The following is a 285,149-nucleotide window of genomic DNA, read 5'->3' on the forward strand; positions in this document are numbered from 1 at the left end:
TCATGTAACTATTATTTCACCCAGCTGACAGCAGTATCTACCCAGGTTGCCGTAGCTTTTCTGTTATGGCTTCCACTATAATTGAGGCTGAATGTGGTAAGTGTCCTTATAATTTCTCAGTTTGATTGGCTCAGCACATAATAGTAAAAGACAGACTTTGGTAGTTAAAAAAAAGAAAGTATTATGTAAAGTCTCTTACATAATAGTAAAAGACAGACTTTCTCCTAGTCCAAAGACACGGGGCCTTTGCAAATACTTTGATATTACCACATGCACAGCAAGATAAAGCAGGCCAAACGGAGGTGTGTTTTGACCTCAGTGAGAAAGGTCCAGTGAGTGTTCGGCATTGTCCTGAATGAGAAAAACTGGGACAGAGAAGAAGACCACCCACCAGTTGAGGAAAACCAGAGAAAAGTCATGTTGGCCATGGGACCAGGGCTGTGCAGTAAGCTTTTCCCAGGGCTTATTGAAATATCCATATACACTATTTTATTTTATTTTTTGGCTGGGATTTCATGCTCACCTAACAACATTTTAACTAACAAAATGGCTTTGTAGACATCTCAATTACAAGATGGGGTATGGGTAAAGAATGTCAAATTCTGGACACTAAAGAGAGATGATTCTACCATCTACACTAATAAAAGAGAAACATGGTAATTAGCGTACGACCGCTACCCTTCCCATTGGCTAATCAGCATATCCTTATGCAAATTAACTGTCAGCCAAGATGGCAGCCGGCAGCCATGCACTGAAGCGAACAGGGAGGCTTGCTTGCTCCAGTGACTGCGGACTCCAATGTTCCCCGCCTGCCGCTGCCGGCCTCTCAGCTGCAACTCTAAGCAACTATGTTGAAAATATAGAAGCTAAACAAAACCCCAGAAACCAGCTTTAGTCAGCCGAGCTTCAGCCAGCCGGAACCGCAACATTGTATCAAATACAGAAGGAAAAACAAAGGCCAGAAACCGGCTTTCAGCAGCCGAGGCCTCAGAGCTAAAGCTGGCCCAGAATAAAAAAAAATAAAAAGAAAAAAAGGAGCAGTTGGGAGCTTCAGTCACCCGCAAGCCTGAAAACGGCCCTCAGCCCCTCACCCAGCCTGGCCAGGCACCCCAGTGGGGACCCCCACCCTGATCCAGGACACCCTTCAGGGCAAACCAGCCGGCCCCCACCAGTGCACCAGGCCTCTATTCTATATAGTAAAAGGGTAATATGCCTCCCGGCACCGGGATCAGTGTGACAGGGGGCAGCATCCAAACCCCCTGATCGCCCTGCGGCTCTGTGTGTGACAGGGGGCGGGGCCACAACCTCCTCATCCGCCCTGCTCTGTGCCTGATAGGGGGGAGCTCCCCAACCCCCTGATCACCCTGTGGCTCTGTGTGTGACAGGGTGCAGCGCCCTAACCCCCTGATCGGCCCTGCTCTGTGTGTGACAGGGTGCAGCGCCCCAAGCCTCTGATCGGCCCTGCTCTGGGGGTGATAGAGGGCGGCGCCCCAACCCCCCACCATGGGCCCTGCTCTGTGTGTGACAGGGTGTGGCCCCCCCCCCCCCCCCCCCGACGGGCCCTGCTCTGTGTGTGACGGGGTAGAGCCATAACCTCCCCATCGGCCCTGCCCTGAGTGTGACAGTGGTGGCGCCCCAACCCCCTGATGGGCCCTGCTCTGTGTGTGACAGGGGGCAGCGCCCCAACCCCCTGATCCGCCCTGCTCTGTGTGTGACAGGGGGTGGTGCCTCAACTCCCCTATCGGCCCTACTCTGTGAGTGACAGGGGGGAGCTCCTCAACCCCCTGATCGGCCCTGCTCTGTGTGTGACCCCAACCCCCTGGGCCCCGCTCTGTGCATGACAGGGGGTGGCGCTGCAACTTCCCTATCGACCCTGCCTTGAGTGTGACAGAGGGCGGTGCCCCAAACCCCCAGTCGGCTCTACCCTGAGGGTGGCATCACAACCTCCTGATCCACCCTGCTCTGTGCATGACAGGGGGCAGCGCCCCAACTCCTCAATCAGCCCTGCTCTGAGCCTGACCAGGGGCTGCACTTAGGGATTGGGCCTGCCCTCTGCCACCCGGGAGCAGGCCTAAGCCAGCAGGTCATTATCTCCTGAGGGGTCCCAGACTGCAAGAGGGCACAGGATGGGCTGAGGGACCCTCTTACCCCCCCCTCCCGAGTGCACAAATTTTTGTGCACCGGGCCTCTAGTCAATTAATACATGGTTTTTTAGTTTAGGTTATGATGTGTTAGAGATAATATTTTAAAATGTATTTACATGCATTTCTCTCGGCATTCTCTTGCTCCTTCCCCCACCCCCACCCCGACCCCGTGCTATTTACTTGCCTTGGGGAGGTTGATTATTACAACAATAATATGAAGAGAAGGAAAGTGTTAATGTCACCCAAAGGGATTGGATTTTACCATGAAGAGACTGGACTAACCGGAGGAGAGGCAAATACACTTAATAGGCAAATTAAGTTTATTTTTCCCCCTCTACTCAGTGGGATAGAGAGGCTCGTTAGGAGGTTTAGATTAGTGTTAGAAAATATTTATGGTTTATCCTGCTACATTCAATAGGTAAGAGTCCTTCACAAAACACTGGTCATCTCTGAGGAGCTCAGAGCCTGGTTTCAGCCCCGCAGGCTGAGGTTCAGACCTGGCATGTGGTGACTTTTGTCCTGAGAATCCTGCCTGAGTGATCAGTAGAATCAGAGACCACACCTTCCTTGCCTTGACACCCTGCCCCACCAGTTGTGGTAAAGTTACTATGAAAAGCTATGGAAATACACATGGGGGGTGGGGGGTGGTAATTGTAACTCCCAAGCAGGGGAGTTAAATTTAGAAAAGTTTCTCTAGAAAGAAAGTGTTACTGAAAGCTGTCATCTCACCACATCCAATCTAGCCTCAAATCCTGTTGAGTCTATCCTTCCAACCCACTCTCCATTATTACTACACCACTACCCTCGTTCAAGTCATAATCATGGATTGCCCAATACAGCGACCTCTTAATTGATCATCTCCTTTCCATTCTTGATTCTGTTCAATTCATTCTACACACAGAAGCAGCTCAGAAGGATTTCTGAGAAAGACAAACCTGATTATGTCGTTCTCTTGCTTACTGAGGGCTTTCTGTCTTTTAAGGGTGTCCTGTAACTTTAGAGTAAGTTCTAAAACCCACAACAAGGCCTCCAAAGCCACCAACATGCTCACCAGAATCATCAAACACCTCTCACTGTCCTCCAGTCACTCTGGCTTCCCTTTACTTCTTCACATGCATAAAGCTCTTTCCTGCCCCAGGACCTTTCCACATGCTGTTTCCTTGGACTCATATGCATTTCTCTGCTTCTGTCTAGTCACTTCCTACTCATTCTAACATATATGTCAGTTTTTTAAAGAAGCCTTTTCTATTAACTATCTTGCCTTATCTAAATCAGGTCGCCCTTCAAAGCACTAATTATATATCAATTGGCTTGTGGTTGTTTTCCTTTTTTTTCTATACTTGATTCTAAGGGTAAGAAGTAGGTCAATTTATTTTGCTGCACATTCCCAGTTCTTAGCATAATTCCTGACACACCATAGAAGCTCATTAAATACTTAATCAAAGGAATAAATGTATCAATCGATCCCGGGATATCCGGATCAAGAACAAAGACACAAGTAAGAGGTTTGGTGTTCATTACAAAATTCTCACAGTAGTACAAGGGATGATAGAAAATGACAGGCTAGTTCTAGTACACATCTTGAATTCAGCAGGGCAGAAATAGTGTAACAGCTTTAATGTAAATACTCCTTAAAACAAACTAGGGCCTTCTAGTATTTAATGTATCTGCTTCTAAGATATTTAACACACTTGAGAGGTTCTGGTAGTTGGACATAATACGGAAATCAAGTCAACTTTTGGAAACAAAAATGCTACTCCTGGCTCTTCTGCTCTTTAAATCATCCCAGCGATACCCACTCCTTCTCTTTCTGAGTATGGGATTATGCCTGTTTGCATTCTCCAGTTCAGTAGAGCAACATACAGCCCTTCTGTGGATCACAGCCTAACAGGGAGATCTTTAGGCCTTATTAAAAGAGACACCCACATGTTCATAACTGCTAAGTGCAGTCTCCTCACCCTTACTATTCCTGTATCTAAATAAACTTATCTTTCAGATGCCTTTAGGAGCCAAATTCTCTTTATGTCCAAGTGAGTCAGGTCTCCTTTAGCCAAATTAGGAGGAAGTCTATAATCCTAACTGTTTACTCTGTCAAACCCTGTTCTGGGTGCTGAACCAAAGAAATAGTTATCCTCAGGGGCTAATTGTCTCATGAGGTTGCTTATATCAACACTCTTTGTTAGCCTTTCTTTAGTTTCTTCCTACTTCCCTCTCACAGTGAGTCAGACTTCTCAGGCTCCCCTGGGCTTTCCTTAAAAAGAGGAAGAAAAGATCGTTGCAGAATTCATTCTTTCTGAGACTAAGTGACCACTTGTCCTATGTAGACAGAGGGCTTTGTTTTGGGATAAGGCCCACGTGAGGGGTCCCTAGCCCTAAGAAACGAATCTCCATTGGCAGGCTTGAAAGATAATGTGAGGTCCGTGAAGGAACTTGGGGCTAAATAGGGGCAACACCAAGGTTGCCATGTCATAATGGTAGGAATCAGACTGGCTCAGGGGTCCCAGCGGTGTGAACCCAGACATGCCCCTTAGTTCCAAGTACCTCAGTGTGGTGTCCTGTGGAACATGACTCCGTCATGTACCAATATACCTGAAGCCAAAGGCCAGGAAATAGGGGTCTGTGGCTAGAGAGCTCAGGATGTTTCTACTAGGTCCTTCCAGATTGAAACCAGAGAGAAGAATACAAGGATAATGCTCAAATCATCAACTTAAGTTCTTGAAAATACCATCTGGTAGGTAGATAGTTAAATGGCCTCTCATTGAGGCAAGAAATGGGTAATGTAAAATCAGTGTAGCCTGACAGCATTTTCCAGAATGTCTTTCCATGAACATGAAATAGAGTTGAACTTTCACTGTCGCTATAAAATAAAAATCCTAAAATATGTTTAGAAAACGAATCAGTCTGAAATTGGGCAACATTACATGTAGATAGCTTATATAAGAGCCCAAAGCTTGTAAGTTCCTTCTCATAAACAGAATCTATCCTTCTCATGACATGCTTTTTTCTGTTTTTACCTATAACATCCCCAGAACCATCTAAGTAGGTATTTCACCTACACCACCCCTGAACCAAGTAAGTAGGTATTTCACCTATACCACCCCCTGAACCATCTAAGCAGGTAAATTTTTTGGTTGTTGTTGTTGTTTGTTTTTGAGAAAAAAGCCTTTGGATACACTGAAGGCATCGTGATGTAGTGGGAAGAGCGGAATTCGGAGCCAGGCAGACCTGGATTCTAACACTGGTGCTGTATGTGCAGCCTCTTTTAGGATTTAGCTCAGCAGGCTTGGAACTGCAAAGTATAAATGGGTATTGAGGACACTTCATTGTGATGATTCCAATACCTCTGCCCAGTGGATGAAGCTGAAAATAAAGGACATGAGCCAGAATACATTTTGTGATAACTTTTTTTTCTCTTCTCTTTAGAAAAAAAATATGTACAAAAAAAGGTAAGAAGAGCCAACATGGAAGTATCAAGAAAACATTCGGATAGGTACAGACAAGGGAGCTCCTCTCTTAAAGGAGTTTCACATCGGTTCTCACCATGCTAGAAAAATGAGATGCAGTTAAAATTCTAGAACAATTAAAAGCCACAAAATCAAGCTGTTGCTCTGGGCTCTGGGTTGTAGATGCTCTGATAATAACCTTTCTGTAAAATAATACTGTGCAAACTGTAAAATATTCATTTTCATATAAAGTCCATACAATATGATATACAAAACTATTGAGTTGACAGGGGAGGCTGGTGCTGGCTGCTTTTGAAAGAAGGCTAGGGTCACATGCCTACCCAAGGGCATAATTCCAGAATCATCTTGAGTTTCGTAGATGGGAGAGACCATTGTCTAAGAAAGAATCATATAATCCTAGTACCCCTCAAATTCAGGATTTTTCTGCCAATTGTTTGTGTAACAAGGTGACTTCATTATTATGACTTCATATATTACTTTAACTTAGAATGCAATGACACATGAAGAGATCAGAACACCAAGTTCTTTTTGAAAGTAATATTTCTTTCTGTACAATTTGATTTTGACATTTGCCATTATCCAACATTGTCCTCCCTGCAACTCAAAAGTTAACTTTCATTAATATTCAAAAATTCTGGATCAGGCAGCAACTGTGATAATAAACGGTTAAAGTGAATTGTTAATATTAATTTTATTTCTGTGTCTATAAAACTGAGAAAAGATTTGTGTACAAATATCACAAAAACAACATCCATCATTGAATAAATGTGGTTCTTCAATGCACACTTGAACAAGAAGAAAATTTTGTTGGTTTGAAATTCTGGCATAAATATATTAAAGCTGACCAAAAAAAAAAAAAAAAAAAATCAGGGCAAGCTACATCACTTCCTCATACAAAAATGTACAAAACATTAGCCTCTAACTAGATAAACATAATACTTGTCTTCACAGTTTGACATTGAGTAACTGTGTGTCTTGAAGTATTGAATTAGAGGGTGATTAAAAAAAACACAAACCAGCTTGTGACACATCGGCCGTCTCAGGTAACTTCGGTCATGGAGGCAGAGTGATTCTGCAAACACAAGCAGATAAAATCTTAGCGATGGGTTGATTGACACCTACATGTGCACACTCATCTTTCCCCCCTGAATCTCTCTTGCTTTCTTATCTCCTCGAGTTTGCACAGGCTGTTCCCTCTCTGTGATATGCTCTTCTGAGACCTCTGAAATTATTGCCTCTCCTGGTAAATCTTCCCTCATTTTTCAGCCCAAATCAGATGATTTTTTCATCCAAATTTGTTCTCTCTATAGAATTCTGCTTTATGTTATAGTTACTATATATAGGATCTCAAATAACTATAGCTATCTCCCACATCTTTTAAAAGGAAACTAGAGGCCCGATGCACGAAATTCATGCAAGAGTAGGCCTTCCTTCCCCTGGCTGCCGGCACCAGCTTCCCTCTGGCACCCGGGACCTGGGCTTCCCTCGCAGCCCCAGCTTTGTCCAGAAGGTTGTTCGGAAGGATGTCAGTCTAATTCGCATATTACGCTTTTATTATTATAGATGTTTTTAATATTGGACAGTTCTAATTTTTGAAAAATTTCCATATTATTTATTCTTTGAGTCATGAGTTATATAGCAGTGAGTTTAATATTTTCAAATGCATAGGTTTTTTTTTTTAGATATTTTTGAAATTTTTTTCTAGAGAATATAGTCTGTATGATGTAGATTCTTTAAAATTCCTTGAGATTTACTTTATAGTCTTCTATGTGGTTTGTTTTCATGTTTCATGTGTTTTGAGAAGGATTATACATAATGCACATTAGATCACCCTTTTTAAACATTGATGTCTTTACTATATTTTGTTTGCTTATTAATTACAGAGAGTAATGTGCTAAAATCTCCTACTATGATTGCAGCTTTTTCTAGCCAATTTTTGTTTATATGCTTGTTTATATAATCCCTATATTTTGTTTATATAATTTATATATGCAGTTGACCCTTGAACAACATGGGTTTGAATTGTGTGGGTCCACTTATAAGCAAATTTTTTTCCAATAAATACTGTAAATGTATTTTCCTTTAGGATTTTCTTTCTTTTCTAAATATATATTTTTATTGATTTCAGAGAGGAAGAGAGAGGGAGAGGGAAATAGAAATATCAATGATGAGAATCATTGATTGGCTGCCTCCTGCACGCCCCCTATTGGGAGTCAAGCCCACAACCCAGGCATGTGCCCTGACCGGGAATTGAACTTAGATCTCCTGGTTCATAGGTCGATTGTCAATCACTAAGCCACATCGGCTGGGCTCCTTTATGATTTTTAAAATAATATTTTCTCTTCTCTAGCTTACTTTATTGTAAGAATACAGTATATAATACATATAACATAAAATATGTGTTAATTGACTGTTTATGTTCTTGGCTTCTGGTCAATAGTAGACTATTAGTAAAGTTTGGGGGGGAGTCAAAATTTATACATGGATTTTCAACTCTGTGTGTGTGTGTGGGGGGGGGTCAGGTCCCCAACCCCTATGTTGTTCAAGGGTTAACTGCATAACCCCCACCTTTTGCAGCCCAAAGCTTCCTCTCTTGTTTGAACTTAACCTCTCCCCACCCACCTCTCCCATCTCATCCTCAGCTCCCAAGTCCATAGAATTGGCAAATAACTTAAGAAACTGTGGCTATAGCTGTAATTAATTATTACAGGTTTCCTGATTCCTGTTTGAGAGCTCAAATAAGAATTTTAGAAATTGCCTATTTTGTATTTTTCAAGGTACTCTTCTTATCTGTCATATTTGTAAAAACTAAGGTTGGATGCATTTTTACCATAATGTGAAAAATAACTGTGTTATAGTATGCTTCCCTTTTAGAAATTGATTTTTGGCTAATACTTTGGTCATTTATAATATTCCATTTAAGAGTAAAAGCTTAAGATAAAGTCATCTAACACTCTAAGATAACTAAATGGGTGACTTTGGGCAGATTTCTTTCTCTCCAAGTTCGTTCTCTCCAAGTCCTCTTTGCTACTTAGAATATGAAATCTTTGATATCACTGGCATGAAGGGGGCCATTAGAATTCCTCTGGGAATTTTCTTAAATATAATCTTTTTCCCCTCCAAATTGCTGAATTAGAATCTCCTGGAGTAAGGTCCTAGGCATTTGGATCTCCCATGGATTAGATTCTTGTGTGTGTTAAAGAAAAAACAAGTCTTCTTCCCCTCTCCCCCATCTGGAGACACAAGGAAACGAAATTGTTCAACACTAAGCTTGATTGCTCTGGGGAATGTGGGCATGCAGATGCAGAGAGTGGCTTGAAGCCAGTGCCTTTAGGATCACAACAACTCTATAGGACCACAGAATAAGGCTTTGGAAACGTGGCCATTTTTGTTTTGTTTGCATTCTGTAATTATCTACTTTCTGGTTTCTCTTCAGTACTTGGGAAAGATTTTAGAAAAATGCACCCTGTCTCCATCAACCCAACCAAGGGGAGTCACCGAAGGCAGACATTCAAATGTGAGTTGATATTTGAGAGAGGAAAGCAACACAGTAGCTCTGGGGGCTCCATGTGGCAAAGGGGAAAGAAAGTGTCAGGAGGAAGGAAAGAGGGGCGACTGGGTACCCTCCCATTCCAGACAATCTACTCTTCTCCTTGAGGTATTTTGAACAGTGGGATGGATTTCATGGGTGTGAATGGTGCTCTGAAGAGAGGTTCAGATCTCCTGTCCGATCCCCCAGATCTGCCTCCTGGGTAGATGGCTCCAATTCAGAAATGGCAAAGGACTAGCTTCTAACTGAAAACACGGGTGTTGGAATTGCACAGGGGAGCTCTTGCCCACAGGGGAAAAGGGAGGAAATATTTATTTGGGAAGAGCTATAGCTCAGTTCAAACACACTAACCCCTAGGGCATGTTTCCATTTTCAAACGAGAGCTGCAGATTTCAAAACGAAATGTCCCTGGAATGAAATCAGGGTCTTTAGAAATATATAGGCTTGTGTCTTCATTTTGACTGGGTTGTGCTTTACTCACTTCATCTATAAAATAGAATAATGATACCAATTGCAGGATTCTTATGAGATTGAATGTGATGGTTTGAAATAAGCCAGTTTCTTGACCAACAAATACAGGGAACATTCTCCTCACTCGCCCTGTGGAAATATTTGACATTAGCAGCGGTGGGTGGTTACTTGAACCTCCCACGTTGGTATGGAAGACATCACTTGAGAGGTCAGAGCTTCCATCCAGCTTCCTGTAGCTTCACTTGGACTAGCCTGCACAAGTCCTGTTCGCTGTTGCTCATACATTTCTAATTCCCATCGAGGTTCTATGGCCTGATTTTAGGTTCTTTGTTTTGACTCAAGCGTCTAGCTCAGGCGTTGGTTCTGGCTTGCATCTGTCTACTCGCCAAACATTATTTCACACCCAGTGAATGCCAGGAAATATGAAGAGTCAGGAAGATATAGTTCAGATCCTCAAAGATCTCTAAGTCCTTGTAGGAGGCAGACGTGAGGGGATATTCTTGGCTTTAATTGTGAGGGGCGGTCCAGAGGGACTCTGAGGGTCCTCTGGCCCAAGACTGGTATTCAGGAAAGGCCTCAAGTTGTACCTAGATGAGGTGATCTACATGGATACAAAGATAAGTGAAAGAAGTTCCACTATTGCCTATTGTGAGCAATAAATTAATATGTTAATTAAAAGATTTTTAAAAATCTATCTTGTGAATAGCAGTTTTTGAAACCCTATTTGGCACTTCATTTTTCAATGTAAGTGGAATCTCCCAAAATATGGCCTGGTTGTCTCTTGGCCTGGTCAACTATTCGTGGTCTTGAAGAGAAGAGAGAAGGAAGGTAGACAAGGCTTCAGACAGAGGGTAACCCTTGAGCAATATCGGGAGGGAGGGTGGGTGGGAATGAGATGTCCTTAGACCGGGATGTTCCAGGTGAAGTAAACATTTACAAGGACACAGAGATCGACATGTTTGTGGAACTCAGCAAATATTTCTGTTTGCTTTTCAAACCGACCTTTGCCTTTAGTTGCTTCACCTCAAAAAATAGAGGGAGCCACTCTGACATCACCAGGTATAGAAACTTAATGAGATAGGGGGAAAAAACTAGGGAGGGTCTATTTCACCATTTCATTACAAGGTCTCATTATTTAAGCTAATTTGACATTCCACCTGCATCAACAGGCTAGCTATAAATAAACCAGTAAGATATTTTCAGCACATTCTTTCTAATTAGACAGTCAAAAATTTCATCTTAATACAGGTTAAGAGGAAATAAACAAATAAAATACTTGGCACTGGATTTAAGGGAGAGCCCTAAATATTTTTCCCAGGATGGAAATAGCTTTATTGGATTTTTCTTCTGGTTTATTGATAACATTTAAGAGTATAGTTATCTTAGAGATATGATTGATAGTTAATAATCTTTATTTATTTATTTATTTATTTTTAAATGTATTCCTTTATTGATTTCAGATAGGAAGAAAGAGGGAGAGAGAGAAACATCAATGATGAGAGAGAATCATTGATCGCTGCCTCCTGCACACCCCCTACTGGGGATCAAGCCCACAACTTGGGCATGTGCCCTTGGCCAGAATAGAACCTGGGACCCTTCAGTCCACAGGCCGATGCTCTATCCACTGAGCCAAACTGGCTAGGGTGTTAATAATTTTTAAATAAAATAGTGAAAAATATTTTTATACTGTACTGATATGAAGCACACGCTAATTCTAGGGGGAGGTGACTTACTTTCCTTTGCAGGATCTATACAAATGGATTAGAAAGAAAATGCCAAATGAAAATAAGATTTCAAGATAGATTGTTATAGAAAGTAAACATGTGGGCAGAAATCACTCCCCTCTCTACTTAAGAGCTACTCATTTAGCTCTCTGACATGCTGGGTATGTGGTTTTGGGCAAGTGATTTAACACCTTGATCTTCAGTATTCCTATATTTAACCCGGAAGTGGGGATGATACTATTGATTCAATAGTTTTTGTTCACATCAGAGGATATTTGTAAAGCCCCTCGCAACTGTCCAAGGTAAAAGTGAGCAAGTGAGGAATGCCATCTTCTCCACACTTTCCCTGTCTTTTCAGACAGAATGTATCTTTCTTCATTTATATTCACACAGCAAATCTTGGACCTGTGACTCATTACGCCAGCTTATGACGACTCACTGACATCTGCCTTCCCTAATCATCTGAGAGTTCTTTGAGGGCAAGGACGGTGTGGCTAATTATTTTCTGTGTCCCTGGTGTAAATAAGTGATCAGCAAGTATTGTTGCATCGGATTTTTGATGGTTGTTATCAGAACAGATCCAAAAGGACGCTTGCATCTATTCTGTCAATAACTTTGTAAATGTGCTTCTAGTTTACATCTGTCAGTACATATAACAAAACCGTTTTCTTTCCAAATATCGTCCTAGTTACTGAATCAAATGGACCTCCCATGTAGGTTGTCCAGATTTCCTAACTGTGCTATCGCCCTGGAGGCCAAGGTATCCTGAAGCAGCCGAGGTTCACGTGAGGCTAAGAACTTCCTGGGACTCATGATTGCCAAGTCCCAGGATAAAGGCAAGACTGCCTGAGGGGAGCTGTGAAGTTCCCGAGGGCCTTTACACCAGACTTTTACTGCTGCTGGGCAGTGGTATCTGCTCTCAATAGAATAGTTGAACGAAACAGTTGCCCCTCTAAGGAACAGGCCTGAGCCTGTGGGCTTGGTTGCTATAGCCAGTTTACTATACCTGTGCACTTAAGGTTTCCAGAGGGCTCTCTATCCTTGGGAAAGCCATTAGGGGCACTCCGCGGGGATCCTCGGGTTTGGGTTTGGAAGGAGATCCTTGTGTTCCTTTAAAGTTATGGACCACACACATTCCCTGCAGGATGAGGGGTAAAAAGATCGGGTCAGACTACAGCCGTCAGTGCCTGGCCATCTCTGAGAGTGGCAGGCTGTTCCCCTGGAATGTCATTGCCATAGTGACGTCTTCCTTTGAGCCAGTGGGTAGGGACCATGGAAAGACCTGGGGTGCAGCCCAGGGTGCCTGCTGAGCACATGTTAAGTCTGAGATGGCGAACCTTTTGAGCTCGGCGTGTCAGCATTTTGAAAAACCCTAACTTAACTCTGGTGCCGTGTCACATATAGAAATTTTTTGATCTTTGCAACCATAGTAAAACAAAGATTTATATTTTTGATATTTATTTTATATATTTAAATGCTGTTTAACAAAGAAAAATCAACCAAAAAAATGAGTTCGCGTGTCATAGGTCCGCCATCACTGTTCTAAGTGCTGAGGAAGCACCCGTCGAATCACCAGATGGCCAATGATAATCCATCCACCCACTGAGCCTGACCTGTGAAGTGAAAGTAATAGAATACATACCTCATAAATCCATAAGGATGAAAAGACACGATGGTTATAACACACCTGACATTTATTGAGGGCAACTATGTGTCGGGCATTGTCCTGAGACTTTTACTTACTTCATTTAACCTTCTCAACAACTTACAACTTAGGGAAGGAGACACAGAGAAGCTAGATAATTTGCCCAACGTCATAAAGAGATTTAAACTCCATAGCTCACACCACTATCGTATTTTGCCTCGTAAGTGCCAAACATACAGCAAATACTCAGTCACTGTTAGCTAGTCTTTAACTTCTACCTAAAATGATCATCCTTAAATTATGTGACCACTATAGGCTGGAGATTAAATAACTCATTAGTGACACTTTTATTGCTTCCATTAAGAAACTTTCCCTCTAAATAACTACCTACTCTTCTTTATTTCCTACTGAGGCCCCTTCATACCTCAGTCTGTTTTCACCATCTGGTCTGCTTCTGTTGCCCATGGAGAGTTTGTCTGTTTCTTTCCACGCTCTTTCTTTCATTGTTCTGCATCTTTGTTTCTATATCCAGTGCCTCTGAGTCTTTCCTGTCATTCTTCTAACCCTGCAGAACATTTTCATAAATATTACCCCCTCTCCTTCCCTCCATTTCTGCTTAAACTCCCTCCATTCAAGAAATGGGAGAAGTGGAAGGTGTTGAAGTTGAAGAGACTCTGGAGTTGAAAAGACTCAGGCTAGATGCATGGCTTATTGATTGTGTAGCCATTGGGCAAGTTACTTATCTTTGAGCCTCACTTCCCTCCTCTATGAGGGCTGTTCTAGGGGCACATGAAGTGTAGGGTATATAGTAATTGCTCAATTAATCATCTCCCACTCCACCCACCCTTTTCATCTTCATAGGAAACACAAAACCATAATGAACATATGCCACAAGTGTGCTCCTCTTCTCGGACTCTCCTCTCCTTTTCTGTCTGCTCTCCAAGTCTCTGCTTTGGAATGCTTCCAGTCTTTTCTATAACATCCTCCCCTTCCCATATTCCAGCTTACTGAGTAGGCATGTGAGGTTGTGTGCATGTGCACATGTAGTTACAGTGTGGTCTGTCACCTGCCGAGCAACTCAACAGCAGGGCTGGGTCTTACAAAAAGATCATTTGTGGAGAACAAGTTTTGACATTTGGCGTCAATTGGGAAGCCCATAATGGGCCATGCAGTAGGAAGCAGGGCTATGAGTCACTGAGAGAAAACAAGTTTAATGTTAAAGCAGAATCTGTATATGGGGTCTTAGCAAACACAAAGCATTTTATAGGTTCCATCCTGGAAAAACCCCATCACATTTTTTTTTTTTTTGGATAGTCAACACTGCTCATTCTCTCTAGCTGGGGCTGGCTGGCTCCAGGGCTGAGGGACAGCAGCATTGGCTGACTTTCCTTTTGAGCCCTCTCATGGATGCAGTATTGATGTCTCTTTGAAAACTCTAGCCTCTCTGAAGTCACCTCTAGTCTTTCCCTCTTTAAAAAAAGCAACCGTAGGAAAATATCCCCTATGAGACATCAACGCCTCAGAACATCCTTAGCACCATGCTTCCTGCGGCTTCACCCAGAGGTTTTGCATGTAAGTACACCTTACACTGTAGAAGAAAAGCCTGGACCCATTAAAAATAATTTTGAATTAGAATGGAGTTTCCCAATCAGTGTTCTGAATAAATGTGAGCATTTTCTGTGTGTACCTTCGCCAACAAAAACACTGAGAAACTGTTAGTGGTTGGGAGAGGCATGTGTGTACTTTATATATGTTGGGAGGACAAGGAGGAATTAGGTCATAGGACTGTGAAATCCTGCTGTGTGAGATGCCAGTCTTACTGACTGCAGAAAGGGAGGGGACATCAGACTGCGCTGGCGTCAGTCTCAGACGGGAAGCGGGCTGAATATTGTGAGGGATTCACTTCATGAGCAACATGTGGCTCTCCAGGCCTGGTGAGTGACCGTAAATCCTCTTGGGCCTATTTTAAATCCTTGAGGATTATTAAAAACCCGCACCTCTATGGTATGCCCATGCAACAGAATACTATACAGCAAAAGATAGGAATGAATTGTTGATACTAGTACATGCTATAACACGAACGCCTCTAATAATAATTATGCTGGGTGAAAGATCCCAGAGAAAAAATACATACTATATGGTTCAATTTCTAGGAAATCCTAGGGAAGGCAAACTAATATAGGGTGAGGAAAAGAAGATCAGTGGTAGCTTGGGAATGAGGGGAAGGAGAGGGTGGGAGAGAAGGACGAATCTAGATGTCAAAATTGATCAAATTGTACACTTGTTGTGCCATATGTCATAGGCCTATCAGACCTCAATAAAATTGAAAAAAACACACACCAGAAACAATATAAACTAACCCCGTCTCTTCCAATCCAACTTGGATTAAGGGATTTCCTAATTGAAGACGTAGGCAGATCCCCATGTATTTGAGAAACTAAAATATCATCAGAAATACAAAGATATGGAGAAAACTGTGTTACCCACAACTCTTCTCTAGGAAGAGAATAATATGTTGTTGAGAAGCCACTTGTAGCAGAAACAAGATGTCCGAGGGCACGCTCAGATAATAACAGGGGCTTTCTAAGAAGTCTGTGGTTAGCTGAGAGTGTGCGTATTTCTGAGTGAGATATGCAAGTTGGCAGGAGCTCAGTTTCCTGGGATGCAGGGGAAGAGGCTGCCTGCTTCCACCAGCGGTCTTTGTTCTCTGTGCTTCCCCCAAGCAACACTTAGCTGCTCCCAACACATCCTGAACAAACATTTTAGAACAACGGCTTGAAGGTATGCAAATCACTATCTGCCCAGCCCCAGTCCCAGCCCCAAACCCAATCCCAGTCCCAATCCCAGCCCCCGTCCCAGTCCCAGTCCCAGTGTTGAAGAAAGTGGAGCAACCATTCTTCCTGGGCAATCTTCTCCCCCATCCCCAGGGGGACATGCGATCACATTTCTGAAGGAAAGGGTGCGTTAGAAATCATTCTTGCAGCAATAGGATGCATAATACTTGGAGAATAATTGCAACTTGCAAGGTTCAGGCCAGAGAAACATGGGTGTAGACTGGGACGTCTGGGAACCTGACTCCCCATGGTCTTGGGCAGCCTCTCAGAGGGCACGAAAGGGAGGAAGAGGGAAGCCGACTTACCAGAAACAGGGCTACCGCAGTGCCCAGGATGAAGCCCGCGATCACATCGGAGCAGTGGTTCCTGTATTCAGAGACCCGGTTGAGGCCCGTCAGGAAGGCCATGCAGAGGGTCCCGAGGCACAGCACGGGCTTGGCCAGTCGGCTGCTCTTTGTCTTGATTGTGCTTGTGATGTACATCTGGAACAGGACAGAGATGGGGAGTGACTGGAGGCCCCTCATACAGTGCACGCACATGCACGCACCGACGCACGCAAATGGGGGCTGTGCCAAAGCAACCACATCAACCCGGTGAACAGCTCCCCTCAGCTACGCAGTAGAGTTTGGGTAGAAAACTAGTGCAGCAAGAACAATGGATAGATGTCCATTAATATGGTGTTTTGTATTCTAGGGGACATGTGAACAAAAATTATGCTTGACAGGAAGAATGAGCACGGAATAATGATCAGATTCAGAAGACACAGGTGTATTTTTTAAAATATATTTTTATTAATTTCAGAGAGGAAGGGAGAGGGAGCTAGAAACATCAATGATGAGAGAGAATCCTCAGTTGGCTGCATCTTGCACTCCTCCTAATGGGGATCGAGCCTGCAACCCAGGCATGTGTCCTGACCAGGAATGGAACTGTGACCTCCTGGTTCATAGGTCGATCCTCAACCATTGAGCCACACTGACAGGCACAGAAGCTGCAGTTTTCACGTAACAAATTTAAGCACCATTTTGGGTATTAAGAAACCCATGTGAGATTCTCAGATACCAAATAATCCTTCTATGAAAATGAAGTTTATGGAGAAGATCAGGTAGGTGAATGACTCTACATTTTACTTTTTGCGTCCCCCATACTGCTAGCTGATTCTTTACACTTCTAAGCAATGAATACGAAAGCATTTATTGATTAGTTGATTGACTAAATTAGAACTTCCCAGCCAGTGTGTCACACGAATAGATTTCAGTTGTGCTCATTCCTTGGGACAACTGTGATCAGCTCTATCCATTCATTGACCCTAGTGTATTTTAAAATATTAATTTACAAAATTGTGTCAGGACATACAAAAGACTGGGAAGACCTAAACTAAGTAAAGAATGATTCAATTTATGACACTTGAAATTTATGAAGCCTAAGTGTAGGTAGGCTGTTCTTTAATTTTATTTTTTAATTACAGTTGACATTCAATATCATTTTATATTAGTTTCAAGTGTAATATGTAGGCTATTCTCATTTCACTGTGAGGAGCTGGGCCATGTTTCATAGGCTCAGTTATCAAATGGGTTCCCAGTGGCCCAGATAGGAAGATGTGTCTCTTTCATATAAACACTTTGTTAGATCTTCTTTGGTAATAGTTACAAGAAACCAGTAGAGGGCACTATTGATCTATCATTTCTTGAACAAAAGTGAGAAATGCGTTTGCAACCCTGAAAAATGGTATGCTGATATTTAATTTATAGTCTGTGGTGTGTTTGTGTGGCCTGAGCACATACAAGTTCCAATAGGTGCATTTTACAATATTAGAATGGAAACTGTTAATTTCCTAGGATGATGTTTCAACATGGTGTGAACACAGGGTGATGGGATTCTTTTCATTCCATGTAGCAGATACCCTGAAAAACTGTGGTGAGATCAGAGCTACATAAATACAGCATGTTATTACCATTCTGAGGCTGTGTAAGCGATGCTATGTAACATTTATACCAGGTATATTTAAGTTTAGTTTTTCTATATTTTTAAATATAACCTTTATAAATCTTTCCTGTTAAATTATAAACTATTAAGAGTATGAGGCCTACAGTTAATTAGTATTCTTCACAGTATGAACTAGTACTTAGGAAATATCTGTTGAGTAATTTCTGAAAAAATTTCACACATAATAGGGGCTCAGAAATGTTTGCACAATTGGAAACTTGTATCAGGGTTTATCTGATGATAGAGAGGCATGACTTGAATTGGCTTATATCTGAATCCTTGAAAATGTGCTATAGCTGCATCTATTCTGAGTGAGCTGGCTCTGCTTACTTTTTCTCCCCCAAAATAAATTTATATCTTACTTGATGAGGGCAGTTTATTAGAAGTAACAGATTTAATTTTTATAATGGTATTGTAAAATTAATTTCACATAGCAATGAGTTGAGCCTGATAAAAATATAGAAAATGGTGCAAAAGCACATTGCTTCCCCCTGGCTGGTGTGGCTCAGTTGTTTGGGTGTCATCCCATACACTGAAAGGATTCCTGGTCAGGACACATGCCTGGGTTGAGCGCTCTCACATCGATGTTTCTCTCTCTCTCTCTCTCTCAAAAATCAATAAAAATATTTCAAAAGTACATTGCTTCATATAACTTAGGTTCTAGATAACTTAAGGCAAGTCAATATTTTGAATATGAAAAAATATGGTGAATGCCTGAGAGGACTTTCTTTGCTTAAAAGAAAAGAAACCTGGCATAGTTGTTTGTTTGTTTAAATAAAGTGAAGAAGCCTCACTGAGCTATAATGGATCTGCTTTGTAAATTGAGGCTTCTGTGTGAATTATGTTTGTTTTTTCTTACTGTGGGGTGGGAGGGGCAGCTGAAATAACTTTTATCGCGCATTCATTAAAGAAAAATCTTAAAGGAATAATGAAGAAGACATTTTGGATAATTGGTGGTTGGTAAATTGGTCCTACGGATGTGATCCTGTAAATGGGACTCCAAGCGAACTTTGTTCTGGAGAGAATATTTAGCGATTACAGTGGGGCCTTGACTTACGAGTGTCCCGACTAACGAGTTTTTTGAGATACCAGCTGTCTCTCGGCTGATTTTTTGCATTGAGTTGATAGAGTAATTTGAGTTAATGAGCTCCTTAACGAGCTCGGTCTCGGAACGAATTAAACTCGTAAGTCAAGGCCCCACTGTATCTTAAAGTCTACTAAAGAGACAGACTGGTTGTGAGCCACTCTTTTCCTCCCTGAATGTATGTAATTCAGAGTAACTGCAGGAACTCTCTTCCCTCAGAGGCAGACTCTCAGGGAAGGGATGGGACGTGTTCCCCCGGGGGGGGGGGGGGGGGGGGGGGGCGCATGCTCAGAAGCTCTGGGAAGAATGGGCAATTTGAAAGGGGTGTTTTCTCTGTCTTTTCCCTCACCTTTCATTGAGAATCACTATCTCCTGAGTACAAAATGCGGAGAAGGAAGGGAAAGGGATATTTTCCACCAATAGTTGCACTTCCACGCTAACTGCCTATGATGTTCAGCCTTTGATCTGATCCCTAACTCTCAGTTCTATGCAAATGAAGGGACCAAAGTTTTTCCACCCTGAAGCTGCCTTTTTGGGAAATTGATTTTAAGCTGTTTATTAAGAAACAGAACCTCCCCACTTTTCCTGCTCAGGGATTCAGAAAGAGAAACCTGTTTCAGGAGCGAGATCTTAGGATGCTGCTGTAGCCTAATTTGAATTAAGTGTGGTAAACAGGAGGGCTTGGGGCTGGAGCCTAGCAGCTAGCTGGCCCTGTGTCCCACCATTTCTGAGTTGCCTAGCAAGGATTTTCCTGTCAGTGTGTTCTGCTTTCTCTCAATTACCTGTGACTCGCCCATCCTCACTTTTGAAATCTAATTTCCTGTTCCCCACCTTTCTCTTTTGTCCAAAATGTCTTATATATCCAAGGCGGCTTCATTGTTTTTGGAATTTTCATGCCTATGAGAACTCCCCGTGCACATATATTGAACTTTGGTTTTGCCCTTGTTAATCTATCTCTGTTAATTTGATAATTAGCACAGCCAGAATCACTTAGAAGGTGGGAGGGAAAGTATTATTATTCCTTCTAACCCCCACAGAAGCACAGGCCAGAGGGAGGTGAAATGAAATCATTTCTCACATGGAAGAAATTAAAGAGTAGAAATAAAAAGCGAGACCATCATTTCTCCTTGTATTTTAAGATGAGTTGCGCTTTAGGCTTTCTCTGTGATAACAGCAAAAAATGTAGAGAACATTATACCTCAGTGGGGGCACCAAAGCCTGAGTGATCTGGAGAGCAGGGAGAAGTGAAGTGTTGGGTGTTGTGGGATCAGCCATCAGTGTGGGAACTCGATGGAGAAGTGTCAGGAGGAGCGAAGGGAAGCTGTCTTCCCCCGGGGTGTGCCCTGCAGGGCCAGCCGTTCCTTTATGGCCCACACCTGCAAATCTGTAGGCAGGTGTGAGGAGTCTGTGCCGTCCTGGAACCAACCAAAACTTTGGCAAAGAGTGCTGCTGTGGGCTGTAAGAGAATCCTAGACACAAAGCCAGAAGCCTGGTACCAGCTCTAACTGTGTGTTCTTAGCTATTCTCAGGACCTCAGTTTCTGCATCAGTAAAATGGGGAGATTTGACTAATTGATTATCAACCTTCTTTCCAGAACTAATATCCTCTGGCAGGGTGGGGGCAACAGCATGATATCACCTAGGAGAAACACTTTGTAACAAGAATCGGAAAACCACTAGAAGTGACAGTGATGAAAGAATGGGGGCGAGGACGGCAGAAAGACACACATCCCAGCCATCGCTCCACTTGGGAGAGACGGCCAGACTCGCAGACTCACCGTGGCATATAAGGCGGAGTAAACGCTCAGGGCAGCGTGTTTGGAAGGAAAGGATCTCCGAGCCTTTTCGATCACTTCCAGGTCCCCGGTACAAATGTTCCCATTGTTTATGAACTGGTGGTGGGCTCGGCAGTCCGTACTGGTGTAGTTCGGCTTGCACACCGTCAAGAAGTATGGCGTTAGGTGCCCGGTGACTACTTGTCCGGCGTTTACAAAAATGTCAGTAGCAAAAAGCCCAAACGCAAATACCCCTAGAAGAAGATTTAAAAGAATTAGAAATGGTGCCACACACTGTTGACTGGTTTTATCCCCAAGAGGAAACACTGAGTCCAGGATGACCTATTGAAAACAGTTTCTTCCTGGTGCTGTTTGGAAATGCAACTTCTCCTAGCAGGCGTTATCTATCAGAGTGAATGAGGCTGGGGAGTTGCCCTTAAAAGAGAGCGAAAAGATCATTCCGGAAACCTTGATTGAATTGTGTGTTTCTTTTGATGTTGGGAAGAGAAAATGAGAAGTAAAGAGGATTAAAGACAGACGCTGTTGACTGTATTAGTTTGCCTATTGCTGCTGTAACAAATTACCATAAACTGAGTGGCTCAGAACAACACAAATGTATCCTCGCGCAGTTCTGAAGGTCAGAAATATAAAATAGGTTTCACTGGGCTAATAACAAAGGGTAGGCAGGGCTTATTCCTTCTGGAAACTCCAGGGTAGAATTCATTCCTTGCCTTTTCAAGCTTCTACAAGATGCCTTCATTCCTATCTTGGGACCCCCACCCCCCCTTTCAGCAATCATATCATTATGACCTCAGCTTCCACTCTCCTTCTCTGACTCTCCCTTGCTTCCCTCTTATAAGGACCCTTTGAGTGTATTGGGTCCACCTGGATAATCCAGGACATGATCCTCATCTGAAGATCCTTAATTTAATCACACCTGTAAGTTCCCTCTTGTCATGTAAGGTGCCATGTCCACAGTTCCCAGGGTTTAGATGCGGACATTTTGCGAGAGGAGGGCATCATTCTTCCTATCACACACACTGCTGTTTGGCCGAGAATCCTGTGGGTGGGCTTTATTTCCTGGATCCTCTCTGTTCTCTGGTGAATTCCACAGGATTCACCCTACTAAGCGTGGAAATGATGGGCAGATTTCCTCACAGGAAGCCCCACTGTGAATTCTTTCAAAGCCTAGAGAGTACATGTAGAGATTATCTGTTAAGTATATCAAGAGAGGCTATTCAGAGCCCAGGTGTATACAAGTTCCTTAAAGGGATAAAGCCGACTTTCCAAATGCAGCTCAATTATGGGAGAAGTTGGCACGTGTGAGAGGCAGCGTTACCCTGGTGAATGTCAAGGGTCTGCTATCGTTTCAATTAAAGTTCTACCCAATTTTGACTCCCATATTCAATGTCCTGAATCTGCAAATTGTGCTGATCTCAGCACTCGAAAGTTAATCCATTATAGCAGAATGGAGACAGGTGTGGCTGAAAGCTTCATCCGGTTTCCCTGTGATCTGTATTGATTGCTACAATTTTCTTTTTTGTGGCTTTGCCAGGATTCGCATTTTCACAATGAGAACTGGCTCTTTCAACAGCGTCAGCCAGCTCACCCTCGCAGGGTCTGACCTCCCAGAGCAGGCGCTCATTGATCATTCGTGGCAATTTTCACCCCTACATTCTGCAAGTCTGAATGGTTAGAATTTTTTTTTTTTTCCATCTTCAAGCAGGATTCTCCAAGAGCAGGTCTGGGGCTCTTTCGAGGGGGCGGTAAGTCCGTCTAGACATTCTTTTCCAGGAAACGAGGGTAATTTATGATTTGAAAGGGGAAAGTGACAGCATTTTCCTCTGGCATTGTATTTGTCAGAAGTGCTTCCAATGAGGGCGGGTTCGTTCTTTCTGCGACAGAGGATTCCGAGGCTCCTTGGCTCGTGTCTGCAGTGCCAGCTCTGTGGCCACGGTGACGGTGACAGCCGGTTCTCTTGGCTGTCGTGCGATAACATTGCTGAAAGTTGCTTTCCCCTCTCCTCCGCTTCCCCTGGACTATGTCTACCTCTCCTGACGGCTTAACAAGCATCCGCTGCCCAAACATTTCATTCTGGTGCATTTGATGTAGCCTCAGAAGGGCACGGCAGCAGGCTGGTTAACACCCACCTGGCACAGGCCACGCCAACAAAGGGCGGTGGGACCTGCAGCGCCGGTGATTCACAGACAACGGCAGATCCCACGGCGCTTTTGTAAGAAAGGCCAGCCATGCCTGGCGCTCAACTCTGAGCTCCTTCTGTGTATTTTACAAGCCTCAGAAGCTAAAAATAGCTGTGTTTGTCCTCCGAGTCAGCCGGAACACCACGGATGGTCTCCTATATTGCAAGGTATTATTTGAAGGCGTTTTAAACATGTTTAGGTGCCCTAAAACTGGTGTCTAAAAGCTTTTTGGTGAGATCCTATTTTTGAAAATTTAACAGGTACTTTTTTCATTCCTGTCACCCTTCCTCCTTGTGGGTTCTATTTACCATAGGGCTCGGCTCCCAGTGGTGCTTCCTGCTCCAGGAGCTGGTTATGTTTCTGAATGGATTTACAGGAGACACAAAAGTCTAAAGCTGTGGGCTCCAGCCTTATTGTTGTTGCTTTGTTTCTTTGGAATTCCAAAGATGCTTGGCTGTGATGACCAAGAGCCATGGTCTGGAGGACCAGACCACTGGGTTTCAAGATCAACTCTAGGCTAGGGGAGGGTTTGGCTGAGGATGTCACCCACCCAAGGAGGAGAGAGAGCCCTCCTGATCTGGCTGCAGGAGTCAAGGGCCACTCCCATGCTCCCTGCCTCATGCTGGTTGTCAAATTCCAGGGGAAGGACGATAGCAATCTCCAGAATAATTTGGGAAATCCTGTGCCTCTCAAGGTGTAGCCCAGAAGCCCTGCACATCCCATCAGAGAAGTTTCACATGCAGCATGGGATGAGAGCAACAGGGCGCCTGATTAGCATGATGGGAAGATAGGAAAATGCTTTCTCCTTAACACGCCTTATTCACACGAGAAGTTTCCTAATGAAGATTGCTTATCTGCAGTTACCATGTCCATCTCATTTTCTTGCAAGGACATACTGAGCTGGAGAGATGTGTGATTAGGACTGCCATGGATACTAGAAAATAGCAATAATAAAGATAAAATAATGGAAGTTAATACACTGTGCTTAGTATGTACTAGGTGTTGTTCTAAATACTTCAAAGTATTACTGCTCTTAATCCCCACCACAATTCTATGAGGTAGACACTATTATTATTTCCACATTTCACCAATGAAGAAATTGAGGCATAGAGAGGTCAAATAACATGACCAAGTTCACACAGCTAACAAGTAGCAGAGCTGAGATTAGAAACTAAATAGTATGGGTATAAATCCATATATTTAATCATTACCCTCTATGCTTATACTTTAATGTACTTTAAAAAATATGGGTAGACATTAGGCCATGAAAAAAGCGCTTTAGCTCTGTATGCTTGATAACACACACACACACACTGAGAAGATGGGAGGATTTAGAGCATGCCCTTGATGAATGTATTGCCTTGAACAACCGAACAAAAATTCCCCGAATTTTTAGCCAGCAATTTTCCACCAAGAATATGACAGGATATCTATATGTAATCACTGAATGAGGCACTTTTCTCATCCCTTGGCAAGGAATCAGCTTTTTTTTTTAATCGTGTAATATAAACACCATTGGTGTAAATTGATCTATATATATCAAATATTATCTTATGCTTCAAAAAGAAGTTTCTGACAGAATTAAATGTATCAGTTCCTTGGATAGTTAATTTCATAAGTTCAAGATTCTATGGTCTTGGTGGTCTCTAGACTTCACAAAAACACCCAAGACTGACAGCAGTCTACTTGTCTTGATGACATGGTTTTAATTCTAATTATAGGTTTTATTTAAATTAATTAATCTGCCCTAACTAGTTTGGCTCAGCAGATAGAGCGTCGGCCTGTGGGCTCAAGGGTCCCAGGTTCGATTTCGGTCAAGGGCATGTACCTTGGCTGCGGGCACATCCCCAGTAGGGGGCGTGCAGGAGGCAGCTGATTGATGTTTCTCTCTCATCAATGTTTCTAACTCTCTATCCCTTTCCCCTCCTCTCTGTAAAAAATCAATAAAATATATTAAAAAAATTAATTAATCTGAACCTCAGTTACTTTATATCACAGGTTTATTATGCAAATCATAGAAATAGTTATAAAAACATTTTGTAAATTGTGAGCTATATATAGATGTTATTATTTTTATATCTGAGGAAAGTAGATGCCCTCAGTATTTTAAATAAGTTGATTATAAAAATAGTTTTGAAACAGAGAGAAGAGACAAGAACCCTATAATTCTAACAATTTCAAACAACACATTTAATATTATACTCATGATATTAAAAAATAACTCTATTTGTCATATTACAACTATTCATCATCATAAGTGAAGATGAAGGATAACTACTTAATAAAGTTGGTGAGTAATCCACTAGAAACACCCCCAAATATTTTTACTAATGAAATAACAAATATACTTCTACTTCCCTGGAGCATAAAATTAAATAATTTTTTTGTGACTTTAAAAGAAGTCTCAACAAGAATATCTTCTTTACTTCCCACCTCTAAGGACAGCAACTCAGTGCTTTCTCTCTTAAATGTCATTCAAAAGTGAGATTTGTTCTCCGCACTGAGCAGAGTAACCCCAAATAGCCTCATCACACTTCCTGGGCCTTGAGCAGAGGCTAATCCTGGCTATGCCTTTTAGATCAACTAAGGCTCCCAGCTTCAGCGTACCTCCCCTCCTTGCACCCTTGATCTCCACCTACAGGGCCAATCCTGATATGTAGTAGGAAGTACCAAACATCTTTTAAAATAAATATATTTTTATTGACTTCAGAGAGGGAGAGAGAGATAGAAACATCAATGATGAGAGAGAATCATTGATCGCCTGCCTCCTGCATGCCCCCTACTGTGGATTGAGCCCAAAACCCTGGCATGTGCCCTTGACCAGAATCGAACCCCAGGACCCTTCGGTCTGAAGGCTGATACTCTATCCATTGAGCCAAACTGGCTAGGACAAAAAAATATAAATATAAATATATATATATGTGTGTATATATATATATATATATTTATTGATTGATTGATTTCAGAGAGGAAGGGAGAGGGAGAGAGAGATAGAAACATCAATGATGTGAATCACTGATTGGCCCTGCAGACCCCACACTGGTGATTGAGCCCACAACCTGAGCATGTGCCCCACCGGGAACTGAACTGTGACCTCCTGATTCACAGGTTGATGCTCAACCTCTGAGCCAGGCCAGGCAGAAGTAACCAACAGCTTAGTCTCAAAGTCTGGTGGCTTGCCTACTCATGGAGTCTGGATGCTGAGATTCCATTTACTTCCCCTAAGATCCATCTTGGCTTTTCCACCTGATCGATATATGTGTTCTTCAACTCCGGTTCCTGCTGCTGAGTCTAGAAATATCTCCACCTGGGTTGCTCCTGACATTTTTCTTTTAAGGTCTCCTCTTGTCTCAGAACTAAAGTTGGGTGCCTGGGCACTGAAAATTACTTTTAGAGCACCCACCAGGCTCAGCTTCCTCAATCAGCACATGGAGCTAGCCTAGTTCCCTGGGCACCTGGTTGGCTGGGATGGTCCCTGTCCTCCTATGACGTCACTGCCACCTTTAGACAATTCTCATTGTAAAACATGTTCTCCCACCCCATTTAAAACTGCATATCTGCCAGGACCGGTTTGGCTCAGTGGATAGAGCGTCGGCCTGCGGACTGAAAGGTCCCGGGTTCGATTCCGGTCAAGGGCATGTACCTGGGTTGCGGGCACATCCCCCGTGGGAGATGTGCAGGAGGCAGCTGGTCGATGTTTCTCTCCCATCGATGTTTCTAACTCTCTATCTCTCTCCCTTCCTCTCTGTAAAAAATCAATAAAATATATTTAAAAAAAAAAAAAAAAAAATAAAACTGCATATCTGTCTCCACAAATTCCTTATTTCCATTTTCTACATTATTATTTTCCCCCATAGCACTTTTCCAACAAACGCTATAATTTACTTATTTGTTTAATGTCTGGTTTCTCCCACGAGAATATAAATTCAATGAGGAGCAAATCTCTTTCTATTTGGTTCACTAATATGTCTTTAATACCCTAATCAGTGCCTAACGTATAATACATGCCCAACAAATTATTCACTCAAGGTTGAATGAATATGATCAGTTTCCAAGTTTCTATAATTGAAGTATAGAAAGTAAATGCAAGTAGAAATGGATTGATTGAATCAAATAAAGTCTCTTTTCAGATAAAGTACATTTTAATGACTTTCAAAACTGAGAAGGATTTTCTAGTTCTTGAAAAGGCTAACATTAGGCTTGTCTCAGGGTATCAATTCTTATAACCATAAAATACTATGACCTTTGAAACTGCATTTAAAATATTCATGCTTCATTTACATCACACTTAATTTATGGCAATTAATTAGTGTTACATGAATTAACTATTTACCATGAGACTTTCTATTCTGCCCAGTGCTACCAATTCCTTAGACCTGACCTAAATGGCAGAAGACTTGCTTGGAATTTAATTAAGTTTTTATTAGAAGTAATAATAAAGCAATTATGTGATTCCAAATGAAAAGCCAACAATAAATAGCTTCTGGGTAACAGGCTATTTTAGGTGCTAACAGTCTAATCTTAGCATATTTGGATCCATTTTCTTTCTTTAACTAAAAATAAAAGGTAGTTATTCAGGAAGAGAAAGTTAGTTTATTTCCCTCTATATGAAACAACCCAAAAACCCTCAGCAAATTCTAATGCTTTTTAATATTCAATTAAAAAGTTACTATTGAATAATTGATATTTACATGAAGATATTTATTCAAGTATATCTGTGTATGAAAAGGATATAACTCAACTTATCTTCATGAATTTTGGGGAAAATGTGACTTCTTTATTTTGTTTTGCTACTGAAAAAGCAAAATATAGGTGCTTATCTTTTGAGAATTTAAATCTCTGTATTGTTCTTCAATGTCATGCAATACCAAAGGAAATGGTATAAGCGAAGGGAAGGAGAGTGAAGAAATGAGAAAAGGGAGACATCCAAATAGGTGTTGCTAATTTGACTACATTTGTTTTTGTAAAATGTTGGTCAAATTTGTTAGTTCAGTCAATTCCTTTCCTTCCTTCACACATCATGTACATGAAATTTAATAAGTTACACAAGGTTTAGAAATGGGTAGAGGAGTTTAGTTATGAGAGTTTATACATAATGCCTGGGAGGTGGGACATCTAATAATGATAACCTTGGGAAAAAATGTATTGTTGGATTTGTGAATCCAAGGAATTCAATCCTCCCTGTCAAGGTCAACACAATAACATTTATCTACAGGAGGAGATGGCTTAATTAGAATGTTTTCCCCTTGACTTTGCTATTCTTGTCATTTTCTCATTTAACATTGAATTTGGACCTGTGGAATGGGGTGAGGGGCTATCTGTTGAAGTCTATGCCACACAGACTAGAGAAGACAAGGAATGGGGACCTGCGGTACCACTTTCAGCAGTGCTTTGTACGTTGAAGATGATGTTAAAGAACGGGGCCATCTTTCTGAATAGCCTTTATTTTGCCACCTCTCTCTCTCTTTTTTAAATATAATGTTTAGCTCATTTCCTTATTTTAAAATTATACATATTTATGATAAAAATTGAAAAATACAGAACAACAGAAAGCAAATAATAAAAATTATTCACCCATTATCCTACAAGACAAAAGAGACAACAGTTAACTTTGAGCACATTTCCCTTTAATTTTTTTCTGAGATGCACATACACAAATACATATGCACATACCACATACATATATTTACATAACGTGGTATCCTTTTTATTTTGAAATAATTATAGATTCATAGTGTCTTGACTTTTTTTCACATAAGATTGTACCCTGAATATTTCTCCTTTCATTAATAATTTTTACAAATACCATTTTCTGAGGTTGCAACTTATCATGGTAGCATTATTTTTAAAAATTGTATTATTAGATATTTCTAATTTATATTATGATAAAGTAATTTTAGTCCATAAAAAGTTATCTGTATCTCTGATAATTTCCCTTGGACAGATACTTTAAAGTGGAATGTTGGGTTTAAAATAACAGTTCTTTTTAAGACCACTGAAATATATTGTCAAATCACTATGAAGCAAGGTTTATCAACTTAGCCTTCCCAGAAATCTATTAGAATCCCAAGTTTCTTCTCATCCTTGGTAGCAAAAGCATTATTTTGTTAAAATAAGTACCACTCTGCTTCAAGGATCAAAAATGTGACTTGGCGCTATGATCAGGCTCAGTGTCTGCACTCGGTAAAAGCCTCAAAGCACCTGGCTCCAGTGGGTTTGTCTTTACTAAGTTGAGTAGGTTTTACCCATAAGTGTGACTCAGTTCAGCATGCTCTTGTACTCACCTATGAATCTTACGATCCTTCGGAGTAAGGGGTTCAGGTAACAGCATTCTCCGGTTAGAATTGTTTTCTCCTGGGCAATCAGAGATTCTCGGGTTGACTTTATGAAATACATGGATATCTCACCAATAAAAATCTGCAGAAGGAATGTGTATGAAATGTCAAATTGGAGAGCTGTTAATAAAAAAGACCAGTGAATTCACAAACACAGAGAGCTTCTGAGGCTCCAGAATCCTTTTAAAAGATATCATGTTGGGGAGGTGGAGAGTTAAAGAATAGTTTGCATTTGAACTTGTTGAGAGTATTAGAGAAAGCAATAATTAACCTCAGATCAATTTCAGACTATAATATTAAATTGTAAGGTCATACAACATCAGTTAAAATAAAGAATTGTAATAGAATTTATGACAAGGTTTATTCATGCTGGGATTGAATTTTTTTTAACTCCATATGTGAGTTGCAATACTGAGAAATAAGTGTTCCCAACAAGGCACTATATGCACACAGCACAATAAGTTATTACTTCGTGATATGCAATCCTACCTTTATTGAGATGATAAAGCCTATTTGAATGTTTGCCTGAGCTATATTTCTCCTCCTCTAAACTGTTTAGATGAATACAAATAACAATATCGTGAATGGCACATGGGTGATGGAAATTAAACTATAGAATTTTAAAATTGGAATCATTTATAGATGTTTGCCCTTTCCATTTACAAGTGAGGAAATTGAAAGTCTCGGGGACTTGGCCACACACAGCCAGACTGTGTCTGAAGCAGCTCTGGGATATGGCCTCTAAATAGACACGGTCACCCTGGTTGTGCAGCTAAGACCCCTGAGGTATATGGGGTTAAATAATTTGTCCACGGTCATCATAGCTAGTAAGTCACAAACCCTAACTTTGAAGCCAGGAGAGCCTGGCTCCAGGCTCCAGCGTTCTTCCTCTTAACCACTACACTCTTACTCGCTAGTGACTCAGTAAAAATATCTGTTGAATTTGTGTTTAACAATGAGAACATAGAAAACAAAACAAGTTAAATGCAATATGCCTTAATCACTGAAAAACTCATAGGACACGAAAGTACAAGGAAGGCTAGTAATAGCAGAAATAGAACTGTAGGCAGTCAGAACGGGTGGGAAGCCAATTGGAATAGACAGAAATCAGGGTCAGACAGGCTAACAATGGGCCAGCATGGATCACCTTGGCCGGTGCTGAAATATTCTGGGCCTAACACCCCTGGGAATTAACAACGAGTTAATGAGCTCTGTCGTGTAAAAATACCTGAATGGCTTCAAGAACCCAGTCCTCCCTCTTTGCCCCCAAGACCGATTGCTGCCAAAATAAGATGCCCTGGGGCTTTGTTTGTCCCGACTGTTCATGATGGAACTGCATTGCTCTTCTTTATCTTAGTGAACAGATGGGGATAAATTCATGGATGCTCGGATACAGGGGATAGTATTTCCTTGAGGGAGTTTTATTCCACAGACTAGCTCAGGCATTCTTGTTGTACATGAATCTCTTACCTTGTGTTTCTCCTTTCTAGGTCTTATCGCAAATAATTACATATTATTATTGTTATTCTCTGTTAAGGGATGTCATGCCTCTCTTATTCTCTATTGCATCCCAGGGGCCTAACCCAGTGGAAGGTACATGGTAATTAATCAATGTTGAATGAATTAAGCATGTCAGAGTAATGAAGGTCTTTTGGAATATAGGTTTAATGAGGAAGATTATAAAAAAAAGAAAAGTGATTTCTATTATTTATCTTTCCAGACTCACTGGAAATGTCACTGCTCTTTTCAAAGCCTTGTCAGGCCCCCTCGGGAAAAGGGAGACCCTGTCTTGTCATTGCTCCCACAATACATCATATAGATCTCTATCCTGACATCTAGCCAATTAGCTACAATTACTGTTTGTATGTCCCTCTTCATTGGACTATGATGTCCTTATGGGAAGAACTTTTGCCCTCCCTATATGGTGCCTAGAACAGGACCAGTATGTAGTAGACTTAATATTTGTTGAACAAATAAAACATTGAATTTTTAGAGGATCTTCTTATGGATAGAACCCTCTGACCTTAATTTCTCTGAAGATGAACACTGCAGGAAATTCCTAATATGGACTAGACAACATGCAATTAGTGGTGTATTGCTTAAGAATAAATAAAAACCAAGGACTAAGGAACACATAGTAAATGATCTTTTTCAAACTAGATTTACTTATAGATTCATTTTTCATTCACCAGTTTCGGAGAGGGAATTGTCCTAACATTGGAGACACATCTGTGGGGGTTAGGGGAGTGACACAAACAAACTAATAAATATCTCATGTAATGTCATGAAATGATTAAAATATAAATCAGGGAAATGGGATGGAGAGTGATAAACATGGGAAAAATAAGAGGAAAAAAAAGCATTGCTTGCCACAGCCATTTCAGAAGATGAAAACATTCTTACTGTATAGGAAAGAGCTCTGCAAATTCTAGAAGTTCTACATTCATTGAAGCTTTCTACTACTCGTGCAAGAGGGCAAAAAAGCAAGAAAATGGCTCTGGCTGGTGTGTTAAGTGGTTAGAGCGTTGGCCTGAGCACTGAAGGGTCATGGGTTCAATTTCCAGTCAATGGCATTTATCTAGCTTGTGGTTCGCTCCCCACCCCTGGTCAGGGTGTGTGTGGGAGGCAACCAGTCGATGTGGCTGTCTCCCATGGATGGTTCTCTCTATTTTTCCCTCCCTCCCTCCCTCTCTCCCTCCCTTCCTCCCTCCCTTCCTCCGTCTCTCTGAAAGCAATGGAAAAAGTATCCTCAAGTGAGGATTAAAAAAAAATGCAAGAAGATAAGTGAGAAAATCTATACACAACCTATTCTTGTTAAAAAGTACATGTACAGCCCTGGCCAGTTTGGCTCAGTGGATAGAGCATCAGCCTGCGGACTGAAGGGTCCAGGATTCTATTTCAGTCAAGGGCATATGCCTGGGTTGCGGGCTCGATCCCCGGTGGAGGTTGTGCAGGAGACAGCCAATCAATGATTCTCTCACCATTGATGTTTCTATCTCTCTCTCCCTCTCTGAAATCAATCAATCAGTATATATTTTTAAAGTACATAAAAAAATTGAAACAAAATCACTTCAAGGTATAGTAGGCCAAATAGAACTTAGGCAAAAGGGTATGGGGTTCAAATAAATCCACAAGTGAAATGTCTCAAGACTCTCATGTCAAAGTGATTAGCAGCACACACAAAAAAATATTATCAATAGCCAACAATATTAAAACCACAATTGAGGTATGAAACATAAAAAAAAAAAATCAGAGCAAGGATATCTATACTAATCTCTATATTTAGTTATTGACCTAATGCCTAGTATATATTAAGTGATAATGAATGTTTACAAAAGGAAGGGAGGAAGAAAGGAAGGGAGGGAGGAAGGGGGGTCATCTTACACTTTGTTAGGAAGCTCTTCCTAGTGTTTAGTTAAGGCTGACAGGAAACAATCTCGCTCTCGGTCCCAGTGAGTGGGCTTCATGGATGTTCATTTTCCTGACCACACATAGGGTGCTATTTCTCCATCCACTGGATCCCATTGTCTCATCTAGGGCCTGATTCTGCTTGGAGAAAGGGAGAGGGAGGATCCTTCCTGATCAGGGGAAGGGGTCTCCTTTCCTGCCAGGCCTCCAGCCCACGTTGGATGCCATTTAGCACATTGTGTCAGATTTATGACTCTGATTTTGGCAATGGCTGGGTTCCTCCATCTGTATCTTTGCCACACACACTCTGCCTCTATCTACCACTCTGTTCGGAGAGCAGCTGGGGCATGTGGGATGCACCATGTGTTCCATTCTGGCTGCCCTATTATGGCCTTTCTCATTGTTAGCTGACAAACATCGTATCACTCATGGCAAATGAGAACACCCTCTGGTGAGAAATCATCAAGGCCAAACTCTAGATCTGGCAATGAATGAACTGCAAATGGATTCCATTAGTGCATTTCTCACCCCCCAGCTATACCTGAGATAATCCCAAGGGACAAAAGACATTTAGATAACAGTAAATATACTTTAAGTAATGAGGTAACGATTCTATCTTGATAAAGTTGTCTTTAAAATATGGAAACCCAAATGGCAAATAAATAAATAACCCTAGAATGTAGTATATCAGTTTGGTGTGCTATCTTTTAGACTTCATTTCTTCACAATGTTTTATAGGAGATCTGGTGAGTGATTAATAAGTGATATAAATGTAAAATATTTAGGGAACAGTTTTTAGATTTCAAATTATAAACAGTTTACAGAAAACATACATACTGTAAGATGTATTATAATTTTATATTGTAACAGGGATTCACTCCATGTTGTATGTAGTTGTCATTAAAAAGGGCATCTAGAATTACTGGAATATATGTTTTAGGTGCACACACATGCTAGGTGTAGCTCTGATAATTGGCAAGGTCAAAGTCAGTGCTGTTTTGTGACTGTGGGCTGTGAAGTTGAAATTACGGCTCTCTTCCCTCTTGATGTGTGACTTTGGGGAAGTAATTGAATCTTTTTAAGCCTCACTTTCCCCCCTTTTTTTCATGATATTGAACATGAGGGTAATAACTGTTGTAGAAAATTGTTGAGAGTATTAAAAAATATATGCCAAAACATCTATAAGTGCTCAAAGCATGATCGTTGCCTTTGCTTCCTGGTCTACCTAGGTAAGTATGCCTGTTGGAATTGATTTTTAAAAAATCATTGGCCTTGGTCCTGGAGCCAGGAGCCATGGTGTGACTCCGGCTCTGCATTGCTCCAACCAGGTGGTTGACCTTGAACCTCTCTGGGCCTCAGTTTCTGATCTGTCAATCTGTCAGGCTCTTATCTGTTGGACTAGAAGACCATGAAGGTTCCTTTGCAGCTCCAGCATCTTTGCTTTATGATAGGAGCTGACAAGAGAGGCTGATTAAGGGAAACTGAAATCACATCATGGGCTTCAATCTCAGCCCGTCGGTTAAGCTCTCCAGGCCCAGCGTGGAACTTATATATCCAGTTACTGACCTAATGCCTAGAATATGTTAATGATAATGTTTCTCTTCCCTTGAAGCAAAGTAGACGCAGCCTACTCCTGAGTCCTCACACTCCTGATGTTCTGATCTGCCGGAAGCCGGTCCATTCTTGCTGCTTGACACAGTTGCTGCAGGAAAGAAACATCTGCACAGCATATGTTTCAATGGACCTGGCATATATAGCATACTGTTCTTAATATGTTTGCTCCCTTTAGCGCCATGTGTTTTAACCAAGGTCACCTCTCGGAGAAAGGTTGTTTCCCCAGGTGGGGATTTTTCCCTGAGGTTAGGGAGGGGATACAACCCCTTAATTAAGTGCCAGGCAGGTAGTTATACTACATAATCTTTACTCCCTGGAATGGAGATAAGAAACGCCCTAACCTTTGTAATAGAAATTGACAGGATTAAAATCCGCTGGTATAAATATAGATGTAACAAGACAATAATCATCAGATCCACATCAGCTCCACATCAGCTCCACATCAGATCCACATCAGCTCCTCATCAGCTCCTCATCAGCTCCTCAGCAGACCCTCGGTCAGATCCTAACCAGAACCTAGCCAGAGAACATGGCAAAAGATCCTGGACAGAACCTTGCTACAGAACTTCACTGGAGAACCTAGACAGAACATGGCAAAAGAACCTGGATAGAACCTGGCTAAAGAACCTGGTGACTGAACCTGGCTGGAGAACCTGGAGAACCTGGCTGGAGAACCTAGCGAGAGAACATGGCACCAGAACTTGGTTGGAGATCCTGACCAGAACTTCGCTGGAGATCCTGGAGGGAGAACCTCGCTATGCTGATGAACTGAAACCAGTTTCCATGTCATTCATTCTTCGCCGACTCCGTCCACACCTTTGGGGATCCCTGGACCTGCTGGGGCTGGACCCCAGCACTGATCCACTGGGTTCCTGAAGGACAGCGGAGGCTGGCAGCCCCCTCTCTGAGTTTTGCTCTGAGGAAGAGGAGAGGGTTCTTTCCACATGTCCCAATATTAGTGTCTAAGTGGCTTCAGAGCTTTCAGTCCTGGGGATTTTTATTTATAAATGTTTTTGTTAATTCTCACCTGAGTTTATTTTTCCATTGATTTTAAGAGAGAGTGGAAGGGAGGGGGAGAGACAGAAAGAGAAACATTGTTTTGAGAGAGACACATCGGTTGGTTGCCTCACCCACATGCCCCGACCAGGGCCAGGGTGCAACCGAAGTACGTGCCCTTGACCGGAATTGAACCCGGGACCCTTTAGTGCCTGGGCTGATGCTCTATCCTCGGAGCCAAACCGGCTAGGGCAGTCCCAGGGATTTTTAGAAGCTTCCAATGTGCTTTCTGAGAAGCTTCCATAGGCATGAGCATTTCCAAGACGGACAGACATCGTTTTTGCTGTAGGTTTTATTTAAAAGTGACACGGGAGATTTTTTTTTTAATGGGTGGCTTTTTACAAAAATATATATTTTATTGATTTTTTACAGAGAGGAAGGGAGAGGGAGAGTTAGAAACATCGATGAGAGAGAAACATTGATCAGCTGCCTCCTATACACCCCCTACTGGGGATGTGCCCCCAACCAAGGTACATGCCCTTGACCAGAATTGAACCTGGGACCCTTCAGTACGCAGGCCGTCACTCTATCCACTGAGCCAAACCGGTTAGGGCATAGGAGATTTTTATACATGTAGACTATGCTGCCAGTCCTGCCTGCCAACGTCTTCATACTCTTTCCTGATGAGTGTCACTGGCCAACCAGGTCTGCAGAGAGGGGCTGGTCCTCTCACTGCTCAGTTTTGGTTGTTTTAAGAGCTCTTGACTTCTGCTTCATCACACCTAAGTGTAAATAAAGGAAGTCAGCTCTAGGCACTTCTTATGTTTTTCAAAGCTCAAGGCTTGCGCTAGAATCAAGGTCATTGGGATGATGGATGGCATTTTGAAAATCGTTCAGCAACTGAGATAATAAGTGTTTCATCGATTGCAGCCTCCCTGCTGGTCTTAATCCAGGGGCTGCATCTACCCATTCAGAAGGCTGTCTTAAATTCACACTGGTTAGAAAATGTAGCTCCAAGGTGATACCCTACATTTCTAAAGCACAGTCGTCTCTTATGCCTTTTTTTTCTGGACAGTGGATACAAGAGAAATGGGAATTTAAAACGAGTTAGTTAAAATAAAAAGTAAAATTCGTGATGATCACCAAGGAAATTGATCCTCATGTCTTTTCGGCAAACAATAGTCTTTTGAAGACATGAATGATCAAAGCTCCTTAAAGCGGTCACTGGTCACTGACCATTAGAAGAGCGATCTCGAAGGTGGTAAGCAAATCTCTTTGTGGAAAAATGTCAGGGCAGAAAACAATCTGTAAGGGAATTGGGAGCACTCACGGACTGAACATAGGGAAATGAATTTGTTTCTTTACATTGTTTTTTAAATTAAATCTTTATTGTTGAAAGTATTACACATGTCCTCTTTTTACCCCCATAAACCCCTTCTAGCCGGCCCCATCCACCACCCCAGGCCTTCACCACCCTATTGTCTGTGTCTATGGGTTAAAAATTCACGTAAATCTTTCCCAGAAAAAATTGTGAATTGTACGTTAGCAACAAAGAAAATATGCTCATGGGAAACAACAACAACAAAACAAAACAAACAAACAAAAAGAAACCACACAAAAAAGTCCTGTGGTAATGTACAAAAGGAAAAAAGATGTGAATTATGAGGCCATAAAAGGGCTTTCAACAGATGAGATGCTCAGAGCCTGGAAGGGGCGGATGACGAGGCAGGACAAGGTCCTACAATGGCCCGTTGCTTCAGCAGCTGTGCGCGCAGCAGCCCGCACACAGACTTGCATTTACTGAGCCCGCTCTGTGATCCACAGTGTGCTTGGGGCTTTTATATTCACTGTGAGAGCTTACAGCCCCGACACCCCCTAAATGAAGGTTCATAACTTCCTCCACATTGAGCCTTTCTATCAAACTGTGCTTGTCCCTTCCTTCCCTGGGAAATTCTAGCCGAGCTTGTGCGTGCGTGCACACTGCATGCAAATGGCGGGCTGTCCCAGTTCTCTCCGGCTGGGTGTCAAATGCTCTGCAGCTTCAATGCTAAATACTCCCCTGTTAGTTTGTTGTGAGGCCAGGAAAAAGGTTTAATAGCCATTTTCTCATGCCCTGTGGCACTGGAGCGGAGATCAAATAAGGGTAAATCAGATTCTCTGCCCAGTTAAATCCTCTTATCTGAACGGCTCTCTGCCTTGGACTACGAGTGGCTGAGTTTATTGAGGAGGCCAGAGGCAGTAGTCAGCCAGGGTTTCCAAGCTGGTCCGAGTGCGCCCTGTAGATTTCTGGGAAGCGTGGGCCACCACTTTTAGCTAAAGGGTTCTGGACACAATAAATCCTCCAAGCTCTAACTGTTCCTGAAGGTCTGGGACAGCAGGGCCTGTCCCGGTGCAGTTTCTCCCACGTGATCTTGCCTCAACACGACGCTGATCTTTTCTGACAAAGCACAAAGGAGAAATAGGAAATGACAGGTCAAACACACTGTCGTTTCCCTCGTGTCTTTCTTGTGCATCCCTGCAGTTTAAATGGGGCTGTGGATGTGCGTCCACAGAGACACAGTGCAGTGTAGGGTGCTAGGCGTTCCTATGGCGAATGTGCGAATGCAGAGAAAACCAAGGGCTGGTTTAGTTCGAGCTACTTTTTTGAACATTGCCATTAGTTAGTGCCACACGAATGCGTTACCCCAGTGAACCCATAGAGGGAACATGACTTGCCAGAGGTCACACAGTCACCGGAGGCAAAGCCATGCTGGGGATCCCTGCCTCACCTGTCAGATCAAACCTGAGTCTGACCACTCTGCAAGGTGAAGAATGAAGGGTGCACACTCAGAAGCAGGGCCTGTGCTGAGTTAGGCTCTTGGGATCTGTGTCCCGTGGCTCAATAAAGGCTGCTTTTGGATGAGCCATCCCTCCCCCTAGGATGGGGCAGAAGAAATGAACAAGGCTCCTTGCTCCCAGGCAATGTCTCTGAGTGTCTGGAGAGTTCTGCGTTTTGACCTGATGCTGCTTACTTACTTTCAGACCTTGGGGAAAGATCAAGCACCATCAGCCGGGTTCAAAGGCCACATGGCTCTCTGCCATGAACGCATCAGCTTTAATCAGCCCTGGTTCCTAGCAAGGCCCCTCATTCAGGAAGAAAATAAAAGTGGAGCCAATATCTGCCCAGTCATACAGAGAACTAGCAGGGACCTAATTCTATTTTTCTATATTTGTTTTTTGACCATGTGTGGCTATGCTTTTTAGAATTGCCATTTCCAAGTCTTATTAAAGAGTGGTCATTTCATAACAATTGCCAGAAGAACTGGAGTATACCATTTGTTTTAAAATATATTTTTTGATTTGAAAATAATATGCATTCATGCAGAAGTGGAAAGAAAGATATAAAAATATTAAAGAGAATTTAAAAAATGAGCTGTACCATTAATACTCAGAGATTATCATTGTAAATTTTAGTTTATTTCTTACTAGTATTTTTATATATAAGTACACATTTGGGATTATATTTGCAACATGCACAAGGTCTCTTCTTAGGGTCTATTAAATATTAAGACCCATAGACAACCACATCCTACATGTGGCCTTGGTCCCCGTGGGAGGAATCATAGCTTGCCCACAAGGCAGCATCACATGCTCCTCTTCAGCACGTGTCCTTGCCGTGGTCCAGCAGAGCATTACAGCTCAGGTGTAAGGGGACCGCAGGTATATAAGAGGATGCAGGACCCACCAGGCTGAAAAGCCTCATGTCCTATAGGAGCTGATACAGGCATAGCTTTCATGGCCCCAAAATGGACATGCCAAGTTTCTGGCATCTCTGCCCTCGACCGTCAAAGCATGGTACCTCCTTGGCTAATTATAGTTCTCTGAGTCCAGAGGGATTCACCAATCAGGGCTTATTTTTGCCTAGTAACATAGAGCATTTTAGACATGTTTAAACATTTATTCTATTCTCTTTCTTTTTCTAAGGAAACAAAGCCAGAAAATTAAGAGAAGTTTAGATTATCTTGGAGAAGGGAAAATGGTTTCCCTTCTATATTCAATTTTTAGCCTTTAAAAAAATCTTAACAATAAATCACAAGCAGGTTTCATTGCTATTAAAGGTGTTTCAAAAACATGGCTGACCCATACTGTATTTACACAATCCTATAATAGTGTGTATTTAGCTAGTTCCAAGTTTGTTTGTTTTTTAACTATTAAACTATTACCGAGATGAAAATCCCTATAGACAAAATCTTTGTAGTTCTTTAAAACTCTGATTATTCCCATAACATAAATTCAGAAAATGGAGTTAATGATTGGGTCTGAAGTTTATAAAACTCTTAGTACATCTCTGACAAGCTGCTCTTCAGGAAGAAAATATCACTTTACACTCTGACTAGAATAAAAGCATCCGCACCTTCAATAACATGGGCTATGTCTCTTTAAAACATTTGTCAATTTTCTATGGGAAAAGTGCTGTATTTTTAAATATTACTTTCCTTTAATAATCGGGGAGTTTAGAATTGTTTATATGCACACAGCTAACTCATGGTTTTGCTACTTGTTTATTCTTGTCCTCTCCCATTTTTACTTTGGGAAGTCATCTTTTTAGGTATGAAGGATATTTACATTTGAGTCTTACATGCTGCAAACTTTTTTGCAGGTTTTATATACTTTTTCTTCTGATAGAAATGTTTATTTTTAGGTAGGCGAATCTACCAGTCCTTTTCTATATGCTTGCATCGACAATCCTAAGTGAGATTGTTGTGACTATTGAGGGTGCTTTGTGGTTGGGTCTCCAGACAGGTTCTTTCTCCTCTGCTTCTAGCCACTTAAGTACATATATGCCAGACACTGAGCTAAGTCATGTTTATGTATCATCTGATTTAAGTCTTGAGACAACTCTATGAAATAGTTGTCACATTACCCCCATTTTTTATGGGGGCGGGGGCAGGCAAAGAGTGACTTGCCCGAAGTCACACAGCCAGCATTTGAATCTAGGTGTCGGATGGCAAAACTGGTTGTATTAATCACTCTGACACATCATGTTTAATCAGTGCTGACCCTCATCCCTACAGCAGTCTTATCAAAATGATTAAAATAATAAAGCATGATGATTCCTTATGTCCACATTACCTTTCAAAAGTTTATTCCATTTCTCATCTTAAAGCAAGCAAAAATATGCATAGAAAACAATACTGGAGCTGAATGTCTGAGCAATCAGTATATTCCTCAGCACACCAGCAGGTATTTTTATTACTGTCCAAAAAAGAAGGGAGAAGGAGAGGGCAGCTTGGGGAGGAGGCAGAGTTAGGAAGGCATTTATTGGAAGAAAAGTGGGGAAATGATCACTGAGATTACATCCCAGATAATCTGACTTTGTAGCATGTTTTGGCACAGAAATGTTTCTTTTAAAACCCTCGCCAAGTCATTTTTAAAATTAAAATGTCTAAGTGTTAAATCACTTTACCAGATAATCCAGATATGTGAGCTTTATGCTTTGAAACAGTCTCCCTAAAGGATTGTCTGGCCTTTGTTTTGGCCTCATGAGAGAAAGGAATGAAATAAATGAAGGTGAAGTTACAACTTAATTGAATGTGATGTAACGTGATCAGAACCAGAGCATCAAGAATGAATCAGAGCAAACATCAGGTCAAGCGATTGCTCTCATCTCTGGAAGTTCAATCATAACAGCAGGAGACACAGGCCCCGGGAATTCTACTCCACTCTGATCCAGAGGCTTTATATCAACCCCGGCATTTGCATTCAAGACCTCTTCTTAATACACACCACCCACCGTATATTTTTTCAAGAGCACAGTAGCTGTCCTTCACACATTAGCCGACCATGTCTGTTGAGTTATGACATTCACACATGCATATATATATATATATATTTAAATTCAGATACCAGAAAGCAAAAGCTTATAAAAGACAAGACCTATTTCAATGAGCTTTTATGCAGAGTTCCACTGGCTCTGTTTTGGCTGAAACAGGACGCCCCTGATAAGGCTGCTGCTGAATGCCCAGGAAGGGAGGAAAGAGGAGAGAAGGCAGACAGAAATGTGGTTTAGCATCTGACGACAAAGCAGGGAGTCTATTTCTGTACTTACAATAGCAGTCGGGGTGGCAGCCAGCACACAATAGAGCACCAGAGGGGTGATGAAGCTTTCTTCCTCTGTCCCCGGGTAAGGCTTCATTAAGTCTCCGTCCTGACAGAAGAATCCTTGGATGTGCACCTGAAAAGTGTCAGTGCATTCGAAGTAGTAGGCAAGCAGCACTGTCCCGGCCATGATGACAAGCTGAAAATACAGCATGGCCACACAGAGGCATTAGCAGGGCTTCGCAGCAGCGCTCGCCCCTCAGAGCACAGTCCCTCCATCACCCCGCAGCTCTCCTGGTATTGGTATTGGCGCGTGTGTGCGTGCCTGGCTCGGCATGCTCCGGGCTCAGCAAGTGTGTGCTCGCCTGTCTGCCTTGTAACATCTGTTATCTAAACCTTCCAGCAAATAACGCACAGCTCCCATCTGAGAGGCACAGCACAGCAAGGCGTGCAGGGGACCCAGCCTCTGTGGCCACCCTCTCAGAGGGTACGTGGGAGCCAAGGCAGTATTTCCATTCAGGACAGAGGTGAAAAGTCAAAGGGCAGTGGCAGAAGAATTGGCAAGATGTAGATGTGAGATCTGTTCATGAGACGTTCCATAAACTGTGAGAGGTAGACTTACCTTATAAAATATTAGAGGCAGGGAAATCATGAATGAATGACAAAGGAAGGAAGGAAGGAAGGAAGGAAGGAAGGAAGGAAGGAAGGAAAGAAGAAAGGAAGGAAGGAGGGAAGGAAGGAAGGAAGGAAGGAAGGAAGGAAGGAAGGAAGGAAGGAAGGCTACTACTTTCATTGAAAAACGGGAAAGATAAAAATGAAGTAAACAAAAGCAAAAACATACATATACACATACACATACATATGGTGTAAATTGTAAACGGACTCAATAGAAAAGAGAATAGAAACTTTTAGGACATAGACTTGTCTTAACATCAAATATATTGAAATCAACAATAATGGTCATATGTCTAAATTTGAAATTTTGAATAGCTGCCTGACCAATTTAATCCTGAAAGCAGCATCCAGAGAGCATTGAATGAATGAGTGAATGAATCAATTAATTCAAACGCAAAGAACAGGAAAGCTTGGAGACTCAGGGTGGTAGAGGTAGGTGGGAACTTGGGCAGCCTATGGGACAGAACAGACCCATTGGCATGAGTCCCCTTGCCTTTGCTCCCCCATGAGTAGCCATGAACCCCTCCTTGTCATTTTCAAGCAGTTAGAGATAGAACAATTCAGTTCTCGATTTCTTTTCCATGGAGTATTCTCTCGTGACCATATATTTAAATAAAAGCTTATGCATTTACTGCAGGGACAGAAACACCACATTGGTTCCACTTGCAGGAGCAGAGAGGCCTGTCTGCCTTGCCACACTGATGACACTGCACAATTAGCTATCAGCATCCTCCCTTCTTCCTCCCTGTATAGGCCATGGTTCATCACTGTCTAGGTTTACACCACTGGTGCCAGCTGGCACACTTGCCATCTCTGTTGCCTTCTCCAGCCCCCTTTAGGGGGGATGCATGGAGGGAAGCCATAATGTTGGTGTCACATGAGCAGATGGTGAAGCCGTGCTGGACCCAAGAGCTGGTGGAAAGGTTGACGATGTCAGTGAGAAAGGAGCAGCTATGGCTGTGGGGTGTGTGGTGGGGTGAGGGGGTGGGGGGGGGGGAAGGGGATAATGAGGTGTAAGGAGCTTATGTACCAGGGATTGCCCTCAGCTGTCTCTTTCTAAGAACCACAATCCAATATACCCTGTATATGAAAATGCATTAATTCCTGATCATTCCACAAGGATTCAGAAGGCAGAATCCACCACTACTTGAAATCCAGCCTCTCAGGGTTGAAAGTACTGTGTTTCTACCCAGGAACTCTGCGGATCAGAGAAAAGTGAATGTCACAAACAGTCACAGCTGGGAAGGGCACAAAGCTGAGAGAAGAGGCTGAGATGATATGAGTGATTTCCATCAGTCTGTAAAGTCTGGAGCAATTGAAGAGCACTCATTTATATGACCTGATAGAAGCTGAGAGAGCAGGGGAGAGGCAATGGGGGTATAGACTCATCTGAGTGAGTGTGAATGTGTGTGTCTGTGTGTGTGTGTGTCTGTGTGTGTGTGTAGTGTATAGTGTATCAGAGAGTGAGGGCAAACACAAAAGCCCATGACTTACCCAAAATCAACCAACCAATCAGAAACTCCATAAAATTGAAGGTGTTGTCCACTATGTCAATTTTTGGAGGCCTGCTGCCCTGTGGGAGTAGGTTATGCTAACAAGGTCTTGGGCTGCTCAGCTTTTAAAGATGATACTGCGTGTTAGAGAAAGGATACACAAACTGTGTCCAATTTCTTCTCAGTTAAGTACCAAAGGAAGGTGTCCCTGGAAATCACTCCTGAGGGTAGCTGAATGTTCTCTTGGTCATGATGTGCCACATTTAGCCATTATACTCTGATGACATAAGGAAGAATTAAGAAGGAAAATACCCCCATAATTTGGAGATGAAGGCCTAACCTTTGGTCTCTGTTCTGCCACTGACTGGCTTTATAATCCTAGACATACAACTTTGGCTTTTCTGAGCCACATTGCGGGGAAATACCCTAAGGAGCATAACATAACATGGAAAGTGGAATTAAATAAGAAGACTTGGAGAAAGTCTTTGGGTAGCATATGATACGTAAAGCATTATGTAATAGTACATATGTTATACAAGTACCTATAATCAATGAAAAAATTAACAAAAAAGTCAGACCAATATAAGAGATGAATAGCCAAAAACAGTCCTGATGGAATAAATGCATACATTATTTGGATTTCCTTTAATTTATGAACATAGCTAGGCCCATAGCCCAATTCTCCTTTAGGCCAAAGACTGGTGAATTTTTGCCTAGGCAAGTTTGAACCAAGTTAATCTTTAGTCTTCATTGTATTCTAATGCAGCAGTCGCCAACCGGTGGTCTGCAGACCACTGGTGGTCCGTGAGATCTGAAAGCTTGGCGACTGCTGTTTGGGGCAGAATTCTGAGCTGGCTCCCAAAATTTTTGTCCCAGGTGTACATGTTTGGTATAACCCTTCTTTCTGGGTGTCGGTAAGACCTATAAATATAATAGGATGTCACTCCCTTGATTATGTTACAGTATATAACAAAGACTTAGGAATTGTGATGATGTAATTAAGGTCCCTAGTCAGTTAACTTTGAGTTCATGAAAAGGGAGATTATCATGGCTGGGCTTGACCTAATCCGCTGAAACCTTTAAGTGAAGTCAAAAGAGTCAAAGCATCAGAGACACTGAAGAAACAAACCACCAAACTGGAAAAGACCACATGGCCAGGAATGGCAGGCTGACTCTGGAGCTGAGGGTCTCGGTCCAATAGCTGCAAAGAACTGATTTCTGCACAACCAGTGAGCCTGGAAGAAGACCCTGAGCCTCAGGTGAGACACAGTCCTAGCTGACATTTTAACCTCCACCTAATAAGACACTGAGCAGAGAACCCAGGTAACTCACACCCAGACTCCTGACCCACAGAAACTGCAAGATATAAGGCTGTGTGGTTTTAAATGCCTATGTTTGTGGCAATTTGTTACATGGCACAGAACACTAATGTCAGCAGAGAAGCTCTCAGCGATCTCTATGAGCAGGTCAGTCTCAAAGGGACTGCTCTAATGGGGCAGCAGAATTGCAGCTCTTATGCTTTCCCTGAATCTCCTTCATTATGCAGTGATCCCGGAGGTGGCATTTCAACACCAGGATCCTCTTTTATTATTTTCCTCTGTGGTTCCAAAACTTGAAACATGTTTCCTTAGCATTTGTAAGTCCTGTTTACTTTAGAATAGTTAACTTGATTTCTAATTTTAATGAAGTAATTATTTTAAAATTAAATGTAAGAGCAGGTATTCTTACTGGCATGAAATGAACAGAGTAATCAAACCCCAAATCAAAGAAATCAGATATTTTGTTATTCCTTATAGGTTTAGCATGGATAAATGTACATTTCACTTCTACTCAAGCTTTTTATTTTTTTATAACTTTTTAAAAAATATTTTTATTGATTTCAGAGAGGAAGGGAGAGGGAGAGAGAGATAGAAACATCAATGATGAGAGAGAATCATTGATTGGCTGCCTCCTGCACATCCCCCACTGGGGATCAAGCCCGCAACCTAGGCATATGCCCTGACCGGGAATCGAACCGGTGACCTCTTGGCTCCTAGGTCGACGCTCTAGCGCTGAGCTACACCCAGCTGGGCAACTCAAGCTTTTTAAAAGACAGAAAATATCTCACTGGTCCTGGTAGTTGACATCCTCTGAGATGTTCGTCCAGACCCTGACGTCCTCTGAGAATTACACATGAACCCACAGTCATGCTTCTACTGCAAGACTGATTCCCTGGCTTGCAGCCCACTTGAACTATGGCATGAGCTTCTCTCTCAAGAATCTGAAGTGAGATTCACAGACCTTTATTTTAAAAAATATATATATATCTTCAGAGAGGAAGGAGGAGAGAGTTAGAAACATCGATGATGAGAGAGAATCATTGATTGGCTGCCTTCTGCATGCCCCACACTGGGGATTGAGTCTGCAACCTGGGCATGTGCCCTGACCAGGAATTGAACTGTCACCTCCTGATTCACAGGTCAATTCTCAACCACTGAACCACGGCGGCTGGACAATTCACAGACATTTGTGTGTCTTTGTTGACCACCTGAACTCAGGACTTACAAATGCAAGAACTACGAGCTGCCTAGTGTGGCCATCTATACCTGGAACAGCTGTGAAAGCTAATGGACAGATACATAGAGAAAAAAATAAAGTGGACAAGCAATTCAGGAGACCAGAAAGCCTGGGGAGAAAGAACAATCTTGGTTCTGGTGATTTTTCAGATTCTCATTTTAGTTTATGTGGAAGCCAGTCCATTCTTCTGGGATTCATAGGATTCACTTTTGTCCTTCTTTAAAAAATTCCTTTTTGGCTTCACACAATGCAATTAATTTTTGTTCTATGAATCTAAAGAGCCATATCCAAAACAACCTATGCTGTTCTTATAGGATATAGTCCTTTAGGGCTCTGGAACAACCTCTGCTCCAAATCCACACATACTCTTAGGTTCGACTTCTTTATAGGAATGAATCTGATTGGGCAAGCGAAGAATAACACGTGGGTTAGCTGAATGCCAGTCATTAGACACTGACGCCAATGGCATCACTTCCCTCTTGCAGAGGAAGGGGAGAAAAGTGAAGATGTGAGATCAGGGCCTTTGCTATGTCGCCCACTCCAGTCAAAAACACTAAAGAAAATCTTTGGGGCTTTAAAGCTGATGTTCTCCATCCACCTCCCCAGGCAGTGAAGGCTGAGGGTCACTGCAGGCGCTGAAGTCCTTGCTGAAGACCCCGCTCCGGAGCCTCTCACAGCGGACAGGAGGGCGTGGCCTTCTCCTCATTTCCAGGCCCTTCTGACTGTGGCTGTGAGGTGAGCTGATTAACAGGCTGTGTGGATGCCTTTGAAGGCACATTCTGTGACTCCTCAACTGTCACCTGAGAAAACATGCCTGGACCAGGATCGGTAACCAGGACCAAATGGCTGCTTCTCAGGGACTACTGACCTTCAGGGATGTGGCCATAGATTTCTCTGAGGAGGACAGGGAATGCCTGGACCCAGCTCAGCAGAAATTGTACATGGATGTGATGTCGGAGAACCATAGCAACCTGGTCTCTGCGGCTATGTCACCTGAAGATGCCCAAGCCTTTTTGCCAAAGCCCAGAATACAAGACTTATTCTCTGAAATAATACTGAGTACATATAATGGAAACACAAGTTATCAATAGAATGCACATTGGAAAAACTTTAAGCAAAAGTGATATCTTAATAATCATCTGAGAACTGAGTTTGCAGAGAACCATTATAAAAGTGGAAAAGTCTTTGACCAAATGTTCGATCACAATATGCATCAGGTTATTCCTATTGTGGAGAAGACACACAAAGGAAGTAAATGTGTCAAGTCTTGCCTGCAATCTTCAAATTACACTGAACAAGAGAATATTCATACTGGGGAGGAGACTTACAAATGGAATGCGTGTGGTAGAGTCTTCAGTCAAATATTCAATCCAAATAAACTGCAAAAAATCTATACTGGAGAAAACCTTATAAATGAAAAGATTCTGGTAAAACATCTAATTGGCTCTCAGGTTGTACTCTAAATCAAATAATTCATCCTGGAGAGATGCCTTACAAGTGTAAAGAATGTGGCAAAGCCTTTAGTCCATCCTCACACCTTAATCGTCATCAGTGTGTTCATCCTGGAGAGAAGCTTTATAAACGTAGAGAATGTGGCAAAGCCTTTAGCCAGTCCTCAAACCTTACTATGCATCAGAGAGTTCATAGCGGAGAGAAGCCTTATCAAGGTAGAGAATGTGGGGAAACCTCAGTCAGTCCTCAAGCCTTAATTGACATCAGAGAGTTCATACTGGACAGACACCTTTTAAATGTAGAGATTGTGGTAAAGCGTTCCTCCACAGTTCAAGTATTATTCGACATCAAAAAGTTCATACTGGAGACAAGCCTTACAAATGTAGAGAATGTGATAAAGCATTTAGCCACTCTTCATCCCTTACTCATCATCAGAGAGTTCACACTGGAGAGAGGCCTTATAAATGTAGAGAAGGTGGCAAAGCCTTTAGCCGGTCCTCACACCTAACTATGCGTCAGAAAGTTCATACTGGAGAGCAGCCTCATGAATGTAGAGAATGTAGCAAAGTCTTTAGCAGGCCTCAGCCCTTACCGCACATCAGAAAATTCATACCGGAGAGAAGCCTTGTAAATGTAGAGAATGTGGCAACGCTTTTAGGTTGTTGGAGACCAGGTGTAAGCCGACAAGGTCCTTGCACCTGAAGGGGCTAGCAAGGCTGGGACCCTTACCCACACAGTTTTCCCAGACTTGTTTGGATGGCGATTATCAGTAGAATGAGAGCAACCTTTGTAGAATGAGAACAGCCTTTCATGGCTTACCAAGAAGTCTGTAACTACTGAGATTTGCTGTACCGAGAACTTGTCCTTCCGCTCTATCTCTCCCTTAGAGATTAAGAGGAACAAAGAATACATTCCTCTTGACAGACCTCCTATTCAGTGTGTTGTGTATAAATAAGATTGTGTGGCTAATAAACTTACTTCAGTTCCTTGAGAGCTGGAGTCCTCCCGATCCCGCTTTCCTGTCTTTCTTTCTTTTCTCAATTCCCACCTCCCTGCCTCAGCCCGGCTCAACCTGTCACGCTGACCCTGACATTAGGTGGTCCTCAAACCTTACTTATCATCCAAGTGTTCATACTGGAGAGAAGCCTTATACATGTAGAGAATGTGGTAAAACCTTTACTGCCTCAGCATCCCTTACTTATCATCAGAGAGTTCCTACCAGAGAGAAGCCCCATAAATAAAGGTGATGTGGCAAAGCCTTCCGGCATTCCTCAGGCTTTACTGACCATCAGATAACACATACTGGAGAGTAGCCACATGCATGTAGAGAATGTGACAAATCCTTTGGCAGCTTCCCAAACCTTACTGCATACCAGAGTGTTCATATTGGAAAGAAGCCTTATAAATGCAGAGGATATGGCAAAGACTTTAGCAAATCCTCAACCCTTACTGTACAGCAGAGAGCTCATACTTGAGATAAGTCTTACAGAAATGCGAAGTGTCATTAGTCCTCTAACAGTAGTGAGAACTTTGGGAATATCACAAAATCTAACTGGGAAGAAGCCTTATGCATATGAAAAATGTAGAAAAGCCTTTAAAAGGCATTCTTGTATTACTGTGCACGAGAGACTTTATACTGAAGAGAAACCTTACAAATGTAGAGAATGTTGTAGAGCCTGTTTGCACAGCTGAAAATTTACTTAATATCAGAGATTTTTATAGTGGAGGAAAGCCTTACACTGTACAAAATGTGAAAAAGTGTCTGGCTGGCATGGATCTGTGGTTTAGCTTCGACCTATGAACCAGGAGGTGCAATTCCTGGTAAGGGCACATGCCCAGGTTGGGGACTTGATCCCCACTGTGTGGCATGCAGGAGGCAGCCGACCAATGATTCTCTCTCATCATTGATGGTTCTATCACTCTTTCCCTCTCCCTTCCTCTCTGAAATCAATAAAAATGTATTTGTTTTAAAAAAAGAAAGAAAGAAAAGAAAATCTTTGGAAATACAATTGCCCAAACACCAGGGATAGTTAGCCCTACTCTAGGGAATGACAGGTGTGATGTGTGCGGTAGACTTATTATGTAAATAAGTAGGGGGGGTGGGGGCTTTGAGAGGGCGTAAGGGAGGAAAATCTCATTAATCTATCAGGCTGAGGCCTTCTCAATTTTTAAAAAGCCAGTTGAAGAAACTACACTTAAACTATAATTTCCAAAGGAAATGCAATTTTCTTGCCATCTTTAAAATTTCCTTCATTAATAATCAAAAGAGGTTTCCAGTAAAAGAGATATGGCTTTAATCAGCAGACATAGCCGCCGGGTGAGCAACCCTTGATAGCACAAGTGAATGCACAAGCCTAGTGTTTGAATCATCACCATGGCAGTTTTTGTTTTCTAACTGAGCACTGCACTGGCTTGGGGGAGGGTGGTTTGTCTTTCTGCGTAAGGAGTGGCTTTCTAATTGGTCCTAACAGATCGTTTTGAGTCTTGTGCCTCCTCTGAAGGAAAAAAGAGAACTTCATTGTTACTTCCTTTGGCCTGTCCGTGTCATAATAATATCCACATTAAACATCCTAATGTATGATGTTGCAAATAAAAGTAATTTACGACATTCTAATCCACTTAATCTTGGAGAAACGGGAGAGAATAGGATTTCAGCCCAACAAAAGAAATTTGCCTAGTCATTATGGCTCCACCCGGATGGGATTGAGCTCAGTGAGGCTCCATGGTATGTCTGATCCTGTACTTTCCTTATTTGGGGGTGGGGGCATGTAATGGGTTTTTCATCCCTAGGAATACTGTGGTATAGGACACTAGGTACAGATGCTGTAAAGAAGAATCCAGAGTGGATGCACACTGGCTTAGCTGAACACTAGAGTTCCCGAAATGGCTCTGGAAGTCCCCCTTGAGCACCTCTGCAGTGCGGTGAGATGTCTCCTCCAGTGCTTCTACAGCTCCCTGGGAAAACCTGCAGGACCCCAGCCCTCACAGTTTTGCTTCGCCATCTCTGATTTTTCTGTGTCTCCCTCCACCAAACTGTGAGGCCTGAAGGGAAAGCGTCCTTCATATCTGTAACTCCAGTTTAGCACAGGTACATAATAGATTTTTAAAACATATCAGTTGAATGAGTAGATGAGATTCTAGAATTCATTTTACTCACAGTAATTCTGGCATCTGTCCAACAAACACATAACCTGAAACTGTTTAAGACATCTTATTAGCATATTGGCTAAAACTAAAGTTTTGAATATAAATCAACATGTTCTGAACAGTGATGTCTGGCATGCAAGATCTTAATAGGTGCTTTGAAAAGAAAGAGTTGTAATTATTTTGCTCTAAAAAATGAGGGATATTTTCATGGACATACTGTTTCATGGTTTTAAATGGATATATATAACAAACAGGAAGTCACCATAATTTTCATTTAAGAGATAACAGTATGATTTTAATACTTAATAGCAAGTGATTATATATATATATATATAGTGGCCAGATTATTATGACCATCCCATCAGTATAATGAAGTGAATTAGTTATGCAAATAATAATAATAATAAAACCTTGAGAGTATTTGCTTAGGAAGTTTTCAATATTCAGTATTTTTGGAAGTGTCAATGAAGTACTGATGGGTGGTCATAATAATGTGGCCAGTCATAATAATCTGGCCACTCAGTATATATATATATATATATATATATATATATATATATATAATCACTTGCTAGTAAGTATTAAAATCATACTGTTATCTCTTAAATGAAAATTATGGAGACTTCCTATTTGTTATTTACAACATGAATCCTCTTCTCATCATGAGTCGTTAAATTACAGATCTATTTGGGGGAAAAACAAGCACTATAAATGATTTTATGACTCTAAATGAGAATAAAACATATAACAAACACTGAATATTCTGCATGCCGTGTAGAACAAATGTTAATGATTCAAACAAAAACCCCAGCAACACTAAAAACACAAGGTAGAGCTTCCTGTTTCCTTTAAAATAATTTTCGACAGAAGTACTTAAGATACCATTCTCATTTCCCTACCAGAAAGCAACATGATTCTTCTTTCTCCAAATGCCTTGCTAAGTTTCTTGGGAATTAGGCAAATGAGAAGAAAAGGAAAGACATTTTTCCAAATCAACCAGTTTGTTCTTCTTTTTAATTAAAACAGGTAAATCTCAATGTTGCACAAGATTTAGATGTTCTCATTTTCCTTTAAAAATTACCAGGTAGGGACTTTCCATATGTTCCTTAAAATTACTGGTTAAGTTGCCTCTGTAATAGTGCGTCTCCCAAACACACTGCGCTGCATAAATGAACACAGACCCGATGCTCACTCACACTCCTGGAGATTGTCAGATCACAGGTGCTCAGGCCTGCACCTGCTTCGCTCCGGCTGCATCTAAGCAAAGTCAGTTATCCTACTGAAAGCAATTTCGTGAGCATCGAGGTTCATTTCGCTTGTCAGGCTTCGCTCTGTGGGAGTAACATTTTGCATCGATGGAAATGCTCTTTGTACTCTCAATATGGTAGCTACTAGCCATGTGTGGCTACCAAGTCCTTGAAACGTGGCTACTGAAACTGAAGAACAGACTTTTAAATCTTATTTCATCTTCATTTATTTAAAATTATATAGCCACGCATGTCTAGTGGCTTCCCATGAGACAGGACATGATGACTTCATTAGCAGGGTTGTACCATGAACCAAACATAAATTTGAACCTTTTAAAAAATTATAAAACACTCTAATCAGAATTAAATCACTAGAGATTAATCATTATTAACATGTAGTATCTATTTATTTTTCTAGACTTTATCTTCCCCATATGAACACACACAATCATAGGTAGATTTTAAAATGTATGAACTAGAATTACACTGCACATGTTGTTCCATAGCTTGCATATTTTGATTATCTTCCTATGTTAGTAAATAGAGAGCTTTACAGTTACATGAGTTAATATATCCCCATCCCTTTTTTTTTTTGCTAAGCCAGTCTCATTTTTGTTATTTCCCGTCAAGGAAACTGACACAGATGTGTTCAGGGACCAGCTTCACCTTTAGGGGTAGCATGCCAGGTGTACCAAGGGCTCCTTCTCAAGATGAGAGATGACAAGTAGGTGCAAACTCAAAAGAGGAGAGCTGTGCATGCAGGCAGAAGTCATTAACATTATTTATACTCAAGAGGAAATAAAAGAAGGGTTTTGAGCAGGGAAGTGACACCTTCAAACCTGTCATTGGACAGGGTGACCTTGGCAGTAACCCACGTTAGAGTGCAGCCGAGTCCCTTGTCAGAGAAATCAGAGTTGGCAGAAAGGTCTGTTCACAGGTCAGTTACCAGGGACTCGGCCTATCACTGATCCTGCTGTGCCATGGCATTTCCGGAGCAAGCTCACAAAAGCCCACTTAGTTCTCTCACAACAGAGAGGAAGTGAAATACCGTGTAAGGTTAGTTTTCAACTACTATTATGACGATATAAAGAAATTCATTAATTGAACTTTCATTGATAAACTATGCCAGGCATTAGAGAAACAGCAGTGCACAAAGTGAAGTCTCTGTCACACGGGGAGGCCGTAGAAAAGGGTACATTTGGGATGGGGAAAATAAGATGTTTAGTTTTGAACATAGACATTTTGAGATGCCTCGTAGACATCCAAGTGAAATGTCCAGGAGGCAGTCAGATAAGCAGGTAGAGATACATTTTGGGAGTCATCAGAGTATGTGGTCACCTAGAAGTGAGCACACAGAGAGAAAGGAGGAGTCAAAGAAATGAGATGATTGAGCAAAGGAGACAGAGTTGACGAGAAAGTAAGAGTGAGCCATGAACTAGAATCTTCAAAGAAGGAGGGAGGGAGTGGTCCAGAACTTTGTACAACTGCACCAAGGAGGCAGAGGGAGTGGTACCAATTGATGGCATGAGTTTCCAAGCCTCGTGGTTTTTAAGGTGAATAGGGCAATTGTCTAGAAGTGATGAGAAGCAAGGACACCCGCCTTGTCTCCCAGTCCAATAGCACAAGGGTGTGAGGAAATAAAATAGGCACTCGGAAGAGCTCTAGGAAGCTATGTAATTGCTAAAGCCAGGCTCAGAGTAAGAAGAGGAAGGAACTGTTCAGACAAGGTTACAAAGACAAGGGACTCTAGTGATGACAGACTAGTGAGATGTGGAGTGCACAGGTAGGTGGGAGATGGAGTCAATTAGAGATGGTGTTGGGTGGTCACAAGAGGCCACAGGGTGAGAGATTACCTGGAGTCCTTGGTTTCTAATTGTGGTGAATATAGACAGGGATGAAGGACATAACAGAATTAGCCCCTGTATTCTTTGAGGCAGATCAGTGGGGATGCATTGAGAAGGAAGGAAGAGAAAGAGAGCTCTTCTGTGTTGTGAATTAAAAAACAATAAACCGTTGAGTGCTAATGCAGGAATGTGATCACTTAACAAATGATTTCATCGTCAAATGTGTTTTCTAAGTTGTGGCAGTTTAGCACTAGGCATCTCTAGGCAGCATGGATTCAACCCTTATCACAACAAGTATGTGTTGAATATCTATACTGTACAGGGCCTGGGAGAGGATGAAGAGAAAGGAAAGCAGTCATCTCTAGGAAACGTGTGTCCTCCTCTTGCGTAGCAGGTGACAAGAAGAGACTTGGCAGTTTCAAACCTTTTGTGGCTCGTTGAGATTCCAGGAGGCACAGCTCCTCCTTTGTCTCCGGGGCAGACCACTTGTCCACTTATCCTAGTGCTCCTATGTTGGGTAGCTGCGGCTTAGAAATGCCTGCACCATTTTATAAGAGGCACCCAATAAACGACCAGATGACACGCATACAGGACTGACATCTTCATTGTTCAAAATGTGGAGGACCTAAACCCATCGGCCACACCCAACTAGGCTTCCTGTTCCCTGTGTTTTCTTTAAAGAAATGAGAAAAAATAGTAGTTTTAAGTCAACAGAACTAGAATGATCAAAACATGCCAAACATGCCATGCTCCTTCATCCATAATTATGAAAGACAGCAGTAATTCTTGGGGTTCTTTCCGGATGAAGCCAGTTGGGTCTTCCAATCTCTTTCCACATGGTACTTCAGCCATTACAATTGATTAGAACTAGGCCATCTCTGATGACATAAGGAGCACCACCTGTTCAGACACATAAAATGGGTCCTGAAATGGAATACCATAAGGTTTTTAGTAGATGCTGGAAGGATTTCTGTGCTCCTTCAAAGTACTTCATGTTCCTGCAACAAGAAAACTAGTTCCAAAGTATCCTCTCCAGAGGAGAGGGCACAAGAGGCAACCTAGCATGGGGGGTGGCCAGTTATTTGCTCATCAATGATGGTTTATTTTAATGTTGGAGGAAGCCAGTAGCTTCAGGTAAGATGGCTATCTCCTGCCCCAGGGATGGCCCCAATTCTGGCATCTGATATTATTGCTGTATCATGGAGTTTGGCATGAAAAGTGATGCAAACATGGTGATTCTACTAAATTTAGAGCATTGAATGGAGCAAAGATGTTCTCCCCTCTAATCTTAGGCTAAGGTGTCCGCCAACATATTTTGTTAGGAAGATGTTATTATACGCCCCCCCGCCCAATACAATCCTAAGACTGTGTTTCAATTTGAGTCTCTGCTTGGGAGAGGCTTTCTTTTTTTCTTTTTTAAAATATATTTTATTGATTTTTTACAGAGAGGAAGGGAGAGGGATAGAGAGTTAGAAACATTGATCAGCTGCCTCCTGCACACCCCCTACTGGGGATGTGCCCACAACCAAGGTACATGCCCTTGACCGGAATTGAACCTGGGACCCTTCAGTCTGCAGGCCGTCGCTCTATCCACTGAGCCAAACCGGTTAGGGCAGGAGAGGCTTTCTTTACCTTGTCTTTGAGAGGAATGTCCAGCCATGAACATAAACTCAGAGCTTGGAGTCATCTGAACAGTTTCATTTAGAGAAGCAGATACTGAAAAGATACGGCATTTTTGTTCTTATGTTCTCTCTAAATTGAACTGAGATAAGAACAGGAATTAAGCTGCTTAGGAATCTGAATTAGGGGGACAATTATTCTAACACCCAATGATAGGGGAGAGGCTCCCAGAGTGCATAATCTCCCAATTCTTATGAAAAATTGTCACTCTCTGGCTATCAATGCTTGACTGGAGGTTCTGCAAAGTCATCTAAGCCTCCTTTTCTTGCTGTTATTCTCTCAGATTGATATTTGTTCCTTTTCAAGTGATTGTTCCATTTTAAAACATTCTGAACAAGGCACAATGCATAATCTGTATCATTTAGCACTCCAAATACTCTGCCATTATGCCAGGGTTCTTATGGCTGAGCACGCCTTGTCAATGGAAATTTATTCAATGAAATGTGAAATTACTTTAGAAGATACATTTAGAGCATTCGCTCTAGCCCGGCACGTTGAGCTGAAACGGTTCAGGGACTTAGTTACATATTAGGAAGTTAATCATTGTTTATCATTGGGTACCTTGTCATTCTTGACTGCTGCCTCTGCCTTTTGACCTGTCACATGGCCTCAGAGGGTAGAAAGTCCAGTGTGTGAAAGTTCATTTCAATGGTGTCTTTACATTTTCATGACATTTTTGATGTCAGAACCAGAGTGTGTAGTCAGGGTGCTGGTCGGAGCTTTGCCAACTGTCCCCTTCCAACCTGCATCATCACCATCATAGAGTCTCCAAAAGTAGATTCTGATAACTATTAGTATTGCTGTATGAGCTAAGCCAGGTTTAGCCAAACCCATTCCCAGGCAATGGCTCCTTTGTTTCTTATGAAGGAGGACAGCAACTCTATTCCTTTGGATTCAGAAAAAAAAATATGTTTAGCTGGATATATCCAAGAGGAGGTTATAATCACTCAGCAAGTTCAAGGACTCAGAGGTGTTGGAGAAAGAATCTATAATAATAAAAGCGTAATATGCGAATTAGACCAGCCATCCTTCTGGACGACCTTTCGGATGAAGCTCGGCTGAGAGGGAAGCCAGGGTCCTGGGTGCCAGCCGGCAGCCAGAGGGAAGCTCAGGTCCCGGGTCCCAGAGGGAAGCCAGTGCCGGCAGTTGGGGGAAGGAAGGCCTATTCTTGCATGAATTTTGTGCACTGGGCCTCTAGTAATAATAATAATCATGCAACTTTAATTCCTAAAAAGATTCCAATGAGTACCCTAAGTCTGAAAGATATATCCTTCCACCTGGGAGCCTATAAAAAATCAGTGTCCTGGACCAAGAGGTCCCCAGAGATGGTGCATACAGCAGAGCCATTATGTTCCCGAAGCCTCGTATGTGGTGGGCGCTCCATGAGGGCTTGTTCAGTAAATGAATAAAAGTCAGACTAGGATTCAAGATCCAGATGCTAGCCAGATGGGTGCCAATACCCACAGACCACTGCTCCTACAGCCCACGTTCTCTCAAGCGCCTCAGGACAACCATTAATAACAAGGAATGCTCTGTAAATTGCCATGTAGTAAATGTAAACCTCATTAGAAACCAAAAACACTTTTCCTCCTAAATATCTCTTTAGAGTCCCTTCCAGTCTTTATTATGGTTGTAGAAATCCTCTTTTCTGACATTACAGGTGAAGAACAGGTTGATGTAAGCACCCAGTGACATTATCTAGAAGGCTGAGGCAGGAGGAGTGAGAGGAAGCTGGAGATGCTTTTGTGTTGCTTATTTTCTGTGTGTTCCTCTCTTTTTGAAGAATCTCCTCTGGAGGCCAGATTTCTGAATCTAGTTGTGTAAAGGGTTTGGCTCCAGGTGACATTACTGGGGTCTCCCTCCTGGGAGGTGCTGCCCATGGTTCAGGGAACAGAGTTGATGTTGGGAGAATCCTTGTCACTGCAGCAAAAACCTCATTGGATGTGACTATAAGCAGAGGCATAAAAAGCAACTGTGTGTTCCCATTTGCTCTTGCACCTCTGCTTTCACCAGGAGAACATGCCTGGTTAGCTTGCTAGAGGGAGCCATTAGATATATGGAGGAGAGTCAAGTCACCCCAGGTGACAGTCAATTAACCCACAGAGATGTGTGAACCCCAGACAATAGCTGGTCAACTCTCAGACTTATGAGTGAGCCAAGCCAAGATCAGGAGAACTGCCCAGTAAGGTCTAAAAAGCAATCTACAGACTCATAAGCTAAATAAACGATCACTGTTACACACCACTGAGTTTTAGAGTGGTTTGTTGTACATCATTATTTTGGCCAAAGACACCAGATGCAGCCACTTTCCATTACTGTTAAGGGGTATAATTCAGTGATAAAGGCACCCGACTCTAGAAGCTGGGAGTTTAGGTTCAAATCCTGCCTTGGTCCCTCACTGACCTTGGGAGAGTCACTTAAATTCTCTATATCTCAGTTTCTTCATCTATAAAATGAAGACAATACTATCTACCAACCGATGGGTGATGTGAATATTAAATGAACTAATTACATATGAAAACCTTAAAATAGTCTCTAAGTAGCACTATACATGTGGTATTATCACCTGCTATTTGTTGATTTGCAACTTTCTTTGCTCTTAGAAGAGGAAGCACTGATCACTCTGAGCCAGGATGGGTTCAGTAAGCATGAGTCAGGTCATCTCAGACTGATCTTATTTCATTCTTTAATGGAGTTACTAGGTTGGCATAGCAGGGAAATGAGTTATTTGTGGTATATTTAGATTACATCCAGGAAACTGGCAAAATGTGACCTTGAGAACCTGGTGGACAAGATAGAAAAGTGGACTGGATAATAGGTATATTGAATATTGGACGAACTCAAAGTGAGTTTATTAATGAATCAGTAGTAATATTAATGGAGAATTCTAGATGTGGTCATTTCTCAGTCTTTTTTTAAAAAAATATATTTTATTTATTTTTTTACAGAGAAGAAGGGAGAGGGAATACAGAGTTAGAAACATTGATGAGAGAGAAACATCGATCAGCTGCCTTCTGCATGCCCCCTACTGGGGATGTGCCTGCAACCAAGGTACATGCCCTTGACCGGAATCGAACCTGGGACCCTTGAGTCCACAGGCCGACGCTCTATCCACTGAGCCAAACCGGTTAGGGCATTTCTCAGTCTTATGCCAGTGAGTTAGAAGTCAGCCTTATCAAATCTGTGAATGATGTGGGCTTTGAAGGATAGCCTATGTACTGAAAGACAAAATCAGAATCCAGAAATTTCTCAACAGGCTGGAATGAATGACTAAATTTAACTTAAAGAAATTTCATAAAGATAAACAAAAGCCCTAACACTTGGGTCTAAAATATATTGCTCAAATACTGGGTGATGGTAATGAGAGGAACATTAAATGTAATTTAATTGAACAGCAATACTTAAAGAAACAAGACAGGGGAAAGCCCGTTCACTCTCAGTTGTTAACTAATTTGTCTTCCTTGGAAATACTGCTCTCTCTTATTTTTCTTCTTTCTGAGTTGTGGACCTCCCTGTTCACTGCCTCTCAGCACATCTTAAACATTTAAAACAAACAAAAAAGTGTAAAGCACAAAATAAAACCCTCCCTTGATTTTATTACTGCCTTTAGCTCAATGTGTTTACTTTCCTTCCCTGTAAAGTTACTCAGATTAACTTCATTTGCTGGGTGAAAAAGGTGAAGGGATTGAACAAAATAAAAAACAACCCAAACACCAAACACAAACAGACAAACAAAAAAAATAAACTCCTCATAGACACAGACAATAGTATGGTGATTACCAGAAGGATGGGGGATGGGGGCAAGTAGAAGTGGATAAAATGAAGTTAAAGGGTGATAAAAGGAGACTTGACTTTGGACAGTGAACACAATACAATATACAATTACTAGAGGCCTGGTGCACGAATTCATGCACAGGAGGGAGAGGACAGCTATTGGGGCCTGCTGGCTGTGGGGAGGAACCGCAGAAGGTTGGCAGCAGGCCTGATCTAGTTGTGTAGATGTGCTGAGGTAGCGGCAAGCAAAGACCACAGACAGAGCGCCCCAAAACAGCCTGAACACCAGCTACACTCTGAGGTGGAAATACAGGTCTACTTTGCTGCCCATGCTTAGGTCGCCTCACTCTCCCTGGGGCAGAGTTGCTGACAGACACACAGGTCTTCTCTCCTACCTCAGCCACACATTTTCTAAGGGCTCTGCCCCCAAGCATGATAGGTAGCTGACTTTGGTTAATGGTGGCACACCGCCGTAGGAGTGCTAGCCAATCAGTGGCTGGGAGCCTGGAGAGGCACTAGCAGAGCTAGAAGTGGCTGACGCACCAGTGGTGGCAGAGGTAAGATGGCGGTGGTGCTTACTTTACATCTTTGCAGTTAGGCTACTGCCTTGCCCCTTCTTCCTCCTCCAAGCTGCTGCTCTGTCTCGATCAGCATTGGGGTTGTTCTCCTCCTAACGGCTTCCCGGACCCAGAGTCTCCGGTGCCCAGAGCCTTAGCCGGATAGGGTCGGGGGAGGGACCATGGGAGGTTGGCCGACGAGGGAGGTTGGCTGTGGGAGCTCACTGACCACCAAGGGGAAGCTCCTGCATTGAGCGTCTGCCCTCTGATGGTCAGTGCACGTCATAGCGACAGGTCAACTGGTCATTCTGGTCGTTTGGTCGTAACAGTCACTTAGGCTCATATATATAGAATTATATGATTGCACACTTGAAACCTAAATAATTTTATTCTCCAATGTCACCCCAATAAATTCAATAAAGATTACAATATATGTATTATAATTTGTTCCCTCAAAAAATAAAACCATCTTGCATTATCTTAGGAACACTATACTAGGAAAGAGCAACTTTTAAGACTCAGTGGCAGAACAAGGCTAACAATATGAATGTGGCTATTGGTGCTTGGCTTAAGGTCATTGCTCGTTTTGTTATTGGTTATTGGCTACCAGGACAGCAAAATTAACTGCAAATGAAAGGAGTGGGTGTGGGTTGCATAGAAAGCACTAGGAGCTTTGATTTTGCATCTGCCTGAAGAGACGTGGCAGAGCTCAATGGAATAATGAGTCTCACAAAGACCCAACTGGACTTGTGCTGATTAAAACATCTCAGTCCAAATTCACTAATTTTCCAACCTCGTGAGGAATCTGCATCTGACATGACACTGCTTGTTTAAGAATATGTGGGCCGAGCCAGGAGATCTAACAATTTCTAGGCATTTATTAAGAAGCCCTGAGATTGGCCGAAACCGGTTTGGCTCAGTGGATAGAGCGTCGGCCTGCGGACTGAAAGGTCCCAGGTTCGATTCCGGTCAAGGGCATGTACCTGGGTTGCGGGCACTTCCCCAGTAGGAGATGTGCAGGAGGCAGCTGATCGGTGTTTCTCTCTCATCGATGTTTCTAACTCTCTATCTCTCTCCCTTCATCTCTGTAAAAAAAATCAATAAAATATATTTAAAAAAAAAAAAAAAAAAAAAGAAGCCCTGAGATTGCATGTTCTTGGGAACATTCAAATCACACTATACAGAAATGGAATTTGTCTCCTCTTTCCTTTATTGAGTTAAAAAATAACTCTTTATTTATTTATTTATTTATTTATTAAAATATATTTTATTGATTTTTTACAGAGAGGAAGGGAGAGAGATAGAGAGTTAGAAACATCGATGAGAGAGAAACATCGACCAGCTGCCTCCTGCACATCTCCTACTGGGGATGTGCCCGAAACCCAGGTACATGCCCTTGACCGGAATCGAACCTGGGACCTTTCAGTCTGCAGGCCGACGCTCTATCCACTGAGCCAAACCGGTTTCGGCTTAACTCTTTTTTTTTTTTTTTTTAAATATTTTTATTGATTTCAGAGAGGAAGGGAGAGGGAGATAGAAACATCAATGATGAGAGAGAATCATTGATTGGCTGCCTTCTGCATACCCCTTACTGTGGAGCCAGCCCACAACCCAGGCATGTGCCCTTGACCAGATACGAACCCTGGACCCTTCAGTCTGCAGGCCGATGCTCTATCCACTGAGCCAAACCATCAGCTAGGGGCAAAAATAACACTTTTTCAAGTATATTGTAACCAATGAGAGAAAGAGAGAGAGAGAGAGAGAGAGAGAGAGAGAGAACTAAAAATTAGCATACCATTTGAAAATAGAAATTTTATATTCTACTGGCATTCTGACATTTTGTCCCTTTGGTCAAACGTAAATGTATTTGTCTTTTTTCTTAGAGTTGACAGTATTCTTCCTGGGAAAGAAAAGAATGTCAGGAGAAGAACATTCTTTCTTTTCAACTTTTGAAGAATTAAGAAGAATTAGATTTGTTATAGCAAAAGCTGTTATAGCAGGCAAAGATGCAATTGGTTGCTTTGCTAGGTGACATGTTTTCTATCACTAGGGAAACCAAGAAATTACTTGATGGAGGTGACATTAGAAGGAATTCAAGTAAATCAAGAGCATTAGGTTTTAAAATCTCATTATGACATAAGTTCTAAAATACCAAAGAAACAAAGACAAATACGAAGGTATTTTGTTGAGGGACTTCTCCCATTAAATGTAAATATAATGTAACAGAAATTATATTATCATAATCAAATGTTAGTTCTGGTTCTCATTTTGTCAGGTGCAGAGCTCTATCGATACCTTTAAAATTGTTTTTGTAATAAAGCCAGCCAAGCATAAAATAACTTCTGTGTTAGTAAAGGCTAATAGAGGAAGTTACACTAATGAGAGGCTAATAAAGCCGACTAAGATGACCCTAGAAGCACGTGTCCCTTTCAGACAAGCCTGGTGAATACCGAGCCTGTTGTAACACAGAGGGTTATGTTCTCATTTTCTGAAGGAAGTTCTGGGGAATTTATCAGCAGGGGGCATTGGTGTTCTAGCAGCAGGAGAAGAATAAGTGCTTTTGGTAATTCTATAAGCACTATAAAATGATCAACAAATCAAAGCGGATAGGAAACTATTTTTCTTAGAAAAATCTGCATAGAAACATCATATGTTTTAAATGAAACTGAAGGAAATAAAAGTACAGCATGTACATATTCGTTTTTCCCCCCAAAATAAATGAAAGATGTTGGTGGCCTTAAAAATTATTTTTGAGCAGAAAAAAAATATCACAGCAGCTGTGGATTCAGCATTTCCAAGTCCTAGGAATAGAGGAGACAGCTGAATCTGCATGGTGGTGAACAGCATCAGTGATGCTTACAGCTCCCACTTAGTTGTAATGAGAGTAAAATTCAACCGTTCTCTGTGTGGGAAACTTCTCTAATACAACAAATACTGGTCTGGTCTCTCCCCTTCCACTGGTACAGACTGGCAAAGGCACACGATCATGAAAGGAATTGGGAGGGAAAAGGGAGAATATGTAGATTTAGAATGCACAGTGTATGACATGAAGAACTGCATTTCTTCACTCTAGAACACATACAGCCCTGTAATTTGTCAGGGATAAAAATTATTAAATACCAATAAAAAATAAGTACAAGTTTTCCCATATCTACCATCATATAAATGCCAGATGGCTGATATAATTACTTATGAATGATTACACTTTATAGAAAATTTTAATATCCTAGCTTTCTCACCCTCTATCCTCAAACATACTTTTAGTGTTACACCTTAGAAGTTAGAATTCTAGGATTTAAAATTTGATATCTTAAGGAACAACACAAAGGAAGAATACATCAAACCCGCATAGACACACCTCTAGATTTCTCATATTTAATTCTACTTAAAGCATGGTATGGCTGTCTAATTCCAACCGACCCTAAGGCTCATCCAGGTTTTTACCTTAGTTCATTCCGTACATATTGATGAAGCCCTTTCAGGTAAGTGGCAGACTTGAGCTAGGAGTACATACTCCTCTATAACATTTGCCTTCATCCCTGAGGGTCATACTCTGAACTCCTAGAACATGAGTTTCCAGTTGAGTTATATTTTCCTCAACTTCATAAACCCTTAGAGTATTTCTCCCTGATACTGCCTACAAGTACAGGAAGAAAACAGCACCACTCTACAAGCGAATAAACAGTGAGCAAAGTTCACTTGGATATTTCTGTAAAATATGGGTTCTGTTATTGTGGTGACATGAATAAATCTTAACTTTCTCATAGGCAAGAATTTTCTGAGTAATAAACTCAAAAAATGTTGACTTCTGAAGTGACATTTTCAAATCAGTTCAACAAATTTGGAAGAAAAGAGTCATCAGAGTAGTTTTGCAATTGCAAATAATTTTTAGACCAAAAGCATATTCAAATAAATTTTTTTTAAAAATGTGGGATCTCACACAGGTCTTTTTCAAAAGCACCTGGAAAAAAATAAATTATTGCAGTAGGAGAAATTTTGCTAAATCCCTGTTTCATGTGGCTTAATCTGTTTTGGGGCAGAAAATAAAATACTTAAAAAAACTCAATTTATAGCTAGCAGACTTCCAGCCCAACTGATGTGGCTCAGTGGTTGAGTGTCAACCTGTGAATCAGGAAGTCACTGTTTGATTCCTGTTCAGGGCACATGCTTAGGTTGTGGGCCCCATCCCAAGTAGGGGGCAGGTAGGAGGCAGGTGATCAATGATTCTCTCTCACCATTGATGTTTCTCTCTTTCCCTTTCCCTTCCTCTCTGAAATCAATAAAATTATATTTTAAAAAAATGGCTTCCAGGCAAATCACTTCCCTCTTCTGATACTGTAGACCAGGGGTCCTCAAACTACGGCCCGCAGGCCACATGCATATACAAATATTGTATTTGTTCCCGTTTTGTTTTTTTACTTCAAAATAAGATATGTGCAGTGTGCATAGGAATTTTTTCATAGTTTTTTTTTTTTAACTATAGTCCGGCCCTCTAACAGTCTGAGGGACAGTGAACTGGCCCCCTGTTTAAAAAGTTTGAGGACCCCTGCTATAGACAGTCAGTCAGAGGGCCAGGGAGTCTCCCCCATTGACCAAGATGGCTCTGGGGGAGGTTAACACTGAGCCACTGAGCATTGCCAAAAGTTAGAAAGATGCATGGATAGGGCCCCAATACACTGAAACCTAGAAAGATGAATGGACAGGATCTGAGCATGCCAAAAGCCAGCAAGATAACTGGATAGGAAAAAAAAAACCCTCCCCTCTAAGAACTGCAGGCTTGAGCAGGAAGAGGAGATGGTCTTTGAGATGAGAGTCCACCATTCTCCCAGGTTGCATGGCACCTGAATAAATCTCTTTCCTTTTGCACCAACACCTGCCTTATCAGTTTGTCTTTCATTGCAGCAAGCAGCCACAACTACATTTTTGGGTTACACTTCCAGCAGGTATTATTTATCAAGGCACCATTTTTTGTTCCTTATTTCTCCTCCCATTCTAGTGGCCTTGATAGTGAAAGGGTAGATAGGGTTGTGAGGAGAGATGTAATGAAAGCTTTCGTGAAGAAAAAGCTCTGGCCTTTGAACTGTACAGTTCATTTCCCTGCTCTGCTGCTAACCAGCTATGAGAACTTGGGCTAGTCATTCAAGCTTACCTCATCCCAGTAAAATGGGGAAAATCATTCCTAATACAACAGGGGGAAAATATCTATTTGTGAAGATAACAGCCTTCTGCCAAGGAAAATTCTGGCCATTGATAGCTAGGCTTCTTCTCTATCCTTCCTTTTAATTAAATAGATCCAGAATTAAATGCTAAAAGGCAGGGTGTGGTACAGAATTTACACTGAAAATTTAGAATAGAGAGTGACTAAAGAAAAAAGCTCCTTAAAAACATGCCTAAAAATAGAGTGGTGTTTTTGTTTTTCTTTTTAATTACCAGCCTTTGTGTTTGGTGATGTTCATTTTTAAGGGAGCCAGTACATAGCACCCTTTTCACCCACCAAGTATTTTGAATCAATTAAGAGAGAAGGTATGAGAGAGATCAAGCTAGTCTCCCTTGATATTTCTAAGGGCTGGTTTGGAGGATGGGGTTGAGATGGATCTTCTAATACTGAACCACAGAATTAGGTGGACTTACCTACTTAAGCACAGACAGTGCTAGAAAATCACAGTCCTGCCCCACAAAGAAGGCACAGATCAGAACATATTTCCCGTGGTATCTGGCTCCCAATGGGTAGGAAGGAGGAAGAAGCTGAGCCATGCATGTCTAGTGCTGCTTCCAAACTTTGCCAGTGATGAAACTTACTCTACCCCAGAGCAGGGGCAGCTGAAGGGGTGGAGAAGCCAGGATTTACATATACCCTCATCCATATCTCTTCACATGAAAGGAAAAAGCAGGAGTGGGAAATGTGCTTCTGAGAGCATAAATCATGTCAGCATTCCTGTTCAGCAGAATGAATTGGATTTTGCAATAATGAAATTTATCCTAAGTAACAGAACTCTGCATCCATATCCTTAATGTTTAAACAGACCGCACATTTCATCACTCTGATGAATGCATTCTGGTTTTATTCTGGAACGGCCTGAAATGAGACGTGATATGTCTGGATCCCCCCCGCCCCCCCCCCCCCCTTCTCCACTTTATTAAACCTTTTACTGCATTTAATTTCCAGAGAGGACTGGATGGTTTCCAGGGGAGGGAGGGGAGAAGGATGTATGCCGCTGTCATGATCTCTGACAGTGAGACACAGAGCACTGATTTTGACAGCGGTACTCAAAATCACAGTAATTAGGGAAAATATCCACATCCTTATAAGCAGAGTGTTAACTGATTCTAAGAAACTTAATGAGAACTTACAAGAGGAAGTATACTTTTGCTACTGAGAATTAAACATTAATTAAAGTCAGAAGGCAATGGTTACATTGCCTCTCCACCTCAGTCACTTGACAAGGCACAGAGACCGGAGAGGCCTTAGAATCTGCTGACCTTGCTGCTGCGGCCCTCCAAACGGGTCCTCTAAATTTATGGTCAGTTTTAAGGCTGAATTTTACTTCCCATTAAAGAGCTTGTTAAGATCTTGTTGCAGAGATGGAAGCTTTCAAATAGCCAGTACTTTAGACTTAGGCATCTTATTTTGCAAAAGCCTTTTTAATCGCCCTTTTAATTACAAAGATAAAAAGGGCGATTAAATATCTACTGCTAATAATTTGTAACAACATCAAATTATTAGCAGTAGATTTCTTTGAACGATTGGACAATGGATGTTTTCTTTTTTTTTTTCTTTTCTGCATTTTATGCTCCCTGCTTTTATACATGGAAAAAATAAATTTTCATTTCTAAAGGTCTACTAATTCTCCAGGAAGATTTAATTAATCAGTGACCCCAAATTAGCTTTAAGGCACTTAAGAAACTAGCTTTTGTTTCTGTTTCTATGATCTTGGAGATGTGGAAAATTTGATGAACTGGAAAATAAACAGATATTATTTGAACCTTACGCTGAACTTTTTTTTTTTTTTACCAAACGACTGCAGACACTCTTTATTTTTATTTCAGTATAAAATTGAGAATTAGTTAAGAATTAATGTGTCACTTATATGTGGAATCTAAAGAACAAAATAAAACAAACAAGATAGATACAGAGAATAGACCGATGGTGGACAGAGGGGGTGGGATAGGGGACTGGGTGTGAAAAAGGTGAAGGGATTAAGAAGTACAAATTGATAGCTACAGAATAGTCACAGAGATGTAAATTACAGCATAGGGAATACAGTCAATAATAGCGTAATGACTATGAGGCCAGGTGGGTACTTAAAATATCGGGGGGGGGGGGGGAGATAGGGAGGGTAGGCCCACTTTAAAAGTACCTGATTGTCTAACCACTATGCTGTACACCTGAAACTAATACAGAATAATACTGAATATAAACTGTAATTGAAAAAAAAGGATTAATATATCATTGTGGCTTTGATTCAATAGCAAACCTCTGATCCAATAATAAATAAGGCAAACTTATGGAAGCAGACCTAATCATTTTTTCATTCTGAGCTAAGAACTGGTTGATTTTGACAGGGCAGGTCAGGGAATGGCCAATTTGGTCAGAAGAATCTCCTTGGGGGCTGCAGCTCAAAATACTTTATATTGACTCCTGGGTAAATAATATAGTGACTTGGGGAGAGACATCTTTTGATATTTGACTCCTTCAGCTCACGTAGTTTGTATTTCACCCCTGCAAATTTCTATTAACTTCCTATTGTTCCTCCCAGTCAATGCATTCTCCTCCAAATTTAGCAGCAACCCTGTCCAATCACCTCTACAATGAATTGACTATTTTACTCTTTTAAAATTATGGTTTCCCCAGTTTCTCTGTAGCATTTATGGTGAACTCAATGGGCTCTACTTTTAAACAATCTCATCTTTCCCAACCTATCATATCTCCAATAGTCCCACTGGAATTTATTGTCAATTTCAACCTCTGTCCAGTTTCTTTTTTGTGTGTTTAAATTTATTGATTAAATGTGCCTTATTTATCCTTTCTATCTCTTTATATTCTATTTTCTCCATTTAATTCCCTGATATCTGTTTTATATACTTACTAGAGGCCTGGTGCATGAAATTCGTGCATGGGCAGGATCCCTAGGCCTGGCCGGCGGTCAGGGCTGATCGGGGCCTTCCTTCCTCAGCTGCTGGCCAGGGCCTTCATTGGTTCTGTGCTGCCCCCTGGTGGTCAGTGCACATCATAGTGAGCTATTGAATTCCCAGTCTCATAGGTCGAACTCCTGAGGGAACACTTTGCATATTAAGCTTTTATATATATAGATGCTTTCTTTGACAGCCTTTTTATACCTTTTTTTTATACTGCACTTTTAAGTGTGATATATTCTCACCAAACTTCTGAGGCAGATACTATATCCACTTCCAGGTCCAAATAAAGGATGTGGACTCCTTGCTTTCAGAATCCAGCCTTTGTACTCCTGCACACCACCCTGATGTGACTTGCACGGGTTGGTCTTTGTACCAGAGTTACAATCAGCTGGGTTTATGCTAGTCCTGGAAGAGGGTCCTACAGTGGGTATGACCGTAAGGGAATTTGCAATATGGTTTTTACTCACTGTTTGTATTGGTTTTTGCCTCCCCTCCCCAACAGGCCAGAAGCTTCCAGATCGAGAGCTTCCAGATTGTGTGTGTGTGTGTGTGTGTGTGTGTGTACACGAACGAATAGGCACACTCTTTCTCACAGCAAAGTGCCCAAATATACTAGGTACTCCCCTTAAGTTTATTGAATTGACCTGAGTTGAAACAACAGCAGCAACAAATTTGAAAAGCTAGACCCCTCACACCTTCTAAATAACTTCGGGCTTTCTGATTTTCATTGGGTCAAGTGAAGAATGCACAGGTTTGTTTGTGTTTTTTGACCTCAAGATGAAATGACACGTAGCCTGAGCTGCTGATCCCCAACTCGTCCTGAACCTCTTTTCAGGAAAAAGGCTACGGGAGAGCCACCGCTCCGACTGCAGCAGAATACAGAGCCACTGATTTACCTGCACGCCCGAGTTCGTGCTGGTTCCCGGGATGCTCTGAAGACTAAGGCACACATTTAATGAGCTCACAGTGTAGGAAGGGAGACGGTCCTATGCAAAACTAGTATAATGCAGAGGGTCAGGCACAATTCTAGAGGCATTTAGAAGACACAGTAGAAGCCCAGAGAAGGGATGTTTGGTCAAGAAAGGCTTCACAGAGCAAACAAAACCTCCACCCCACCATAAATCTTTTGGAGAAAATCATTAGTTTTGAATTTGGGTCTTTTTAGATTCTGAGAACAAATGCTGCCAGGATGCCAGTTGTTGGAGCAAAGGTAATACCTATGCTTTCATAAAAATTTTCACACAAATGTAACAGATAAAAATTTTGCCTATAAAATAGGATATTTTTTAAAATTCCCTTTTAAAAAAAGTCAATTTATATCTGAGTTTGAGTTGCCATCACATGGGGCCACAGAAATTTATTCTGTAGTAATTAATGGGATTCCCCAGGATCTTAAGAGTGCATCAGAGAGCCCCAGGGTGCTGGTCTGTACTGCGCTGGGCAGTCCCGAAGCCCCCAGATTCCTGCTCACTCTGGTCCTTCTAGTTCCAGTGGCTCCGCTACTTCTGTGCCACAGTTTGGTCACAGGTATCTTGGCTGGGACTCCAAGCCTCTGGGCCCAAGGTCCAGCCTCTTTGGTGTCCCAAGTGGTGGTCACCTTTGAGGTCTTGCCAACACACAGAAGTTCTGCCACCCAGCTGGACATATGCCCCATTAAGTGAAAGACCCACCCATTTTGTTCCTCTTGTCTAGTCTTGGGGAATATCCTTCTCCTCTGAATACAGTGGGGCCTTGACTTACGAATGTCCCGACTAATGAGTTTTTCGAGATACGAGCCATCTCTCGGCCGATTTTTTGCTTTGAGTTGCGAGCTAAAATTCGGGTTACGAGCCAGGTTCAGATACCCCACCGCTAGTTGGCGCAGCGAACATCACACTGAACGCCACAACAGCCCAGCATCACGTGTCTCACTCGTTCACTTTTTGATTTGACATAGGAGTAATTTGAGTTACGAGCTCCATCACAGAACGAATTAAACTCGTAAGTCAAGGCCCCACTGTATAAGCTTTGCTAAAAAACAAGAAAAGTCGGTGAACTTAAGTAGTTTCAGCTGTTTTCATGGCATGGCTCCCTGGCATTTGAGAAGTACACTGAGCCCCTGGCTACTGGCTTGATGTTGAAATGGAATGGAATGGTGTGTGTGTGTGTGTGTGTGTGTGTGTGTGTAGGAAGTGGGGGTAAACACACATACAAATTAATATCGCACTATATTGTTCTGCCACATAAGGTACATGTTTCCCAGAAAACTCACTTTTAGAAGAGCTACTGTGACACCTGCCCAGAGGACATGCAGTGGAATCCTCAGGTCAGGGTGTAAACTGGGGACTCAGAGAGAAGGTGTGGGGGGAATGTGGTGAGTGGGAGAGATCAACCAAAGAATCTGCATGCATAACCCATGGATACAGGCATTAGGGTGGTGAAGGCCAAGGGGTGGGTCGGGGGTGGAAGTGGGCTAGAAGAGGTCAATGGGGGAAAAAGGAGACATATGTAATACTTTCAACAATAAAGATTTAAAATTAATTAAGTAATTGAATGTAAAATAAATAAAATGAAAAAAAGGGGACTGAGATTGTAAAAGATGAAAAGAAGTCATGGGCTCTTTGTTCTTGTAGAAAGAACACTGAATTGGGAGTCAGGAGGCATGGGGTTTGGTCTTCGTTCTCTCACTAAAGTTACTGTGTGACTGGACAAGAGACTTTACATAATCTCTCTGGGCCTCAGTTTCCCCAATGCTAAATAAGTGATATGGATGGGTTGATCCTAAGGGCCCTCCAAACCCTAATACATGTATCTGGTTTGGTATAACAGGAGTGGATATATTATTTTACAAAATAATATAACAGGAGTGGATATATTGTTTTTACAAAAGCATCTTAATAGTGACCAACTTATTGTCCTAATTTTGACACTTTTAAGCACTATTATTTGGCTGGACTGGTACAGGAACAGTGGGGAAGTAATGTGAAGTGGGGGTGCATGAAGCCTCCAGAGGTAAATGTGGTACATAGGTAAGCATGGGCAGAAAGGTGTGTCTGAGGCATGTCACTCCCACCGGCTGCTGCGGGCCTCCTATTGTTGCTCCTTTCTGCCCATCTTCACTGCGTGCTCCTTGGTCAGCTGCACATTTTGCACCTGAGATGTGAAGTTCTGGGAATCTGGGAGTTCATGGGTGAATTCTTGTCAGGTAGCGGTCTGTCTGGCTCTCGCTTTGGGCGAGCTGTGTGGGACCAGAATGAGCCAATCAGCCCTGTGCAGTGAGGTGAGGAAGGGCCCTTGTTAAGTCTGTCTGCGGTGTCTTCTATTTTTGGGATCCTGCCATGTGAGCAGTGACAGTATTTCTCTCCACAAATGGCCCATCAGAAATATTAAAGATGCCATGTGCTTTAAAGGAATTGACTTAATGATTCTTTCCACTTAAGGAGGAATTGCTGGTAAAATCCATTCCTCGAATGACCCCAAATGACAGATTGCTGAGCAGGCTCAAATTCAGGCCCCACATGTGAACAGCCTTTCACACCCACAGATCCTCTCTGGAGTGTTGATAAGCGCCAACCCTGGGCCATCGGTGGGCACTGGGAAGGAGCCCACAGGGCATTTTCTCCACCAAGTGAAACTGCCACAGGGGTGTCCTCTTCATAAGGAAGAAATAGAACACTCCCTCGAGGCTCAATGACAGAGGCCTGGCCATCAGTAACTTTGGGTTCAGTGCGAAGGAAAAAGAAGTTCAGTCATCTAAGTGGAAGCTTTAATTAAGTTTCCCACCATAACTGAAATGAATGCTCAACATTTAATAGTGGGTCGTATCTTTTGGGGTATGGCCCTGGAATCCTCATTATTTTCCTAGCAGAACATTTTTAACCATTGGTAGTAGTGTGTAACCATCAACAACAGCAAAGAACCCACCACCTGATTGGGAGAGAAAACTCTTTGCAGAATCTTTCCATCTCATTCGGCCTCTCCCATTGTCAATTGTCAGAGGCTAAAGCTCAGTGGCATCTTTTTATTATTCCTCACAACAGCTCATCTAGGGCAGCGAGAGGCTTTGTGAGTCCATCTTTATAAGATGGGGGAGATTTAGCCCCAGATATCAAGCCACAGGTTCCAGCACAGCAATAGGAACAGGAGAGGGGTTTGAACAGGGGTTTCATATTGTTCCATAATTTACTGAAAATTTTTATAAAACTATAACCTGAAGACTGACTTGTTTTCTACAATGATTACATACATTTACATATTATGTGTATATTGTTCATATCTATATTTATATATAATTTTCTTTAAATTGACAGAATCAAACTAACCAGGCTCTCCATTTCTACTAGAATTGTCATGCCATCACTTCCCAGAGGAGCTCAAGCTACCTCAAAATAGAGCATAATTTTCCCAACCCATGTATGAAATGCATTTCCTAACACTCTCAGGTGGCTGGTCAGGCAGAAAATAGTCTGTGGCTTTCTTTTGCTGCCCCATAGTTGGGATGGGCAATCCCCTTAGAACTTATCATTATAGGTCCTTGTTGCTGCAGGTAAATTAGCAAAAGGATTTAATAATTGGGCGGGGGCGGGGGAGTTGTCTCTCAGAATATGATGGATGGTCTTCACTAAAGCTCTGGAAGTTCTATCTTCTGGATGTCACGGCCAGCACTAGTCTATGCCAACTAGAATGTTGCCATGCAAATTCAGGAGACATTTGTCCCCCAAAGCTGGTATCCTCTATAGCTGTTGACTTCTAGTCATTTTAGGACCTGTCATCCTGAGGCTAGCTCAGACCTTTCAGAGGTAGAAACATGGTGTTTCCTTCAGGACTGTGGTTTAAAGCCTTGTGAGTAGAGAAATGTTTGCACAATTTCCTCCAGAGCTCCAGTATTAGAAGCATACTGCCATGGAGGTGCCCAGGAGATGGGGCGGAGGGAGGAATCACACAGGCTTCCTCCTGGCCCCACCCCCCACCTTCTTTGAGATTGTCAGAAGCCTCGTTCTCTGCAGAACCCAACTGGAGGGCTCCTGCTCTAAGTTATCTGCAGAAAAAGCCAAATCCTATACAGCTGTCGGCATTCTCAGAACATATAATAGAGAAATGGCTATTTATGTTTGTGCCATCCTACTATATAATATGGATCATGGCAAAGGGCTGAGTTTAACTCACAGTCTGTGAAAGGTTTACGTGGGTTTGGGATGACAGCTAAAAGGAATATAGAGATTGAGTTGGTTAGGGGGTTGTCTGATGCATTTTGGTGTAGCTAAGAGCCACATTCTCACCAGAGCTGAAATAAATCCACATGACACCCTGTCAGGTAAAGAGCATGCACAAATTTTATGGCCAAGTTGGCTTGTCAAGATAGCCCGGGAATGAGCAAACATTCTTCCTTTTGTTCTATTCCAAACAGCAGAGTTGGAATTTTAGCAAAACACATGCTCGTGTGCATTTGTGTGCTATCTTTCTCCAAGTCCCTTAGGGCATACCTATCTGGGGCAGGGTTGGAATGCTTTATAACTGTCATACATACTGCTGGCTGACCCTCTTTCTCAAGTGCTACTTCGATTCCCACGTTACTGCAGGGCCGCCCTAGCGGCTGCTAATTTCTCTGGGGACGCGGTGTCACTGCCTGAAGAAGTCCTGCACTGCACTTCTGCTGAAGAACTTGCTCCGCCATTGCTACAGATGCTCTTGTTACTACATTTTGATGCTGATTTTCCAGGCACTCTGTGTACCACTAGAAGGGCTGAGGATGCCATTACACTCAACTTTTATCTTTCCTATTTTCTTTCTTTTGCTCTTCCGTTCATTTGTTCCTGAAGGACAGGGGAAAGGCAAATAATGTTGAGCATATGTCTTGGTAAATAATAGATTCTTTGTAAATATATATTTTTTGGTTGATCTCCTTGGAATTCACTTTTTTTTTTTTTTTTTTTTTTGGTTAATCCTCATCCGAGGTATTTTTCCCTTGATTTTTAGAGAGAGTGAAAGGGAGGAGGAGAGACAGAGAGAGAAACATCGATGTGAGAGACACACATCGATTGGTTGTCTACCGCACGGGAATCAAGCCTGCACCCAAGGTACATGTCCTTGGCTAGAATCAAACCTGGGACCCTTCAGTCCACCGGCCAACGTTCTGTCCACTGAGCCAAACCAGCCAGGGTGGGAGTTCACTTTTGATGACAAAAAGCACAGGCTTTGGCGTGAAAGACATGCCAGTTTGAGTCCATGGTCCGTGGTCTGTTTTTTGTAAGTGGTATAACTTTGGGCAAGCTACTTCGCCTCTCTGAGTTTTCATTTCCTGAGCTTTCAAGTGGGATAGTAACACCTGTGTCAGGGTGGTTGTAGGAAGACACGATACAGCGAATGCAATTTGCTGGGTATACAGTCGCTGCTCAACAATGTTACGTCACTTTCCCTTGCACTTGAAGAATGAAGAGCAATCCCACTTGCAGTGTGGACAGTTGGGCACTGTAGTCCCCACAATGAAGACAGGTTCTGACTGAATGATAGGGACTGGCTGGGAGGCTCTCCAAGGAGCAGTGGGCTGTCCCTTAACTTGGCCCTGTCCTAGGCTGAAACCTGTTCTGTGGGTTCTGGTTCACCACATTGGTCTACTGGGCGGTTGTCAAGTGGTTTCCAGAAATGCCAGGTTAAAAAACCCAAAAAACCCCACACAAGTCTATGGTAAAAACTCTGTGATAGAATACGGGGGGGGGATTAAGTAATGAAAACTACCAACTGTAGGAGACAGGTTAAAAGATTTGGTGTAAAGACATATTACTTGGCCCTCCCTAGCAACACTGACCTGAAGACAATTCTGGTTGCCACACCTGGAGGGGAGCCACTGCTGGAATTTAGTGGGTGGAGGCCAGGGGTGCTCCTAAACATCTCACAATCCACAGCACAGCCCCCACCCCAAAATCATCCAGTCCAAAATGTCCCCGTGCTGAGGTTAGGAAACTCAGACCTAGAAGACAGGCCTACTCGTGTCAGTGGAGCACTCAAACTAGGTCTGGAGCTGCATTATTCCTGCCAAAACACTATGGGAAATGGCAAGTATATGAGATGGCATCGCCAAGGGAAGAACTGGGGGGATCCCCTGCCCCTGTTCTGAGGCCAGGGGAGTTCTACTTGGGATCGGTGGGTTTCAGAGTGAACTAGGGAGAGAAGCGTCAGCTGAGAAAATGCCGAGATTGTAGAGCATTGGGGGGTGCAAACCTGAGTCCCCAGCGAGGGCTCGTGACAGTGCTGCAGTAGGAGGATGAATGTCACCCGGGGGGGTCTGGGGGGAGGCAGGTGCGGGAGGTGCAGGACACAGACACAGCTCTGGCGTGCTCCCCGCATCTGAGTATTGTGAGGTGAAATGCGGTCAAAATGTTGAGAACTTGGAGTCAGAAGGAATAGAACATCTTAATTTCATCAACCAGCTACTGACCTCCTCTATGTGATGTATTGTTTTATACTCTTTAAACACAATTGTATATATTGCTATGTCATATTAATTATGTTATGTGTGTGTGCATGTGCTGAGAGTGCACATTATAGAAACTTCTAACAGGTGGCTTTAGAAATGTAACAATTAAGACTACAGCAACATTGCCTAATTCAGCCTAACAGGCATTCCCAGGTGTAAGAGAGAATAAGGGTGGGACGGTCCTAGCAGTCATAACCTGGCCCTTATGGTAATGATAATCATCAAGAGGTTGCAAAATGCGTCCAGATTTCTGCACTAAATGCTTCTTTTCTCATGAAGCTTTTGTCACCAAATGGCTGGAGTGAATTAAAGGTCACGCACCCCGCACCCCAGACCCTGGGCAGAGCTGCTGAGAATAACTCAACTGGGGAACCCCCCCCCCCCCCGCCCCCCAGACCATCCCAGCTGCAGGGTGTCAGGGAGCCCCATTCATCTTCAGTGAGAGGCAAGGGCAAGGACTAGGTGTGAATGGCAGAGCTTCCTGGCCAAAACGAGATGACATGGTTTCTCTTTTCCATGGGGGAGAAGTTGGGCAGAGGGGAGTGTTCACTACGACTGGCTTAGGAACGGCTTCATCAGCCTCGCTAAAGTACACATAGATGAGTGTGGGCTTGCACTGTGTGTGATCTGGTGGCAGCTTTAATTATCACCACTCCTCTCCCTCCCCTGTGCTCACTCTAATTGCCTTTGTGACTCTGCTTAGCAACTTATGTTAAGACTTTTGAGCAGTTCTTTTTCCATTGGTGAAATCTTTAAAATAGTCTTTCTGTTTTCCAAGCTTTAATAGATTTAGTTCGCTACCTGCTGGGGTTGCTGTAGTCTTCATTGTTACATTTTTAAAGACAGCTGTTAGAAGTTTCTATAAGTGCACACATAACACCATAACAACCGAATTAAAAATTAAATAAACTGTTTTACTTTCCCATGCAGTATACTAAGATGTTCCATATAATATCAACCTCATCCACCCACCCACCCTGTTGGTTCTGTTTCTTTAGAGAACCCTGACTAATACACATTTTCAGTTTGGACTCTAAGGTGACTCTTTTTGTCCAAAGGACTATACTCTTTTCAGCATATAAACCCATTAAGAACAAATCTCCCAGAAGAACTGAAGTCAGAGAGGGACAGAGCTATTGTATCAGCAAGCCCTGCCCAGGGTCAAGGAGGTGGGCATAACCAGAACAATTCAAATTTGTTTTCCAGAAGGGAGACAACCAAATAATAAATGCACTTCCAGAATACTCTCTAGCCAAGGCCACCACGGACACACCTGCAGTTGAGCAAGCTGGGTTTGTTACTCACTGCAGGGAGGGAGAAGGCACGCCCAGGGGAACTGTGGGAGTCTCAGCAAGAGGATGTTAGAAAGGACGACAGGACTGGGGATTTGACAGCGATTTGAAGAAGATCCAAGGAAGCAGGCTTCACTCTGGGTCGGGTAATTTCGGAAAGAAGGAATAATTTCATGATTATCTGAATAAATCTTATCTAAGGGCAGGCAGACTAGAGGGAGACTAAAGCTGTAACTAGTAAAGAAACAATAGTCACTCCTATTAGCTGAGAGAGGGGATGTTTGGCATTTTCTTGCTTGGATAATGTGTGTGTTTTGTTGGCTCAGACGTGAACTCAGAGTGGTCTTGTTTTTGTCTTCATCCATCATCGTCACAGAATGGCCTTGTCCGATGTTGATGTCCTATGCAACTGTCTGTGTGCAACAGAACGCCACGGCCTAGCCGGCAGTACCAGGCCAGCTCCTGGGTGTCAGGGCTGCTCTTCTCTTTCCATCTTAATGAAGTTCATTCCTGACTGGCCGGGTGTCCCCTGTGAAATCTCCACTCCTATCTTTTTGATTACTATTTTCAGCAGCAATTTTAACTCTGAAATTAACCTGGGGCTCATAATACTATAATTACAATTAAAGCATGAGTATAAAATTAAAATTAGTTAAGATTAAAAAATGGAGGGGTGCTTAATTACCATTGTAAAGATAAATAAATAAAAAAGAAAACTGCATTCTTCTTCCAAATTTTTGGTTTTAAATGCCTCTCTATTTTTACCAACGAAGTTGCCAACAGAAATGTGTACATTCCATCATATTCATAGGATACCCTGTCAAATTTTGGGGGGAAATTGATGAGAGACTATGAATCCTCTAACACTCAAGGCAAATCAAGTATCCCCTGCAGAGGGCTCTGGGGAGTGGGGTGGGTGGGGTGCACCAACTCATTTTCCCTGTCTGATCCTAACCACTGGGTATTCCCCACACAAACCCCACAGGGCCCAGGGAACTCCTGCGCCCCTGAATTAAGGATCCACTGGCCTCTCAACTGCTTGCTTCATTATCTACACATGTCTACCTTTTTCCAAATGATCCCCTCAGTGCTCTGAAGACGTAGCACGATTACTTTAATTTCTTGTGAGGTGCATACGATCTATACCTCACTACCCCAAAGCCAGTGGTGCGGGTGCGTATGCCTAGGGCAGCATGCCACTGCGTGTTTGATTGCAGCACTGACCACAGTTGGTGGGGTTAGCAAAGCATGGCTCATGATCACAACTTAAAGCAATTGTTAGGACATAGGAAATATACTTAAACCAATATACTTGGTTTCATAATTCTAATAATCATTTTACATCTGAAGGAAGCTTAAGTGGTTATGAAAATAATCCACATATTTCCAAGAAATACTGCTCATTCCTCACATGCAGGGCTCCATTATTCCTGGGCTGGGACCTGGGTTAATCGTCACTGCACAATCAAACTGTCTGCAGGAATCAGAGTTAATCTTGAAGACAGAGCAAATGATTAAATCTGCAAGGCTGTGATCCAGAAGATAGCCAATGTGCTATTTTTAAACTTCCCACTGCTAAAATAACCCACACTTGCAGAAATTCCTTCAAGGGACTGTCTCAGTAGCTGAAAAAAATGGGCAAATCTGGAATAACCAGATTCCTTTATATTCATGTGACGTTGAAATCAAATACTCTGGCTAGCAAGGAAATTGCACTGTCAACTGCTCACAATATGTTGCCAATTTTACCCTGTGCATTGCCATGGTTTGGACTAAACATGAGTCCTTCATTGTGAGAATTGGTCGATCCTATCTTTCTGATCAATTGACAATGGGAAGGAGGTTGTGAGGAAGGAAGAAGCATTGATTACTGGGCTGTGGAGGCACTGGCTGACTAAACATGCCCAAGAAATCTGAGAAATGACCTTAAATATAAAGATAAATAAGAAGGGAATGTTTCATCCTCTCCAGAATTACCTTAAAGGTTGGTCCTGTCCGTAACACACCTATGCTGCAATACCCATACAGCACACATCTCTACTAGCCAGGAAGAACTTACAGCAGAAAAAAAGGCTGCCTCTTTGAATACCATGGGCCTCACCCCTTTGTTTATTTGTTTCGTTTCAGAGAAAGCTCTGTGAGGAAACTCAGAGTAGATTGCTGTACACGGAACACAGGACACTCCAGCTCTTAAACTTTAATATGTGTCAGAATTACCCGGAGGGCATGTTCCAACACAATGATGGGGCCCACCCCCAGACTTTCTGATTCATTCTATCTGGAGTGGGAGTTGTGAATTTGCATCTCCGACAAGTTCCAATATCATGTTGATGCTAAAGGTTGGAGATTACCCTTTGAGAATCATAGGTCTGGTTCTTCCACTTTATTAGTTTCTGAGCTCTCTCTTCACTGCCCAGGGCTCTCACAGGCACACTCAATAAATGATTGCTAGAGAGTGCGTGAGGAAACCAAGGACCAGGGGGCCAAAATGGCATACCCACGTGAGACATTTCTCTTTTTCAGTCTGGCCCAAAGGGAACCACTAAAGAAGGTGGTAGTGGCCAGAGAGATCTCTCATTGCAAATGGGAAAAGTACCAAATTGCAGTTTACAACTAATTAGAATTTGTGTGGGTCTTTTAGAAAATCACTCTAAGGATTCACTAGAAATTTTCTATCTCCTTTTTCTCACTGCTGTGGAAAAGGTAGTTAATGAAATTACCTTTACAAATGTATTAATTTATTCTGCCCCAAGGATATTATATTCAGTGATTTGGCAAAACTAATCTGAACTAATAATAGACACACATTTACTGAGACTAAGCATATTTTCCAATAGAGAGATAGTTAGCCGTTTGGAACAAATGAAGGTTGAAGTATAAAGATTACAGAATAGCTGCAGTATCAAGAAGAGGTGAGGGTGTTTACAAAGACAGCAGCACAAATTGACTAAAATGCAAAGCTTGGCATGCTGACAAAGAAAGCTATCACAAGAGAGTGGAAAGTCCACCACCACGACCAAAAAATTCTCAACCACCAACAGATACTCAGGTTCAAGAGACATCTCCATGTGTGTGTCTCTTAAAGATGCCCAAGCAAGAACCACAATTTCTCAGAGCCCTGGATTTTCTCCAGTGTAGTCAGGCAGTGACTGCCCATTCACTTCCATCCTGACAATGAAATACATATCCAGTGAGTACTGTTCCTTTAATAATCCCAAATCTATTCACAGACCAGAGTTGAAATCTTATAAGCCTATAGGGACCAATATAAGTTGAGTGAACTTAGAAGAACGTAAGATAATAGTAATAATGGGACTTGGTTAACCAAGAACTCTAGCTTCTATTTAAAGAAGACTGTTTCCAAGTTCTAGGAGATTGTTGCATTATGGGATATGATCCAGGTATTACCACATCTTTCAATTTTTCAAGAGGTCTCAGAGGTTGGTAAGTGTCCTGATTGTTAAAATGGTGTGTGAGCACTAACTGGTTTGGCTAGTGGGTAGAGCGTCGGCCTGTGGACTGAAGGGTCCCAGGTTCAATTCCGGTCAAGGGGATGTTCCTTGGTTGCGGGCACATCCCCAGTAGGGGTAGTGCAAAAGGCAGCTGATCGATGTTTCTCTCTTATTGAGGTTTCTCTCTATCCCTCTCCATTCCTCTCTGTAAAAAATCAATAAAATATATTTTTAAAAAATAAATAAGACGGTGTGTGACCCAAACAAATGATGCTTGTAGTTAGGACGGGGCCATTAGCCTTTCATAGGACCTCTCCTTAGATTCTAGTCCTCACTGTTTTCCTAACTATCTCACTATTTAATTCTTCTCCCTCTAATTCCTGAAGGACAAGCCAGGCAGATCACAGTTCCATCAAGAATTCTTTGATCAGTTCACAGGCTAAAATACAGTCCATTGGCAATAAAATTGCCATTGGTGGTGAATAGGAGTGGCCCAATGTCACATAGCCTGGAGCTGACTTAAGGGGTAGAAGCTTGGGTTATATTCCCCATGCTTACCCCCACTTTCTCCTCACCCCATCATTCCATCTCAGTCCCCTGCTACAATGTTCTGAAAATGCACATGGGCTTCAAGAAAGGGAATACTTTGCCCAATAGTTTAGACTTAAGAGTATGAAAACCTTCAAACCATGGCTGGAGAAAAACCACAGTATCAAAACACACATACACACACTAAATCAAAGTAATCCTATATAATAAAGAGGTAATATGCAAACTGACCCTCACACCCTCACATCACAAGATGGCCGCCCCCACATTGTCACAAGATGGCTGGCAGGGGAGGGCAGTTGAGGGCAACCAGGCCTGCAGGGGAGGGCAGTTGTGGGGGACCAGGCCTGCAGGGGAGGGCAGTTGGGGGCGATCAGGCTGGCAGGGGAGCAGTTAGGTGTCAATCAGGCTGGCAGGGGAGCGGTTAGGGGGTGATTAGGCTGGCAGGCAGAAGCGGTTAGGAGCAATCAGGCAGGCGGGCAGGTGAGCGGTTAGGAGCCAGCAGTCCTGGATTGTGAGTCGAACATCCCCCAAGGGGTCCCAGATTGGAGAGGGTGCAGGCTGGGTTGAGGGACACCCCCTCCCCCCCAGTGCACGAATTTCATGCGCTAGGCCTCTAGTAGAGGGTATAAAGACAACTCTGTTTAATTCTCCCAGTCCAGGTACAATGAAATAGAGGGCAGCCTTTGTAATAATCCTACAGGTTAGTGCAGCGGTTCTCAACCTGTGGGTCATGACCCCTTTGGCAGTCAAACGACCCTTTCACAGGGGTCGCCTAAGACCATCCTGCATATCAGATATTTACATTATGATTCATAACAGTAGCAACATTACAGTTATGAAGTAGCAACAAAAATAATTTTATGGTTGGGTAACAACATGAGGAACTGTTTTTAAAGGGCAAGAAGGTTGAGAACCACTGCACTAACCACTCTGCGTCCTCAGCTGAGCATCAGCCAAGCCGGGGAACACCCTTAAAGGATCCAGGTGGGGATGTCAGAGGCAAAGGTGATTATAGGTAGTGCTAGCATGGGATGTGAGTCCTTCTCTTTGACATTTATATCATGATATGACTTTTCATCCCTATCTTGAAATATCTGATTTCCCTTATTCATAGTGTGATACAAAGTCCTCAAAGAGACAGGGGTTGGGGCAAGTGAGCCCTACAAATCCCCAGTGGACTTGAGCTGGGTGCTAGTAACCCCTGCACACCACTTAGAGTCTAAATCAGCAAAAAAAAAAAAAAAATACAAAGTGTTTTTTTAAAATATTAAGAGATGGAGGATCTTTTATACTACTCTAACTCTGCTGAGCTTATAAAGACAAATGAGAAATTCAGAGAAATTTGCATCACATGGGGGAGCACACAAATTTTCAATAGATATTAATCTCTACAGACCACTTAATCATGTCAGTCACAAGAAAAACAAAAGACATAATTCTCTTTCTCAAATTCCTTCCCCTGTTCTGATACATGAAAAATATAATAGTCTCATTTATAAGTGGGAAAAGAAATCATTTTTTAAAATGTTTTTATTGGTTAGTAGAGAGAGAGGAAGGGAGACAAAGAGAGTGAGGGAGAGAGGAAGAAGGAGAGAAAGAAACATTGCTGTGAGGGAGAACATTGATTGGTTGGTTGCCTTCCATACATGCCCTGACCAGGGATCAAACCCGCAACCAGGTATGTGCCCTAACTGGGAATCAAACCTTTTGGTGCATGGGACGATGCTCCAACCAACTAAGCCATCCGGCCAGGGCAGAAATCATTTGTTTTTAAGGAAAACAAACAAACAAACAAACATTTGAAAAGGACATATTCTGAATGCCATGAAAATTTTTGCTCATTTTGGGAGTAAAAATAAAGACAGAATTCTTTATTTTGGCAGGGGAGGGCAGTTGAGGACGGCCAGGCCTGCAGGGGAGGGCAGGCACATTACATCTAAGTAGACACATTACATCTTTCAGAAATAAATATGTGTTTTTGCACATGTTTTAAGGCTATATTTTTCCTACTGATCCCTACTTGATCCACGTAACAGATATAGGTGTCATTGCTTTATTTCATAGGACAATCATACTTGAAGCTAGAAGAAACCTCTGTATTCAATCTGTACATTTTACAGATCAGCAAAATGAAGATTAGAAGGTTCAAAGTGAATTCTGCAAGGTCACGTGGCGACAGGTCACACAAGACAAAAGGTGGAAACCTACATTCCCTACCTCCTGGCCTAGTACCGTTTCCAAAGGACCATGAAGTATCTTCCCCCCGCCTAGGATCTCTACTGGGATCCCATATAGCTTGATTTTTTTAAAAAAAAAAAAAAAGCAGAAAAAGTACTTTTATTGCTCCATCTATAACATAGCCTGGGCATGGGAGACATCCCAAAGTGATGGAGTTAGAAGAAAAACTGCCCTGCGGCTGCTTTCAGGGCTGGCACTGCCTGACAAAGTAGAAACTGCAGAAAACATGTATCTGCAGGAGGTGAGTAAAAATCAATGGTCTCAGGCCTTAGGATCACTTGACATTTCTTATAGCTCTTGGCAAATTCCATTCAATTCCGTGCAATGAGTTTATTGAACATTAACAGCAGAGGCAGCCAGTGTCCTGCCCATAGTCCCTTGGCATTCACTGTTTTCTTACAAAGCACCTCTCTGCTTGAGAGCTTCTCGAGGTGCAGGAGTATGCGATGCATGCAGGACTGGCCAGTGTTCAGAATCAACACCCCTTGGAGTAAACCTCAAACAACCATGCAGCTACCGTATGATAAATACTCCAGCGTCCTCACCCCACAGTTGGGATAACTCTGAGGCATAATCTGGGTAGCCTTCCACCGTCTCCAGCATGCACTGAGCCCCAGACCTCCACCTGGGAGCCTGCTCTTTCATGCCCCCCTGTATTTGCTTCATTCCTCTTCATTTCCCTGCTCTCCACAGGGACTTTCTGGGATTATCACCCGGATAAACTACTTGAATTCAAATCTTTGTTTCAGGCTCTGTTTCTGGAGGAATCCAACCCAAGATAAGCATATACTCTGTAAAAATAACTTCTTTTTAATAGGTATCAAGAGATATAAAGATGAAAGAAATAGATATGAAGATGAAAAAGATATTGTCTTGGCTACCATGCATAATGCTGCAATGCACACAGGAGTACATATATCTGTACGCCAAGACATGGAAACAACCAAAGTGCCCTTTGATAGATGACTAGATAAAGAAGATGTGGAGCATATATACAATGGAGTATTACTCAGCCATAGAAAAGATGAAATACTGCCATTTGTGACAACATGGATGGATCTTGAGAATATCATACTAAGCAAAATAAGTCAGACAGAAAAACATAAAAAACCATATGATTCACTCATATGTGGGATATAAAACTGAAAACAACAAATGAACAAACAAGACAAAATAAACAAACAAAAAAATCAGACACAGACAATAGTATTGTGGTGACCTGGGAGAAAGGAGGGTGGGGGGGCGGGAAAAAAGAGTAAAGGGGGTCAAATGTATGGTGACAGTAAATTTGACTTTGAGTAGGGAATACACAATGTACTAATACTATACAGATGATGTATTACAGAATTGTACACTTGAAACCTATATAATTTTCTTAACAATGTCACCACAATAAATTTAAAAATAAATAAAATAAATATATTCACTCATGAAGGAGTCTCACAATGAAAAGTGGAATTTGCCATTAACTCAGCATGAGCCCTAACGGGTTTGGCTCAGTGGATAGAGCATTAGCCTGTGGACTGAAGAGTCCCGGGTTTGATTCTGGTCAAGGGCATGTACCTTGGTTGCCGGCTTGACCCCCAGTAGGGGGCGTGCAGGAGGAAGCTGATCAATGTTTCTCTCTCATCAATGTTTCTAACTATCTCCCTTCTTCTCTGTAAAACTCAATAAAATATATTTTTTTTAAAAAGAACTCAGCATGGAATTCTCTACAGCAGGAAGGCAATGTGGTAAGATTATACACATCCAGTAAACAATGAAGGTCCTTATTTCACCTGGAAATATGTGTCAGAATTTGTCACTCCTTATACAATGCAAGCTTGGATGTTCAGTCCGAATGGAAAAATTTCACCAACCCAAGGTTGTTTTTCAGTGGCCAGATCAACACAGAACCCCCCAAACTGGCTGGACAAGTTTAGTTGGCTATTTTGCATCTTGAGTTTGAAGTGTGTCAAAACTATGCCTTTTCATTCAACTCTGTCAAAATAGTCTAATTTCTGTGGAAAGCAAACAAATTAAACAGTGAAATTGTGTGTGTCTTTAGGTTGACAAGTCAGCAATTTGAGTTTTCACTTGAGCCAGAGGCCGTGCCAAAGTCACCCAAACATTTGCAGGTCGCAGACTTTGGCTGCATGGAACCCTATAAATAACTCTCCTTCAGCCCACGACAGGTTACCGAATAAAAATGACAAAACAGAGTAAGTTGAATAAACATAAATGTAAAGAAACCTCAAGGGCACCCTTGAGCTGATCAAATGCCTGCTTTTCTATGGTGTGTGGTTCTAGCTGGTTTGTCCTGTGAGCTAATGATTAGAGAGCATCTACCTGCTGTGTGCTGGGACCTTACCCAGGGGTCCTCAAACTACGGCCCGCGGGCCACATGCAAATACAAATATTGTATTTGTTCCCGTTTTGTTTTTTTACTTTAAAATAAGATATGTGCAGTGTGCATAGGAATTTGTTTATAGTTTTTTTTTAAACTATAGTCCGGCCCTCCAACGGTCTGAGGGACAGTGAACTGGCCCCCTATTTAAAAAGTTTGAGGACCCCTGTTACAAACTATTTAACCTCAGAATAACCTAGTAAAGCAGGTATTATTATTATCCTTTTATAAATGAGAGACTGGAAACCTGGAGATGCTCAGTAGCTTGCTGAAGGGCATACAACTATTTTGTCAGATGCTCAAATCTAAAGTTCCCCCAAATATTACACTGTCTTCCTCCAGGGCTGAAAAGAAAGCACACCAATATTTCAGCTTCAAAGGGTTTTGTCTCAGGAAATGCCAAAGATGAATTTGAACAATTATCAGTTGAGGGAAACTTATATTTTAGTAACATAGAGTTGAAATTTTTACTTGGTGAAATAACATATAGTTCCAAAGAAAACGAGTCTTTGAAATGCCTTCCTTTTTTTGGCTAAGTATTCTTTTGTCTACTATCAAAAGAAAATGAATTCACAAGTTCTCTAAATTCAATGTAATATACCCCAAATTAAGTGTTTCTACTTTTGTATAAAGAATTCTGTATTTCATACTGGATGTCAATAACTTATGTCAGCCTTAAAAAAGTTATTTAATTTTTTTCTGATGGAAACAGTAATCAAATTCATGCAATATATATATTTATATATATATATTTAATCCCAACACCCAGAGATGAGTACTGATTTTTGTGCAAATCTTTTCTTTCTAGGCATATGGTTGCATAGGCACATATACATATTTCCAAAAAGGCATCACATTTTATGTCTGTACTGAGGAATTCGAATGAAAAAGTTATCTGGCTTGGAGGCTACAATATCTACTGCCATGATCCTAACATGTCTGAGAAGTTAGTGAGTCTGATGGTCCCCCCCCAAAAAAAACATTTTCCATGAATTAATCTGCACGGAGAAAGCAGAAGGAAACAAATGAGGGTAGGAGAGTTAAAGTGTGTGCTTTTGGGTATTGGTCCTTCCACATGGGTTCATGTCTAGGTTCTATGAAAAGGAGGGCTGTCGACAAAAACATCAGCCACAGCAGCATCCACTGTTGCTCAGGTGACAGAGTGAGAGGCGGAGTTCAGGTGCAGGACTTCTTCTCAGCCTCTGTGTAGAAAAAGCACCAGGGGCTCAGAGGTTAACCTTCCCCATCTGAACAATGCTAGTAACGGACGAGAGTGAGGCGCCTTTCTGTTGCTTCTGTGCTTGAGGGAATGAATGTGCATGGCTGGAGATAATGAGAATTCTCTAATTCTCCGAGTAACAAGAGCCGGTTTCATGAGTGCACATGACAATCCTGGGCTTCACTGGGGAAGACCTCAGGGCTGCTGGAATGTCTGTGAGCAGGTGTCGGCAGCAAACAATGAGATTTTGGTTCTTACTGATGTCATGCCAGCTATATGCACAGTCTGGTGAAGCCTAGAGAACGCAGGTCCTATTCTGCTCTGAACCCATTCCCTCTCCCCTAACATTCTAATTTGAATATTTTTGATGGAATTAAGTATTTTTCTATAATATAATTTTTATGGATGCATAATGTTCCACTTTTTTAATGAAGAAAAGAATTTTTAAAACCCCTGTATTTTAATATTAGGGCTTTTTCATCATTAATGATTTTATGAGAAGTAGCCTTATAGCAAAATATGCCATATCCATGATTATTTCTGTAGAGTAGAATTAAAGTGTACTTTTGGGGTCAAAAAGGGGAATGCAAAAGCTTGAAGATTTTGGTACCCAGTTCCAAACTGGTCTCCCTACAGATCGCTAATTTATACTTCTTTTCTTATAAGTGAGCATTCTTATAAATTGTATTTTTATATGCTGTGAGATAGATCAGAATGCTTTTGTTTGTTTGTTTTTTGAATAAATAATCATAACTTTGCATTGACTTAGAAATTAGGTTTCTTGGAATATAATCTTGGAATTAAGATTCAAAAAAATAAATAAAGAGCTTGGCCAGCCACACAAACCAATGACAACTTAGACTAGTTCATATTATATTTAAAGGATACATTTTGTGCAAGAAAAATGCATCAAAATCATTCCACCTGCAGACTGTGCAAAATAATATACTGCAGAGAGTTATGTATTTCATTACAATGTCGACAGGAGCAAAGGTGCCTTTCTTCTGACCTTATCCCTGCCTATGCAAAATCCTCCCCTGACATTTTATTGTTATGACCATTGCCATTTTTAGAAAACAAGAAGAGGGTGTGGTGGGAGGGTTACAAAAAGAAGCAACTGGAAGGTCCCCAGGCCCAATGCCCAGTCCTTCCCTCGGAGTCCAGGCACTTGATTTCCTGCGGAGCTGTACCTCCACCTCTCCTGATCCTTTGTCCCCTGGGGCCAGATGCATTTGCTTAGTCCTAACTTCTCTTCCCCTCATGATAATTTGTTTTAACTGGAACCTTGATCTCAAAACATCCCACTTGGAGAGACTCAGTGCTGAGGAACAGAGGAGCCCTCACTCAGCCGACGAGCATCTGAGGATAAGGGTAAAGGGTAATGACCACCATATTTCATTTTAAAACTAAACACTGGTGTTTTGATACGATGGAAAATAGATACCTAAATATTGGTATTGTCCTTTTGCTCCAGTAGAAGACCCACAATTTTTTCATTGCCTTGTTTGAACTCTTATCCAACAGCACCTCAGTATATATTCTAAAAACATTGGTCCCCAAAACCTAGCAGTATTGCCAATGTCCCTCTCTAATGTCAGGATTTTGGTGCTTGTGTCTGCATTTGTGTGTGTATGTGCGTTTGGTTTGTTTCATTTTTTGTTTTTATCTGTGTTCCAATAGGTAAGAGCAGTTATTTTAAATTATTTTTGTTAATATTTATTAGATACTTATTACTTGGCAAGTACTGTCAGGTTCACTACATCATTTATTTCTTTTTTTAAAAAAATATATATTTTTTTTTACAGAGAGGAAGGGAGAGGGATAGAGAGTTAGAAACATCAATGAGAGAGAAACATTGATCAGCTGCCTCCTGCACACCCTCTCCTGGGGATGTGCCCGCAACCAAGGTACATGCCCTTGACCAGAATCAAACCTGAGATTCTTCAGTCTGCAGGCCAATGCTCTATCCACTGAGCAAAACCGGTTAGGGCACTTCATTTATTTCTTAAAAGTGCCCATGAGGAAGTTTTTATTTCTATTTCACAGATGAAGCAACTGAGGTCCAAAGTAGTTACTGTGTAGCAGCAACAGATGGTCAACTGAAACTAGGACTTTCGACATCAAGTTATTTTCTCACTCTACTCAATTATACATGAGGATTAGATTTTTAGAATTCTCCTAGGCAAAGACCAACTGAGTTTTAAAAAATTAAAGGAGCCCAAACCGGTTTGGCTCAGTGGATAGAGCGTTGGCCTGCGGACTCAAGGGTCCCAGGTTCGATTCGGTCAAGGGCATGTACCTTGGTTGTGTGCACATCCCCAGTAGGGGGTGTGCAGGAGGCAGCTGATCAATGTTTCTCTCTCATCGATGTTTCTAACTCTCTATCCCTCTCCCTTCCTCTCTGTAAAAAATCAATAAAATATATTAAAAAATAAAAAATTAAAGGAGAAAAAGTTCTCAATGTGACTTAAACATAAACATCTAAGACAGTAACAATCTAAGTCTCAGGAATAAAACATTCAGAGCTGCTAAATCTAAGCACCTGTAAGTAAAGATCAGAAAGTCAGACCAAGACACTGTTTTTTATAACCTGAGACACACACAAAAATGAGAAACATTGAGATGGCACATTTCCAAAAATGATGACGTGAAATTCTTTAACTTCTGGCCCCTGAGAAAAATACTCAGAATCATCAAGTTCTTGCAGAACTTCATGAGATTATTTATCTCCAGGCTGGGATTTATAACATTCACCTAGTAGGTTCGAGCTGAGAAAAATGAGTTGTCAAAAACAGGCAATAAGAATCACAGATACAAGCAACCGTCAAAATGATAAAACTGTCAATCTGTACACATTAAGCAACAATTGCATTCATTACACCCAAAGTCCTGGTACTTAATATTGTCTTCCAAGGAAGCTAAGCTCCACTTAGAGTTTTGCTCTTAGCACAGATATATTTGAAAGAGACTTGACTGAGTTATTCATGAGTTTACAGAGAATTCAGTGAAATTGTTGAGAAAAATCTGTTGGTATCTGGGAAGATTTGTCAAAGGAATATCTCAGTCCTAAGCATTTTTGGAAGAATATATCTGGAACTGATTGTGGAGGCATAAAAGACCTTATACAGCTCATATTTTTTTTATTTTTAGGGGAAAACTGATACTCTAATCACCAAAATGAGTGTTTTTCCCCAGGGAAACCCTCCTTCCGTAGGTCCTCAAGTATGAGAGGGGTTGCTGAAATGACAGAGAGAAAAGGAGAAAGGAGGAACACAGCAAGAGGGGGAGAGAAGAAAGAAAAAATACACAGTGAAAGAAAGGCAGAGAGGAAGGTAGGGGAGGTAGAAGGAGGGAAGGAAAGAGACAAAGAAGTACCATGGGTGAAAAAGTACTATAGAGAGAATATCTGATTATTTAGATCACTATTTTTTTTTTTAGCTATTTTGTTGTAAGTACCTTTACCTCACCAAAAGGTAATATTATTGAGTTCAAGGAACAGAAATGAGAAAGTAAATGTCCTCAAAATAAGAGTAGTAAGTGAATAACCTGATGTTACAGTAGACCTAGATGGGAGTAGAGAAAGGGTTACATGTCAATCTCAGTAACAGGATTTGGGCTTTAATGTCCATGGTGATAGGACATGAGGACTCGAGTTGGAACAGAGACTCCCGTGTAAAAGTCAGAATTCTGAAAGTTTGCTTTTCATTTCAGAGAAAATGTGTTCTATATAAATCCACCTGCTGGCATAAGAAGACTACAAGGAAAGTGAACTTGGACTAATTACATTTTCGGGGTGTACAAGTTTGGGTTCTGGATAAAGAAGCCTAAGCTCAACAGAAACATGCATGCAAAATTCCTTCAAAGAAAATACTCTTAAAACCTAAGGCCCACAGGAATCCAACAAAAGAAGTAAGTTCTGCCGAAACCGGTTTGGCTCAGTGGATAGAGCGTCGGCCTGCAGACTGAAAGGTCCCGGGTTCGATTCCGGTCGGGGGCATGTACCTGGGTTGCGGGCACATCCCCAGTAGGAGATGTGCAGGAGGCAGCTGATCGATGTTTCTCTCTCATCGATGTTTCTAACTCTCTATCTCTCTCCCTTCCTCTCTGTAAAAAATCAATAAAATATATATAAAAAAAGAAGTAAGTTCTGCTAAAAATTAGCTCAAAACAAATTATAAAAATAAATGAGTTAATAATTCACCATGTGCTAGAGACAGCAGACACAACATTCAGGAGAATTAGAATACCAATAATTTCAGATAACAGAATTATCTGAAAGAATGTAAAAGAAAAACCGTAAGTATAAAAACAGGCAGATTTTTAACAACATAAGCAGGTTAAACAAATCTAATCTAGCAGACAGAGAACAGAAAAATAGTGAGAAACAAGGTAAAGATGTAAAGTCAAAAACAAGGTAAAGATGTCTGTCCTCTACCACTGCTTTTATCCAATACAGTACCAAAGCAATAAGACAAGAAAAACAAATTAAAATCATAATAATCAGAAAAAATGAAACAAATCTGATACTACCTGCAAATGATGTAACTGTCTGAAAATAAAATCTAAGAAAATTACAGACATACTCATAGAGTTTAACAAAGTTTTTTCAAGGAAACTGATATAAGAATATCAACATTGATCCTACAATGCAGCAATAAACAACTGGAAAATGTAATTATCCCCCAGTAATTCCACTGCTAGGTGTTAATCCAAGGAAAGCTCTTGCTCACATGCACATGAAAACAGAAATAAGAATATTTTCTGCAAAAGAAAAAGTTGTAAGAGTAAAAAAACAAAAAACCAACTTTTAAAAGTGAAAAAAAAAAACAGGAAAACAAACAAAAGAGAACCAACCAAACTGTCTCTCAATAGGTATATTCACACAATAGGATAAAATGCAACAATTAAAATGAATAATTGCCAATCTGGATAAATCTCATAAACTTAATGTTGAATGAAAAGGCAAGTTGCAAAACAAAGAAAAGAAAAAGAAAAGTTCAGTACAGTAAAACTTATGTGAAATCTCCCTAAAATATTATTTATGGATATGTACACATGTAGAAAAACTATGAAAGGCACATGAGAATCATACAGAGGAATGAAGCCTCTAATTTCAAAAATCTAGTTACTTCTGGGTTCAGGACAGTAAGACTTTAACCTTAGCTGTCCTGTAATATTTTATTTTCCTTGAAATAATATTTGATGAACATATAGCAAGGTTTTAAGATGTGGTCTTGATGGTGGGTGCAAGGATGTCTATTGCATTGTTTTCTCTGTTGGAATTCTTTCATGATTAAAAAATAACAGTGAAAAGATATTCATTGATCAAACTGACATTTTACCCACGTTACTTTTGACCAAGTTTTCTGATATTTCAGTTAAATCAAAATACCTGGAATAATGTAGATAAACAAGAAGTGTTTGATGAATGAAATACATGAGAGTTGTAAGAGCCACTTTGAAATTCACCTCCTTCTCTTTCAATTTCTACTTAATTCTATTCATTTTCTTTTTCTTTCTCCTGCTTGTTTCTGAGAGAAGTCACTGGTAAATCTTAAATTTCCATGCAAAATAAGGATGACAATGCAGCAAGAAAAAGAATAAACTGTCTTTCCTCTCCCAGATTTTTAGACTGATATTTATGTTTGTGTCAAGTTAAGGCACAGAAAAACTGATTTATGTCTCTTGTTGCCTGCTCTACCAGTAAAGCTCATCATTCACACATTAGCAGGCTAAAAAATCTTCAGAGATATAGCTTCCAGCAATAAATTAAACCTCTTACTTTGAGGTTTGGTTCCTGTTTGATTTTTAAGAAAATGTCCAATAAAATTGCTTTTGGGAGCATAAAGATGATGACAGATGACTTATACTCCAATTTCTGCAGCTCACTTTAAAAATTCATTTTTCTTATAACAAAAGAAAGTTTTACCATCAAAAACTAATTCTATGGTGTCCTACCCTTTCCTGGATGAGCAGCAGGAGAAAGGACTCCTTTTCCTGCATTCCAATTCCAATATGACCAACAGTGACTAGAACCCACAATATACATGATGGATAGTTATGGTCTGAATGGAGTTACCCTTGGTCTTGTATAGCAAGTTAAAGGAAGAGTATTAAGAATATGTGTTTATGAAGAGAGATGAGTTCTTTATCTACCCTTTCAGAGATTTAGCTTAGCTCTCGTCTATGTGCATCTCAGCTTATATTAATACCTCTGTACCACCCTAATTTCCTATTTCCACCTTATTCTGCAATACAAACAGATTCATAAATATCACTAGAAAGTAAATTATCAAGTAATATTTGTTCATCTAAACTACAAAGGGATGTCTATCAGGTGAAACTTAAGGATCAGTCAAACACATATATTATTGATCCAAAATCAGAATGCTCAAAATTATCCACCTGACTATATAGATGAAGTTATTTCAAGAGTTAGAGGATAAAAACACTTGTTGCATTGATTCAAGGGTGTGTTTAAACAGCACGTGTACTGACAGTATATCTCTGCTAATATAAGCAGAGGTTTAATCCAAGTGTTTGTTTTCACCTGGCGAATTAAATGGGTCACCATCCATGTTCCTGTAACACCCACAACACAAGAACATGCTACAGCTGACTGACCCTTGGGATGTGGAAACTACCAGGCAGTTACCCTGAAAGGAAATTCTGACAGTTACTTTTCAGCTGTTTACATTTTCATAGTTGAAACCTGATCTTCAGGATAAAAACATACCATTAGATGCCTATTCTCTATTGAGAAGGAAGAAATACCACTGTCTCTGGCAAATGAACATCTTATGTTGAGATAACCTGGAATAGCTTTTTTTTATGTGTGTGAATCATATAATTCCACATTTCTTAAAATTTTCATGTCTTTGTCCGCTCCATAGCAAACACATACAGAGGGAGATCCAATGGGAAGGGGTACAAGAAGTTTAACCAAAAAGGTGCTAGAGAAACTGTTTTCGGGTACAAACTTGGAGCAACTCAAGAGAATCATTCATGACCAAAGAAAATGGCAGAGTACACAAGCTTTCAATACTCTACTGAAGAAAAATGCCCAGTAGAGATAGACAACTTGAAGACTTTTTTCTTTATTTGGACTCCAAGGCAAAGGACCATCAACTAACATCATCTGTAAACTGCCTGGTGTATTGAATTCCTGAAACATGACATTGATTTTTGAAGAACAGCTTAATTTAAATGCTGCACTCATAATTAATAATATATTGAAGTTACCACTGAATATAAAAGAAATATAATAAACACAATTATTTTGTACCCCCATGGAGGTAAAGTTTACACGTTCTATGGCTTCCTATTAAAGAAACATTGCATAATTTATCAAATCTTTATCCTGTTTGTGCTATCAAAATGTAATTATCAATCATAAGATGAAATAATTTTACTCCAATTTCTCAGCATAAAAATTGCTACTATGATTCCAATTTTTCCACAAAGGTAAAAAAAAATGCACATACCTCAACAAATATAAAACATGGGATGATGGAATAACTTCGCTGAGTGTTGTTTCCTACAGCCATTTCTTACACCATGAAGCAAGGCTGCACCGTCGACAACTGTCCAGGCTGAAACAGAAACACGTAGCATGGTGTAAGACCATATGTTTACCAGTCCCTTAGGTATTTACCTAAAAACATCAGTTGTCCTCTAGATAAGCAGGCTGTATACGAACAATGCAAAATAGTGATCTACAATGCAGTCAAGTCAAGTTAATAATCATTCCAGAGAAAGGAAAATGATATATACAAGCCATGAACAGTCTTAGAGACAAAATGACCGGACAGGGAGCCCCTGTGCACACAGCCGTAATCAGCAGAATTCTAATTGCCTGGCGCTTCACAGAGCCTCGTGACATGAAACGGTTTCTGCTACAAGATGTTTGGTATTGTCCATCCTGCATGATCTCCTCTTTCTGTGCCCCATCCTCTGGGTTTGCAACTTAGGGACTTATTTGTTTCTGCCCTTGCGGACAATTGTGCCCACACACTCATCTCTGATGTCCTTCCATGGCCACTCTTTGCCCTGGCTCCCTTGACTACACGGCTATTAACCACCTTGGAGCAATACATCACTAATCCCTCTCACCGGGTTCCTTCAGCCGTGTGTGTGTGTGTGTGTGTGTGTGTGTGTGTGGTGTGTGTGTGTGTGTGTGTGTGTGTGTGTGTGTGTGTGTGTGTGTGTGTGTGTGTCCCAAACACAAAGCACTGATGCCATAATACATTCTCTTAACTTGTAAGAATGGAGGAGCTGGGCAGCAGCAGATAATTTTAGAACATTTCTGTCCTATTTTGACCTGAAACTATTCTATTAGGAGATGAGTCCATTGCAGTTCTTCTTTTAAAAAAACCCAAAACAACCAAGCAGAGATTTGAGACTTTTATAAAACTTCTGAGACCAGATAAAAAGAATTTTCCACTACACCTTTCATTCTCTATGCAAAGGAATGCTTACTTAACACGCTTCAGGGGTCTGCTGTTTATTTCTTCTTTTCTGTTTGTCTTGTTTCTGTGTCACCCTTCCCCGTGGTATGAAGAGTGACACAGGGGCTGCTATGGGCAACAGCATTTTCTTAAAGGTCATGAATTAATGCCATTTTTTAAAAAAACTTGTGTTTCCTTTAACTAAGTCCTTCCTTACCTCTTCCAGAATGAAACTTTAAAACACATATCCTTTTCTAAGATACCAACTTTGGACTTGTCGATTAACACTTTCTCTGATCAAAGTCAACATTATGTCTGACATGCAGCCCGCACCAGTTACAGGGCTATGCTGGACAATGCTGAATATTTACTTATATCCACCCGCGAGATGCCAATAGCAGCAACCCTCCTGCCCAAGCTGTGGCAACTACAATGTCTCCAGACACTGCCAGCTGTCCCTGTCAGGGTGGGGAGGAGAAAGAGCAAGGGGGGCCTAGGGCCCCTGGTTAATTTAGGGGGACAGAAAGTGAGCCCCTGGGACATGAGAAGTTTTTGGCTGAAGAACTTGCTTCATCTGGGATAAAGGCCACAGTTTTGCTAAAGGGGACAAACCTTTTCTTGCTTGGTACCTAACAGAGGAAAATCTAAAAATGATTGAGGTGCCTTACTGACATCTGGGGAAATGAAGGGCACCTCAAGCTCAGGGGCCATGATTGGGGCGATATTAAAGCTCCTGTAAGTGGTGTTATTACCACTTCAAACCCATAAAGGAAAGCAGGGCTGTTTTATCCATTGGGTGCAATAAGGCTCAATTCCTAGGGCCTGTGAGCTAGTTAAGAGCTCATGAACATATACGAAGTGAACAAAAAGGCACCCAAACTATGAAAAACCAAATGAATAAATATCTAAGTATATACCTAAAACTGTAAAATTCACACAACTACATTCATGACTAAATATTAGTGTTCATAACAATTTAATTCATTTGAAAATTATTTATAGGTAAAATTTTCTTAATTCTAAAACTTCCCTTGCAGAAAAACGATAATGATTGTAAATTAAATTAATGACACAGGAACATAATTCCAAGAGAAAAGTTTTAAATTGTCATTTGCCACAAAATAAAAATTTACCATCAGATTACTCTCTCTGTGTTTCTTATCTTATGAATGGCATCTCAAAAAAGCAGCACAGAAAACAATCTTAAACAACCTCAACATAGTCCTGGAGGGATTTTGCTTCCAGCCAAGAGGAAATGATTGTGACTGGATTTCACGCCTGACACAACGGAAAGATAGAGATAAAATAAAGGAGACAATGGTATTCAAGGCATTGGCCTGGCTGTGAGGCAATGAAGGGCAGTGATCCCTGAAAGGTAGGAACCAAAAGAAGTGAGTCCCCATGATTGCCCTAGTTTACTGCCTGGAGACAGTCTCCAGGCCACACACAGAGAGGGGGAACCCAGAAAAGTGGCTGGTGGTCTCCCTGAGTTGAGTAGTTAGAGCTGGGCACATTGGGTGGCCAGAGCACCAGAGGGGAAGGCTGCACAGAGAGCCGGGTGGCTGTGCATTGGTCCCCTTGAGTCTTCTGCGCAGTGCTGAGGGGCATGGGAAGAAACTACCCTAGGGCCAGAGAGAAACCATCCAAGGACTGAGGGGAATAGTCATCGGGACTCACACAATTCTCAAACAGGGACCCCTAGTGGCGCTGAGAAGTATTCCTTGCAGAGTATTGATTTTTTTCTTTAATATCTCTGATACAGAATACTGATTATTTATTGAGATTCTGGGCCACTGAGCAGTGTACTTTTCCCTGGTGTCAGGGGACACCGGAAGCAAGAATGTGACAGCACAATCCATCCTCAGGTCTTTGACATGAGTTTTACAACCTTCAAAGCGGAGAAACTTTCTAAAAGCTCCTCAGAATTAGATGGTATCAGATTGAAATGAGATAATATCTAGAAAGGGGAAAAATAGAGCTTATTTTCTATGTGGTCCAAATCTTAATTGGAAGTAAGGTGGGGGTGGGAGTTTTCAGTAGAAAAGAGAAAATTGAAAGGCAAGAAAAAAATAAGTTGAGAGAGTTATATTTTATGAAAAATGAAATATATTTAAAAATATAAGGGAGTGAACAAAAAATAAAATATAAAGAGAAAGAACTCATGGACATGAACAACAGTGTGGTGATTGCAGGGGGCGGGGAGAGTGGAGGCAGGTGGAAGTGGTATAAGGGGATAAATGATGATAGAAAAAAATAAAATAAAGAAAAACTTATATTACGAGTTAGCCACAATCCCCAAATCCAACTCCTCTTTGACACATGTTAAAGAGGCATTAACTTCCTTGGTATAACTGAGCTACCCCTTACTGTTCTGGATCATTTCTATTCAGCACATTTTCTCCAACCAGGATCACAGTGTGCATTTAATTTCCCAATGCTGAAAAACCTTTTCTTTTCTTTTTTTTTTTTTAAAGCAGCAAAGACATTAAGGGATAGGAACAAATTAAATGGGATTGTAGACGAGTGCAAACTAGATTTCATCAAGAGATGGTGTGGGATTTAAGAAGGCGCTGTTGAGGCTTTCAAGAGAAATACTTGACTATTAAGTTTGAGAGATGCTTTTCAAAACTTGTAAGGAATGACAGTGTGAAAACCCACATATGACATTAGGGTGGAATTGGCACTCCCTTTTTTCTCCAGTCTAGCCCCCTCCACATTCTCTCAGAACTAGATCCATGGTTTAGCCCTTGAAACAGCCCAGATTAAGGCAGAGAGATACAAAGGGCATAAAATCCACAGTCCAGTCAAATTTTCCCCAACGACACAGGACTCAGGGGGCCTGTGAGGATACCAGGCCCCCACATTGTTGTCAGTGGCTTTTTAGACCTAAGGATCATTCCTGGTTCCCTCGGGCCTCCCATCGTGCACTGGCCTGGTCCTTGTGACCAGTCATTAGCTCTGTCCCTACTGCTTACATATGATGAATTACGCTGATTCGGGTGTCCAATTTACCCATGGCTGTCCTTCAGGCAGACTAGCATGCCTGGCTCACACTTCAGCCCTAAGCCTGAATGGACAGTCTTACTGCCCCCGCCCCCCGCCCCCCACTGCCTCTTATCACCAGAGCAGTACTTGATGTCCAGGGCCCCTGCTCCTGGGCCTCTCAGAACTGAGACAGAAGGTTGCCTGGCTAATGTGTTAAGCTTGCAATCATTTTTAAACTCTCTTAAACCTCTCCAGGCCCATTTTATAACAGTCTCTGCTCCCTGCTCACCCCAACCGTTCTGTACGTCAGCCTCTCACTGAGTCTCTGCAACATGCCAAGCTCTTTCTCAGGCCTGGGCCCTCTCACATCCCGCCTCTTAGAGCACTCTTCTGCCTCCATGTTTGCCCAGCACATGTCTGCCTCTCCTTCAGACTGGCATTAAACACCATTTTTAATGGCAAAGTACCCTTAACTGCCTGACTGGCTCCGATCTCTCTACTATACACTTTCATCCTCCTCCTTCGTGATATTGTATAATTGTTTAATATCTGCTCCTTTTCTAGACTGTCCATCTGCTTCACTCCATGTGACTAGAACGGTAACCTTAGCACCTTGCACATCGTCGGTACACAAATGTTGACACTAACATTGTGCTTAATCTGCTCAGCTCCATCATTCAATATCACACGTGCCCTGGGTCCGTTCCTTAGCTCCTGACCCAGCCCTAAGCTAGGTCTGGGGTCCATCCTTCCTAGGTCTCGCATGAACCCAATAATACGGTCCTAATATAGGTCTTAGGTCAGTCCCTTCTGCTTACTCCATCCAGATAAGTCCCACTCTACCTTGGACCCAAACAACAAGGAAAAATAAAGTGCCTGGAAAGCCTAGAAATAAAAACGTAAACCTAAAACGTATTTCAAAATGTAAAATTAAAAGGGGAAATTATTCCACTGAATTCTACCTCTGGATCTCTTTGATTGTTAAAAAAAATCACTTTCGATTGCTGTTCTAAAAGATGTGTTCCTTAATTAGAAATAACAAAGCTGAAGTAAAATGGGGGGCCGGGGCGAGGGGGAGCCCAAGTCTACCTAGAAGTAAGCCATCTCTGGTAGAGACCAGTCTTTGCAAAACAAGCTGGAGCACAAGGATGTGCTGAGCACAGAGCTCAGCAGTCGCCCGGAAGCTGGGGAGAAAGCAGAGAACATACTTCCATCTAATTGGCTGTTGGAAGGGGTACCCTGGGTCATCTAGGGGCCACCGCCAGGAGAACTGCTTAATAGGAAAACACATTCCCAGACACGCAGAGCATGGTTCTCTAACTTCTTTTTTAATTGTTAATATTGTTTACCCCTACTTTTCCACCAGGGGGAAAAAAAACATAGCTGGAAAAAGTAGCAGGGCACAAAGAGCTTTTCTTGATGAAAGCGTAGTTAATGTTTCCTTCAATAAAATCAAAGGCTGGAAGGAAATGAGGTTTTGATGCTCAGTTAAACTGGAATCTCGATGCCCTGAAGCAAGAACACTCAGGGACACACAGGCACGCACCCACCCCTGAAGGGCGCAGACATCGGGTAAATTCCAAGGAGAGTTGTGCTCAGCTTAAAGTCTGGGGAGAAAATAGGCAGAGAATATGTCCCAAATGCTCTCAATTGAAAAGCAGTGAATGTGATTTTGTTTTGTTTTGTTTTAATCATCACCCAAGGGCATTGATTTATTTATTTTAGAGAGAGTGGAAGGGAGAGTGGGGGAGGGGGAGAGAGAGAGAGTGGTGGGGGGGAGAGAGAAACATTGATATGAGAGAGAGGCATATTGATTGGTTGCCTCCTGCACTTGCCTGGACCAGGGCCGGGGATCGAACCTGCAACTCAAGTACATGCCCTTAACGGGGCATCGAACTTGTGACCCTTTGGTGCACCACAGCAGCCAGGGCAGTAAATGTGATTCTTAAATGTACTTCAGTGCTTGCATCCTCTTGCATCTGGCTCTGGTTATAACATTTCAAAAGTGACTGCAGTATCAACAACAAACTTTACGATGATGTTGTCATGATCTATGTTGTAGGACTGACTAGATTAAAGGTAAAGAATTCTCCTTTACCTGTGAGTGGGTGACTACTGGAGTTAGGAAGACTTATCAGGGACCACAATCATCTAGATGAGAAGGAATCAGAACCATGTAGGAGCTGGCTTCAACCCAACTTTTGCATTTTTGAGATCAGCAGAGAGAAGAGATAGATAAGAGCCCCTGATTGCGCATGGGCCTCTCAGAAGCAGCCTAGAAAATTTATCTTCTGAAGGTGGGGGGGTTGCCAGAGCGCCTTGTCAGACTTCCCAGGCACTGGTCCCTCTACATTTCCCTTTGACGTCTGTTGTGGTCCTCACTGTCAGGGCCACGGTGGTTTCTAATGATCCAAGGGATGGGATCAGTAATTAAGTGGAGAGAAAAAAAAGTAAAAGATCAATCCAGGGTGAGAAACTGCTGGAGAGGAGAGGAAATGCAGCGAGCGCTGGAGTAGAATCCTAAAGGAAACGTGCAGGGAGGTCCTTTGGGGGGGGTGGTTCCAGGATATTACACAGCCCTTTATGGCCTCGCCTGCAGGGGTGTATGTCACAGGCTGCTCCGAGCAGTGGGGAGGCTGTGACACTGCTGTTCTGCCAAGGAAGACTGCATTTCCAATTTAAAGCTCAGCTGCCCAGGAACCAGGCTGTTTGTTTTTCAGAAGAGAAGACAGGGAAGGAAGGAGGGAGGGAAGGAGGAAGACAAAGAAGGAGAGAGAGGCAGACAGAGAGAGAGAAAACCATGAGTTGAGATACCAAATCTATGCTCACGTCAAATCTCTAGAACAGAGTAGTTTTGTGTGTGTGTGTGTGTGTGTGTGTGTGTGTCTCTCTCTCATTAGCTCCTTGGTCCTTGGGCGCTCTCAGGATTCACTGCCAGAAAGTCCCTGTGCCCTCACGACAGGTCAATTAAATAGCTCTGTTGGGCCCTGTTGGGGTCTCACAAAAGACAGGAGAAAGAAGTGAGACAAATTCCCTTTCTCCACAAGAGATTTCAGAGGAGGATTCAGACAACACTGGCCCCCGCCTTGCTTTGCCTACACTGCTGTGTGATCATGGGGTGACTGCATCTGTTATGTAATGGATTTTGAATGAGTGTAAGTATATGAGTATATTGCCCACTCGCCTCTCTGATCAACATGTATTGAGGGCTTACTATTCCATGCCAGGCTTTATACAAAGGTATAGCTTTATAGTCATAGTTTTTATGTTTACCGTAACACTTCTTGAGTAATTGGCATATGGTATTGGAGATATGCTGACCATTCTCTTTAACTATTGCAACCTGCTTCCTTCACCTGGCATTCCTGATCTCACCCTATATCTTTCTCTTTTATTTATACCTCTGTGGTCTAACATACTTGATAATTTATTGTGTTTATTTTATTATCTTTCTCTAGCTGCGAGAATGTATGTTTCACAACTCCTTGCTTAGTTTGTTCGCCAACTGAACCCCAAGTGTCTCTTGGAAAGATGATGACATTCAACAAATAATGACAAGTCAGATAAAGACAATGTCTCTCTGCGTCCTGTAATGGGGTTAACCTATAAGGAGTCTCCTCCAAAGAAGCGATCTATGGGTGCCCAGGAGTGAAGAGGGTGGTGGGCACAGCATATGGAAAGTACCTGACAGGAGACAGAGCGTGGCCACGTGGCTGAAGCATGAAGAGCACCGGCAATGGGACATGTAGAGACCAGAGCAGAGAGGGCCCAGATGATACAGGGCCAGGGAGCCTTGTTAAAAAGTTTAGAATTAGTTATGAGACTACTAGTCAGCTATTGAAAGGTTTAAGGAAGAAAACTGCTATGCCGGCTTTATTTTATGAAAGGATTGTTCAGGATACGGAGAGTAGTTTGGAACAGTGGGACAAGAATAAAAGGGTCCTTTCTGTCCCTCTCTGGTGTTCAAGATTACAGAAGTGAGGACGTGGTGAGTCTTCTGGTGGGACATTCCGGGTTTCCCCAAGTCTTCCGGGAGGAGCTGTGATCAACTGTGCTGACACCACAGGAGCCAAAAATCTGTGTATCGCCTCTGGGAAGGGGGTCGGGGATGACTGAACAGATTGCCGACCACAGGTGTGGGTGACACGGTGAGGGCTCCAGTCAAAAGAGGCAAACCGGAGCTCAGAAAGAAGGTACATCCAATGATGGTAATTCAACAACAAAGTCATACGGGAGAAAAGATGGCGTGTTTCTTTATTTTGAAGATAATGTGGGGGTCCGAGTCAATAGTAAAGGTGAGATGAAAAGTCTGCCATCACAGGACCAGTTGCAAAAGAGCGTGCAGGTTTGTGGCCCAGGATTGCATCCAATGCTGGCAGCATCGCACAATTCTCTGGGGTATTTGTAAAAAGCAAACAGAAAGCAAAATAACCAACAATAAGGAAAAGAAAGCATTAAAATTTATCTCTCCCTTCCACCCCCCTGGAAAAAAATGAATGAATATAGTGAGGTGGCCAGTTGACGAGAACTTCAATCATCCAGACAAGAGGAGAAGGTGGTTTGGGGTAAGGATAAGGCAACAGACACAGACAGGCGAGTGAATTCAAGATAATTAGAAGAGCAAATAAGATTGAGTAAGGATTAGAGTGGGAGTGGTGGGAATGTCAAAATGCCTTTTCTTATTTGTTTAAATCCCTCAAACTAAAACATACATCTTTTTGTGTGCTGTCTCTAGTAGTGATGAACAGGTGATAAGAGCTTTCTGTTTGCTCTGTTCAATCAGCTGTAGCCTCCTCTTCAAGCTCCCCTCCTGAATCCCAATCGTGTCCTTTCTGCATCAGCTTCCTCTGGCCCAGAATCAGGCGCAGCGTGAAACAGTCTATTCTTGAAAATCAACACATTGCCTTTTAAAACACCGTGCTTAAAGGAAAGATCAACGGAAGGACTTGTATGCATGCATATAAGCATAACCAATGGACACAAGACACTGGGGGGTAGGGGAGGCCAGGGGAAGGTCAAGGGGGGGGGGTGGGAAAGGAGACATATGTAATATTCTTTGTAATACTTTAAGCAATAAAACAAAATTAAAAAATAAAAATAAATAAAAATAAAAGAAGGAAAAAAAACCAATACCCTGTTGTAAATGTATTCCCCTGATAAATTGGGGTCCCTAAATATATATGAATGCCTTTCCTTATTTCCTTTCTGCTTTTCCGATCTCCACATACCCTTCGAGGCATAGTTCAGTTTCTGCCTCTGCCAGGAAGCCTTCCGAGTTCAGTCAGTCAATCATTCACAACAATCATGCTTTGATCTGCCAATAAGCCACGAGCCATTGGTGTGGCGTTTAATCTCAGGCAACATTAGGACATCAATGACAGGATGAGGCAGGGCAATCTCTTAGCCTCTTTCCAGTCTATGATTTCCCTTTTGTGCTCTCCTTTTATCTTTCAGCCAAACTCCAAAGTTCATGGTTAACTTTCCATGAGTGAGTGGGTTCTGTTTCCTTCTGGATTGTGAACTGCAAGACTGGGCTGACTTGCAAGTCTGTGTCTCTCACAGCAGCTAGCACAGCGCTAAATGACAAAAGTGGTGAATATTTATGCTAGTTCCAAGGAGAAGGGTGGAAGAGGTGATTCAAGTTTGCCTTAGCTCCAACACCCTTTCCTTTCACTTCACCACCTCTGCAATAATGTCCCTTCTCCCTGTACCATGCCAGCTTATAACCTACAGAACGAAACCTGCCCAGGTTCACCAGCAGCCTACACAGCAGCCTCATGTCTCAGAATGCCACTGAATGGTAGGGTTCCTCCAGCGTCAGCCACAACCCTCATCACAGGAGTAAGTGTAACTTTGATTCTCAATGAAAAGCCACAGTCCTATGGACTTGAGCGCTGGAGTGAGAGCTGTCAGGTGTGGATCTGGACCCAGGTCACCACAGAAAGTAAATTATACGAACTCCCTGTGCCTTGCTGTGTTTCTGTGTAGTCCTTTGTCTCACTGTGGTTGCACCGGGGAATGGTTCTGAGGCCAAATGATGCAATGTGCGTGGTGTTTAGCACATGCCAGGTGTTCTGTAAACATTTGTTGAATGAAAGCTCTTTATATTCAGCACTTGCAGTTCAGTTTCCTGCTTTTCCCTTCCATGTCCAGACACCATCAATTAGGGAAACACCACTGTACTATTCTGCTTAATAAGAGGGGACTGCTTTGGAAGCACAACAACAGAACTTATTAAACATCTCCTTATTCATCCAGATAGAAGGATTATTAATTATCGAACATTGGCTAGTTCCCAGGACACCTCATTTGCTCACATCCATTTTCAGAAAAGCTTCAGATTTGGATGTGAGTTAATTTCACATTTTTCCCCCTCACAGAGAAAGCACAAGGCCACTGAGCAGGAAGCAGTCTGCAGGCCACCTTTCAGCCAGCAGGGATTTACAAGGAGAGAATTCATGCTAGAGTCTGGAGGAGAAATGTGGATAATGAGATAAGGGGAGCGGTGGAGGAAACAGCAAGAAAAACTAAAAAGCACTTGTGGGTTCTGCCTGGAGCTCTTAATTAACCACGTTCTCCACAACACAGAGCAAATCCATCTGGGCAGCCCCAAAATAACAACAGCCCCTAGAGCTCAGGGGTGGGTCAATGGTGCAGAGTGATAGGTCACAGGCCCTGAAGAATTTAGAAGCCCCTCCCCCCCCCAAATAAGAATCAAAAGTAATGGTGAGGTTGAAGCTAGAATGCCCTACACTTAATAATAACTAATAAATCCAATTTCCTCAAGTTTGGCACATTGTGCTAAGACAGCTTTGCCACAACAGCTCAGAAAAGGGGAAAGAATGCTGCAGAAGCCTGTACATGTGCTGTTGGCACAAAACTCCCAAGTTTTTCCCTAAGTAAATAAAGCCAGTCGCAAACTCATTTGCTTTGCCCTTGGGAAGTCCGGTACTTTTGTCACTGATGTGTGGATGAGCCCCAACTGTCTCTAAGGAAAGCATTTTATTTATGGCCTTTCGAGTAACACAATCTGAGTGTAATTCGACATGTTACATTGATTTTGTGTTGGGACCAAGGCAAGGCAGAAGCTATTCGTGCTTTTGGGGTCAGGCTGGGTTTAATCACGCAGACACACCTGGCTGAAAAGTGACCGCTGCAGCCAACAGAAAGATTGTTTCCTGGAGACCAAGTGCCCTAGGATAGGACACCCACTAAGTCATTACCTCTTCATTCCAGATATTCTGCATAGTCTGTCCTCCTCATTCTACTGTTGTGGATACCGAGGCTCAGGTTAAGTGATTTGCCTCAGATGGTTACCAGATTGAAAGTGTTGAAGCTAGAACATAAACTAGGCCCACTGGGCTCCAAACTCCACTGAGTACCACGCCCTGCTAGCTCCCCGCCCTGCATGATGCTTACCCAGGATAGCCACACTATTGATATCTGGGGATAAGAAATAGTGAAATATTTACCCTACGTAAATACTTTGAATCAAATATCCAAAAATAATGGAGTCTCAGGATAGGAAGTCACCTAGTCTAAGGACCCATCCTATGCTTAGAATTTCAGAAAAGGACTTTTACACAGTTTGCAATCCTATCTAATAAAGAGGGAATATGCTAATTGACCCTCATGCCATCACAAAGATGGCAGCGCCCACAGCCAATAAGGAGGGACTATGCTAATTGCTGTCACACCCTCAAACATGGCGGCGCCCACAGCCACAAGATGGTGGCGCCCAGTCCTCTCAACCCCGCTGTGCACCTGCCTCCAGAGTCCCCCAGTCCCCTCAGCCCCCCAGCCACCCAGGGCCACCGAGGCTCAGGTAACCAGGGCCGGCCAAGGCTTGCACTGCTGGCAGTGGCAGCAGCAGAGGTGTGATGGGGGCGTCGCCTTCCCCTGATGGCCTGGTCGCCTCCCACCCCTGAGGGCTCCCGGACTGTGAGAGGGGGCAAGCCGGGCTGAGGGACTCCCCATCCTGTGCATGAATTTTCATGCACCGGGCCTCTAGTTAGGTAATAACATCCCATAAACACAAGACAATCTTGGGGTATGAGGAAATATCTTTACAAGGCACTATTTTTTCCTCCTTTTAATAAATAACATATTTTGAATGCCTACCATGTGCTATGCTGTGCTAGGCACGCCAGCTTTGCCTTAAGAATCCCTGCAATGATCTTACAAGGCAGACACTATTATTAACATTCCCATTTTACAGGGAAGGAAACTGAGGATTAGAATGGCTGCACAACTTGTCCTAGGTCACACAACCAGTAAGCCTTAGTACAAAGATACAAACCCAGTTTATTAATGTGTTCTTCAAGGTATGTGGAGACACAGTGAAATATAGAAACAAACCTAATGAGTTCCTACTATTCTCTGACAACAGTAGACAGTTGTGCTTATTTGCAAGTTATTGGAAGGATATCTAATAACCCAATACATTCTTCAACCTAAGGCACGTCCAACTTCTCTTTGGTTTTCTAGAGTCAGAGCATTTTGGAGTAACTGAGGCAACATGCTAACTAACATGTACAGAGCTTGCATTTGAACATCTGCAGGGAAGGAAAATACTCTCACAGTTTGTTCCACTTAGGAGCAGCTCTGGTGATCAGGAAATCATTCTTATCTTCAGCTGACGAGGCCATTCAGTTAGGAACCTCCCACTTGTATCTCTTGTAGGTCAAGGGCAAAAACAATCCTGTCGATGAAGTGACATTATCAAAAGCAAAGAGGTTTAATGCTATTCACTGAAGCACAAGTGATCTTGAAGGAAATTGAGAGATTCTTTTTCAAGGACAGCTTTAATAGCTGAAGGGGAATAATGTTTTATATCCAGCCACCCAATCCGCTACAGACAACTTGTCACACTGAAGTGGCCACATTTTTTTTTTTAATATTTCAACGATATTTTGAATGCACATAAGAGGTTGGAGTGAACAAGAAAGCTAAAGACTTTTTTTAGAAATCGCATTTGCATTTAATTTGAAATTCTTTCCAGTCCTATGACTTCTGCATAAATATTTATGGAATCCCAATGGCTAATTAGATTATAAGCCTTTTATCCAGGAATTTGTCCAATTTTATGCTGTCCATGAAACCTGAGCTCTTTGCTGATCTCGGTTTGGTCCATATTAAATAAGCATTTGTTTCAACAGCCTTAAAGGCTACATTTTAAATTCTCACATTTGTTATGCATATTACATCATGAAATGTATAATCCTTGTTTTTGGACAAAAGTCTAAAGACTCAAATCCCACGATAAAATGGCTTTCTTGGGTGAATGCTTTCATTTTGATCAAAGAGGAGTAAAGTACCAAATGCCCCCAAAACCAAGAGAGGAAAAAGCACAAATTGGTGCTTTATAGCATCAACCAGGCAGCCTTCTACATTGATGTCTTCATGTGGTCCCCACAACCACCCTTGGAAGTGGAGATTACTGCTCTACTTAACTGTGAAAGAAACTTCAGTATCACACAGAATTAAACAAAAGTAGTTCTCCAGCTGGGTCTTCAGATACAGCACCACTTCTTTAGTTACAGAGGAAGGCCAGAGAGGAATAAACCACTCTCTCTGTTCTACCCATTTCTAGAAGTTCAAGGTTTCCCCAGGCTCACACTTTAGGAACCCAATAGGACTTTTCATCTACACTTAGTACCCTCACTCCATCTTTTTGTTGGTTTGTTTTATTTTGTTAATCCTCACTGAGGATATTTTTCCATTGATTTTTAGAGAGCGTGGAAGGGAAGGAGGGAGGGGAGAAACAGAGAAAGAAACATCAATGTGAAAGAGACACATCCATTGGTTGCCTCCTGCACATGCCCCAACTGGGGCCAAGGATTGAGCCTGCAACCGAGGTACCTGCCCTTGATTGGAACTGAACCTGGGACCCTTAAGTCTGTGGGCCTACTCTTTGTCTACTGAGCCAAGCTGATTAGGGCCTCCCTTCATCTTTTTATCCTATAAGGTAATGCTATCACCACCACCAAATTTTTCTAGGTATAAAAAGAGCTGCATTGTGTTCTGGTATCATCATGTCATAATAAGTGAAATAATTCCTGTCTGTGGAAGAATCTTAATTATTATGGGTCTGACTCTCAGGGTCTTGGTTCCTGGAAAGTGAAGTGCAAAGCGACACCCTCTTACAACACAAGGGCTGTTCATTTCAACTAACTCAGTCCCCACCAATGCCCTCTTCTATTCACATGTGTTTCGCATGATGATATTCCTTCCAGCTTGTTTCAGATATGACCGCTTTATCAACTTCACCTCCCTGGGGTCTTTGTTCTTTCATCCTATAGCTCTGACTCACCACCTCTTCCCGCTTGTCTCTCTTTTAGCCTTTCTCTCTTGTTCCACAAACCAGTATTTATAAAGTAATCTACGTGCTGAGTTTAAAAGGTCAGATAAAACTACAAGCTTATGACCCCAATAGCAGTCTCCTGTTTCATCTCTTCTCACCTCCATATCCTACTCTTTAGAGGCAATCCCTTTGAAATATTTTAATTCTTTCTTCTGGTATTTAGTAAGCAGACTCACACATTAAAGGGCAGGGGTCCTCAAACTATGGCCCGCGGGCCACATGCAAATACAAATATTGTATTTGTTCCCGTTTTGTTTTTTTACTTCAAAATAAGATATGTGCAGTGTGCATAGGAATTTGTTCATAGTTTTTTTTTTTAAACTATAGTCCGGCCCTCCAACGGTCTGAGGGACAGTGAACTGGCCCCTGTTTAAAAAGTTTGAGGACCCCTGTTAAAGGGAAAGTAAAGTGATCAGTTCTTTATGGAGGCAAAAAGTCATTTTCAGTTTGATCTAAACTCCAGAGAAGAAAGTCTAGACAAAACTTATATTACTATAGACTAAATGATCCCTCAACTCTTTCACACCAAGACAACTCAAAATACGATGAATGTGAGATTAATGCCTGTATTTGTCTCTGTAATAAGAGAGCCCAAATATGTTATGACTTATTTTTAAATTTGATTTTTAAAGAGAGAGGAAGGAAGAGGGAGAGAGAGAAACATCCATGTGAGAGCAATACATTGATCGGCTTCCTCGTGCACACCTCTCACCAGGGATTGAGTTCTCAGTCTGGGCATGTGTCCAACCAACTGAGTCATACCAACCAGGGCTCTAAGACTTATCTTAAGGTTATGAATTGCTGGGGGCTAATTCCAGCAGAATTAGCAAGAAGTTTCATCAAAAGATTGATGGAACCTTGAGGCGTCAGCAGGGTTGAAGATACATATTATTGCCTACTGGAATAGCTGAAAGCTTTTCCCCCTAACCTGAAGATTTGCATATATCATTGCCTGCTGCCAGATAGCCGAGGGCATTTCCCCAAACCTGAAAATCTACATGTTATTACCTGCTGCTGCCGAAAGCAGTTTCCCCCAACCTGACAATGCCTACTGTATGCTAAACCTTAACCTTTGATATGTATATCTTCTTTGCTTTAGGACAATTTGTGTTAATAAAAAGTGAGAGGTCTGGGAGATTCAGAGAGAGAACTTGTTTACTGAAGCTAAGCCCTCCTCTGGCTCCCCCATGTATTACAAATTTATATTTCATGTCTAGTCTTTTTATTAATTTATTAATTTACATGCAGTCCTCCAGATTCCTGAACCCTTCTAGATGCTGAGAAAGACCCCAGCAATGAATTCTATAGGGGGAGAATTTAACTCAGATATCTAGAACGCCTGATTGATGATTTCTAATTTCTATGTATTTAGTCACATAAATTTGATTTTTTCACAGTGAAATTTCATTTCCAGGTGTTTCTGAAAGATCAGTTATGAGAAATCAAATAAGACTATCTAATTCTACTGAAAATGGAGTCAGGCATCATTAAGATGATCAATTATATATGTAAGATGGAAAAAAGAAGGTCTTTATCTTATAGATTCCTGTCTAGACACACATTTAACTCTTAAAATCAAGGATCTATAACAAAGATCTGAGCTAAATTTAATATACACACACCTATTACATGAAAGGTAATGGAGAGTCCATTAAATCCCACACTTCTATTCACTCTTCCAAGCACAGGAGAAGGGATATGTTGCTAGCACACATCCCTTGAGCCTTCCTACTTCAGTTAATCTGGCCAAACTCCCAATTCTGCATTCTCTGCATATCTTAGCCTGGGGACATTTTACCTGAAGCAGAGGATAATGGCTCACATCCTGCAATGCAGGTTGAAAGTGCCAGAGAATGAGAACTCTTGGACCCAGATCTTTTAATATTAACTTTGCCTGAAGGACTTCCTGTGGTGGATTGACTTTTTGCCACGATGTTATTTACAACTGGAGATTCTTTCTAACAGACTTCTATTGGGTCGTGTGGGAGTGGAGCTCCCAGAGATTTTGATCGCCGGCTAGGTTTGATAACCACTGCTTCTTTCAAATCAGAGTTTGTTTTAATGTAAGTACATTGACTACGTCCCTCGGTAAGAGCAAGATGGATGATGTGGTCGCCAACATCATGCCTTGGAACTAAAGTCGAAACCTGTCAACACTCTTTCGCGTATTGTTTACTCGGTTATTCAACATTTACTCATCACCTACTAAATTCCTGACCTATGTGCTAGGGATATAAAGATGAATAATAATCATCCCAGTCCTGGCGGAGCTTTGGTTACAGGAGAGGCAGATAGGCAAACGGATATATCACAATGTAACCTGAAAAGTAATTTTAAAACACTTTATCACACACCGTGAGAGCACAAATTGCTATACGGGGAAAACTGGACATTGAACAACCTTTAGTTTATTCCTTTATTGCCATAATACTAAATAGAACCAGGCCCTGTACTTTTATGCTCAAAATATATTGTGTTTATTGTAACAAAGCAACATATGCTCATTTCAAAACAAAACAAAACAAAACAAAAGCTCTTGGAAGCAGCCCCCAGCCAATGGCTGATGGTAATTGGAGTAAAAGGTCCCAGCTCCCCGGCCCCTTTGAGAGAAAACTCTGAGGCATGAATTCCAAACTGTTCCCCAGACTTTCCCCATGGGACTGAGATCTAGGCAACTAGTGTAGCTGGCTTGAGAGTTTATCTTTTATCGGCTGCCTTCCTTCCCAGTCTCACTTTCCCATCCTCTCCTGGTAATTCCTACGCTTCCCAAAGAAAGGATTTGTACTTGCTGTTTTGTCTCACATGTTTCTAGGATGAGGGCCAGTCCCTCCACTTGAATTCGGGTCCTGTCATCTCCCATCTCACTTTCTCCCCCATTGACTTCCTCTTCTTCCTAGGAGTCAATCTTGTCTCATTCCATGAAGAAACCCTCTTACTCCTTTCTATTTTCTTAATTCCCCTTCCCCTCTTCTTTTCATCTAATCTAAAGAGTGCTCTATATGATGTAATTTTCTCATCTTTACCAGTTGCAATCTGGCTTCTTCCTCCATCATCTCTTTATTGAAGCTCTTTTCACCTAATGTCAAGCGACCTTTAAAGTCACTGGGTGGCTGGGCTGGGACCGCACTGTGTCAGAACTGAGGTGACCCTGTGCTCAAAACTCGATCTCCTTTTTACAAGGGGAAGCAAGCCACGGAGGGGTGAGCACAGGCCTCAGAAGCAGTGGAGCACTCTTCCAGAATTTGGGCAAGAGTGAGTTTTACAGGACGTTAGAAGAGGCAACATGGGGCGAGGGCAGGATTGGCTGGGAGGTTGGGGATTTCCCTGATAAGGTTAGCGGGTCCTGTGTTCCAGGGTAAGGTTTGAATCCCAGCTCTACCATTACCAGTGAGACCTTGGGCAAGTTACTTAACCTCTGTGCCTCAGTTTACTTATATGTACTAGTAAGAGTAACTCTAATGGGGTATTTTCTTGGTGAAAGAGGAAACTTCTAGTGAGAGGGATGTTCAGACAGAGTTGGATTGAGAAACATGGTAAAGGGTTGGGATAGAGAACAGAATTTCATACCAACAGGGAGAACCAAATATGCAGTGATGTGGCCAGTTCATGCTTTCTTTCCCCTGTACTGTTAGGCATCAAAGAGACAGGAGCAGAGAAAATCAACAATGGAATTGATCTAGTTGGGGAATCACAGAGTGGGTACAGGAACTGACATTTAGAGAACGTAAACATATAGGGTGCTGTGACAGAAGTTCAAGAATCAGCTAAGGACATTTCCTAATGCAGCTTCTCAATTTCAGTTACATACTTATTCAAGGCTTTCCCGTATCCATGAAATGGCTAGAAAATTACCTTTAAATCAACAATTTTTACTTAGTCACATTTAAAAAATACCCAGAATGAAATCATGAGTTAGATTTCTTTCTAATCTTCATTCAGGAAATAGATAGGTTTTAAAGTGTTTACCCATATACAACCTAGAATCCTCTTGCTCATCTTGTGCTAGGAAAAAGCCATCATTATTATTACAACATGAGCTTTGACCCGACTTCAATTCCATCAAACAGGGAGTACTCAGATTTGCCACCTACAGTGTGATTTTTGGCAAGATATTTAATCTCTCTAATCCTCTATTCTATTCTGAAAACTGTCAATGATAATAGCTACCTCATAAATCATCATGAAAAATAAGGTAATTTACACAGAAGGTTTACCCCAGTGATTGGCACAGAGTAGATGCTCAATAAATTTTGGTTATATTTGCTATATCAACCCCCATTTGTGCCTAAGATTTTACGATGCCAATGATTAAATGACATGAGACAGAAGAGCTAATATTTTCACAGACTGGAATGTTCCTTGTTGTCAGAGGAGAGAGAGAAAGAGAGAGAATCATTATAACGTTCCCTGTTGTCAGAGGGTCCTAGGAGACCCATCTCTCCTCAAAACGTCTCTAACAGAACCCCATGTCCTTTGCAGTTGGTAATTAATGCTTATTTTCTATTCAAAGAATTCTTATTACACATGACACTTCTACACAGGGATATTGGAGTGTTATACTTTTTTTCCAGATAGAAACTTCCATATTTTAATCCTTTTCTCATGGGATTTCTGCCAGGTGCCATCGTTGTGACACCTTAAAGCAGAGAATGTTACCTACTGGCAGGCCTTGGTGTCACTCACTTGTGCAGCACGCTCTCCACCTGTTTTTCACATTCATGTCTTGTTATGCTGCTCATCCTAGCACGGAGTTGCTATACTTTCTGTTTGGCTGGGAAGAGTACATACATATCAAATTGTGGAAGTTCAATAAGCCTTATTACACATTCCACCAGAACAATCCTCCCAACACAACAGCCAAATTCTACGGTAGGTAATTGGCTGCTATCTTCCCACCCCCATTCTCCCTCACTGTTCCTAAAGGGTAGAACTATCTTGTTGGTGTTTTCTCTGTTATTCATGTTATTATTATGTGTCATTAAACAACACTGTACCCTTCAGAAGGGGCCATTTATCCTTCTGGAACAGATGAGATGATAGGGGGCATTTAAATGGGGGGAAGTCCCTGGAGAAAGAGACTGTTCTCTCTCAATCGATGAGGCACCTTCTCTTGTCTTTCAACCACCTGCCAAAGCACATGAAATGCAAAGAACCTTTCACACCCCTAATGATACCACCCTAACCATTTCAATGCCGTTTCATTCTTGCTGGTGTTTCAAATACCTGTGTCTCTTATGTGCTGTGCTGAGCAGAGACTCTGGTATATAGAACCTCAACAATCACTTGTTGAATGAATAGAACTTAGACTCAGCTTCAGTCCATTCAGGGAATCGGTTGTGTGTGTTTTTCTCTACGTATTAACCTTGCTTTCAGCCTTTGCCCTTTAGATGACACAAGGAGGGGGACAAGCACACCTTTCTAGATCACAGCGTCCCTCTCATTTGAAGATACCACAGGTTCATGAGTTTTGCCTCATTCCAGTGGCCAGGGCATGGTAGATGTTTATTCCACTTGATGGGGGAGCAGCTGAGGCAGGAGTACAGAAGCGCTCCAGCGGATTCAGGTTTGGGTCTGGTTTCCAGGCCGCAGCCCTTGACACTGGCCTCACAATCACTTGCATCTTTTACTTCAAAATGGCCCTTCTCTTGACCAATTATAATCATACGTAACTTTGGTTTCACATTTCCTTGCTGCAAAAATGACTATGATGATGTCATTCCTAATGTGGGGGCAACACACAGACTCTTCACTCTCTTTGTGATCGCCTCCTACTGGCAACCCTAGAGGCCCCACTAGGCCAGGCCCTGGGCCAGGTCGGCCACGTCTGTTGCCTCCTTTAGTCCTCACAGAGTGCCGGAGACACAGGGATTACCACCCTCATGTGAGAGAGGATGGCCGAGGCTCAGCAGGGAGACTATCTCACTAGGAAGGGGCAGAGCTAGGGTCTGAACCCATTATTTATTTATTTTTCCAATAACAGTTTACATTCAATATTATTTTATGTTAGTTTCAGGTATAGATCATAGTGGTTAGACAATCGCATCTTTACAAAGGGCTCTCCCCCTCTGATATTGCCAGTGCCCATCAGGCACCAGGCACAGTTATTACAATATTATTGACGATATTCCCTATGCTGAACTTTACATCCCCGTGACTGTTTTATAACTACCGTGTGTTTATTTTTATTTCAAAGTCACGTTTTCTCTTTGTAGACGGGGGTTGGTAGGATGGGAGCTCCCTCTTTTCATGAACAGTGGTCACCTCTGATGTCTATTTTATTGTTGGCACACAGTTGTCTGCTTTTCATATTAAGGGGTTACGGGGTTCCAGCAACTCTGTTTGTATCATTAGAATTTATTATAACTATTTACTTGATATTTTCTGAATGCCATTTTTTTCTGTTTCTGAAAGGTGAAGAAATACAGATTATTGATTGCACACAAAAACCCTACCAATTGCAATATTAAGTGCTTTACCATGAGGCCTCTTGGGATGCATACATTATGAAGACAGAGAACTGTGTCTACCACCATATGGGATGTTAGTGGCTTTTGGCTGCTCTTCTATCCTTGGAGAGAAGCCAGTATCATTGTCTCCCATGCTGTGAGACGGTGAGAACAAGCCTCACCAAAGCTAACGTGGGGTAGGTGTTTGAAGGAGAAAAAGCCATCAATTGGTACTCCCAAGAAATTGTCATCACAGAGAGCCGGACAGGGAGAGAGAATCTTGTTAGTGAGCCTTCAGAAATTGGGCTCCCAGTTATTTACCAACAAAAACCTCTTATTCCTAAGAAATTTTATTTGTTTATTCCTAAGACATTTTATTTTTATTTTTTTAAACATATTTTTATTGATTTCAGAGAGAAAGGAGAGAGAGAGAGAGAGAGAGAGAGAGAGAGAGAGAAACATCAATGATGATAGAGAATCATTGGCTGCCTCCTGCATGCCCCACACTGGGGATCAAGTTTGCAACCCGGGCATGTGCCCTGCCCAGGAATCAAACCGTGACCTCCTGCTTCATAGGTCAACACTCAAACACTGAACCATGCCGACCAAGCTTCCTAAGACATTTTAAAATAGAAACAGACTTACAGACACAGAGAACAGACTGACAGTTGTCAGAGGGGGAGGGGTTTGAAAGCTGTGTGAAAAAGGTGAAGAGATTAAGCAAAAAACCCCAAACAAACACACACAAAAACTCACAGACACAGACAACAATATGGTGATTATATTCCCTATGTTGAACTTTACATCCCTGTGACTATTTTATAACTACCGTGTGTGGAACTAGATTTAGATTTGGGTGGTGAACACACAATATACAGATGATGTATTACAGAACTGTACACCTGACACCTATGTAATTTTATTAACCAATATCACCCCAATAAATTCAATAACTAAATAAAAATACAAAAAATAAAAGTGATCATGAATTTTGGATTTAGAATGAGAAGGGGAATTCTCACTAACCAGGCATCTCCGTGTTCCACACAGTGCTAGATCCAGTACCTAATGTTATTTAATCTTTCAAACAACTCTAGTAGCTAAGCACATACACTGTAGAATCAGACAATCTTGTGTTTCAATCCCAGCCCTGCCTCTCACTAGCTGTGTGACATCTGGAAGGTCACTTCACCCTCAGCGTCATGATTTCCCCACCTGTGAGACAGAGGTTACTATACCCAGCCTGTAGATCTGTGGTGAGGAATAAATAAAATAACGTTTGTAAAGCCTTTTGCCCAATACCAACAATGCAGTAAACATTCAAATCCATGTATTCTTTTAACAAATATATATGGAGCACCTATTTGTGCCAGGCATTGTTCTTGTTTTTGGAGACAGTAATTATAGGAAACACACAGAAACCCTGTCCTGTGGAGTTTAATATTCAGAAATATAATTCTGATTATGAACATGAACAACCCGGTGAGATCTGGGGTAGATATTACTAGCCTCAGTTTACATACCACCAACTTCCAAGTGACCTTGGTGACAGGCCAGTTATCCTGGTATGGACAAGATGCCGAGTTGTCTTAATTATTGCGTATGCCTAGCATAATGAGGCTTATCCATGAGGAATGGCAGTGATTATTCCCAAACACAGCCTCACGTATTCCATCTGGGTGCTGTCAATGCGGGTAGCCTGATGCAGCGGAAAAGCTCAGGACTTCTGTCAGGGGATCTGGATGTAAATCATGGCTGCTTGGTGTCATGTGTTCTCTGTGAGCAACCTGATCTCCAGAACCTGTCTGTTTGTCTACACAGTGGGGATAGCAATACATCCAAAGGGCTGCTTGGGGGATCAAATGAGGCAGGATGTTCAGAAAACCTGTAAATCCCACTAGATTATGTAAAAGAATGTTATAATATGACCACCAGAGAGGAAGGTTTCTCTCCAGAGGTAACATACTAAAAGTGGACCACTGCTTAGGCCAGTGGTTCTCAACCTTCTGGCCCTTTAAATACAGTTCCTCATGTTGTGACCCAACCACAAAATTATTTTCGTTGCTACTTCATAACTGTAATGTTGCTACTGTTATGAATCGTAATGTAAATATCTGATATGCAGGATGGTCTTAGGCAACCCCTGTGAAAGGGTCATTTGACCCCCAAAGGGGTCACGACCCACAAGTTGAGAACCGCTGGCTTAGAGCATATTCTCTTTCAGTCCACTCAGAGCTGCACGGACAGTAGGCAAGCCGTGCCTTGCACAAGGACCCACACTGAGGAGGCAGACGATAGCTAAAATCCAACCTAGTCTCTGCTCACCAAGCTGTGCACGGGAACATAGGACCACCTCCCCACAGAGTAATAGGCAACTTTTTCTAATTCGCCCAAAGGGAAAGTATGGGCTAGTGGCATCCCTGCTTAGACTCTGTGCTCTTCTTTCATCTTCATCTATCTACTTCTGTCCAATTAATTCTTTTTTTTTTATCCCACCAACTTCCATTCCTTCTGGCCTGTACTCTTCTCTCTTCCCCCCACCTCTCAGCTGGCGGTGCTGCCGACAGTTGTTCTAACCAACATGGCGCCCTCTCTGCCAGCTGCTTCTTCTCTTGACTGTATATACCTCCAAGGCCCAATACACAGAACATCCCTCCCTCCAGATATGCCACCTAGTCTGCCAAGAATGTCACCTCCTGGCCTGCGCTGAAGGCCTGAAAAAACAGGCGTTGTGAGCAGTCCATCTAGACTACAGGTCAGAGGAGCCAAATGTTGCCACTCAGAAAGCGGCTAACCACAGTCCTCAGTCAAGTCCTAACCAGGTAACTGTGGTTTATAATAATAACAACCACACAACATATTTTCATACATAAACGTCCATAAAGCTCTGCAAAGCAAACATAACAGAATAAATGCAGTCCATAAAGAAAGACACATACACCTAGTGAACCAAAACGGGAGAGGAAGCAAGGGATTTCTGAGCAAAATGTTCAGTAGTAACAAGATACAGAGATTGGAAGCTTGACTAGGGTGATGCAAACAGCTTAAAGTAGGAGGAAAAGAGAACATTGTCATGCAAACCATGTGTTGAATGGCATCGAATGAGACAGCAAAGGAGAGCCCAGGAGTCTATTCTTGTTCTCAAATTGTAACACATTCAGTGACAAAGGTCTCTGATTTGACGAGCATACATACCTTCATTTATTCTCTCAACTCTAAAGCTGACAGCATAAGCTGTCCCTATGAACCTACATGCTTCTTCAAGGCACTCTGGGCACTTTGCAAATGCAAGCAGGATCTCAGGTTTTAATGGGAAGTGGGTGGGTGATAAATGGTAAAGGAGAAGCAGATAAGGTAATTACTCCTCCACTAATTCTGACTCACCTACCTCTAGGGGCTGTGAAGGGAAATGGAGGGAAGGGAAGAGGAGGAGGTGAGGTGGGGAAAAACTCTGAAGTAATTTACAGCCACTCAGAGGTGAAGGAGAATTAAAGCTGATGAAAAAATAGCAGGGAAACTCCCCTATATCCCCATAACCTCAATCACAGCTCATGCTATATAGTACTTTTGCATTTTATCTGCAGCGTTTCCAGCTGCCTCCCCTTCCCAGGACAGCCATGTAAAATCAACCATGGTTGTGTTAATACTCCATGGAAAGTGAACGAAGAACAAGAAGCGGTGGCAAGTCTTTCATATCCATGAGCAGATGCTGTGGGTGAGAAAGAGCCCTCCCAGGGCCAGTAGAGGGGCTTCCTGCCTCGAGGAGAGCCGTCTCCTTGGCTCCCTCTGGCCCTTTCTGCCTCCATCTCACTGACAGAGCTTCTGGGTCCAGCTCCTCCTCAGGTGGTCCCTTTATACCTTATGGTCCAAAATATGGACACACCGGGGCCAGGGAGTGGGCCTGCCGTAGGAATTAGAGTTGGTTTGGAACAGAAGTACTGCTTTCGTTTTCTGTTTGTTTTGTTTTTTGCCTTCCAGCAGTTGTGTTTTTTTAATTTGATTTTTTAGAGAGAGAGAGGAAGGGAGAGGAATAGAGAGACATCAATGAGAGAGAAACATCATTGATTGGCTGCCTCCTGCACTCTCCCTACTGGGGATTGAGCCCACAACCCAGGCATATACCCTGACCAGGAATTGAACCAGTGACCTCTTGGTTCATGGGTCGAAGCTCAATCACTGAGCAACACCAGCCAGGCCCAGCACTTAGTTTTTAATGTGACAAAATTTTCTCCTTAAAAGAAATATTAATAGAAGGACTGGAGAGATGGGGCAATTTCACACACACATACACACACACACACACACACACACACACATTCCAAAATAAGTTTGGTATAACACCATTACTATCAGGTTAAATTGTGTGTTTATCATCAGTACACAAGTTGCCCTCCTTGATAATAAGAAGTGGAATAAGGGCCATTCTACATATATTTACTCTTGAAATTATTTATAATATTAATATATTTGTTACAGTAAATTTGTGACATGTGAACTGTTATTTACATATCACGAATGAGTAAAGGGAGGATCTGAGAAGTTTAATAACCTGTCCAGGGTTTCACATACGAACAGTAAGTGGCTGAGCTCACATTTAAAATCAGACTCAATCAAAACCCACCCTCTTTCAAGTACCTTTGGATGCTGTTCAGTTGGTCAGTTCCCTCCTGGCCCGTGACCCACATTCTCTGTGTGATCCTGTTCTCCACTTAGAACATCTGAACACACGTGTGCTGCCAACTCAGCTGAGCACAAATGACGGAGAGTGAAGTGGACAGGTGCCCAGAAGTGATTTTGTATTATTTGTATTTTCAACTCCTTCTTTGTTAGTTGCTTTATTTTCAGTAATTGGTTGGGAATCAGTGAGAATTAAATCAAGCTGAGAACGTTCTCAATAACTGTGTGCCAGTCTCATAAAAAAATGGAAAATTAAAAGGTCTTAGCAATATGTAATGTGTGATGTTACCATTTATAAAGTGCTAGGCCCTTTACCTAATTTATTTTTTTATACCATCTCTCTAAGGTGGGTATATAATTAGTTCCATTTTATAGAAGAGGAAACTGAGGTCTAAGAACTCTGAGTAACTTGCCCAGGGTTATGCACTGTGTAAGTAGCACGGTTGGGTCCCACCAGCTTTGCCTGACCGACAGGTCCCATCTGCTCATGTCGTCTCTATGCTGGCCTCAAAGGGGAAGCTTCTCACCATGGAAACATGGACACAGTGGAATACTAACGGGAAAGCGATGGGTGCAGAATAGTTTCAGCGCTTTCCTTTTGCTCCCCCACCCCATCTTTATGAGGTATAGTTGACAATAAACCAAACACATTTAAAATGTAAGTTTGATGATTTTTGACATATGTATATATCTGGTAAACATCACCACAATCAAGATAATGAATGTATCCATCACCCAAAATGCTCCCTCATTGTCTTCATAATCTACTCCTCCAGTCCTCCCATTCCCCAGGCAGCCACATGGTATATTAGTTTGCATTTCCTAGAATTTTATATAAATGGAAATACAATATGTACTCTTTTTTTGTCTGCCTGTTTTGCATTTAGTGTACTTATTTGCAGATTTATCCACATTATATGTATTAATAGTTTGTTGCTTTTTTAAAAAAACCTCACCTGAGGATATTTTTTCCATTGCATGTTCAGACAGAGAGAAAGGGAGGGAGGGAGAGAGAGAAACATGGATGTGAGAGACACACATCAACTAATTTCTTTCTGCACCCCAAACTGGGGGGTGGAGAGTGAACCTGAAACCCAGGTGCATGCCCTTGACTGGGACTCGAACCTGCTGCACAGGCCAATGTTCTAATCACTGAGAACATTGGCCAGGGCAATGGTTTGTTGCTTTTTATTGGTAAGTAGTACTCCAGTGTATGAATATATCACAATTTGCTTATCCATTTACCTGTAGATATATTAGTTATTTCAGTTTTAGATCATTACAAATAAAACTGCTATGAATATTTGTGTACAAGTCTTTGTATGAATATATGTTTTCATTTCTCTTGGATAAATAACTAGGAATGGAATGCTTGGGTCATATGGTAGATGAATGTTTAACTTAAACAAACTTCCAAACTGTTTTCTAAAGTGGCTGTGCCATTTCACATTCCCACCAGCAGTGAATAAGGGTTCCAGTTGCTCCACATCTTCACTAACATTTGGGACAGTCAGTGTTTTTGATTTTCAATAAGGATTTCTTTGGCTCCTACAGTGTACTGTTCACTGTGCAAGTGGGCATGGCGACATTAAACAATTGGAGGACAAAGGAAACCCCATGGAGCTCAAAGTCTACCTGGGGAGACAATGAAGTAGTTAGAACACCTTTAGTTCTGTTAGTTCTGTGTGTATCTATGTCTATGATCTATTATTATGTATATGATAGGGGTAAACAGGATAGGATAGCTAAATATGATAAAAAAAAAAAACAATGTAAAGGGGAAATAGGAAACAAAAGCATAGCATTATTAAGTATAGTTGGTCAGGTTTAGCTTCTGGGAACAGACAAATTTTGTACCAATCTTGAGAGAACAACAGGATTTGTGCTGTTAGAAGAAAAAGGTTGTGTTTCAGAATCCTATGCTGCCTGGGTTAACTTGGGCCAGTTGTTGAATCTCTCTGTTCCTCATAACAGGGGTTATACTTGAATGACCCACATCAAACTATAAGACAGAGCACTGTGGAGTCACCCCCTTCCAAGTTCTCATCAGAGAAGTGTGTCAACCCTGCAGATTTCATGGACTTAGGAACCTATGAACTCATATTTTTGGTTGATTTTTCTTTGTTAAATGGCATTTAAATATATAAAGTAAATATCAAAAATGTAAATCTTTGTTTTACTATGGTTGCAAATATCAAAAAATTTCTATATGTGACACGGCACCAGAGTTAAGTTAGGGTTTTTCAAAATGCTGACACGCCGAGCTCAAAAGGGTCGCCATCACTGACTTAGGCAAAGAAGTGAATAATTACCTACATATTTTGAGAGAGAGCACCAATGACCTTGGGCGTATCAACAGAACAAATGCCACCCTTCTGTCACGTTAAACTTGCACTCTGCTGGGTGCCAAACATCCTATCCATTTGCTGCTGTTCAGGGAGTGTGGGTTTCCCACCCCCTCAGAGCAGCAACTGGAAACGCAGCTCGGCACTCGGTAAACTGTCTGCCACAGATGGACTCCAATGGTACAAAGATTTGGCAAGAGTAGATAAGATCATTATTACATCTCAAAAGAAAAAGATTTCTAGCTACCTTAAGAGAAAGCATTCATTCTTTTAAGAACAGAACTTCTCTGAATTTCAACAAAAATCTATCAGATATTAGTGTGGTTCTTCTTCCTTGGAATTTCTCTGTCACTGGAATGTTCTGGGGGTTGTTCCATGCAAGCCTCAGACCTCATGGTTCTTTGATGCTAGAGGTCCCTGTTTTCCTTTAAGTGTATCTCCAGACACAGCACCCAGGTCCTCCAAGAAACTTCCCAATATCCCAAAGTGCAAATTCTTTTCTAGATCCCCACACAAATCCCTGGACTACCCTTAGAAGACATTCTGTCAACCTCAATCCGATAGCCCCTACATCATGTCCGCTGTGGTTTCATTTTTCCTCTATCCTGTCCCATTGCTCACTGATCCTCTTGAAATGATACTCCAACTATCTACTTGCTCTCACTCCACTCATACCTCACCCCTCACCATGGACTCCCTACTGTCCCGTGCTCCCAGCCATCACTGGGCACATTACATTTATTGTCATCCATATTTGCCCTTCGTGGTATAAACCAGGCTGTCTGATCTCAAAGTGCGAAGGCTTCACTGAAATGTTCTACTGTCTTAAAAGCCTTGGGACTAGCTTATAGGTAGAGCCATTCAACATTCCTAACATGGGGGGACTTTCAGATTGTTTGGTCTCAATTTCCTATAAGCGAACTCAATGTATCTATACATTTCCAAAACCCCTTTGGAAATGTATAGATACATTGAGTTTGCTTATAGGAAAACCACCCATAACAAAGTCTCTGAGGGACTTCAGGAACACCAATTCCTTGGCATAAGCCCAGGGGAATCTATCAAAATGGAACTAAATTCAGGTCTAAGGGAAAGAATGATATTAAGAAGCCTTAAAAACATTGCATGGTGTGTTTGTTTTGATAAAGCCATCTATATACTCAGTGTCACTATTTGCTATTCTTAGGCAGGTATAGAAGAATACTGACCTAGCTTCTACAGACAGACCTGAAAGTCAGCAGTCTCTGAAAGTAACCAGGTGCTAACTAGGTATTAGAAGAAAGATGGGTTAGGTATTGGGTACAGCGGTTCTCAACCTGCGGGTCACGACCCCTTTGGCGGTGGACCAACCCTTTCACAGGGGTCGCCTAAGACCATCCTGCATATCAGATATTTACATTACGATTCATAACAGTAGCAACATTACAGTTATGAAGTAGCAACAAAAATAATTTTATGGTTGGGTCACAACATGAGGAACTGTATTTAAAGGGCCAGAAGCTTGAGAACCACTGGGTTAGGAGATGGAAGTTATACAACAAAAGGCAATGACTTCAACTCAGAGTTTACCCTGGGTCAGTTTTTTAACAGGCAGTGTTTTCATAGGGACATCAAGTATCTCACAATAAATTTGATTACATGGACTATGGATTCTTATTAGCTACAGAAATTGTTATATAAGATTGAAAACTAAGGTGAACAGTAAATATGACTCTACAAATAACTTCTAGAATACACTTCTTTGAAATTGTTTTTTTTTTTTAAATAAAATATCATTCTAAAGCTTGTGGGGCAGCGGTGGTGGTGTTATTTCAACATTTAATATTTCTCCTAGTCTGTTTAGGAAAAATCATTAAGCTTGATGTAGTATCCATCTCTGTAAAAATGAGAACTACTTCGGAGTTGTGAGATAAAAAGCTCTTAGAACGGTGCTGGGCACAGAGCAAGTGCAATGAGCTGTTTGCTAGTAATGCCATGAAAACCAACAGTTGTAGACAAAGTCAGTGTTTGTTCAGCAAAGGGAAGACGGCAAGGTTTACAATGTCTGGAAAGGGTATGTATCTCTATAACGTATGACAGAGCTCCTGCGGTGAGATTAGCCTTTAGTGGCAGATCCTGGAAGACTGCCAGATAAGATTCCGTGTTGAGGCTCAGATGCTACTTCTGAAAAATCCCTCTATGCACATTCAAAGCAAATTGCAAAAGCTAACCTGGAAAACAAATGAATACAAAGTAAGTTTCAATGTCTGCTTTTATATAAAGGAAATAAATACTGAATGGTGGACTGTTTGGATGGGCTCCCATTTTCCAGCTAGCGCTGGGAAGTTGACGTCCATCTTCCTTGGAGTGACTCTGGCCTCTGAGTTCTTCAAACCACAAGTCAGTGGAATCGCTTGACCGTATGCCATGCCGCATTTGGGATCAGGCCTCAAATAGCTTGCCTAGTACACATCCCATATCCAAAGAAGAGGAAAGAGACTCGGCCAGAAGAAGAGTGGCATGAAAAGCTGCTACCTTCTGGAAGAACTCGTTCTTACCTGCCCCCATTCACCATTCTGGCAGCATACTAGTAACCAGTAATCAAAACCTTGCTACCCCTGCAAATCTAACATGGTCAATTATTTTTCACCTTCCTTGAGCATCACTCCATTTGCCGGGGTGTGAGAACTGATTGACTGTACACATGTGCTGAAATGAATGTAGAATGAGGTTGAGTTATGTTTACCCTGCAGTAGTTTATAAAGAATTACAACTGCTCCTTGATAATAAATTACTATTGAGAATGTTGTTACTTGTGACTGAAATGCATGGTAATGCTCAGAGGACAGAGCTTTGGCAAGTGTAGCTTTCTTTTATTTTTTGTTTTTATTAAAGGTGGCCTGGTGTGTTGAAAAGACAGACTTACAGACAGATCTGGCTCCAAATCTGGGCTCTATTATGATGTAAACTTGAATACATGACTTAAATCCTCTGAGTCTCAGTTTCCTTACCTGTGCAATGAACAGAACAAACTTTGCCTCTGATAGAGTACATGGCATATAGGAGTTCAATAAATGCAAATATGTTCTATATGCAGAACCCATAGACACAGACAATAGTGGTGAAGGCCTCGGAGTGTGTATGTGGGGTGGAGATGGTCACGGGGGAAGTAATGGGGACATCTGTAAATACTTTCAACAATAAAGATAAGTAATTAAAAAAGCAAGTCCATTCTTCATCAGGTAAAAAGAAGCTAACTGCTGCTTCTAAGATGCATTGCACTATTTCACTGGCTAAGGCTCAAGTAAATCCATTCTGGAAGGTCATCATCATTATGTGTCCTGAATGCTACAAAAGACTTGAAAAAAAATCGGAGCATCAGAGAGATCAGTGATGATACATAGCCTTCCACCTTCTGCCTAAGTGGCTATCTTTGGGCAGGTTCCACTGTGAGAAAATGCTTCTTTAAATTGAGCCCAAATTTCTTTCTCTGTAATAACACCTGCTGATGGATTCTGTTTCTGTCCTCTAAGCCACCAAGAATAATTTCTGTATGTCCAATGCGATGTAATTGTGGTGATGAGACTGAAGAGCTACTAAGTCCTGGAAATGACAGATGAGGAAGGGCTTCGTGGGGTCATCCTCTCTCCCAAGGGCACAGAGATTCTGAAATGAAAGTGGGATCAGTGGCTGAACGAATGATCCTTAAGTCTTTCCATTCTGAGGACCCCACATGTACATCTATTAAAAGAATATGATAAGGAACCATTTCCCTTGTTTAGTGAAGAAATAGAATGGTCACAGGTGAAAAGAAGGGGATGGTACTTATAATATAAGGCACTCACCCATCCATTCATTCAATAGCACTTGCTGCTAACTAAATAACACCTATTGCTAACCAACTCTGGGGAAAAAAGCCATTGATAACACATTTAGAAAAACACCATATCAGGCAATGTGGCTCTAGCCAATAGGCTATTGATGCTTCTTTGAGGAAGAATAAACTTAGATGACAAAAACAACAAAGACATTGATTAATAAGATGCACTGGCCAGTGAAACTGAAAAAAGTAATAGAATATTCAAACATTACCTCTCTTTTAAGTAAGTCACAAAGCCTAATGTCAGTAATTCTAACCATCAAGGCCAACAATGAGAATGAGCAACAATTGATTCCATTGGCTGTTATAGGTAGGGTAAAAGAAAAAAAGAAAAAAGAAATTGTGAGAAAGTGAGTGCGATATCTCATTCCATATCTCGTTCTCCCTCTTTGTGGGTGATTATTTTTATTATTATATGGGTAAAGATATTTTTTCTCCAAGGAAGCAATAGTAAGAAGAGGCTGGAATACCACATTAGATGTGAAGATGTGGGTCTTGAATCAGCCACCAGAAAGAACCCAGAGATCTCTTTAGCCAGTAGGCAAAAATGCAATAAAGCACAGGCTAAAAGTAGGAACATCTCCTAAATTCTGCTAGTTATGGCAGTAAACTGAGATAATTGGCCTCTACTGAGGCCGTTGAGATACCAACAGGAACCTGAGTTTTACCTGAGTGTAGGACTAGCCCCCACAGCCACCTATAGAACAAATAGATGAGGCAGAAAAGAGTGGTTTAGGTGGGGAGGAATGTGGGAAAAGGTACGGGGAGGGAATTTTTCCAGAGAAAAATGAGTGGAACCACTGCATTCTTTGAGTAAATCAAAGGGCAAAAGATCATTTGAGGTTCCCTTTGAGGTCCTCTGGCAAGTGGGTCTCATCCAGCTCACCAATGATTCTGGTGGTCTACAGATGCGGTGGGATTGCATTTCTCCTGTGCTCAGCTCAAGTTCCTAGTATCCCATTGGCAGTTCCCAACCTGTTGCAATTTTTTCAAGGGGACAGCTTAATTTTTCCTAAGGGGCTATTGGCTCTTCTTCTTGGTTGCCTATGAACATTCCCTGTCAACTCTTCACTCTTACTTCCTCCACCCAGAGACATCTCTTGATAGTTCAATGGCCTCCAAAGTGAAGTTTATGAAAAATTGGACCTTGCTCTGCAGCCCTCTGCTGCCCTCTGCTGGCCACATCTTATGGCCAGGGTTGGCTGTTCAGCTCTGGGCAATAAAATAGGAAATCATTTTACTCTAAGCATTTCCCAGGAGACTGGCGGGCTTCCACATTGCTAAAGCAACATACTACCACGGCTGTCTGTAGAACAAACAGGTACCATGACAGAGGGGAAAGCACCAGTATGAAGAAGGTCCCACCCAAGACCACCTTCCAAAGAAGGGGTACCAGCTTCTCATTTACTAGACACGTTACATGCTGTGTGCCAAGCATAGGTGATGGCTGGAAAAGACAGATGAAAAGGACACAGGGGAAGGACTCTCAGGAAGCTCCCCGTGCCGCCTGCCCAATTACAGCTGACGCACTCTAGTGCAGGGGGGTGGTCACTCACTACAGGAGCCCCAAGCCAACTAGAGTTTCTGGAAACAAACTTCTCATGGGATGTCATCCAAAACAACACTTTATCTTTGTGTCTTTCTCTCTCTTTTGTATATTTATTTAATTGATTTCAGAGAGGGAGAGGGGGAGAGAGATAGAAACAACGATGAGAGAGAATCATTGATCGGCTGCCTCCTGCACGCCCCCTACTGGGGATCAAGCCTGCAACTCGGGCATGTGCCCTGACCGGGAATCAAACCCTGAACTCCTGGTTCATAGGTTGACCTTCAAAGACTGAGCCACACCAGCCAGGCTTTTTGAAGGTATAAAATCTCATACACCGGGTCTTTCTTTAAGGAATTTCACAATTGGAAGGAGGAAGACAGTCATGGAAAAGAATAACTGGAACATAAGTCATGATGTGGTAAGACCCAAGCTGCGTGGGAATGCAGAGGAAAATGCAATTAATTAGGACAGTGGGGATAAGAAGAAGCAGGTAAGGAGGTCTTTCTAAAACAAAAATTTCATCATGCCATTTGCACATTTTAAAAGAAAATAATTTTATGGCTCTGCATTGTCTATAGGCTCAGATGGAAAGCCCTTAGCACGTCCAAGGTAGGCTTCATCACCTTTGCCTACCTTCCTGAAGGGCCTCTCCGGTCACTAACATCTGCTGCTCCAGCTGAAAGCGCACTTCCATCTCCAGGTGTGGCCAGAACCCAGAGAGAGCGTCCCAGGCACCCCTTCTCATTTCATGGGACAAATTCTAGATCTCCTGTGCTCCGCTCCTCCTAAACATCTATCTCTTCACCTCCCATTCCATTTACTCGGCTCTCTCTTTTAGACCCTGCTTCCAAGAAAGTAAATTTGGTCTCTAAGATGTGGCTCCAGACACATTCTCTCTCTTTAGCTCCCTCATATCAGCCCCACTAAATTCAGAACCCCAGAACCCATGCAGGCAGCACCTTTGTCCCATATGGGCAGTGGCATTTAACATCATTACAAGTTATGCTTGCCTTTATAGCCTCATGCCCATTTATCTCCTAGGATGTTAGTAATTAATCAAAATTGTTATAGCTACACCGTGCCTTGGTTAATTTCTCTGGTCCAAGCCTCTGCTTTCTACTCTGAACATTTGATCTTATCTTCTACCCCCATTGGCTGCCATCTGAGTGGTTCCATCATACTTTCCTCTGGAAACCATTTCTGACACAGAATCTGTTTCTGTTGACCTCTTCTGACAAATCAGCCCTTGGGCAGGAAATCCTCAATATCCCAGGGCCCCACTGATTTAAGAAGAGGGAATCAGACGTAACTAAAGTGATGATGAGAACACGGGCAGGATTAGGTGAGGCTGACTGAGTGCTCACCATGTGCCCGGCTCCATGCTGGGTACACGATCTTAACTCCGACAGCTAATTTTTGAAGGAGGTGTTCATAATTATCTTCATTTACAAAGAAGGAAACAGACTCTAGAGATTAAGTAATCTGCTTAAGTTTTTCAGACATCTGATTTCAGAGCCTGCACTCTTCGCCACATCTTTTTCCTGGTCGCCTGCCTTGCAGAGAGTAAGGGCTCTGTATTAGATTGTCTAGATGATACTGATATCTGGCCACAGGGCCACGTTGGGATTTGCGGTCATTCCTAGAAAATCTTCCAAGTTCTGTGCTTGTATGGACGCTTCCAAATTGGAAAAATTTGAATGATACTACTGAGCTGTTAGAATCCCTCCTAACTAAAGCTGAGGGAATGCTGTCAGTATACAGAGAGGAAGTAATCCCTCTCATCAAAATGAGCTGCAGCTAAGTGTACATTCAAGTTACATGATAAAAGCGTAATGCACACATCCATATGGTGTATAGTCTTCACCACCAGGTTTTATGTAACGGTTGTTATAAGGGCTATTATGCAATGTGGTTTTTTATGTCTCTCGCGGCTATGATTTTTTTAGGCTTGATTCCTGGTCCTCTCTTTATTCCCGAAGGGAGGAAAAGACATCCTTCGATCTCAACTGGAAATTTGCATTTTTTAAAGTGAAATTCTGAAAGTATGATGAGACCATGTCTGTTTTGTTCATTATTGTAGCCCCAAGTGTTTGGCCCGGGGTAAGCACTCAATAAATAATCGCATAATTGAAATCAGTCCCTGTTCTCACAACGATCACAACCGCCCTCATAGGCTAAATTTACACAGGTTGGCGAGCCTCTGTGTGAGTCAGCCTCGGAGCACGGATGCATGTAATGCTTAGGTTGCCTCTTTCTCCATGTGTTCCAGAAGCTCCCTTTGGAAAGAGGAAAGCGTCCCCCTAGGAGTGAGCGGGGCACTTGGTTTCACTGGGCCTCTGCTGTGAGCACGGAGCAAGGTGTCCTGAATGCACGCCCTCCCTCTACTGCGGAGACTGGACAGAACGGGATGAGGCAGCAGAATCAAACGCAGGATGGCCCAGGGGTGTGATGCCGAAGTTACCTGGAGAGTCATTCCAGCAGCTGCCAGGATCAGACTATTCTAAGAAACAAAATTAGCTACAAGCAGTTACAAAATAAAAGAGCCCCTTCCTTCACGCCTTCAAAGTACTAAGTGAATTAATTAGTGGCCCTTAGCTCGCCCCTATAGAGAAGCCGCATTCGCCTCCTCTGCTTTCAGTAACCCTCCCGAACCACTCCGGTCTCATTAAATGGGGACCAGCACCAGTTAAGCACTTTGTACCAGAGAGACAGACACAGGCCACCGATAAGAGCATCTGTTCTGGAACCAGATTGAAATCAAATCCCTGTTCCATTGCCACTTGCAATCGACCTATCTTACCCCCGCCCCCGCTCTGTGTCCTAGGGGCTGCTCTGTGGGAATCACATCAGCTGCCTCCCTTATCTTCCTGCTGTGCAATGAAGGGCCCTAGCAGGAGATTTAGGGAGAGAGCGTGGTCTGGTATCGCCTCCTCTGCCTCCTTCTCTGCATGGTCACCTTATGCCAGCTACCTTCACCCTCACACAAATATCCCAGTCATTTGCAGGTGACCCTCTCTATGCAACCCTGTCTACTTCCTGGGTCTTCAGGTTTACAGGCTCCTTAAATCAGGCAGGTCCAAGTGTACTGTCTGTCCTTGCTGAGATCCTGGCTGACACACTGATTATTAGTACATGATTTGGGCAAGTTTCTTGATCTCCGGGAGTCTCAGGCTTCCGTTTATGTTGAGAGGATGACAGGGCCTAGGTCATAGGGGTAATAGGTGGAGCGTTCAAAAGGCCTGTGACAGAGCAGGCAGGGTTATACTTTGTAAATTGGAAGGTCAGGAAAGGCCTCTCTGAAGGTTCCGTTGAAGGAGGAGCAGGAGTCAGGCAAACTGAGGACAGTGGGTAGAAAGTAAGGGGGAATATTCTAGGCAGAGGAAACAGCATGGGGAGAGGCCCCGAGTTAGGAAAAAGCTTGAAATACTGAAGGAACCATAGGCGAATTTTCAGGAGCATAGAAGACAGGGGAGGGTGGTTGTGTGGGAAGAGATCAATCAAATAACTTGTATGCACATATGTATAAGCCATGGACACAGACAATAGGGCGGTGAAGGCCTGGGGCGGGCTAGCAGGAGTCAATGGGGGGAAAATGAGGACATAAGTAATACTTTCAACACTAAAGATTTAAAAAATAAAAAATAATAAAATTGTTTGATGCAAAAAAAAGAAGAAAGAAAAGAACCCAATGGGCTGTGTAGAGTAGAGAGATGGGCCTAAAGGGGAAAGTGAGAGCCAGCTTTTGCAGGCCTTTGCAGGCCTTGGTAAGTAAGGATTTTGGACTTTTCCTGTGTGCGATGAGAAGCCATTGCCGGACTCTGAATCCTAGGTCTGGATGCTGCTGCTGGCCTTGCTGATTTTTTCAATATTTCAATTTTCCGACTCCTGTCCACTTTTCAGGACACCTACCTCGCTCTTCACCTGATCTGCTGTGGGGCCACCCAGCTAGCTGCCCCATTGTCTGTCAAGTCACCACCCACCCCTGCTGCTGCCTCTCCCTCCTTCTCCAGCTGTGTCCCTCCCACCAGCCGCTGACAGGTCTGGTCCCAGGTTCCAGGCCTCCCCTCCTCCTCAGCTCACCAGGCCTCCACGCCTGCCGTCACTTATCGCTGGGCAGACAGACCTCTCTCCACAATTCAGCCACGGAACCAAAAGAGCATAGAGGCTTACGTTTCCGCAGAAATACACAAACTATTTTGTTAATATTTTAAAAATATTTTTAAAGTTTCTTGTGGAAAAAATTCATTTGTTTATCAACAGTGCAAGGGTTTGGTTGGTTTTTGTATTTGGGTTGGTTTTTGTTTTTTTGTTTTTTTTTTTTTTGAGGGGGGTTATTTTGCATGTGAAACAGCTGCAGTGTCAGCATAAAATAAAGTCTGATTTCTGACTCTTCTTTCTTAACACCACCACATTTCCCCTGAAGCAGACTGAATACTGACTTTATTTAAGAAGCTGCATAAAAATTTTCATTAGGAATGCAAATTGAGGTTCCACAGTATATGTGAATTCTGATTTGTAAAGATCTTGGGATGATACATTTTCTGGTTCGTGCATCTGCAGAAAATTTAAAAACATCAATAACAGTCATCTATCTCTTACTCATGTCACTTTCTTGTTGCTCCTCTAAAGGACAAACATCACTTACAGAGCATGAGGCAAAAACGCACACAAACACTGAACTGGCTTCTTTCTATTGTGTTTGGGTTTGCTTTGGTTTAGTATAGTTTTCATTTGGGTAAATCAGAACCAGGGTTCCCATTGGCGGCTACTGAACCGTGCTCCAAGGTAAGAAGCATTAAAATGCTCAAAATAAAATTCTTCTTATCACTTTCTCTCCCATTTCTGATTGTCATTCTAGCACCTCCTAAACTTGAGGGTCTACATCTTTAAAAGAATCAGACAGCCAAAGTTGAGGCTCCCAAGCATCTACAAATATCCCAACAGATAGTTAGGGATATCTTTCAGAAATTATCCCAAAGAAGAAGTAAAAAAAAAAAAAACAACAACAAAAAACAGAGGAAAGGATCGACCCAACAAGCCCAAACTGCGTTCATTACAAATGGCCAATATTGAAGCAGACTTCTGAATGGCGAGGCCAGTTTCTGCTTCATCCTGTGTGACTTGACAAGGACGCATTTCTGCTGGGTTTATTTCAACATAAATGATAAACAAACAAGCAAGTGCCACTCCCTAGCATTTGACCGTGCAAGGATGAAGTTTTCACATACCTGCTCAAGCTGTCCATAGTCAGACAGCTGCCAGCACCCCTTCCTGTCTCAGTTTGGGGGACAGAAAGTGCACCCTCAGCATTCCTCACGCCCACGTTTCCCCCAAAGTGTGAAGCACTATTTGGAAACTGCCAAGCTCAGCTCTGCACTGCTTGGGGTAACCAAGTAACAGTGCACGTGTTCTGCACGCAGGGGAGACAATGATTAAATGCAGGCAGAGGGAATTTCTGTTCTACAGCACTCAGAGTACTGAACAATACTGCTTGCATTTGAAGCTGATCATCTGGGATATTTTTAGATGGAAACAGTAGTCAAACTCTAAAGAGCTATGGGAATATGAACACAGTACTAATGGATTAAGGACAGTATAAACAGCAACTCGTCTAAATGTCATTCATGAAGGTGGGCTTTTATTTACACCTGTACTCCCTTTTTAATTCTGTGTGGAGACTTATTGCCTGTGGGTTTAAAATAAAGACACATTCATGAGCTTCATGATACCATATAGAAATGACCTCACCTCAAAAGTTGTCTTTATCAGCCTGAATGGTTTTGTGGTATAAGTGATTAAGTCAGTATTAACCTAATATACAGCTAGGGTGTTCAAATAGGGTTAGAAAACCACATGGTCTTTACGTATGATTATCAACTGGCATGTATGCCTGCTGGTAAGAGTGTGTAGATGGGGTAGGGAAATGCCAAACGATCCTCTGAGCTCAAAATCCTCTGAGCTCAAATTTGTTTAAATAAAGCAAATTTGAGGGTGAGGGAGGGGGGCGCTAACATTGAAGCAACGTATTTATTTTAAAGCACTGCTATTTGAGAGAAAGAATTCTATCCTGTTCTTCTGCTACAAAGTCTTTCTAGTATTCAGTGCCCCTCTAAATTTCTCATTAATAGGCTGGTTGGATTGGTTGTCACCTTAAATGACACGGTTCAATTAGATCAAGCATTGCATTGTTCTGTGATCAGGGAGGGAGACTCAGAAAATCCTAATGTACAGCGTTTATCACTGTGTGATTAAGGTTTTACTACCTGGTATCTGAAATTTTCACAAAGTAACTCACAATGCTTCAGTTTGTCCATCTTACCAAAATAAATAAAATCTATTTATAAAAGCCAGAGTAGCACCAACAGAATATTGGCAAACCGTAATGAATTGCATCGATCCTTTAATGCTGTTTAGTTACATAAATACAAGTATAAAAGAAAAATGTTATTCCCAGAATATTTCACCACACGAGCTCCAAAATATTTTTATTAAAGGGTCTGACTGCTACAGAGACAGGGTTTTATGAATGCATCAGTATTACAGGAATTCTATGGCATATAAGCCAAGCAGTGAGTAGCATTACTGAACTAAGAAAATAGAATTGGGTAATGAAAATATGGAATCAGATGTTTTAATAATGCTAAGAAAAGGTAAGATTAACTCTTAGCAGAAATACTTTTTTAAAGGCTCCTAGTCTGGTTTGAAAGGAAGAAGTTTGAAAAAGAGAAGCTAATCTGCTCTGTAGTATACCAACATACAAGGGTTGTCTTTCTTAGGTTCATAGACTTATTCTTTAAATATATCCAATAAGTAGTTTTTAAGCACCAGTTTTTAGGTATAGAACAGTAAAGAATGCAGTAAAAAACTCTGCCCCTACGGAGTTTACTGTCTTGTGCAAGGGTTTAAACTACCTGGCTCATTAACATCTAAAGAGTCTATAGATTTACTAGTATTCTTCCATTCATCCACTTACTCCATTTATTCAGCAAGATGGCCAAATATTGGGTAAAGTGGCCAATAACAATGTTGGGAGTTATGTCTGATAACCAATTGTTAGTTTTCCTTTTACTTTTTGTCCCCTCTTGAAGTAACTTAAGTCACCCTCAGGTCCCAACTTAGTGTCCAGAGTGGTTCCGGAGTTTCAGTTGGACCAACAGGTGACATATGGCAACAAAGGTAAAAAAATTAAAGAAGAAATATAAACCAATTATGACACAAAGCAATAAGTGATATCATAAAGAATACACAAATATCCTGTCCCAAGCGAAGCAAAACACAAGCAACAATGGGTAAAAGAATGCACATATCCTAAGGATTACTTTACGTGCACATATTTTTTTGTACACACAGGTATTGCATAGTGACTCAAAAGCCTGGGCTTGAGGGTCAGGCAGACCCGTGTTCAAAGGGGACTCCACCACATTTAGCTGTGTGACTTTGGGTGCATTACTGTCATCACTAGCCACGGTTCCCTCAGCTGTACAATGGGGGAACTAGTCCTAAGTGTGGGCTCTCACAGTGTCGTTGTAGACCTAATGGTGGCATCCTAACTGTGAGGATTTAATCATAAAGAACGTGGACAGCACCTTGCTATTCAAAGAGCTCAATAAATGTGAGCTATGATCACAACTACACACACACATGCCACACACACACACACACAACAACAACAACAGTAAATTATTTCTGACAAGCTGTTCTTAAGTTTATCTCATATCATATCAGAATACAATTTCTTAAAATTCTTAAATGCTAGCATATAAAAGTGTATGTTCCAAAATACAGTTCCGTAATAATTACAGTATTTTCAGTGGTTGTGATCACTGATGGTGTATTTCAAGGAGGTGAGCTGGGCAAAGTGTGAGGAGTTGGGATGGAAGATGTATACAGACATGAGCATTCAACTAATACCTAGAATAGGCAATCCTAGGTTTTTTCTCAAATAAAAAAATAAATTCTTATTCCTTTTCCAGATCCAGCCTTTACCCCACTAGATCTCATTAGCCTGCCTTTGCATGGAGATGAGAATGGTTTTGCATTGCAAAATAGTGGTTGTCACCACAAAGGTAAAATCTCATGTTCTCACTTTCTGAGTGCAACACGCTTCTTTACACTTCCACCTTTCTGGGTCCTAGATTTAGTCAGAAATCTACATTAATATCGCACTTTTTGTAAACGTCACATATTTCTAGATATGCCTAAGATGTGACTCTCAAAGGAAGTAATGAGATCCTCTGACCAAGTGTGATAAAAGGGAGAGGACTAATCAGCCACCACATTTTTCCCAAGCCCATAACTCTTTTCTCATTTAACTGCAATATTCTGAGAAACAAATAATCACCAGTCACAGTGACTGGATCTAGGAGACAGTTTATTACGGGTCATCAGTTTATTCGGTTCCATGGAGCTCAGGCTGTTCAGCTGCTTCAAAGGGTGTGGGGGAGGGGCACTTTCTGCTGAGCCATATTTTTTTCGTGTATTTGCATTTTATGCTGTTTTTTGTTTTGTTTTTTTAAATCAGAATAATTTTCTCTTGACTGTGTATAATATATGTCAGAAATCAGAAGCCAAGTCCTTCTTCCTAGTCAATCTTTAGGCCATAAAGGTATCTACTGAGCCCCTCATCAAAGGATCATAGACAGAAAAAAGAGCAAAGGGTGCTGAGTAGGAAGACTTTAGAGATGATCTCTAGTTCAACTTCCTCCATCATCATAATTTTCACCAGGTTTTGTTGTTGCCGTTGATGGTTTTTGTGTTTGTTAGTTTGAATGTTTTGCACTAGGCACAGTGTGTGAAGCACTTTACATGGCTTGTTTGGATACTCACACACACACAAACAAATCCACAAGTCTACTGCTGCTAGCCCTATTTTATAGGAAACTGAAGCTTGGAGATATTAAGTTAGTTGCCCCGGGTCAGAGAACTAGGAAAAGATGCCTTCAGGATTTTAACCCGGAACTGAGCAACTCCAGAGCCTGCCCTTGTAACAAGCAGGCCAAGGACAGCCTTTAAAGCCTCATCCACAAAACAGAAGCCACCTTATTTTTATATTTTAAAACTCAGACCCAGAGATTCAAATTAATGGAGCAAGGCCACAAATGTACCCAGTGGCTTTGCCAGGATGGCATGCAAGACTCTCTCTTGAATCACACGCTCTGTCTGGGACCATCTGTAAGTCACTTCAATGGCTTCCCTCTACTTTAGAAGGGACTCACTGCTTCATGAGGTCACATGTTTGCATCCCCCTACATTTCTGATGATTCCCCGTAATTTCCCTTTCCTTGAGTCTCTTTTTCTGCCTACCTCTCAAATGTTGATGATCCCTTGGGTTCCCCATCTTTGGCCTCTTTGCTTTTCACTCTCCTCACCAAGTCAATTCTATTCCCATGAGTGTAGTTATTACTGACAAATCCAAAGTTGTAACTTCGGCCTGAACTATATACAAAATCTCCTTCTGAATGTTGCATAAGTGCCTACACTGACGGTGTCTAATACCAAACACATCATTCCTTCTAATTCATTCTCCCCTCCTCCCCTGTCTCTCCCATTCATTGCACCTGATGCACAGGTCCACAAGTCCTGTTGATTTTTATCTCCTAAACTAGCTTCTAATGCCCTAGCAAGTTTGGCTCAGTGGATAGAGTGTTGGCCTGTGGACCAAAGGGTCCCGGGTTTGATTCCAGTCAGGGGCTTGACCCTTGGTTGCAGGCTCCTCCCCGCCCGGGCCCTGGTCAGGGCTCCTGCAGGAGGCAACCAATTGATGTGCTTTTCTCACATCGATATTTCTCTCTTTCTTCTACTCTTTCTAAAAATCAATGAAAAAAATATCCTCGGGTGAGGATTAAAAATAAATAAAAATAAGCTAGCTTCTAATTTTGCCCCTTATAATCCATTGCATTTACTATAGTCTAAGACTCCATCATCTGTCATAAAAAGATGTTGCGGTTGACTTCTACTTCATTTCCAATCTACTTCCACTCGAGCTCCAGAGTAAGATTTCTAAATCTACACTGATGACATTACTCCCCTGCTTAAAATCATTCACCGATCTTCTATCACGGACTGGGAGGAACAAAACACCGTATTCTATATCCTGGCCTGCAAGGATCTCTGTGGTCTGAAATCTCGGGAACACTAGCCTCAGCCCCCTGCTCCTTCTTCATCTTTTATTTTAGAAATCCTGAGCTACTTGTGGTTTCCCAAAGCTCTTTCATGCTTTATGCCTTTGCCTATGCTGGGCCTTCTTATAGAAATACCTCTCCCATTTACCTCCTCCTCTCATCTTAGAGCATTCCTAATCAGCTTTTATAATAGACCTCACATGTCATCTCTTCTGCCCACACACCCTCCTCTGGTAGCTTCTGCTCCTAATGTAGATAATGTTTCTTGTGCATCCTTGTTCCTTGGACACCCACTGCTGCATTTCCCACAATGTACAGTAGTTATTTCTGTAAGTGTCTGTGTAGTCCTACAGATAATGAATGCCTTCAGGTATAAAACACATGCACACTTCCTATGTTATATCTACTCAGGTGGTGCTCACCCTCATTCAGATCCCCCACGTACCCTTAGATTTCACATGTGCTGGTTCAGAAGTTTTCACCAACGTATTTAGGTTCAGTTTATCTATACGCATCACTCACATGTCCCAGGTGTTTGTGTAGATGTTAACATTACACATGGGTGTCACACACACTTAACACCGTGGTTCTCAAAGTGTGGTTCCTGGTCCAGCAGCATCAGCATCACCTGAATGCACATGCTTGGGCCTGACCTGAGACCTTCTCCTTCAGAAACTCTGGGGATGAGTTCCTAGCAATCTGGGTTTTTAGACGCCCTGGAGGTGATTCTGGCACATTCTCAAGTTTGAGTCCCCCTGACACAGATGCTACGCATCCTCACTCAGATGTTCTCCCTGCCTGTGCATATCATATCCTTACTACTGCAGGTGATACACGTTTAATAAAATATTACACGTGTTAGCTGTATAAAACACATTCACTTAGATAGTAAGCAGCTCAAAGGTTACACACCGATATTCAGATCGTGCATGTGCTTGTATGGAAGTCACACCTGAGACATCACAAACCCCCACCAGACAGTACACCTGTGTGCTGAGATGACACAGATTCAGTGTGTCGCTAAAAATGTTTGCTTAAATCTTACATGTGTTAACCTGTTCACTATGCTCTTCACAGATGTCACCTATCTTTCTTCAGATAATACACATGCTCACTCAGATCCTACACAAGTTCGTACATGTTTCACAGCACACATAGGTGTTTCACAAACCGATTCTGATGGTAAATGTGCTTATTCAGATCACAATGCTCAATCAGATGTCCATGGGATCATTCAGCTGTGTGCTCACTCATTCAGATACTGCCGTCCATGCCCTGTATGCACTGCCAACCAATCCACCTTAGAGATAAAGGGCATTTGTTCTTCTGGCCACGTCCCTTTTTTTAAATTAATATATTTCTATTGATTTTTGAGAGAGAGAGAGGAAGAGAGAGGGTGAGAGAGAGATAAACATTGATGAGAAAGAATCATCAATCAGCTGACTCCTGCACGTGCCCCACTGCGGACTGAGCCTGCAACCTGGGCATATGCTCCGACTAGGATCAAACTGGGGACCTTCTGGTGTATGACACAACGCTCATTTCACTGAGCTACACAGGACTGACTCCTTCTTGATTATGGTTTTTGGAAGGTTACTCTTTACTTGATCTTCTATGGCACCTGGCCTCTGAGATGCTGTTGGTGTGTCACTCCCTTCATAGAATGTGCTGAGTCACCAGCTGCCTCAATGCTTTTTGTGATCTTCAGGGTAGCCCAATCATGCCATTGTTTGTATAGAATTTATATCAGTTTGCCACACTCAAATACCCTTATCTACTTGGGCAAAGTTGTTCTAGCAACTGTAAGCCTTTTACTGAGTTTGAATGTACTTTTAACCACATGGTCTTTCATCTGTGGGCAATAGCGAGCCATTGAAGGTTTTGGAGCAGAAAGATAAATCAACTTTTAGGAGAATCACTCTGGCTACAAAGTGAAGTATATCTGAAGGAAGGCAAGGCAGGAAGAACGAATTGCATTCTTGCTGAAATTCAGATGGAAGATGATGGTCTGGATTAAGTAGTAGCAGGAGAGATGAAGATGGGAACACAAATTACAGAAAGTTAACTGTATTTGGAGATCACTTGAACAAGGGGTCGGAGAGACAGAGAAGTATGTCCTATCACACTTTCAGAATAACTGCAAGTTTTAAGTCAAAAACTTGCTCTGATATCTGGCACTCCTACGGGGCCACCTTAGTTGAAGCATCCAGAAACACTGGCCATGAGCCGCAGATATCCAGTCAGTAATGCATTCTGGGGCTTTGCCTGCTTCTTCTGGGATGATAAAGCAGCACAGTTGAGCTAATGAAAAGAGATGGTCACAATCTCCATTTCATTTAGCAGCAATGGTAGAAGCAGCTGCCACAGTGATGGACTTACATGTCAATTGAGTTGACGAATGGAAATTCTAAAGTTAAAGCGGAAGGACCCAGATCGAGTGAAAAATTGGTCAGTAGCTACGATGTATTTGCTGGCTGCATCAAAACAGACAGGAAACAAATTATATGACTTCTGAATGGACAGAAGTTTGGCATTCTAAATTTCAAAGCTCTACTATAATTGCCACAACCAAAATATTCAGTTAAAAATGTCAGGGTTACATATTAAGTGGGCACTGAATTGAGTGACTAAATAAATGAATGGATTTCTCTGAAATATTAAATCTAGCTTTCAAGATTCCCTGGTGATTATATTACTGTTCACATTCTCTACATGGGCTTGGTGATGGCATATTAATAACTGAGAGTGTTGATTAATGGATCAGCATTAACATGAGAGGAAGTTTTGTTGGCATTCTCAGGTTTCTGTTCATAGCTCAACCCTGTTCAACGTTTCTGTCTAGAGTTTGGATGAAAGCACAATTGTCATTTTTATCAAGAGACTCAAGGATGATACCTTCCCTCTGTCCTTCCTTCCCTGTCCTCTGTGATGATCAGGGCAGGTCTGATCCTGAAGAGGGAAATGCAAACTACAGATCATCTAGTTGCTTTATATTTTGGGGGGAACTAAGTAGAGGAAGGAAAAGGAAGAGAGGAAGGAAAGGGCAGAAGGAAACAAAAGGACCAGGGGAATAGGGAGCAGGAGAAAGGAAGAAAATAAAGCAAATAAATAATGAGAAGAGGGAGGGAAGAAGAAAAAAATGGGAGGAAGAAAGGCAGGGGAGGGGAAAGAAGAAAGGAGATAGGGAGAAAATCAAGAGAAGAGCCATAAAACACAAAGAGGGTAGTGATTGTTGAAAGTAATAGAACCTAGAAAATAGTACTGGACAAGTCTTAACTGCCTTTAAATACTTGAAGGGAGTCAAGTAGAAGAGAAAATCACTTTATCTTGTATTGCAACAGAGGGCTGAGATAAGATTAATGGAAGGAATTTAAGAAAATGGTTGTTGGTTTGATAAATGGAGAGTTTTCAAACAATCAGAACTATTGGAAAATATAATGTACTAGAGGCCTGATGCACGGATTTGTGCACTGATGGGGTCCCGAAGGCCTGCAGGGATCAGGCCAAAACCGACAGTCTGACAAGCCCCGAGGGATGTAGTAGTGGTTGAAGCGGCAGGCGGCTGGGAGCCCAGGCCAAACGCAGTACCACTCCCACTCATCCTGGCCCCGATATGCCTGCTGCCACCACTGCAGCTTGGTAGTGCTGCTGTGGAGGCGGGAGAGGCTTGCACCACTGCAACTGCACTCATTAGCTATGAGCCTGCATCTGGTGCCCATCGGTCAGGTGAGCGGCACACCCGTTGTGGGAGCCCACTGACCACCAGGGACCAGCCCTTGTGTTGAGCATCTGCCCCCTGGTGGTCAGTGAGCATCATAGCAACCGGCGAAATGGTTGACCAGTCGCTTAGGGTTTTATATATATAGATTGACATGTCATAGCTACCAGTAACTGAAAAAGTTCATAAGTTATCCACCCACGCCCCAGGGTTGGTGAATGTACTTCTGCCTGGTATGAGATGGTCCTGAAGATTTCAGGATCTTACCATTGCCATTTGAGTTAGACAAAGAAACTCTTTCTGTGCTTATGTGTTTATGATAAGTTGCCTAACTAGCACAGTGGAGTGGAAGAAGGGAGAAAGGGAGAGAAAAAGAGTTTAAAGGAGAGGATAAAAGGAGAGAAATTCATTCATCCATTTATTCGTTTTTTCCATCCAACAAATATATATTTGTGGCTAAATGTAGATATAATGATGAGTCAAAATAGATAGTGTTCTCATGGAATTTAGTTTGTTAGTGAGGAAAACATTAATTAAATATCTCCTCTAATTAATACATAAATACTAACTGAGATAATGGCTCTAATATAAGTGTTTTTTGAAAAATACATAACAAGAGAGTTTGACTGGGAAAGGGGATGGAAAGTGTCTTAGTGAGCTTGAACTGCCACAAAAAAATACCATAGATGAGGTGGCTTAACCGACAGACACTTGTTTCTCACAGCTCAGGAGGCTGAGAAGTCCATAATCAAAGTACCAGCCAATTCAAGTGTCTGGTGACTACCCTTTTCCTGGTTGTAGGTGGCTGCCTTGTCACTGCATCTTCCCATGAAGGAGAGAGAGAGAACTCTGGCCTCCCCCTTTTCTTATGAAGACACTAATCCCATTATGGGGGCCCCACCCTCACCTAAACCTAATTACCTTTCAAAGGCCCAACCATCACATTGTAGCTCAGTGCTTCAATATATGAATTTTGCGGGGAGGGAAACAAACATTCAGTCCACAACAGGGGGAGAGTCAAGGAAAATTTCCCTGAAGCAATGAGCCCTGGGCTGAGGTCTGGAGGATCAGTATGGGCATGAGGATTTATTCCAAAGAGAAGGTGCAGCACGGGCAATGATTCTGCAGCACAAGGGAGCAGCGGCCCTGGCAGCCCTGAGAGGCCAGTGTGCTCAGATCACGCACATCCAGAGCGAGAGAGAGGCAGGATGCACTTCAAAAGGTGGGCAGGGCTGGACCCTGCAGAGCCACTTTATTTGATTAAGGATTTGAACTATACTGACTCTTTCTCCACCTCAACAAATCTATATTGAGAATTTACTATACATCTAGTACCAACGAGGCACTAAATTACTCCAGGCCTAAGAAGCAAGATATGACTCCTGGTCTTCATGGATCTTAGAATTGCCTTATTTTGCATTAGGAAAAAAGACTCCCTCTGTGAAGCTCTGATTTTCCACTTTTTCTTTACTAACAAAGTCAGAAACCTTTCTTTCTCCCCTGTAACCCAGGTTTCACATTAGTATCAACTTCACAGAGAATTGTGTTGATTAAAGAAAACAAAGCACATAGAATACTTAGCTCTGGGCCTGCATGGAGTAGCTTTTAATAAATGAAGTCATCGTCACCATTGCTATTGTCATTTTTACCTCTGCATTCACTCTTACTACTCCCAGCCACAAGGCTGTAGTGACGTACAAGAGAGTTTTAGCCTTTTCTCACATTGGTCGGGACTGCCACCTTGTACTTTGCTGGGCAGAGCATCCCAGACCCACTCAGATCCTGGAATTTAGAGAAGAGAATAGGCCCTAGTAGATCCCAACGGCATTGCACAGACTGGGGTGCTCCCCAGAAACCTAAGACCACCTGAACGTTTCTAACAGATTTTCCCTGTTTAAACAGCCTCCAGGCATCCCCACACAGGCAGCTGGGTCAAAGTCCCCTTGTGTTCAAAGCTCAGAATAGGCTTCATCACTGTGTCTGTAGAAAGATCCGTTAAAACCAGCTATTCAGGGCAAACACGATTCATCTCTGTTCCTCAGTTATTAGATCTACAGATTGGAGGACATTAAAACTGCATCCTCCTTACGGGCAAACCGTAAAGATTAATTAGGCGACATCAGCCAAGTGGAGTCCTCCTGAGGTTTACACATAAATATATTCGCTCATTATTATGGGGCTTAGAAATATTCTCTTTCTCTATGTCATTTAAGATAATGAATCTGATCATTAATAAGTAAACAGATGAAGGATAGACCTTTATATTCACCATGGCATTCCTCACTCAAGGCTTCTCCTTTAAAATAGATAATGGAACTGGTACTGCTTGGTGGGCAATTACCCGTCTTAAGGGGCCACTTCTTTATAGTATGATACAGTTTCCAATACCATTTTGATTCAATCTTTTATTAAAGATCTACCTGCAGTAGACAATTGATTTTCATTAGTCCCTGGAGTAACTGCTTAAAGGAGGCATCATCGCATTTATTTGCAGAGGCTCCTGCTCCTTTATGAAATGTATTTGAAATGATACACAGGAAAAAGGAAAAAGCTTCATTGACTAAGGGCTATTCTTTTCAAGTCAATTTTGCAATCCTTTTTTTGTTAATGCCAGAAACCCAGTTCTGAATCACGGATCCTTTCAGTCCTGTTCATTTCCCTGGCTCAACTTTTCCCCCCCAATACTCTCTCTAGTTCTGAAAATAAATCAGCTAGGAGGTTTGAAAACAAGGATGTTTGGTGTGTGACAAGAGAAATTATAAGGAGAACTTATAATTAGTGGACATTCCATAAAGCAGGATTCATTTTCTTTAAATTGAACTTATTGGGGTAACATCCTATATAATAAAGAGCTAATATGTTAATTAGACTGGATGGCAGAAAGACCTTCTGGAACGACCTTCCTGAATGACCAGTGGACAGGGGGCAGGGCTGCAGCTGAGGTGGGCAGGGCCTCAAGGCAGCCAGGGCTGTGAAGGCCTACCTTTGCACAAATTTCGTGCATCAGGCCTCTAGTTAATTAATAAGATCATATTAAGTTTCCAGTATACAATTCTATAATACATCATCTGTACATTGCATTGTGTAGTTACCACCTGTAGTCCAGTTTCCCTTTGTCACCATATATTTGACCCCTTTTACCCTCTTCATCCTCTCCCCACTCCCCTTTCCCTCTGGTGAACTTCCTATGCTTGTCTGTGTCTATGAGTTTGTTTGTTTGTTTTGTTTGTTCACTTGTTGCTTTCTGTTTCGCATCCCACATGTAAGTGAAATTACATGTTCTTGTCATTTTCTGTCTGGCTTTTTTGGCTTAGCATGATATTCACAATATCCATCCATGTTGTTACAAATGGCTGTATTTCCAGATTCATCCACTAGTCTGCTGTGGAACCAAGTTTATCCAGGTTTTCCACTAGATCCTGCAGGAGAAGCAGGCTGAACTCACTGGTTGTCTTTGGTCACTCCCAAGCCACTTCTAAGATGCCTCCCCCCTTCTTCCTCTGACAATCCCACTCTTCCTTTGACTAGTAATAGCAATCAGTCATGGTGATGACAAAAGCTGCCCCTCACTGGTATGTGCTGGGCAGTTTACTTATACTTGCTCATTTAACCTTCTCAGACATACATAATGAACATAATTCTCATTTTACAAACAAGGAGGCTGAGAGTCAGAGAGATTAAGTAGCTTGATCAAAGTAACTCACACACATTTGTCTCACTGCAAAACCCACACTCTTTACTCACATGTAAGTAACAATGCCCCCCAGAAATGAGGGATTAGAAAATCCTGGCCAAATAAAATAAGCATTATATCGGTGCTGTCTTTCCAAACTTAAAATCCAGAAAAGAGAAGGAGTTGCCAAGCTTCCACTGCAAAGTAGTAAATGACTATTTCATTTTCTTGAGTTTGACTTCGCAGTTAAACATAAATCCAATTCAATTTCTTGGTAAGGCAACCATAGCTTTCTCCCAACAGCACTGGTTTCTCAACATGCAGGAACACTCGCACCTCAGAGGAACTTTGCGTGCTTAACCATGCTAAACAATTGTAATCCTCTCCTTGAAGAAGAAAAAAAAAAGCTTTCCGGCTCCCCCTAACCCTCAACATAAAAATGATGTGAGCTGACCTCAGAGACAACTTTGCAATATCTAAACAGAGCATTTCATTTGCTTATAATGCAGATATTTCTTAATCCCAACAAGGAGAAGAGTGCTTGCTCCTGCACTAATTGCTAGGCCTCCCAAAGTCAATGCCAGCCAAGAGAAGATCCATACTTATGCTCCCATCTCTTTGTCAATTCAGCTCCTCACCAGTTTCAGTGGATTCCCCTGATAACGCATTTCACAATCCACACAGTAAGGAGATTTCTGCTATTATCTAATCTCCATTCCATTTTCTGAAATTTAAATACATCCCTGCTCATCTTAAGCAGAAACAAAATCAAACCATGTCAATATGCAGCACAGGGGAAAAATTAAATCTAACTTACTGTAGCCTTTTCTGCTTTCTAATGAGAAGTGTAGGGATACAAGATGCCACAATGCGTATGATTCTCTACTTCTCCCAACCCAATTCAGAGACTAGAGAAGAGAAGTTTGAAAGCCCTTCTGGTTTAAAATAGCGAATGAAACACATGCATTTAGTTCTGCTCCCTCTCAAACCCTATTAAATCTCATGTAAAATATTTTTTTAATGTATGAACTCACAAAAGGAAAATGGGAGAGGAGACAACAAACCAAAAAGTTGGGGGTTAGAAAGTGGGTGGTTGGATGGTAACTGACTTAGTAGACTTAAAAAAGCAAAAATCCTAAATCAGCAGCAGGGAAAGGCAAGAAGCAATTTGCTTTACATTGCAGAACTCCCAGTAGGCTCAGGAATAAATGGCACCCTTCTGGAAGGCGTAGAGAAGATGAGGCTAATGACAAGAAATGTGTTGAGAGAATGTTTAAGAAGCAGCTGTCTCCCCAAAGTATTTTCCCACTGTTCTTCTTCCATGTTGTGGAAGCTTGGAGCTTTATTTTCGAGAAAGGGAACAGAGGCCCTCTGAACTGGCGGACACCAGGCACAGCTGAGAGTTGGGCCCCATATTGAAGACATCGGAATTACACTGCCTTTGCTTACTGAACGTTCAGACCTCAGACCTTTCCCACATCCACCCAGTTCCCAGAGGTTGGCAACCAGGCAGGGAACTGGCAGAATCTTCTCAGGCTTGTAACCAAAAAGAAAATTCTAAAGATGCTGATATTAGCAATTCCCCAAGAAAAGAGTCCATCCAATCACCTGACTGTGAAGACCAGAGTCAACAAGCCTCTTGGCAGGCTCAGAATTTCCAAATAGCTTCACATTAAAAATAAATAAACAAATAATCACCAGATAGAGCAGAGAAAATGGAGAGGAAATCAGTAGTGAAATAACTCAAGAAAATTCCCTACACAGATACCAGATTTTAAGTTCTGACCAGCATAATGGTTTGGTATAACAGGTGAAAATAAACCCACACCAAGGCATTTCACAATGAAATGTCAGAATTCTAGGGAGAAAGAAAAGATGCTAGAGACTCCCAAATGGAGAAAAATATGTATATGTTTTTACACAAAGATTCTGAATGGTGCTGGAAATGAGAAGACAATGGAGCAATGTCTTCCAAATGCTAAGGAAAAATGATTTTTAATTTAGAAGTCTTTCCAACTGCTATTATTTAGTGTGAGGATAAAAGAATCCATTTCAGACATGAAAATTCGAAAAAACAAAACAAAAAAGCCGTCTCTCTCATGCACCCTTCTTGGAAAGTGAGGGGTGTGTTTCAGCAAAACAGAGTAAAGCAAGAAAGTAGAAACCATGAATTCAGGGAACAGAGATCCTACATAAGAACACAGAGAACAGGATTCTCATATGTCAGTGAAGAGCGGTGTGCAGCCTGCCTAGAGAGTCACCAGCCAGACTGGGCTATGTCAGAAGACTCTAGGAGAGATTTCTCCAAGAACATCAGATGTAAAGCTTGCCTAATGAGAAACGAGAGGAAATGTACTCTAAAGCATGGAAAGTAGATGTCTTGGTGGGGGGTGGGGGAGAATAGCAGGCATCCTGCCTGAGTCCCAAGGAGAGAGGAGACAAACAGGAATGAGAAAAGTGGCTTTCTCTCACAATGCCTGAGATTCGGAGAAGTAGAGACAGCACTCCTTTGGGCTTAGTGTGTCTAATTGTGGGAGCAGCCTTAGCATTAGCCCTGCTGGGATGCTGGCACGGAGTCAGAGGGCATGTTACAGCAGGCAACGCCTCCAGTAATGGGAGATAGCATAGGTACACCTGTGGTAGTTGTGGCACAAATAACACACCTTCATGTGTTATATCACAGGAAGAGAGGAAACTAGAGACAAAGTGAAGGAAGAATGGCAGATATAAGTGGGACTGAGAAGACTTGTTCTAGAACACTCTGGAATTGTCCCTGAGAAACTCCATAATATCCAAAGGGATTTTATGGTAGGAAGGTTAAGTTCCCAGTCTATGAAGCATGTTTTACACCATACACACACACACACACACACACACACACCCTACCAACTCTGGGCTCTGATACCCAGGCCATAATAGACAACATTAATTTATAATTGCCCTAATTATATTTCATTGCGAAAGCCAATTGTTTGTTTCAACAAGAAAAAAATCGCAGTTGATAACGGGTTTGCATTTCCACAAGTATGTTTGAATTTCAGTTATCTGACATCTCACAGTAGGGAATTACTATTTGCATTTTTAGGTAAGGACATCTGGAACTCAGGCATGAGAATGAACACAATTATCCTTCACAGTAAAAGTAAACAGAGCCGGCATGAATCCGCTAATTGTTCTTTCCTACTGAGCTACAATTTTTAGTTAGAATATATCCATTAAAAAGTAAGTGCCAATCTGTCCATTCTCCTCACAAAGGCCAAAGCTATCTTGTCAAGGCCTAAATCACGTTATTTCACACTTAAAACCCTCCAGTGTGGAATAAAATTCAAATTCCTTATCATGGCAAACAAGGTGTGCAGCTTGCGCACCCATCCCCAGGAGAGTTGGTGAAAACTCACATTGGCTGGCCACACTCCCGGGGCTCTGATTCGTGGGTCTTAGATGCGGTCTGAGAATCTGCATTCCTCACAGATTCCTGGCAACGCTGATGCTGCTGGCCCAGGGTCAACACTTGAAGAGCAACTGCTCTGCCTGCTCAGGTCTCTGTCAAATCTAGCATCATTTTCTAATACTACCCGCCTCCTTGCCTATGATGCTTCCACCACATTGATCACCTTCTGATCCTCAACACCTCATGCTTCCTTCAGTTCAGGTTTTTGCACTTATTGTTTCCTCTGCCTAAATCTGTTCTCTCCTTGATCTTCATCTTCTAAGATGGGCCTTCTTAACCACCCTAGGTAAAGGAACTCTCCGACCACTTTCATCTGTACTATCGTCCTATTTCATTCTCTTACCACTGACACTTGTCTCTATCTGAAGGTACGCTAGAATTATTTGCTTGTCTCCCCTAGAGAGAGTAAGTTACATGTGGGCAGGCACTTCCTCTGGCTCTTAGGTTTATCTGTAGTGGTTGAAGGCAAATAATAACTAAATTTTAGATGAACAAATAAAAGTGTGGAGACCAGATCTAGTCACAAGAGGGCTTTCATCTCTAGCCAAATAGGCATCTAACAACTTTATATCAATTGGTCTCTTTCCATTACTCTCATCCAAGAACCTTTTGTTCCCTATGTCATCTGTAATTAGAAAATTTATTCCACATGTCATCTGTAATTAGAAAATTAGACCAGGAGGTAGAATTTATAACAAAGCTGGTGGAATGCAGTTCAGCTAAGCAGAAGTATAGTAATATTAGCCTTAGTCAAAGAAAATCAAGCTATTTTACAGAAAAGGATAATGGTGTTGTAAGCAAATTTAACACATTTTAAAAAGAAGCAGAATGGGATTTATTTTGATGTGAAGCTACATCTGTGATCCCAGGCCTATGACCCTTGGCAAATCACCACACTGCAAATCCATAAAAGAAAATGCTGACTTTCAAGATTTTTTATGTTGTTAGAGCCATTAGAATGACTCAGTTTTCAACTAAACAAAAACAGTTTTTAAAAAATCACTTCTTAATGAAATAAAATTAAATATTAAAAATTTAACTTAAAATGAAAAATCACTTCTCTTAGACACTGGATTATCTAACAATTGTCTGTTCTCCAGTTCTTACAAAAATCTTAATTTTTACAGCGCTCATTTGAGTGGTTTCTCACAACTGCTGGCCATGAAAACTTGTTTTCAGAAGAAGCTTAATGTTTGGTTCAAATTCTATGGCTCGCAGTAAGTGATCTCCCTTAATTTCTTTCAGTTGGGAAGGGAAATGAACCCCTGCACTTTAGAATCAGATCACTGCTGGGGATTTTAATGGCACTTCATAAACTCGAATCTGCAATCTTTGCCCTCATAGTCATTGTACCGAATATGTTCCCATTATGTGGACTTTTCTCTGGGTAATCATGTGATAATTAGCCCACTACTCGGCCCCATTCGTATATAAACATATTCACCCTTCTCTGGCTAATCCTGCAGGATAACCACACATGTGATGTTTACCAGGTACTTAATGAATAAGTAACTAACACAGCAATCAAAGAGAACAGGAGAATAAAGTCATATTTACAGAAAGGAAACCTGTTTTTACGGTGACCTGTATTGCCCATGACCTCAGAAAAATATTTTATTTAAGAACAGACAGACCTTTGATGTTTATTTTAGGAGAGGAGCATTTATGGACCTGTTTCTGCAAATGGGCTATCATGTGATGGGGCAAAATAGTCATTCATTAGCTGGGCTATCTTAGGCAAACTTGCTTCATCTCTCAGAACCTCGCTTTTGGGGGGGAAAATTCAGGGAGCTAAGATAATTAATGAGATCTGAAAAGCCAATATTTGATCCATTTCTAGCAACCCCTTCTGGGAAAATGGAAAAATATTACAGCTTATATGATTTCTGTAATAGCTAATCACCTAAGTTGAAATATAAGTGAGCATTCACAAACCATCAGGCTAATGTCTTTCATTTTATTGATCCACAAAGATATTGGATGCCTTCTTTACTTTTCCCGATGCATCAATATACCACTAAGGACTTTACAACTGAACTAAGAGTTGAAGCCTTAGAGCCACAGCTTGTTCCTGTGGTAAAGTCCTTTAGGAAATCATACTTTGTTTTCATGTTCTTTCCTAGCTCATTGCTTTGGGACACAAATGATACAGGTGACCCCAGGATCCTTTCCTTTCATATTTTGAGATTTTTATGGTGAATGTGTTTAGAATATCATCACACGATAATAGGATATTAATATTCATGGTTTCGTCTTCTTTCTCCATGAAACATTCATCTAGATTAGCCCTGTCTGCTTTAATACAGACACACACACAGGAGCCATGGCCTGGAAATCTGTGTAAGGAACAACTTAACTCAGAAGGAATGAAACAGATCAATCTACTTTTATTCTGCGAGCTGAACACATTGTAAAAATGAAGCAAAACAAAAGTCAAGTGTGACAAGGGTTTTAGTTGGAGAATATAGTAGATTGCCATCATCAAAGCCCAGAGGAAAACACAGGCTAATCTTATTAAGGTTATCTGGGTATTCGGCAACAACCAGCCCTAAGAAACCCACGGTTCAACAATCAATTTCTCCGCCAAGGGAACTTAGTTTATTCAGGCTAATGAACTGGGGGAAGACATGGGACTGGAAATAACATCTGAGCAATTTTTTTAAATGAAAATGTAAATAATTCAGGCTGCACACCAACCTATACGTTGGTTCATTTTTAATGAAACATGCAAATTTTCCTTTGCATGTGGCTCTGAGAAGTTGCCAATTGAAGAGAGCCTTTCCCTGGATTAGTGGCCCTTTGAATAACACCCTTCACCATGTAGTCATTGAGATGAAACACATGCTGTGCACAGCTGCCTCAATTTGTGCAATAGATCTGCTGCAAAACACATCTCAGCTGAGAATCCTGTATTGGTGAGCTCCTATTGAAGTAGAAGTTCCTTTGAGAAATAACCCAGCAAAATTAGACTTTTAAAGTATCACCATGCTGTACAAACATGCTGTGATTTATTACTTGGTGCCTAGTTCACCCGACTCAGACCCATTCCTCCAGAACTGCCTTTGTTATAGCCTCATAATGATAGTAGCTACCTTTTATTTTCCAGGCGCTAAACATTGTGGTAGGTATGTTACACATATTATCTCCTCAATCTTCAGAACAATCTGTCAAGGTATATTAAAACAAACAAACAAACAAACAAAAAAAACCCCACAGATTTTTCCCATTTTGTTGCAATGTTTATCTCTTATTAAACCAATAAGTATTCCTAAACCTCACCAATTTGGAATCATGCTTTCTTAAGCTTTTAACTAGCAGTACACATGAATGGTGACCTTATTTTCCTTAATAAAACATAGGAGAATAGAAAGCTTTCATATTGATGCAAGAACTTCTAAATTTCTCTGTAAACCTCCCCATGAGTTGCTACAATACTATTTGTCTCCTCAAATAGAAAGCATCAGGGAAATCATTTCAATGGCCCTGTGAATCTTTTCATTTGGAAAATGTATCCTTTGCCCACAGCCAACCCCTTCCCCCCCTCCACCCCCCGCATTCCGTGCCCACTCAACTTACTGTCAATGGTACTCTCCCAAAACATACTGAATGCAAATCTTCCTCTTCATCCCCTCAATTACTCTTTTTCTCTCTCAGTCATTACTGTGGCAGAGTCTAAGTTATAAAACAAACCAGCTCCCTTTCCTCTGGGCCCACAGACTATTTCCCAGCCTCCCTTGTGCTTGGCTAAAGCCATCGAGTTGTATTCTGGCGAATGGAATGTGCCTGCAAGTGTTGTCTGCTCCTTCAGGCTGGCCCACAGGACCCTCTCAAGAGCACATATCTTCCTTTCTCTTTTGCAACCTATAAGGTAAATGGAGGAGACTCCAAAGATCGAGAGCATAGCTGACCCACCACATATAGGGAGGCTGGGGCTTGACTTAACTAACAATTTGGAGGAGAGCTATCTGTCTGCATGGGCCACCTAACCAGAAACACCTGCAAGGGACTGCAAAATCCAGACGCAAACTTTCATGGTGTTGACACTAAAAAATAATGGCTATTTGACAGAAGCCAGTTTATCTGAAGAATACACTAGTAAAATAGCCTTGTTTCCTGACTTCTCCTTTTTGTAATCCATCATCTGTACTGAAATCATGTTTATCTTCCCAAATCAGCACTTTGTAACCATCACCCCCACTAAAAAGGATTCATAGATGTACTGAATAGACATGTGCTGAGCATCTATTATGTTTCAGGCTAATTCCTTACAGAATCTTACAGTTGAAAACCCTTCCCCTGGCTTTCAGGGTTCTCCATCTGTGTTCATAAGTTTTTCTCTCATTACGCCTAATACCCTATGCCTCTGAATTTCTGACGATCTAAGTTATTTGCTATTCCTGATATATGATCTAGATTCTTTTGGCCTCCATGCTTTGATTCCATTGCCTTCTCTATGTTTCTAAAAAGGGTTTCCTTTAAGCTCCAGTGTAAACACTACCATTATCAGAAAGTTGCATTTCTCTGACTCACAGCTGAAAGTAATCTCTCTTTTGGGGTATTTCTCAATCTCTATTTCATTCCTTCTCTCTCTCCCTCTCTCTTTCTTCCTCGAACTGCCGCAGCACTTTGCTTCTTTATATAAATTCCACAATTGCAGGGAGATGTGGAATTGTTCATCATTGTATCCTTTGGAGCCAGCACCATGCCTGGCACGTAGTAGGTATTTTTTTCAAACTCTAAGAGAAAGTTTATTTAGAAAGTCAGAGTTAGAAGAAGTGAGCTGTATAGGAAATGGGTTCAGGGAACACGTTACAGAGGCAAAAGAAGGGCCCTTGGAGTTTGGGAGAAAGAAAGGTATGCTCCGGTAAGGGAGTGCATGCAAATATTTTTGAATGAATATCACTTACTCATTGGCTTAACATAATGCCAGGAATTAAAAATACATAGTTACTTAATGAATGTGAAATTCAAATTTCCTTCAGGTTTTATCAGTCGAGCTTAATGCTTTACAATTGCTTTAGTCTTTCTCTTCAAATAATCTGTTCTTCCTCAGCACTCTCCATCTTAGTGAGGCTGTTCATCCTTCCAGTCGCTTAAACCAGAAGCCTAGGATGAGTTTTCTCTCTCCCTCAGCCCCTTAAGCTACTTCCTAAGTAGGGCTCAAATACATCCCATCTTGTCCAGCCCTGTTCCCCTTAGCACAGGCTGTCACCAAACTGGCCCTCCTGCCTTTAGTCAAGCCCTTAACCTCCCCACAGCCCACTAAGCTACACAGCAGCCAGAGGTTCTTTCTAAAATCAAAGGCAAATCTGATCTTGTTCTTTACCCACTTAAAGTCCTGAAAAGGCTCTTGAATTTCACAATCACGTTGTAGGGAAAGTCAGCGTGACCTGCTCAGCTCTTCAGAATTTGCTTAGTTAACTGAAGAAATACATAGGAAGCACCTTTTCTAAGTGTTAGATCCTGTTCTCTGTGCTGGTGCACAACCAACAAAATCAGGGCATTCCCTGAGCTGGATTCTAGCTTGAGACACGCGGCAAATAAGACAGAGAGTAAGTACACGAGGTAGCATGTTAGAAGTTTTTAAGTTTTACAGGGGGAAATAGAGCAAATAATGAAATCTGGAGGAACAATGAGAGTAGAAGCTTATTGAGAAGGTGCCATTTGAAAGAGTATTGAGAGAGCTAGAGGAAGTGGCCAGCGCCAGGTCCTGCGACAGAAGCGTATCTAGCCTGTGCGCAAAGGTTGATCTTATACACCCTCGGTAATCTTTGCTTCAGCCACAAAGACCCACTTCTAGTTCATGAATATGCCTTTCTTTCTCTTCTGGAAGTTAAACCATCTCTCTAGAATGCCCTCCACTTCTGTAACTCCTCCTCGTCCTTTAGGAGTGAGCAGGGCCCTGCCGTTCTCTTTTTAAAATAGATTTCAGAGAGGGAAAGAAAGGGAGAGAGAGATAGAAGCATCAATGATGAGAGAGAATCCTTGATTGGCTGCCTCCTGCACACCCCACACTGGGGATCAAGCCTGCAACCCAGGCAACTGTGACTTCCTGGTTCATAAGTTGACGCTCAACCACTAATGCCAGCTGGGCATGCCGTTCTCTTATACTCTAGCGTGCATACGAGTCACCTGAGTGGAATCTGGCAGTCTGCATGTCTAATCAACTCCCAGGTGATCCTGATGCTGATTGTCCATAGGCCACAGGAGTGGCCTGTCTTGAAGGGCTGGTCTAGACCAATGGTTGGCAAACTCATTAGTCAACAGAGCCAAATATCAACAGTACAAAGACTGAAATTTCTTTTGAGAGCCAAATTTTTTAAACTTAAACTATATAGGTAGGTACATTGTTATTAACTTAATTAGGGTACTCCTAAGGCTTAGGAAGAGCCACACTCAAGGGGCCAGAGAGCCGCATGTGGCTCACAAGCCGCAGTTTGCCGACCATGGGCTAGGTCAGTGGCTCTCAGCCCTGGCTCACATTGGAACCACCTGCGGAACTTTTAGCTACCTCTCCCCTTCATAATGAGGCCACATGAGGCTAATCAAATCGGAGGCCCTGAGAACGGGGTTCAGGTATACCAGTATACTTTCAAATCTCCAGATTATTACAACGTGCAGGCCAGCTGAGAACCTGTGGAGGCTCTAAAATCCCTTCTAACTCAGAAAGCTTTCACTGCGATGACTAGGCCTTCCCACACCGAGCACCACAACACTGCTCAGGCATTACATGGACGTGTCCATTCTAGACACAGGTCTGCAGCACAGTGGCTCCGATCACGGGCTCTAGAAATGACAGGTGTGGGTGGGTTCGCTCCCAACGCTGTGGCTTAACCTCAGACAAGTTGCTTTACCTCTCTCAGCCTCAGTTTCTTCATTGCTACAGTGAAAGTCGTCATTTCTAACATGTTGGTCTACCTAAGGATTTTAAAAGGTGGTTATGCACAGCATTTTGCAAGTAGCCAGTAATTTGGGCTGCTGTTAATGTGAAATTTTAGATTTTACAGTATTGCAGCTTCTTTACTAAACAAAGATGCTAGTTTGTTCTTTTGCTTTCCTCCTTAAGAGCATCCGCATGGAAAATAGCCACGAGGGAAGCCTGGATCAGCTTAAGCATCATCAGGGGAACTCTTTCCAGTTGTTAATTTCCTCCTCTGTCTTCAGCTCCCAAAGCTATCCTGGGAGAAAGTCACTGTTTTATTTTATGAAACATTTGTCCACAATAATAAAGAGTAATTTTAAGTAGTCTTTTGGCTAACAGACCATTTCTTATCCCCGGTCACCCTTGTGCAAATTAAGCAAATTGATACACTCACTAGGAATAACACTCTTGTCTGTCATCATTTGCAAGCCGTGGGTTATGGTTCTGACGGCCTTACATGAGTCACGCACTCTCCCGGTGGAAGCTGCAACAGCCATGAGATCGTTAAGATGGTTCCACCTAATTAGTAAGTCACGGGCACTTTTGTCTCTTGGTGTTTGGGGATGAGATCATGGAGCCAGTGAGGCTGGGTTTCCATTTCTTCCAAGCCATGGGCACCCTAAAAGTGAGACCATTTTCCCTGCTCTTAGGATGAATTCTCCCCCATTCAAAACGTTTAAGTATTAGGGTGGTCCTCAAAACCTACCTGCCCCCACCCTCACGAGGCCTGGCTAGCAAGCCCCGAGAAAGAAGATATGGGAAAGTTTACCATAAATTCAGGTCTGTAGAGCCTTCCAAAGATGGTTGAAAATTGTGCTCTAATAACTGTTTAAAACCAGACCTGTCTGCTCTGTTCACTTCCCTCAGCTTCCAACAATATACCAACCTACACATCTACTCTACACCCATGACTTTACTCATTTTGGAATGTTCTCTGTCTTCTCCCCCACATCTGAAATTTGAGCAGTATTTTCCCTAGACATCCTATATAATAATCCTATATAATAAGGAGGTAATATGCAAATTAATCCTCACGCCCTCACAAAATGGTTGCCTATGAACAGGCTGGCAAGGGGGTTAGTGAGGGACGACCAAATAACTAAACAAGCAGGCTGCGTGGGATGACCAGGCCGGCAGGGGGTTAGTGCAGGATGACCAAATGACTGAACAAGCAGGCTGCATGGGGCGACCAGGTCGGCGGGGGGACTGTGAGGGGCGACCAGGCTGGCAGTGGGGAGCAGTTGGGAGTGACCAGGCTGGCAGGGGGGCAGTAAGGGTTGACCAGGCTGGCAGAAGGAGGCAGTTAGGGGTAACCAGGCCGGTGGGGGTGGGGGGGAATTAGGGGCGATCAGGCCAGCAAGCAGAGGCAGTGAGGAGTGATAAGGCTGGCAGGGGGGCAGTTAGGGGTGATCAGGCAGGCAGGCAGGTGAGCGATTAGGAGCCAGCAGTCCAGGATTGTGAGAGGAATGTCAGACTGCCGGTTTAGGCCTGATTCCCAGGATCAGGCCTAAACTAGCAGTCGGTCATCCCCTGAAGGGTCCCGGATTGGAGAGGGTGCAGGCTTCCCCCGACTCCCGTGCACGAATTTCATGCACCAGACCTCTAGTACTATCATAAAGACTGGTTGGATTTAGTAATATTATTAGTACAATTAATTCAGTTCATATGCACAAAGTGCTGACACTAATGATGTGTACATGGTATATGTTCAGTAACTGTTTGGCATTAATATAATTATTATTGTCAACTACATTATACCTTAAAGTAGTGGTTCTCAACCTTCCTAATGCCGCAACCCTTTAATACAGTTCCTCATGTTATGGTGACCCCCAACCATAAAGTTAGTTCCTTTGCTACTTCATAACTGTAATTTTGCTACTGTTATGAATCGCCATGTAAATATCTGATATGCAGGATGTATTTTCATTGTTACAAATTGAACATAATGAAAGCATAGTGATTAATCACAAAAACAATATGTAATTATATATGTGTTTTCCGATGGTCTTAGGCAACCCCTGTGAAAGGGTCGTTCGACCCCCCAAAGGGGTCGCGACCCACAGGTTGAGAACCACTGCCTTAAAGAGTCTTTTGTGGGCTGACCTGCATTTTAGACTCCTTTGAATAATAACTGTGTACCTTCTGAGCATTGAGCATTATGCTAAGCACAGTATATGCTTTATTTACCTCAGTTAAATCTCACATCAGCCCTATAATGAAGGTACTATTATTCCTCACTTACACAATAAAGAAAGCTCAGGAACGTGAAAGAACTTAGTCAAAGTCATACAGCCGGTAGGTGCCAGAACTAGGAATCAAACACACGGTATTCTGTCCGTAAGTCTTTCTTTCTCTTAGTCACGATGTTCAACTTCCTATCAGAATAATGCCTAGTGTTCCCCATCCATTTTTGCTGTTCTCAACTCAAAATTGTTAAGGCTGCCAGAAACAAGGAGAGCTTAAAAATTGTAAGAGTGTGGAAGGGTGTAAGGAGACATGACAAATAGATGTAACGTGGCATTGTAAAGGGACCCAGGAACAGAAAACAGACACTAGGTAAAAACCAAAGAAAAATAAATAAAGTATGAACTTTTATTACCAATAATGTATCAGTATTGGTTTATCAGTTTTGGCAAATGTACCATAGAAATGTTAACAATGTGGGAAGTTGGAAGGAGACATATCTAATACTTTAATCAATAAAAACATAAAGAATAAAAATAAATAAATAAATAAAAATAAAAGAGAAGAACTACATTATTGTTGTAATAGAGTCAGAGAAAACACTTGATAAAATTTAATAACTATTTAAAAAACACACACCGCAATATGGGAAGTTGGGTGCTAGTTACATAAGAACTCTTGGTAATTCTTGCAACTTTATATAAAAATCAATGAATACTTGTTCAAGGTCACACTTGGAACAGTATAATATTTCTAACTATAAAGTCTCAGTAAAAAGAGTACATTTTGAAGCTTGGGGCAATATAGCAGTTTGTGAGTTTTCTAACCCAAATTATCCATGTTTTAAAACATCTCATTAAGTAAATTCAATGAGATGGTTAAAAAGCAGGATCACAGAATTCACGGTAATTCCTTCCTCTGGAATTCTAACCAAAGTAAAACATATTAGACACATTTGTTTTTTAAAAATTGCTTTAATGAAAACAGAGAATGTGCTATGTAGAAAATTAAGGCTAGAAATCCAAAACCAATTATTTTGAGAAAAGCTCTTTTCTACAAATGTGCCAAAGCAACGGTAAGGATTTAATGCAGCCTAATTCCAACGGTATGAAAAGAAGTGAATACTCAATTCAATGTCAGAGTGCTCATAATATGATATCTACAACACCCTACGAGGAGGCACTTTTCAAGTACAAAGTCCTGAATACATACGTATCTTGGCTACTTAAAGAGTTCTGTACAGGGAAAAAGTCAATGCCAGGGAATTCCTTGGTGGCCTGTGTAAAAACTAGGGTGAGAGAGAAAGCCTGGTAATAATAATTCCTTCAAATACTTTACAATTCAATGATTCGTTCCCTCCTGGTCAGTATGGTGGTTTAAAATGTGTCCACAAAGTCTTAGACACTCATCTTACCCAGGTCTGTGTCCTCCATGCTTGAAACTGTAGGCTTCGACCAATAGCATGCGGCAGAAGTTACACAATGCTTCCCAAGGCAGGTCTAAACAATCAACCTGCTCCTGCTTTGCTCACTGGGATACTTGCTTTTGAGGCCTTCGCCCCTGTGCCTGCTCTGGTCCCACTGTTGTTATAGCTCCAGCGCTGTTTGACCATAACCATGTGAGGAACTCTGAGCCAGGATGACTAAAGTCAAATATTTCCTGAATTCTTGGTCCACAAAATCTGTGACAGGGGATAAAATTATGTTGTTGTCTTAATTCGCTAAATTTTGAGGCAATCTATTGTGCAGCAACAGCTAACTGAAATAGTCACTTTATTATTGTCTAAGTGTTAGGTTAATATAAAGCGTCAGCACAGAGTAATCATGACTCATTGGCTGTGTCAAAGCCAGTCATAGAATCATAAGTGTATAAATTTATATTAACGGTAAACAATGGTGTTTTAGTTTAATATTGTAATTACCTATTTATTACCCACAGCCTCTGCCTTCATTTATAAAATTTTGTTGAGCACCTACTGTGTCAGGCACTGTGACAGGCATTGGGAGTTTTGTGGAGTAAAAGACAAATATTTACCTAGTTTCATGGAGCTAAGAATCTAGTAGGAGAAACAGAAATGAATAAGTAAGCAAATCAAATGACTACCAATAATGATAAGTGCTACAAAGGAAACCAACAGGGTGCTTGGAAAATCCTACTTCTGACAAGTTGTTAAGAAAGGTCTCTCTGAGGAGATGGCATTTAAGACAATACCAAAAGGTGAGGAAAAAGCAGAACTGTTCCCAGAAGAGGAACAACATGGGCGGCAAAGGCCCTGTGGTAGAAATGTGCGAGGACCAGAGTAAAGTCAGTGTGGTTTGAGCTTACTGTGCGATAGGGGTGTGGAAGAGACAGCTAGTCTTCCACCAAAGATGCCCCTTCGGGTTGTAGAGTTGTTTTGGAAAGATCGCTTTCCAATAAGCGATTTTATTTCTCATCCTAATGTGGTTGAAACTGATTTCCAGAGATCCTGACCAACCATCTATTCATCCATTGCACAACCATTAATGAGCCTTCACTATGTAACAGTTATGATACTATATATTGAGGACCTTGCTTGCAAACAATCACGTGACTGAATGAGGGTGGAAATGTCACCATGAGACTTGGCCCATACAAATACTCCACTGTATTTACTTAAGTGCCAGCTGGACCTTAATACCAATAGTGTTCTTGAAAATTGCGTGTGAGATGCCCTATCACTATCAATGTGAGACCCTGAGTCACTGCATGGAGCAAAGGCCCATCCTTTCTCCCTCTTTCTACCAACTGGGCTTATATGGGTAAGAAATAAACCTCGACAGGTATCAAGCCATGAGATTTCAGGGTTTAGCTGTTAGAGCAGCTAGTACTACCTTAACTCAAACAAGGGAGAGTGAGGTAAAAATTCAGTTGCAATTCATAATGAGGGGCTGAATCAAACAGTGGGGAATTTGATTTTTATTCTGAGAGCATTGAGAACCTATTATTGTATGATGATCTAATTTATACTTTAAGATCACTCTGGTCTCTGTAGAGATTGGATTGGGAGGCAAAAGAGTGAACGTATTGTGCTATGTTAGTACCAAAGGTCAACATGAAGTAAAGAAATCGAAGTTCCATGTTCTGTCAACTGGGAAGTCTCAGCTTGGTCCAGAAGAGTACGGTTCACAGAATCAAAACCTTTTTTTTCTTAATGGAAAAGAATAACCATCTGGTTCAAGAGAGTGATCTGGACATTACCTGGCAGCTTTTAGATTTTCTGGGATTCTTAATAAACACTTTAAATGTGTTATAAAACATATACTCATATCATCTCACTCTGGCTACATTAACTAAAATGTCGGGCTTCTCACCACTTGAATTATATGTAGAACAGTCGGCATACAGACAATGTGATCTGCATCAAACCAAGCCCTTGTTGCTGCCCCTAAAACCAAACTCAGAACATGACCTAAGACTCTATAACAAATTAAGATACCATCATTCTGAAGACTAAATAAATCAGGTGGACACAATGATGAATAAATAATATAAAGTAAACCGTACTTTCAAACGCAAATCCAGTGGAAACATAGGAGACAGGACACTTTCAATCCAAATTATCCAGGAGGCCAGGAATTACCCAGTTGGCCAGGAGGTTGTGTAATGGGGGCGAGCAGAGCCAGAGGACAGAACCTGAACTTATCCAGGCAAAGAAGCATTATGTCATATGATAATATAGAGTCTATCATTTCTTTGCTTTATCTTATAATTGTTATCTACTGGATCTTTCTAAAGAAAGGCTCTTTAGCCAAACACAAAGTTAAGTTATCTTTCCTCTCTAAATAGTATTTCATGAGTTAGTATACTCTCAATGCACTATAATAATTTGTCATAAGGTAGTCTTAACATGTTCCCCAAAATGTAACTGGTTAAATCAGTCTGAAATAATAGAGGCTAATGTATAATTTAGCATGACAAGGGTGTTTGTTGCTTTCTATTTTTAAGGATAGTCTATCAAAAGGCTTCTTATTCTGCAAGACTCAGGGTCACCAATACTTAAGAAATATACAAAAAACTACTAAACTTAATAAATGAATTCAGCAATGTAGCAGGATACAAAATAAATACCCAGAAATCTATGGCTTTTTTACACACCAATAATGAACTCAAAGAAAGAGAAACTAAAAAAACAACACCATTTACCATTGCATCAAAAAATTAAGATACCTAGGAATAAACTTAACTAAGGAAGTAAAAGACCTGTACTCAGAAAACTACAGAACATTGAAAAAAGAGATAGATAAAGACATAAACAAGTGGAAGAACATACCGTGTTCATGGATTGGTAGAATCAACATCATTAAAATGTGCATACTACCCAAAGTAATTTATAGATTACTCAATGCAATCCCTATTAAAACACCAATGGCATACTTCACAGACCGAGAACAAACTCTCCAAAAATTCATCTGGAATAAAAAAAGACCCTGAATAGCTGCAGCAATCCTGAGAAAGAACAAAGCTGGAGGGATCACAATACCAGATATCAAGCTATATTACAAAGCCACTGTTCTCAAAACTGCCTAGTACTGGCACAAGAACCAATGGAATAGAACAGAGAACCCAAATGGAATAGAACAGGGAACCCCAAAATCAATCCAAGCCATTATGCTCAATTAATATTTGACAAAGGAGGCAAGAGCATACAAAGGAGTCAAGACAGTCTCTTTAATAAATGGTGCTGGGAAATTTGGACAGATGCATGCAAAAAAATGAAACTAGACCATCATCTTACACCATACACAAAAATATACTCAAAATGGCTAAAGGATTAAATGTAAGATGGGAAACCATAAAAATCCTACAAGACTCCATAGGCAGCAAAATATCAGACATATCTCATAGCAATATCTTTACTGATACAGCTCCTAGGGCAATGGAGACTAAGGAGAAAATAAACAAATGGGACTATATCAAAATAAAAAGCTTTTGCACAGCAAAAGAAACCATCAACAAAACAACAAGAAAGCTCACTGCTTGGGAGAACATATTTGCCAATGCTCTCTCAGATAAGGGTTTAATCTCCAAAATTTACAGGGAACTCATACAACTTAACAAAAGGAAGATAAAGAATCCAATCAAAAAATGGGCAAAGGACCTAAATAGACACTTTTCAATAGAGGACATACAGAAGGCCGAGAGACATATGAAAACATGCTCGAAGTCACTAATCATCTGAGAGATGCAAATTGAAATGACAATGAGGTACCATCTCCCACCTGTCAGAATGGCTATCATCAACAAATCAACAAATGACAAGTGCTGGAGAGGATGGGGAGAAAAAGGAACCCTTGTGCACTGCTGGTGGGAATGCAAACTGATGCAGTCACTCTGAAAAATAGTATGGAGATTCCTCAAAAAAATTAAAAATGGAACTCCCATTTGACCCAGTGATCCCACTTCTGGGAATATATCCCAAGAAACCAGAAACACCAATCAGAAAGGACATATGCACCCCTATGTTCATAGCAGCATGTTTTATAATAGCTAAGATTTGGAAACAGCTAAGTGCCCATCAGCAGAGTGGATTACTACACTATGGAATACTACGCTACTATAAAAAAAGAAAGAACTCTTACTATTTGCAACAGCATGGATGGACCTGGAGAGCATTATGCTAAGCAAAATAAGCCAGTTGGAGAAAGATAAATATCACATGATCTCATTCATATGTGGGATATAATGAACAACATCAACTGATGAACAAAAATAGATCCATAGACAAAGAAACACTGAACAGACCGTCCAACCTCAGAGAGGGGGAGGGAGGTAAGAGATCAACCAAAGGACTTGTATGCATGCATATTAGCATAACCAATGGACACAGACACTTGTCCTGGTGGGCGGGAGTGGTGGTGGTGGGGGGGGGGGGGTCAATTGGGGAAAAAGGCGACATATGTAATACTTTAAACAAGAAAAATAAATAAACATATAAGCCAATGTGTGACCTCAGGAGTGCTAAACTGAAATAAACCCAGGCCCCATTTACACATTTATTTTCTGAAAAGAATATATATATACACATATAATATACACACATATATATATATTCAAATTATCTTCTTTCAGAGAACATCTATCAGTTTGAAGGGACTTTTGTTTTGTATTGTGGTGGTTAATGTGGTCTTAATGTGTGGTGTTTATCATCTGCTTAAAATCCTCATGTTTTATGAAGATCCTATATAACACATACAAACATCAAACCTTGTCATAACTGTGAGTGCCGCAGAACTACTTACAAAAGGCGGAATTTGATTGATAGCAAGCAACTGTATACATTAACAATTTTTAGCTTTTACCCTTATTTAGCTTTGACCCATGCAATTACATGACCCAAAGGACAAAAATGCAGCTGTTTACAAATATTCAAAGTGACTCCTAAATGGCATGATAGTTCTTATCTATCCTGAAGATTCTAGACTCAGGCCAGCCATATAATATTTTGTGATTTTCCCACCTGAAGATTTTGTTCAGATTTGAGAGAAGCTGTTGAGAGTTATCATCCTAATGTAGTTAAAACTGATTTCCAGAGACTCCAAACAAACATCTATGCATCCATTACACAACCATTAATGAGCCTTCACTATGTACCAGTTATGATACCATATGTTGAGGACCGAGATAAATATGACATCATCCTTACCCTTGATGACAGAACAATCTCTAATGTAATGCAAAACATGTTTTGAGAACATAGACAAGGGACAATTCACCCAGGTAGTCTAATGAGTTCATCTTCACATGCATTTTCAAGTTTTGCTTGTTCAGTAATTTTCCTCCAAGACCTTAATCTTGAGGAAAGCCTTCCCTTAATATTTCAAGGCATCTTTAGGAGGCATCTCACATAATCTTTCCATTCTCCCACCAGGCCTCTATGTCCACTGGTCATCCCAGTCTCCTTCATGCTCTGTCACTGACAGGCCAGGGCATCTCATGGTTGGAGTGGAGGAGGTTCCTCTCTCACAGTCAGTGTCACACTTTGTTTTCTAGTCAGCTAAGCAGCTTTCAGCCTCTGTCCATAATCTCCTTCTCCCTAGAGCTCATACTCACTTGTGGCAGGGACCAGAATTATTGGAACCCATTGGAGAGAGAGACAGACAGACAGACAGACTAGACCAAGCCCTTTAAAGCTCTTTGCACGCTCCTGCATGAGTGTGTATACTTCTTCCTATTCAGGGTGGGTGTCGGCTGCTCTCTGCAAGACTACCAGTTTTCGCACAATCTTGCCAACCTCAGATATTGTCAATTTGGCTTCTACCAATCTGATAGGTGAAAAATGGAACCTCATCAATTTCTCCCTGAGAAGGAGTGAGGTTGAACATTATATTGGACACACCTTATCTGCCTACTTATCTCTCTTGGCCTCACTTGCTTCTGGGGCTCTCAGTTTCTTACTTTGCCTTTGCTGTGGCAGCAACCAACAGGCCTCACACATGCCTGTGAGAGTCCTTCCCAGAGGCAAGCGGTTCCCTGCTCAGGAATGCAGGATTCACTTTGGCTATCAGTGTGGTCAGGCCTACCAGCTCTATGACTCCTCTGGCCGCTGACTGTGAAAGGCCACACCATAGGCACAAGATCCAACTTCTGAGCTGAAAGTCACAGCGTGGGGGAGTTCAGCTCCATCAGACTTTCAACAATGAAGAAGCAGAAGATGATAGGGATCCAGAGAGATAAATCTCTCTTTTTGGCTTTTTGTGAAGCACTGGCCAGAGTATAACACATCACCTTGGGTGGCTCCCTCCCTTCCTCACCTCCTTTTTCCCTCAAAGCCTGCAGCAGCTTGTAGTGTGTGTGTGTGTGTGTGTATGTGTGTGTGTGTGTGTGTGTGATGCATGGATTGAATCTGTTTCAGCAAGATGACTCTGGAGACATAATGGAAACTGAGTAGGACTTAGGGAGAGACAAAGACAAGGAGACATGTTTTTAGAAGTTTATTCCATTGGGACAGGGGCTAGAGTGAGGGCAGTGGAAGTGGAAATAAAGAATCATATTCAACAGAGTTTGGGGAAATGAGTGTTGATTAGCTCATGCATGGGAAAAATGTAGAGGGAGAAAATATACAGCATGGGATAACAATAATTGTTAAAGTTTGAGCAGACTGAGAAAGACAAGTCAGAAGGTATGGGAATTTGAAGAAAATAGAATTTAAATAAGGAGAGACTAACTGCCCAACATTGCAGAAAGGCCAAATAGCCTAAGAATGTGGGAGGACAACAAGTCCACCATCAGGCATTACTTTAATAATCGTATTACAGGAGGGATGGAGTCCAGAGGAGACAGTGGATTTCAAACGCGGATAGGTTGGTCAAAGAAGATGATTAAACAATGGTCTGAAGTAGGAGAGGGAACCCAGGGGAAAATCCGGGGTACAGGAGAACAGAGGGCATGGGAGCCCCGAGTGAGAGAGGCCAGGGTTGCAATTTTAATGCAGGGCAAGGGGAATGTGTTGATATTTCTCAAGCAAGAAAGTAGAAGTATTTGGGGGGAAAGCTGGAAAGGAGATGCTTATTAGTAACTGTGAAGAGGTTCCAGAGAATTCGGGGAGTGGGAAAAGAAGGGACTGGGGGGAGAGTTCTTATTGTCAAGTAAAGGTGCCACCTTTAATGATCCCAAGTTTTGTGAAAATTTAGCCTCCATTTTCTAGCTAGCCCTGGGGGTCTACAGTCATCAGTGTGTTTGCATTTATGGTTTCCTGGGAGGCCATGCTGTCCCCAATTACTACATATTACCAGGGCCTGAAAGACCACCAATACAAATCTATTGCCTTGAAAATTAACTGTTTACAAATGCTTCTGGGTCAGTAACCTCCATTGTGGTTGTGAAGATGAGAAACATGCACTGTGGCAATTAAATACAAGGAATGTCAGGGGCTCCAGGAGGTAGGAAAGGGGGTCTGAGGATTTGAAAGAGGAGGGCATTAGTGATAAAATGCACCTACTTCATTATTCTTATTTAGGACAATGACTTCTTCTAAATCCCAATAAATGAACTGCTCCTTTACATAAAGTTAGTACTTCTCCAGCAAGCACTCACACACACACACACACACACACATACACCTCCCCCTCTTTTTTTAAAGTAAACTCCAGAGAATGCAAAAAGAAACTCCCTACCAGTCTGTGTGAACTGCTGCAAATCCAAAAGAGGAACCAAATCAAAAGAATATGTTTCAACTGTTTAATATGTGACTTACGCTCCATAATCAAGATGTCTGGCTGAGCTGTTTTTTAATTCGGTGTCAGAAGTATATCCTGCAGCTAAAATCCTCAATTACTGCAAGCCTCCTCCCAAAGCAATTACAAAGTGTCTTGCAAGTTTTTAATTAATGTGTTATTTTAAAATATCATAAGCAAAAGTTAATAGGATGAAGAGTTCAAAAGAACACCTCACAATGTCTAGAAATTTGCTTCTGGATTCATTGAAAAATGAATGGCAAAATGAGATCACGGACAGACCTGTTTTTTTAAGGACAGACCTGAATCTGTACTCAAAGGTACATAGGCCCAGTCAGGTGTCATCCACCTTGGGAAGTCACTAAATTATTCCCACATTTTAGGGACACCCTCCAGTCCTCTGGCTCTCTTCAGAGGTGACACTGAGACACTGGGATTGGTTTGTGGACATCGTCAAAGGCAGTTCAGAGCTTGGATGGGTAAGAGATTAGATATAGGATAGAGAACCACCACTTTTTAAAGTAAGGAGGATGGTAATAAATTAATGAAAATTACTTTCTTACTCCTTATAAACTGACTTTGGGAGAAATTCACCCAGGGACGTTTTGAAGGTGTCTTAAGAAATGGCAGTATTATTGAAATAAACTCTAAAATGACTGCTTTGGAGAGGAAAACACACATGGAGATATATAAAGTCCTTCAAAGCTTGCTATAGAGTGGAGGGCTTATACTAGGCATACTATTTTTTATGTATTTTAAAGAAAATTTGTGCCAAGGATTGTCTACATTCTTATATATTTTAAATGTCATTACTTTATAGCCATATTGCCTATTTCCTCTGTGTGGTGACAGAAAGCATTTTTATATGCACTGAATTCAAAAGTCTTCAGCAGACAGGTGGCTGATGAATTACCGGATCTTTAATTCACAATTTAACTTGTTATACTCATTTGCTTTATTGTGTGTAATACACACAAACCCTAAATGACTCGCACAAACTATTTTTTACTCATAAAAACATGCCAAAACCTTTTCAGAGAGTTGTTTTTGTCTCTCTTTAGAGAGCTCAATCTTCAGTGTGTATAAACAAGCAAATGCTTTGATATTCAAATTAATGAAAGCACTCGAAATGAGAAATGAATCCATCTGAAAATTATACGCTTCCATTTGATTCATGAAAAGCTCACATACCAAAAACTCACTGGAAGAGGGTATCTACCGTACATGCAATGAAAAACTCCCCTGCAGGTAAAACAGATAGAAAGGTTATTTTATAGTTAATCACAAAATCTGACTTTCTGGTTCTGCTCCCGCCACAATAGTAAGTAGCTGGAAGTTCGGACTTTGAGGTCAGGGGGATATGGATTTAAAGAATGACTCAGCTATCTGACCTTGTATGACTCTGAGCAAGGTAATTAACTTTTTTGAGCTTTAATTTATTCATCAAAAATAAGAAAATACTGACAATATTTGTTTCACAAAGTGATTTTAAGGATTAAATAGAAGAATACAGGTAACATTCTTAGCATAGTATCTGGGGCTTAATTAGTTGTTATTATTAATATAACTATTAAGTTGAGCAACTCTATTCTGGGCATCAGTTTTTCTCCAATAACATGGGATGATTACCTAATTGATCAGTGAGAAATAAATGAGACAACATAGAACATTTTAATGCTATGCAGTGCTGGATATTGTCATGAAATGCATAATGTTATTTTGCCTGCCTTACAAAGAACAATAAAAGACCTCATTCCCCATGCCATTTCAGACTGGACACAAAGGGTTTGGTCCTTTCAATCTGAGATGCTTGAGTTTCTCCCAGCTTCGCCAACAGACGGAATCATAGTAGGTATAACAAAGCAAATTTCACTGATCCCTTCTCCTTAGACTCAGGCAGGACCTGCAAGCAACCCCACACCACACATCCTCAGAGTCACACTCAGGGATGTCTGCTGGCCCCACAAGGTATCTCCTATGTGCTCACAAACATCTCTTTCAGTTCCTGTCACATGGCACTTATTAGGCTCTTCCTCTCCTACTGCAGCTTTCCCGTAACAATCAGGCTGATGGGGGTGGAGAAAGCCACACAAATGATTGGTCTAGTGGCCCACGAGGGAGTCAGGGTCCGACTACTCTGCATGTCAATATAAACCTACCTTTGCTGAGGGAAACCCCCCAAAAGTTTTCACCAGTGCCTGAACCAAGTCTCGGCGGCCCTGTGCACCATGAAGGAATTCTAAGATCAAGCTCTTTCCCAGGTTCTCACTAAGAAAAGAGAGGTGAGTCCCCTCTGCTCTGGTATCCTCAGACCTAGCTTTTCTTTCTCACCCCTACCCAGGCTCTGCTTGGGGGAGGAAGGTGTAGGGCCCTTCCTCTGGTCCAGTCCTCAGCTGGGCTCTCTCCTGGCTTCCCTCCAGCTCTCTCCATCACAAGACATGTGTGGAATATAGAACGAAAATGGTGCTGGAAAAGTAAGAAATGTCCCCTGCCTTCTCTCCCTCCAGGCTGGCGGACTCTGGCTACTTGGAAGAGGTGAAGTAGTTCAATTTTTTTTTATTATAATCAGTGTGGTCATGATTGTTCTGCAGTGCATTTTTAATGTGTCTAGAATCTTCTTTTTCTTATTCTGGCTGAGAGGAAATTCTCCCTTTTCTTTTTCTTTGCTCCCTCAATGAAATAGACAAGGGTGTGTGTGGCCTAAAGGAGAAGAAACAGGGCCCTTGAGACCTGGGACCTACAAATGGCTTTCTAAATACCTCGACAAGTCACGAGGGAGGAAAAGGAAGAAGGGATTCAAGTGGACATTTCTCTCTGGGAAAATCTGAGCATAAGAGACTGTGTACAGAAAGTCCTGTGACCCAACAACACTTACCAGAAGCTGTTTCTTCCAAACTGACACCCTAATAATCCCGGGAGCAACTGAACCCAGAGAGTAACAGGGGCCACCATCCATGGTGGTGACCTCTGCAGCTGGTACTGAGCCATATACCCAAGAGCTGAATGACCACTTGGAGACTGGATTAAGAAATCTTAAATGAACCAGAGGCAGCTGTTAAAATAACATTTTCCCAGCCTTCAAATCTTTAAAACCAAAAGGACACTAGGGACATATAAGGATCTCTCATAGAATACTAAAGGTAGATTTTTAAATTTATTTATTATTTTTCATATCATGAGTTACAGTCAGGTAGTCCTCAGGGCCAAGGAATGAAATTGTGATTTGATGTTAATCTAATCCTAGTGGAGAAGTTCAGGTATGTGTGGGTAGGTGTAACCTCTTGGCCCAACTTGGCAATGAGGGGACCTGATTTCCCAAATCAAACTGGATCCCTTGGCCGCCCACTGAGTTGTCCTGACGCTGTAAGATGACCTCAGGATCTGCAGATGACTTGGGAACGGCTGACACTTGAAGGTGCCCTTGTTTTAGAGAGGATGCTATAGGTGCAGCCTGGTCCAGATATGATAGAGACATGTGACCAGAAAAGTAATAATTAAGGGACAGAAATAACCCAAGACAGTGTTCTTGATATGTAAGGATGAAGGAGAGACATTGAAAAATAATCTCTGTATAAGTTCTATGTGGTTCTGAGGAGTGAACAACACTTTCACGGGAATATCCATGGGTCAAGTGCCCAATACATACTTCCAGAAAGAACTAGGAATGTTTTGCCTATAAAAAATAATCCACAGAGAGAACGGAAAGCCACTTCACCTAGCCAAAATAACACCAATGAGTAAAAGCTACAGGAAGACAGATTTCAAAGACATTTAAGATAAAATGTTTTAACAACCAAAGATGAAACAGGTTACCTCTGCAGCCTATGTGATAAAATTGAGAATCAGAAAACCATGAATGGGAATCCTGATGTTTAACTCATACTGATTCTGCTTCTCAATTTTTGGGGGAGTCTCTTTTTCACCTGAGGATGATGACTAATAATACTTCCCTAGAATGTTGAAGGATTAATGATATAAATATATATAAAGCCCTTATATAGAATCTGGCACTTAAGAAGACTTAATCAATGGCAACTTATTGTCACTGCTTTTGTGTTAACAACTGGCGAAAGTAGAAGTTGCCAACTGCAGACAGAGGAGACGGTTAGCTTTGGGGAATTGACATCATGTAAACAATGTTTGTTCCTGTATTTTAAACAAACTACAACTTTAAACTGACAGCTCAAAAGAGATGAAGTTAATTGTGTCCACTGGCAAGAGAAAACTCAAAATGTGTAAGTCTGTTCACTGCATCTCTCCATCCCACCCACGTGACCTGAAACTGTACATCCCAGCAAATAAACCAGAATTCCCACATGCGGTAATGCAGGGGAAAAACCCATCAAATTGGATTATGACATAAAGGGCCTCCCTGTACACGTTGGAAATACCTATAAGTGATTTTCTATGACCTGAAGCAGACTACTAAGGACTAGTGATTACATAAATAAAGGAGCAGGAGGGTAGCAACCATACTTAGGGTTATTCAAGACAATGAGTAAGCATAAAGCTGCCATTTGAAATGAGAATGTCTAATCTGGTTCTATAAGGAATTAATAAACTGATCTTTGAGTTACCTGACACACTTGAGCAAACCGCTTTCAGAAAGACAAACACAACTGTCTCAGCTGGAGAATTAAAGGTAAGCCCTGTCTTGAATGAAATAAGAACTCATAACACATCTCAATCTGTTTTTTGGTTTTAGAGATTGTCTTTATTAGATGGGTATCAAAAGGATGCTTCTGGGATTAGCAAAGGAGAGGAAAGGACTAATAAATTTAAGATCTTTTTCATTGTCAGCCTAAAAAAATAAAAAACAAGATGATATTACAGATGACACTGTACAGAAAGCAGCTCCTTCAAGGTCTTATTCGAAGTGTGAAAAAACCTCATTCAGATGATACCCGCTTTATCCAATCGTTGGTTTCAACTAAAAGCAGCTCCCAGTCCTAGATGCTGAACTGATGAGCTCAGGCTCAGCAGTCCACATGGATCCTTCTGTTTATGAAATGGCCAAGCTGTTACCGAGGAGCAAAGAGAAACGCACCTGTCCCCACGCCTGCCACAGACCCCTCCCCACTCCCGCTTCCCTGCTCACAGCAGGGCCAGTGACTCTCCTTATCAGGTTCCTGCTGGTTCAGCTCCTAATGGCCTTCCTCAATTCCCATTCTGTCTGCTTCGCTTCGGGCTGACACAGCAAATGCACACACACGGAAGAGCTTTGCAGTCTGGCAGGAGCCAGAGACTTGAAACAAAGAAGGCTCCTTTCAGATTTATTTATTTATTTGTTTGTTTGCAATTCTCTCCCTCCGTCGATGGTCAAGGATTTCAGTGGCTGGCGCCAGGGAAAGGCACTGGGAGAAATCAATTTTCAATAACCTCAGAGATCACAGGGCACTGGATAATCAGTGGTAAGCCTTTGTGAAGAGCAAATCCTCTGTGAAAGAGGGCTCCTGGGTTTGTGCAAAGCACAGCTGAGGACAGGTGGGGGGGCCTCATAGAAATATGACACCTTGACTCCAGTACACCAAAACCATTTTGGACTCTGCTCCAATCGACTGTGTCATTGCCACAGAAATGTGGCCGGGCCCATTTTCCGACACAGGTCAAAGGTTGTGTCTAAAGAAATGACTGCATGAGAGGGGCTCCAGAAATTATTTTGTGAACTTGAAGACTCTGTGAAAGTCAAGTTAAAGAATTCAGACTATTAAGTGGATTAGTTTTCATCAGGCAATTGTGATTCAACATGGAAATGAACATTCACGATTATCATTTTTTGACATTGAACTATACTGTAAATAGGGTTTGATAGTTCCCTCTCTAGGGATTATTTCAAGTAGCAGAAGCTATCATATGCTCCTGGTTTCTTACAGAGCCACAGTCTGTCTTCTCGGCCTGACACACAAGGCAATTTATAATCAAGTCTCAGCTGCCCTTCAATCTGCATCTTTTCCTGACAACTTCCAAATCCTTTACTCCAGCCACACAGGAGTACTTCCTTTTTGTTCATTGGTTCATTTATTGATTCACACACCCTCCATTTATTCAGCATACACACAGCGTCTCATGTATTTATCTGAACAATCTCTTAAGATGGGTAGAGTATTATCAATTTCTCCTGGAGCAGGGACGTAAATGCTCTGCTAAGAGATTTGAACTTAATCCCCGAAGGACATGCAGATTGACTTGGTTTGATTTTTATTTTGGAAACGTAACTCTGGAAGCATTAGAGTAGGCGGGTGTTCTGGGGTAATTGATAGTGGACACGGAGGATATTGTAACGATCCAAGCAAGGAGTAATAAAAGTATGAATTAATCCTGTGCCGATGGGAATAGGGAAACATGGAATCAATATGAGAAACATTTAGGGGGTAGAGTAATGGGAGGATATTGAAAAAGGACGTAAGGGAGAGGGAGGTTCCTGGAGGAGAGCTGAGTTTCTGACTTAGACAATGCTGGTGCCGTTAACTGAAATGGGAAATACAGGGAAAGCAGGTTTGTGGGAGAAAAGAAATCCTTTTGTATCTTCTGGCTTAGATGCTGAGTGACATCCACATTGAGATGCCACCAGGCTGTTTACCACATGATCACGGCTCTTCTGAAAGAAAACATCAAAAATGATGTTTATAATATAAAGTATCTAATTTGTTGTTTCCATCCTGCCCTTTTGCTTTCACCTAACTGATCAAAGACTCTAAGTGCTAATACCTTTTTTAACACCAACTTAGGAGTATTGGGGAGATAATGAAATGCAGGCAACTGTTGGGTGAGTAAATTGGCACAGCCCTCCTGGAGGGCAGGTTAGCAGGATGAGTCTCAGTTAAAAGTGTGGTAGATCTTTAAAAAGCCACAATGGTTTGTAGCTCCTCCCAGCAAAATGTGGAGTCTATTTCTCTACCCCTTGAATCTGGGGTTGGCCCAAGAACTTGACGTGGGCGGTGGACATCAGAAAGCCAACACAAGCAGAGGAGTGAAAAACATTTCCACAGTGGGGTTTGCCCCCTCTTACTGCTGGGAAACCGTCCTCCACCATGTGAACAAGCCCAAGCTAGCCTCCCACAGGAAGAAAGACAATGTAGAGAGAACCCCCACCCACCCAGTCATCTCAATCATGTCAGCTGCGCCAACTCAGAAAGGACCATGGAAAGGAAGCCGTGGGAGGAGACAAAGTGAATCTAGAGTGACAGTAGAGTTTGAGTGAAATGTTCGATTTGTGAAGAGAAGGCTGAGTCCAGGTAAGAGGTGACAGATGAAAGGACAAGTGCAGAGTCAGTCAGATGAAAGGCTAAGACATAGTGGTGCACAGCTGCTCAGAATTTCAGGTTCTAGAAGCAGAACGGTTCTGGTTTGTCTGGGATCAATCAATACCACCATTCATTGGCATCAACGTGGGCCAACTTTGACTCATAGATATGTTTTCTATTGACTTAGCATTACCAATAGTGAGACAAGATCCAATGAGTCCTCTCTCATCAACCTCCTCCCTCTCCTGGGATCCTTCATCTAGCTACTCCACAATACTTTAAAGTCTTCTTACCATACCCCCTGTCTCTTCACACATACTTCTTCCAGGAACAACTGAAATAGCAGAAAATATAGCAGCTACTCATTGGGGATATCTTCTCCACATATATTACAGTATCAAAAATTAGACTCCAGCCCCACTTGGAAAGCTCAACTATACTTAGTTTTCATTGCTTTTCTGTCTTTTACATTCATGACTTCATGTTTAAAACAACCTGCTCTGTGACTCCTCCCTACTAATCAGAGTGGACAGTAAATTCTCTCAGTACATAAGTTATTTTGCTAAAAACAACAACAACAAAGAACCATTGAGGGGGATTCAAATCAATTTTGAGAACACAAAAATCACAGACCCTGGAATATCCTGAGGAGGCTCTTGTTTTAGTTGTTTGGGTGTGATAAGCTCAAAGACACACTGATCTCACTATCTTATTTTTTAAAATTATTAAGGCTCTTATTAGAAGCATCATTTTAAACATAAGTACATATGCATAGTTACGTACATGTGTATATATATACATGTGGTTATTTTTGTGTTTTTATACAAAAATGGGATTTTTTCATTAACCATTGCTTGAGGAAAAGTGCACCATGGTCATTAAGAGTGCCAGCTTTGGAACTACCCACGAAGGTTTAAATCCTAGCTCTACCACTAAGCCTTGTGTGGACTTTGAAGTCATTCAGCTTCTCTCTGCTTTATTTTCTCAAATGTAATTGGTAGTTTGACATTTGAATGAAGTAATATATGCAGCTTAGAATAGGTCCTGGCACATGGTAAGTAATATATATTTTAGTTACTATTATTAATTTTCTTTTCCTACTTGCCAAGGAGTAATGGACATCCTTCTAGGTGAATAAACATAAAGCCTCATTTTTCAAAGTGGTGCAATATTTCGTTTTATTTTGTATTCTATAAGTTATTCAATGCCCTATTGATAAGTATTCAGATATTTTTTCCATAACTTAGCTACTAAAAACTGTATTATTGTGTGTGTATGTGTGTGTGTGTGGCGGGGTTGGGGGGGGGGGCGGGGGTGTATAAATTTAGGCCCTCACTTCCTTAGGATATCTTCCCCAAATTCAGATTATGAAGTGAAAGGGGATATACATTTTCAGTTTTGAAAATATTTTCCAATTAAGTTCTGAAACTGTTGTAATAACTCATACAATCAATAGCAGTACAAAGTACCCATACACACATTTGCCACCATTGAATAAAAACATTAAAAATATTTTAAACCGGAAACACCAATCATAAAGGATATATGCACCCTTATGTTCATAGCAGCACCATTTACAATAGCTAAGATTTGGAAACAGCCTAAGGGCCCATCAGCAGATGAGTGGATTAAAATACTGTGGTACATCTACACAATGGAATACTATGCCGCTATAAAAAAGAAGGAACTTTTACCATTTGCAACAGCATGGATGAAACTGGAGAGCATTATGCTAAGTGACATAAGCCAGTTGGAGAAAGATAAATATCACATGATCTCACCCATATGTGGGATACAATGATCAACATAATTTGATGAACAAGAACAGATCCAGAGACAAATGGCAGGGGAGGGAGTGGTTGGAGAGCAACCAAAGGACTTGTATGCATGCGTATTAGCATAACCAATGGACACAGACACGGGGGCGGTGGGGGCTTGCCCAGGGTGGGTATGGCTGGGGGCGAGGATCTATTGGGGAAAAAGAGACATATGTAAAACTTTAGACAATACAAATTATTAAAAAAAATATTTTTAACCAATCTAATGGCTATAAAATGGTATCTTTTCTTTTTTGCTTTTTTCTACCTACTAGTGAAATTGAACTTCCCTTTGTATGATTATTGCCTATTTGCATTTTACCTTTTATGAGTTTCTTATTTGTACCTTTGCTTGTTTTATTATTGTCTATTTCTCATCATTTTGTAGTGCTCTTTGATAGCACGTTTATTAACCCATTGTATGCCACGTGTACTCCTATCTTTCAAGGCTTCAATCATCCATGTTCTAATGAATGGCCACTCTTTAGACAATGACTCTGAATCAAAATCTCTGCTGGCCTCGGAGGATTTGTGGCTATTGAAGTATGAGCATGCAATGCAAATGCATTAGGAGATATGCATATTTCCTATTATAAAATCAATACTTCTAAGAATCTCCCTGCAGTGAAACAACATCGCATCAATCTTCACAGTTTACCTTAAAAAAACAAACCTTTTCCTAAAAAGGGATATCTGGTTTATTCACTATCTCATTATGACCGTTTTACCAGGACAGTCTCGCATCCCAAAGCGTTGTGTTCTTCTCTGATACTTTATAGGAATATATGACTCACTAAGAAGTTTACACGAAGGGCTCTAGGACCCCTGTGGTTTTCAATTAGCTCAGGGAAGGCCTGGTGTATCTTACCATGAACACTCACTAGATCAGGATCATGCAGTCTGTCTTATGGCTATGTATTTTGTCTTCCCAATAAAATGGTAAACTCAGTTGTCATTTTTCATTTTGCTTTTCAGGAGCCTCGATGTTTTCTTGGATCCAGAACAAGGCCATTTGGCATTTCTCCCTCTGAGCAATGATCTATTTATGGACTTGTTTCTCTGGCACATTTCTCCTGACACAGTTCTCAAGACACAAAGAATGAAATTGGGCCAAGTGGATTCTGAATATGGCAAATGGAATGAAGGAGCAGGAGATTCAGTCATTCAGTCAATCTACAAATACTAATTGAGTCTCTTTTATGAAATAGGCTGGGTGCCCACCTACCAATATGGTACAATTTGAGGAAAATCCTAAGACTTATCTAAACACCTCCCTCCACAATAAAGAATTAGTTCCTAAATATCTTAGTAACGTTAGCCAAACCAGCAGTCTTAGAAAAAGAAACACATAACTAATCAACAGGGGCAAGAAGAAAAGAAATGGAAGGGTTGCTCAAAGATAGGTGGGCGTTCAAGGAAAACTAGTCACAGATGTATTTAGAGACAGAATTTATTTTTTTAATCTACAGCATGACCATTATAAACATATTTTTAAAGAAAATTAAGTTGATTTTATTTATTTTTTACATTCAATATTATCTTGTATTAGTTTTGGGTGTTCAGCATAGTGGTTGGATAATCATATACTTTACAAAGTGTTCCCCGCCCCGATATTTCCAATACCCACCTGGCACCATACATATTTATTACAATATTATTGACTGTATTCCCTATGCTGCACCTTATATCCTCATGACTATTTTGTAACTACCAATCTATACTTCCTAATCCCTTCACCTTTTTCACCCAGCCACCCTTACCCTCTGGCAATCATAAGTCTGTTCTCTGTATCTGTGAGTCTGTATCTATTTTGTTTGCCAATTTATTTTGTTCTTTAGATTCCACATATAAGTGAAATCATATGGTATTTGTCTTTCTCTGATTGACTTATTTGATTCACTTTTATGGCCAAGTAATATTCCATTATACATATGTATCACCACTTCTTTATTGTGTACTGATGGGTATTTGGGTTGCTTCCATATCTTGGCTATTGTAAATAGCACTGCAATAAACATAGGGGTGCATATATTCTTTAGAATCAGTGTTTTGGGTTTCTTCAGATATATACTCAGAAGTAGAATTGCTGGATCATAAAACAGTTCCAGGAGAATCGAAGATGGCGGCATAGGTAAACACCGGAGATTGCCACCGTAAACAACCACTTCAAAAATACAACTAAAAGTCAGAACGGACATCAACCAGAACCACAGGAAGGCTGGCTGAGGAGAGACTCTTCAACTAGAAGCAAAAACAACAGCATTCCGACGCTCAGAGGAGGCGTAGTGTGGAAAATTTAAAGGTACGGTGGTGCGGTGGTGAGGTGGTGCGCGCGCAAAGCGGGCTGGCGGCTGAGGGCGCGGTTGTCGTTTTCAATCAGGAGTGAGTCTCAGACTCTGGGCTACAGATCCGGGCGAGTCTCTAGGGACCCAGACTCAAACGGGAGAAGCGGGACTGTCTGGCTACGGCCCCTCCGAGGTTTGCAGCGGTTGTGGGGACAGAGAGGCAGAGCCCCTGGGGACGGACTGAGAGCGGCCATAGCGGCTCCCTCCCCCCGCCCTGTTGAGCCCGCCCCGCCCAGGCCCTGCGCACAGCCATTTGCCAATTGCCTCAGGCAAAGGCTGGATTAGCGCCTCCCCAGAAGACAGACGTTTTCCCGCTCAGCTGATTCCTACAGCCAGTCGGCCTGGTGGTCAAATCCCTCTAGTGTTAACTACAACAATTAAGGCTTGGCTAGAACAAGACTGCGCACAGAGACCACAAGGGGGTGCACCAAGAAAGCATAAAAGATGCGGAGACAAAAAAACATGACAGAAATGGAGGATATGGAGCTAAGAATTGCAATTTTGAGGGCTTGCCATAAATTTGTGCAGAGCCTCACGAAAACTAATGAGACCCTCGATGCTACGATAAAGAAATTAGAAAGTAAGCATACACGGACTGAAATAAAGAATATTATACCCAATAGCAGACCAGAGGAGCTCAAGAATCAAACCAAAGATTCGACAAAAAACACCCAATTGGAAAAGCAAAATGAAAAAAGAATCCTAAAGTGTGAAGATAGTGTAAGGAGCCTCTGGGACAGCTTTAAGCGGACTAATATCAGAATTATTGGAGTGCCAGAAGATGAGAGACAGCAAGATACTGAAAACCTATTTCAAGAAATAATGGCAGAAAACTTCCCCCACCTGGAGAAAGAAATGGACTTACAGGTTCAAGAAGCGCAGAGAACCCCAAACAAAAGGAATCCAAAGAGGACCACACCAAGACACATCATCATTAAAATGCCAAGAGCAAAAGACAAAGAGAAAATCTTAAAAGCAGCAAGAGAAAGAGGCTCAATTACCTACAAGGGAATACCCATACGACTGTCAGCTGATTTCTCAACAGAAACTTTGCAGGCCAGAAGGGAATGGCAAGAAATATTCAAAGTGCTGAATACCAAGAACCTACAACCAAGATTACTTTATCCAGCAAAGCTATCATTCAGAATTGAAGGTCAGATAAAGAGCTTCACAGACAAGGAAAAGCTAAAGGAGTTCACCACCACCAAACCAGTATTATATGAAATGCTGAAAGGTATCCTTTAAGAAGAGGAAGAAGAAGAAAAAGGTAAAGATACAAATTATGAACAACAAATATGCATCTATCAACAAATGAATCTAAGAATCAAGTGAATAAATAACCTGATGTACAGAATGAACTGGTGATTATAATAGAATCAGGGACATAGAAAGGGAATGGACTGACTATTCTTGGGGGGAAAAGGGGTGTGGGAGATGCGGGAAGAGACTGGACAAAAATCATGCACCTATGGATGAACACAGTGGGTGGGGAGTGAGGGTGGAGGGTGCGGTGGGAGCTGGAAGGAGGGGAGTTATGGGGGGAAAAAAGAGGAACAAATGTAATAATCTGAACAATAAAGATTTAAAAAAAAAAAAAACAGTTCCATTTTTTTATTTTTTGAGAAACCTCCAAACTGTTTTTCATAGTGACATCATCAATCTGCATTTACACCAACAGTGCATGAGGACTTCCTTTTGTCCACATCCTCGCCAATAATCATTCAAACACATATTTTTTAATATTTTATTTTATTTTATTTTTTATATTTTGTTTTATTGCTTAAAGTATTACAAAGAGTATTACATATGTCTCCTTCACACCCCCACCTTGACATTCCCCCAGGCTCCCCTACCCCCCAGTGTCTTGTGTCCATTGGTTATGCTTATATGCATGCATACAAGACATATTATTTTAAAGCACAAATACTGAGCATCAAATGATGAGGAAATCACATGGTTCAGACTTGGGAGTGCTGGCTACAACCTAAAATGGGGGTAAAAAAAGTAAAAGGAGAGAGATAGTAAAATGATAACTTTGTAAGAGTGTAATGGACACTGCTTGGGCTAATGAAGAAAATAAATGGTGTCTCCTGATATAAACCACAGCATGGACGGCAGGGTGAGGCCGAGCAGGGATGGAAGATACACTGGCTAAATGAGAACTGGATTTACCCAGTGCTCCGATACACACTTAAATTCACTCTGTTTGTGATTTCATTTCTCAAGGAGCAGATGAAGTCATTGGGTGGACGACTCTGTAACTTATTCTGATGAACAGCTTTGTGGAGTGAGGGAAACATCCTTAAAATAGGAACATGAGAGTTCATGATAGCCAAGGACGAATATTTCAAGAACTGCAGAGAAGAAAGGAGCAATATCCCTTAATCTAAAATTCTAGAAATGTTTAAAAGGACTAGGCGTATGTATGTGGGGTTGGGGGAGGGAGACTCGAGAGTGAAAATATGACTCAAAAACGATAAATGATTCTTCTGGGGAAGGAAAGGTGAGTTATCTAGACAGGACAGTATGACTACACAAGATTGGGTTTCAATAAGCTCCAATTTAAAGACTACATGTTAAAAGGGACACATAACCAAGATAAATGCATTACAATAAATTATAAGATTTGTAAGAACAGTAACATCAAGAATAAACTAAAGGAACTAAGTGTTCAGAAAAAGTTGAGAGAAAATGGGGGTTTCATTGGCTCTGATTAGCATAAGAGAGATGGTAAATGGGGGCAGATGATGGAAAAGAAAAACATGGAATTTGGTAATTTTCCTATTGATTGGGGAGGAGATAGGGACTTCAAAGTTGTCTGAGGGAGAGGGAGGGACGCAAGGGCTGTCTAAAATGGTCAAGAGAGTAGATGAAAAGATATGCAAAAGAAAGGTGGCTCATAGAAAAAGGGCAGAAGAATGGAAAGATGTCAAAGGAGAAGCTATCTTGGGTGAAGTCCATATGGAGCTACTGATCAGGTGAAATTTGTGTTTAGCAGGCCCTCAATCTAGTGCATTTATAAACACAAACATGCTGAAGAATGCACATGTCGGATATTGTAGGAGTAAGCCAGTGTTGGTTAGTTAATATGCATTTCTGAATGTTGGAAGAAGTTACGATCCTTTGTTCATTTTCAACATGTCTCTATCTAAATGGTGTTGCCGATATAAGAGTAAATAAAAGAGAAGGCAACTGACATTTATTAAGAAGGAGATTTAGAGACAGCTTAGACATTCCTTACAATAATCATATGAGGTAGGTGTTACTGACCCACTTTTCGATGAGGAACGTGAAGGTCAGAAAGGTTAAATATCTTGCCCGTGTTAAAGCCAACAAAGAACTGATAATTACCCACACACTCATCTCATTCTATACTATGTATATCTCTGGGGCAGGACAAGGATATCACAAACTATTTTTTTATAAGTATATTTTTATTGATTTCAGAAAGGAAGGAGAGGGAGAAAGAGAGATAGAAACATCGATGAGAGAGAATCATCGATCAGCTGCCTCCTGCATGCCCCCACTGAAGATGGAGCCCACAACCTGGGCATGTGCCCTCACCAGGAATCAAACTGTGACCTCCTCGTTCATAGGTTGGTGCTCAACCACTGAGCCACACCAGCCAGGCTATCACAAACTCCTTAAGCATTAGGTGGCATAATAGCTTATTGCCTACACAGCTTTGGGGCAAGCCTCTCAACTGACACCATCTAGCGAAAATGCATTTGTTAAGAGCAATCATTCGAAATCTCTAACCCAGCATATTTTTGCCTCACTCTCCCTACCCTTTGTCCAATTAAGTTGCTCCATTAGGCATCTAGCTTTCAACTCTCGGAAGCTCAGGGTAATTCCATTCACTCATGACTCCTTTAGCTCACTTACTCATTCACTTACTCTTCCATTCATTTACCCATTCAATAAATATTTGCTGCATACTCAAATATGTCTAATAATCAAAGAAAAGGAATGTGTCCAGTTTCAACTGTTGCCTGCCATTAAGACCTCAATCAGCCTCTCCAGGTTTTGCCTATTCATCCACTTGAATTTTTCTGGTGATTTTCATCCAAATGGTTTTGGTTTCTCCAACTCTACAGAGGTAAAGGGCATGGGACCTTTATTTCTTTATTGAATTTGATGCTTTCAAACCCACCCAGCCCTATATGGCAGGCCTTATCCTTCTATTTTAGGTTCATATTAAATGGTTCTTTCTGGACCAGTTCAGACCCCTCCTCCCTCTGACCTCTTCATTTTCCTTTGCAAGCAGCCCCACTCTCCACCCACCTACAGCTTTAAAATCAAGGCTGAGAACCTTCTCAGCTCCTCTGGGTAATCTCAGGCACACTTCATATTAAAACAGGAACACAGTAACCATAAAACTCAATAGCTTTAGGTAAGTAATTTTGGGCAAATTAGGTAAAGTGATTCCTGTATGAATGCTGAGCATGCACTCTGTTTACCAGAGAACACTTCCCAGTCACATCAAAGAGAAACACATCTGATCCCAGGGTGATTTATATCTGCAACCAACACAGGCATTTCCATCTGATTCATCCGACATGCTTTGAATTTTAATTGTGAAATGAACAGTAAAAATTTGAGCCTTGCATTCCTGGAATAGTTACTTCATCTCCCTTCATTTTCTATAGAACAATACTGCTGCTGAATTAGTAATGATGTATTAATAAATGAGCACTTTTGCAGAATTTTAGAATGATTCTTTATGAATTACATTTTCTATAGAACAATGATGCTGAATTAATAATAATGTATTAATAAATGAGCATTTTTGCAGAATTTTAGAATGATTCTTTATGAATTACTCTCGTCCACATTTTACAAATGAAGCACTTAAATCTAGAGAGGCTAAGGAAACTCTCAGGTCACGCAGTGCATAAGTAATGTAGTCAAGGCTCAAACTCACACCTTTTCATTGAAGTCCCATCCTTTTTACTATATCCCCCCACTTCCAAATGATATTTATGTTCTCTTTCAAGTGCTGCGGGTGGGTATGGGCTGCAAAGTTACCTGGAGGAGGGTTGGGAGTCATGCACTAAGGATTAGCAGCAGTGGCTGTCTACAATCAGCAAGAAAAATAAATGTGAGGGAAAGGGACTCTGGAGAAAGGGGGTAGAAGACTGGAAAACTGTCAGAGGAGAAACTACTCTGAGTAAAGCCCATACAGAACAATTATTACAGTCAATTCTGGGTTTCATCTTCTATAATAACAAAACAATCATTCTTTTTCATTCACATTTTAACAATATTTAAATAACCTTTATTTATAAAATACTAGAGGCCTGGTGCACGAATTCATGCACAGGTAGGGACCTGCCGGCCTGCCCCGATGGGGGCCGATCAGGGCCAGACTGGCAGTGGGGAGGGGACACAGGAGGCTGGCTGGCTGGCCCCACCCCCAATCGGGGTGGTGGGGGCTGATTGGGGGCCAGGCTGGCCAGGGGGTAGGAAGTCAGGAGGTTGGGGGTCTATCAGAGCCCCAATTGGGCAGGTTGGCTGCCACAGTGCATGTCATAGCGACCGGTTGTCAGGTCGTTCCATCATTCCTGTCACTTGGCTTTTATATATATAGATTGCCCAGGTAATTATAATTTTTCCAGGTAATTATAATTTGATAAAACATCCTTTTGTTCAAAAGCATAATCACTTACATTATAGTCATTAAACCCCAATCCTATATAATAAAGAGGTAATATGCAAATTAACCCTCATGCTCTCACAAGATAGCTGCCTACAACCAGGCCGGCAGCGGGGTTAGTGAGGGACGACCAAACGACTGAACAAGCAGGCTGCGTGGGGCGACCAGGCTGGCAGGGGGGTTAGTGAGGGATGTCCAAACGACTGAACAAGCAGGCTGTGTGGGGCGACCAGCCCGGCGGGGGGGGGGGGGGGGGGCAGTTGGGGGCGACCAGGCCAGCAAGGGGGGCAGTTGGGGGCAACCAGGCCAGTGGGGGGTGCAGTTGGGGGCAACCTGGCCAGTAGGGGGGGAGTTGGGGGTGATTAGGCTGGCAGGGGGAGGCATTTAGGGGTGACCAGGCTGGCAGAGGGGGGCAGTTGGGGGTGACCAGGCCATGGGGGGGGACAGTAAGGGGTGATCAGGCAGGCAGGCAGGTGAATGAATAGGAGCCAGCAGTCCAGGATTGTGAGAGGGATGTCTGACATCCCCCAAGGGGTCCTGGATTGGAGAAGGTGCAGGCTCGACCGAGGGGAACCCCCCATGCACGAATTTTGTGCACCAGGCCTCTAGTTCTATATAATAAAAGGGTAATATGCAAATTGACCCTAACAGCAGAACGACTGGGAATGACTGGTCACTATGACACACACTGACCACCAGGGGGCAGATGCTCAATGCAGGAGCTGTCCCCTGGTGGTCAGTGCGCTCCCACAGGGGGAGCTCTGCTCAGCCACAAGCCAGGCTGACGGCTGCCAGTACAGCGGTAGTGGTGGTGGGAGCCTCTCCCGCCTCCTTAGCAGCACTAAGGATGTCCAACTGCAGCTTGGGTCTGCTCCCTGCTGGTAAGTGGACATCCCTTGAGGGCTGCCGGGCTGCCAGAGGGATGTCTGACTGCCAGCTTAGGCCCAATCCCCCCAGGGAGAGGGCCTAAGCCAGCAGGTGGATATCCTCCGAGGGGTCCCAGACTGCAAGAGGGCATAGGCTGGGCTGAGGGACCGCCCCCCCCCCCCCCGAGTGCACAAATATTTGTGCACCAGGCCTCTAGTTAAGAAATAATTCAGAATTACTTTTGAGGAAAAAGAAGAGAGCTCAAGTTTCTTCCTATAGTTCTAGATGCTCTGAAGCAGGTTTACTTGAAAGCTGAATCTACCTTAAAAGTAACTTACCATTATTTTTAGGGTTGGGGCTAGGAGTGAAATGGGGATCTCGCACCTGGGAGAAAAAATTGAGTAAAACTCTTGGTGTGTAGATATTTCTCTTTGCTACTAACAGATGTGGTAGGCCAGAAAAATTCCTGACAGAAAGCATCCTTTGGGTGGTCTGTACATGTTGCTGGAAGAACAAGAGGAAGAAGATTCTATGCAAATGAGTGGAATCTAGGAGACCTACCAGTACAACCAAGGAAAATGAGACTTAAAGCATGCATTTAACCAATTGGAATTAATAACGTTGACTTAATGTTTGAGAAAGGCATACATTTTCATCCGTTCCAAAGCATTTCCATGAAAGTACAATTATGCAGAGAAAGAGGGCTAAGATTTATTTTTTAAAGCAAAGCTTCGATGTATAATCAAATCCCTCCATTACCCACTTCTTGCTATGCTTCTGGATTCCATGGTTCATGCATGGGTCAGCAGCAACTGAAGGTGATATTCTGACAAAGACCCACAAATTTTGAGAGGTTTCCAGGATAATGAGACATAATTTCAGGTTTAAACATTAATTTCCAAAAAGAAGAGGAGATTAAAATGTTATGGAAGAAAGGGGAAATAACCCAGTATTTCATTTTATGTAATTTTGATTAACTTGAATCTCTTTTTTTATAAACCCAGTACTTTAAAGCTTGACATCCAAGTGGTTCTAAGAGCTATATCAGCTATATGTCATGTGTATATCATAAGTAATGAATAATAATTGCTTCAATTTCCTTAGTCCTTATATTCTCAATTCTGTCTTAAGGCAAATAAGTTATTTATTCCTTACAAAATCTCGGTTGTGGGGAGGGGTACTTTTATTATCTCCGCCTACACTTAGATCTCAGACTTAGAAAGACTAAGGGATGGGCCTGACATCGCAGTGCCAGTGAATGGCAGAGCTGGGACTGGAACCCAGCTCCGTCTGACTCCACAGTCCAAGCTGTCACCCACCACAGGATCCTGCTCCACAGCAGGAAAAGACAATTAGAGTATTTAAGAATCAGGGCTTTACTTATGCTTCCATCAGGGAGAAAAGTCATCAGTTAATGTCAGGAAGGGTTCATGCCTTGGTTAAAGTTGGCAGGTAAAACACATTTATTGTGGAAATCATCCCTTCAGGTTCAAGATGGCAAGAAGCAAACTGAAAAATAATCTCTGTAAGTAGGTTTATAGAACAACCCTCCCTAGGCAATGTGAGCACCATCTCTTCTCAACATTATGGTCAGATTGTTGCTAACTTCAAAGAGTTATTAAATCTGGAGACTATCAAGCCAGGGAGGAGGGGAAGATGGAGCTTGGGCAGAGCTTAGAGGGCACAGAGGGGTATGAGGATAGGGAGGCAGTCTCTGGAGCAACTTGTAGGTGAAAATGTTTACATAAATCATGAGATTTGCCTTGGCTGGGAAGCTCAGTTAGTTAGAGCGTCTTCCCGATATGTCCAGGTTGCAGGTTCGATCTCTCGTCAGGGGGCACATACAAGAAGCAACCAATGAATGCATAAATAAGGGAAACAACACATCAATGTTTCTCTCTCGCTCTTTAAAAAAAAAAAAAAGGTGTAAGTTTCAATCTGCTAGGGATTCATTGCTTAAACTAGTGTTGGAAAGTGAATTCCCTAGTTCCCTCTTCCAGATGTGAGGGTTGTTTCGCAGGCACGTATAATGGAATCAGCACTGACTTAATAACAGGCTGAAAACCAGCCTGTCATCTCAGCCTCTCCAATCACCAGCTGTGGGACCCTGGACAAGTCGCTTAACCCCGAAGGACCTCAATTCTCGTTGGAAAAATAAGACAATTGGAATAGATTATCCCTTGCAGCAATTCTGTGAATCAAGGAGAATTTACAGCTGTTGCTATTCATTGGGTTCAAATTAAATCCTCTCATTACTTTATCTCTTCCTAGAACGTGACCTCCTGAAAAGCACATGGTATGGTAGGTAGCTCCTAGGAGGAGCTCAGAAAATTGTTCATTGATGGTATCTACAAAATATACAGGACAGATGGCCAAAGACCCGAGGGTATGTCAGCTGAGCTCTATTTTAGGATGGAAAGTAGCATTCATCCTAATATTTACCAAATGCTTACTAATCTGAAGAAACTGCTTTCATTTAAAATTGTAACTAAAAGTACATAGTAAAATAATATGTAAAGTATATTCCCACCTTAAAAAAAGAAAATATAATAAGATATAGAACTGTTAATGGATCAAAAATGTTGAAGGAACGTACACAAAACAATTGAGAGTTGTTTTCTGGGAAAGAAGTTACAGCATCAATATGACTGATCTTGACTTTTACACCATGTGCTTCATTACATCTGCATTTGTACAACATTGTAGTGCATATATAATGGGATTAATTCTTTTTTTTATTGCAAAATTACTCTAATTGTTCCAAACTAGCCAGGCCAGGAATTGTTTGTGCCACATGTTATATGTCAGCCCATGGTAAAAACGAAACCCCAAGGATTTCCTCAAACCTAGAGATACTGTTTTGCTTTTACACTGAGAAAAAACACAGAGAGAGACAATGTTTTTTCCAGTTAATACAAGTGTGAATGAAAAGGTCTTACTTTTTCTTTTCTTTTCTTTTTTTTTCAGTTCCTGTGACCCTCAGGAGAGAAGGCTGCAGGCTGATTATTACAGCATTTGAGTGTGGGGGTTTACATGGAAGCGACAGCTAGCCAGGCCTGGAAATGGGAATAATGAGAAAGCATTCTCAGCTTGCAGAGCTGTGAACTGAACAGCATTACTCTCAACCAGATTTTATTTCCTGTTAATTATATCCGATTTCACTTGATTATGGATATTATTGAATTTTAAATGTTGGGAGACTGGGGGTCACTGCTCCATGCTATTCATCAGGAACATCAATAGAAAGAGCACCCTAGAAGCCCTTGACCGTCAACCGTGCAAACACATTACCCCCTCATCGTGACAGATATGCTCCAGTAATTATGATCACCTTTTCTTCAGTCTGTGTCTGGGAGCATTTCTAGCACACTCAATGCCATAATGCCTAAAGAAAAAGGCCCTTCTAGCATAATGGAAGCAATGTAAAATCTGTGCATTCGTGTCGCATAAAAATTTATGACATTCGCACAAAGAGGGGTATTTATTTCCTACGTGTATGCATTTCTGCTTTCTGCTGTAATTGATGAATGGGAAAAGATAAATGTAGCGTAGGGAGAGAAAATAATGGCTGGAGAGGAGCTGACTGCTACTTCCCATCCATCGAAACCAGACACGCCCCCGAAGCCCTGCACCTAAGGATGTGGTGAGAGCGGAAGGTAATGGGGAGATCTGAGAAGCAGACGGATTAAGTGGGATGAGTAAAAGTTTTACACCCAGACCTGGGTTTGACTCAAGCTCTAGCTTTGAGAGCTTGGGTAAGCTAACGCACCTTTCCGAGGTCTGGTTTGCTCAGCTGGCGAATGGAGACACTCATGCCCATTAAAGCATGCCAAAGAAATTAAGGAAATGATATATGTAAAGCCCCTTCTATACTTGACAGTTGTACCTTGGATGCTACTTAGTAGATAGATTCCTCCTTGAAATGTCCTCCATTTATATCTCTTTCTCCTTTCCATCAATGCTATTTTTCTTACTTTCCTATTTTGGGGGCAGAAAGACCAAGTTTTTGTTTGTTTGTTTGCTCGCTTGCTTGCTTGTTTTTAACTTCTGACCTCAAATCTTCAAAATAGGCCAATAGTGCCATAATTCAAGACTAGCCAAGCTGATGGGTAGAATAATTTCCTTCTTTTTCCATCTTGGATCTTAAAAAACTAAAAAATATAATATATATATAAACAGCATACATATACTTATAAATGAAGACAATCTCTACGATGTCCATTAGCCCTGAGATGTATGAATAGATAGACAGGTAATAGATAGAGCTTTTATTCAACTTTTATTTTTTTCCTCTTGGCCTTTTATACTGTGAATATGTGTACTAATTAGCAGGTCAGCCAGGTCATGAAACTGTTTATTAACAGCTCACACCACCGTGTCGAATGGTGTTTCCTTTGTTATTTTCAATTAGGGCCCATGCCATACACAGTGTAACTGCATTCTTACACCAGTGTTGGAAAGAGCAGAGCTGGGACCAGTGTGAGGAGAGTCAGGCACTTGCATCCAGGCACAAAATTTAAAGGGATGTCAAAAACGCAGTAATCAATATAAACAATATGTCTAACGCAATGTTTAAAAAAAATCAAAATTAATGCAAAAATACCCAAGGTGAACAAAACATCAACATTTTAAATAAAGATAGGAACCAACCCTGACTTTCAGGACACTGCCTCCCTCAGCTCACCCTGATCCTGGCCCTGGGTGGCCCTGCACTTGAAACCAGGAACTGGGGTTCTGGCCCCAGTTCTCACCCTATTTAGCTACATGGCCCTGGGCCAATCACCCAGCCTCTCTAGTTCTCAGTCTACCCATCTGGTTTCACTTGGAAGTCTGATACTAAAACTTCCAGTAAAGCTTTGAACTTGAAAATGCTGATTTTCTATAACATGAAGTTGCATTATAGGGGCATTAGGAATGACTCAAAAGAATAAGAATCATTTGCTCAGGCAGTCATTCAATCCAAAGTGTTTGCTGGGCAATTATTATGTGAAAAGCACTTTGTTAGGATGCTAAAAATCCAAAGTGGAGGACTACAGAAACACACACCAAAAAGGAAGCCAACCCTAATGCTAAAAGGTCAGGACACTTTTCCCTGAAAAATGACTTTGACCAAAAGGACTAGTGGAGTTAAGCTTAGGAAGGATGGAATTCCAGAGAGAGAGAACAGCATGGCCAAAGACCAGAAGGCAAAAAACAAACACCTCAGTTGGAAAACTATGAGTTTAGTATGGCTGAAGCACAAAATAGGATCAATGAAACAAAACAAAAAAAAATCAGTCTTTGATTGCAGAACAATAAAAAAAGGTATTTGGCAGAATGTAATGCAAAGAGCACCGGTCAGACCTCGGTTCCAGTCACTGCCCTTTTGTCAGCTGGCTAGACAACAGGGCTTCCATACCACTAGGCTTCTATTTTCTAACACACCACAAACATTTCCATGAACAAGGGAGGCTTTTAATTCCCCCCAAATGCTGTAAACGTCATACATGAGCTATTTAGAGTTTACATCCCTCGGTAGCAAAGAAGCGCTATAATTAATACACGTAGTCACTTCCCTAACAACAATTTGCTAAGTAGCTGTTGTGTGATGCCCATGAGCCTGAATAATGTGAGGACCAGCCTCAAAGCAAGCAAACGTTTGCTGTTGTTTTGGGTAGACACACGCAGCATGCGTCTCCTCCACCTAGACGTATGACGGTAGACCTGGTCTGCTCCTGTCATAGTCATGTCTGTTGGTTTAATTCCTGTGCTTAGGAAGATAGGATTACAGCCAGATATTTATAACCAACCAAAATATTTTTAAACCAATGAGGAAACACACAATCTCTAGAGTCTGGAGCATAAAGTCAAAGCTTGGTGTTTTTAACCTCACTGTTGTCACACATAATACCTGCTATTTATTGAGCACGTACTCTCTGCCAAGCTTCACACATATTAACTCATCTAATCCTCACAACTGTAGGCAATGGGTTAAGATGGTTATCTCTATCAGAAGAGCAGGAGTAATCCGAAGCACGGAGAAGTAAATTGTGTGCTCAAAGTCACGCAGTTGATAAGTGGCACAATCAAAATTTAAACACAGCCTAACTCCAGAGTCTGTGTTCTTGGTCACAGTGCTACACAAACTAAGTTTATCATCCTGCGTGCCCCAGGGACACCCTTAAAGTACAGCACTCAGAGACTGCTTAAGTTCCCAGCGCACTCAAGGATCTGAATTCTCTGGGCATCAGTAAGCAGCTCAGTAATTTAGTTTTGGGGGAGAAGAGCATTCCCCCTAACGGTCTTCAAATCCATCTTGCCATATTCTTGGAAAGAGGTCTCCCTCTTCCCCTGTCTCTTCTCTCATGCTCTCACTTCTCCATAGACACCAGCTCTTTCCATCGGTTACCCCCTGATAATCACTGCAGTCGAGGCTCACTGGACCTTCTCCCTTTGGCCCCATAACTCTTTCCCTCAGCAGACATCATAAACGACTGATAGGAACACCTCACCTGGATTCCCTCAGCTCCCATTCCCCACTGAACTCCCTGAAATACGGCTTCTGAGCATGCTGCTGGACTAAAACTGCTTTCTTAATGGTCACCAGTGAACTTGTCATTGTCTTTTTTCAGTTCTCTACTTGCTGTCCTTTCAGCATCTCTGCACTTAAAATCATCCTGGTAATTTATGCCTCTGATGAGAGGAGACAGTTTGTAAGATTATTAAAATGGGTGTTGAGACCTCATTCTGCCACTTACTGGCCTGGTAACTGTGGACAAGCTAATGGAATCTCTGTCTCAGGCACCTCAGCTGTCAAGGGGAGAAGGGAACCTCAGGTGGCATGGGGATTAAACAAGGTTCCACACGTGGGCCCTCACACGAGGCCTGACCCACACGTCAGATGCGTTCAGTGAGGTCTGACCACCACATCTCATGATTCTCTTAGGCTTTTGTTTTCACACCAATTCTTTCCCTTCTTGTCTTAGTATTCTATGATAGTTGTTTCTCTCTTAGTTCCTAAATTTTGCTAAATGCTAACACTTAATCTTTGGCTTCATGGTTTCCTGCTCTCTCCGTCCTTTCCCTTAAAGAAAATAATAGTTGGCATTTACCGTGAAATCACTACACACTGGGATCTATGCTATGTGCCTTCCAGATGTTCCACTATCACCCCAAAATCAATTTCCACAAAACAGCACTAAGCCTTTCACTCCTCTGAGCTCACCTCCCTCCCCTATTCCTCGTCCACCATTCATCCAGCTACCAAAGGTCAAACCCAAGTGCTACCTTTGACAACTCCTCTTTCACCCCCGTAGTCGACCTGAAAACAAAGTCTCATGTTTTTGTCCATTCTAACATCACTTATTGGGATTTTAAGGATTTTAAGATTGTGACTCAGTATATGTGGGTTTGGTTAGTAAGGGATTCAATCCCTAGGACTGCATGATTATGACTGGAAGGTGGGTGGTCAGGCCCTCATCCCAAGATAACAAGATGCTATGAGCTCTTTAATATGAGACCACGGGGCTTACAAACTCCCTGGCCCAAGATTATCTTATAAGTTAGAGCAAAGTACATGGAATCAAAAAATCCTAACAAATCAGCAGGAAAGAGAAAGGGAGTCACTTTTACTAACAGCCTACTATGAATGAAGAATTGCACAAAGTTGGACTGACAATATAATTTTTTAAATATAAAAATGTGATGTCACAATGCTGCTTTCTTATTGGCACTTCTCAGGACAGTTCCTTATGGAGGTAGTCTCCTTGGATCATTTTGTCACTGACTTCCCAAAGGTTGATCACCTTGGACAAATGGAAGTCTACTACTAGGTGATTCCTGCATAAGAATACTAGGTGACCCGGTTAATAATGCGGATTAATTGCTAACTGGTTAATAATACGGATTTTGTGCGTTTGGGATTTTCAAAATAAATCCACTTTTCATCGCCAGTCACAATTTGATGCAAAAAAAAGACTCTCTTTCGTGCCGTTGAAGCAACATTTTACTGATGACTTTTCAGTTTTCCATTTTTCTTTTGTTGATGTGGCACCCATTTCCTTCCTTTAAAAAGTTTTCCCATTGCTTGTAAACAATCGAAAACTGTTTGCTGAACAACGTTTAATCTTCCTGCAAATTATTTTTGAATTTGACCCACATCTTTATCCAATAATGCTTGTAATTTTTGGTCTTCAAACTTTTTCGGTTGACCTGGACATTTTTTGTCTTTCACATAGAAATCATCACTTTTAAAGCATTTAAGCCAGCGTTCACAAGTGTCTTGAGATGGAGCATGGTCACCATAAGCTTCCCGAAGTATACGATAACTTTCAGCAACACTTTTCTTCAAAATAAAGTAATGAGTTAAAACTTCCCACAAATGCTCTTTTTTGGCATGAAATTCGACATTTTTGAGTGTAAAAATATCTATGATATTAACACCTTCAGAAAATTTGACATGTAAAGTTTTGAAGCTTGTTGTCAATACAACAAAATAGCATACATATCAAATCGCATATATATATCAACATATGTGTAACTCCATCTACTGAAAAAAATCCGCATTATCAACCGGGTCACCTAGTATTCTTATGCAGGAATCATCACTTCATGACTGGACTTCCTCATTCACTGATTTAATCATTCATTCAACAAATATTTATTGAATCTCAACTCTGTAGCAAGCCTGTGATGAATGCTGGAGGTGCAGCTGTGAACACCATTCCTGCAAAATACAGGGAAGTGAGCTACACAAGTGAATGCTGAGGAAGTAGCGGGTAGGACAGGAGCGCACAGAAGGAGGCCCTTCTTAGATGAGCAGGATTCTCTTTTCTCCCTTGTCTCCCAGTCATCGCTCTTTTGCTCCACCCCCACTGCCTCCATCCTCATCATTTCACACCTATATCTCCACAATAAGCTCCTTGCCTCCAGCCTCACCACCTCCGATCCATCCTCCACACAGTAGTCACAGCTTTCTTTCCATAATGCAAATCTTATCCCAAACTTTCCCAACTTTTGAACTCTCTCCTAGCCTTTTGGATAAAACGGAAGCTCTTTTGCTTGGGATATTTCCATTCATACTTGATCTCTGACTCTCTCTCTCTCTCTGGCCTGATAGTTTGCTATGCCATGTAGCTAAAAATCCACTTCTCTCACTGCAGCCCACAGGACTACTTCCAACTCTTACATAGTTTTTTCTGCCTAGAAAGTCCTTTTTTACTCCTTGTCCTTTAAGACTCAGCTCACCTCAATCTCCCTAAGAAACCTTTTTGACCTTCTTTCCCTCCTGTAGATGATGTCTAATCCCTTTGTGCTTACAAGAGCAACCTGGGCATATTTGTATCCAAACACTAACTCCATGACATTAGTTGTTAGTGTCACCCAGTTGCTGTTCATCTCTGTATCCACACTCCAGTGCCATGTGCTCTACCCACATGGCTTATAGTTACCCTAATTCATCGGGCAATCTCACAAATTTCCTCCGCCTGGAATGTCCTTTCTATCCTTCCCTATCTGGTAAAAGACTACTCATTTTTAAAAAAATATCTCAGAGATCACCTGCTCCAATCCCCCAGAGGAAGAAAAAAAAATCACTTACATGTCTGTGCTGTTGGCACTTGATCTCCCCTACAATTATACCAATTAATCAGATTGCATCACAATTAACTAAATACTATATTGTGCTTCCTCTTCCTTGAAAGCTGGAGCTATTTTTTTTACTTCCTTTTGTGTTTTTCTCTCCAGCATCCAGCACATAGTAAGTGCTGAGGTATGTTGTCTAAATGTGGGAAAACCCAGGAGTAAGGATGGAGTGAATAGCATGTATGTGAAGGGCTTACAGTCAAGTACAGAGCTATCCTACCCTTTAATTATTTCATGTGTGTTAATCTTGTATTCACAACTAGATCATAAACTCTTTGAGGGCCAGGACTATGTTATACATTTTGACATGAACTCCAGGGCTAAGTATGGGATAGGTGGTCAATGAATACTTGTAAATACAGTCTAATATAATCAAATGAATTGAACTTGCAGATGTAGGCAAAGGAAATAGATCATAAAGGGAGAAAATACAGCTTGAGTAAAAAGCAAAAAAAAATAATTTTAAACTTTTCTTGCCACGTTTGGCAAAGAAAATGATGACAATGTTCACCATGAAATAAAAAGGACATATCCTGACAATTATATTTAAACCCCTGCTATGCCAATTTCAACTTGGGACTATTTCTGGAAAGGTCTTTACTTCACTAGTTGTTTTAAAAAGAAAAAAACAAACTTTCAGGTTATCTTACTGAAAGCTTTTTAAATATCATAAAAGCAAAGCTGTTTTTAATAATATGCATCACTTTTCCAATTTCTTTTTATTCCTTTTCAAAAACTTCTTCACTTTTCACTGTTAACTTCTGAATCAAGTTCCCTTTCATATGTGAGCTTTCTCAACCTCATGCATATCACGTTTTCTCCCACTTCAAAAAAGTTACAAAATGTTAAAAATTAAAAACGGTCCCCAGAACAGCAGAGAGATGACCTCCACCTGTCATCTTAATGGAAGAGAATACCTTCGGACAACCCACAGCCACAAGTCCTGGATCCAGCTTCTGGTGTTTTCCTGTCAGCATCAGCTTGGCTTCCAGGTTCCCCACACTTCTACAAACCCAAAGCTCCTTGAGGTACAGAACCCAAAACATACCTGCCTGCCCCTCCCACTGTCCAGGTCTAAATAGAGCATCAAGATAGAAACTCTCACACATGGCACTTTCTAGGCTTGAAGAACGGATCTGTAATTGTGCTGAAGGTTAGCCCAGGAATAACCAAGTCTTGATTACTCCAGATGTGACATTCCTGAAATCTCCAAATTAGAGTCCCACTGATGAATAAATGCCACTAGCCACAGCCGAAGTAGAAGGGATCCATGCACTCCGTTAAGGCTGCTGAATACCTCCTCATGCTCGACCTTTTCCTGCCTTAATGGGCCTCTAGTCACTCCTCTCCTAAATGACCATAGACTGTCCCCCTTCTACTTGCCTTTGTCCCAGTCCTGGACTCCTCACATGCTAACCCAGTCCCTACGGTTTCACGGAGCCATTCGATTTGAAGCAATTCTCAGGAGCACTCTGAGACCCCGCCCCAATGGACCTGGCATTTTAGGGAATCCTTTTCTGGGGACCTCTTCCCTGGGACCGAAAAAGATCAGAACGGTGCCTGTCCGCCAGCTAGATATCAGGCTGCAGAGAATCTTTCCCACGAAAGAGGCTAAAAGGGAAAATGATATCCCCACAAAGAAAAATAACCCAGAATCCTCCACATATTCCACGTGTGTCACAAAACCCCAGGGCAAAAATAAAGCCCAGCTTCCCCCTGCTGCCGCTGCTGCCACAGCAGCCCAGCCCAGCCCAGCGCCCAGTGCTGCCGCCTGGGTGTGCGTGAGGACAGCACCTTCCCGGGAGAGGAGATCCCGGCGCCCAGCGTTTCTAGATGTGATTATGGCAAGCCTTTCAGTAACTCATCATTCATCCCGCACTGACCCGAGCCTCACCCCGGCGCCTCTGGCACGGGCGCTGAACGAGAAAGCCAAAGGCTGCCCCTCCAATCCTCCAGGTGACAACCCCACCCCCAGCCCCCAATACGCCTGGAGTGCGGGGGTTGGGAGAAGGCAAGGATGACAGGTGCCCACGCCTGAGGGAAAATCAACGCCCAGGCTTACAGATCTGGGAGAGCATCCCAGCCCCCGCCCAGGCGGGAGATACTTGGCATCTGCTACCTGCAGGGCGCCCCCGCCCGCACACCGGCTCCGTCGCAGCCCGGGAGGGTGGAATGGGACCGAGGGAGCCTCCACGCCCCCTTTGTCTCCACGTTTCCCAAATGACAGGGGAGGAAAGTTTACGAGCTGGGACGGTGCAGCTTTCTGCTGGGTCCATCTGACACCTCGCGGGAGGCGAGCCTCCCTGCGGTCTCCCCCTCGCCTTGCTCAGCCCCAGCGCCGCGTTCTTCTGCACCTGGAAACCCATGATCCGGATGTGGGCCACCTGCGCCGGCACGTCCGGCCGGGTCCCTGGCCCCCGCCCGGCGTCTGGTAAGTGCCCGCGGCTGCGGTCGCCGTACTCACCTCCGGTGGCGGCGCGTCCTCCCGCACGCCCTACTGGGCCGTCCCGCTCCCGCGCGCGAGGTGCATTCAGGCGGCGGCCGGAGACACGCTCCCCGGGCTCTGCTGCATTCCCCTGCGTGGGAGAGCGAGCCGGCGGGCGTGCGGCGCGGGCGTGCACGAGTGTGTGTTTGGGCGAGTGTGTGTATGTGTGTACGAGTGTGTGCGCGCGCGCGGGGCGGGGGTGCGCGGGATCACAGACCCCCCTCGGCGCCCATCGCGCGCTCTGCCTCTGCCTCCGCCCCCTCCTAGCGCCGCTGCTCGCGCGGGGTCCAGGTTTCAGGATCTCGTGTTTGTTTAATGAAAGGAAGGAGCAAAAGGCTGGCGGGGAGGGGGCGGAGGGGGCGGGAGAGGCGGTGAGAGCGCCGGGCCGCGCATGCTCAGAGAGAGACACTGAGCGCTCACTTCGGAGCTCAGGCGGAGGGAGGCGGGCGATGCGGGTCGAGGCGAGAATGACGGCGCCACCCGAGCCACAGGGGCTCCACGGGGTTCCCGGGAGGCAACTGGGAAACCCCACAGCAAAGGTGCGCTCTGCGCGGGGACTCCCTGCGCCCGCGGTGCGGGAAGCCGGGGCGGGTTCCCCGATCCATCCTAGGGGACCGCTTTAGTCCCGAGTCCTGGTGAGCTGAGCTCTCTTCTCCCTGTATCTTTAGTGCTGGCTCCGCGGTTTCTGTGCACCGCTCTCCAGCCTCTGCGCTGCGGGGGACCAAGGAGCGTCTCCCTAGAGGTCCAGCAGGAACCGCAGGCAAGTCTCACCTGAACTAAAAGGAGTTATCTGATCTGTGCTTCGTTCTCTCCCTCCCAACTTCCACTCTGTGAAGCGCAGAAGACAACTGTCCACTTGGGTCCCCAAACAGGTTTGATGGGACAAGGGCGGGGAGGGTCACACAAAAACCCTCTTCCAGAGAACAAAGCAGGAGTGGAAGGAAGGCGAGGCTCGGAGGGCTCCATACTCAGCCCCTCAGGTGACAGGGTTAGAGCGGGGAGACACGTGCCCTGTAGAAGAAGGCCAAAAGAACAATAGGTCCATTGTTCCCCCTTGACCTCCTCCCCCCAATGCCGAAGAAGCATTTCTTCATAGGTGAGGATTCTGCTACTTGGTAAAGTGGAAGAACTGTCAACGCGAAGGGAGTCCAGTAGAGAACCTGAGCCTGCCATGGCGCTGGCGCAGTAACCTGAGGCCAGTGGAGACACTGGGTGAGAGGCTTTGTGAGTGGAGTGGAAACTCTTCTTTGATGAGATTGTTCTATGAGCAAAGCAGGCCAGTTAGGACCCAATCAAGAGCTTCCATTTTCAACCTCCTTCCTGTTAAATCGCCCTTTTCCCTCCCTCCCCATTTTCTCTCCTGCAGAAGACATCCCAAGCAGGGATGCCTACCTCCTGTTTATTCAGTTTTGGTCCTTCCAGGAAAGGGCTACCTTTTGGCCACCCAGCTTTGGAGGCATAGAAGACAGCCTACTCTATGCAAATCATTCCCAAGCTTTCATTAAAGGTCATCTCTGATACAGAGGCTGAGCAGCCTCGAACAGACTGTCAAACTACAGCTGGAAGGCTGGGGAGGGTTGGTGGGCGGGAGGGGAGGGGGTAAAAGATCAACCGAAGGACTTGTATGCATGCATATAAGCATAACCAATGGACATAAGACACTGGGGGGTAGGGGAGGCCGGGGGATTGTCAAGGGGGTGAGGAAAGGAGACATATGTAATACTCTTTGTAATACTTTAAGCAATAAAAAAAAGAAAGAAAGAAATTTAAAAAAATAAAGGTCATCTCTGAGCACTTCTATGCAATGCAAGTGAGCAGGTGCCTTCTTGTTGAACTCTGACCCCAGTCCCATTCGTCTTCCCAATAATGCCTGGTGACACTAGAACAGCAGGCCAATTAGATCAGACCCGAGAGCACACCCAGAGGAGAGAACACAGCATATCTAAATACCCCCCACAAAGGCAAAGTTTAGAAGAAAAGACAGAGGAAGGAAAGAAGAAAGGGAAAGTTGTTAAAAAGTACAAGTGCCCTGAGTTAGTGCCTGCTTCCTTGTATCGGTGGTTTGTTGATAGGAATAGAATTGCAGCATCTCTTTGTTTAAAGGACAGTGAGTCTGAGTCTCTGTGCACCAGGTAAGGGGGATCAGGTTCTCCTGAAAAGCAGCAAAGTCGCTAGAGTGAACCACTAACAGTATCTGGGGCTCCTACTTCCCTGCCTATTTTTCTCAGGTCTTCCTCTTGGCACCAGGCTTCTTGGAAGGCATCCAAGACAGATCTGCCTTGTTACCACATTATCCTCAGAATAGAGAATAGTGTTCCCTGGGATTTCAGGGTGTTAGGATTGGCAGGGCCTTGAGGCAGGAAAGCCATCCTCCTGCCCCGGCACTGGATGATCAGGAGGTGAGTGAGGACTCTGAATCCAAGAAGTGGGTGGGAGCTGAATCAGGGAGGTGGGGCTGGGGTAGCTGTAGGTCTCAACTTTATCGTTCTGTCAGCAGTGATGTACTGGGGCTCTTCCTCCTATGGTGAGTGTGCAGGGCTGCCTGACCAACAAGCACATTCTCCCTTGTCTGAGCCTGGCCTTGGGTGATGAGAATGGGGACATCTTGTTCATCATCTCAAAGCTCTAACAAGGTCAAGGGTGAAGGAGACTTTGTAAATCTGGAATTGCAAATAAAGTAGAATGCCTTTATGGTGCTGCTAGGAGAGGGTGAACTGGCAGTTCTAGAAGAGAATTTTACTGTTTGGGGAGCATGGAGGAAGCACAGAGGATATTAAATGAGATGATATACATAAAACACAGTGCCTAACGCAAAGCAAGCCCTCTGTAACTAATAGCTGTTATTATTTTGGTTATTAACATTTTCATTATTATAATATTTTCTAAAAGGCTGAGAAGATATTTTCCCCCCTAAGCTTCAACAAAACAGATGAAAGCTAACTGCCTTCCAATTTTCCTGCTGGCTTCCTCCATCACCCCCTCACCCTGATCACTGATGTATTCAAATCAGGAAATGAAAAGCATGCTATAAAAGTGTGTGGCAGTGTGCGTGGTGAATAACCCCACCCTCACCCTCCACACTGGGATGTAGACATAAGTGTGAGATGGCATGGCTTTTCAGTAATATGCCGCAAACATTTTCTGCCACTCACATCTCACAGAGATTGAGGCCCCTCCCACCGAGCAGTTGTGGTCTCCTGCTGTAGCACCCCCCACGCACACTGACTTACCAAGCTTTGTATTTCCACTTTTTTTTTGCCTCCCTTCTAATTTTAGCCATTTAATGTGTAACTCCTCCTAGGTAACAGAATGCCCAAAGCCAATTAATATGCACACATCTGCAGATGGTTTTGAGAGAGATTAATGGGAAGAATTTCGGTGGCTGCAGGTATTTCTCAATGCTCCTCAAATTCAGATTGCAGACTTAGCATTCATCCTTCTACCTAGTGGACAATCACTGAACTCAGCACCTCTCCAACAAATATATCCAGTGGCCTCACTTCCTATGTTAGTAAAATAACCCAGTATTGTTGGTGCTCAGAACAGCATACATACAAAAGAAATCCAGAAATAATTTTTAAAAAGCAGTAATAGGCACAGTGTTTGAACATAAAATTCTCCAAAGTTATGGAAGCAATAGAAATGCCTCAGTTCTTAGAAAATTATATGAAAGTAGCTCCATTAGATTATGTGTTACTGAAATAATATAACAACCCTATGGTGATCAGTATGCACGCAAGTTCTGCTCTGAATATATTCTAATAATTATGACGCATACTTACCATCTGCATTTGAATTGTGTTCTACCTATAAGTTTGTTTTTTCAAATCCACCCTCATCAGAAAAATAGATTTATAAGTTTTTCTTCTTGTATAAATTTCATATACTGTATATATAGCAATCTTTTCTGGTTCAGTAAAAATGTCAAGCCATGACTCTAAGGGCTAAACTAGTGATTTATTGTAAGAATCAAAATGTTGCCCCAGCCGGGAGGCTCAGTTGGTTGGAGTGTCATCCTGTGCACTGGTAGGTTGCAGGTCCGATTCCCGGTTAGGGCACATACCTGAGTTGTGGGTTCAATCCCCCAGTTGGGGCCCTTTTAGGAGGCAACAGATAAATGTATCTCTCTCACATCCCTCTCTCTCTCTTCCTCCCTCTCTGACATATATATATTAGTATATACTTATCACACCCACTTTGGACCTAATGCTTGTTGCTACTTCATTTCTGATGTCTGGATGATTTGTATTCTGCGTTACTACCTTATGTGGCCCAACCTCCAGGATCCAAGTACGTTTGTTGCGGAAACTCCTATGTAGTCTTCACATCCCCAAAAGTGGGACCCAGATACTTATCATTGACTCCCACACTGTTTGGTTCTGTCCTTAGTGCCATCCTTGTTATCTCCTCTTGGAAACTTCTCCAGGAATTGTTAGAGATATGACTCAACCTCCCTTGGTCTTCACACATTGTAGACATTCCACTGCTGGCAATTCTGTCTGCTGACCCGTTCCTAATCCAGGAGAGACTGGTCTGCAAGAGCCCAACTATCCCTCTTCTTCAGTCTGTTCCATGCTGCCAACATGGAACCCTTTACTTCCAATGGTATTTTAGTCTTTGTTTTTCTCATCTTCAAAATGAGAGGTCTGAACAAATTATTCAATCATCACTTATTAATAGTCTGGCGCAGAGGTCAACAAAATTATTCTGTAAAGAAATAGATAATATACACAGTGGTGGATAAAAGTAAGTTTACAGTTGTTCATATGGAAAAGGATACAATAATCCTATATAATAAAAGTGTAATATGCAAATTGACCAAACGACCAGTTGGCGGGGGGGGGGGGGGGGGGGGGGGCAGAGCAGGCAAGCAGGTGGTGCCAGGCCATGCAAGGCGCATGCCAGCAGGTAGAGGGAGGGAACGGCAATGGGGGAGGGGGTGTTGGCGGCAACCAGTGGCGGTGGAGAAGCAATCAGGAGCCTACCCAGTGGCCTCCTGCAGAGGGAGACATCCCCTGAGGACTCCAGGACTATGAAAGGGTGCAGGCCAGGCTGAGAGACACGCCCGTCCCCCCCCCCTACCCGCAGTGCACAAATTTTCATGCATCGGGCCACTAATTAAAAAAATAATAATACAGTAAACTCTGTGTTTCGTGTACTCACAATTGTAAACCTACTTTTGCCCCTCCCTGTATTTTAGACTCTGCGGGCCATGCAATTTCTGTCTCAGCTACTCAGTCAACTCTGTAAATTGCATGAATGAGAATGGCTGTGTTCCAATATTTTTTTCTTTCTTTCTTTTCTTTTTCTTTTTTAATTTATTTTTATTTACAAAACCAGGTGGTGGACTTACCTTGGCCAACAAGCTATAGTTGAGTCAAATCCTTCACTTTCTGCCCTTTAACTTCTGCCACCAGCAATGCATTAGGTAGAAGGAACCTGAAGAACCCTTTCTGTCCTGTCGGTAGGAAAATACCACAAAAGTGATATAGGAAATATTACTCCATTGTCAGTTTAGAGGATCCTTGTCATTTGGCTTTCACACTCTTTTAAGAGTATACTCAGAAAATTATTTTTTTTCTACCCAGCAGTTGACTATGTTTTCCACATGGAACAGTGGCAGCAACAGCAACTATTCTATTCTTAGTCTAAAACAAACGTGTGTAGTGTAGGAGTTTAATGAGAGGAATATTTTAAAGGAAAATGGAAAAAAATAGTGTGAGCACAATATTCCTGCCTGTTAAAATAGGGCAGGTGAATTTATTCTAATTATGACTAGCACCTTAAGAAAACTGCCTCTCTAAAGATAAATAAACTCTACCCCAATAAAAAAAATACATTCTTATGTAAGTCCAATGTAGGAATAACACCTTTACTAAGTTGGACTCACACAAATTGAGCTGCTGGCTTAACATTTTTACATATTTAGTCCAAAGTTATGAAATCAGCCTATGTAAAAATTTCATTCCCCCAAAGCAATCTATAGACTCAATGCAGTCCCCATCTGTATTAGATTACTGAGGCTGTCATAGCAAAGGACCACAGACTTGGTGGCTTAAACAACAGAAATTTATTTTCTCACAATTCTGTATCTAGAAGTTCAAGATCAAGGTGTATGCAGGGTTGATTTCATCTGAGGCCTCTCTCCTTGGCTTATAAAGGGCTGTCTTCTCGTGTCTTCATCTTGTCTTCCTTCAATTACATGTATATGTCTAAATTCCCTCTTCTTTGAAGGACAACAGCCATATCTAATTAAGGCCTACCCTAAAAACCTAATTTTAACTTAATTACCTCATTAAAATCCTATCTCCAAATACAGTCACATTCCAAGGTACTAGGGTCAGAATTTTAATATGTGAATTTGGGGGAGAGGGAGACACAATATAGCCCATAACACTATCCAAATCTCAATAATGTTTTGGGTTTGTTTGTGGGGTGTTTTTTTTTGTTTGTTTGTTTTTTGCAGAAAAAATCCATCCTAAAATTCATATAGAATCTCAGGGATCTGAATCGCCAAAATAATCTTTAAAAATATGGAAATATCACACTTTCTATTTTCAAAACTTACTACAAAGCTTCAATAATCAAAACATTGTGGTACTGGCATGAAGATAGATATATAGACCAATGAAAGAGAACAGAGAGCCCAAAAATAAATCCTTGCATATATGGTCAAATGATATTCAACAAGGATGTCAAGACAACTCAATGGCAAAGGGCAATCTTTTCAACAAATGGTGTTGGGAAACTCGATAGCCACATGCAAAAGAAAGAAGTTGGATTCTTATCTTACACCATGTACAAAACAAACACAAAATCAATCAAATATCTAAAATAAAATCTAAAACTATAAAGTCTTAGAAGAAAACAGGAAAAGTTTCATGACATTGGATTTGGCAATAATTTCTTGGATCTGACACCAAAAGCACAAACAACAGAAGAAAAAAATAGATAAATTGTACTACATTAAAGGACACTATCAGCAGAATGAAAAGGCAACTATCAACAGAATAAAAAAGCAACCCATGGGATGGGAGAAAATATTTACAAATTATATTTCTAATAAAGGGTTAATGGGATTTATAATGAACTACAGTTTAACAACAACAGCAAAAACCCAATTCAAAAATGAACAAAGGACCTGAATAGACATTTCTCCAAAGAAGATATACAGTATCTAATGTGCCATTTTTTATGTGTGAATGTGCATATGAAAAGATGCTCAACATCGCTAATCATTAGTGCAATGCAAATAAAAACCACAATGAAGCCCTGACAGGTTTGGCTCAGTGGATAGAGTGTCAGCCTGCGGACTGAAGGGTCCCGGGTTCGATTCTGGTCAAGGGCAAGTACCTTGGTTGCGGGCATATCCCCAGTAGGAGATGTGCAGAAGGCAGCTGTTCGATGTTTCTCTCTCATCGATGTTTCTGGCTCTCTATCCCTTTCCCTTCCTCTCTGTAAAAAAATCAATAAAATATATTAAAAAATAAAAATAAAAACCACAATGAAAATGGTTATAAGAATAGGTAATAAAGTGTGATTTTCATGGAAATGAAAAAAAAATGAGATACTACTTCATTCCCATTAAGATGACTACCATAAAAAAATTTAAATCAGAAAATAACAATTGTTAGCAGAGCTGTAGAGAAATTGGAACCCTTGTGCATTACTTGTGTAAATGTAAAATGGTGCAGTCGCTATGGAAAATAGTATGGCAGTTACTAAAAAAATTAAAAATAGAATTATTATATGATCCAGGAATTCCACTTCTGGGTATATACCTGGGTATGTCATTCTGGGTGATTTCCTGAGCAACATACCAGGTAAGATAGTCATTTATTTTTTATTTTTTAAATTTAACCACTATGCATTAAATGTTTGATGCCAATGAAATCAGGGAATTTGAGATCTAGAATTCCAGGTATTACTGAAAATTATGCCTGATATTCTGCCTCTGTATTTGTGTGATTTTTAGTTTATAAATATATTTGCTAAAAAAACAATTCTATGAAAGGTATAAAGGAAGTGCCTTGAGGATTTAACTAAAAACCATCATACAGTGTTACTGGAACAGTACAACAATCACATGAAAATTTTATTTTAATTATCTAACTTTGATACAGACATAAATTATAACAAAATTATTTGATAAAACTTTTTAAGAGTATGTCTCTTAGTCCTTAGATCATCCCATAGTCCTTATAACTGGAATATGATACATGAACCTAGCAAAGTGCCTAAACTATAGACTAGGAAATCTCAGGAAATTACTGAACTATAAACCAAACTATACAAATCTCTTCATAAAATATCAATGATAATTAGCATGACCATCATTATCATCAACAGATAATCTTCATCAGAATTAGTCAACTTCAGTTTACATAGCTTGGCAAACCAAAGATTGGGTAGCTGTTACTTTGGCTTGCAATACTCCCCCTTTGACCAGTAATGGCATCCACATTTCCTCCAAGAAACCACCATTCGCCAACTACTAACCCACATAGTATTGGGATGAAAACCACCTCCCAGTACAAGCATGGGCATAGAACCCTGACCTAATTTATCAGAAGTGCCCACTGTCCTAGCCATTGTAGTGTCTCAGAGATGGCAAATGATCCAGACCAGGAAAATTAGATTAAAATCCAGGACTTTTGATAACAGGAAAGAAAATGTCTCCTTCTAAAAGGCTTTAAGGAGCCCCAGCCAGTTTGGCTCAGTGGATAGAGTGTTGGCCTGCAGATTGAAGGGTCCCGGATTCGATTCTGGTCAAGGGCATGTGGTTGCAGGCTCCATCCCTGTGGAAGGCAACCAATCGATGTGTTTCTCTCACATCGATCACATCGATGTTTCTCTCTCTGTCTCTCCTCCCCTCCACTCTCTCTCTAAAAATAAAAGTCAATGGATAAATATTCTTGGGTGAGGATTAACAACAACAACAACAACAAAAAGACTCTAAGGAGAGAACCCTTAACACAGTTCTGAACTCTTGAACCTAGCTGTGCCTTAAAATATCACTGGACTTTTCAATTACTTGAGAAATTAATTCATTTTTGCTTAAGGCATTTTGGATTAGGTTTTTATTCCCTGGCCCCATTGAAAATGTCTTTATGATACATTAATTCTGGCAGCTCTTTAAGAATAAATGGCAAAAGGGAAAGCCAGCAAAGGGTGGGAACAATGTTTCAAGGATCATCCACTGTGACTGATTTCTAGGACTGAACATTTCAGGCAGTCTTCCACCCATACGCACACATCTTGCGTGTCCTCTTCCCCTTTTCTGAATGGCCAGATTCAGAGGCTGGCGCTCTTCAAGGCTGACACCTACCGTTAGACAGATGGAGCTGAGGGGGGCAAGGCAGAGGCCAGGCAGACCCTGCCAACTCATTTGGCCTCAGGCCCAGCCCTATTCTCTAACCACTGCTGCTGTCAGCTAAGGGTGGTCTCCATTCTCCAAACTGTCAGCTTCTCTAGGCTCCTGAAGATGACAGTGGTGTTGGAAACTCCTTGATCCTCCCAGGCCTGGTGGGTTCATGTGCCAATCATGGCTTTGTATGGTCAGGCAGGTGTCCCTTGGCACTCAGGCAGGCCAAAGCTGCCCCCAATCCCAGAGGCTCCTGCGCTACAGGAGGAGTCAGGGAAAGTGCCAGGAGCAGCTGTCACCTCTCTGACTGCCAGGCCCATCTGATTGGCTTGGTGGGCGCTCCCTTCTTCCACACAGCTCCCAAAGCTGTTCAGTTCATACACATCAACTCCCCAGAGAAAGAAGAATGCTCTTGTTTGCCCACCCACCCACCCACCAGCTCCATCTTTTATTCTGCACCCAGAAGTGATCTAAAACAGCAGTCGCCAACCTTTCGGACCTCAAGGACCACCGGTTGGCGGTTGGCGACCGCTGATCTAAAATGTCATCTGACCATGTCACTGACTGGTTTAACTCTTCAGTGACTTCCCCCAGCCTAATGCTCAAGGTTTTTCATGATCTTGACAAAGACTTCATGAGTATCAGCCCCAAATATTATCATTTATAACCACCCAAATCTTGTCAACCCTGCCCCCTCCCCCACCCCCCGCAGCCCCAACCATTCTAAGGGCGCCAAGTGTTCTCTCCCCAGTACCTCCCACATGCTGTTCTGACTTTCCCCACCATGTCAACCTAAATCTTTCTGGTCCTTCAACTGTCAGCTCAGACACTACCTCATTCCGAGAGCCTTCTCTGAAACCCCCCAGGTAAGAGGGAGGAAATGAACCACCCTCTCCTCTGTGCTCTCATAGTACCCTCAGTTTACCTCCAGCCTAGTACTTCTCATACTGTATTGCAATTGCACATTTATATTCATGACTCCCTTTATAAACTCTGAACCAATGGAAGATAGGAGTTTGGTCTTCTACCTGGTATGTCATAGGTGCTTAGCTTATGTTTGTTGAATGAATGAATGGCATATAAATAGGCATGCTTCCCTACTAGAATTAGGACATGAAGTGTGGCAGTAAATGCTGGGTTCTTAAGGGATGTCTCATCTAGGGGAAAATGCTACTGTCTTTTTCTGCTCATCCATAGGAGTGCCTTATCCAAAGTGAATGTGGACTGTGCTGGCCTGGACATAGAGGAAGCAGGAGGACTCTGGCCACATTATCCCTCCACTACTTACTAGGTCTAAGAAAAGACTCTTGGCTCTGGAGCATCCCATCACCACTTCCACTGAACCAGATCACTTTGAACTCTGTGCCCACTCCCCAAATAGCAGCATGTCACGGGTGTGCAGAGAACCAGGGAACGCAGCCCTGCTTGTCGCATCAGTGGTGCCAGTACCCCGACAGGTCCAGTGGCTGCTGTGCCACCTCATGCCTATGTTGATAAGTGTCAGCAGTATTGAGGGCAGTGGGACTTCCGTGGCACCTGCAATGCTGGCTCAGTGTATTTGTTTTGTCACAAAGATCAGTGTCTGTGCCAGTCATGATGGACATCAGCAGCATTTGCAATGTTGCGGCTCCCATTTCAGTATAATAGTTTTCCCTTGCCAGCAGCCAGGATTAAATAGGAAAATGGTTGGTTGTTTCTATGTGGTAGAGAGAGGATCTTTTCATCTCTATTTGTGACCCCATTTGATAACCATAACAAACTAGAAGAAGCCAGAGGAATACTGTTCCTGCTTTTCCTGCTCAATGAGATAACTCCCTCTTACATTGGTATGGCCTAAGATAACATTACAACTCTAGGGACTGTATTGAAATAGAGCCTCAAACCTTGAGTTTAAATCTTGGTTTTGCTCTTTATTTCTCACACTGATGTTAGGTAAGGTCCTTCTAAGTCTCAGAGGCACAACAAAGACTCACCTCCCTGGATGAACTTATGGATTAGATAAGATCATGTAAATCAGTGCTCTACAAGCATGGATCGTGATCAGTAGCCACTCTGCCCAGCATGATACTTTATTCAAGTAAGATGCTCAATGAATATTTGTTGAATGGAAATATGACAGATCTATCTCTAGTTCTGAACACAGCACTGAAATGTTGCCAGGATAAATTGATAAATCCTTACTTTCTCCATGTCACATCATTCTCCTCAGTTTGAGGGAAAGGATTGACATTTGCCAATGGTTTGCAGCTGGGTAAAAAAATATTCAGAACCTGAGTCTTCATTTCAGTGGAAAAGATGCCTTCAAGGTTCTGATGCAGCAATCCCACTTCCTGGGTATCCATAGAGATTGCCACAGTCCCACTGAGCTCTGCCTTGTGCCCCTGAGGAAGGTGAGAGGTGAAGAACTGCAGGGAGTAGTTAGCTGGACTCTCCCCTGACTATTTAACAGCATAGGGTTTTGCTGATTGTGGGTAGATATCGCCAAGGACAACCAAACAAAAGCCACACACAGCTTCACCATCAGGTATGAATGGTAAAGAGCCACTCTCTGAAACTTCTTATTTTAATGAAGTAAGGCTACACAAGGGCACGTCCTAGAGCGTGTGGATGACTGGATTATGTTGTGGTCACCAGAAAATTACAAGGCACAGTAGGACCTATAAGACAGGACCAGTGATATCATAGGGTACAATTTCTTGTGAAGCAGGGGCAGTAAGGTGAGTGAGGTGGTGAAGGCTTTCCTATGCAGCTCAAAGAGCATAGAAGCACATGTGCGCTCTCTCTCTCTCTCTCTCTCACTCTCTCTCTCTCTCTCTCACACACACACACACACACACACACACACACACACACACACACCTAGGTCTCATGGATTCATCATATAGATAGAAACATATGCAGCAAACTCAACAGAGGAATACCAGAGATGAGTGGAAATAGCATTATGCTAGGAAACATAGATTCTCTAATGGCTGAAAATCACCCAGCTTGGTTTCATCTGTAAAGTAGTGATATAAATAAGATTTGATAAGATAACATGTTTGGCACCCAGCACAGTTTCTGGCAAATAGTGTATTCTGTCATTGTTGTTGTTGAAATTAAGCCCCATGCAGGCACAGGCTTCCCCTTTAACACCCATTTCATAGCAGCTAACAGACAGAGTGTGGGACCCTCACCAATGTCATCTATGGTGGGCAGCTCCATGTTTCTGCACATCGCTAATGAGGAAAGGCTCCTTAGGATTCACCCGGGAGACTGGTTTGGAAAATGCAGCTGCACTGCTTCCTCCTGCAGCTCCTATCATAATTCTCCACTGGGATGGGAGTGAGGAGCAGCAGGGCAGGCCCTCAGAAACAGGGCTCTTTGCCAAAGATGAAGTCCTTTCCATAGTGAGAAATTCAGCAGAAAAATTAGGCCATCACCTTTTTTATTATAGACATATTTCATTTCACCGCTGCCTGAGCTAGATCTTTGTGAAAATGGAGAAACAACCACTTAATGACATTTTTCCAAAGGAGTCTGATGTGGCTGGGGTCTGATCGGCTCCAGTTCAATAGATGGAGACTGTGTGGAAGCAGTTCTGAATTTGTCAACCTGTCCACCTGTCAATGTCAATGTGCCTTTACTCAGACTCCCTGTCAGTCTTTCAGGCCCGCTGTTCTTGAATGACTGGTATATAGACAAGCTATCATAAAGTGGGCAACACATGTAAATGTCTGCAAATAAAAAACTGAAAGATAGACAACTCCTTACTCGCCTCCAGTCACGTGTGTTTATCAAGGGGAACAAACTAGCCCAACAGGCAACACTTGATGAGATTCTCATTTCTTACTGCCTCTCTTCAGACACCTGGATGATTGTGCTAAAAACTATAGGAGTTGTCAATGAGAAGACATGGTTATTATTTTAGGAGACGTAATAGGTTTCTTCTCTCCTATGTTTTGACAAAAGATGAAATTTATGGTTTCCATTTTAGGGACTATAAACTCCAATTTAACATATTAGTGGAAGGCTTCTTTTGGGGGGTAGAAACCTATTGTTATGAATTGAATTATGTCCCCACCCCACCCCCACCCCCACCCCCGCAAAGTTCTTTTCTAGAAGTCCTAACCCCCAGTACTTCGGAATGTGATTTTATTTGGAAACAGGGTCACTGTAGATGTAATTAGTTAAGATGAGGCCAAACTAGAGTGGGGTAGGCCCCTAATCCAATATGACTGATGTCCTCATACAAAGGGGAAATTTTGACACAGACACACACACAAAGAGAGAGAAGGCCATGTGAAGATTGGAGGATGCTGCCACAAAGGAAGGAACTGCCAAAAGCTAGGAGGGAAGCCTGGAACAGGTCCTTCCCTAATGTCTTCAGAGGGAACATGGCCCTACCGACACTTTGATTTCAGACTTCTGGCCTCAGAACAGTGAGACCATAAATTTCTGTGGTTCTGAGTCACTCAGTTTGTGGTACTTTGTTATAGCAAATGTATATACCTATAAACCAATAAATTGGATTTTGGTCAATGGAATATAATAGGGAATCTGGATAAATAAAAGGAATTACTTGATTCTTACTATAAAGTTTCTCCCATAAGGCTGCAATGTGTATTAATTTGTTACACATTTATACATGATACATTCATGTTGTGGTACCTTCCAAGGAAGGACAGTTATTTTTTTTAATAGTTAATAAAATGCAAATAGAAAGAGAACACTTCTTTTAGAAGCTTTAGGAAGTTGGATTTTATGTTTCGGTTTATTATCCATTGCAAGTTAATTTTTGATATAGTGTGAGAAAGAGATTGAGACCCTTTCTTTCCTATGGATATTCAGATATTCCAGCAACATTCATTAAAATGATTTTCTATCTTCATTTAATTGACTTGGCACCTTAGTCAAAAATCAATGAATGATTTATGTGTAGGGTTATTTTAGACTCTCTTTTTACACTAATATCACATTGTCTTAATCACTCTAGTTTTATAGTATAGCTTACAAGCAAGTAGTATAAGTTCTCCAATTTTTTACTTCTTTTCACACTAACACTTTTTTTCTTCAACCTTGCTAAATTTGTTAGTTTTAATTAGTTTTTTTCAAACACTTTTATTTCTTCTATTTTTATATTTATGCCATTATTTTCTTTTAATTGCTGAATAGACCTGGTTAGAGTAGACATCCTTTTCTCGTTTCCAATTTCAGAGGAAAGACGGGTTTAATGGTTCACAATTAAGTACAATGTTATGTTCAAAGATACTCTTGATCAGCTTGAGAATTTCTTCTATTTCTACTTTACTAAGAATTTTATCATGAAGGGTGTTAAATTCTGTCAAATAGCTTTTCTACTGTATCTACTAATACAATTTTAAGGTTCCTTTTTATTTATCTTTTTCTTTTACTCTTTTAATGTGGTATGTTACATTGGTTAAACATAAAACCAACTTTGTATTACTTGAATAAGTACCACAAGCTTATGGCATATTATATTTAAAAAAATATTTTTGGATTAAATTTGCTACTATTTTCTTTAGGATTTTTTTCATCTATTTTCATGGTAAATGTTAAGTTAGCAAACTCAAAATCATCTAAATAAGAAGGTTTCCTAAATAAGGTTTCAGAAAAGTCATTTCCTTTTCTGCCTTTTCATATAACTTTTTTCTTATACCTATAAGACATAGCAAGATAGTTTTATTACTTTTTATATTTTTCAGCATGTCCCTTGGGCTCTAATTATTTTTCTTATTGTTAGCCTTCTCTAAATGTTTATCACGTGCCTAGTGTTGTATTAAGCACTTTACATTACTGTTGAATTACCCATTTAATTCTTCAAATAATTCTATTTGGTAGATATTATTACTCTCCCAATTTTTTTAAATATGGAAACTAATACTTAGAGGAATTAAATATATTACCCAAGATCATAAGTGATAAGAGTCTAGGTTTAAACCAATATTTTTATGATTCCAGAAACATATAATCACCACACTATTTTGCCTCCCAGCATCATCCCAGGATTTCGGAAAAGTATCTATTGAAGATGTAACTTCCCAATTAAGAGTTAATAGTAGGTATTAATTACCACAAATCTGATGAATTAAGACAACGGATATGCATCCTCTCGCAGTTCTGTAGGCCAGAAATCAGAAATCAAAGTGTTGGCAGGGCTGTGCTCCCTTTGGAGGCTCTAGGAGAGAGTCTGTTCTTGCATCCTCCAGTTTCTAATGACTGCCAGTATCCCTTCACTTGTGGCAGCATCTCTCTCTGGCCCATCTTCACATCACTTTCTCTGTGTATATGTGTCTTCTACATTCTGTCTTAAATCTCCCTCCAACTCTCTTTCATAGAATACATGTGATTGAATTTAGGGTTTCTCCACCCCAGGTAATCCAGGATAAACTCTTGCCTCTCAATATCTTTAACTTAATCATATCTTTTGCCCAACAAGGTAATGTTACATGCTCCAAGGATTAGGAAGTGAATTTATTTTTTTGGAGGAAAGGCCATTTTTTTCAGCCTGCCACGACAAGGCATGCGTAGTTGAAAATAGCAGGCTTTCCAGATCACACATAGTTTTGGGAAGAGGGGGCTAAAAAACCCATGGACGGTTTGTATTACCTAGGCTGGCTCTTATGCTCATTTCTACAAATGCTCAGTCTGTAAAGTCAACATCGTATCATTTATTCTTGCCTACTTACTGGGCATGTGGAAAAATAAAATGAGGTAGGACATATGAATCACTTTCTAAATGGTATCATGGAAAGAATATAGGACTTAACTGTACATTGTAGGTCCAGGAATCAGACACTGGGATTATATCCTGAGCCCTGCCACTTATTAACTGTGACCTTGGTCTTTTCATTTATAAAGGGAAGGGAAGATACCCATTTTTCAAATTTGTTGTCCTAATTAAATGAGATGATGTATATTAAAATGATGGGCATGCTGCCTGGCTCATAGTAAGATCCATTCTCTTTCTTCTCTGCTAAAAAGGTTCTGAGCGCACTCTATGTATTGCTAGAAGATGTTACGCAGATAAGCTTAGATCAGCAGTTTTCATTTTAAGCAAGAAGGACAAACATAGATAATCACTATTTAAATAATTAATAGGCTGAAACAAACCATTCACTGAAATAAGAATTCTCTGCCACGACCCAATTCTTGTCCTTGGTTGATACATTTTCCCTTCTTTGTCCAAGGGAAGATTAATAATATTGTGCACAAAAATGTCTAGTCAGGGCCTGGAAAAGTATAGACCAGTAAATTGTAGTTATTGCTACTCAAGTTATTATCATTGCCTTGCATTCTAGAAGACCCTAATGGCAGTACTACTATTCAAATATAAGAGCAAATGAGACTGTGATTCAAAGTACTAATAACTAATCCTAAAATCATATAGTAGTTCTATTCCCTTTTACATTTCTGGCTAAATGGTCCCATTCATTCATTCTACAGACTGGTAACATCAAGCTTATGGTTTAAATGCTAATTGACCTTTTACTCATGACCTCTTACATGATCACAGAATGAAGTCCTGATGTCAGGAAGAAAACTCATAAATAGGGGCTTTTGTCGAAAAGCAGGACTTGATAAGGAGCTGTTCTTCGCATTTAAAACAAATCTCTACTCTACTTCCCACCATTTAATTGATTCCCACAGATTCATTCTCCATATTCCTATTTTCAGGGGGAGGGAGAAGGTTCCCTGGGGAATCTTACTCAGTCTCCTGCATTCATTTATGTTCCATGACTTTCAGATATGTAACTCCACCTACAGTGCAGCCTTTTATCCTCTCCCTCTCCCTATGCCCTGCTTCAGGCCAGTTGCCATAGCCTCTAGCCTTTAGATCACTCAGGCAAGGAACCATATCCAGCTCGCTGAAGACTGTCTCACCAGATTTCCCCTGGCCTTCTGTGCTCAGAGCCGAGAGAGGCAAGAGAAACCATCAGAGGGTGGAGGGTGGGCGGTGGAGGGTGGAGGGTGGAGGGTGGGAGAGTTAGGAAAGGTCTCACTTAACTGCTGACTCAAGCCCCTTCTTGGACCTGGCAGATGTTTCTAAATGACTCTAGCTGTTGGGGTGCTTTTCTCATCTATTGATGACTTCCTACTCGATCTGCCTGACAACTGGAAGTGGTTCCCCTTCATCTAGCCATCACAAATATCCTTCTATTTCTGTGCCTAGTGACTCACCCTCAGCTTCTATCCGCTGAGATTGCCTTATTCTCTGGAAGATAACCTTTTAGAAAGAATGTCTTTTTAAATGACTCTAGGTCAGCATAATGGACATGAATTTCATGCCTGTTCCTCAGGATCTCCCTATCATTTGCCCCTTGTTGGAGGGAAATACGTTGTTCTCCAGATTCAGGCTTTCCTCTGCTTCCATGGGCAGCTTCAATAGCTTCTCTTGGTATTTTCAGGTATTGGTCAGACATCAGTCTAAACATGCAGGAAAGAATCCTCCCTTTTATTAGACCTGATGGGAGGGAAATATACTTCTCCCTTGCTCCCCACCCTCTTCAGGCATCACAGTATAGTTCTATACAAAATCCCCTCGTCGCTAATAACATTATCCTGTTATTGTCTCAATTTGTGTGTTTCTTTATGCCTTGATCTAAAGCTAGAGATGATGCATCCCATGATAATATTCTTCTTTTTTAAATTAAAGGAGTTTAATAAGGTAACCTTCATGCTTCCCCCTCTTGTTCTCATGTCACCATCTTGAGTCTGCAAAGGTAAAATCCTGCCACTATTGCACCTTTATGAATTTATACGTAATGAGACTTACTCAGCATTAGGTTGTGAATATAGACTCCTTTTTTCATAGGAAGGAATATTCATTTGTGAATTTTATACTCACAATCTCATTAGCTGGGTTCTAATCAAACAGCATGGATGGACATAACTGGGGCTGGATAAATATTCTATTTACAAACACAGACCTAGGCTCCTATTCTCCATTAACACTTGGGATTATGGAGCAGGTATTGGCCATCGTGCCAGTGTTAATCAAACAGCTGCAGTGATAGACACCTGCTTCCTGCGTGGGAGATGAAGACAAGGAGGGATTGAGTTAGTTATGGACTTGCTAATTTTAAAGGAACATTAAATCATGAAGTATTATGAATAGCTGGGTAATTGTTCCTGATCTTAATCCCTAGAATAGAGAGTTTAGGGAACTGATACCTTGCTAATTTATATAATTTAGCTGCAAAGGAAGTGAGTAGTGCTGGTCTCAGCTTTATTCTCCATGTCAGCCTTCTATCTTCTCCTTATACACAGGGCTCCTTTCACCCCATTTACATTGCTGGCCCTACTCCCAGGTATGAGGGGTGTATTAATTTCCTATTGTTGCTGCAACAAACTGCCACCAACTTAGTGGCTTAATAACACAAATTTACTCTCTTATGTATCTGGAGGTCAAAAATCCCAAATGGGCTGGCTGCAATGGGTAAAACTAAGGCTCCATTCCTTTCTGGAGGCTCTAAAAGGAATCCATTTTCTTGTATCTTCCAACTTCTAGGGCTCCCTGAATTCCTTGTCTTATAACCCTTTTCTTTCTTCAAAGCTATAATGGCCAATCAAATCTTTCTCACATCTCGTGATTCTGATTTCTGCTTCTGTAGTCACGTCTCCTTCTCCGACTCTGATGGACTCTTCTACCTCTCTCCTCCACTTTTAAAGACCCTCGTGATTATATTGGAACCCCTTAGGTAATTCAAGATACTCTCCTTATCTTCAGGTCAGCTGGTTAGCAACTTTAAGTCCATCTGCAACCTTAGTTTCCCTTTGCCAGTAACAAAATATATTCACAGGTTCTGGAGATTAGAACTGGGACATTATGAGTGGGGCATTATTTAGCCTACCACATAAGGAGCAACCTCAAACCTCACCAGAGGTTACCTGAATCCCTCCTTGTCTTCCTCTCCCACGCAGGAAGCAGGTGTCTATCACTGCAGCTGTTTGATTAACACTGGCACGATGGCCAATATCTGCTCCATAATCCCAAGTGTTAATGGAGAATAGGAGCCTAGGTCTGTGTTTGTAAATAGAATTTTATTGGAAAAGGCAGTCATACCCATTCATGTGCATATTGCCTATGGCTGCTTTCATGCTACAACAGCAGAACTAGTGCTTACAACAGAGACTGTGGCCTGAAAAGTTGAAAATATTTATCATCTGACCCTGAAAAATGTTTGCTGACCCCCAATATAGAGGGCTGCTCTCCTTCTCCCACTGATTTATTCTCTCCTAGGTCGTAGCCTTTTGTGGTCTCTACTGAAAGCCATGTGTGTGGACTAGGACCTCCCTGCTTTGGTGGACTCTGAACTTCATTTTTCACACCTGCAGAGCCGTTAGTCTGTCATGAACTCTAGGCTAACACATTCAGAATCAGCAACTTTCTTTAAGAGAAAAAGCAGTACCAGATGCAAGGTTTGCTTCTTCCCCAGATCTTTTTTCCTGCAAACCCCTTCCACTTTAGTGGCTCACCAATGGCTTCAAACAAATAGTTTATATTTTGTCTAGCTTTTCTAGTTCTCAACAAGAAAAATATGCAAGCCATCTGGTCCACCATTACCAGTAGCATATTTTAAAGTGCTGCTATTGCATTTTATTGCCTCTAAATCCTTATTGTATTATCCATATTCCTTCATATCTTGTTCTGTTTTCTCCCATGTTTAGTTTATAACTTTTAGTTTTCCTTATAGTACTGTCTCTTAAGAACTATGCTTTCTTACTTTCTAATGACAAAGTCAGGTTTTATGAAATATTCTTCTGAATCCCACAGTTGTTTTCTTAGACAAACATCCTTGACCCTTGAGAATAATATTTCCTTCCCCTTGTCTTGTATTAATTTACTACAGCCCCTATTTAGTTTTGTTTCTATCTCTTTATCTTCCCACTAGGTAAAGTCTATCCAAACTTAATAATAAATTGGTTGCTCTCAACACCACTTCTCAAATAAACACAAATCTGCTGGAGATCTGCCCTCAACTGGAGGACACATTGTTGCATAATTTGCATTCCAAACCAGTTTTCCAGCAGTTTCTTCCATCTTCTAGTGTCTCTTTGCTCTACTCAATTGAAATATCCTATTCCCACTGCTTTATTCTGATTCTGAACTGAAAAAATTCTTTTAAAATTCCTGTCAGAGCCCTAGCCGGGTTGGCTCAGTGGATAGAGTGTCGGCCTGCGGACTGAAGGGTTCTGCATTCAATTCCAGTCATGAGCACATGCCCGGATTGTGGGCTCAGTCCCCAGTTGGGGGCATGCAGGAGACAGCCAATCAGTGATTCTCTTTCATCATTGATATTTCCATCTCTCCCTCTCCTTTCCTCTCTGAAATCAATAAAAATACATTTAAAAAACTCCTGTCAGTGCATTTACAGCAATTAAAGGGTACATCTCTCACACCTTCCAGTTACCTTTTCTGAATAAATATACAAATGTGAGGTACAGTACTTTAGCCATCTCGTGGAGAAGCACCTGTGATCAGGGACAACTGGTGCATTTTCTGAGTCACTGGCAGTCGCTGGTCCTCTAGTTCAGGAGACAGATGAAAGGAGAAGTACAAAGTTACTCCCGAACTTCTCAATGGTGTCTATTTCCAAAGGTGAAGGCTGAATAGGTCCTTTCTCAAAGCTGCCCTTTCTGCCTTAGTGAAAATTTCTCTCAGATGCTTGTACTTTATTTCCCATCAATCTTAGCTTTTGTATTGCCATGAAAGTTATTTTTTATATTTATGTTCCTATTTGGGGATTCTAGGAACTCTGAATTAAAGGTCAGCATCTACTACCAGTAACAGTTCTACAGAATTGAATCCAGGGACAGGATTTACGTCATCTCCTTGATTCCATATCCTTTCATGACTATTCTTCTTAGGTTTTCCAGATTCAAAGAAATAGCATGGTTTGGGAAATAAGTCACAAAAATGCAAATTAATATCAATGAAAATACTTGGCATAATTTAATCCTTCTCTTAAAAACTGCTGCTTTGGTACCCAGGAATTTGGTACTTTGAATGAGTTATGAAAGAAGCCACACTGGACATTCTCTACTTTGGGTAATTGCATTAGGATGTTTTGGGATCTAATAAACAAATAATATTATACTATGGAAAGAGTCAGATGACCTGTATTTGAATCCTTTCCTCTAAAATTCAACTATGTGATCATGAGCAATGCACTTATCACTGAACCTCTCTTTCCTCTTCCATAAAGTGGGAATGATGATGATGATGATGATACAGCCTTATCTACTTCACTTGTTCATTAAGAAAATGAATTGATAGACAATATGGGAAAACTTTGTAAATTATTAAGCCGTGTTTGAGTCATATTCATTTTTTAAACTATTTCAGAATGAAAACTGAGAACAACTCTTTGCCAAGGTTAAATGTGAAAATATTCCTGTTAATCTCTTAATTATTCATTCACTCATTGCAGAATTGGCACATAAAATTCATAATATTTATTTTCAATATGATGGGCAAATGAACAGCCTAAGCATGATGAAACTAGTTTAAACTTTAATGGTAAATGCATCCTCCCTTCTCCTGGTGACATGTCAGATACCAATGACAAACACATTTCTCAGCTTCAAGTGCCTGAGGTCCATTGCCTGAACCTTCAAACAACTTGAGGGAAGTTCAGACCAAGACATTAAGGTTAAAAATAAGACAAAGAAAACCCATTAGGAGCTATACCATAAGAAATTGATTTCAGATTTTTCACTTTCAGTTGTATTCAGAGGAATTTCACATAGGCATCATGGTATGTAAGGGATTTTTTTCTTTCATTTTTTTCCCCACAGGAGATTTTGAAACATGCATTCTCACTGCCAATGAAAAAGACTCATCCTGACAATACAGTTCCTCATTAAAACACAGAAGAACAGACTGCAGTGGAAGATTAGCTCACTAGGATTAAGAATGTTTCTGTTTGTCTTTCAGAAGAAAATATTACTGACCCAGGAACAAGACTTCGATAATTTGCATACATAGAACAAATGGGGAGGGTATTCCTGAAAGAGCTGCTGATGTACTGATAGCACCGAAAGTGAACAGAAATGGACTTACAGAGAATAAACTGATGGCTGCCAGAGGGGTATGGGGAAGGATGATGAAAAAGGCGATGGGAAATAAGAGGTACAAACCTCCAGTTATAAAAAAGAAAAGTTTCAGGAATATAATATACAGAAGAGGAAAAACACTCAACATTATTATAATAACATCGTGTGGTGACAGATGGTTACTAGACTTACTGTGGTAATCACATAATAAAGAATATAAATGTCAGATCACTGCTGTACACCTGAAACTAATATAATATTGTATGTCAACTCTAATTAAAAAACTGAAAGGCATTGTATTGATATCTTCTAATGCCACTGTGAAAGTCATAATAAGTGGATTATTTTTAAATGCAAAAATCTTTTATACTGTGCTTTTTGAATACGTAGTATAACCCCATTCTGTCAAAAAATGTGAGAAATTGTCTTTAATTAGAAAAGGATTTGTAAATCCTTACTAAGTTTTACTAAGAGTGGCGGTTATAAACTTGCTTAGCTGGAATATTACAATTATAAAAAATTAGCAATAAAAACTTCAGATTTCTCTATTTTCTCTTAGACTTCAAATACACTCAGGATACTCATTTGAACCTACAAATAAAGTGATTACTGTTGCAAAATTCTTATTGTTATTCATTCTTGTTTTTAATGTTGTTATTGGATGACTTTCCTGGAAACCAAAAATTATATGTAAAGATTTAAATAATTAGAAAGTACAGAAGAATATTACAAAAAATATTCATAATCTTACTACTCAGAAATAATTGTTTAATTTTTAAATTTTTTTCTGTGAACACAGTCACCTACATTTATACTATGTTTTGCAAAAATTTTTTTATATTGTGTATTCAGTTTTATTTAATGATTTTGTGCTTTTTACTTAAAATTCATGGATATTACCTATGTAACTAGATATTCTTCAAGAGTATGTTTAATGTATGAGGCACATATACTAATTTTGATTTCCACAACATGATATTAGAGAACTCATCATTAAATGGTCAGTCTATAAATCTTTTTAGAGGTAATTATAATGTAATCTTTAGAATTTTTTCCATAATTACAGAAGTTTTTCTTCAATTTCTATTTCTTTCTTTAAGCAATTGAATTAATGTGTGGTCTTGTTTTCTTAATATAAAGTTAGTTTGCATTCTCTATAGTATATTAAATAATGTAGACAAAGATAAACATCATCTGTACCCTCACCACATAGTTACTTTCTATTGATCTCATATCTACCTATTAGACCTCAGCTATGGTTCAAATATTCTCCTTTGCCAACTTTAGATCTCTGACTATCCTGGTTTCCCCTAAGAACACTTCAGGCTACAACATTACTTCTCAAATTTTCTTTGCTAAAACAAAAAATATAGTTTTTTAAGAGGTAAAGTGGTCGTATTAAGGTTTTATACATTCAAGTGTGAATGCCAATAGTTTTAGCCTCTCAGGGATATCTCTCTTAGAGATTCAGCTTTAATTTTCAATAGTTGAACTTCACACAGCAGGAAAGGCTGAAAATGACATTGTGATTCCTCTCAAATTGAACTTAACTCAACAGACATATGAAATTACTCTTTGGAACCACATTTGGGTTCAATACTAAAAATAACTGAACTTCCTGCATCTTCATTGTCTCAGTCATAAAATGTCTATCTGTCAGATTTGTAGGGATAAATATGATAGCATTCGTCAAGTGTAAAGCAAAGTTTATGGCATTCACACCATATCCATGATTAGTTATCTTGATTTATTTGGTAAGGTGTTGGAATTGCCTTACATTCTAAGTCACCTGCTCTGTCTTTGATTAAAGACAGCCCTTTACTAAGGGAATTTCTTGGCTTAGGTGGTCTCACAGCAGTGGAAAATGGAAGCTTGCAGAAGGGAATGGCGAACACTTGGCACAAGTGCCACCAATCCTAGTTTCTGTGATTATAGCAGACTTGGCTAATTGATCTCAGCACTCATTTTCATAGACGAAAGACGTAGTTCTAGAGTTTTCAACACAATAGCCCAAGCAGCCACTCCTAACTAATTTGTGCTGGCATTGAGATTAAAGCATTTTACCATTAAAGGTCTAGGGCAAAGATCAGCAAATTTTTCTGTAAAAAGCCAGAGAGTAAATATTTTTTGTTTTGTTTGTCATATGGTTTCTGTTACAGCTACTCAACTCTGCCTTCATAGCATGAAGGCAACCAAAGACAATATGTGAACAAATGAGGGTGGCCGTGCTCCAATAAAACTGCATTTACTATTGTAGGCAGTGGGCTAGATTTGGCCCATGGCCCAGTGTTTGCCAACTCCAGGTCTAGGGCTCTCCTAACATCAAAGGGAGTCACTATAATGGCAAATCTGTGGAAATCATTTCAGGAGAATTTGCAAAGAGGTATTTTGGCTGCCTGGGAAGGTCAGGGATATAAAAATGGGCCTGAGACCTGAGGGCTTCCTTTGCTTAATTCTACCTGAAATCCTGTGGAGCCCATTTTCCTCCCAGCTCTCAAATACTGCAGAGGTTAGGTGGGCCCTACTTTCCTTGAATCTTGGCTGATTCAGTTGGTCTGTTCTGGGTGTTTGTGTTGATGCTAAAATGCACCACCTGAAGTCTCCAACCCAGGCCATTTATTGTAAATGTTAGATTACAGCACTGGCCTTTAACCTTGAGTTTGAGGTTCCTTCCCACTTAAACTCACAGTCCAGAAGATCATAAGGAGACTTCCATTGCCCCAGAAATTAAAGTAACCCTTAAGCGTTGCCTCCTCCATCACCATGCAGTGAACTGAGTTACAGGTAAGTATATCAAAACCCTGCACTTTCTCTTGGAGAGTTCTCACATTGAGAATTTTCTTCAATGGGAATAAATAACAGATTGTTGAGTGTAGGAAACTGGACATGTTGTTTTACCTTTCTGAGCCAGAGTTTATTAATCCATAAAATAGAGCTAATAATACCTTCCCTACCTATTTCACAGAGTTGTATGAGATTCATTGGGTACCTTTTTAAAGCTTAGACTTATATGTGTCACAAAAACTACATCATCCAGTAAAACTGTTTTTAGTCTGCCATTCACTTCCACCCACATCACCATAATTACATCCTGTGACAAACATCAGGGTTAATGTTGCAGGAATAAGTTTGCTAATGCAACTTTCACTCCCAAGTCAGAGATGTTTGTCCTGATGAGTGTTCTACCTTCTTCATCCATCAGCCCCTTGTGACAGAGAACAGGTAAAGTCTCCAAATGGATCCTGGCTTTCATTGCCTTTTGGCACCAAGATGCTTCCAAGTATCCAGCATCAGCAAGACAGACTACTATAAAATTACTCAAACCCTACATGTCTATGCCAAGGAAGTGATAAAATATTCTAAAACATAAAGGACTGAAGCAGTGACTGTTGCTAGGGAGCATTCGGTAATAAGCATTATTTACCATAATAGCTTTGATTTCAGCAGAAGAGCCCTTCAAATTCTAACTTACTTTCCCTTCAAGAAAAATGAGTTACTAATAGTATTATTATAAAATCAAAACTGTTGTTCACTTTTCAAAGTCCCTAAATTGCATGGAAATAGTGTGCTTGATTTCCTGGATAAATTCAGATTCGTCAACATTCCCAGAGAACTCTGAAAACATTCATTTCAGAACAATCTACATTTTCTCCATACAGGTATTTACCAAATGATTGTAAATATTACCTTTTTGGTGTCAAAAGGGATCCATAGCAATAGCTTTTTCCAAGGTATTTATTTCCTTTGTTCCTCCGTTTTCCTACCTTACAAATAGCACTTCAGGCTTTGTAAAGCAGGATTTACAAATATCTGCTTTCCTTCCTCCTAAGGGTATAAAAAAGAACAAATGGAACAATACCCATGAAAGTACATTGGAGCTGAAAGAGCCACATAGCCAAGTCCAGCAAACTTTCTAAATGGTTTCCTACAAGTTAAATAGAAAGGATGAGCTCTTTGCAAGCAGCATTTGTCGCAAAATGATTTTTGCAACAGAAAAGCAAAAACTAAGGCTTTTAAAACCTTTGCTTTTCCTTCCACTTAAGAGACAGCTAGGTGCCTTGCCCCAGCCGGTTTGGCTCAGTAAATAGAGGTCAGCAGACTGAAGAGTCCCGGGTTCGATTCCAGTCAAGGGCAAGGGCTCATGTGGGAAGCAACCAATCAATGTATCTCTCTCCCATCAATGTTTCTCTCTGTCTCTCCCCCTCCCTTCCACTCTAAGAATGAGTGGGAAAATATCCTCAGGTGAGGATTTAAAAAAAGAGAGCTCCCTTTTATTAAACATAGTCTCTGCTATTCAACAGTTTCCCAGTTTATTCATAAACTAGTACAGTGACCAACTTTACTGTATAAAGCAAGACATAAATCATTTTTTCAAAGTTCATCATGTTCACTCTTCATAGGGAATGATGGTTCTAATTTGTATAGTCAAAAACTGACAGTATGTCTGGCTATTTCTGATCAGCTGCTTAGGTCCTGATGTTGGGAGGCCTTTCATTGCACAACACCCCCAGTGGTAAATCCAGGATTCCACTCTTCTATGCAGGGGGCTATGCGTGTCCTGAACTGTCAGAGTGGAGGGTCAGCCACACGAGTTACTTAGTTTAGATGGACCGAGTGAAGTGTCAATGTACAGACAGCATCATGCTGCCAGAGGGTCAAAGGTCATGTCTATAGGGAGCTAACACAAAGCCTTAGCAGTACATTGCTCAGACTGATGGACAGACAGTCTTCTCATGAAGCTCACACCCACAGCTTCATGGCTCTGGCCATGGAAGGTGCTCATTGCAGCAGAGACCAGGTGTTCTGTCAGACTGATCCTGTAACCACGTAGAAACTTCGTTTCTTTCTTTCCTTTTGATTCATACTGGCCTCATCCAGCGCCCTGACTCACCTGCTTGCTTCTCCCTTGCACATCCATTCCCTAATCATTAAGCCCTCAGGACAATGAGGTTCTGATCAGCATCAAATCATCTTAGGGACAAAGCCTGGGGTCTGTTGACTCCAGAAACAGAGTTTCAATCAAATTAAAGATAACATCTAGGCCTCAGTGTGTTTCAGCTCCAGACCCAGGAAAGAGGTGAAACCAGATGAAGAGGCCATGTGACATTAGGACCAGATGCAATAATTACCTCCCCCCTCCCCCAGCACCAACCAATCAGTAGAGGCCAGAACCCTGACCACGACCCTAATAACCTTAAGTCATCATGATTAGTGATTTTCCCCCTGTATGACTCATCCCCTAGAAACTATTGGGGAGCCAGATCTTTGCGCATGAGCTAACCTGTCTCCCAGCATGGGCCACTTCCTAAAAATAAACCTTTACTTTCTGGCTGTAAAATCCTGTTCATGTCTTATTGGGCTTTGATGCATGCTGGCAAACAGCCCCTTTAGTCTGGTAACAATCCCTCAACCTCATGAGGAATCCCCAAGCAATAGAGCCCACTGGCTTCCTCCTCAGTCCCCTTTCTCTCATTACCCTCTGGGTTTCCCCAAACCCTACCCTCCCTTCACCCGCAGGTTAGGGACTTTTAACTAGTCATCTGGCGTCCTAATTTCTATTGTGTATGGATTAACTTTATGCTCTGGTTCTTCAGAGCTTTACCTTAAGATTTCTGAAATGCTTTTTGCTCTCTAATAGCCTAGTTCTTACATATCAAAACCTTTGCCTTTCACAACTGTTTCTCTGAATCAGACTGCAGGAGCTAAATTTGGAAGACAAAAAAATCAAACAGCTTCTCTTTTTATAATAATCCACTCAATCTCAAAATCATGAGTGTCTCCAGCTGAACTGGAGAAAGGTGACCTTTAGGATGTAAGTGCATTGCATATTCCAATACATGGTCTTCTTACATTAGCCAGTGCTCTCTACATGCTTTCTTCACAGGCACGAGACCCAAGCTGAGGTAATATTCTTCTGATTTTCATCTCTTCTGCTCAAAGACTTGCCCAGACTAAACAGCTGCTTCCCATTCATAAAGGGAGCAGGAGAGAGCCAGGATCCTGGCAGCCATAGAGTCATGTCTCTATTACACGTGTCACATTAAGCAATATATTTCTATGAGATACCAAGAGTTATTCTGAAATCATGTCAAGGTGCTTACTGGAAGTCATAATAAAACACAGATACATTCATTTCTTCTTGAATCCATAATTCCAAAGTAGGCCCAAACAAACAGCTATATAGATATAATGGCCACTCCCACACCCTCCAAAGAATGCTTCTCAGAGAGTGTTACCTGAGCATAAAAAGACTTGGTAAACCCTCCAGAATAACAGCACTGCCTCGCTCCCCTCCCCCCACCCCCGCCACCTTTTTGTTTGTTTTTTTGCCTTCCCTTTATTAAACACTAGAGGCCCAGTGCACGAAATTCATGCGGGGGAGGGGGAGGAGGTCCCTCAGCCTGGCCTGAACCCTCTCGTAATCCGAGACCATTGGCTCCTAACTGCTCGCCTGCCTGCCTGATCACCCCTAACCACTTTGCCTGCCTGCCTGATCACCCCTAACCACTTTGCCTGCCTACCTGATGCCTCTAATTGCTTGCCTGCCTGCCTGATCACCCCTAACTGCTCTCCCTGCCAGCCTGATCGCCCCTAACTACTCACCTGCCTGCCTGATCGCCCCTAACTGCCTCTGCCTCAGCCCCCACCATGGCGGCTTCGTCTGGAAGGACGTCTGGAATGATGTCCAGAAGGTCATTTGGCTATCTGGTCTAATTAGCATATTGTGCTTTTATTATTATAGATGTGCTCTGTACCAGTGCTTCCCATATGATAACTCACTTAACTTGCCCACAATTCTGAGATAAATACCCTCCCAATTTACTTATAAAAAAATTAAGACTTGGAAAGATAACTTGCCCAACTTCATACAACTGGTAAATACAGAAGTAAGAATTCGAACTCAAGTTTATCTGACTCAAAAAGGTACATCAAAATTAACTACAGAGCTGGTTAACAATACAGATGCCCACCCACCCCCAGTGACTGCTATTGACTAAGTCCTGCCGGCCTGGCCTCTGTGCAGGTTAAGCCCCACTCAGGTTCTAGACTACCTTGGTTTAGAACTCTGAGCACTGCTCTTGGTGGTTTTCTGATTCTGGGACATTTAATTAACTTCTTTGTGCTTCAGTTTACTCATTTTTAAGACAGAGAAGGAGAGAACTGTAATAGTGTCCTCCCATAAGGTCATCCTGAGGACTGAGTCAGCACATGTAAGCTACTTAGAATAAATCTAGGCATGGCAAACACAGTTATTATTATTGATCAAAGTGTGTCATTTAAGCAGTATAGCTTCTATTATACAGTGTGTCATTTAAGCAGTATATTTGTGTGAGATACCATTTCAGACTTGAGAATGAATTTGCTGTGCTCTTCTTCTGGCTTAATGGGGTAAACATCTAATCACATGCAAAAATTTCAGGACATTTCACCGTTTCCACTATATAATTTTATATAAAAGCCTTCCACTATAATTTTATATAAAAACTAGAGGCCCAATGCATGAAATTCGTGCAAGAGTAAGCCTTCCTACCCCTGGATGCTCGCACTGGCTTCCCTCTGGCACCCAGGACCTGGGCTTCCCTTGTAGCCCTGGCTTCGTCTGGAAGGTCATCTGGTCTAATTAGCATATTATACTTTTATTATTATAGATCATATGAACTCACCATAAGACATCTAAAGAATTAATTTGCAGCTGTTCTATAACATAGTGTAGCATCTTATAGAACTAGTGGCCCGGTACATGAAATTTGTGCGGGGGCTGGGGGGGTGTTCCTCAGCCCGGCCTGCACCCTCTCCAATCTGGGACCCCTTGGGGGATGTCTGACTGCCGGATCGGGCCTAAACTGGCAGTCGGACATCCCTCTCACAATCTGGAACTGCTAGCTCCTAACCGCTCACCTGCCTGCCTGCCTGATCACCCCTAACCACTCTGCCTGCCAGCCTGCTCGCCCCCAACTGCCCTCCCCTCCTGGCCTGATCACCCCTAAGCACCTCTGCCTCAGCCCCACCACCATGGCTTTGTCCGGAAGGACATCCAGAAGGTCTCCTAGTCTAATTAGCATATTACCCTTTTATTAGTATAGATTGTCTGGAATGATGTCCAGAAGGTCTCCTGGTCTTATTAGCATATTACCCTTTTTATTAGTATAGATTATTTCTTTAAGAAAAATCAATGTTTATTCTCATAGTAAAGATTCTAAGGGTTATGCAAAGCAGAAAACGAGAACATGGGAGTCAGAGTATTAATAAGATGTTGACGGTTTTTAAGACTTTGTGTTTTTAGAGCAGTTTTAGGTTCACAGCAAAATTGAGTGGAAGGTAGAGAGATTTCTCATATACCATGTGCCCCCATACTTGCATAGCTTCCCATTATAAACATCCCCCACCAGAATGGTACATTTGTTGCAATCAATGAAGCTATACTGACATATCATAATCCCCCAAAGTACACAGTTTAGTTGACCTTAGGGTTCACTCTTGGTCTATATTCTATAGACATGGACAAATGTATAATGACATGTATCTGTCATTGTGGTATCTTATCAAGTATTTCCCACATCCCTAAAAATCCTCTGTGTTTTGCCTATTCATCCCTCCTAAACCCCAGCCCTTGATGTTTTTACTCTCTCCATAATTGGACTCATATAATATGAAGCCTTTTCAAATTGACTTTTTAAGTTAGTAATATGCATTTAAGTTTCATCTATGTCTTTTCATGTCTTGATAGCACATTTCTTTTTACCACTTCATAATGTTCCATTGTCTGGATGTACCTGTTTATTTACCCATTCGCTGACTAAAGGACAGCTTTGATGCTTTGAAGTTTTGGCAATTATGGATAAAGATGCTATAAACATCCATATGTAGGTTTTTGTGAGAACATAAATATTCAACTCCTTTGGATACCAAGGAGCACAATTGCTCAATTGTATAGTAAGAATATGTTTAGTTTTGTAAGAAACCACCAAATTGTCTCCCAAAGTGGCTATACTTTGTATTCCCACCAGCAATGAATGAGAGCTCTGTTGCTCTACATTTTCATTAGCATTTGGTAGCATCACTGTTCCAACTTTTGGCCATTCTAGTAAGTGTGTAGTGGTATCTCATTTTAATTTGCATTTCCCAGATGACATATTATGTGGAACATCTCATAAACTTATTTGCCATTTGTATATCTTCTTTGGTAAGATGTCTATTTGGATAACAGCCCACTATCAGATATGTCTTTTGCAAATATTTTATCCTAGTCCATGACTTGTCTTCTCATTCTCTTGATATTTTACAGAGCAGAAAGTCTTTAATTTTAATGAAGTCCAGCTTATCAATTATTTCTTACATGTATCATGCTTTGGGTATTGCACCTAAAAACTCATTTTCATACCCAAGGTCATCTAGGTTTTCTACTTTGTTGACTTCTAGGAGTTTCATAGTTTTTCATTTTACATTTAGGTTTGTTACCCATTTCAAGGTAATTTTTGTGGATGTAAGTAAGGTCTATGTCTAGATTAATTTTCTTGCATATGGATGTCCAGTTGTTCCAGCACCATTTGTTGAAAAGACTATCTTTGCTCCATTGTATTGCCTTTGCTCCTTTGTCAAAGATCAGTTGGCTATATTTATGTGGGTCTATTTCTGTGCTCTGTTCTGTTCCATTGACTTATTTATCTAGAAAAATTATTTTTTTCACTCATTTGTGAGATATAATTTTTAAATATAATGATCATAATTTGTTAAAATTTAATTCTCATTCATGTTTAAGGCTGACCCATAATTTTTTTTCCAAATTATAAAATTAGAATGCAGGCTGCGGTTATATGGGCAAACATTAGTACAGTTCAGGTAGCTCTTGCACAAAGCAACCTATCCTACTTGTGTTTAATAAACATGTTGTTCACATAGTGCTACCCTTTTTATCAAACTATTTCCTCACTGTAGAGACAGAAGTACCTGTGTCTTGAATTTCCAGATCATCTTCTTGCTCACTGTCAATATACATAATTTAACAGTGACTTAGAAAAAAGTTTATAAGTGAAAAAAAGTAATATGTCTTTATTAGGTTTGTTTGGAGTCCTTTTGAAGAAAAAAAAAAAAGAACATTTCAGATGTGCCAAAGTAAAAAAATAGTTAAATGATATATATTTATTTATTCATTCATCAATTCCTTTTTGAATGCCACTAGCATTTCTAGCTCTGCAGATGCTCAATAACCAGGTGATTCTCAAAATTAGTATAAGTTCATGGCTAGTAAATATGAAATTCCTTTTCATATTCTAAATTCTTCTCACAGTTATTACTATGTTACTGTATTTTGCCATTAAACTCTATTTAATTTTAAATCATTAATTTAAAGTATTTTATAAAAGAATGTGGTACATTTCTTAATTTAAATTACAGCATGCATTTTATTTTATTTTATTTAAATTGTTTTATTGCTTAAAGTATTACAAAGGGTATTACATATGTGTCCTTTTATTCCCCCCCGCCCTTGACAATCCCCTGGCCTCCCCTACCCCCCAGTGTCTTATGTCCATTGGTTATGCTTATATGCATGCATACAAGCATGCATTTTAAATATTAACTATTTGCTTTTTAAATTTACATGTAGGAATTTATACTTTATTTAAACTATACATCCATGTGTTTAATCCCTGTTTTTAAATGCATTCTTAAATTTGCAACCTAGAATTAATATTTCTATCCCAAACATTTAAACTAAATCATTTGTATTTTCATTGGAAACCAAATCCACTCTAGCACTAATTATGAGAGAGAAATACTGATTGGTTGCCTTCTGTACGTGTCCTAACCAGGGATCAAATCTGCAACCCAGGTATGTGCCCTGACAGAATTGAATCAGCAACCTTTCAGTGTAAAAAGGCAAACATTCAAACAACTGAGCCATTCTAGCTGGGCCTACACTGTACTTTTAAATTTTTGCTAAATGAACTGGTTATAAAGACCTTCTCACAGGCCATAAAGGAGTTTTGTTTGCTGTATACTGGAAGTCAACGCAGGAGTCAGGGATTTCCAATTTCCTCTAAGCTGTGGTATGCCAAGGTCTGAGTGATGATAAGATGTGCCTCTAAGTTACCAAGATATTTTAGCTGACATTCTGGGACTTTGGATCCTGATTAACTTACTCTTCCCATGTGGACACCACTCCAGGGAAAGTGTCACAGCCCAGCATGAGTAATCTCTGGATCTCCTCTCTGCATCTGCCTTCAGAGCCTCCTGTAGATTTTTCAGGACGTCTTCCATGCCCTCTGTGGGCTGATTAGTAATTTGGAAACAGCCAAAAATCATTTTGCATTTGGACAACATGGCAGGTGGTGAAGCTGGGGTGACAAACACAGGAATGCTTTTGGCAATGGCAATAAAATTGCCTCCCAAGGCTTTACTTTTCAAACATGCAACTAGGAGCATTCATGGGTCTGTTTATAAAACAGACAAACCAACCAGCCCATGCTCCTTTTCAAAAGTCATGTTCCAGTTGTGAAAATAAATGTATGCTATTGTCAGAACATGGATAATATCAAAGTGTTTTTCAAGAATTTAGAAATAAATTTCACACACAATGGATATGACTAGTCAGAGATAGAAACAAACCAGAAGAATGCCTGTGAGAGAAACAGATGTGACTAGGGAATAAACTTAGGGAAGCAGACCTTGATTGTGACACTATTTGGGAAGCAGAAATCTAATGAATTCCATGTGAAGAAGAGAATCAACATAATTCATGGGAAGGGAAATGCAAAAAGCCAGAAGTTGACTGTTTTGCTTAGCCCTGTTCGGGGGATAAGCACAAGCTTTCCTGCCAGTGGAGAGGCGATTTCTGTGGTGGGCAGGGTGATTTATTGCCTTTCCCCTTGGCCATGATAAAATATCTCTCAAGACTAACCACCTTCCTCTGCTCTGATTACAGGCTAGACAAGTGACCTTCTGATAATACTGGAAGGTGATGGCCTGAGGGCTGACCCAGGGCCATGGCAAACTCTCCAAGATAATGCAATGTTATAAAGCCCCTGTAAGACCCCTGCCAGTCTTCTGGCAAAAGCCACCCTTTCTGCCTACAAAATATGGCCATGACTGGAAATCTGAAATTACAGCAAATTATTCAGAAAATTGAAATCACAACCCAGAGACAATCACCGTTAACATGTTGGTATATTTGGCCTGAGCTCCTTTTTTAACAATAGTTATATATCTTAGATTGAATTGTATATTCGGTTTTTCATCTTGTTTTTTTTATTAAGCATTACAACCTAGGTATTTTCTGAATTACTTAAATTATCCATAAATATAATCATTAAAATTGTATAATATCCCACCAAGTGGGTCTATTTTTTTTCAGTGTACTTAACTAATCCTCTGCTACTGGAATTTGGGTAGCCTCTAATTTTTCTTTTGTTAGGAATACTATAGGTATACTAATGCAGAAGTCCTAGCTCCATTTTGGATTAGTTCCTTGGCTTGAGTCCTCAGGAATGATTTGCAAGCTTACTGAGCTCCCTGTTTCTAAATCCAACTGCATATTGGACTCCTCCATTTGAAAATTAACATGGCCCGAGCTGAGCAGTATTGCGGGTTAGCCCACCCCTGGCAGGAACACTCTGATGTGCTTCCGGCTTCAGGAGAAACCTGTTCTTAAGTGTGAGCCAGGGGATTGCTGGCAGAGGAAAGTTCCAGCGACTAATGGGCAGGAGTATCAGGGGAGAGAGCAACTGCCCTTACCACCAGCCTTTACAATCTGGGCCCATGAATTTCAATTATGTGAACTTTGATGCTCAAGTCAGACACTGTGACGCTTCATTCTATTTCAAAAACTCTCATTTACTGGCTCCCTCATTGCCTTATTAATCTTCAGAATAGTCCCAGTTCTGCAGTAGATTCTAATACCCACCGCATTTTACTGAGAAGTGGCTTGTCCAAAATGGTGCATGTAATAAGTGGTAAAACTCTATTCAATCCAGATCTGTTGGCTCTGAGTTTGTAGTATTTCCATTTCACCATGATGTTTCCTCAATAGTTACATAGGGGTGGAAGAAAAATACACCAGGCTGCTACAGCTTTTTACTATTCCTTTTGAATGTGTTTGAGAGATAGTGGTAGCAAGCATCAATCTGTAATTCCAAACAAACACAGTTTAAAATCCCAAGTGGACTATCTCTCACACAGATCCACCTGAGACCCCCAGTTTGAATGATGATGAAGCAGCTGGAGATGTGCAGCAGTTACAGGAGATTATATATGTTCTGGGAGCTCAGGAGGTCTAAGCACTCCACTATCTATAATTGAAAATGTACAGAAGCAAATGGAGGCTTGTGATCCCTTGTGTATTTTATCAGATGCTTTGGACATTAAAGGAATTCCTGAAAAATTATAAATTGAAATACTTGTCACATAGTGGTAATGGGGAAAATAATCAGACTTTGGAAATAAAAGAATAAATTGCCCATAAAATAATTCATAATAGATTTGCAGCTAGAACTGGCTATGAGAGAGTAATGTGGTATAAAAGATAAGAAACAGAATTTCAAAAATGCATGGGAACCGCTGCTAACTCTTTATACAGGAGTAAGAATAATTGTACAGAGACAGTTAATTGTTCTGCGTGGAATGCCAGAGGAAGACAAATATAAGATAACAGCATTACTTTAGGCATGTGAGACAAAAATAAAGGAAATCTATTTTCTCTTTATTTTAAGTGTATAAGAATGAAATTCCACTCAAAGTAAAAATCAACAAATTGCTGTCACAATAAAAAGTAAGATGGAAACATAAAAAGTATGCCCTTCATTCCTCATTTTGTGATAAGAGGGACTCTTTAGACAAAGAATCTACGAATTGGTTTTAGTAAAATGTACAGGAACATTCTTTAAGTGCTGCAGAGATACTTCCAGACAGGATGTTGGCATGGGCTGTCCTTCCCCAAATTCCCTGGAAAATGATGAACAAAATGTACAAATAGGATCCACACATAAGAAATCAGAAATGCCCAGCTCTTGTGGCTCAGTGATTGAGCGTCAACCTATGAACCAGGAGGTCATGGTTCGATTCCTGGTCAGGTCACATACCTGGGTTGCAGGCTCAATTCCCAGTGTGGGGTGTGCAGGAGGCAGCTGATCAATGATTCTCTCATCATTGGTGTGTCTATCTCTCTCTCCCTCTCCCTTCCTCTCTGAAATCAATAAAAATATATTTTAAAAAAAAGAAATTGGAAATGTGTCCCTGTGAGAATAAATAGAACTAAATGGACCAGATTAGTGGAACCCATTGAAAACTGACCCAAGAGCTGTTATTGAGAAGGAATAACATACCTAGAAACCAAATGAGAGAAAGCTCCTATCTTGGAGGGTAGAAGCTTGAGGAAAAGTGTAGGCTGAGGAGTTGATGGAAAATGCACCACCTAAAATGTTGGCAGCAATTGACCCAATACTGAGGACTACTACAGAGATGCATAAAACAAACAGAGAAGTAGGTCTGTGTATGGTGTGATATGTGTGTGAGTGCTTTGTGTGCATGTGTATGTACTGCAGAGAAGACTTCCATGGGGATCTCGTTTGTAAATGTAGTAAATAAAAGAAAATATAATCTTAGGCTAGAGCTGATAATCTACTTCCCTCCCTCTTTGTTCTTCCTTCCTATCTGCATCTAAAGTTTCATCTATAAAACATTTAGACAGAAACACAGTCTCTGACAGACCCTTCTGAATTTCATTCCCAATAGTGGGTAAGCATAGATTAGGACAATAAAGCCATGAAAAATTACTGCTATTCAAAGAAAAGGGGAAATTGGCAGGTATTTTTCTTCTCGTATACTGTCTTCATCGGGTTTTGATGTCAGAGTTAACCTTTAAAATGGAATGAAGAATACCTTCTTCCATGAACAGAGACAGTTTAACTAGCATGGAAATCACCCATTTAAAAGCTTGACGGAAACTAACTTGCAAAATAATCTAGACCAGATGCTACTGTAGGAGAGAACTCTTGGACAGTCTTTCACAATTTTCCTTCTTTTCATTGAATCATCTAATCTTTTCAATTTCTTCAATTACATTTATTTTGTGACTTCCCTCAAAAATTCAGCAGAGCCTGGCCGTTGTTGCTCAGTGGTTGAACACTGACCTATGAACCGGAAGGTCACAGTTCGATTCCTGGTCAGGGCACATGCCTGGATTGGGAGCTTCATCCCCAGTGTGGGGTGTGCAGGAGGCAGCTGATCAATGATTCTCTCTCATCATTGATGTTTCTATCTCTCTCTCCTTCTCCATTCCTCTCTGAAATTAATAAAAATATATATTTAAAAAAATTCAGTAGAGAAAATAACAGGACTGTTTAAAAACCTTTGTTCTAACTCTGAACTCCGTTTTGGAAGCCTCTACTCATGTCACATCACACATTAGTTTTTTGTCAGAGGACTATAAAATAATTGGCCAAAGAGATTTTAGCAAGACTTACATTTTTTTTATTGTAATCATGTGAAGATAATATAGTCACATGACTCAAAATTCAAAAGATTCCAAAATCTATATATATAAAAGCCTAAGTGACCATTCGACTGTTCACTATGACACACACTGACCACCAGGGGGCAGGTGCTCCAACCAGTAGGTTAGGCTACTGGCTGTGGGTTAGCTTGCTGTAATGTTAAAATATTTCTAATTAATTTCCTTTCAATGTGCATGAATCCATGCACCAGGCCACTAGTATATACATAAAAAGTCTCCATACTTTTGCCCTAAAGCTATTTGGTTTCATTACCAGGACAAAATTGATTTACCATGTTATCTTCAAATGATTTTTAAAATTTTAGTTTTTGACATTAGTAATTGTGGTTTACAGCTCATTTCTTATTCTCTGGTATTTTTGTGTTTTTGTGTTTCTGTGCTTCCAGGCCTTGGAGGGCCACCAGCTCTGGGGCTCACCACAGTGCCTGTTATGCCCCATCCAGCACAGGGCCCCAGTCCTGGCTCAGAAACTAGAGGTGGCCGGTGTTAGGTTGGGAAAATCATTTCTTCTCATCAACTTCCGTAATGCCATTTCCAATTTCAGACAGACTTTCAAAGAATGGTACCTTAAACCTGCTGCTCATGGTTCACCTTCTCTTTCCCTCTTCCATGGAAGACAGTTGGAAGGTCGTAGAATGGGCATTTGGCATTGTGTGATGCTAATAGATTTCTGGGGTCTATAGAGTTTACATTCCTCCCAGAGTAAGCACTAGTCAACCATACAGGGGCTCCCTTACAGAGGATTCAAAGGAGTGTGCATTTTATGGCTCAATTATACAAAGATAATATGAGTGTGGTTTATATGTAGATATACTACCCCTTTTAAAATCTACCTGGATATACTACCAGACAATATTCAATGTTTCACATACATACCACATATTTCGGGGTATGTGTACATATAATGTGTAGATTTCTTTACTAGGACCTTGAGCACTGCCTGCTGAAATGGAACTAGCCGTGTCCATCCACCCTGGGAGAGAAGGGATCAGGAGAGTCTTTTTAAAATTGAAGAAAAAAAGATCATTGAAGTTGATTTGAAGAAATTATCTTCCCAGCCTAAGGCCAGTCACCTCTGATTTCTGCAGCTCAGCTTTCCATTACGTTTGACACGGTGCTGCTGCAGACTCACTCAAATGAATGAAAACAGGCTCATTTGTGCTCATAGTCAAATGCATTCCAAAGCAGCTGAGATCTGTAGGCAGTGATGACTTCTGTATCTCGGTGTGTGAAATAACTTCCCCGAGGTGAAGGATCACTCGCTTCCCCTGCCAGCGTGCTGAATTGGACAACTACTGTGTCTGGTGCAATGCCCACTGCCAGCAAAGCAGAGCTCCCGGGGAGGTACAGCTCTCCCCACTTCATTCACAAAGCAAGTCTCCTGATAAAGGCTTGGTTATCATATGGTATTTCTTGACCTTAAGCATTTTGTAAGTATTAAATCCTAAGACTTCTGGAGAGGTAGAAGAAAAAGAGCTGAAGGTCAAGAGCCCTGTACTCAGCTGTGGTTCTGACAATAAGTGGGAACACTGGCGCGAAGTTTAACTCCCTGGCTCAGAATCCAATCATGTTCGTGGAAGTTCAAAGAGTTTCATATTTGCCCGGAACTATTAATATTCTCATCTAATAACGACAGGTGAAAAGTAGACATTTATGTAAAGATATTAATAAGTCTGTAGGGATAAAGAAGTTTAGGCATTATGAAACTGATGATTCTTTTTCCTGCAACTGTAACTTTAAACAAGAAATACAAAGTTATACCAATAATATTAAAAGGATGACAAACAGTAGAAGCCAAAATCGAACAATTTCCAGAAAAATACCCTGATCCTTGAGAAAGGCAGTAGAAGGAAAATTTTAGGTTATGAGTACCACTGAAGATTTTCAGAACCAACTGGAGCATTATCGGGAGTCTTCAGCAATCACCACTAAAATGCAGCAATCACAAGCAGAAAAAGGCATTGGAAAAACATAAAACTCCCCAATCAGAAGCAGGAACTAATTCTCTTTGCAGCTGCAATGTAGTTAGTAATTACTTACATTTAGAATGATTATGGTAGAGGTGATTGTCACGGTGAAAAAATATGTATGTGCTACTTAACACCATGTCAGGAACAGATTAAATGTGTAATAAGTGATAACTGTCATTATTGTTTAATTAAGTTATGATTATAGTCAACAGCAAAGAAAGGCAGAACTAAAGTTGAAATAGCAGAGGGCACACTACTGAAGAAATTTAGGGCACAGCAGGTTCTGTTATTAGTGAGTTTACGGATAATGGTAATGATGCCACTCTAAAATAGAGACGAGCTAGCCCTAGCCAGTTTGGCTCAGTGGATAGAGTGTCGGCCCTTGGACTAAAGGGTCCCAGGTTCAATTCCAGTCAAGGGCACTGATCAGGGGCTCATGTGGGAGACAATCAATCAATGTGTCTCTCTCCCCATCGATGTTTCTCTTTCTATCTCTCCCCCTCCCTTCTGCTCTCTCTAGGAATCATAAAAATCAATGGAAAAATATCTCAGGGTGAGGATTAACAAAAATTAAAAATAAATAAAAATAAAATAGAGAAGAGCTAAAAAAGAGTAAAAGTAAGATGAGATCCCTCCTAAATCAGAATTTAATATTAAGTGACTTTACCCATCACTATTCTGGCGACTATCACTAATTAGCGGTCTGTCCATTCTAAGGACACACCAGAAAGTCACATGCACTCTCAGACTCAGTAACAGTCTAGAGGCCCCAGTGTGTCCCACCTTCAGAACCAAAGCACACAGCTCCAATCTAGCATTAGAAGCAGACAGATTCTAATCATAGGCTCTGAGTGTCCGATTTACCAAGAGTTAAGCCTCTGCATCCCAGTGCTGCTCCCACTAAAAGAATTAAAAACGAAATCTTCTCTAATTAAGGAAATTACAGGTTTCAATATATGTTGATGTTTGAAAGGATATTGTAATGTAAATATTCCTAAATGATCCTGATTACTGTCTTTGAAAATTAAGAGACAATGATGAGGTTTGTATGAAATGTCTCCTAATTTCCTTTCCTTTTCCTTTTTTCTCATTTTCTATCCATGATATCACAAATACATGTCCCTATATGGCATATCAGTCTGACTTACAACAAATCCTCACACATGGTGACTGAAATCCAAAATTGTACTTCCTTATTTGGGCTAAGTTTTAACTTGCTCAAGTTTATATCCAAGAATAGTATAGAACTTACCTGGAGGGGTAAAAATTGTGTGTGTTTTTTTTTCAATAAGTCTTTATAATCTTTTGTAAAACAAATACGGTATGAAAAATACAGAAGCTTTCAAAATGCTCCTAGATTTCTCCTGCTGTACAATATACACACTAGTTAGGAAATATATTCTGATCCAATAACTATTCTTGGTATATAAAATAATGTTGAGCTCTTATTACAAAGAATATTACACTGATTAAAACACACACAAAAACGTTTCTCAGCAAAACCTATAATCAAGCTTAAGGAGCCCTAGATATTTGAAAAGTGACCTAGAAATATAAGGAAATTAGTTACAGAAGGTTGATCCTTTGATCTCTCTGAACCAATTCATATTAAACATTTACTCTCTGACTTCCAGAAAATTGGATTAGATTCAGGCTCTGATCTCATGGAGCTCACCATATAATATGGAAAGTAAGGATAATAATAACTTCTACACTATTCATGATTGTCCAAACTGACATGGCTCCCTTAACAGTTTCTTTACCAACCAAGGGCTCCATCCAGCAGTTTTCAGAAAGGCTCCTCCCATTCAGTTCACCTTGCCTGTTCCCTGTTTCCAAACCTTTGCTTTAATGCACTGCCTTCTCTTCACTCCCTCCTAGGTCTTGACACTTTGGAGCTTCTCTGTTACCTGAGCTCATCCTTGCCTAGGACTTAGAATCTGATTCTCTCCTTTCCACACTCAAAGTTGCCTGCTAGTCTCATTCATTCCCTGACTTGGGTGGATCCTGGAACTCCAGCTGGCCCTGAGCTCTGGGAATTCTTACACTTCTGTTGAGAAGTCAGGGAATCTTCTCAATGAACTCAATGTAATAAAATGATGTTTAGAAAGATGCAGGAATACAAATCAATCCCATGAGGACATTAAATTGCCAAGTGCTTGAACAACTCAAAATTAACAGCCATCATTTATCCTTAGGTATTTATTTCTATTTATAGGTGAAGAACAGGTTCATACAACTTGTAAATGTGGGGCACTGAGCTAATATTCAACCCCAAGTTTACTGAGCTACAATGCTGTATTTGATGTAAGATTATGTACTTTTGTTTTGTTTTTAATGACAGTAACATTGGATTCAATTAAGATGGAAAATAATATAATGGGGGAGCTGGAGGCCACTGCCATTCAAGAAAATAATTACTATCTGCCAGGTATGGAGCTATGACCTTTACATAAACCATCTCATTTAAACCTTAAATGTAACCCTATAGGATACATATTTACTATTATTCTTATTTGACAAATAAAAGGATAAAACTAAGGCATAAAGAAGTTAAATAACTTGCTGAGGTCCCACAGCTACTAAGTAGTCGAGCTAAAATATCCCGACTCCATAGTCTATGACCCTACTCACCATGCATCCCCATCCTACCAGCCCCTCTGCCTGTTTGTCAACTAGACAGATGTGAGGGAGTTGGATCTCAAAGGGGATCTGCCCAATCTCCCTTGCTTAAGTGGCATCCCACCCCTCTAACCATCCCTGTAGCTTCCAACTCAATCTATAAGATCAATACTTGCTGAAACAAGATCTTACAAATGAGTGTAAGTAGTAAACATGGGTTAGACTTCCCTTTCCCTTTCTATGCAGCAGCTGTCAATGTCTTGCAAGAACATAAATCTATCATATATAAGGGGTGCTATAATCTCTTCCAAAACTGGAGATATAAGCACTTAGAAGGTATGAACTGGCAAAAGAGGGAAACCCTGGATTAGGAATACTGGATACATTTGGCCAGTTAAATGATATAGTGCAATGTTGTTTACATGGGTATTACTCAGACTGTTGTCCACTAACCTCAATGCTTTAGAATCATCTAAGACAAATTTTAAATGCAGATTTCTAGGCCTCCCTATGTCTATCTCCAGAAACTCTGAGGGGGAAGGCAGGACTCAGTAATCTTATTTAACAACTAATAAGCTCCCCTAGTATTTCAGATGTAGATGCACACAGACCCCATGTGCTCACAGGGTCTTCAGTATTACAATCTGTTTTTGCAACTGTTTTGACAGATTACTATGAGAACTTATGTTATTTCAGAGCTTATAGAATAACTAGAGGCCCGGCACATGAAATTTGTGCATGGGGGGGGGGGGGGTCCCTCAGCCCAGCCTGCACCCGGTCCAATCTGGGACCCCTCAGGGGATGTCTGACTGCCCACTAAACATGCAGTCGGATATCTCTCTGACAATCTGGGACTGCTGGCTCCTAACCACTCGCCTGTCTGCCTGCCTGACTGCCCCTAATCGCTTCTGCCTGCCAGCCTGATCAACGCCTAACTGCTCTCCTGCCGACCCAATCGCCCCCAACTGCCCTCCCTGAACAGCCTGGTCCCCCCGCAACTGCCCTCCCCTGCAGGCCTGGTCGCCCCTAACTGCCCTCCCCTGCCAGCCTGGTTGCCCCTAACTGCCCTCCCTTGCCGGCCTGGTCTCCCCCAACTGCCCTCCCCTGCAGGCCTGTTTGCCCCCAACTGCCCTCCCCTGCTGGTCATCTTGTGGCGGCCATCTTGTGATGACATGGAGGCAGCCATCTTGTGTAAGGGTGTGATGGTCAATTTGCATATCACCTCTTTATTATATAGGATTTATTATTCCAATCATTATCAGGATAGATTATAGATTATATAGATATATTCAAATATTTAGAAAACTTCATTCTCTATTGTCATTGATGTCTAGCGCGCGCACACACACACACACACACACACACACAACCTCTAAATGTAGCAAACAAAATTCAGTTCAAGTGTATTTTTTATATCATACTTATTTTAAATGCATTATCCCAAGCACTGCAGAGAGATGCTAATCAGTACTGTGAGAACAAAGTGTTTTTACATTAAAGAAAAAAAAGCTTGGGACACTGCTTTGTTAAATCCATACTAAAGATTTGCAATGTTCCAGAGTGAAAAAGAAACTTGCTATCTTCATTTACTATTTAACAAACAAACTTACTTGCACAGAGGACGATTTTTTCCTTCTTCTCTGCACATTCTTTACCACCAATTTGCTTAGCTCTGAATTTATTTACTCTACAAATACATGTTACAAACATATGCAGCAATTATAAACTAGGCAGTGTGTTAGATTAGGGACAAAATTGAACAAACAGTCACCTAGATTAAACAAAAGTAAGCTATAAAGACTATTCAACAGCTACATTCATTACCGTTTGAAACTTATCAAGTCACAAAGGCTTCTCATAGCCCAAGGGGCCCTGATGCAATGCAATCGGCTATATTGCCTCAGTTCCACCACTGACCTCACTTTACAGTTTGCAAGGAACTTCAAGAATTTCCAAACAAACTTAGAGACACTGCTGGGGTTGATGCAGGAAGCTGCATACCCAAGTTCATTCTATAAGAAGGTACAGTATGACAGGATCTGTCTTGGTGTACTTGAGAGCACCATGACTACTTCAAAACAGGCATTTGAACTAGATGTTGAATCAAAATTTAATTCATACATTTTATGCTAGTCAGTGGTTTCTTTTGTTCTTTTTTAAAAACATATTTTTATTGACTTTGAGAGAGAGAGAGATCAATCTGCTGCCTGCCCTGCATGCCCCCTATCAGGGGATAAGCCAGGCATGTGCCCTGATGCCCAACCAACTGAGCCACATTGGCCAGGGCCAGTAGTTTCTTTATATAATGGAATACTGCTAATCATTTGCTAGGCTATTTTAAATGTCTACTGACAAATGAAGTTGAGAATTGGGGTAGTTATTTGACAACTCAGGTGTGCAATGCTTTGTCATCATACTTTTCTTTTTATTGGCTGACTGTTTTTTGCCTGAAATAAGGAGCACTAAACAATTCCCCTCAAGGAGCCAGTCTTCGTATTATACATGGCATCGCTTTGAGAATGATTAAAAGAATGCTAAATCACTGGCTCATGTAAGAATTGATTTTGTGGTTTTATTATTTTAGTGACCATGCCGATGATAGGTACTCCAGGCTGTAAATTCTGTGCTGCTATATATTGCCTCACATCTGTTACAGTGCAGGCAGTTTTGATTTTGTCTTTGCAAAAGATGCCTTCCCACATGGAGAGGTTTTATTACTTAAACATTAGACTCCCTTAAGTTCTCTCCTATGGCAGAGGAGATAGAGGCAGGAATTCAGGAATTGAAATGGGGTCAAAACCCAGGTCATTTACATATAGATGTAGCAATCTTTCCACTGTCACGTCTTCTGTTTTGCCCAGCTGTAACTTAACCATGTATATACCTATGTCTAGGACAATATAAGACTCCTGTGACCCTTGAGAATACTAAGTTCACTCACTTTGGAACCCCACATTCCAGACTTCATCTGGATCAGCCCTGCTTACAAACATAGTGGTAAATATTGCTGCCTGGTCATACACACATCTACATTAAAGTGATTAGCGTTGAATGTTTATGTATTGCTCCACTACCGCCCCCCCCGCCCGCCCCCATTTTGTTTTTCCAAATAGTGGAATGTTTTACTTTGGAATGTGAAAAAAATTGACAAAACAGTCACCTAGATTAAACAAAATATACTTATTTCTTTGGAAATGTTTGAAGTAGCAGAATTATCCTCCATCTATTAATTCAAGAACTATTTAGTGAAAGTTTACTATCTGTCAGATATTCTACTAGGGACTAGAGATACAGCAGTGAGAATAAGACAATGTCTGGAATTAAAAGTCCATTTTCTGCAGCCGTATGAGGCTCAATTCTGAATGAGCAAAATAACAAGTGTCTTAGCTTTGAAGTTGCCTGACCAGTTTGGGTCATGTAGGCCTATCACACTTTTCCAGGCTCATTCCTACTCACACCCACTTTGAGGATATTTATGGAATCTTACTCCCAACTGGAGGACTTCCAAAAGGAAGACTATGAAGAAAATATGAAGGAAAAAATAAGGTTCATTTGAGAGGAAGACTTTAAAAAAAAACACGTTTTATTGATTTTCTACAGAGAGGAAGGGAGAGGGATAGAGAGTTAGAAACATCGATCAGCTGCCTCCTACACGCCCCCCACTGGGGATGTGCCTGCAACCAAGGTACATGCCCTTGACCGGAATCAAACCTGGGACCCTTGAGTCCGCAGGCTGACGCTTTATCCACTGAGCCAAACTGGTTCTGGCATGAGAGAGGAAGACTTTTAATAAATGGTATTTTGAGTGGAGATGGAATTAGATGACCTAACTCCCTTGTGCAGGGGAAGATGGTGCACAAGGTCAGTCTCTACCACGAGAAGGTAGGTCATCAGAGAGAGGAACCACTCTGCCACCATTTAACACAAAAGGGGGAAATATGCAAGTTGTGCTATGACTTTACAACCTGAATTTTGAGAATTACCATCTAGTCTCAAGAAGGAAAACAACATAAGTAGGAAATCAGCATTCCATTAACAAATGACTAGACTTACACCCACCATTTATTTACCTTGTAACACGTGGGTTTCTTATTGGTCTGTATTTATGATTTTCCACTGAATAAAATCGATATTGAGTCTTCTAAAGTGCTCTTGGAGAGTACAGTATAGCTCCATGTGGCGTGGAAATGCAGTGTGTTTGCACACAAATAAACTTTATAGCGCTGAGCAATTCATCCTCAGAGCTTGTGTGATAGCACTTTACGAGGTGCCTTTAAACAAAAGCTGGAAGAAACTGGAGCTATTTGTGTTTGTCTCAAGAGGAATAAAAGCTTTTTCCTTGAGTTCTCTGGTGCATATAATGTTTGAGATTTACAGAAATAGCATCCTTTTCCCCTGAGAATAAAATCACCCCCAGGCAGAAAAATAACCCTGCAACATGTAACTAGCAGGTAGTCTATTTCATCAGCTACTCAAATAAGAGCTGCAGAAATTTGAAGGGGAAAAACATTTTAAATTATACTGCAGATGCACCTAATTTCCTGGCGGAGCTAAGAGCCCTTTGTGCTCCACCAAAACAAACGATGTAGAATTACTAAAGTTGCCTCTTTCTGCGTTGTCCCTCTGCTTGCCCAATCTGCTTCTCTGCCCCATAGAAATCCTATGGTTCCCAAAGAGGCTTTGCAATCAAGGAGCTGTTCACAAGCTCAGGATTTAGCTGTTTACATTGCTGCAAATCCCGCCAAGTTCTCTGGGTATTCAGGAGACAGGTAAGTGGAGAATGAATCCTCCCTCTTTTGCAAGACAAAGCTGCTTCGTCAGCAGACTCCTGAGCTTCCTTCTGCCCTTTCTTCAATCCCTGAAGCCTGGCTTCCCCCACAGTCATCGGTGTCTCATGGCCCTGTCCAAAGTATGCTTCCCCTCTCACAGCTCTAGAATCCTAGACACTCCCTCCTTCCTGACACCCCCTCCCCTGGGGGGTTCCCTATCATTCCTCAAATTTGCTCTTCCTTGAACACATCTGACTCTCCATCTCAGCTTGTCTTGCCTTCTTATCCTTTACAACAGTGGTTCTCAACCTTCCTAATGCCGCGACCCTTTAAACAGCTCCTCATGTTGTGGTGACCCCCAACCATAAAATTATTTTCGTTGCTACTTCATAACTGTAATTTCGCTACTGTTATGAATCGTACTGTAAATATCTGATATGCAGGATGTATTTTCGTTGTTACAAATTGAATATAATTAAAGCATAGTGATTAATCACAAAAACAATATGTAATTATATATGTATGTTTTCCGATAGTCTTAGGCGACCCCTGTGAAAGGGTCATTCGACCCCCAAAGGGGTTGCGACCCACAAGTTGAGAACCGCTGCTTTGCAAGTTGATATTGCTGATGTTTCATCCTCAGTCTTCTCTCCTGTATACTCTCCTTAAGCTGCACTTCCTTCAGTGAATCACTTCTCCTCTCTGGTCTTCACTTTACACATATGTGGAGGGAAGAAAATAATAGACTAAATGAGTTTGAATCCTATCTTCAAATTCTATGACAATAATTCAGAAGGCAGACATGACAGTGAAGCTAGAGAGCTACAGGTCCTGGGTGAGAAAAAGATAGGCTTGGGAGAATGAGTCTCAGGAAGGACATAGTGAGAGAACTGGGTATCACAGCTCAGGGCAGGGCCCAGGGATGACCTGATGGCCAGGCCTCCACAACCCTGTAGCTCTCACCCCCCTGGAGTCCCATTGAGATTCTCTCTAATAAACACCAAAGGCAGCTTGAAAAGGGGAAATAAGTCACCAGAGGAAGGACTGAGAAGTGTCTAGACTAGAGCTAGGATGTGTTGCCTCCTTTTCCGTCCTTCTTGACCCAGACACAGAAAATCAAAATAGAAGCAACACTCTCTCAAAGGCTGCTCAGAGCTCACTTGGTTTTGCTCCAGGAAGCCCAAGCACCAGATACCTGACTCTAAAATATTCAATTAGGGCTCACCCAGGATTCAAAACTAGCTGAAGTACTCTTTAATCAAGGACTCTATAAGGTAAACTTGATAATGTGAGTGTTCTGGAATGAAAATTCTATACACATGGTTTATGGGTTACTTATACATAAAAAGTATAAAGTTTATTCATTTGGGAGTTGATATAAATGTCCAGCTGTTCCTCATTAGGGACCTGGTAAGAAGCCCTCACCAGATGTGACTGAAGGCTTCTGCTCTGTCCCCAGCCCCAGCCCCACCTGCACTAGGATGTCTCTGTTGGTTTGGGGCCCTGAATGCTGCCCTCTAGCACTGCTAAAGAAGTTTGCTTGTGTCAGTAAGTCTACAAAATGCCTGCAGCACAAATCACTTGTTACATAGGTGTAATGGACAACAATTATAAGGGCTAGTCTACAGGTTCAGGTTCAAATAATGTCTTTTCCCCCATGCTGTCATATTTATTTAGAACAGTGGCTCACAACTAGAGAATTCTAAGAGATATTTGGCAGTGTCTGGAGACAATTTCCATGATCACTCTCGTGAGATGGGGGTGGTACTGAAATCCAGTAGATCAAGGTCATATATTGCCGAGAACCAATTCCAGCATGTCATAATATCAAAAGTTTCATCAAAACGTTGATGAAACCTGGGGACTCAATAGGGTTGAGTCACACTTGTAGTCACCTGTTGGGAATGGCTAAAGGCATTTCCCCAAACCTGAATAGGAAACTGATTGTGGCTACCAGACAGTTAAAGGGCATCTTAATCTACATGTTATTGCCTCCTACTGGCCAAACACCTGAACAGCCGTAGGCTATTCCCCAAACTGACAATGCTTCTGTACCCTTTGCAGTGTATTATCTCCACCTTGCCTTAGGACAAATTGTGTTAATAAAAGCAAGGGTCCTAGACAAGGAGGGAGTCTTCAGTTCCTTTAGCTGAAGGTCCTCTGACTCCCAATGCCTTTCAAAATTATATCTCGTCTCCGGACTCTTTATTAGTCTCTGGATTCCTATGTAATCTAGGCACAGCGCCTTTTCCAGATTCCTGAACCCTTCTTGATGAACAAGAACCCCGGCAATAGATGCTGCCAAACATCCTATAATACACAGAATAGTGTACACACACACACACACACACACACACACACACACACACACATATAATTATTTACTGCAAAATGTCAATAATGCCAAGGTTGAGAAACTAATTTATAATCAATTCAGAGAACTATCTGTCAAGATTCATGGTAAGTCCAGTATCGGTTACACAGGGACTCTCTCCCCTTCCTTCCTGTCCTTTTGGGGGCTATGTTAGGGTTGAAAAGAGATCCATGGGACTTCCAATTTGGGATGGTGAGCTCTGCCTCTCTGCCCATGGTTACTTGATGTTGCTCCTTATGGCCACATGGTACCACTGGTGTGAAACACAAGCGGTCCACCCTTATCTTTTGTTCTCCCCCAGTAGCCCCTGACAGTCCCCAGAAGTACCTGTTGCCAGTGGGATCTAGGACTACCTAAAAGCTTTTTTGTTTTTTTTCTATTTTGCCTTTTCCGGAAGTAAGGAGAGCTATGGCCTTGGGCACCTATGCCTTCATTAACCTTTTAAAAGAGTAATCTATATTCCTTTCCAGGTCTTGCTGAAGAAGCCGCAGCAGCAAAAACAAAGCACAAGAAACTTCCCAGTAGGTCCTCTGCTTTGTTAAATTCTCAGTAACTTCCCGGCTTCTGGTAAGGATTTATCTCACTCTGCCAATCTGACACTGCCTGGGACTCTGTCTTCTCCCAAGCTGGGGCCTCTGAGTCCTGAATTCTGCCCCTGAGAATTCTGCAGGTGGTCTTACCAGCCCTACAGGATGGGAGAGATGAGAAAACTGGCACCTTTTGGAGAGAAGGGTAACTCTGTTACAGGATTAGAGCCACAGTTGAGCATGACTCTTCACATGGCCTGTACTACACATCCTCACCATTGGTGATGGTGTGAGATTTTCCCATTTAGCCATGCCATTCACAATGTGTGCTCACTCCAAGTCTTTATTAAATTGCTAGTGGCCCGGTGCACAGATTTGTGCACATTGAAAGGAAATTAATTAGAAGAAATATTTTAATATCGCTATTTGCCCTTTCTCTATAATGGAAGTGACAACCAAATTCATGATCGACAATGACAGATCAAAATATACATGTGCGATTGGCACCAGCAAGAGCTTTGACATGTATCACACGTGTGCAAGTCAACGTTTATTTTTAAATTGCCAGTGCCCGTCATATGTACCAGCCGGCCGCAGCACACAATTCTTCTGAAGCTTTTAGTACAATGCAATAAAAATCAGCAAGACATATATATTTTTTCTGTCATTCAGAAATTGTGGCAGCAAATAAACTGTCTTTTATTTGTGGAAGACACAAATAAAATTTCACGTCATCATTTGAATTGTCCCACAAGGTTAGTTGAAAAACTTACCTGCAAATTAAACAGTACGGATGGGAGTGGGCTTCCAGAGGCCTGCCAACTCTCACCAGCCTCCACGGAAAAAGGACTGACATCAAAGTGTTATAGACCCGTAAGCAGCTTCTCTCCTTTGACCTAAAGGCAGCTTAAAAGCTGCCTGCTTTTAGGGATAGTTTTCAGTTATATAAATGATCTTTTTACTGGGTTTGTTTAGCCCCAGGTCAGGGAACCAGCATGCACATGTATTTCATGAAGAGGAACTCCTATTTTACACCATTGGGTTTATTTGACTCACAGGAGTGAGAAATCAGTGAAGTCAAATTTGCACTGAGAATTTTTCTGACTCTTGGGTCCTTGTTACCAAACAGTTGAACCATCTGAATTAAATCTCTAGATTAAGTTAGAAATTTTTTATTATATAGCAAATTATAACCTATGTTAAAATTATCAATACAACTTATTTTTATTATCAAAGATTGCATTTTATCGACAAATAATGAAGTCAGGTGAAGATTATAATATCAAAGTAATAGCAATTATAGTTAATGTAGATAATATTTATCTCTGTTTACATCTCAGATGTGCAAATAAATATAACTTTATAATAATTATTAATAACTTGATGTAATGTCTATTTCCCATTCCACCAAGATGGCTGAAACTTAATCTCAGATCATTTGGGGCCCCCTCCCATTATCATAGAGTTTTACCTAAGTTGTGAGTGACTTGTACAAACAAGACTGTGGCATTTGATACAAGGAGTGGGACTCTAATCTGGTCTTCAATATCATATGACCATGCATATTTCTTCCAGGGTAGCTATTTCCTCTTCTAGTTCTCTCTCATCAATCATACAGGTCACCACTGAAATCAGTATCACTAGCTTCTCTCTTCTCTTCAGATCTGATGGCTCTCTCTCCTATTTCCTTTCATTTTATGGGCACAAAGTATATTCTAATATTTCCATGTCATGCTAGGACACCACAATCTCTGCCAAACTGGCCAATATCCTTTCTTTCTAAAGTTACTAAATTAATTTCCCAGACTTCCTCCAGAAAACAGGACACAGGGTCTGCTCTCCCTGAACAATCCATCCCCTTCCTCCAGTTTGGATAGAAAGGTAAACCTGTTCCTATTAACCCTAATATTTTAGCCAAGGACAAAGTCCTCTCCAGCCTCCGAAGGCCCGAGGCTTTTGCCAACAAACTCAATAATACTTCTTTGTTTCTGTCTCTGTCCTGTTCCATCCTTACCCTGAGCAAAGAGCATAGACTTCCAGCTCCTTGAATAGGGTAGGAGTGCAGGTATAGGAAAAAGTGAAGCACCAGAAGAAAAAAAAATAGGTTAGTATCTCAAAATGTTATCTCACCACACTCACACTTACTGAGTGTCCTCCCTTGTACATATTTTTTAAATTGTGTCCTGTGGTGTATTTGTGTCATTTGTTTTGTTTTTCTATTTCCTCATTTTTCAGTCCAAGTCCAGCCTTTGTCATGAGACAGCTTTGCTGGATGATTACTCATCCTCCTTACAACCCATTCAGATGTTGTCATTTTTTATATATATCTAAATGTAGGGCCTAGAGGTCTGTTTGGAGTCCACAGTGTCATTTATGACTCTTAGCAGATATCTCTCTAGTGATGGGCCACTGGGATGAGGTTGGATCTTCACTTCCCCAGTCTGTTCATTTCTCTCACCCCTCTGTATTCACTACTCAGACTGTCGCTGTGTTTTCATTTCTGGGGCTGACAAAAGATCTACACAGGAGACTTCTCTCATAGTACATCAGACAAAGCACTTTTTCCCTGGGTTCCTCTTCCTCCTGCAAAGTTGGAGTTGTATTAACTGCATGGATTGGAGAAAGAGACTTGCCATTTGAGGGTTGACAGATTGGGAAATCATAACAGAGTGGGGAAGAGATGATTCCAGCTTAGTCTGGCTTGAAGACCATTTCATGTACAGCTGTATAATGGTTCTGGGTTATTCTGTGTGACCTTTCATTACCCTAGAGTAGAGCTATAGAGGGGGCCAATTAGAGTTTTCCAAAACCTTCAGAGGGACTATTTCATGTCAAGCACATGGCATGTCATCTAGGAAAGTGCTTCTGGAGCTCCTTCAATGATGCAGCTAATGAAAAGTCAGGCCAGATTTTAAACTATAGTCTCCTCTTTAACCGTCACTGCCATTGTTATTTTTTTCATATTCTTTCGGATTTTTTCAATGGGATTTTGATAGCATATTTATTAGGCACATTTAATCTGCCACCCTGTTAACCAGGTGTCCTAAAGCTAAAATGTTTACCCATATCTATCTAACTCCAAACCCCCACACTTTCTGCTACTTCACTTTGCCATTTAAGGCAGGTCTTAAATGTAGTGCATCCAATTCTGCTCCTTACATACTTGGTTCTATTTCAAAATAGATTCTAACTTGTTATTATTACTTTGATTTGTATTTCCTTAATCCCATCAGGGAATTCAATAGTGAAAATGTGCTTTGTACATTGTGTGGCCTAATGTACAAAAACATTTGTGGATGGAAGAAGTTCCAGACCAAAGTCAACAAAAGGCATGTGAAACACTGAACACACAGCTTTGACGAGACATCTATGACAGCTACAGGTGACTTGAGACTCTATAAGTGGGTTATAAAATGATAAAAAAGGAAAGTCCAGGCTTTGGGTTTTGATGGACCCAGATCCAAATTCCTGCTCTGCCATCGTCAGCAACAATTCTGAGTCTTGGCTTCTGATTTGTAAAATAGAGGTAACGATGTTCATTTCCAGGGTGGTCATCTATTAAAGGAGTTTATGGCTACAGTTTTGGACATACACAGAAGGTACATTAAAGACAGTAGTTATCAGGTGAGATTCTATGGTTTCAAGTAACAGAATACCAAACTCAGATTGACTTAATCATAAAGGAGATAGATTTTATGTAGATGAAAAGTTCTAAAATAGAGTGGGATTCACATACAATTTCACAAAATAGCTCTTAATGTTAATCAGGACTCCACGTGTTCTCTGAAATTGCCTTTTTTGTTCTCCTCCTTAATTCAGCTTCGTGTCCCTCATGCTGACAAAATGGTTCATTGTACTCCCCCCCAAAGGAAGGAAATGAGCATTTGTTGCAGAATTACTTGAGATTCACTCTGATTTATCATTCCAGAACAAGTGGCCAAGAAGATGAAATCCATTACTGGCTCAGCTTTGGACTATGTCTTGGGAGCAGGATACAAGACCACTCTTTGCAAACCCTCAATATCTCTATTGTTTCATTTTCCCTCCATTTCTCTCCCATAGCCCCAACACTCCTTCAGAGAAAACCATTTCTAGCCCGAGTTTTAGAAATGAAGAAAGGGACCCCTCTCTATTCAAACGCCCACATATTTTGTCTGTGACTCGAGTTCTCTACATAATCTTAAATATTTAGGATTCTGAAAACCAAAGCCATAAAATTCTCTTTGGTTCTATGTTTTATCCTAGCATATCCCTCTTACATGACAATGTTCACTAAATACTTCATTTTTCCTTTCCTTGAGTCAGACAAGTTAGAAAGTCTTGCAATTATTTAAGTCAAACACTTACATCTGTCTATGGAGACAAGATACACTACACACATCATACTTATTTCAGTAATCATCAGTATTTTCATCTTGATGCGAATTTTTTCACAGCTGCTTCAGTATTAGCAATAAACTCTAAGGACTAACTTGCTGATACTGTTGAACAAATAAATAAGGACATTTCTAATCCCAAGCCTACAGGTGCAAGGACTTAAGCATGCACAAAATATTAACATATTCCCCAAGGAGTCCTTGTGAGGGCCCTACCATCTCTTGGTTCGGGTTCTTATTAGCAGTTACAGCTGAATCAAGGTGTTCTCATTTTACTCAGGATAGTTGAACCTAACAATTGTTGTTTGGAATTATCCTTTTGTTCTTATAGTTTAAAAAAGAGAACAAGCAGCAACAAATAGCTGAGAATAAAGAAATGCAGCTTTTTCCATTCCTGATTGGTGGTAGCAGACTATATTTAGTTGTATATCTTGAGATATTTTGGCTATTGTTTGTCCAAACAGGACATTGCTTCAATAGATCTATGTATAACCACCAAACAAATATCCACACAGAAAGACAAACAAGAAAACTTCCCAGGCTTCTACAATGGCTCTTTTTACCCCTTTATAAACTTGAAGGATGGGTGATATCATAATTAATGTATGGCACTTAGCATATACTCAATTCTTGGTATCTTCACTTATTATTGTGTGAAGAAAGGCTGTAGTTGGGGCCTTCAAGTCTCCCTCTCAATACAGACAGCCCCAGTGGGAGGTGGTAAGGGTTTGTAGTAGAGGCCCTAACTGAAACGGGATACTTGGGCTTTTCAGTGAAGCTGCAAGTAGGGGTCTGTGTTAGATTATTTTAAATACTGTTCTGTGTTGTTAAAGTTGTATTACATATGTGTTAATGTTGGATGTGGCTGATATTTTGTCTGAAAACAATTTATTTAAGAATTTCATAAATGATACCCCAAGGGAAACATATAAAACTTTCAGGAAGAAACAACCTGGTAGTTCATAACTGTGCTCCTCAGGCACCCTTGAAAATAATGAACCAGAGCTGGGAGTTGCCAAATCCTATCTGGGCACTCAGGGCTCCAGGTATATAAATGAATATGACCTTGGTGGACAATGCATGAGAGTAACAATTCCTAAGACTGAACTCAAGCCATCTTTTATAGACAGAGTCCTTTTAACCAGGCTTCTTCCTTTAATAGTTTGTCTAGAACCATGGTTGACACAGGATGAGCACTTAATATACACATGTTGAAGGAACAAATAAATTAATGAATGACCCACCTTCAGGTTTTGGTGTGTTCTGGCATCCCAATCACCTTCATCCCAAGCATTGGCTTTCAACATTAGAGATTTTCAGCTAGATATGCAAAGACCCTAAAATGAAAACAGATCGCCACTGAATCACATGTTAAAAGAATCAATCTTTTCCCCCACAACACATTAACCCAAAAAAGATAAGCATAAAAACATGCTGCCAAGACCAATTATAACCCACTCATCATTTTGGAATAGCCAGTGTTTTTTAGGGGATAACAGGTAAGTGCAAGAATGGGAGTCATGGGGGATGGTGTTGGGGGGAATGCAACATGGATTTCTCTCCAAGTATTTTCATTAGATTTTCCAATCTGGAACAGTCAAATGCAAAACTAGAAAAGGTGAGAAGGAAACAAGTCCTTCTGAGCAGATCAAACAGGGAAGTATTCTCTGTCATTCTATTAATCTAATCTCATTCATCTAACTGCTGTTGTAGCACCTAGAGTAGAAAGTCAAGACCAATCTCCCTCAGCCTCCCAGACTGCATCCAGCTGCCTGAGCTCTAAGGATGTGTACTCTCTAGTTTCTCCCCTGATACCTGTATCCAGCCCTGCAGCCACCACAGACAGGATGAAACTGTAGACCACCAGATGAGAGTATGAGTAAAATACTAAGTAGACAATCAAAATAAACCTTCTTCCCAAGGAGTGCATTAAACCCACTGGGTATTTCACAAATTAGTTTACAGAGCTCAGTAGTTTTAAATTCATCAAAACAAACAAACCAATTGAATAAAAGGAAGGGGGAAGGAGAGAGGGGAAAATAGAGGGAAGACAAAATTTAATTTTCACTTCTTTGCCATTTAAAAACATCATAGCTGATACCATTCTAGAGACTGAGTAATGTAACCAACGCTTGATTTCTACAGCTATAATTTGGAAATGAAGAAACCTTTATTTCTTAAAAACTGAGTAAATAGTCATTTTTTTTACTTTGATTTATCAAAGTAAATCAAATCATGAGCTGAATTATTTACAAAACTCAAACTGACTGTGTGGTTTTTAATGTAATTTCATTTTTCAACTTCTCTCATTTATGTCCCTCAAAGTCCCTCTTCCTTGCTAACCATCATTATGTGGCTGGGCTACAGCCTTGTGAAAACACTATCAACCAGTTGATCTGCTGGTGGGAGATCCAGGAAATGGTTGCCCTAAGAGATTTCAAGTAAGGAGGCAGACTAATTTACAAAGTCTTTCCTTATGTTTCCTTCCAGCATAGTAGTAACTGTAGAATAAATGTATTTATACTATAAAAAATAATTTCTCACCTCTTCTTCATTTATTCAAATATAGTTTAAATTCAAAAGGCTTCATTTGAAACATCATTGACTCCCTAGGCTTAAGAGATGATTGCCTGTGGGATTTTTAAATTACCTTTTGAAGGAAAAAAGACAGTTGGATTCAGGATTTTGGTAGTAAAGGGGCACTTTTTTGACTTTTTTTAAAAAAATTTTTCCCCCTTATTGATTAAGATATTACAAATGTGTCCTTATCCCCCCAATGTCCCCTCATCACCCCAATCCTGCCCTCACCCTCACCCCCTGTTATCCACACTCATCACTTATGCTTATATGCATGCATACAAGTCCTTTGGTTGATCTTTCCCCCTCACCCCCACCCATCCCTATCTTCCCTGAGTTTTGAGCATCTGATCAATGCTTCTCAGTCTCTACATCTGTTTTTGTTCATCGGTTTACGTTGTTCATTATAATCCACAAATGACTGAGAGCACGTGATATTTATCTTTCTCTGACTTATTTCACTTAGCATAATGATCTCCAGCTCCATCCATGCTGTTGCAAATGGTAGGTGTTCCTTCCTTTTTACAGCAGCATAGTATCCCATTGTGTAGATGTGCCAAAGTTTTTTAATCCATTCCTTTGCTGATGGGCACTTAGGCTGATTCCAAATCTTAGCTATTGTAAATTGTGCTGTATGAACATAGGGGTGCATATATCCTTTCTGCTTGGTGTTTCTGGTTTCCTGGGATATATTCCTAGAAGGTGGGATCACTGGGTCAAATGGAAGTTCCATTTTTAGTTTTCTGAGGAAACTCCATACTGTTCTCCACAGTGGCTGCACCAGTTTGCATTACCATCAGCAGTGAACGAGGGTTCCTTTTTTCTCCGCATCCTCGCCAGCATTTGTCATTTGCTGATTTGTTGATGATAGCCATTCTGACAGGTGTGAGATGGTACCTCATTGTTGTTTTGATTTGCATCTCTCGGACGATTAGTGACTTTGAGCATGTTTTCATATGTCTCTCAGCCTTATGTATGTCCTCTTTCAGAAAGTGTCTATTTAGGTCCATTGCCCATTTTTTGATTGGGTTGTTTATCATCTTCCTTTTGTTAAGTTGTACGAGTTTCCTGTAAATGTTGGAGATTAAATCTTTATCAGAGATATCATTGGCAAATATGTTCTCCCATGCAGTGGGTTTTCTTATTTTGTTGATGGTTTCTTTTGCTGTGCAGAAGCTTTTTATTTTGATATAGTCCCATTTGTTTATTTTCCCTTTAGTTTCCATTGCCCTAGGGCAGTGGTCGGCAAACCGGGGCTCTCGAGCCACATGCAACTCTTTGGCCCCTTGAGTGTGGCTCTTCCACAAAATACCACGTGTGGGCACACACGTACAGTGCGATTGAAACTTCGTGGCCCATGCGCAGAAGTCGGTTTTCAGCCTGGCCAAGTCTATTTTGAAGAAGTGGCGTTAGAAGAAGTGGGGGTATGTTCGCTAGGTCGACCCCTCAGATTGAGGACGTTTTTAGCAAAGGCCAGCTTAGGAGTACACTAATTAAGTTAATAACAATGTACCTACCTATATAGTTTAAGTTTAAAAAATTTGGCTTTCAAAAGAAATTTCAATCGTACTGTTGATATTTGGCTCTGCTAATGAGTTTGCCGACCACTGCCCTAGGGGTTGTGTCAGTGAAGAAATTCCTTCGGCATATATCTGAGATTTTGCTACCTATGGATTCCTCTAATATTTTTATGGTTTCCCGTCTTACGTTTAAGTCCTTTATCCATTTTGAGTTTATTTTTATGTATGGTGTAAGTTGGTGGTCTAGTTTCATTTTTTTGCATGTGTCTGACCAAATTTCCCAGCACCATTTATTGAAGAGACTGTCTTGACTCCATTGTATATTCTTGCCTCCTTTGTCAAATACTAATTGAGCATAGTGGTTTGGGTCGATTTCTGGGTTCTCTATTCTATTCCATTGGTCTTTATGTCTGTTCTTGTGCCAGTACCAAGCAGTTTTGAGAACAGTGGCTTTGTAAAACAGCTTGATATCTAGTATTGAGATCCCTCCTACTTTGTTCTTCTTTCTCAGGATCGAATCAGGATTTTGGTAGTAAAGGGGCACTTTTTTGACTTTTAAAAAATACTGCAATTTTTTTTATTTTTTCATTATTTTTTTAATATATTTTATTGATTTTTTTGCAGAGAGGAAGGGAGAGGGATAGAAAGTTAGAAACATCAATGAGAGAGAAACATCAATCAGCTGCCTCCTGTACACCCCTCACTGGGGATGTGCCTGCAACCAAGGTACATGCCCTTGACCACAATCGAACCTGGGACCCTTCAATCCACAGGCCAACGCTCTATCCACTGAGCCAAACTGGTTAGGGCAGTGGTCGGCAAACTGCGGCCCCTAGAGTGTGGCTCTTCCACAAAATTCCACGTGTGGGCGTGCACGTACAGTGCGATTGAAACTTCGTGGCAACACTCGAGGGGCCAAAAAGTGGCATGTGGCTCGCGAGCCGCAGTTTGCTGACCACTGTGTTAGGGCAATACTGTATTTTTTAAAAGCAGTTTTAGGTTCACTGCTAAATTAAGAGGCAGGTATAGAGATTTCCCATATACCACCTGTTCTCACACATGCATAGCCTCCCCCATTATAAATATCCCCACCAGGTTTTATGTGAACATAGACTTTCAATTCCTTTGGATAAATACCAAGGAGCATGATTGCTAAATCACATGATAACAATATTTAGTTTCATAGAAACCACCAAACTGCCTTTCAAAGTAGCTGTATCATTTTCATTCCCACCAGCAATGATCTACAGTTCCTGTTGCTCCACATCCTTGCCTACATTTGGTGTTGTCAGTATTCCAGATTTGGCCATTCTAATGGGTGGGTAGTGATATCTTGCTGTTTTAGGTTGTATTTCCTGATGACACATAATGTGGAGCATCTTTTCATATGTTTATATGCCATGTGAACATCTTCTTTGGTAAAGTGTCTGTTAAGGTATTTGACCTATTTTTTAAATTAGGTTGTTTGTTTTCTTATTGTGGAGTTTTAAGAGTTTTTATATATTGTTGGATAGCAGTCCTTTTTTCAGATATGTCTTTTGCAAGTATTTTCTCCCAATCTGTGGCTTGTCTTCTCATTTTCTTTGCATTTTCACATAGCAGAAATTTTTAATTTTAATGAAGTCTAGCTTGTCAGTTATTTTTTTCATGTTTCATCCTTTGATGTTGTGTCTAAAAGTTACTGACATTCCCAAGGTCATCTAGGTGTTCTACTATGTTATCTCCTTAGGAGGGTTATAGTTTTGCATTTTACATTTAGGTCTGTGAACCTTTTTGAGTTAATTTTTGTGAAGTGTGTGAGGTCTGTGTCTAGATTACTTTTTTTTTTTTTTTTTTTTTGCATATAGATGTCCAGTTGTTCCAGCACCATTTGTTGAAAAGACCATCTTCCAAATGTTGCAATCCACACGACCTGCTCATTCCAATGAACCTTTGTCATTTGTCAAACAAGCTTTATTGGGAGTTAGGCTTGCAGTGTATAAGAACTATAGAGACATAGAGATCAGCCTACATAAAATCTCACTGTTGGCTTCCCAACCATATCTATATATATTCTGCTCTTGCCTCCCTATATTATTTATTTAAACTTCACCACTATTTACATTCTTACTTTAAATTCAGATTATTAATAAACAAAACACCAAACAAACCAACCTTCAAAATATTTAGGTTTCTCAGAGCTCAAAAGACATGTTTAAAGATTAATGTTCAAAGGTATAATCCCCATCAGCCTCATTAAAAGTTACACATGCTAAGGCTGAAATGAGACAATATACATCTCTAAACAATGGACACAGACACTAGGGGGGTGAGGGCATGAGTGTGTGTGGGGGAGGGCGGGGGCAATGGAGCCCAAGCTGGCAGTCAGACATCCCTCTGGCAGCCCGGCAGCCCTCGAGGGATGTCCACTTTCCAGCAGGGAGCAGACCCAAGCTGCAGTCAGACATCCTTAGTGCTGCTAAGGAGGCGGGAGAGGCTCCCACCATCACCGCTGTACTGGCAGCCATCAGCCTGGCTTGTGGCTGAGCAGAGCTCCTCCGTGTGGGAGCTCACTGACCAGCAGAGGGCAGCTCCTGCATTGAGCATCTGCCCCCTGGTGGTCAGTGTGAGTCATAGTGACCAGTCATTCCCAGTCTTTCTGCTGTTAGGATCAGTTTGCATATTACCCTTTTACTATATAGGACAGAGGACTGGTGCACGGGTGGGGGCCGGCTGGTTTGCCTTAAAGGGTGTCCCGGATCAGGGTGGGGGTCCCTGAGTGAGGGGCTGATGGCTGTTTGTAGCTGGTCACACCACCTTCAGGGTGGGGGTCCCCACTGGGGTGCCTGGCCAGCCTGGATGAGGGGATGATGGCTGTTTTCAGGCTGGCCACACCCCCTTTAGGGTGGGGGTCCCCACTGGGGTGCCTGGCCAGTCTGGGTGAGGGGCTGAGGGCCGTTTTCAGGCTGGCGGGCGACTGAAGTTCCCAGACTCTCCTTTTTTTTTTTTTATTCTGGGATTTATTTACCTTCTATAATTGAAACATCGTTGCCATTACTGGCGCTCCCAGCTCTGAGGCGGAGGCCAGCTGAAAGCAGGTATCTGGGGTTTGTTTAGCTTCTATAATGAAACATTGTTGCTTCTGGAGCTCAGAGCCTGGCTGCGGTAGGCGGGGAACCTTGGCTTCCTCCATCACTGGAGCAAGCAAGCCTCCTGCTCGCTTCAGCTGCGTGGCTGCCGGCCGCCATCTTTGTTGGCAGTTAATTTGCATATCGCCCTGATTAGCCAATGGGAAGCATAGCGGAGGTATGGTTAATTACCCTTTTTGTCTTTTATTAGATAGGATACTTACATTTCCCCATGATTGAGCTGGGTTTGCTCTTCTCAGAGTATTGAGTGGTTGAAGTAGTCACACCAAAATCATATTCAATTGATCCTAAAAAAAAAAGGGAGAAAACATCAACCAATAGTAACTAATAGAAATATAACAAAAGCTATTCTCAACTATACCTTGGGGAAATGCACCAACAACCAAGCCTAGCTGAACCTTGGAGAAACATACCTCAGCCTTTTTTAAATCAAGCAATATTGTAATCTACCTTCACTGGTGTGGCTCAGTTGGTTGGGGGTCATCCTTTGCACACAGAAAGGTTGCTGGTTCAATTCCAGATCAGGGCACATGCCCGGGTTTTGGGCTGGATCCTAGGCAGGGGGCATGCAGGAGGCATCCGATAGATGTTTCACTCACTCATAGATATTCCTCTCTCTTCCTCTCCCTCTCTAAAAACAATAATAATAATAAATAAATAATAAATATTCTGTAGGCATTTCAAAGGCCGAGTCATAAGAAAGTTTCTTAAAGCAATGACATATTTTGCTTGGTTGAGTCTGGAAGGGCCTTGCCTGAAATACCTGACATAGATATTTAATGAAGGGCCACCAACAATCACTTATCAAAACAGGAAATCAATTGAATAACCTTTTATTGAATACCTGCTCTGGATTCCACAAGAATAATATGATGTTGTCTCTGCTTTTAAAAATTTCACAGTGTTTTTGGAGATACAATCTTTTCAAAATACGAATGGCAGAAATACAATAAGTGCCATGGGTGTTTAGAAGAAGAGAGCTCAGTGTTGGTTTAAATGCTTGAGGGGCGCTTAACAGATGGGAGGTGGGCATCAGATCATAATGCCCAACAAAAGAGCACAGCTCATCTTCCAGGTCTGAAGAGGGCAGTACAGGAGGAATCATTCTGGAGCCACGTGCTTGTGGCAGGCATGATTTCAATTGTGCAGACGAGTATGCAAGTTACATATATGAGTTTCCTTTGAAATCAATTCACTCAACAAATGTGTATTGATTATCTCGTACGTGCCTGACAAAGACTCATCATAGACAGCTTGTGGTTTGTTCAAAATTGTATAATTGAAAACTTCATGTGGAGTGGGGACTCTGCTCTATGCATGGTAGCTGTGTATCTCCATACTTACATATCAGAATATTCTGGTGCATGAAGATGTACATTTACATGTTTATCGTGACAATTCCTACAGAAACATTACTGTCTACATGTCTAGGTGTTGACTTTAAATCATTATGGGAGGGCTTTATGTTTCATGTTTTTTCATTTTCAATGTCCTTTTATTATTCCTTCATAAAAGAGTATTTTTTTACAAAGATTACTATTGAGTAGATCAAAATTTTATCATTTTTAAAACAGTCACAGGTAAAGTGAAGGGATTAGCTAAAGAAGATATATGCATAGCACATGGACACAGAAAATAGTGTGGGGAGGACCAAGAAAGGGGGGGCTGAGTGGAAATGGGCAAAGGGGGGGGACATGGGGAACATCTGCAATAGTGTAACAATAAAAAATTTAAAAAATAGTTATGAGTATAAGCCTATCAGGGCTTTTATATCTCTTATTCTAAGCAGCAACTTCAAAAATGTAAATTCTAAAATCACAGAATCATATAATTCTCTCCTAAAAATACAACTTCCATTTTTGGCAATATATGTAAAATAAGCAGGGAATTTATTTAGTGTTAGGAGCCAGTAAACTACTCAAAAATGTTTTAAGGATATACAAATAAATATAAACATATAAATGATAAGTACATTTTTTAAAATTAAATGAGTTAAAAAGAAAACAAACCTAGCAAATCCCCCCCCCCCATTTCCATATGGAAATATTGGAATCAGGGTAAAGTAATGAGGTGGCATCCCCCACACCCTCCCAGTGTAGTCCCTGGGCCAACAACATGAGCATCATGGAGGAAAGTGGCAGGAATGCAGAATCTCAGGCCCTGCCTCAGACAATCAATCAGAATTCACTGAACCTGCTGTTAACAGCATTCCCAGCAGGTAGATATGCACATGGTAAGTTGAGAACTGTTTCTCTGAGGAACATTGAAGTTCACTTAATTAACTTGAAAATAGGGTGCCGCTAACTCAGCCCTGTGCCCTCAGTTACTTTCTGAGCTAACGACATGGATATCTGGGCCTGCAGAATAGACAGGAACAATGCTTTCACAAGTGCAGACAGTCCCTCTTCCTCAAATAAATACTGAACGTGCATTTTTAAAATATCAGTTTAAAGCAATGACAAACTGCTTTTCTCCTAGGTCACATACACGACTGTGTAGTTATTGTTTCCATCAACTATTTCTTTTTTTAAAGTGTGAGGTACAAACGCACCTTAATAAGCAAAATAAACAATCAACTAGAATAATCATGAAAGGAGAATTGGAAAGATTGAGGAAGAAAGAGTAAGGTGGTCGAAAAAAATGGAGGGGCAGCTGGGTCAAGGCCAGCAGTGTCCCAGATGGACCACTGCTTTCTTACTACGCAGGGTCTCCTCTCCAGCAACCTGCTGGCCCCATGCTCAGGGTGACAGCAGAGCTGGGAGCAGGGCTCTAAGCCTGAGGCACTCATTTATAAAACACTCTCTAGGGCAGTGGTTCTCAACCTGTGGGTCGTGACCCTTTTGGGGGTCGAACGACCCTTTCACAGGGGTCGCCTAAGACCATCGGAAAACACATATATAATTACATATTGTTTTTGTGATTAATCACTATGCTTTAATTATGTTCAATTTGTAACAATGAAAATACATCCTGCATATCAGATATTTACATTATGATTCATAACAGTAGCAAAATTACAGTTATGAAATAGCAACAAAAATAATTTTATGGTTGGGGGTCACCACAACATGAGGAACTGTATTAAAGGGTCACGGCATTAGGAAGGTTGAGAATCACTGCTCTAGGGCAAAGGAAATTAAGTCTATTGTTGTATAAGGAGGTATTCAGCCTCCAAATGATGTTAAAGATTTAAAACAACAAGAAGAAGTGAAACTTTTAGTTTGGAAAGATTAATGATTTTAAAAAACAAAGAGGATCTAGCTTATGGTTGCTGCCTTTTTGTAATTATTAGCTACAACTAATAATTTCTTATGAAAAAGAAGGTACGAAAACCATTGCTTGAATATGAACTCCTACTTTTGGGTAAAAGCAAATTTATGAAAATTCAAATCCAATATCACTTGGGGACTCAATCACTATAATGAAGTCTGGGAGTTTAATATAAATAAACCAAATATAACCATGTCATCACCAGGAAAGAAAGTATAAAAAGGGCCTTAATAATAGTGGTGGTTCTGATCATTGTTTGTCAACTGGCTCTCTAGGGGGGAAAAAACTCTAATTGTATAATTTTCCAATTTCTATGACATAAATGCTCCCCACATGGTTGGTTTCTGTCTACCACTGTGATGTTATTGAACGCAGAGCTTAGAAGAGACTTGCACAATTGGTTCTCAGAAATCAATAAAAGCTGCCCCAGCACACTCCTAAAAAATAACTAAATGTGCAGTTTTTTGTTACTAATCAATAGGTTAAGCAACACTTGGTCACTGGTCCACACGTACTTCTTTATATCAGGGGTGGGGAACGTGCAGCCAAAGGGCCATATAAGGCCCGTGAAATCATTTGGTCTGACCCTGCAAAGGCATCAGAAGTGAGTTAATTAAATGACCTTTGGCAGAAAAAAAGGTTACCCACCCCTGATTTATACCATGAAAAATTAAGTAGTTCTGTTCATCTTAATCAAAGGTTAAAGGCCAAAGTTCAAATTAACAAGCAGGTGAATTTGAAACTTGGCTTCCTTTTTTTTTTTTTAATTTAGCATATCAGAAAAGGCCTGCAAAGGCTTGCACTTTTTATGTTACCCAGTTGTACAGCAATCACTCTCAGGATGATGTTTTTAATGCCTGTTAAAGACAGAAGAGTATTTTGCATGGCTTATGTTTTGCTCTTTTGGATCTCTTCCCCCGAGTTTCTGTCACTATGTTGGATGTAATCATGAATTCTGAGGATAGACATGAAGCAATGGCCATGAATATCTACACTTTGGAGCATTCTGTCATAATTTTTGACAGCAATATTCCTCAATATCAGCAGGTAGATTAAAGTTGAGGTTGTTGCCTCAAAAATAATTTTAAGGTAGACATTTACAGCACATTCAAAGTAGGCTTATAAAGTTATTTGTCATAGATAATATTTTAAACCTGTAGTAGAAACTATTGTTTTGTATAAATAAAGTTTAAAACACAAGAACTCACAAAGCCTTATTGGTATACATTGTGTTCAACTAATTAGACAAACTGTTATGTGCTTATTTTAATAGACTGGAAGATGAAATTTCTCATTCCAAAGCGTGTCTCAGTGACATTTACTTACCCAATACCTCCCAAACTTTCACAGAAATATTGATGATAACACAGTAAAAGAAGACAATTCACTAGGCCACTAGAAATTAAGACTCTCATACAATCTAGTAATAACTGATAAACTAGTAATAGTTACAATAAATACGAACATGAATTTAGAATACTCACCCAAGCACCAGCTCATGGCATTAACCAGTTTGCTTTAGGAAAAATGTACCAAGTAAAATAAGGTAGGAAAAAAATCTAATGTCACCCTTGCAACATGTTTCTTAAACAGAAATGTAGGGCCTGCTCTGAGAAATCATCCCTCTAAAATGCTTAGACCTGTACTGTACATTGTGGAAATCTCTGAACTCCTAAGACTACTCTTTTCCACTTTCACTGGCATCTCCCTACCTCCTTGTAGAGTCTGTAAATGAAACAAGGAGAAGGCCTAAGAGTGGGCACAATTAGAAATGACATGGGACAGCCTAAATAATTTAACTATGGTTGCTAATGCTCCCCCCACCCCCAAATTAGGCAACGATGAAGAAGCCCTCCTGGGTTCATGCCTGCTAGAGAGTGGAAATTTTCCCAGCACCTGTGTACATGAAACTTCCCTCTCCTAACAAGGGACCTAAAAAAGGGATCTGATTTCTGTGCAAATAGAACCACATGGGCCAAAATAATCACCCTATTTGTTGATAAACACTAAATCTAGATAGATGTACTTTGCCAGGGTGAGTAGAGAAGAAATTTCAATATGAACCAAAATATAAAACTACAGAACAAGAGGGAAAATCAACAGCCAGAAGACCCAGAGAACAGACCACTATTATATGATTAAGTGCAGGATCCAAATGAAAATTCAGTAAAGTGTAAAAGATTTGTCATATATGAAGCAAAAAAAGTCACTTTAAAATCTGAGATGAAAGGGACAGATAAATAAGATATTGAGGAATTGGAAAAACATAATAGTAGAGTTTAAGACCACAATGGGGCATAAAGAGTAAACCTGATGCTACAGAAAACTGAAGGAGTGTTATGGGTAACAAACTTGAAAAGCCTTCTTAAAATGCAGGGAATAAGAACAAATATACCTAAGTTATAAGAGATGTTTATAGATATGGAATAAGAGAATGGAGAAGGAATATTTTGATATTTAATGATGCTTAGTGATATTAGAAATGAGACCAGAATAAATTAAACTTCATGAAGAAATCAGAATAAATTAAAAAAGAAGAAATCATCAAAGCTATAGATAAAATCCTTGAGCTGAGGCAAGACCAGTGAATATTTTTAAAGAATTCCTAAAGTCCAGGAAAAATGAGTTAAAGAAATGTAACTTCTAGGCAAATCAGACAAGATTTTGGGTAATCAAGATACATATTTTTAAAAATCTTTTAAACATATGAATAAGGTTACCTATACCTGAACAAACTCACCTAAAAATAACTATCTTCCAGTGGGTTCCCCCAAAAGCAGATTCTGAGATAGGGGTCTGGTGATCCCAGGAAGCATCTGTAGGGGTGTGGGAACATGAGAGAAGAAAGAGAAAGAAATCATCCAAGGGAACTTTACTGAGCTGGTTTGAGCTATGGGCAATGGAGACTCAATCCCTAACAGAGAAATCTAGGAATATCAAGCACACACCTCTATTATCCATCCAAGGAGTCAGGAAGTGGGAATATTTATTCTGAACTGCCATCCATCTTCAGCCTATATGCTGGGAGAAGCCCTCAGACAGAAGATCCCAGATGACTTCAGTGGGACACTACTGGCACATACACACTGAAATGGCAGATATTTAGGTGATGTGAGGAGAGCACTGAAAGGATCTACTAACAATGACCAAAAGCCTAATTAGTCTCAGACTTCACCTCTACAACACAACAAAAATAATAGAAGGTGGTGAATTAATGTCAGCAAAGTTTTGAGGAGAAGTGAATATGTATCAGTATGTGGACACACAACTCTTTTACAGGTAAATGCAACAGTAAGATACCTTCATATGCAAGACCTCAAAAACTGTATTGCCTATGCAGCTATCTTTTTAAAAATCAGTCAAAATGTTTCATATAAAAATAACATTTGATCCTGCATATTTAACTCCCTTCCCAAGTTCCCTTTGAAATTTCAAAGTAAAAATAAATTTTCATCCTCAGTGTGACCCAGAAAATAAATGCATTAATCAGCCAGCAAGTTGGAGGAATTTCTACGAGCTAGAGTAAAAATAGAATCTGGCTGAGGAAAGTACCACTCCCAAGTTCAATCATGAATATTTAATACATGTGGAACAATTGCTGAAGAAGAAACCCAATATGGTAAGCAGCACTTGAAATGACTCCCAATAATCTCTGCCTTTTGGAATTCACTCTTGCGTAGTCCCCTCCCCATGTATGTGTGTGTGCTGAACCTAGTGACTTGCTTCTCACTAACAGAATACAATAAAATTATGGGATATCACTTCTGAAATTAGGTATAAAAACTGTGACTTCTGTCTTGCTAATCCTCTCTTGCCTTCTCATTTGCTCACTCTTTCATGTTGTAAGATGCTCTATGAAAAGGCCCATATGGCAAGGAACTGAGAGTTGGGTAATCAAGATAAATACATTTTAAAAAATCTTTTAAACATCTGAATAAGGTTCCCTATACCTGAAAAACAGGACCTATAAGGAATTCCCGCTTCCTGACTCCTCTGGCCAACAGCCAGCGAGTAATTGAGGCTCCCAGTCCAACAACCCTTGAGGAATGGAGGCTAGCCAACAACTGTGTGAGTGAGCTTGGAAGTGGCTGCTTTCCCAGCTGAACCTTGAGGTAAGACTGCAGACCCTGTCTACATCTTGATTGAAGCCTATGAGAGACCCTGAAGCAGAAGACCCAGTGAGGCTGTGTGCATTCTGAGCACTCAGAAACTCTGAGATAACAAATGTTGTTTTAAGCCATTAAGTTTTAAATTAATTTGTTACAAAGCAATAGATAATACACCCCAAACCATTCCACCTCCATCATCAAAATTTAGGACTTTGCAATAAGCATGGGTCATCAGGAAGCAGGGGACAAATTGAACAAATTCAAGATCTGCATCAGTGCCTGCAGTAACCTTCCTTGCAAATGGCCAGTGTGCTCAGTGATGGAGGTTATACCACTACGAGAGGCCCGGTGTACAAATTTGTGCAAAGGTGGTGTCCAGCTGGCCCATCCTGATTGAGCTGGGCCGTCTGGGGGAGGGGCCACGGGCAGTTGTCCAGCCCCACCCCTAATCAAGGTGGGAGGCCAATTGGGGGCAGGGCCAGCAAGGGGGAGGGGCTGTGGGTTGTTGGCCAGCTGGCCCCGCCCCCTGGTCAAACTCCTGGTTGAACTCCTGGGCAAACTCCCAGTTGAGGGGACAATTTGCATCTTAGCCTTTTATTATATAGGATGAGCTGATAGGCAAATACTGGCCATAGTTCCTCTAATGCCTTGTGATTGGACAAAAACTCACAAAGAGCTGTAATGTAAAGGAAATTCTGCTTGTAGTAGCATTTCTCCAGAACCAACTGGAGGTACATGCAGTAAACTAGATACCAGACAATCTAATAATGGGCAGTAGAGAAACACCTTTAGGAAGGAATGCCTAAGGAGGAACTATAAAGAAGTGAATAGTGTAATGCCCACTCCTCACTGCTAATACTATACATGTTTAAATCTTCAGCCTTCACATGCTCTTTTTCCACCACCCCCTCCCACTTTTTAGTAATTGGTTAATGGATACTAAAACCATGATGAGAAATGTAGCATACCCAATTTATTGCTACATCTCATTTCATAGATAGCATGCTGCATTGAATATATAGGTTAAGTTTATAGATCGATATCACTTGGCTGCAATTTGATAAGTGCTTCTAATTTAATTTCTAGCTATGGCATTTACTTAATCAAAACTTTGGCAATAAAATCCAATTCAAACATAATATGCAATAAGCATATTTGAAAAAGAGTGAGGAGAAATCATGGGGTGAAGGGTTAGAACTCTGACTCTTGAGTTCAGTTCAGCATAACTTTAATAAAAGCTATCCCATCACAGAGGAAAATGATGATAAGACACTCTAGATCAAGGGACTATAGGTAGAAGAGACGATAAAATCAGAAATTGCACCATCAGTGTATGGAAAGCAATTAATAAGTGCTAATAGGAAATGCCTTATTAACTAAATCATATATGAATTATGTCTTGATTTTGCATTATGATATAATGCTTTTAATCACTTCAAATATACTGTATATTAAAGTGTGATTTTTTTACATTATAAAAATGAATCCTAGTCAGAATATTTTAAAGGCACCTTGGACACTTTTCTTGGTATACTTAAAAACTACTCTATTTAGGTGTGTACTTTAATTTATTCAAGGCTTCATGTAGAACTATTTTGTTATAATTGATCAAAATTATTTCTATCCCATTTGAGCTTCTGAAAACATGATTTTCATTTTATATTTTAATGGCATTTTGTTATCATAGTAAGAGTTATTCCACTACATATGAAATTGTTTACAACAGTCCATTTGTTTAAAACTTTGGGCTTTAGGAGCATATGGTTAAAGTAAAAAGAAAATAAAAACAAGTTTCAATTCAGGCCTAAATGCCTATCAATGAGGGAATAGAAAAGTAAAATGAACACATTCAAATTATGAAATATTATCCTAAAAGGAATTAAGTGAATCTATGTATATCAACATGAAGAGATTTCAGAAATAATGAAGAATATGAAATGAGGCAGAATGAGAGACTACGTACGGTGTTCTTTAACCACAGTTTCCTCATCAGCAAAACAGGGATTCATTCATTTAAGAAATATTGATTGAGTACCTATTAAGTACCAGGACCTGTTTTAGGCGTAATAAGGACATAGCAATGAAAGATGAAATTAAAAAACAACTCCTCCTTCATGGAGATCATGTTCTAGTGGTGCAAAATAGAAAGATAGGCAATAAGTAAGTAATGAAGCTAAATTTATGGCATGGCAGGTGATGTTTTTAAGCTATGAAGAAAAATAAAACAGGGAAGAAATAATATAGCATCAGAGGAAAAGGCTAGGAAATTTTGACTATAAGGACTTACTGGGAGGATAATATTTCAGCAAAGATCTGAAGGAGGGCAGGACTGAGGAAGAAACCTGTGTTATGACAGACACACAGACAAGCTTGAGGAGGCTTTCTCAAGCCTGTTCTAACATACATTCTTTCCTATTTTCCAGAGATGATATAAAATGTTCTCTAATTTGATATCTTTTCAACCATTTCAGAGGAAATCTATTTGCTGGGGCTGAGAGGAGAAGGGTTTAAACGCTAGCATTTGAGCCACTATTTAACCTGGAAATAATTTAATTTTAAATCAATATATATTTTAAGGGATTGGATAGAGAAAACTTTGATTGTTATTGAGTTATGCAGAAATAATTATGCCTAATATACCTGGTGTTTAAGCAAGAGAGTCGATATTCAAAACTCTGATGTTGAGCATTTTAGTAAGCTGAATGAATGGATTTGGCTTATTTCCTGAAGAACAATCAACATAAGTGAAAGTCTCATAAGCTTGCCTCTGAAATGATTTGTTTAACCAAATGTTACAAAAAGTGAACTATAAAGCTAATATCAGAAGATACTTTGACAAATGGAAGGAAATAAAAATTAATGTCTAGAAAGAAATGAGTATGAAACTACTTCTTAATGCACCTGCTATATTAAGCTGTGGGGCGTGGCTATAGGGTTAAGCCTCGGACTGACCTGTTGGCAAAGTCACAAACAAGTCCCAGCTTAGAGGGCACAGTCCTCTTAAGCATAATTAGGCTTGACCTTATAATGCTCCCTAGATCTTATCTGGGAAGCTAATGGGCTGAGGGAGGTGCAGGAAGTGCTGCCAAAACAAGTGAAACTCACAAGAACAGTGTGACTATGGTAACCACTACCTTGTTTACCTCTGACTATAAAATAAAAGCTTAGCTTGCTTCTGGATCTTTCTCTGTGGCCTCAGCCGCCAAGAAGATCCACGGAGACTAAAGAGAGCTATGCTGATCATCGAAACGCTGTCTCCGTGTCCTTCGTTCTTCGCCGACTCCGTCCACACCTTTGGGAACCCCTGGCCCGCTGGGGCTGGACCCCAGCATCAAGCAAGATAGCTCACTTCTTTGGGCCTCAGTTTCCACATTTCTGAATGGAAATACATTCCTGCTTTTCATGAACTGAAGAAAAGAATACACAAATGTTCGCTCTGCATCTTTCCCTCTGCTAGATTCTAAGCTCCATGGGGTCAAGGAGGATGCCTGCCATAGTAATCCTAGCACCCCAAGACCTATCACAGGTGTCCCTGGCACATAATAAGTGCACATCACATTTTTATGAACTGAATTAATGAATATATGACAACATATGAAACAATGTCTGACACAGAAGAGATCCTCACACAATAAAATGTTAGTTTCATGCTTTCTTTTCTTTCCTCTAGCATTCTAGGTAACTAGCTCTGCCTTAACCATTTTAACTGGTCCTGTGTTAATAATATGAATCCCAAGAGTTATTTTCCAGTTTGATAATTGACTAGTCAGTAGCATAATGTAAAACCTGTAAGGCATGAACATGGCCCATGCACTGAAAATGGACTCCTTACACCAGAAGGTGATTCCTGGGGGGACACTGGGCCGCTCAGCCAGCTCTGACATCCTAAAGTATAGGTTGTGTCTCTTTAGAAGGCGTTATTGTGATGTGGAAAAAAGCACTGATCTGCTTCCCTCAGTGAGGGCCTTTGCAGAAAGTCGCCCATTGTCTTCACTAGCAGAGAAGTGCAAACAAGGATTCCAGAACGCTGGTGGACCTTGAACCCATGGCAAGGGCCAGAGTTATGCACCGACTGCCTAGTCCAGACAATGGGGGCTCAAGCTATTTCCTGATCAAATAGTCTCAGAGTAAATTCTTCTAATATTTACTGACCTTTAAGATTGTCTGTTACCGCAATTACCTGCCTAAGAGATAGATGTGTATCCAAAATTAAATAAAGGATTGGCAAGGTCTAGGCACCAGTGAAAGTCCTTTCCCTTGAGTTGGGCTTGCCCGCCTGGCCCCCCAGTATTCCCAAATTATCTCTTGTCTGGTCTCTTTCATTTGTGTGCAGCCCCTCCTCCAGATCCTGAACCCTGAACCACGCGGGATGTGGGGGAACATACACAGGCCTTAGTCCAGGCAACCTCCTCTTGAGAGATTTACACTCTGCCCTAACCGTCATGTTCACCTAAAGTATTGAGAATACAGGAGGGGTCAGCAGATGATAGTCACAGCCTGGACAGGAGTCAAGTTGAAGTGTCTGGAGGCACAAACTGGGGCCACCTGCTTTCTCTCCATGGCTTCCATGGCATCTCAGAGTAGTAAAGGGAGGTCTGCTACTAATAGTCACCGAGTTCTGAATTATTCCTCAAAGGAAAAAGATTGAGGATGAATTGCAAGTATAAATGATATGAAGAGAAGCCACAGAGTATAATGTTTGGGTACATTTTAAAGTCAGATTTGATTCAAACTCCAAGTTCACTAACTGCTTAAAGCAACTTGACAACTGTGTAACCTGTCTGTGCCTCAGTGTCTCCTTCTAATATTAACAGCCAACATCCACTGAGCAGGCTTTATGAGTTAGGCACTGTTAATACATGCCTGTATTAAACCCTTGCAATAACTCAATGAGATAGATGCTAGTAGTATTATCCTTATTTTACAGATAAGAAAGCAACACATGGAACAGTTACATTACTTATCTAATTTCAATACCCAATACAATAAGCCAGCACTCTTACTCACTATACTATTATGAGGAGAAAATTAGTTGTGTGTGAAAAGTGGTTAAAATAGTGCCAGGAATATCATCGTGCTATGGAAGAACCATGAACAGAACTGCCTGGCCACAAATGAGGAATCATAATGTTCCACATGCAGTGGAGTTAGTTAATAAAACCCAGACAGCTTTGGATCTTCTACTATAAGCCATGAGAAGCAATGATGTTTGGATCAGATGAGGGGAAGTCAATTAAGAGACCATGGCAGTGATTTGTGTATGAAGTGACAATGGCCTGAAAGAGCTTGGTGGCTTAGAAAACAAGAAGGCAAAAGCACATGAGAAGGCTACTGAGAAGGGTGACTATTTGGAGAGGCAACTAACCAAGAAGAGGACTTCAAGGTGGCTCCTTGAATTGCAGTGGGTGAAGATAACGCCATTCCTTTAAAAATAGATGGTGGGCCTGGCCGCGTGGCTCAGTGTCAACCTATGAACTAGAAGGTCAAGGTTTGATTCCCGGTCACGTGCCTGGGTTTCGGGGTCAATCCCCAGTAAGGGGCATGCAGGAAGCAGCCGATCAAAGATTCTCTCTCATCATTGATGTTTCTATTTCTCTCTCCCTCTCCCTTCCTCTCTGAAATCCATAAAAATACATTTTTAAAAAATAAAAACACGTGGTGGGTTAAGAATGAAAGTGGGCTTTTAGAGAAAGTAGATGCATTCCATTTCTGTCACATTAAATTTAAAAAGAAGGCAAGACATGATGGCCAGACAGAAGATGGGGAGAAAAGGCATTTTGTAAATACATGAGTAGATATGAAAACCAGTGCCATTAACAAGGAAACTCTAAAATGGAACCACCTAGAGTAAACCTCTGCTTTTAGATTTTTCTCCCAACAATGACAATTTGTTGGACTCGAACTCCTCATTATTACATTTTAAAACTTTCTTTTTTTATGGGAGTAGGAGAGCTTTGTGGAAGATTAAGAAACTTTCACATGAGCTTCTTTTCTGAATAAGTTGTTCTGTGAAATAATTTAGTTTGGTGGATTCTTAGGGCTTGAGTCTTTACCTTGAAAAGAGGAAAGAAAAGTCTTTCTCTTAAAGTGGCTTTTCAACAGGAATAACTAAAGAAACAAAGGGGGGGGGAACGCTTTCACATCCTTTTATCTGAACATTCGGTTGAATTATTCGAATTATAAGAACTTGTTTCTGGGTTCTTAAATTCAAAACGTGCACAAAACTTTTTGCTCTCCTCAGAAATAATGTGAATATTATCTCTGCTGGAGAAGAAAATGCGAAAGTTTAGAACATTCTTTAGGCTTTTCAATTGATGTCAAATCAAATGGGATGCCTTCGTATGTCAGGAGCCGCACTTGCTGCACTCTGCGCCTGCCAAAGTCCAACAGGCTGAAATCCCCACTCAGTTGTTCATCTCCATGGGACGCTTTATGCCAGCAGGCATTAACTCTTGAACTGCCAATCTCAACTACCGCTAATCAATCTTCATTGTGTTGGCGACCTAGAAGTTATGTGAGATATGGCTCCCCTTTTAGGAAGTAGTCTTGTGCCTGAAATAGTCTAATATATAACAAGTATTTCAATAAAAGTGGAAACAGATGGAGGCAAAGGTGAAAAATCATCTAAAGTGCAGAACTGTCTTCTTCCTGGAGAGCCTTTGCCACACCACATCTGAAAGGGGTGACGCCCATAGGTGCGCAAAGGGCAACTTTTAATATTCAGTTTCTTCCTGGGTGTGTAGCACTGGACATGTTGCCAAAACTTCTGTGTTCTCAGTTTCCTCGTGTGTAAAATGAAGATATAATGCCTATTTCATAATATTGTCATTGGAGAAATTACATGTGTAAAATACCTAGAATAGTGCATCCAATAAATGTTAGTACCTCTTGGTTCTGAATCACAAGCTCCTCCTCCAACCCTGTCTCCAACACCTCCCAGAATCCACTTCTCTCTGCACCCATGCCCCTTTGGGATTCATGGGACCATATGTAAGATTATAAATGGTCAATACTATTTGGCTAGGAAAATCTTAGGAGTTTTTGTTTATTTGTTTTTTACACCTGTTGTACCTTACACTAGGGGAGTTAAGGAATGCCCCTGTACTAGCTTAACTTAAAAAAAATGTCAAAAAATTTTAATGTGTATTTTGCTATCAAAGCCTCCTGTGACAACAGGGGAAGAGGAGGGACATGGAGAAAGTGTGGAAGAGTGTGGTGGGTTGAAGAAGAAAATTTTAGCCTGGATCCTCTACAAAGCAGAACATGAAGTAAGAATTAAGGAGCTAACACTTAATTTGGAAGGTATAATCCCAAGACACTAAATGTAACAAAAACAGAAAGGAGATGAGGGAAAATGTGATACCAGGTGATGCAATGCATTATAATAGCTACAGCTTCACAAGCAAAGACAGAGCACATCACTCAGCAAGCACATTTGCTCAGTACCTCTCCAGATGAGCCACGCCTGAGAGCAGTGCACAGGGGAGAAAAAAATTATGTCTATATTCCCATCTGTCTAGGTTCTCTCCATAGTGGGTGTACTGGCCCCCTGAAAGCTAATCAAGGATCCAGATCCCACATTGGGCTGTGATGCTCATCCAACTCTGAAAGTAAAGGGATGACCTGATGCAGGTGGTGTGACAACCAAGAAGGAAAGAAGTGAGGGGTTAGGGACCCTGAAAAGCCATCTGACTAGAATACAGAAAGCATGCAGAAAGGAAGAGGAAATATGGGGCAGAAGCCGCAGAGATTAATTTGTGAAGGCCTTTACACACACCTTTAAAGAGCTTATATTTTATTCTGTGGGTCAAGGATTTTTTACAAAGGTGAAGCCAGATATATTACAACACAGTTCACTGAGTATCTAAGTAAAAGGAGATCTGCATTTTCTACTGATTGTTTCAATATTTGGCCAAGGTTACAGAAATTCTTTTCAGGCTATTCCAAGCTGAGATGTGGAGACAATCAACTGAAATGCTATAAATTATACAGAGAGCAGACAAATTGACAGTGATTAGGCAATGGTAGATGCTCTTGTCTATTTTGTTTAACTGCAAATAGGAATTAAATTATAATTTTCTCAAACATTAGAGGGCCAGGTACCTGGAGTTGATCTAGAATTATGGGAGTTGGCTGATATGACTGTTGATAGATACCTTCTGGTCAAGTGCCTCCTTTTCACACCTGGTTTACAAAGCAATCACCCTGAGGATGCAACCACATATAGTGCATTTTGAAACACAACCAAGAATAACATCTGGTGTTTTCTGGAAGAATGATTTTTTTCACTATATAGTAATAGTTGTTGTCTAACAATAACCAACATTCTAAACAGCTTTTCATAATCCATAATCTCACTTAACCATCACAGCAAGTTAATGAGAAAGGAATTATCCCTTTGTACAGATATCAAAATTCAAAGACTCAGAAACATTACTATACCCAATGCCTACAGATAATTAATGGTGCTGCTAAAATTTGGGTCTTGGACCACAATCCATTTGTCTCCATCCAAGGCCCACACTTTTTCTGGTCTACCTTAGTGCCTCACAGAGTTGTTTTGTGAGAGGACAAAGCTTTTTTTTCTTCTCCTAGGAACATAAAGCCTTAAAAGTTGAAAATGTATCCAAATATCCATAATTTTCCTATGGCAATTTTCTGAAAATCTTTCTTGAACAGACTGATCTCAAATGACACCAAATCTTAAGGAAATTACTTCCATAATTAAAGTTGTTCTTCCCATTATATGATTTTGTTCACAGCCTTAAAACCTACAGAGTTCCCATAATTTTAATATTTCAGAATTCATCCCAACAATTTCAAAGATTCTTAAAAATCATGCGTCATCCTTCATGGTCAATAGACCTGAATTGAAATCTGTACTTCTTCATTAACACATAATTTAACTTAGCTGAACCTCATTTTACTTGGATGTAAACTAGGGCTTTTGGTAGTTCTCTTATGGGATGTCTAGTTTAATAGATATTAATACAAAGGTAGATATAGGCAACAGTCGTGCCTGAGAGTTGCAAGAGCATTGAGTACCAATGATCCCAGTGGTGCACACACCTCCACCTAGTCATGACCTGGAGTTTAAACTTTCCACTGCCAATCCCCTTTTTTCTTCGAGGGTCACAATGATAAACTCTGCATTCAGAAATAAAGACACTGTAAAGTTGAGGAGTGATTAGAGCATTTGCCTTTGATCAGTACAGTGAAAGATGAGAGTGACAGGTTGTCTCTAGCACTCTCTTTTGCAGTTGATGACAAATAGGATGGGACAAAAGAAAAAATGTACAGTCTCCAGACTCCCTTATGTCTCTGTTCCTGCCTGTTCCAGCCCATGGGCCTCGCCTTTGTGTCTCCCCTTCCTTCCTGTTTTTGATTCTGCTGTTTCTGACACGACCCACCCCACTCCCCAACCTGTATTCCTAGCTTTCATGTGGAAACTTGATTCTGGTTCCTTCTCATTCTCAACTCATTTGTTCAGAAATCTTGTTGTGCAAGATTTCTGGATAAGATGGTACTAAGGTAATACATGTCTTACCCCTTCCTCGACTTCTACTGAAGCAACCAATGAATATACAAATTAAACTGCAGAAATATTTTTTATATTTGAATTTGCAACTATATCTGTAAGATATGCCTTTTATATAGAAAAAAAGTGTGTGTGTGTGTGTGTATATATATATATATATATATACACACACACACACACACATCATACACACACACACACACACACACACACATCATGCAAATAGACCGAATGGCCTAACAACCTGTCACTTTGATGTGTGCCAACCAACAGGGGGTGCACGTGCAGAACATGGCGGGCATTGGCAGCATGACCGGGGGGACCAGACAAAGGCGGGGTGCCGGTCTCTGTCATTGGGGCAAGTCTCTGGTGGTTACTGAAATTCTTTGCTCTCGTGCATCGCAGTCCCACCTGGTGCTTGCACCTGCTGCTGGCACCAGCCCCGCTTGCACCCACTGCAGGTACCCGGCGCCAGCCCCGCTTGCACCCACTGCCAAGCACCCAGCGCCATCCCCAATCACTTGGTGCCATCCGTGGGTGCGAGCGGCGGTGGTGGGAGCAGGGCTGCCAGCAGAGAGGGGACTGGAGCCGTGTCGGGAGGGGCCGGGCAGGGGCGTGAAGGATGGGCTGAGACCTGCCCCTGTGCCCACCGCAGCCTTGGGGCCCACAGTTCCTTTCAATGTGCATGAATTCGTGCACTGAGCCCCTAGTAAAATATAAAATAAAATGTTGGGTTATGAGATTTTGAGAGATTTTTTACTTTGTTTTGCTCTTATTTGCTTTCAAAATGTTAAACAATTAACCTGCATCACTTCTATAAATAGCAACAAGGTAAATGTCGTTTCCTTTCAAAGAAAAAAAATAAATTTTAAAGAGAAATGTCTTATATAATTATCTAAATTTTGACAAGTAACAGAGACTATAATTCATTTTTATTTTGTCTACTTCAGATCATAAATAGCAATACCAAGTACCCCAAAACATGCCTCAAGGCTAATAAATAAAAAGTGGCATATAATTCCCACAAGAAAAGGATAATGCACATTTTAATGATCTTGTGGTTATGGCAAAATGTAGATATCTAAAATATTGTATAATGAGTTTGATACTAAAATTTGAAATATGCCCTTACAATGCCACAAAACGCTTAAACAGCATGACTATTAAGCTGGTTTTAATTTTCTGTTTAATCATAAAGAATACACAGATTATATTCAGATTTCTTTTCAGCATTTTATATCATCATATTTCTAATATCTCCTGAAGCATTCTTCATCACCTCTCTGGCAAAGAGAATTTAATATCTCTATTTAATTTCTCAACTTTCTCTTTTCCAAGGAACATTGTGATCTAATAGTCCGTGTGTAAGAAATTAACCCAATTATGGTGTTCCAATCTTAGGACATGACATAATAGTTGCTTAGTTTAAGAGTAAATATGGGAGGGGAATGGAAAGGGAAAGACTGGGCAGAGAATTAGAAAATTTTATTGAAGAGCTTAAGAAATTACTAAAGTATTAATCTTCAAAAACTCTTCCAGTGCCATCTATGACAGCTACACCATGATTTATGAATTCATGTGTCTAAGATTTTCTTAATATTCACATCTGCCTATTTATCTAAATTCTTGGAATAGACATTTTTAGAGACTGCTTTCAATCACACTTTTAAAGTAGGCTCAAAAATACTATCTACAGTACTTCTCTCCAAATTTCTTTTTTCTTTTTTTGTACAAACTGAGCACCTATTATTTTCCTGAACACTGCAAGAAGCCAGATGTGCAAATGAAATAAGACTCAGACCTTGCCCTAAAAGAGCTCATAGTCTTAAATAGAGGTGAACTTACAAATAAATAATTTTAAGTTCTGTAACAACAATTTTTACAATGTCCCTAACAGCACAGAGAGAGAAAAAGAACAATTACTGGTCAAGACAGTTGACAGGGAAGAGCCTGGGTGAAAGGGGATTAGTTAAGACATTACTGCAGTTTTTCCCCAAAGAGAGAATGAGGTCTTCAACTATGTTTTGTTCAAGATATAATATCAAGAAGAGATAACTCTGGTGTAATAGAAAACTAAGGAACTGCTAAGGTTATTCCATATACAACCAAGTTTGGAAAACTCTCCATTTTCCTATTCTTGAAGAAGAGGGAAGGTAATATTGAAATGACAATTGAGGGATCAATAAGTGTTTAGCATATAGAAAAGTAGAAAAAGGTATTTCAAGTCGAATGAGGAGCATGAGCAGAGGTATACGCTGCTATTACAAGTATATGCAGTGTGTCCAGACCAAAAGTTAGAATTTGAAGGGCTTTGAATTCCCTAATAATAATCTGTTATCTTATTCATCATGCAATAGAGATCTTTTTTATTATTTTATATTTGCTTCAGGTGTACAATATAGTGGTTAGACAATTACATAATTTACAAAGTGATCTCCCTGATAATTCTAGTACTAACCTGGCACCATACATAGTTTTTAAAATATTATTGACTATATTGCCTATACTGTACTTTACATCCCCACAACTATTTTTTAACTTCTTACACCCTTCACCTTTTTCACCCAACCCTCCAGCCTCCTCCCATATGGCAACCATCATTTTGTTCTCTATGAGTCTGTTTCTGTTTTGTTTATTCATTTATTTTGTTCTTTTCCAAAGTTTGTAAGTTCTTTTGTGTAGCAATAACACCAATGCCCATCCAACATGCTTCACCAAATACCTGCATTTATAACTCTCAACAACCACATTCATTTAAAGAAAAATATCAAATCATGAGCACCTTCTATTTTGACACAGGCTAAGTAACATTTGCAATTTCCATCCATTTTTAAAAATAAGGTTTTGGATTTTTTTTGTTGTTTTTGCTTTTGCTTTTATTTTTCATTTGCTAGTACTTACTAAGGTAAATACTTAATTCCTTTGATTCATTCCTGTGAGCAAAGAATTGATTGGCTTATATATGTATTAAATTAACCATAAAACCACACCATAACAGAAACCATGCCATCTTGAAGGGAAAAGCTTCTGTGACTAGGAGCCCAGCCTCACCACCACCCAGACTGGCCTCAGACACCAGCCTGGATGCTACAGCCAATCTGACCAAATACCTGCTATCCACAGATACACAGATGCAGGACTCCAGCCTCCCCAGCCACAGGCCCCTGTGAGCCACAGAGTGCACTCCCCTCCCACCAACCCACCGCTTGAGCCACAGACCCTATGCTACCTGGTGCCTGGCCCCTCCAGTGAGTCTTGGAGTGAACAACCATCCTGCCAAGCCCACTGCTTCAGCCACAGGCCCCATGCTACCTGACACCTGGACCCTTCGGTAAGGGCAAAAATGGGGAAACAAAAAAAACAACTCCCAAAGGAAAGAAAAGGAGGCAGTGCCAGAAAAGGAACTAAATGAAATGGAGGCATGTAATATGTCAGAAAAAGAATTCAGATAAGGGTCATACAGTTCCTAAACTGGATGGGTGAGAACATCAACAACTTATATAAAAATCAAGGGGAAATGAAGAATGATACAGCTACAATAAAAAACACAATGAAAGGTTTCAACAGTAGACTAGAAGAAGCTGAGGAACAAATTAGCAAGTAAGAAAACAGGGCAGAAGAACACACCCAACATTAACAGCAATTGGAGAGAAAATAAAAGAAAGCAGGAGGAGAGCCTAAGGAAGCGTTGGGACAACATAAAATGAAGTAACATACGTATAATAGGGGTACCAGAAGGACAAGAAGAGGAGCAAGGATTAGAAAACTTATTTGAAGAAATAATGACAGAAAACTTCCCAGATTTGGGGAAGAAAAAAGTCACACGAGCACAGTCCCAAACAAGATGAACCCCAAAAGACCCACACCGAGACATGTCATAATTACAATGGCAAACATAACGACAAGGAGAGAATCTTAAAGGCTACGAGAGAGAGAGAAAGTTACCTACAAGGGATCTCCCATTACATTATCAAGTTATTTCTCAACAGAAACACATCAGGCCAGAAGGGAATGGAATGAAGTAGACAAAGTCATGCAAAGCAAGGGACTGAATCCAAGAATTCCCTATCCAGCAAGGCTATCATTCAAAACTGAAAGGGAAATCAGGAGCTTCACAGACAAAAAAGGCTAAGGGAGTTTATCACTACCAAGCCAGAAATGCTAAAGGGATTGTTGTAAAAAGAAGAAAGAGAAAGGGAAGAAGGAACATAGGCATAAAGAATAAAAATGGCTACAAACAAGTACCTATCAATAATAACCTTAAACATAAATGGATTAAATGCTCCAATCAAAAGACATAGAGTGGATGAATGGATAAGAAAACATGATCCATATATATGGTGTCTAAAAGAGACCCACCTCAGAACAAGGGACTCACACAGACTAAAAGTGAAGGGATGGAAAAATATTTTCCATCCGAAAATGAAAATGAAAAACCTGGAGTAACAATACTTATATCTGACAAAACAGACCTCAAAGTGAAGACCATAACAAGAGATAAGGAAGGCCACTTTATAATACTAAAGGGATCAATACAACAAGAAAATATAACTCTGGTAAATATATATGCACCCAATGCAGGAGCTCCTAAATAAATAAAATACTTCCCTGATTTCAAGGGAGAGATCAACAGAAATACAATCATTAGCAGGGGACTTTAATACCCCATTGACATCACTGGATAAATCCTCTAGACAAAAAAATCAACAAAGAAACAGCAATCCTAAATGACTCACTAGATTAGATGGACTTAATTGACATCTTCAGAACATTTCACCCCAAAGTACAAAATACACATTCTTCTCAAGTGCACATGGAACATTTTCAAAGACAGACCACATATTGGGTCACAGGCAAAGTCTCTTCAAATTCAAGAAGATTGAAATCATATCAAGCATCTTCTCAGATCACAATGGCATAATATTAGAAATCAACTACAATAAAAACAATCAAAAAATTCAAAAACTTATAGGCTTAATAGCATATTAATCATAGCTATTAAACAATGATTAAGGTACCAAAGAGATCAAAGAAGAAATAAAAAAAATCCTGGAAACAAATGACAACGAAACCACAACAATCCAAAATCTATGGCATACAGTGAAAGCAGTCCTGAGAGGGAAGTTCATAGCATTACAGGCCTACCTAAAAAAATAAAAAGAAAGAAATAAAAAAAAAGAAAAGAAAAGAAAAAAAAAAAGAAAAGAAAAACTGGTAAGTTATCTAACTCTACAATTTAAAGAATTAGAAAGACAGCAAAAAGAAAAGCCCAGAGTGAGCAGAAGGAAGGAGACAATAAAGATCAGAGTGGAAATAAATGACACAGAGACAAAAAACAATACAAAAGATCAATGAAACCAAGAGCTGGTTCTTTGAAAGGATAAACAAGATTGATGAACCTCTAACCAGGCTCACCAAGAAGCAAAGAGAGAGGACCCAAACAAACAAAATCAGAAATGAAAGAGGAGAAATAACAACAGACCTCACAGATATACAAAGGATTGTAAAAAAAAAAAAAATACTATGAACAACTCTATTCCAACAAACTGGTCAACCTTGAAGAAATGGACATATTCCTAGAAAAAATACGACCTTCTAAAACTCGATCAGCAATCCTGAGAAAGAAGAACAAATCTGGAGGGATAACAATACCATATATCAAGCTATATTACAAAGCCACTGTTCTCAAAACTGCCTGGTACTAGCACAAAAACAGATATACTGTATAGACCAATCGAACAGAACAGAGAACCCGGAAATCAACCCAAGCCATTATGCTCAATTAATATTTGAAAAAGGAGGCAATAGCATACAATGGAGTCCCAGTCAATAAATGGTGTTGGGAAAATTGGGACAAAAACATACAAGAAATGAAATTAGACCACCAACTTACACTATACACAAAAATAAACTCAAAATGGATAAAAGACTTAAATGTAAGACGGGAAACCATAAAAATCGTAGAAGAATCCATAGGCAGCAAAATATCAGATATATGTTATAGCAATATCTTTACTGATACAGCTCCTAGGGCAATGGAAACTAAGAGAAAATAAACAAATGGGACTACATCAAAATAAAAAGCTTCTGCTTTTTATAAGAAAAGAAACCATCAACAAAACAACAAGAAAGCCCAATGCATGAAAGAATATATTTGCCAATGTTATATCTGATAAGGGTCTAATATCCAAAATTTATAGGAAACTCATACATCTTATCAAAAGGAAGATAAAGAATCCAATCAAAAAATGGGCAAAGGACCTAAATAGACACTTTTCAAAAGTGGACATACAGAAGGCCAACAGACATATGAAAACATGCTCAAAGTCACTAATCATCTTAGAAATGCAAATCAAAATGACAATGAGATACCATCTCACACCTGTCAGAATGGCTATCATCAAGAAATCAACAAATGACAAGTGCTGGTGAGAATATGGAGAAAAAGGAACCCTTGTGCACTGCTGGTGGGAATGCAGACTGGTGCAACCACTGTGGAAAACAATATGAAGTTTCCTCAAAAAACTAAAACTGGAACTCCCATTTGACCCAGTAATCCCACTTCTAGGAATATATCCCAAGAAGTCAGAAACACCAATCAGAAAAGATGTATGCACCCCTATGTTCACAGCAGCACAACTTACAAGAGCTAAGATTTAGAAACGGCCTAAGTGCCCATCAGCAGATGAGTGGATAAAAAAAACAGTGGTACATCTACACAATGGAATACTATGCTGCTGTAAAAAAGAAAGAACTCTTACCATTCGCAACAGCATGGTTGGACTTGGAAAGCATTATACTAAGCAAAATAAGCCAGTCGTTGAAAGATAAATATCACATGATCTCACGCATATGTGGGGATATAATGAACACCATAAACTGATGTACTCAGAGGTGTTTGAGTGGCCAGGGAGAGGTCAATGGAGGAAAAGGGAGACATATGTAATACTTTAAACAATAAAAAATTTTTAAAAATCACAAACCTGGCTCAGTGGATAGAGCATTCGCCTATGAACTGAAGGGTGTGGGTTCGATTCCAATCAGGGGCACACGCCCAGGTTGTGGGCTCAATCCCCAGTTGGGGGCGCGCAGCAGGCAGCCGATCAATGATTCTCTTTCATAATTGATATTTCTATCTCTCTCCCTCTCCCTCCCTCTATGAAATCAATAAAAATATATTTAATTAAAAAAAACAAAAACACAAACCACAACAGAAAATTTCAAAGGGGAAACACTTGAGCTTAGGCTGGGAGAAAAACTAAATATTTGAAAGGCAAATAAGATAGTTGGGAGAGGATTTTAGAAACAGAAAGAACAGCATTGGAGAACATGGGATTTTCAGACAGAGCCTGATGTTTAAGGTATCATGGGAAGGAGAGTGAAAAATAAAGCTAAAATGTATGCAATAGCAAGATTTATGTCCACCAGGGAGCCATTGAAGAGTTTTTAGCAAGGGAGTGACCCAGGAAATGTAAATGTTAGAAAGACCCACTGTTTGTTGGTAAAAGAACTTAGCTTAAGTCATTAGCTAAGATCCTCATAGAATGCTTTCAAAGAATGTGTAAAAGTCAGAAAGGAATCATATTAGATGGAAGTAAATGATAGACACTCTGCGGAGAGCAAACAATGGCTATGTTGTGTGCAAAGCACAATTCTGAGCTGTCTAATTTGAAAAGGGACATGTCGGGCTGTTTTGAAGTTGAGACCAGCCTGTAAGCCCCACTCTCCCAGTTGAAGGCTGGTGGTTGCCATGGTTACGGTTGCATGAGTAGGCTTATTTATAGCTGTATACTATCTTTAGTAAATTCCACAACAGATGAGAAAATTCAACTGTGAAGCCATCTAAGTATATTGAACACACTTGGGAAGAGCAATAGAGTTAAATATATACCAGAAAATCTCAAAAACACTATGGAGAGCCTCATTTTAAATAACTGCTTTGTGAATAGTGTTCTGAGTAAGTTGAAAAAATAAACCCAGTATTTTGCATGCTTTCTGCTAGCTCCACCTTTATAATTTACAAGCACAACTTCCAGGACAGGTTTTGGAAATAACTAACTAAATAAAATATTTTTAATACCTATCCTATATAATAAAGAGCTAATATGCAAATGGTCATCACACCCTCACGCCCTCGTGCCAGGCCAGGGGACCTGAGGCCGTGCCCCCCACCCAGCACTGGACTGGGGGACCTGAGGCCGTGCCCCCCCACCCAGCACTGGACCGGGGGACCTGAGGCCGTGCCCCCCACCTGGAAAGGCTTGACAGGGAACCTGAGGCTGCACCCCCTGCCCTGTGGCGCTTAACAGGGGTGGGGCCATCCGGGTCCAGTTCTCGCTTGATTTCGAAGCACGTGCGGGTAGTGGGCAGGGACTTGACTCTAGGTCCTGCGGCGCACCCCAGACTCTGACAGGAGGAAGATGTTCATATACATTTTACTAATTTTCTTTCATCTCTGACACTTCTATCATAGAGAAAGGGCAAATAGCAATATTGAAGTATTTCCTCTAATTGATTCCCTTTTAATGCACACGAATTTTGTGACTGGGCCAGTAGTCATATATAAAACACCTACAGATGTTGTAAGTCTTACAATAACAACATAAGGTAGGTACTATTTCTGGCTCCATTTTGCACATTAGGAAACTGAGGTACAACAAGGTTAAGAGTTTTCCAAAGCCACATAGTTGGTAATATCAGAGCTAGGCAAGAGACTGGACAGTTTGCTTCCAGTGCTCTTAAGCACTATGACTTGTTTCAATATGTACAACAAAATGATCTGAAGACTAGACCACTTTAGGAGACCAAAAATCCATATTTATTTCAATTAAAGTAAATACAGATCTAAAATGATTATTTGATAATGGAGAACAATGAGATACTATGCTGCAAAACAATGTATACTCAAACTTAAAATCTCAAATAAAACAAACTAGAACAATGCAATTCAGGGAAAATTGTGTGCATACACACAAATTTTTGGAATGCATCCATTATATATCACAAATTAAAATAGTGGGCTTATTAAAAAGGAATGGATATTGATAGTTATTGAGTGGTTTGGGTTTTTTTGTGTTTTTTTTTCATTTACTTTGTCACATCTTTTAGATCCCTAGTTAAAAGATGAAAAAGCGAAGGCTCACACTGGATAAAAACTTCCTCAAACACATATCCCTAGAAGGCGGAAGAACTGGACCTGCAACCTAAATCCTTCTAATGCTAAAGTCTGTGGACTTTCCCCTTCTATCTTTCTGTGTTATTTTGACTTAAAGGGACCAAAATTTGGCTAGCTTCTAATAAAAGCTCTCCCCAAGATGAAGGAAACTGTCTTTGACCAACTATAGCTTATTGTAGGAGGCAGAATTTGCCTGGACAAGTTCTAATTCAATGCAAGAATCACTCACTTTTTGGATAAACATGTATATTACCATGACTTTGTGTTGAAATTATATGACTTGGATGGAAATACATACACATCTTGCTGCAGATGTCCCTCATTGAGAGAGGCTTTGAATAAGAGTACTAGTAATATGGTAAAGCTTTGGAATTCATATTGTGGTTAATGATCATATAATCTAAGAATCCTATAGTATTTATTCATTTGTTCAAATAAATATTTACTAAGTTCCTACATTGCACCTCTTATTGTGGTAGGTTCTGGGGATATACAATGGTGAATAAGACAAGCAAATATAATTTTGAATGCTAGTGAAAATGCCATCTTAGATTCACAAAGCATTCAGGATATTCATTCATTCAACAAACTTTATCAAGTTCCTACTATACACCAGACAGCATAGGAGATATTGAGGACATAAAGGTGAATAATTCACAGTGCTAAAGCAACTTTAGAAATCAACCATATGCTAGATGACTAAAGTAAAAGTACCAAGAGCCTAAGCACATGTCCAAGATCACACAGCCAAACTGGAGTTAAAAGCAAGGGTTGGTAACTGGACCTTTAACCCCTGAACTTTTCTTAAGAGTGGAAAAACAGTCCTCGCTGGTTTG

The 285,149-nt window shown here is 41.2% G+C and overlaps 1 protein-coding gene and 1 pseudogene across 2 annotated transcripts; one reads left to right on the forward strand and one right to left on the reverse strand.

Moving 5' to 3' along the window:
- Positions 1-5,557: 5,557 nt before the first annotated feature.
- On the reverse strand, positions 5,558-196,748 carry PLPPR1 (phospholipid phosphatase related 1). 2 transcript variants are annotated; one of them, XM_070430102.1, is made up of 9 exons: positions 196,407-196,748; positions 187,261-187,377; positions 93,943-94,050; positions 41,316-41,504; positions 29,159-29,291; positions 20,677-20,927; positions 16,138-16,314; positions 12,360-12,491; positions 5,558-6,680 (listed from the first exon to the last, which is right to left on the reverse strand). In XM_070430102.1, exons 3-9 carry the CDS (start codon positions 94,003-94,005, stop codon positions 6,648-6,650), a joined length of 978 nt encoding a protein of 325 aa, XP_070286203.1. In that variant the 5' UTR covers positions 94,006-94,050; positions 187,261-187,377; positions 196,407-196,748; the 3' UTR covers positions 5,558-6,647. The 2 variants fall into 2 exon arrangements, with proteins under 2 accessions (XP_070286203.1, XP_070286204.1); XM_070430103.1 differs by lacking the exon at positions 187,261-187,377.
- Positions 101,611-102,321, forward strand: LOC139021075 (large ribosomal subunit protein uL14 pseudogene; annotated as a pseudogene).
- Positions 196,749-285,149: the final 88,401 nt, after the last annotated feature.

Source organism: Myotis yumanensis, unplaced genomic scaffold (genome assembly GCF_028538775.1).
Source record: "Myotis yumanensis isolate MYYU_CA2020_CCGP unplaced genomic scaffold, mMyoYum1.0.hap1 SCAF_12, whole genome shotgun sequence".
In the NCBI taxonomy this organism is placed as follows: domain Eukaryota; kingdom Metazoa; phylum Chordata; class Mammalia; order Chiroptera; family Vespertilionidae; genus Myotis; species Myotis yumanensis.

Excerpts from the sequence above, each read along its gene's own strand:
- PLPPR1 (XM_070430103.1), bottom strand. The coding sequence starts at position 94,005 with ATGGCTGTAGGAAACAACACTCAGCGAAGTTATTCCATCATCCCATGT. Across the intron at positions 20,928-29,158 it reads AAGGATCGTAAGATTCATAG|GGGTATTTGCGTTTGGGCTT; the intron begins GTGAGTACAAGA and ends ATCTTCTTCTAG. Across the intron at positions 16,315-20,676 it reads ACTCCGCCTTATATGCCACG|ATGTACATCACAAGCACAAT; the intron begins GTGAGTCTGCGA and ends GTCCTGTTCCAG.